The sequence below is a fragment of the Pleurodeles waltl genome, chromosome 7, assembly GCF_031143425.1.
Source record: "Pleurodeles waltl isolate 20211129_DDA chromosome 7, aPleWal1.hap1.20221129, whole genome shotgun sequence".
NCBI lineage: Eukaryota > Metazoa > Chordata > Amphibia > Caudata > Salamandridae > Pleurodeles > Pleurodeles waltl.
The window spans coordinates 899,321,805-899,610,162 of record NC_090446.1 but is presented as its reverse complement, the minus strand read 5'-3'; the positions used below and the strand labels follow the sequence as shown (position 1 = coordinate 899,610,162).

The 288,358-nt window shown below is 47.3% G+C and overlaps 1 protein-coding gene across 1 annotated transcript; it reads right to left on the bottom strand.

Annotated features, from left to right (window-relative positions):
* Positions 1-160,388: 160,388 nt before the first annotated feature.
* Positions 160,389-287,937, bottom strand: LTC4S (leukotriene C4 synthase). Its single transcript, XM_069202016.1, has 6 exons — positions 287,448-287,937; positions 286,453-286,667; positions 210,982-211,081; positions 165,243-165,313; positions 162,494-162,575; positions 160,389-161,767 (listed from the first exon to the last, which is right to left on the bottom strand). The coding sequence occupies exons 2-6, from the start codon at positions 286,508-286,510 to the stop codon at positions 161,647-161,649; spliced, it is 432 nt and encodes a 143-aa protein (XP_069058117.1). The 5' UTR covers positions 286,511-286,667; positions 287,448-287,937; the 3' UTR covers positions 160,389-161,646.
* Positions 287,938-288,358: the final 421 nt, after the last annotated feature.

The following is a 288,358-nucleotide window of genomic DNA, read 5'->3' as shown; positions in this document are numbered from 1 at the left end:
ATAGTCCTTGGCGGAGCCCCCGGTCTGGGCGAAGGTATCTGTGCCCTATGTGCCCATTCAATGGAAAAAAAATTGCCACTCGCTGTGGGCGGAGGTGGTTGACTATCAAGTCTTCTAAGAAGAGATCCACGGCGGGCCCTTCCGCCCCCTCTGGGACCCCCACCACCTGGATATTGTTTCTTCTCGCCCAACCTTCTTGGTCTTCCAGCCGGGCCGCCATCTGTGCCTGTTGTTTTGTTAGGCTCTGAACCTGGTCTTTCAGCTTTTTCGCTGGGGATTGCAAAAGGTGAATGTGTGATTCTGCGGATTTGACTTTTTTGGACATCTTGTGGAAATCGGCTCGCAGGAGATTGACGTCCACAGTAACAATGTCCAACTTGGGCTCAACAAGCTCTTGAGGTCTCGAATCGCTTCCATTATGGCACCCAGCGAGGGCTCAGCATCCCCTGACTTCTCCCCTCCTTCATTTTTCTCAGTCATTTGTCTAGACACTGCGTACTTGTCCATTTTGTTTGACTGTGTGTGAATGTGGCTCTTTGGTTTCACCATTGTCTTTTCTTTTTTCCTTTGGAGGGGGGAGGTGCCCGGTCCAATGGGGGTGAAACAGTAAAGGCCCCCCTCTGCTTGTACTCCCAGGCCACGATGGGCTGGCAACCACACAATGTGCTTCCCCCCGTTCTGTCTGTAGGCCAGGTAGGTCACTATAGCTCTGCTCTCATTGCTCCTTTCTACTCCTGGTTCAAATTCTCCGCTTCGGGCCCTCTCACGCTGTTACCTCCAATAGCCTAATCATGCTGTTACTTGCGATGTGTTCTCTCTGGTCCAGTCGCTGCTCCCTGCCGTGCTGGTTTTTACCTTCTCCTTCACCTGCAGCTGTGTAGGTACTGCTCATGGTGCAGGACCGAGCCAGCCCCATTGCTGGGCCCTCACTCTCCCCTTTCTGTCCTGTGGGGGCCCATTCCGCTGTCCTCACTATTATTTGTCAGGCTCCCCGGCTGGCGTCTCACTCCTGGGCCCAACCCGAGCAGCCTTGTCACAGCCTTCACCTCCTTTCCCTCCGATGTGCTCCACCAGGAGAGTAGAGGGGGGGTTCCCGCGCCCCCCCTCCCGGGTGGCTCCGGTTCGAGCCCAGCGCTCTCCACCAGCGACCCGTACTCCCTCTTCCATCTGCCTCGGACCGCCACACTCACCTTACCAGCCTCCACCTCTTCGCCTCCTCCCCGGTCGCTCCACGGACTGGGTAAGACACTCCCAGGCCCCACTCCCTTGGCCACTGCCGGCCCAGCACGACTCGGCTCCCACTCGTCCTCTCTGCTGTGGCCCGGGCAGCCCCCTGGTTCCCTGGTCCACTCAGCCGCCACCAATCTCCAGCTCCTCGTGCGTCTCGCTCCTTCCCCTCAGTAACTGCATGAGAGCACTGTTCGGCCAGAACACCGGCTGCCCCCATCACAATTCCGCGCTCATCCTGTGTGCCATTTCTTTTATTTCATCTGTTGGGGTGATATCTGCGTCAATGTATTCAGATTCTGTATGGATTACAGGGTTGATTACATGAGCTCAACGGAGCTCCCTTACAGTGCGGCCATCTTGGCTGGTGCCAAGCCACGTCCCTCCGCATAGTACTTATTGAGATGGGCTGGGGTTAGATATGCTCTGTGCAGGAGGTAAAACTTTCGTATTCTTGAAATGGGTGTTGTGGGAGACCTTCCTGGGATAGGATAGTGCTGTTTCTCATTCCCTATTGGTTAGTTCCCTACCCAGGTCTCCCTCCTATTGACACTGGAGCAAATCTAGGGATACACAGTAAACGTCAAGTATGGCTTAAAATCGCCAGGTTATGAGGTGACGACCAGGACCCATGGTGTATATTGTTTGTATGACTGAGTGGTACTGTGGTTCAGCCTCTGCTTGTCTCCAGTGTGTCTGTATAGTAGCGCATAGTTGTTGATGGGTGAGAAATTGCCCTGCTGATATATTGTTCTCCATAAACTGGTCAAATGTGAGTAAGCGGCCATCAAAATATAGGTGGCCATTACTGCCATTGGTTGTCCACTCCGCTAAGTGACGTGCTGTGTAGTGTCCTTGGGACCTGGGCAGTCCCACCAGTGGAATATTAGGTGCATAGCACATTCGGTCTCGGGAGAGTCTATATATTCGTAGAATGCAGGTTACGGGTGTAGGAAGTTGGCTCTATATATACTATCGCAAAGTGAGAGATAGTGTGCACAGAGTCCAAGGTTTCCCCTTAGAGGTTGATAGTGGCAAAATTAGATAACACTAATGCTCTATTTTGTGGTAGTGTGGTCGAGCAGGAGCTTATCAGAGGGTAGTGTTAAGCATTTGTTGTACACACCCAGACAATAAATGAGGCCAATAGGTTTTCATATAGAAAAATATATTTTCTTAATTTATTTTTAGAACTACAAGATTCAATTAGCAGGTAAGTACATAAATTGCAAGGTACTTCACACAGGTAAGTATAGAACTTTGAATTAAAACAGTAGTACACACAGTTGTGGTTAAAATGGCAAATAGCTATTTTAAAAGTGGACACAGTCCAAAAATCAACAGTTCCTAGGGGAGGTAAGAAATCTTTAGTTTCTCAGGTAAGTGAAGCACTTACACAGTCAGTCTCCTGGGCATAGGCAGCCCACTGTTGGGGTTCAAGGTAACCCCAAAGCCACAGCACCAGCAACACAGGGCCGGTCAGGTGCAGAGGTCAAAGGAGGACCCAAAAGAGCCTATGGAGAACAGGAGTGCTCGGGTTCCAGTCTGCCAGCAGGAAAGTACCTTTGTCCTCGGGGAGCAGACCACGGGGGTTTTGTAGAGCACTGGGGGACATAGACAAGCACACAAAACACCCTCAGCAGCACAGGGGCGACTGGGTGCAGTGTGCAAAGTAAGCGTCGGGTTTTTTATTGAAAACAATGAAGCGACCCAGGGGTCACTCTGGCAATGCAGGCAGGGCACCGGGGGGCTTCTCGGGCCAGCCATGGACTGGGCTAGGGTGAGGGCTGCCTGTTGGTCACTCCTGCTCTGGTAGGTGGTTCCTCTCGGTCCTGGGGGCTGTGGGTGCAGTGCTTAGTCCAGGCGTCGGGTTCCTTTGTTACCAGGCAGTCGCGGTCAGACGGAGCTTCTGGCGTGTTTTGCTTTACTTTTGACTGAGCCAAGATAAACACACTGAAAGGAGTTGAAAAGATTCTCTGGAATGCACTTCTTAATCTGAAGAAGACATTTATTGCAGCTTTTTGCAAGGTTCATGAAGGAAGGTTTGAATAGTAAAAAGTGTACTTTGGAAATGTGCAACAACGTAGGACTATGTATAAAGAATCTTCAATCTATAAACAACAAATATATACATGCAAGGATACAAACACTTGTATTGATATATAGATACATAAATATATTTCTGATGGATACAACTACCTGTGGATTCCTCACCTTATGAATTCTCCCATGCGCCAGCACCCGACGGAAAATCTTCTTCCCAGGTCTCCATGTCGACGTGGACATCACAATTGCACGGCTCCACGCGACTCCATCTGACGTCACCGTGCCAATAAGAGGTCCTCGCTGGCGTGCTGACGTCAGTTCCCTTTTTTCCGTGCCTTCGACGCTAACGGTTTTCTCCTAGCTCTTGCTATTGTTGGAGGTGTTCCATCTTGTTACTAGTTTCAATCCGGTTTCTAGTTAGTGTCTCCTCCTATGAAGTCCGGGTGTAAGCCATGTCGAGTGTACGGGGGGTCGCATTTCGGTTACTGACCCTCATGACGATTGCCTTTGAGCATGACGTCGAGGAGTGTGTTTCCTGCCAAAGCATGAATCCTAAGGCTCTGAAAGAGAGAGAGGCCAAATTATTTTTGGCCAAGGCGAAGAAGGGGTGTAGGAAGGTGGCTCTGTATGAACTATTTCAAAGTAAGAAATAGCATGCACAGAGTCCAAGGGTTCCCCTTAGAGGTAAGATAGTGGCACAAAGAGATAATTCTAATGCTGTATTTTGTGGTAGTGTGGTCGAGCAGTAGGCTTATCAGAGGGTAGTGTTAAGCATTTGTTGTACACACACAGGCAATAAATGAGGAACACACACTCAAAGACAATTCCAGGCCAATAGGTTTTTATATAGAAAAATATATTTTCTTAGTTTATCTTAAGAACCACAGGTTCAAGATTTACAATCAATACTTTAAATGAAAGGTACTTCACTCAGGTATCATAGGAACTTTGAATCAGCAAAATAGCATGTACAGTTTTGGCACAAATCGCAATAAGCTATTTTAAAACTAGACAGTGCACATTTCAACAGTTCCTGGGGGAGGTAAGTATTTGTTAGCTTTGCAGGTAAGTAAACCACCTACAGGGTTCAAAGTGGGGTCCAAGGTAGCCCACCTTCGGGGGTTCAGGGCAACCCCAAAGTTACCACACCAGCAGCTCAGGGCCGGTCAGGTGCAGAGGTCAAAGTGGTGCACAAAACGCCTAGGCTTCAATGGAGAAGGGGGTGCCCCGGTTCCAGTCTGCCAGCAGGTAAGTGCCTGCGACTTCGGAGGGCAGACCAGGGGGGTTTTGTAGGGCACCGGGGGGGGGGGGGGGGGGGGGGACACAAGTCAGCACAAAAAGTGCACCCTCAGCGGCCGGGTGCAGAGTGCAATAGGCGTCGGGTTTGCAATAGAGTTCAATGGTCTCTTCAGCGAAGCAGGCAGGCAAGGGGGGCTCCTCGGGGTAGCCACCACCTGGGCAAGGGAGAGGGCCACCTGGGGGTCGCTCCCTCACTGGATGTTGGATCCTTCAGGTCCTGGGGGCTGCGGGTGCAGTCTTAAAAGCAGGCAGTCGCGGTCAGGGGGAGCCTCTGGATTCCCTCTGCAGGCGTCGTTGGGGGGGCTTAGGGGGGTCAACTCTGGCTGCTCACAGGGTCGTAGTCGCCGGGGAGTCCTCCCTGTAGTGTTGGTTCTCCTCAGGTCGAGCCGGGGGCGTTGGGTGCAGAGTGGAAAGTCTCACGCTTCCGGCGGGAAACGTGCAGTCCTTTAAAAGTTGTTTCTTTCTTGCAAAGTTGTAGCTCCTGTGGAACAGAGCCGCTGTCCTCGGATGTTCTTGGTCCTTTTAGATGCAAGGTAGTCCTCAGAGGCTTCAGAGATCGCTGGACCCTGGGGGACGCATCGCTGTTGCAGTTTTTCTTTAAGTGGGGAGACAGACCGGTAGGGCTGGGGCCAAAGCAGTTGGTGTCTCCGTCTTCTCTGCAGGGCTTTCAGGTCAGCAGTCCTTCTTCGTCTTCAGGTTGCAGGAATCTATCTTGCTTGGTTCTGGGGGCCCCTAAATACTCAATTTAGGGTGTGTTTAGGTCTGGGGGGTTAGTAGCCAATGGCTACTAGCCCTGAGGGCGGCTACACCCACTTTGTGCCTTCTCCCTGAGGGGAGGGGGGCACATCCCTAATCCTATTGGGGGCATCCTCCATCTGCAAGATGGAGGATTTCTAAAAGTCAGAGTCACCTCAGCTCAGGACACCTTAGGGGTTGTCCTGACTGGCCAATGACTCTTCCTTGTTTTTCTCATTCTCTCCTCCGGCCTTGCTGCCAAAAGAGGGGCCGCGGCCGGAGGGGGCGGGCATCTCCACTAGCTGGAATGCCTTGTGGCGCTGTAACAAAGGGGGGGGAGCCTTTGAGGCTCACCGCCAGGTGTTACACTTCCTGCAGGGGGAGGTGAGAAGCACCTCCACCCAGTACAGCCTTTGTTCCTGGCCACAAAGTGACAAAGGCACTCTCCCCATGTGGCCAGCAACATGTCTGGTGTGTGGCAGGCTGGCAAAACTAGTCACCCACACTGGAAGTCGGGTATGTTTTCAGGGGGCATCTCTAAGATGCCCTCTGGGGTGTATTTCACAATAAAATGTACACTGGCATCAGGGTGCATCTATTGTGCTGAAAAGTTTGATACCAAACTTCCCAGTTTTCAGTGTAGCCATTATGGTGCTGTGGAGTTCGTGTATGACAGACTCCCAGACCATATACTCTTATGGCTACCCTGCACTTACATTGTCTAAGGTTTTGCTTAGACACTGTAGGGGCATAGTGCTCATGCACCTATGCCCTCACCTATGGTATAGTGCACCCTGCCTTAGGGCTGTAAGACCTGCTAGAGGGGTGACTTATCTATGCCATAGGCAGTGTAAGGTTGGCATGGCACCCTGAGGGGAGTGCCATGTCGACTTAGTCATTTTCTCCCCACCAGCACACACAACTGGCAAGCAGTGTGTCTGTGCTGAGTGAGGGGTTCCCAGGGTGGCATAAGACATGCTGCAGCCCCTAGAGACCTTTCCTGGCACCAGGGCCCTTGGTACCAGGGGTACCAGTTACAAGGGACTTACCTAGATGCCAGGGTGTGCCAATTGTGGAGACAAAGGTACAGTTTTAGGGAAAGAACACTGGTGCTGGGGCCTGGTTAGCAGGCCTCAGCACACTTTCAAATCATAACTTGGCATCAGCAAAGGCAAAAAGTCAGGGGGTAACCATGCCAAGGAGGCATTTCCTGACATGGGGCATAAGAGTCATCGTAGATCTCCTTCCCATACTTCGTCGAAGAGACACAAGAGATGAAGTCGTCATGACTCTCGATGTCATTCAGCTCTGAGCCAGTCAAGATCAAGGTCTCCATCTCGACGGCGCCATGCGACATGGGAGGTGAATCTGACAGTGACTCCGCAACCTCAGAGCCCTCAGACTTCTCCGGCGCCGTCAGTCTTCGAGGTAGTGACACCTCACAAGAAATTCCTCGATTTTCACCTGCTGCATCGGAGGTCCAGCAAGCACAGGTGCAACGTAGAACCTTCCCGGCTCCGGGAGCGGATCAGTGGCATTTTTAAATGCCATGTTCTCGATGTTTAAGGCTATGGCCCCTGCTGGTGCATCGGCTGGTCCCACGGGTCCATTAGCTTTTTCGTTGGGCTCCCCGGCTCCTTACAAGGCGGCGCTGTTTATGCCCTTTTATCCGGCTGAATGTGCCGGTTCGGCGCCGATGACGTCGCCTCGAGGTCCTGTGGTTCCGATGACGTCGCCTTCCAGACCTATGGCACCGATATCATTGCCCCATCAGTCGACACCAATGGTGGACCCTCAAGTTTCCTCAGCGCCGTTAGGATCCACTCAGGCGCCAGATCCGGGTGATGGATTCAACCGAAGCCAACCTTCCTCTCCTGTTCTGCGTCTTCAAATTTTGAAGCCAGTGTCATCGACGTCGGCCAATTCTATGTCGACGCCGAGGTTGGAGGCCAGACTGAGGTCGCGTAGAAAGGCATTGAGGCTTTTAGAAGAGGAAGAGTACCAACGGCAGTTGTTGGAAGAGGGGGGGGATTGTGGAGCCCTTGGGTGAATATCAAGGGTTGGATTTGGCCAGTGGGCTTGACACTTCCCCGGAATGGGACCTTTCTTCACCGGGGGGAGTTCACAGAGGAAGCGGCCCCTTCCACACAGTGATTAGGAAGGCAGCAAACTTTTTAGATCTTCCGTTGCCTGCTGCAGAGGTTAAGACCAATATTTTGATGGAGGTCCTACACCCTTCTACAACTTCTGCGGATCCTTTGCTTTTGTTCAACAGTGCTCTTACGGAGCCCATATTAGAACTTTGGAGGAAGCATGTATCGTCACCTGCTGTTAATAGGTCTGTGGCAATGTAAGGAAATGCCTCCTTGGCATGGTTACCCCCTGACTTTCTGACTTTTTGCCTTTGCTGATGCCAAGTTATGATTTGAAAGTATGCTGAGGCCTGCTAACCAGGCCCCAGCACTAGTGTTCTTTCCCTAAATCTGTACCTTTGTCTCCACAATTGGCACACCCTGGCATCCAGGTAAGTCCCTTGAAACTGGTACCCCTGGTACCAAGGGCCTTGATGCCAGGGAAGGTCTCTAAGGGCTGCAGCATGTCTTCTGCCACCCTGGGGACCCCTCACTCAGCACAGACACACTGCTTGCCAGTTGTGTGTGCTGGTGGGTAGAAAATGACTAAGTCGACATGGCACTCCCCTCAGGGTGCCATGCCAACCTCACACTGCCCCTGGCATAGATAAGTTACCCCTCTAGCAGACCTTACAGCCCTAAGGCAGGGTGCACTATACCATAGGTGAGGGCATAGGTGCATGAGCACTATGCCCCTACAGTGTCTAAGCAAAACCTTAGACATTGTAAGTGCAATATAGCCATAAGAGTATATGGTCTGGGAGTCTGTCAAACACGAACTCCAAAGCACCATAATGGCTACACTGAAAACTGGGATGTTTGGCATCAAACTTCTCAGCACAATAAATGCAGACTGATGCCAGTGTACGTTTTATTGTAAAATACACCCAGGGGGCATCTTTGAGATGCCCCCTGAAAACATACCCGACTTCCAGTGTGGCCTGACTAGTTTTACCAGCCTGCCACACACCAGACATGTTGCTGCCACATGGGGAGAGTGCCTTTGTCACTCTGTGGCCAGGAACAAAGCCTGTACTGGGTGGAGGTGCTTCTCACCTCCACCTGCAGGAACTGTAACACCTGGCGGTGAGCCTCAAAGGCTCACCCCCTTTGTTACAGCACCACAGGGCATCCCAGCTAGTGGAGATGCCCGCCCCCTCCGGCCACGGCCCCACTTTTGGCAGCAAGGCCGGAGGAGATAATGAGAAAAACAAGGAGGAATCACTGGCCAGTCAGGACAACCCCTAAGGTGTCCTGAGGTGACTCTGACTTTTAGAAATCCTCCATCTTGCAGATGGAGGATTCCCCCATTGGATTAGGGATGTGCCCCCCTCCCCTCAGGGAGGAGACACAAAGAGGGTGTAGCCACTCTCAGGGCTAGTAGCCATTGGCTACTAACCCCCCAGACCTAAACACACCCCTAAATTGAGTATTTAGGGCCCCCCAGAACCTAGGAAGATAGATTCCTGCAACCTGAAGATGAAGAAGGACTGCTGACATGAAGCCCTGCAGAGAAGACGGAGATGCCAACTGCTTTGGCCCCAGCCCTACTGGCCTGTCTCCCCACTTCAAGAAAAACTGCAACAGCGATGCGTCCCCCAGGGTCCAGCGACCTCTGAAGCCTCAGAGGACTACCCTGCATCTAAAAGGACCAAGAACTCCCGAGGACAGCAGCCCTGTTCCACAAAGACTGAAACTTGCAACAAAGAAACCACTTTTAAAGGACTGCACGTTTCCCGCCGGAAGCGTGAGACTTTCCACTCTGCACCCGCAGAAATAGCATGTACAGAGTCCAAGAGTTCCCCTTAGAGGTAAGAGAGTGGCAAAAAGAGATAATTCTAATGCTCTATTTTGTGGTAGTGTGGTCGAGCAGTATGCTTATCAGAGGGTAGTGTTAAGCATTTGTTGTACACACACAGGCAATAAATGAGGAACACACACTCATTTCCAGGCCAATAGGTTTTTATATAGAAAAATATATTTTCTTAGTTTATTTTAAGAACCACAGGTTCAAGATTTACAAACAATACTTTAAGTGAAAGGTATTTCACTCAGGTATCTTATGAACTTTGAATCATCACAATAGCATGTACAGTTTTGGCAAAAATGGCAATAAGCTATTTTAAAATTGGACACAGTGCAAAAATCAACAGTTCCTGGGAGAGGTAATGTTTTGTTAGTTTTTCAGGCAAGTAAAGCACTTACAGGGTTCAAAGTTGGGTCCAAGGTAGCCCACCATTGGGGGTTCAGGGCAACCCCAAAGTTACCACACCAGCAGCTCAGGGCCGGTCAGGTGCAGAGGTCAAAGTGGTGCCCAAAACGCATAGGCTCCAATGGAGATAGGGGTGCCCCGGTTCTAGTCTGCCAGCAGGTAGGTACCTGCGACTTCGGAGGGCAGACCAGGGGGGTTTTGTAGGGCACCGGGGGGGACACAAGTCAGCACAGAAAGTACGCCCTCAGCGGCACGGGGCGGCCGGGTGCAGAGTGCAAACAGGCATTGGGTTTCAATAGGAGACCCAGGGGCCTCTTCAGCGATGCGGGGGGGGGGGGTTCCTCGGGGTAGCCACCACCTGGACTAGGGAGAGGGTCACCTGGGGGTCACTTCTACACTTGAGGTCGGATCCTTCAGGTCCTGGGGGCTGCGGTGCAGTGTGTTTCCCAGGCATCGGGTTCTTTGAAGCAGGCAATCGCGGTCAGGGGGAGCCTCTGGATTCCCTCTGAAGGCGTCGCTGTGGGGGCTCAGGAGGGTCAACTCTGGCTACTCACGGGCGCACAGTCGCCGGGGAGTCCTCCCAGTAGTGTTGGTTTTCCGCAGGTCGAGCCGGGGGTGTTGGGTGCAGAGTGGAAAGTCTCACGCTTCCGGCGGGAAACGTGTGGTCTTCAAAAGTTGCTTCTTTGTTGCAAAGTTGCAGTCTTTGTGGAACAGGGCCACTGTCCTCGGGAGTTCTTGGTCCTTTTAGATGCAGGGTAGTCCTCTGAGGCTTCAGAGGTCGCTGGACCCTGGGGGGCGCATCACTGTTGCAGTTTTTCTTGAAGTGGGGAGACAGGCCGGTAGGGCTGGGGCCAAAGCAGTTGGTGTCTCCGTCTTCTCTGCAGGGCTTCAGGTCAGCAGTCCTTCTTCGTCTTCAGGTTGCAGGAATCTAGGTTCTGAGGAGCCCCTAAATACTGAATTTAGGGGTGTGTTTAGGTCTGGGAGGGCAGTAGCCAATGGCTACTGTCCTTGAGTGTGGCTACACCCTCTTTGTGCCTCCTCCCTGAGGGGAGGGGGGCACATCCCTATTCCTATTTAGAAATCCTCCATCTTGATTTTGGAGGATTCCCCAAAGGCAGAGGTCACCTCAGCTCAGGACACCTTAGGGGCTGTCCTGACTGGTGGGTGACTCCTTCTTGTTTTTCTCATTATCTCCCCTGGACTTGCCGCCAAAAGTGGGGGCTGTGTCCAGGGGGCGGGTAACTCCACTAGCTGGAGTGCCCTGAGGCATTGTAACTCGAAGCCTGAGCCTTTGAGGCTCACTGCTAGGTGTTACAGTTCCTCCAGGGGGGAGGTGTGAAGCACCCCCACCCAGAGCAGGCTTTTGTTTCTGTCCTCAGAGAGCACAAAGGCCCTCACCCCATGGGGTCAGAAACTCGTCTCTCAGCAGCAGGCTGGCACAGACCAGTCAGTCCTGCACTGAACAATAGGGTAAAATACAGGGGGCATCTTCCTCTGTGTGCATTTTTTAATAAATCCAACACTGGCATCAGTGTGAGTTTATTATTCTGAGAAGTTTGATACCAAACTTCCCAGTATTCAGTATAGCCATTATGGAGCTGTGGAGTTCGTTTTTGACAAACTACCAGACCATATACTTAATATGGCCACAACTGTACTTACAATGTCTAAGAATAGACTTAGACATTGTAGGGGCATATTGCTCATGCAGTTATGCCCTCACCTGTGGTATAGTGCACCCTGCCTTAGGGCTGTAAGGCCTGCTGGAGGGGTGACTTACCTATGCCACAGACAGTATTTTGTTTGCATGGCATCCTGAGGGGGATGCCATGTCGACTTTGCCTTTTTCTCCCCACCAACACACACAATCTGCAATGGCATTGTGCATGTGTTAGGTGAGGGGTCCCATAGGGTGGCACAACATATGCTGCAGCCCTTAGGGACCTTCCCTGGTCACAGGGCCCTTGGTACCACTTGTTTCTTTTTTTCAAGTGGCTTATCTGTGTGCCAGGGGTGTGGCAATTGTGGAAACAATGGTACATTTTAGGTGAAAGAACACTAATGCTGGGGCCTGTTAGCAGGGTCCCAGCACACTTCTTAGTCAAGTCAGCATCAGTATCTGGCAAAAAGTGGGGGGTAACTGCAACAGGGAGCCATTTCCTTACAGGTAAGATAGTGGCAAAAAGAGATAATTCTAATGCTCTATTTTGTGGTAGTGTGGTCGAGCAGTAGGCTTATCAGAGGTTAGTGTTAAGCATTTGTTGTACACACACAGGCAATAAATGAGGAACACACACTCAAGTGCAAAAATCAACAGTTCCTGGGGGAGGTAAGTAAAGTTTAGGTTCACAGGTAAGTGAAACACTTACAAGTCTCAAAGTTGGGTCCAAGGTAGCCCACCATTGGGGGTTCAAGGCAACCCCAAAGTTACCACACCAGCAGCTCAGAGCCAGTCAGGTGCAGAGGTCAAGGAGGTGCCCAAAACACATAGACTTCAAAGGAGAATAGGGGTGCCCCGGTTCCAGTCTGCCAGCAGGTAAGTACCCGCGTCCTCGGGGGCACACCAGGGGGGTTTTGTAGGGCACCAGGGGGGGACACCAGAAGGCACAGAAAGTACACCCTCAGCGGCACAGGGGAGGCCGGGTGCAGAGTGCAAACAGGCGTCGGGTTTTGTATAGGAAGTAATGGGGAGAACCGGGGGTCTCTTCAACGATGCAGGTAGGCACGGGGGAGCTACTCGGGCTAGCCTCCACCTGGGCTAGGCAGAGGGTCGCCTGGGGGTCGCTCCTGCACTGGAGTTAGGTTCCTTAAGGTCCTGGGGGACTGCAGGTGCAGTGTTGTTTCCAGGTGTCAGGTCCCTTGTTACAGGCAGTCGCGGTCAGGGGGAGCCTCTGGATTTCCTCTGCAGGCGTCATTGTGGGGGATCAGGGGGGGTCGTCTCTGGCTACTCACGGGCTCACAGTCGCCGGGGAGTCCTCCCTGTAGTGTTGGTTTTCCGCAGGTCGAGCCGGGGGCGTTGGGTGCAGAGTGGAAAGTTTCACATTTCCGTCGGGAAACGTGAAGTCTTCAAAGTAATTTGTTGCAAGAAAGTTGCAGATTGTTGAACTGGGCCGCTGTTCACGGGAGTTTCTTGGTGCTTGGTTGCAGGGCAGTCCTCTGAGGCTTCAGAGGTCGCTGGTCCCTGTTGGATGCGTCGCTGTTGCAGTTTTCTTCGAAGTTGGGAGACAGGCCACTAGGGCTGGGGCCAAAGCAGTTGTCATCTCCGTCTTCAGTGCAGGGCTTCAGGTCAGCAGTCCTTCTTCTTGTTAAGGTTGCAGGAATCTAGTTTCCTAGGTTCTGGGGAGCCCCTAAATACTGAATTTAGGGGTGTGTTTATGTCTGGGAGGGTCGTAGCCAATGGCTACTGTCCTTAAGGGTGGCTACACCCTTTTTGTGCCTCCTCCCTGTGGGGAGGGGGACACATCCCTAATCCTATTGGGGGAATCCTCCATCCACAAGATGGAGGCTTTCTAAAAGTAAGGGTCACCTCAGCTCAGGACACCTTAGGGGCTGTCCTGACTGGTGGGTGACTCCTCCTTGTTTTTCTAATTATCTCCTCCAGCCTTGCCGCCAAAAGTGGGGACAGTGGCTGGAGGGGCGGACATCTCCACTAGCTGGGATGCCCTGTGGCGCTGTTACAAAAGGGGTGAGCCTTTGAGGCTCACCGCCAGGTGTTACAGTTCCTGCAGGGGGAGGTGAGAAGCACCTCCACCCAGTACAGGCTTTGTTCGTGGCCACAGTGTGGCAAAGGCACTCTCCCCATGTGGCCAGCAACATGTCTGGTGTGTGGCAGGCTGGCAAAAACTAGTCAGCCTACACTGGAAGTCGGGTATGTTTTCAGGGGCATCTCTAAGATGCCCTCTGGGTGTATTTTACAATAAATTGCACACTGGCATCAGTGTCCATTTATTGTGCTGAGAAGTTTGATACCAAACTTCCCAGTTTTCAGTGAAGCCATTATGGTGCTGTGGAGTTCGTGTTTGACAAACTCCCAGACCATATACTCTTATGGCTACCCTGCACTTACAATGTCTAAGGTTTTGCCTAGGGCTGTAAGGCCTGCTAGAGGGGTGACTTATCTATGCCATAGGCAGTATGAGGTTGGCATGGCACCCTGAGAGGAGTGCCATTTCGACTTAGTCATTTTCTCCCCACCAGCACGCACAAGCTGGCAAGCATTGTGTCTGTGCTGAGTGAGGGGTCCCCAGGGTGGCATAAGACATGCTGCAGCCCTTAGAGACCTTCCCTGGCATCAGGGCCATTGGTACCAGGGGTACCAGTTACAAGGGACTTACCTGGATGCCAGGGTGTGCCAATTGTGGAAACAAAGGTACAGTTTTAGGGAAAGAACACTGGTGCTGGGGCCTGGTTAGCAGGTCTCCGCACACTTTCAAATCATAACTTGGCATCAGCAAAGGCAAAAAGTCAGGGGGTAGCCATGCCAAGTAGGCATTTCCTTACAGAACCCCCACCCCCCCCAAACGAAAGAGGATGAGACTAACCTTTCCCAAGAGAGTCATTTTCTAAGTGGAAGAACCTGGAAAGGCCATCTGCATTGGCATGGGCAGTCCCAGGTCTGTGTTCCACTATAAAGTCCATTCCCTGCAGGGAGATGGACCACCTCAACAGTTTGGGATTTTCACCTTTCATTTGCATTAGCCATCTGAGAGGTGTGTGGTCAGTTTGAACTACAAAGTGAGTACCAATGAGGTATGGTCTCAGCTTCTTCAGGGACCAAACCACAGCAAAGGCCTCCCTCTCAATGGCACTCCAACGCTGCTCCCTGGGGAGTAACCTCCTGCTAATGAAAGCAACAGGCTGGTCAAGGCCATCATCATTTGTTTGGGACAAAACTGCCCCTATCCCATGTTCAGAGGCATCAGTCTGCACAAAGAACTGCTTGGAGTAATCTGGAGCTTTTAGAACTGGTGCTGTGCACATAGCTTGTTTCAGGGTGTCAAAGGCCTGTTGGCATTGTACAGTCCAGTTTACCTTCTTGGGCATTTTCTTGGAAGTAAGTTCTGTGAGGGGTGTTACTATTGATCCATATCCCTTCACAATCCTCCTGTAGTACCCAGTCAAGCCAAGGAATGCCCTGACTTGCGTCTGGGTTTTTGGAGCTGCCCAGTCCAGAATAGTCTGGATCTTGGGCTGGAGTGGCTGAACTTGGCATCCACCTACAAGGTGTCCCAAGTAAACCACAGTTCCCTGCCCTATCTGACATTTGGGTGCCTTGATAGAGAGGCCTGCTGCTTGCAGGGCCTTCAAAACCTTCTTCAGGTGGACCAGGTGATCCTGCCAGCTGGAACTAAAGACCGCAATATCGTCAAGATAAGCTGCGCTAAAGGACTCCAAGCCAGCAAGGACTTGATTCACCAACCTTTGGAAGGTGGCAGGGGCATTTTTTAAACCAAAGGGCATAACAGTAAACTGATAGTGCCCATCAGGTGTGGAGAATGCTGTCTTTTCTTTTGCTCCTGGTGCCATTTTGATTTGCCAGTACCCTGCTGTCTAGTCAAAGGTACTTAAGTATCTAGCAGCACCTAGTTTGTCAATGAATTCATCTGCCCTTGGAATGGGATGGGCATCTGTCTTGGTGACAGAATTAAGACCTCTGTAGTCCACGCAAAACCTCATCTCTCTCTTTTCATCTTTGGTGTGAGGTTTGGGGACTAAGACCACTGGGCTAGCCCAGGAGCTGTCAGAGTGCTCAATGACTCCCAATTCCAGCATCTTGTGGACTTCCACTTTGATGCTTTCCTTAACTTGGTCAGACTGTCTGAAAATTTTGTTTTTGACAGGCATGCGGTCTCCTGTGTCCACATCATGGGTACACAGGTGTGTCTGACCAGGGGTTAGGGAAAAGAGCTCAGCAAACTGTTGTAAGACCTTCTTACAGTCAGATTGCTGTTGGCCAGAGAGGGTGTCTGAGTAGATCACTCCATCTACTGAGCCATCTTTAGGGTCTGTGGAGAGGAGATAAGGGAGAGGTTCACTCTCAGCTTCCTGGTCCTCATCTGTTACCATCAACAGATTCACATCTGCCCTGTCATGAAAGAGTTTGAGGCGGTTCACATGGATCACCTTTTTGGGGGTCCTGCCAGTGCCTAGGTCTACCAGGTAGGTGACTTGACTCTTTCTCTCTAGCACTGGGTAAGGGCCACTCCATCTGTCCTGAAGTGCCCTGGGAGCCACAGGCTCCAGAACCCAGACTTTCTGCCCTGGCTGAAACTCAACCATAGCAGCCTTTTGGTCATACCACATCTTCTGGAGTTGTTGGCTGGCCTCAAGGTATTTGCTTGCCTTTTCCATGTACTATGCCATCCTGGAACGTAGGCCTAGTACACAGTCCACTACATCTTGTTTAGGCTCATGAAGAGGTCTCTCCCAGCCTTCTTTTACAAGAGCTAGTGGTCCCCTTACAGGATGGCCAAACATAAGTTCAAAGGGGGAAAACCCTACTCCCTTCTGAGGCACCTCGCTGTAGGCGAAAAGCAGACATGGCAAGAGGACATCCCATCTCCTTTTGGGCTTTTCAGGGAGCCCCATGATCATGCCTTTCAATGTCTTGTTAAATCTTTCTACAAGGCCATTGGTTTGTGGATGGTATGGTGTGGTGAATTTGTAAGTCACCCCACACTCATTCCACGTATGTTTCAGGTATGCTGACATGAAGTTGGTACCCCTGTCAGACACCACCTCCTTAGGAAATCCCACTCTGGTAAAGATACCAATGAGTGCTTTAGCTACTGCAGGGGCAGTAGTGGACCTAAGGGGAATTGCTTCAGGGTACCTAGTGGCATGATCCACCACCACTAGGATATACTCGTTCCCTGAGGCTGTGGGAGGTTCAAGTGGACCCACTATGTCCACACCCACTCTTTCAAAGGGGACCCCCACCACTGGAAGTGGAATGAGGGGGGCTTTTGGGTGTCCACCTGTCTTACCACTGGCTTGACAGGTGGCACAGGAGACACAAAACCCCTTTACCTTCTGGGACATGTTGGGACAATAGAAATGGTTAACTAACCTTTCCCAAATCTTGGTTTGTCCCAAATGCTCAGCAACTGGAATGTCATGAGCTAAGGTTAGAATGAACTCCCTAAACTCCTGAGGCACTATCACTCTCCTAGTGGCACCAGGTTTGGGATCTCTTTCCTCAGTGTAGAGGAGTCCGTCTTCACAATAGACCCTATGTGTTCCAATGATCTTTCCTTTGGTCTCTTCAGCAGCTTGCTGCCTAAGGCCTTTAAGAGAGGGACAAGTTTCTTGCCCCTTACACAACTGTTCCCTTGTGGGTCCCCCTGGGCCTAAGAGTTCAACCTGATAAGGTTCCAACTCCAAGGGCCCAGTTCCCTCTGAGGGCAGAACTTCTTCCTGAGAAGAGAGGTTCTCTTTCTCTTGTTGTGTTGAAGCTGGTTCCCCAGTCTTCTTTCCTTTTCTCTTGGAGGGTTGGGTCCTTTTCCGAGGCTCCAACACCACTTTTTCACCCAGAGCCTTGCACTGTGCCCTTGTCTTGACACACACCAGTTCAGGGATACCCAGCATGGCTGCATGGGTTTTGAGTTCTACCTCAGCCCATGCTGAGGACTCCAGGTCATTTCCATGCTAACAGTCTACAGGGATATTTGAGGAGACCACCACCTGTTTCAGGCCATTGACCCCTCCCCACTCTAAAGTTACCATAGCCATGGGATGTACTTTAGTCTGATTGTCCGCGTTGGTGACTGGATACGTTTGTCCAGCCAGGTATTGACCAGGGGAAACCAGTTTCTCTGTCACCATGGTGACACTGGCACCTGTATCCCTCAGGCCTTCTACACTAGTCCCATTAATTGGGAGTTGCTGCCTGTATTTTTGCATATTAGGGGGCCAGGCAGCCAGTGTGGCTAAGTCCACCCCACCATCAGAGACTAATGTAGCTTCAGTGTGAACCCTGGTTTGCTCTGGGCACACTGTTGATCCCACCTGGACACTGGCTATTCCAGTGTTAGCTGGAGTAGAGTTAGAAGTGGAACTTTTCTTGGGATAGGCCTTGTCTCCAGTTTGGTGTCACTGCTGATTACAGCTACGACACCAGGCCTTTTTGGGATAAAAGTTTTTACCCTTGTACCCAAAATTGTATTGCGAAGAGGCTTTGGACCCTCTCTCCTGAGCAGGTTTTTCGGGCCCTGTAGAAGACTCTTTACTTTTTCCCTTGGATGTCTCAACACTCTTGCCCTGGGGAGTCTTTGTGACCCCTTTCTTTTGGTCACCCCCTGTGGAAGTCTTGGTCACTCTAGTCTTGACCCAATGGTCCACCTTCTTTCCCAATTCTTGGGGAGAAATTGGTCCTAGGTCTACCAGATGCTGATGCAGTTTATAATTGAAACAATTACTTAACAGGTGTTCTTTCACAAATAAATTGTACAGCCCATCATAATCATTTACACCACTGTCATGAATCCAACCATCCAGTGTTTTGACTGAGAAGTCAACAAAATCAACCCAGGTCTGGCTCGAGGATTTTTGAGCCCTCAGTTACTGGACTCTCCTGTGAGAGAAGCAGCATCTCTGGCTATTACTTGTGGAGTCAGGGTTTGAGAAACCCTGGGCTCCCTAACTAGGAGAGGGGGTGGGAAATTTCCCTCCTCATCACTAGCTTCCCCCTCTGTGAAGATATCATCAGAGGGGTTGTTATTAGCAAACTCTGCCAAAAGCTCCTGGAGCAGTACTTTGGTAGGGTTTGAACCAGTCTTTATCTTTTTGATTTTGCAGAGAGACCTTAACTCTGACATCCTAAGATGCAGGTAAGGGGTGAGGTTGAGTTCTATCACTATCTCTTCTGCAGCAGACATTATGTTTCTAAAAGTTGGAATACTTTTTAAGAATCTAAAACTATCTCTAGAACTAAATTCAAACTTTTACAAAACTTTTAATCTCTAAAAGAAATGCTAACAGGGACTAACACAAGGCCCTAGCAGGACTTTTAAAAATTTAGAAAAATAGCTCAAATTTCAAAAATCAGTTTCTAATGACAGTTTTGGGAATTTAGTTGTGTGATCAGGTATTGGCTGAGTAGTCCACCAAATGCAAAGTCTTGTACCCCACCGCTGATCCACCAATGTAGGAAGTTGACTCTGTATGCACTATTTCAAAGTAAGAATTAGCATGCACAGAGTCCAAGGGTTCCCCTTAGAGGTAAGATAGTGGCAAAAAAAGATAATTCTAATGCTCTATTTTGTGGTAGTGTGGTCGAGCAGTAGGCTTATCAGAGGGTAGTGTTAAGCATTTGTTGTACACACACAGGCAATAAATGAAGAACACACACAAAGACAATTCCAGGCCAATAGGTTTTTATATAGAAAAATATATTTTCTTAGTTTATTTTAAGAACCACAGGTTCAAGATTTACAATCAATACTTCAAATGAAAGGTACTTCTCTTAGGTATCATAGGAACTTTGAATCAGTAAAAAAGCATGTACAGTTTTGGCAAAAATGGCAATAAGCTATTTTAAAACTAGACAGTGCAAAGTTCAACAGTTCCTGGGGGAGGTAAGTATTTGTTAGTTTTGCAGGTAAGTAAACCACCTACAGTGTTCAAAGTTGGGTCCAAGGTAACCCACCGTTGGGGGTTCAGGGCAACCCCAAAGTTACCACACCAGCAGCTCAGGGCCAGTCAGGTGCAGAGGTCAAAGTGGTGCCCAAAAACACATAGGCTTCAATGGAGCCGAGGGTGCCCCGGTTCCAGTCTGCCAGCAGGTAGGTACCCGCGACTTCGGAGGGCAGACCAGGGGGGGTTTGTAGGGCACCTGGGAGGACACAAGTCAGCACAAAAAGTACAACCTCAGCGGCACAGGGGCGGCCGGGTGCAGAGTTCAAACAGGCGTCAGATTTGTAATGGAGTTCAATGGGAGACCCAGGGGTCTCTTCAGCGAAGCAGGCAGGCAAGGGGGGGGGGATCCTCGTTTTAACCACCACCTGGACAAGGGAGAGAGCCACCTGGGGGTCGCTTCTGCACTGGAGGTCGGATCCTTCAGGTCCTGGGGGCGGCGGGTGCAGTGTCTTTACCAGGCATCAGGTTCTCAGAAGCAGGCAGTTGCGGTCAGGGGGATTCTCTGGATTTCCTCTGCAGGCGTCGCTGTGGGTGGCTCAGGGGGTCAACTCTGGCTACTCACAGGGTCGCAGTCGCCAGGGAGTCCTCCCTGTAGTGTTGTTTCTCCGCAGGTCGAGCCGGGGGCGTCGGGTGCATAGTGGAAAGTCTCACGCTTCCGGCGGGAAACGTGCAGTCCTTTAAAGGTTGTTTCTTTGTTGCAAAGTTGTTTTTTCTTTGGAGCAGAGCCGCTGTCCTCAGGAGTTCTTGGTCCTTTAAGATGCACGTGATGGAAAACGTGTGCTATTTGCGTGCCTTACAAGTGCCTGTCATTTTTGCATTTTTCGTATATGTTTTGTCTCTTTGATTTTGCAATTAATATTACGAAGTATTACCTAACATTTTAAATAAGAAATTAGGCAGAGCGTTAAAATAAATTGCCGTTGCACATGACTTTCTTGGAAGCCATTAGCGTGAACAATGGACGACTATTAAGCAGTTCAGTGATTCCACAACAGCGGCAAAAAGTTGTTTTTCACTGCAATGTTCTCAGCCAGGAGTAATGACTGCTTTGCAGATATCCTGTACCTCGCCAATGTCTTCAGAGAGCTGGCTAAGGCGGTGTAGTGGTTGATGTCGATCCACTGCCTCCCTGTCTTGTGCTGGCATCCCCTTGACTCACCACTGACCCAGGAGAAGTGATGCAGTGGGAGTGACATTGGGGCATCATCTCCACCCCTCCCTTGCTCTCACCGCTGCTATATACAGCACAAACAATACCCGGCCTGTCAGTGCCTGGTGGGACTCCAAGTCCCAGGCACCCCTGCTCTCTCCCTACATCTGGGGACACTCGCGGGCGCTATAAAGCGCACCGCCGCTCCTGCTGCCTGTCAGTGCCTGGTGGGACTCCAAGTCCCAGGCACCCCTGCTCTCTCCCTACACCTGGGGACACTCCCGAGCGCTATATAGTGCAACGCCGCGGCGCGGGCCACGCCCAGGCGAAGCCCGGGCCAAGGGCAGGCTCGTCCTTCGCCCGTAAGCGACCGACTGAGGCCGGGCCGGGCCATCCCTCTTTAATTTTCTTTTTTTGCTTTTGGGGGCCCCAGTTTTTGGCTCGGATACCTCGCAGTCAATAATGGGGAAGCGTAAGGCAGATGATGTCCCTGCGCCTCCTTCTGGTGCCAAAAAACACAAGAAACGAGCTAGTAGGAAAACCGATGACCCTCCTAAGCCCATTTGGAATCAATTTCAAGCTATTGACTCTTTGTTCGAGGAAGTAGAGGCAATACTGAGGAGCCCATCTATCACTGCTCCCCCCATTCCTGCTACTTCGACTCTTAGGAAGATTCCGGATCTATTTAATTAAAAAACTGCGGACACCTCATGTGTCTGTGGAAGCGGACCTCCATCCACCTCCCATATCTAAGGCTGCAATTCTTTCACCGCAAGTGAGGCACACTTCAAATGCCGAAGATGCAGAATGTACCCAATCTAGGGACTCTCTGCATTTAGGCCCTAAGACTGTAGTTTCTAGCGATATTCTCTGTTCAAATAGATTCCAACTCCTATACGCTTCTAGTGAGAGCCCAGGTTGCTCTCCGCCTTTAATTCCTGCGGAACCTGATACAGAGGAATTAGACTGGCAGACCCAACGTAAGATGTCACTTGAACTGGAAAATGTTTCCCACAAACTGGCCAATTTTAAATCTTTTGTAATGGTTATTTTGGGTAAAATTTCTGGACTATCTGAGCCGAAGGTACTGTGTAATTGTAAATCGCCCAGTATGAATGACCACATTCCTGAGCTGACTGGAGGAGCTAACGTGCTAGTAACATTAGACACTGGGGATTATTTAATTTCTCACCACAAATGTCCAAAGTTGGGGGTCAAGTCCACGAGCATGGCAACAAATAAAAAGGGGAGTTGTCTATCTCTACCTGTCGACAACCCCACCGATACCGGCCATATGCTTGATCCTGCCTTAAAAAATAATGACCAACGTCTTCCCTGTATAAATCCCTTGCCCAAGGAAGCTATGGACGGGAAGGGTGCACAGTGGCCCGCAAGTCCACCCAGAGTCTCACACCAAGGCCAATTCAAATTAAGTCAGGCGACAGATCCAAAGGGGAGACATGATCAGAGTAGAAATTATGCACACATCTATATGACAGGGGTCCCTAGGCTATCTGCTGGGCAGAGAGAGTCTCACGACTCTCATTAATAAAGTTGTCTATTAGTTCCGCATACAGAGGAAATGTCTGTCTGTTATCCGTTCTGATATTCGGGAGGCACGTAGACATGTTCAACCAGACTCATACCTTGATTACATTTCAATCCTTTTTTTTGACACCTCTATGGTCGATAACCTTATGGCTTTTAACCTACGGACTCATTCTCTGAAATCTGGCAGAGACACCGGAATTGGCCTCTGCATGTATTCTCCGGGGGGGGAGACACGAGGGATTGATAGACCATCTAATGTTCTTGTGGGAAGGGTCCAGGGTCCACTCAATAGTAATCGACCAGCTTTGACCAAGATCCGCTCCCCCCGGTTATCTGATTTAGACTGACTAAATGATGTTCCTCCCCCAGTGTTCCCCATTACAGTTGCTACGACTCACAGAGACAAACGACCAAGGGCTCTGAATCCCACCGTACCCCCGAGAGTTAGGCCCACATCTGTGCCCTCTGTACTTAACATTATGTCTTGGAATGTGGCTGGAATAAAGAAAAAGATCGGAGATCCTGGATGGGTCAGCCTTATCTCTAAGCAAGATTTATGCCTCTTTCAGGAAACCTGGGCAGAAGAGATAATATATGTTGAGGGGTTCATAACTTATTTAGTCGCAGCTCAGCCTGCCTCTGGAGGCTTTGGTAGGCCTATGAGTGGGCTCATGACTTTAGTGAATAAGAAACTGCAATGCGACCATTCTGCACTATCCCTTAATTCGTTAGATGTATTGGGTGTTAGACTCACATTTCAGCCTGGTTTTACAGTGACCTTGGTCAATGTGTACGCAAGGTCCATCCCCCCCAGTATGGAATCAAGGGTACTCGCTCAGCTAGCTGAGCATATGGAACTTTTGCATCCTTCTAACCATCTGGTGATAGGGGGCGATATAAACTGTTCCTTTGTATCCAAGAATCTTGTAGGTAATTTAACAACTGAAGAAGATGAATCTTGGGGTATTCCCCAAGTGAAGGACGATATTCTTAGCATTGGTTCTTGTGTTGCTACACAGATGGCCTCCCTTTGCCTACGCTGTTGACTCAGGGAATGCAATGGTCGGACTAGATCTGATCCAAATCGTGCCCCCACTTTAAAGCGGGGGTGTTCTTCCAGTACTATTGATTATTTTTTTGTCGACGTCAGGCTTTGGTCAAACACTCTGGACATGAAGGTGGAACCCCGCCATGATAGCGATCACCACCCCCTATGTCTTACTTTATCCAACAAAGCATTTGGGAGAACACAACACCTAGAGACCACTGATGTTCCGATCCCTTCTCTGAACTCCAGGCAAACTCGTGGTAGTTGGCCAAAGGTTACATCCAATCCACTCTTGGTCAAACAAATTTATTTTTCCTTTCTACAGCCGTTCTCCGGTCTTGAAAAGCAAGAGGTTGATAGTCTTCCAATCCTGAAAATCCATGCTGAATTGATAAACATTCTACAGAATCTGTTTTATAAAGAAACCACTGTTAAGCATACTTCTGATACTATCCGATCCAGAGAATGGTTCAGCAAAGATTGCGACCTTGCTAGGCTCAATCTTAAATTGGCCCTCCACAAGCACTCACAGGAGGAGATCAGGGCTGCTAGATTTAGCTACACTAAGGCCCTGGATCTAGCGAAGAAAAATTGGGAATTTGAGATCTGGCAGAAGCTGCTGGAGGCAGTCGAAAATCGAGACGAGGGCTCCTTTTGGAGGTTGTTGACCTACAGGCATAGAGAGGGTAATGCTACTCCAAATCTTCATATCCAGCCTGAAAGATGGGTGGCTCATTTTTCCGAGATTTATGTTTCATCCATGCATCAGGACCATGAGGACCATAGGGGTGTCGAACGCAGACCTTTCATCGAAGGCCCTACGAAGGACGTTGTTTTTACAATTGCTGAAACCACAGCAGCTATTAGTTCTCTGAAACCCACTAAGGCTCCTGGTCCTGATAAGATACCGGGGGACCTGTTTAAGTCAGAACCCGTTATTTGGGCGTGGTATATTAATACTTTATCAAACGCCATCGCAGCAGGTGGCCCCATTTCGGACTCGTGGCTCGGGCCGAAATTATCCCTATTTATAAAAAAGGAGATGTGGGACTGCCCGTCAATTACTGCCCAATTAGCCTCATTGATAATCTTCAAAAGATTTTCTCTAAGCAAGTCCTAGACAGGCTAATGGACTGGGTCCAAGCCAATCAGGTCCTATCTCCCCTCCAGGCTGGCTTTCGTTCAAGAATTAGCACTATGGACCAAGTTTTTAGATTCTTCCTGTTACTCTGGAAATACGTCACTTTGGCCAAACAAAACTTGTATTTTGCTTTTGTTGACCTAAAGTCCGCTTTCGATCTTGTTCCAAGACCGAAATTGTGGGAAGTCCTAAAGAAAATTGGCGTCCCGATGAATTTGGTGTACCTAATTCAAAGATTGCACAAGAACACCTATGCTCGAGTAAGATGGGGCAGTCAGGGGGAACTTACTGATCGCATTAATATCGGGAGGGGGGTACGCCAGGGCTGTGTCCTGGCACCCACTCTTTTTTCGCTGTTCATTAATGAAGTGGTGCAAGTTGTAACAGATTGTCAAAACGATGCCCCTTCATTGAACAATTCAAAAGTTCCAATTCTTTTATTTGCTGATGACTCCCTCTTGATCTCTAAAACACCTATGGGCCTTCAGGTCCTCCTGGATAGGTTCAGTGTGTTTTGTGCAGACCATGGATTGGAACTTAATTCTAGTAAAACAAAACTGATGATCTTCGGTCTTGGTTGCACAAAACGATGTAACATCTTATATAACGAGGTTCCCCTGAGCAAGGTATGCTCTATTGATTATTTAGGGGTGAGAATCAGCAACGATATGAACTGGCAGGCCCAGGTAGGAAAAAGCCTGGCTCTCTTAGCACACAGGTCAGGGGCAATTTTGCGTTTCCAAATGTCTAATACTGTGAAAGTTGTTTCCCCAGCTATTACAATTTATCTAGCTATCTAGCCAAGGCTCAGAGTGCCGCGGTCTATGGCGCTGAGGTCTGGGGTTGTTCCAAAACTAGCAAGTTATCTGTGGGGGAAAATAATTTTGTAAGATCGCTCTTGGCATGTCCTCGTAGCACGCCCTTTGTTCCAGTGTTTTTGGACCTAGGGTTCCCCCACATTTCTGATGTAATAGCTTTAAGGCCCTTAACCTTTTGGGTTCGCATCTGGACTACCCCTGAATTAGTCATATACAAGGAGTCTTTGCAAGACTTATTGGATAGACCAAACGTACTTTCTATCCTTTGGTTCAAGTATATTTCAGAATGGTTCCATACCTTGGGACTTTGACCGCCAGGGCCGCGAATGACGGAAGCACCGCCAACAGGCTGGCGGTGCTTCCCTGCCCATTCTGACCGCGGCGGTGAAGCCGCGGTCAGAAAACCGGGTCCGGTGGTTTCCCGCCGGATTTCCCCCGGCTGGGCGAATCCGCCATGGCGGCGCTGCAAGCAGCGCCGCCATGAGGATTCTGACCCCCTTACCTCCAGCCTGTTTCTGGCGGTTTACACCGCCAGGAAGAGGCTGGCGGTAACGGGTGTCTAGGGGCCCCCTAACAGGGCCCCAGCCTGCTTTTCACTGTCTGCCTAGCAGACAGTGAAAAGCGTGACGGGTGCAACTGCACCCGTCGCACACCTGCAACACCGCCGGCTCCATTCGGAGCCGGCTTCCGTGTTGCAGGCCCCCTTCCCACTGGGCCGGCGGGCGCTAACAATGTTAGCGCCCGCCGGCCCAGCGGGAAGGTTGGAATGGCTGCAGCGGTCTTTTGTCCGCGGAGCGGCCAAATGACGGTTCCCGCCAGGCGGGCGGCGACCGCCGTTCGCCGGGGTCAGAATGACCCCCTCAGTGATTTCTGGAGCCAGCCTAATAATCTAAGGAGGGTTCACAAGGACCACTTAAAATCAGTTTATTGGTCCCATGTTAGGGAAAAATATCTGTTATGTACTTCACATGGTTGGCTGACGTCTCAATTTCTCGATTACAAGTGGTTTCCCCCACTTTGAACCCTTCTTGGATTTAATTACTGATCAACTAAGTAAAAGTTTGTATGTTCGGTTCAGGTATGGATGCCTCCCTCTGAAGTCCTTCTCCAGTTCATGGTGCTCCGCCCCGCTATCTGATCAATGCCCAAGCTGTAACGGTTCTGTGGAAACTGTAGTGCACTTTGTTTATTTGTCCTGCCTATGGCACTGCCCGGCGGAAATGGCTCCGTCCAGCTTGCAGGAATATGGGGTTGAGAACGTGCAAAGAATGCCCTAAGGTTGATGTTGAGAGATTGCTCCTCTTTCCTAACTTGTGCGGTCAGCAAGTTCCTTGCGTCCGCCTGGCACATACGTACACATTTTTTAAAAGATCACAGTGATTTGTTATTAATTGAACCCTGATTCTAATTTATTTAATTCAATAGTTTTACTCATTGACATTTTTATAAAATTATTGATGAGGAAGTTAAAGGCAGCCAATAATAAGGAATTCTGACGTTTCCCCCTCATATATAGGATGGGAGACACATGTGAAGATTTATATCTACCTTTTCTCTTTTGTACACTCGCAGATATCTCATTTTATTTTTATCTCATCCTCATTATTTACTGTTTAATCTTGTTATTATATATTTATTATGTATAGATCATGGTTTTATTGTTGTAAGTTATTGCTTTGATGGTTTAATTAGACCTAATAAAGCTTGTTTGACTTGACTAGATGCAGGGTAGTCCTCTGAGGCTTCAGAGGTCGCTGGACCCTGGGGAACGCGTCGCTGTTGCAGTTTTTCTTGAAGTGGGGAGACAGGCCGGTAGGGCTGGGGCCAAAGCAGTTGGTGTCTCTGTCTTCTCTGCAGGGCTTTCAGGTCAGCAGTCTTTCTTCGTCTTCAGGTTGCAGGAATCTATCTTGCTTGGCTCTGGGGGCCCCTAAATTCTCAATTTAGGGTTGTGTTTAGGTCTGGGGAGTTAGTAGCCAATGGCTACTAGCCCTGAGGGTGGCTACACCCTCTTTGTGCCTCCTCCCTGAGGGGAGGTGGGCACATCCCTAATCCTATTGGGGGAATCCTCCATCTGCAAGATGGAGGATTTCTAAAAGTCAGAGTCACCTCAGCTCAGGACACCTTAGGGGCTGTCCTGACTGGCCAGTGACTCCCCCTTGTTTTTCTCATTATCTCCGCCGACCTTGCCGCCAAAAGTGGGGCCGTGGCCGGAGGGGGCGGGCATCTCCACTAGCTGGAGTGCCCTGGGGCTATGTAACAAAGGGGGTGAGCCTTTGAGGCTCACCTCCAGGTGTTACAGTTCCTGCAGGGGGAGGTGAGAAGCACATCCACCCAGTACAGGCTTTGTTACTAGCCACAGAGTGACAAAGGCACTCTCCCCATGTGGCCAGCAACATGTCTGGTGTGTGGCAGGCTGGAAAACTAGTCAGCCCACACTGGAAGTCGGGTATGTTTTCAGGGGGCATCTCTAAGATGCCCTCTGGGGTGTATTTCACAATAAAATATACACTGGCATCAGTGTGCATTTATTGTGCTGAGAAGTTTGATACCAAACTTCCCAGTTTTCAGTGTAGCCATTATGGTGCTGTGGAGTTCGTGTTTGACAGACTCCCAGACCATATACTCTTATGGCTACCCTGCACTTACAATGTCTAAGGTTTTGCTTAGACACTGTAGGGGCATAGTGCTCATGCACCTATGGACTCACCTATGGTATAGTGCACCCTGCCTTAGGGCTGTAAGGCCTGCTAGAGGGGTGACTTATCTATGCCATAGGCAGTGTGAGGTTGGCGTGGCACCCTGAGGGGAGTGCCATGTCGACTTAGTCATTTTCTCCCCACCAGCACACACAAGCTGGCAAGCAGTGTGTCTGTGCTGAGTGAGGGGTCCCCAGGGTGGCATAAGACATGATGCAGCCCTTAGAGACCTTCCCTGGCACCAGGGCCCTTGGTACCAGGGGTACCAGTTACAAGGGACTTACCTGGATGCCAGGGTGTGCCAATTGTGGAAACAAAGGTACAGTTTTAGGGAAAGAACACTGGTGCTGGGGCCTGGTTAGCAGGTCTCTGCACACTTTCAAATCATAACTTGGCAATCAGCAAAGGCAAAAAGTCAGGGGGTAACAATGCCAAGGAGGCATTTCCTTACAATTACTGCTTGGACTCTGAGGTTAGGAGGGACAGCCATTTTGCATGATCTGTGTTGCAGGATTTCTTGGTGTAATCAGACAGGCACCCACCTCCGAGTGCGGTACTGCTTTGGCACTCTATTCATAAGGTGAGGAATCCACAGGCAGTTGAATCCATCAGAAGAACAAGTTACTTACCTTCGGTAACACTTTTTCTGGTGGATACAATACCTACCTGTGGATTCCTCACAGTCCCACCAGCCTCCCCGTTGCCTGTCTGGTTACACTAAGATGTTTGTTTTACAAGTGTATATAGATTTTGATAACTATGTGTATAGATAAATGATGGTTTTGATTTTATTGCATCATGGTGGTTTTATGTATATATGTATTTATTGGACCTATTGTGAGGTCAGTTTTCACCTGTTCACCTCAAAGGCATGTAAAAAATGGATGAAACTGATGTCAGCACGTCGGCGAGGACCTCTTATTGGCACAATGATGTCAGACGGAGTCGCGTGGAGCCATGCAATTGTGACGCCCTCGTCGACGTGGAGAGCTGGGAAGAAGATTTTCCGTTGGATGCTGGCGCATGGTAGAATTCCTAAGGTGAGGAATCCACAGGTACCTATTGTATCCACCAGAAAAAGCGTTACCGAAGGTAAGTAACTTGTTCATTCATAAGCAATGCAAAGCAAATAATTAATAAAAAGTAATCACCGAAGGGCCTTTCAGATGCTTCATCTTTCTCATGCCAGGAAGATGACCCCGTTCAACTGCGAGAAAGAGATCCTCACCCTCATGGGTAAAATGTCAGGCATTTGACTTCCAATCCTAACTGAGGTCTCGGAATTCATCGCTACTGAGCAGGGCCACCTTTTTATATCTTAAACAACCATGGAAAGGGCCTTCTAGAAGAACCCCTCCTCTTAGAAGGAAATATTAAAAAAATGCTGGCTAGTTTAGGTAAGCTTTGAAAGGCATGCGTCGGGAGCTGGCCACCTACCCAAGGCACCCCTCCCATAGTTAAACCGTTCCCTTGCGTATGATAACACCAGCTTGGTACGGTCTTATCGTACTGACTGCTTACCTCCTACATATTATGTCCCAGTCCTAGCTCTTCGGTAAGAAGGAAAGCATGCAGAAGTGAAAAACACATTGCATAACATGTTTGCTCTGAAAAATACTTTAACATGGCGGTTAAGCTAAACTGAACACAAAATGGAGTCTATAACCAGTGACCACTAAAGTGACACTAGACAGCTAAGCCAGGTGCAAAGCGGTGTGACATGACATCAGTTGTCAACACACAAATAACACTACAAAGCATCGCTGTGGGGGTGCAGGTAGGTCGACTCAAGGTGTCTATGTCGTTGGAGTCACCTGGGAGTCCTCTCTGCAGTGTTGGTTTCTCCAGACTCGAGCAGGGGGTGTCTGTTGCATAGTGTGAAAACACGCTTCTGGTGGGAAGTTGCTTTAAAGTTGCTTATTTTGTAGTTGTTTCTGGACAGAGCCGCAGTCCTCGGGAGGTTCTTGGTCCTTAGGTGTAGGTCAGTCCTCTGAGTCCTCAGAGGTCGCTGGACCTGCTGGATGCGTTGCTGTGCAGGTTCTTTGAGTCTGGAACAGGCTGGTAGGGCTGGGGCCAAGTCAGCTGTCGTCTCCGTCGCCTCTGTGGGGCTTTCAGGTCAGCAGTCCTTCTTGTTGTAGGTTGCAGGAATCTGATATCCTGGGTTCAGGGTCGCCCCTAAATACAGAATTTAGGGGTGTGTTTAGGTCTGGGGGCTACTGGCCAGTGGCTACTGTCCTGGAGGGTGGCTACACCCTCTTGGTGCCCCCCAACCAAGATGGAGGATTTCCTAAGGCACAGGTCGCCTCAGCTCAGGACACCTTAGGGGCTGCCCTGACTGGTGGGTGGTGACTCCTTGTTTTTCTCATTATCTCCTCCGGACTTGCCGCCAAAAGTGGGGGCTGTGTCCGGAGGGGCGGCCATCTCCACTAGCTGGGATGCCCTGGGGTGCTGTAACAACAGGCATGAGCCTTTGCGGCTCACCGCCAGGTGTTACAGTTCCTGCAGGGGGAGGTGAGAAGCACCTCCACCCAGTGCAGGCTTTGTTCCTGGCCACAGAGTGACACAGGCACTCACCCCATGTGGCCAGAAACTCGTCTGGTTGTGGCAGGCTGGCAGGAACTGGTCAGCCTAACACTAGGAATTGGACTGGTATACAGGGGGCATCTCTAAGATGCCCTCTGTGTGCATTTTTCAATAAGTCCCACACTGGCATCAGTGTGGATTTATTGTGCTGAGAAGTTTGTTACCAAACTTCCCAGATTTCAGTGTAGCCTGTATGGAACTGTGGAGTTTGTATTTGACAGACTCCCAGACCATATACTCTTTATGGCTACCCTGCACTTACAATGTCTAAGGTTTGGCTTAGACACTGTAGGGGCATAGTGCTCATGCAACTATGCCCTCACCTGTGGTATAGTGCACCCTGCCTTAGGGCTTTAAGGCCTGCTAGAGGGGTGACTTACCCATGCCACAGGCAGTGGGTTGATGGCATGGCACTCTGAGCAGAGTGCCATGTCGACTTAGTCATTTTCTCCCCACCAGCACACACAAGCTGTGAGGCAGTGTGCATGAGGGGTCACCAGGGTGGCATAAGACATGCTGTAGCCCTTAGAGACCTTCCCTGGCCACAGGGCCCTTGGTACCAGGGGTACCAGTTACAGGGAACTTATCTGTATGCCAGCGCTGTGCCAATTGTTGGAACAAAAGTACAGTTTAAGGAAAGAACACTGGTGCTGGGGCCTGGTTAGCAGTATCCCAGCACACTTTCAATCATAACTGACATCAACAAAAGGCAAAAAGTTAGAGGGTAACCATGCCAAGGAAGTCATTTCATTACAATGGGCAATTGAGACCTGCGGTGGCCAGGAAGCGGGGGCAATCGGCCTCTGGAATGAGAGGCTGTTTACACTGATTATGTTGAGAGGACCCTGAGGACCGACAGCCTCGCCCATATAGTGGCCAGCTGTCTAAGCAAAACAGACACTGGAGCTGTGCTGCTACAAAGTAGGCCTCACAACCTGGGGCTCCCAACCGCCTTGGTCTCGGGGGAGTTGCAACTTCGAAATCGCCACTCTGTGGTGCTTTCGGCCCCAGATTATAGTTTTCATCAATGTATCTAGCTCTCTGAAAAAAGCACGAGGGGGGACAATTTGGGGGGTTTCCAAAGTAATATAAGAGTCTAGGGAGGATAAGCATTTTGTGAGTGCTATCCTTCCTAAGGGAAACGACTGCCAGTATGCCATCTGTGCTCTGATGCTTGCTATCGCTCTGCCCAGATTACCCTTATATAGATCTTCCGGGGATTGATATAGCCAGCTCCTGAGATATCAGACTGCCTGTGGCCCCCCCACTGAAGGTGGGTGGGGCCTAAGTGAACATCAGGACGTGGGTGGAAAGGGTTAGATCACAGACTTGGCCCAGTTGATTCGTAAGCCCAAAATGATAGCGAATTCCTCCAGTGTGTTATATAGGGAGGTGAGGGGCATGTTGATATCCCAGCAGTATACCAACGTATCATCTGCATAGAATGAGGTCACATGTTCCTGGTCAGCCAATGGAATACCCCAGCGGTACCCTTCCCGTCGCAATAGGATCGCCATATTCCTGGGTCCCAGCCGGACACAGGAGGAGGGTGCATTATAGAGGAGGTGGGTATATGCCAATAGGGGTTATCCCACCCCTACCCGTATCAATACCTGTAATAGGCACTCCCATGATAGCGTGTCAAATGCCTTTTCTGTAGGAAGCTGGCCTTGTGTGTGGTGAGCACCTATGGTGTTATCACCTTATACCAGATCCAGGTATCCCCTATTAGTGAGGTGTAGTCAGTATCTAGAAAGCCAGGCTCTCTAGTGGTAGCTGTGGATGAGCAGCCAAGTCTTATCTAGGAGACCTGCTAAGCTTATGCAATACCACTGTAGTCACACCGCATTCACACGCATGAAAGTACTGCACAGTGTTACAAAAATAAAGGTAACACTAGAGGGAAGTAAACACACTATTGTATGTACAGTAGCAGTCAGGAATTAGCATGGAATGCAATAGAAAACAGTGAAAGCAATAGACAATACTAAAGGCCTGGGGGGGACCAAACCTTATAAGAAGAGGAATGCAAAATTCGGGCCCCCACTCAAGGAAGTGGAATCAGTAGAGGGGAGCTGGAGGAACTAGGAAACCCACAAGGTAAGTACTAAGTGCCCGCCAGCGGCCAGGAGAAGAGAGGTAAAGGTTTTCCACAAACCCACCAAAAAGACTTCAGAAGAGGATAATGCAAGACTCTGACAAGACTGCAAGAATCCAAAAGTGGATCCTGGAAGATGAAGACCTGGAAAAGAAGGGGACCAAGTCCAGTTCATGTTGGAGTGTCCAGTGGTGGCAGGAGCCACTATCCCACCTGTCTGTGGATGCAGGACCAGGTCGACGGTGGACAAAGACAGTCAGCAGTGCAGCACTGGAGCACCTAAAGAGTTCCTGGAGTGATGCAGTCGACGTTCTATGCTGGAAGGATTGCAGTTAGTCAGTGGTGTGGAAAAACCCCCAGCAAGCATTAGGCAAATGTCATGGATAAAGAAATGTGGAGCTGCCGGGGATCAGCAAGGTCCAGGGGGACTCAACCCACGGAGTGGAGTCCCGGGTGACCCTCAGCAGTGAGGAGAGCCACAGGAAAAGGACCCACAGGCGCCCCACAAGCAACAAGCACAGGAGTCGAGGTGAGGCCCACACAGCACACCTTGGAAGGAGTCCCATGTTGCATGAGAAGCACGCAGAGGGCTGTGTGTCGCAGGGAACAGTTTTGGGGGCTGGGGCTACAGTGAGCCTGAAGATCCCTTGGAGGAGATGCCATCAAACCTTGGTAGCTGCAAGAGACGCGGTGCATGGGGGTAGTGTCCTGCATGGAGAGGCAACGGCTTACCATTTCCGAAGCTGGACAGCTGGTAGAGAGGACTAAGGGGACCACTCCAGACAACCACCCGTGATGCAGGATCCACACAGCTCTGAAGGACAGGAGATCCACACAGCCGGTCATCATTTGAGTTGGTGTCTGAGGATGCACGGGAGTAACTGCTTCACTCCAAGGGAGATTCCTTGTTGCTTATTGTGCAGGCTGAAGACTCGTGGCCCTTAGAGGATGCACAGTCTGGGAAATGTTGCAGTTACTGGAAGGAGCCGGAGAAACAATGTTGCAGAGGAGAGACGTCGCTATAGCTGCAGATTAAAGGTTCCTGTGAAGTCCAGTTGCAGTTCCAGTAGCCAGAAGGTGAAGTAAACGCTGCAGAGGAGTCCTGCTGGAGTCTTGCATGAGGACCCACCCCAGAGGGAGACCCTATATAGCCCTGGAAGGGGGATTGGTCACCTAGCAAGGTGACCTCCTATGCTTCAAAGCATACCAGTCGCTTGGAGAGGCTACCCTTCCCAAGCCATGTAACACTTATTTCAAAAGGATATTTTGCCTCCTACTCCCAAAGGAAATCCTTTGTTCTGCCTTTCTGAGCTTGAGCTGGTCAAGCAGCAGGAGGGCAGAAACCTGTCTTTAGGATGGCAGCAGCGCGGGCTGCCTGGAAAGCCCAGATCAAAGCTTGGAGTCTTTTAAGGAGCCCCTAGAGTGCATGGAATCATACAACCAATACTGGCAAAAGTATTGGGGTATGTTTCCAACTTGATACGGTATGCTTGATACCAAACATGCCCAGGTTCAGAATTACCATTATGTAGCTGGATATAGATAGTGAGTGACCTTTGTCCAGTACACAGGTAAAATGGCTTTCCAGCACTCAGGAAGTCCAGGAAAATGGAGCTGGAGTTTGTGGGGGCAACTCTTCTCATGCCGGGGTGCACTCACACATGGGTATTTGCGCCCTGCACTCTGTGCTAGGAGGGCCTGCCATAGGTGTGACTTACAGTGACCTGGGGCAGTGACCTGTAGTGAAAGTGTGCATGCACCTTTTCACGTAGGCTGCAATGGCCAGCCTGCAGACACCTTTTGCATGGGCTCCCATGGGTTGTATCAAACAATCAATCACTGCATTTCTAAAGTGCGCTACATACCCGTGAGGGTCTCAAGGCGCTGGGGGTGAGGGGGCGCTACTGATCGAAGTGCCAGGTCTTGAGAAGTCTTCTGAAGGCCAGCGGGTCCTGAGTCTGTCGTAAGTTGGTGGGGAGAGTGTTCCAGGTCTTGGCGGCGAGGTAGGAGAAGGATCTGCCGCCGGTGGTGGTTTTCCAGATACGGGGAATTGTGGCGAGGGCGAGGTTGGCTGAGCGGAGGCTTCGGGTGGGGGTGTGGAAGCTGAGTCAGTTGTTGAGGTATATAGGTCCAGTGTTGTGTAGTGCTTTGTGTGCGTGGGTGAGGAGTTTGAAGGTGATCCTCTCGTCGACGGGGAGCCAGTGCAGGCCTCTTAGGTGGGGTGTGATGTGGCTGCGTCGGGGAACGTCGAGGATTAGTCGTGCCGAGGCGTTCTGGATTCGTTGTAGTCGTCTCAGGAGCTTGGTTGTTGTTCCTGAGTAGAGGGCGTTCCCGTAGTCGAGTCTGCTGGTGATGAGGGCCTGGGTGACGGTTTTCCTCGTGTCAGGGGGAATCCATTTGAAGATCCTGCGGAGCATCCGCAGGGTGTTGAAGCAGGACGCGGAGACGGCGTTGACTTGCCTGGACATGGATAGGGTGGAGTCGAGGATGACCCCCCAGGTTGCGAGCATGGTCTGTGGGTTCCGGGGCTGTGCCTAGCGATGTGGGCCACCAAGAGTCATCCCAGGCTGATGGGGTGGGTCCGAGAATGAGGACCTCCGTTTTGTCTGAGTTCAGCTTCAGCCTGCTTTCCTTCATCCAGTCGGCTACGGCCTTCATTCCTCTGTGGAGGTTGGCTTTGGCGGTGTGGGGTTCTTCGGTGAGGGATATGATCAGTTGGGTGTCGTCGGCGTAGGAAATGATGTTGATGTTATTTTGTCGTGCGACGTGGGCGAGCGGTGCCATGTAGATATTGAACAGCGTCGGGCTGAGGGAGGATCCCTTTGGGACGCCGCAGATGATCTCAGTGGTTTTTGAGTGGAAGGGCGGGAGGCGGACGCTCTGGGTTCTGCCGGAGAGGAAGGATGTGGTCCAGGCCAGGGCCTTCTCTTGAATTCCGGCGTCATGGAGGCGTGCTGATAGGGTGCGGTGGCAGACTGTGTCAAAGGCTGCTGATAGGTCCAGGAGGATGAGGGCGGCTGTTTCTCCTTTGTCCATCAGGATCCTGATGTCGTCAGTGGCGGCGATGAGAGTGGTCTCGGTGCTGTGGTTGCTGCGGAAGCCGGATTGGGAAGGGTCCAGGATGTTGTTGTCTTCGAGGTAGCGGGTTAGCTGTTTGTTGACAATCTTCTCTGTCACTTTTGCCGGGACCGGGAGCAGGGAGATGGACCGGAAGTTCTTGTGGTCTTTGGGGTCCGCCTTGGGCTTCTTCAGAAGGGCGTTGATCTCGGCGTGCTTCCAGCTTTCCGGGAAGGTTGCTGTCTCGAAGAAACTGTTGATTGTTTTCTGGAGGTGGGCGCGATGGTTGTGCTGGCTTTGTTGAAGACGTGGTGAGGGCAGGGGTCGGATGGGGATCCGGAGTGGATGGAGTTCATGGTTTTGATGGTGTCTTCGTTGTTGACGTAGGACCAGGCCGTCAGACGGCTGGTGCGGGTGGTGGTCTCGGTGGTGGGTGCAGGGGGTGTCATAGTTGAAGCAGTCGTGGATGTCGGTGATCTTGCGGTGAAAGAAGGTGGCCAGGGAGTCGCACAGGTCCTGTGATGGTGGGATGTCATTGGTGTTGGAGCTGGGGTTGGAGAGTTCTTTCACGATGCTGAAGAGCTCTTTGGTGTTGTGTGCGTTGTTGTCTAAGCGGTCCTTGAAGGTGGTCCTCTTGGCGGTCCTGATGAGTTGGTGGTGTCTGCGGGTGGCGCTCTTGGCTGTGTGGCTGTCTGGTGTTCGGTCGTGGAGCCATTTCTTCTCCAGTTTCCGACAGGTGCGCTTGGAGATCCGGAGGTCTTCGGTGAACCAGGCGGCTTTCTTGTTGGTGTGGTTGGTTGTGGAGGTCTTGAGAGGGGCAAGGGTGTCGGCGCAGTCATTGATCCACTGTTTGAGGTTAGTCGCGGCGGTGTCTGGGTCGGTGGGTTCGGCGGGTGGTCTCAGGGCGAGGGTGGTAGTCAGTTGGTCTTTGGTGACCTTGCCCCAGCAACGGCGTGGTAGCTGTTGGGTGCGGTGGTGTGTGGTGGGTTTCCTGAAGGTGAAGTGGACGCATCTGTAGTCGGTCCAGTGGGGTTCGGTGGTGTGGCTGAAGGACACGTGGGGGCTTGTGGAGAAGGTGGGGTCCAGCGTGTGTCCAGTGGCGTGGGTGGGTGTTGTCACAAGCTGTTTGAGTCCGAGGTTGGCGATCAGGGCGGTGGAGTTGGCGTTGTTGTTGTTCTCGAGGTGGAAGTTCAGGTCCCCGAGGAGGATGTAGTCCGTGGAGGCGAGGGCGTGGGTGCTGATGAGGTCGGCGATGGTGTCGCTGAACTGTGGTCGTGGTCCGGGTGGTCTGTAGACGAGTGTTCCTCTGAGGGTGGTGTTGGTGTGGATCTGGAAGTGCATGTGCTAGGCGATGGTGAGGGTGTTGTTGGTGTTGGTCGAGACTCGTTGGGTGTCCTTGTGGATGATGGCGATTCCCACTTCCTTGGTGCGGTCTCTGCGGGAGATCTTGTAGCCCTGTGGGACGGCTATGGCGATGTCTGGTGCTGAGGTGGCATTCAGCCAGGTCTCTGTCAGGAAGGCGACGTCGGGGTGGTTGTGTCTAGGAGGTCCCAGAGTTCGATGGCGTGCTTACGAGCGGAGCGGGTGTTGAGGAGGATGCAGTGGAGGTGGTTGGGTTCTCTGGTTGGTGGTTTGGTGGGCTGGATGCTGGTGAATCTGCAGTTCCGGCAGGCGAAGGGCCCTTGGGTGCACTTCGTGGTGGCCCGGTAGCAGGGGTGGTCTCGTCCAGTGTTGAGTGCGTGGGGGGTGCTGGAGTCGTAGTGCAGTCTGGCATTGCGGGGTCCTGGCGCTGGGCGCAGACGGGCTTGCCTTTAGCGCGCCCACTGCGCTTCCGCGCGGCAACCTCCATAAGAGGCGAAGTGGGAGGGAGGAGCAGCTGGGAGGCGGGAGCGGGCAGCCAATAGGCGAGGGCACGGGAGACAGAAGGTAAAAGGGGGCGGGCCGCAGGGTAGCAGCGGCGGGAAGTGGGGGGTGGGAGGGGCACAGAGGGCAGTGGCGCAAAAGGGAGCGCCTAGCAGAGAGACAGAAATGAGACAAAAAGCAAAAGCAGAATGCCAAAATATAAACAACAAGTTACAAGACAATTTGGGAGAAAAAAAAAAGATTAGCAGTACAACCAACAGTCACCAGCGGCTGCGAACCCTCGGCAGCAGCGGGAGTGAGACACGGGCACCCAGGAGGAGCCGTGTGGCGACCCGAGGTCAGGTCGCACTCACTGCCACGCGTCGACCTCCATAAGAGGCGAAGTGGGAGGGAGGAGCAGCTGGGAGGCGGGAGCGGGACGGCCAATGGGCGAGGGCACGGGAGACAGAAGGTAAAAGGGGGCGGGCCGCAGGGGAGCAGCAGCGGGAAGCGGGGGGCACAGAGGGCAGTGGCGCAAAAGGGAGTGCCTAGCAGAGAGACAGAAATGAGAGACAAAAAGCAAAAGCAGAATGCCAAAATATAAACAACAAGTTACAAGACAATTTGGGAGAAAAAAAAAAGATTAGCAGTACAACCAACAGTCACCAGGGGCGGCGAACCCTCGGCAGCAGCGGGAGTGAGACACAGGCACCCAGGAGGAGCCGTGCGACGTGGGGAGCGACCCGATATATGCTGCAGCCCATGGGAAACCACTGGTGCTCCAATGCCCTGGGTATCTATGTACCATATACTAGGGACTTAAATGGGGGCACCAGTATGCCAATTGTGGGGTGCACTAAGCCAGGAATAACCAAACTTAGGGGGAGACAGCACAGTCACTGGGGTCCTGGATAGCAGGATCGCAGTGAACAAAGTCAAAACACACTGACAGCAGGCAAAAAGTGGGGGAAACCATGCCAAAAGAGAGGGTACTTTCCTACAGGTGGTGTCCGGTGGAGAATCAGGGTACCTGTCCAACTCAGCCAGGCGCACCTCCACCCCATCTAGCTCACATTCTAATGTTCTGCAGACATTTTTGACTTCTTTGATGAATATGATTTGTGTGACAACATTGAAAGTGTCCCATTCTATAGCACATCTCCCTACTAGGTTATGGTTTTCAGCAACGTAGTGTTGTATGTGGGTGTCTAATGCATGCCTAAGAGCAGTCTCTTCCAACACGTCGCTCATAAGACGCCAGTGGGGAGCAGGGGGTCACGGGGGCAACCAGTGCAGGTCCACCACATGGGTGGAGTGATCTGCTACGATTCTGCCTAGGTGATCTGTGTGTGTCACCAAGGGAATTATAGTTTGGAGCTCAGAAAACGGTCCAATCGGACATAGAGGTGGTGGGGTATGGAATAAAAGGAATAAACTTTATCAGTTAGATGCAACACACAACAAATATCCTTGAGGGACCACTGTCCAGCCCAGGTTGTGAGATGTGCTGCTTGATGAAAGGGTAATGTACAGGTCAGGGGTGGGTGGGATCTGTCTAGGGAGGTGTCCAGGAAAGTGTTGAATTCACCCCCCCAAGAGCCATGGGCAGTGTCTCTTAAGGTTGAGGTGTGTCGATAGACAGTCCCAGAGAAGGTGCTGATTTGTGTTAGGGGCATATATGCTGCCTATCTAGAGTGGTTTCCTGTGTAATCAGCCCTCCAACAATAAGAAGCAGCCCTCTGAATCAACTGTGACCCCAGTCTCCTGTAATGGAAGGCCTGGCCACACCCAGATCAGAGCCTCTCGTGCAAATGCACAATAGGTTGTAGCATGAAGCCTTGGTGCCTCCTCCTCAGTGATGTGTCTCTTGTAGTAATACTATGTTGGCATTCTGACGCCGGACGTAGGAGCAGACTGTGTAGCACTTCTGTGCATTGTGCATGCCCCTTATGTTGAGTGAGGAAGCAGACTGTCGTAGGTGTGTTAATAGAGCTAATGTGGATTTGCTGCGGAAGGGTAAATTGGGAGGCCCCCTCCCGTGTGCCCCCACGTTTATTTCTAGCGGTTTGAAAGCTGTTGTTTACTCCAGCCATGTGAATGACTCACTAGGTTACAGTCAGGATGGGGAAGGATCACATATCTTGGGAGAAAAGGGTAGTAGGAGGTTGTCAAATGGGAGGAGCCTCTTGCAACGGGTGAGGTGCCCAAACCGGGAGTGCATAATGCCAACTATAAGAGATGGGGTTGTAGCGGAAAGTGCTGCTGATGTGGTCTGCGTGTGAGCCATATATACTTCTTTGTGTGATATCTTCTGTAGGATGGGGACAGCTGGGATAGTGGGCAATTCTGTTAGCCTTGCTTTACGTTTCAGATCAAGCAGTTTAGTTGTGCACCCATTAACGGGGCACTCCGTTTGGTGCTTGGCAATAGTTATGGGGGGAGGCCTTAGTGTAATATGTGCTATGCTTGTAGCAGTCCTCAGAAATTTCAAATGTCTTCCCCACTGTTTCCTTATGCGCTGTCCTGCTCATGCGGCCCCCGGGGAGGGACCGCTGAACAGCTGCGCAAGGTCCCAGTCTCTTAAGATCAGGCTGTCCGCTGTCTGTGGTGTGACAACAGGTAGTTTGGGTGAGTCTCGGGGCGAGATGGTTGAGTCTGTGGACTCCTCGTCTGTTGTGAAAAGGTGGGGACCTGTGTCATCTTTGGTTAAGCGGGTCACCACTCCCAGGGCTGCTGCGGCAGTCAGCGCTGCTTTTCTCTCCTTAATGATCTGTTCCAAATCTGGGGAGGCGGTCTGGATTTCCTGGGAGGCCGCCCTCTTACGCGGTCATGTCGCTCATCTCTGCCTGCGGCGGGGAGACAGGAGGGATCCTCCAGTACCATGTGCTGAGGTATCATTGTCATGATGGTCCAACCGTTGTGTCACCTCTGATGGATCTGTAAAAAAGTGTATCTTGTTGTTTTCAGTGATCCTCAGGTGGGCTGGGAAGAGTAGAGAATTCTGTAGTCCCAATTACCGGAGGCGGTGTTTGACTACCAGGAATGTGGAGCGCCGCTGCTGAATCTGTTTGGTGTAGTCAGGAACAGCATCAGTGTTTCGTCTTCAAGTTGTAGAAGTGGCTCCATCCTAGCCGCTTGCAAGACAGCATCCCTGTCCCGGTAGTGCAGAAGTTTTACAAGCATACGACGTGGAGGTGACCCGGGGGGTGGCCAGCGACCGGGGACTCTATGTGCCCTCTATAGTGTGTAGAATGATGTAAGGTCAGAGTCTGATGTAAAGGAGCAGAACAAGGCCTCTGGGAAGATTAGGGGGTCCGACCCCTCCGCCCACAGAGGTATCCCAATGATTCTAATGTTATTTCTTCAGGAGCACCCCTCTGCGTCCTCCACTCACATCTCTAAGCTCTGGACCTGAGTGTGAAGGTCTTGCAGCTCTACCTGATGTCTTTTCCCCATTGGAGACTTTACCAGTTTTCGGTGGTCATCTCGAAGGAAGTGACGTTTCGAGGTCAGTGTTTCAAACTGGACCTCCATTGATTGTTTGACTTGTGCTATAGCTGCGAGCACTTAATCTAGCTTGTCCGACATCGTCGAAGCATCTGCGCTGCCCTGGGCCCAGGACGTCCTTCCAGTAAGCACAGGGGCTGAGATTCTGAGGGTTGCAGGGTCGGCAGAGGTGTACGCTGTCTGCCCGTTATAGTTACAAGTCCTGGTTATGTTCTTTTCCTGCCTTTCCTGATATCAGGAATACACTGCTCTTTGCTCGGTCTGTCAACTTGACCCCCCTGGGAAGCCGGTGTAGGAAGTTGGCTCTGTATATACTATCTCAAAGTGAGAGATAGTGTGCACATAGTCCAAGGTTTCCCCTTAGAAGTTGGTAGTCGCAAAACTAGATAATACTAATGCTCTATTTTGTGGTAGTGTGGTCGAGCAGTAGGCTTAACAGAGGGTAGTGTTAAGCATTTGTTGTACACACAGGCAATAAAGGAAGAACACACGCTCAAAGACTTAACTCCAGGCCAATAGGTTTTTTGTATAGAAAAATATCTTTTCATAATTTATTTTAGAACCACAAGATTCTAGGTAAGTACATAAAATACAAGGTACTTCACACAGGTAAGAATAGAACTTTGATTTAAAACAGTAGTACACACAGTTTTGGTTAAAATGGCAAGCTATTTTAAAAGTGCACAGTGCAAAAATAAACAGTTCCTGGGGGAGGTAAGTTTTGGTTAGTTTCTCAGGTAAGTAAAGCACTTACACAGTCAGTCTCCTGGACGTAGACAGCCAACCGTTAGGGGTTCAAGGCAACCCCAACGCCACAGCACCAGCAGCACAGGGCCGGTCAGGTGCAGAGGTCAAAGGAGGGCCCAAATCACATAGGTGCCTATGAAGAACAGGGGTGCTCTGGTTCCAGTCTGCTAGCAGGTAAGTACCTGCGTCCTCGGGGAGCAGACCTGGGGGGTGGGGGCTTGAGTTTGTAGAGCACTGTGGGGTTGAGGGGGGGGTGATACAAGCACACAAAACACACCCTCAGCGGCACAGGGGCGGCCGGGTGCAGTGTGCAAAGTAGGCCTCAGGTTTGCTAATGCATTGCCGGGGGGGTGCAGAGAGGTCGACTCAGGGTTCCACGTCGTTGGAGTCACCTGGGAGTCCTCTCTGCAGTGTTTGTAGTCCTGGACTCGAGCCGGGGACGTCAGGTGCATTGTGTGAAGACTCACGCTTCTGGCGGGAAGTGAGAGCATCTTTAACGTTGCTTCTTTGTTGCAAGTTTGTTGCTGTTTCTAAACAGTGCCGTTGTTCTCAGGAGGTTCTTGGTCCTTTGGGTGTAGGGCAGTCCTCTGAGTCCTCAGAGGTCGCTGGTCTCGATGGATGCGTCGCTGTGCAGGTTCTTTGAGTCTGGAGACAGGCCGGTAGGGCTGGGGCCAAGTCACTTGTTGTCCCCATCATCTCTGCTGGGCTTTCAGGTAAGCAGTCCTTCTTGTTGCAGGAATCTGATTTCCGTGGTTCAGCGTCGCCCCTAAATACTGAATTTAGGGGGGTGTTCAGGTCTGGGGGGCAGGAGCCTATGGCCACTGCCCCGGAGGGTGGCTACACCCTCTTTGTGCCTTCTCCCTGTGAGCATCTCTAAGATGCCCTCTGTGTGCATTTTTCAATAAGTCCCACACTGGCATCAGTGTGGATTTATTGTGCTGAGAAGTTTGATACCACACTTCCCAAATTTCAGTGTAGCCATTATGGAACTGTGGAGTTCGTATTTGACTCCAAGACCTTGTACTCTTTATGGCTACCCTGCACTTACAATGTCTAAGGTTTGGCTTAGACATTGTAGGGGCATAGTGCTCATGCAAACATGTGCTCACCTGTGGTATAGAGCACCCTGCCTTAGTGCTGTAAGGCCTGCTAGAGGGGTGACTTACCTATGCCACAGGCAGTGGGTTAAGGGCATGGCACTCTGAGGGGAGTGCCATGTCGACTTAGTCATTTTCTCCCCACTAGCACCCACATGCTGTGAGGCAGTGTGCATGTGCTGAGTGAGGGGTCTCCCAGGTGGCATAATACATGCTGCAACCCTTAGAGACCTTCCCTGGCTACAGGGACCTTGGTACCAGGAGTACCAGTTACAAGGCACTTATCTGTATGCCAGGGCTGTGCCAATTGTGGGAACAAAGGTACTGTTTAGGGAAAGAACACTGGTGCTGGGGTCTGGTTAGCAAGGTCCCAGCACACTTTCAATCATAACTGCATCAACAAAATGCAAAAAGTTAGGGGGTAACCATGCAAGGGAGGCATTTCCCTACAGCCGGTCTCATGGATTTCCCGGGCTCCAAGGGTGCAAGTTCCATGGGCATGCTACTGTCAACCTAGGATTATGGCAGTGTTGGGTCATTCAGTGGTTCTCCAGTTGAATTCAACACGGTTATTCCCATCCAATTCCAAGGGGGAGCCATTGACGGGGTCCATCTGGGTATCAACAAAGGTCTAACAAGGCTTCTGGAGTACACAGTTAGCTGCTAGCTGGGGGGAGAGGGGGGTACTCTCCATCTGTCCCCTGGGCCCGGCCTGCTGCATTATCTCTCTGGGAGTCTCTCTCAGTTTTTACCAGGCTGATGACTGTTGGTCTCAGGACAAGGCTGCTTCTCCTGTCATGCGCCTCAGATCCCAGGCACCCTCAATTTCTTCCAGGCACTACCTGGTCCAAGGCTCTGCTCTGCTCGTCCCCCACCAGGCCTAATCCTGCACCTCATCCAAGCTGTCAATCTCAGGAGCCTCCCCCGGGCCTGTGCTCCAAGTGATCACCCTCACCTGATGACTCTGCGGCGTGTGGATCACAGCTGGTGCCAACGCAGCCCCGGGGGGGGGGGCCTCCTGCTCAACGAATCGCAGCCGACAATCGGGCCCAAAATATGGCAGCGATGGGCAGCCACTGCCGCGTGTCGCTCTGAGCCCCCGCCTTAGCCACCCAGTCTTTGATGTTGGGCGGCCCTGTAGCAACGCCGGCATGATGACTTCAATGGCTGTGGATCATGGTTGATGGTCTCCTCTGTAGTGCAGCTGGGAGCTCCTGGCCTGGGGGACCGCCCCCGCAGTATACGCTGGTATGCCGCACCCACCAAGTGGCCTTGTGTGGGTGCAGCCGCTCACCCCCAACCCCACCTCCCACCCCTCCAAGGCCAGTCTCCCATGCGCCCGGGGGTCCGGCAAGCGGGTAATCAAATGTTGCTGCCACTGTGCCCATGTTATCTCCTGGTAAGTTGTCGGCCCATGGCAAAAGCTGCACTATAGTGTGTCCGCCATGTTGGGTTGCTTGGCCACGCACCCCTGCTCCAAATGATCATACTGAGAGCTAAGAAAATATTCTTCCTCCAGATCAAGATTCTCACAGTCTCGTCATACTACTTCGTCTTCGGGTGTGTACTCACCTACTAAGACAGATTCTCCTCCGCAAAGAACATTTCCTGTAGATGATGTGAATGCCTTCCAGGAGGTTTTCATTAAAAGAGCCAATAAGTTAAATGTTGACTTAGCAACTACCACCACTTCCACATCGGTAATCTTTATAACAAAAGGTTTGCTTCTATACCGCTACTACTGCTGGCATCAGAATCGTTGGAGCATGCTGTGGATTTATTTCTGACACCAGCTGCTGTTAAGGCTTGCCCGATCCTGCCTTCAGAAGAAATACAAGCTTCCAGATCAGGATCCCTCTTTCCTACGTGCGGCTACTGTTCCAGACTCAGTTATGGTCTGTGTGGCCTGTAAGTTACATGTTACAGCCACTTCATCCACTGTTGCTTCTATCTGATAAAGACCTCTAGTTGCAGATTTCTTACCTTAGAATTACCCCCAGTGTCAGTCTGGATCCAGAGATTTTTCTTAGGCAGTACCCTTACTCGTTGTAAGGTGACGTCGGTTGACTCCGCAACCGTTGTTGGTGTTGTGGTCCCTGGATATGATATCATGGGTCGTATATAGGTGACAATGACATCAGTTCTTTCTTGCCCCAGGCTATGCGCAGATCCGAATAGAGCTACCCCTACAGTCGCTTTTTGACTGGCTTTTCAACTTTTTGTCAAAGTTTTTTTCAACTTCTTGCCTCATCGAGGATGTCATCACGGAAGACTGGCTTCAAGCCCTGCAAATCCTGTCACTGTATAATGTCCGTAACGGATCCGCAGCTTGTCTGTGTGTGGTGTTTGGAGCGCGAATATGACCCAAAGTTGTGCTCCCGCTGCCAGGCCTTGAACCCAAAGGCTTTTAAGGAACGGTCCCTAAAGCTTTGTCCCTGCATCCAGCTCCACATTGCTCCCGGTCTAGAGGAATGTCCTGAGATCACTCGCGGAGCCACTACCACTCGTCGTCGTCCCATCCGAAATCGTCAGGACACCCAGGTAAGCACAAGCGCAGGCGTTCTTTGACTTCGCCCTGTTGGTCGGACAACACATCGCAGAAGAAGGAGCATACTCGCTCTAGACCTCCATCTTCGGAGCCTACTTCTGGGTCGGCTCTATGCCTCCTTGAATTTCTGGAAGCTGGAGCCGCCCCTGCCCAACTCAAGGAATTTTACAAGGCCATGCGCTTCATCTTTGGGCAGTCCGGCCCTGCTTGAGAGCCTCTGGGCCCCGCAGAGGCCACTTCAGATTCTGCACTGGCGGCTTTGGCCTCGACTCCAAGGGGCACCCAGGGATCCACTTACGGATCCGAACCTGCTGCAGTCGTACCACAGCTACCTTCCCCAACGACAGTTCCGACATCAAGGCTCCTGATGCCACCCACGACTGCGGGCGACGTCGATCCTATACTCATTGCCGACACACAGCCGGAACCGCATAGCTCGACATTAATTCCAGTTTTGGTGGGGGCCTTGCTCCGTGGGTTGCATCCTGATCCTTTTTCTTATGGGTACGAATTTAGTGAGAGTATGGAGGAGTTGCTGGAGCCTTTAGAATACCAGCTAGCAGACCCTGTGGGCTGGGCTCATGAATTGAGTGAAGCCAGCAGTCTGCATACCTCCCCTGACGCAGGATGTTTTTTTCCCCTAAGGTGGCTACAGAGGAGGGAGCTTCTTACTGCATGCTGGTGTGGAGAGTGGCAGAGATCTTGGGCTTGGAGCTGCCTTTGGTGCCTGTCAGGATTAACCTCCTGGCTAAGGCGCTTCAGCATTGGGATTCTATGTCTGAACCCCTTCTGTCCTTTAACAAAGTCCTCACTGATGTCCTGCTGGGGACCTGGTCCAAACCCAGCACAGTGGCTTCTTTTAGTAGGACTTTAGCCCCCGGCCATAGGTCTGCTCCTAACGACCAGGCTTTCCTGACCTAACACGACATCCCCCACCCGAGCGTTTGGTCAACCCAGCACCAACATCCCATGGTGCATTCCCTTCCATTCCTCCTGATAGGAATCCAAAAGGCTGGATCACCTTGGGAAGGAGTTGTTTTCTTCCTCCAGCCTGACACACCGGTCCAGGCTGTTACACCCATACTTTGAGACACGGTTGTGCAAGTGCTGCCACAGGTCCCAGAGGATTCCCAGGTCATTCTCTCCCAAGCTGTTGCTGATGGGAGAGAGACAGCTAAGTTCATGATCAGATGTGGTCTGGATGCGACCGATTCTCTAGGCAGATCAGATGCTTTGACAGTGGCCTTGAGACACCACACCTGGTTAAGGAAATCTTTTCAGGGGATGTCCAATCCACTCTGATGGACATGCCCTGTGATTACACCCGTCTCTTTGGAGACAAAGCGGACTCGGCGCTCGAGCACTTTAAGAAGTCTCAGGCTAAGGCCCGGTCCCTTGGCCTCGCTGCTGCCACTCACCCCCTTCGGCCTGCTTTTCACCCCTTTTGTGGCTACTGAAGGGGTGCCCAGCCAGGTCAGTTCCGTGCCAGCCACCATGCCGCGCATGCTGCCCAACCTCTGAATGGCGGAGACGTGGGATCTACTGCCAGAGTGGATCAGGGAGCCAGCGGCCTACCCAGTCCACTGCCCTCCCCCTTCACCTACCCCTTCCCCCTTTCCCAGCCGTAGCCTCCAAACCTTCCTAGTCTGACGCTTCCCCATCAGGAACCATGCAGCGTCAAAATTCGGCATCACCTGCCCTGCTGGGACACCATCACATTAGACAACTAGGTTTTGCAAATAGACCAAAGGGGCTGCTCCCTCCCCTTCAAGATTACTCCTCCATCCAGGCCACCATCCTATGATCGGATGATGGAAGATCAACGGGCACTTCTCCGCGAGGGAGGTTATGGCTCTCTTGGCCAAGGCAGCCATGAAGAGGGTCCCTGTGCCAGAAGTACTTCAGGGTTGTTATTCCCGCTACTTTCTGGTGCCCAAAAATGACAAGGGCCTCTGCTGTATCCTAGACCTTCAGTCCCTCAATCTCTTCCTCAGAAATGCTTACTCTGGCTCAGGTCCCATCTTCCCTGGACCCAGGACACTGGATGGTAGCGTTGGACTTGCAGGACGCATATTTCCATAGTCCCATCCTGCCTTCCCACAGACATTACTTGTGGCTTGTGTTCACAAAAGTGATGGCGTAGGTCGCAGCTCATCTGCGCAGGTTAGGGGTTTCATTCTTCCCCTACCTCAACAACTCACTGTTGCTGGCAGGCTCGCCCCAGGCTGTCGTCTCCCACCTTCAGACTACGGTGGACCTCCTGCATTCGCAGGGGTTCACTATAGAGGTGCCGAAGTCACACCTGACTTCCCCTCAGAAGCTCCCTTTCATTGTAGCAGTTCTGGACACAGTGCAGTTTCGGCCTATCCTCCCAAGCGATGAGTCCAAGATATTCAGGCTATAATACGATGTTTCAACCTCTATCCTGGATTTCGGTGAGAATGACTCTGATGCTGCAGGGCCTCATGGCCTCCTGCTGGTGACACACACCAGATGGCATATGCAGGTTCTGTAGTGGGACCTGAAGTTCCAGTAGGTGCAGCATCAGGGAAATCTCTCTGACGTGGTTCAGATCCCGGAAGGGACTGCACAAGAACTGCAGTGGAGGCTTCCAAACTCCTACCAGATTTGACAGTAGTGGAAGATCCATCACTTCTGGGATGAGGCGGCCACATTGGAGAAGCGGAAATCAGCGGCACCTGGTCTCTGAAGGAGTCCGAGCTCCATATCAATTTTTTGGTGCTCAGGGCAATCAGAATGGCATTGAAAGCATTCCTACTTTCTTTCAAGTGATGCAGGTGTTAATAGATAACACCACTGCTATGTGGTACTTCAACAAGCAGGGCAGAGTGAGGTCGTGGACTCTTTGTCATGAGGCTTTATGCCTCTGGACATGGCTGGAACATCAGGGCATATCCCTGGTGGTTCAACATCTGGCAGGTTCTCTGAACACCAGAGCGGAAAAACTCAGCCGTCAATGCCTGGTCAATCATGAATGGCGTCTCTATCCGGAGGTGGTACAAGGTCTTTTTCAGGAGAGGGGCAAGCCTTGGTTAGATCTGTTTGCCTCTGCAGAGAATGCACAATGTCAGCTGTTTTGCGCAATTAAATTTGCAAGCTGGCACTCGTTCTGTGACACTTTTTGTCCCAAATGGAAGTCAGGCCTCCTTTACGCATTTCTGCCCAGAGTTTTCAAGAAGATCAAGAAAGCCCGGGCCCGAGTCATTCTTGTAGCGCTGGACTGGACTCGAAGAGTATGTTATCCTGAGCTCTTGAGCACGGTCATTGATCCTCCGATCACACTGCCCCTTCGGGAGGATCTTCTGTCGCAGCAGCGGGGGCGGTTCTCCAACCAAACCTGTCCAGTCTCCACCTTCTTGCATGGAGATTGAGCGGCGGCAGTTGACAGCTTTTGACCTTCCACCCGAAGTCTGCAATGTTTTCTTGACAGCCTGGCATCCCTCCACTAAAAAGGTGGTATATGCCTTTGTGGCATTGTGTACAGACAAGTCTGTTGACCCGCCCCCCCTTCCCTCTCTGCTCCTCTTTCTGAGCTTCTTTTGTTTGTCCTTACCCCTCAGGGCTCTGCTCTAGGCACCCTGAAGGGCTAGTTGTCTGCCATCTCGGCTTTTCTCTGATTGCCCGACCAACCCTCATTGTTTAAATTTCCCATTGTTGGAAAATTTCTTAAGGGTTTTACCCATCTCTTTCCTCCTTCCCCGTTCATGATGCCCCAATGGGATTTGAATTTAGTTCTTACCTTTCTGGTGTGTGCTCCCTTTGAGACACTTAATAACTGCCCGCTTCAACTCCTTACTCTGAAAACAGTCTTCCTTGATGGTTTCACCTCTGCCTGCAGACTGAGTGAGTTGCAGGCTCTTTCTTCAAAGCCACCTATCCACCCAGGGCTTCCTTTCTATCTAAGGTGGTCACGCCCTTTCAGTAGGCCAGTTCATCACTTTGCCTACTTTTTACGCACCTCCACATCCTTCTAAGGAAGAGGAGAGACTCCACTTCCTGGACCCAAAAAAGGCATTGGCGTTCTATATTGATTGTACCAAGAGTTCTGGGTGAATGATCAGCTCTCTGTGGGTTATGTGGGTGTGAAAAAAGATAGGGTTGTGCAGAAAAGAACCATCTCTAGATGGGTCCTCTGCATTAAAATGTGCTACGCATTGGCTAAAAAGCAGCCCCTGGAGGGCTCACACACTCACTCTACTTTAGCAACAGTTGCAACCACTGCATTCGCAAATGGAGCTTCAGTCCTGGACATCTGCCAGGCAACAATGTGGGCGTCCTTACACATGTTTACCAAACACTACTACCTGGACCGTCAAGTCCGATGGGGCGGGTATTTTGTGCATTCGGTCCTGCAGGACTTCCTAGTATGATCTTGGTTCGCAGACCCTCCTCCGGGGATGGTATTGCTTGGGTATCTATTCTAAGGTAAAGAATCTGCAACTAGAGGTTTCTAGAAGATGAACAAGTTACTTACCTTCAGTGACAAATTATCTGGTTGAGACATATTTTAGTTGCAGATTCCTTACTGACCTACTCATCCTCCCCACTCTGCAAACCGATTTCTAGGGACAGGGACTTCCCTTTTAAGGTCCTATTTCTGTTGCACCAGGATCAGTGTTCTTCATGGCTCCGAGCTTTTGACGTGATAGGAAACTGACGTCAGCACACCGGGGTGGTGCCTATATATGACTCGCTGTAGGAAACTGGCACTTGTTGCAGTTACCATGCCCCCTCCCACCACACTTTTTGCCTGATATTGATTCTGACTTGACTGAGCTTGTGCTGTGATCCTGCTAACCAGGCACCAGCACCAGTGTTTTTTTACCTAAAAATGTATCATTGTTTCCACAGTTGGCACACCTTTGGCACACAGATAAGTCCCTTGTAAAAGGTACCAGAGGGGGTTCCTAAGGGCTGCAGCATGTGTTGTGCCACCCTAAGGGACCCCTTACCTAACACATGCACACTACCATTGCAGATTGTGTGTGTTGGTGGGGAGAAAAAGGCAAAGTCGACATGGCATCCCCTCAGGGTGCCATGCCCACAAAACACTGCATGTGGCATAGATACGTCACCCCTCTAGCAGGCCTTATAGCACTAAGGGAGGGTGCACTATAGCACAGGTGAGGGCATTACTGCATGCGCAATATGCCCCTTCGGTGCCTAAGTCCAGTCTTAGACTTTGTAAGTGCAGTGTGGCCATGTTAAGTATATGGTCTGGAAGTTTGTCAAAACGAACTCCACAGTTCCATAATGGCTACACTGAATAGTGTGAAGTTTGGTATCAAACTTCTCAGCACAATAAATAAACCCCCACTGATGCCAGTGTGGGATTTATTAAAAAAATGGACACAGAGGGCATCTTAAAGATGCCCCCGTATGTTACCCAATCCACAAGTGTAGGACTGACTGGTTGTAGGAAGCTGGCTCTGTATCTTCTATATCAAAGTGAGGTATAGTGTGCACAGACTTGAGGGTTTCCCCAGGGGCTTGACAGAGGCACAAATAGATAATACTAATGCTCTATTTGTGGTAGTGTGGTCGAGCAGTTAGGCTTATCAGAGGGTAGTGTTAAGCATTTGTTGTACACACACAAGCAATAAATGAGGAACACACTCTCAAAGACAATACCCGGCCAATAGGTTTTTATATAGAAAAATATATTTTCTTAGTTTATTTTAAGAACCACAGGTTCAAGATTTACAAGTAATACTTCAAATGAAAGGTACTTCACTCAGGTATCTTAGGAACTTTGAATCAACACAATATCATGTACAGTTTTGGCAAAAATGGCAATAAGCTATTTTAAAATTGGACACTGTGCAAAATTCAACAGTTCCTGGGGGAGGTAAGTATTTGTTAGTTTTTCAGGTAAGTAAAGCACTTACAGGGTTCAAAGTTGGGTCCAAGGTAGCCCACCGCTGGGGGTTCAGGGGAACCCCAAAGTTACCACACCAGCAGCTCAGGGCCGGTCAGGTGCAGAGGTCAAAGTTGTGCCCAAAACGCATAGGTTTCAATAGAGAAGGGGGTGCACCGGTTCCAGTCTGCCAGCAGGTAAGTACCCACGACTTCAGAGGGCAGACTAGGGGAGTTTTGTAGGGCACCGGGGGGGACACAAGTCAGCACAAAAAGTACACCCTCAGCGGCACAGGGGCGGCCGGGTGCAGAGTGCAAACAGGCGTTGGGTTTGCAATTGGTTTCAGTGGGAGACCCAGGGGTCTCTTCAGCGAAGCAGGCAGGCAAGGGGGGGGGCTTCTCGGGGTAGCCACCACTTGGGCAAGGGAGAGGGCCACCTGGGGGTCGCTCCTGCACTGGAGGTCAGATCCTTCAGGTCCTGGGGGCTGCGGGTGCAGTGTTTTTACCAGGCATCAGGTTCTTTGAAGCAGGCAGTCGCGGTCAGGGGGAGCCTCTGGATTCCCTCTGCAGGCGTCGCTGTGGGGGTCAGGGGGGTCAACTCTGGCTACTCACGGGCTCGCAGTCGCCGGGAGTCCTCCCTGTAGTGTTGATTCTCCGCAGGTCGAGCCGGGGGTGTCGGGTGCAGAGTGGAAAGTCTCACGCTTCCGGCGGGAAACGTGTAGTCCTTTAAAAGTTGTTTCTTTGTTGCAAGTTTCAGTCTTTGTGGAACAGGGCTGCTGTCCTCGGGAGGTCTTGGTCCTTTTAGATGCAGGGTAGTCCTCTGAAGCTTCAGAGGTTGCTGGACCCTGGGGAACGCGTCGCTGTTGCAGTTTTTCTTGAAGTGGGGAGACAGGCCGGTAGAGCTGGGGCCAAAGCAGTTGGTATCTCCATCTTCTCTGCAGGGCTTCAGGTCAGCAGTCCTTCTTCGTCTTAGGTTGCAGGAATCTGATTTCCTAGGTTCTGGGGAGCCCCTAAATACTGAATTTAGTGGTGTGTTTAGGTCTGGGAGGGCAGTAGCAAATGGCTACTGTCCTTGAGGGTGGCTACACCCTCCTTGTGCCTCCTCCCTGAGGGGAGGGGGGCACATCCCTATTCCTATTGGGGGAATCCTCCAAAATCAAGATGGAGGATTTCTAAAGGCAGGGGTCACCTCAGCTCAGGACACCTTAGGGGCTGTCCTGACTGGTGGGTGACGCCTCCTTGTTTTTCTCATTATCTCCACTGGACTTGCCGCCAAAAGTGGGGGCTGTGTCCAGGGGGCGGGCATCTCCACTAGCTGGAGTGCCCTGGGGCATTGTAACACGAAGCCTGAGCCTTTGAGGCTCACTCCTAGGTGTTACAGTTCCTGCAGGGGGGAGGTGTGAAGATGCCCTCTGTGTGCATTTTTTTAATAAATCCAACACTGGCATCAGTGTGGGTTTATTATTCTGAGAAGTTTGATAACAAACTTCCAAGTATTCAGTGTAGCTTTTATGGAGCTGTGGAGTTCGTTTTTGACAGACTCCCAGACCATATACTCTTATGGCTACCCTGCACTTACAATGTCTAAGGTTTTGCTTAGACTCTGTAGGGGCATAGTGCTCATGCACCTATGCCCTCACCTGTGGTATAGTGCACCCTGCCTTAGGGCTGTAAGGCCTGCTAGAGGGGTGACTTACCTATGCCACAGGCAGTGTGAGGTTGGCATGGCACCCTGAGGGGAGTGCCATGTCGACTTAGTCATTTTCTCCCCACCAGCACACACAAGCTGGCAAGCAGTGTGTCTGTGCTGAGTGAGGGGTCCCTAGGGTGGCATAAGAGATGCTGCAGCCCTTAGAGACCTTCCCTGGCATCAGGGCCCTTGGTACCAGGGGTACCAGTTACAAGGAACTTACCTGGGTGCCAGGGTTGTGCCAATTGTGGAGACAATGGTACATTTTAGGTGAAAGAACACTGGTGCTGGGGCCTGTTAGCAGGGTCCCAGCACACTTCTCAGTCAAGTCAGCATCAGTATCAGGCAAAAAGTGGGGGGTAACTGCAACAGGGAGCCATTTCCTTACACATTGCAATTTTCAGAAACAATGACATGGTTTACAGGTAAGTACAACACTTACAGTTTCAGTCTCCAGGTTTTAGGAAGTCCACCGGTTGGGGTTCAAGTTAACACCAACCACCAGCAACACGGGGCCGGCCGGGTGCAGAGTTCAAAGATGAGCAATTTTAACGTGGGCTATGGAGACAGGGGGTACTCTGAATCAGGCCTGCCTGCAGGTAAGTACCAGCGGCTCGGGGGGCAGACCAGGGGGGATTGAAAGAGCACTGGAGGGTCCATAATTAGGTATCAAGCACACACCTTCAGCAGCACAGGGGCATCCGGGTGAAGGGTGCCAACAGGACGTCGGGTTTTCAATGCTGGTCAATGGGGAGACCCTGGGGGTCACTCAGAGGCTGCAGGTGAGGTCCAGGGGGGTGTCTCAGGCACACCACCGGTCGAACATGGAGGAGAGCCGCATGCTGAACTTAGCCACACCTGGTGTCAGTTTCTCCAAGGCCTGGGGGCTGCGGGCGCATGTGTCTTTAGGTATCGGATATTTTCGTCTGGAGCTTTGCGGTCAGGGGGGGTCCTTGGGATTCCCTCTCCAGGTGCCGTCGTGAAGGGTTGGAGGGGTCAAACTAGGGTGGGCATTTGCTTGCAATCACATGGGGACCGACTATTGCTGGGTGGACCAGAGTGAGGTGGGAGTTCTTGGTTGTAGGTTTTTCTTAGACAGATCTTCTGCCCTCAAGAGTTCTTGGTCCTTTTTGTTACAGGGCAGTCCTCTGGAGTTGGGCAGAGGTCGCTGGTTCCGCTGGACGCGTTGCTGGTCTTTTGCAGGTTCTTTGAAGCAAGAGACAGGCCGGCAGGGCTGGGGCCAAAGCAGTTGTTGTCTTTCTTCTTCTCTGCTGGGGGATTCAGCTCAGCAGTCCTTGTCAAGTCACCAAAAATCTGGTGAGCTATGTTCAAGGAGGCCCTTAAATCCTTGTTTCAGGGGCGTTTTGCCCAGAGGGTGGCTACACCCTCCTTGTGCCCACTACCTTTGGGGAGGGGACACAAACCTAATCCTATTGGTGCCTGTTTTCCAAATCAACATGAGGATTCTGCAGGGATGGGGCGTCACCTCAGCTCTGGACACCTTAGGTGTCGTCCTGGCTGGGGCATTCACTCCTCCCTGTTGTCCCTAATTTTCCCACTGGACTTGCCGCCAAGTGGGCCTTTCTCGGGGGGGGCATCTCCACTAACTGGAGTGCCCTGCGGCACTATAACCCGTGGCTTGAGCCTTTGAGGATCACCGCCAGGTGTTACAGTTCCTGGAGGGAGGAGGTGTAAAGCACCTCCACCCAGGACAGGCTTTGTTTCTGACCACACAGTGCACAAAGGCACTCACCCCATGTACTCAGAAACTTGTCTGAAAGTGGCCGGCTGGGGCATACCAGTCAGCCTTACACTAGCAGGTTGGGTAACATACAAGGGGCATCTGTAAAATGCCCTCTGTGCATTTTTCAATAAATCCCACTCAGGCATCAGTGTGGGTTTACTGTGCATAGAAGTTTGATACCAAACTTCCCAGTATTCAGTGAAGCCTTTATGGAGCTGTTGAGTTCGTAATGACAAACTCCCAGACCATATATTCAGTATGGAAACACTGCACTTACAATGCCTAAGAATCGACTTAGACACTGTGGGGGCATATTGCTCATGCAGCTATGCCCTCAGCTGTGGTATACTGAACATGCCCTAGGGCTGTGAGGCCTGCCAGAGGGGTGACTTACCTATGCCACAGGCAGTGGTTTGTGGGCATAGGACCCTGAGAGAGGTGCCATGTCGACTTTGTCTTTTTCTCCCCACCAGCCCACTCAAGCTGCAAGGCAGTGTGCTTGTGCTGGGTGAGGGATCATCTAGGGTGGCATAATACATGCTGCAGCCCTTGGAGACCTTCCCTGGCTACAGTGCCCTTGGTACCATGGATACCTTTTACAAGGAACTTAACTTTGTGCCAATTACGGAAACAAAGGTCCGGTTTAGGGAAAGAACACTGGTGCTGGAGCCTGGTTAACAGGGTCCCAGCACACACTCAATCAAAGTTGGCATCAACGCTAGGCAAAAAGTGGGGGGTAACCATGCCAACAGTAGCACTTTCCTACAACCCGTGATGCCATATTTGGTGACCACGACGCGAACAGCAGACTCTGTTTTGACCGATTCCACCTAGTGGCATGCAGGGGTACTGCTCGAAGAAAAATCTCCAGATCCAGACTGACACCTGAGGGAAATTCTAAGGTAAGGAATCTGCAACTAGAATGTCTGTACCAGATAATTTGTAACCGAAGGCAAGTAACTTGTTCAACAAGCAGAGTAAAAAGTTGGAGACCTTGGGTTCCAGTCGAATAATTTGTAGAGGATCTTCCAAGAACAAAGGCATGAGGGTATCTGATAGAGACTTCTAGTTGCAGATTCCTTACCATATAATTTTCCCCCAGGCATCAGACTGGATCCAGAGATTTTTTCTTCGATCAATACCTTTGCGCGTCGGTAGGTGGCGTTGGTCAACTCTGCAGGCGTCGTAGGCGCTGTGATGACATCGAGAGTAGTATATGGACGTCGCCCTCGCGCAGTGACGTCAGTTCTTTTCTTTCTGCGCCACACGCTGATCCGAGAGAGAACTACCCTCGGCAGTTTTTTGGCCGAATTTGACCGTTTTGTCAATATTTTTTTGTGCGACCTTTGGTGTGTCGAGGATGTCCCCGAAGACCGGGTTCAAGCCGTGTGAGGACTGCCACCGCATGATGTCGGTGACAGACCCTCATTGTGTCTCCCTGTGGTGCCTCGAGCGCGACCACGACCCGAAGTCGTGCTCCGAGTGCCGGGCAATGCATCCGAAGGCTTTGAGGGAGCAGTCCCTTTGAGGGAGCGCTCCCTAAAGCTGATGGCGGCCCGGCACTCGACTCTGCATAGATCCCGATCTCGCTCGAGAGGAAGGTCTTGAGATCAGTCGCGGAGCCCCCACCACTCGTCGTCTTCAAAATCTTCAGGTCAAGGTAAGAAGAAGAAGAAGTCGAAGAAGTCCCATCGCTCTACGACTTCACCCCGTCGCTCGGCCGACGCGATGCAGGACGAGCGTCCACGAACTAGACCTCCGTCCTCGGAGCCTACGTCTGGGTCGACTCCGCGCTTCCCAGAGTTTTACGGAGCCTGAGCGACCCCCGCCCAACTCAAGGAGTTCTACGAGGCCATGCACCTCATCTTTGGGCATGCTGACTCCGATACGGTACCTTCGGGCCCAATGAGCTTTCCTGAGGGGCCTTCGGGCTCCGCGCCGGCGGCTTCGGCCCGGCCACCGAGGTCACCTCCGGATCCGTGCGCGGATCCGCACCGACCGCACAGTCTAGACCTTTCCTGGCGCTGGGTCGTTTAGCGACGCTCCCGACGTCGGTAGTGCCCACTATCGACATCGACCCAATTCTCATTCCCCACGACTCGGAGTCGGAGCGGCGTTGGCCAACGCCGCCATCGGCTTCGGTGGGCCTCATTGGCCTGAGGTCGGATTCTGACCTATTTTCCTATGGGTACGAATACGGGGAGGAATTGGAGGGGTCCCTGGACCTTTAACAATACCAGGATGACCCTACTATGGACTGGGCACAGGACTTGGGAGAAGCCAGTGGTCTTGATATTTCTCCTGACTCTGGCATGCTGTCTCCTCTTACCGTGGCTACGGCGGAGGGAGCTACCTATAGTATGGTGGTTAGTAGGGCGGTTGAGGTCCTTGGCCTTGAGCTACCTACTGTCGAAGTCAGGTCTAACCTCCTGACGGAGGTGCTTCAGCCTAGGGCTTCTACGTCTGAACCCCTTCTCCCATTTAATGAAGCCCTCACTGATGTCCTTTTGGGTACGTGGTCCAAACCCAACACAGGGGCTCCTGTGAACAGGACGATCGTTCGCCGCCATCGGCCTGCGCCGAACGACCCGAAGTTCCTGTCCCAACATCCTACGCCTGAGAGTCTTGTTATCCAGGCGTCCTCTTCTTCTTGCGCGTTCTGTTCCGCATCCCCGTATAGGGAATCCAAAAGGCTAGAACAATTTGGTAAGAAGTTATTTTCCGTGAACACCGCATGCCTTTTGGGCCGTTATTCCCACTCCCTGTGGGATACGGTTGTGCAAGTCCTGCCACAGATACCGGAGGAGGCCCGTGCTATCATCTCCCAAGCAGTCAAAGATGGGAGAGACGCAGCAAAGTTCACAGTCCGTTGTGGGCTGGATACAACCGACTCTCTGGGCAGATCGGTTGCTACGACAGTGGCCTTATGGCGCCATGCCTGGTTACGTACTTCTGGTTTCTCGGGGGATGTCCAACAGTCACTCATGGACATGCCCTTTGATGGCACCCGTCTCTTCGGAGACAAAGCGGACTCGGCCTTGGAGAGGTTCAAGGGCTACGGCTCGGTCCCTTGGCCTTTCTGCCGCCACACGCCCCCCACATTCTGCTTTTCATCCCTTTTGTGGCCACGGAAGGGGCGCCCTGTCGCGTCCTCAACCCAGCCACTGGGCCATGCATGCTGGACAGCCTATGCATGGCTTGGGGTGTGGAATCCCACGTGGTCGTGGGACAGCGAACCAGAGGTCTGTCCAGTCCACCCCTGCCCCCGCAGCAGCCTCCAAACCTTCCTAGTCCGTCCCCTCACTCCCACCCAGTAGGTGGCAGAATCCACCATCACCTGCCCCACTGGGAACATATCACCACGAAGGGGTGGGTTTTGCAAATAATTTGGAAGGGCTACTCCCTCCCTTTCGAATCCGCACCACCACACATGCCACCATCCTTCCATCCCCTTTCGGAGGATCATTTGGTGCTTCTCCGCCAGGTAGTCGCGGCTCTCTTGGCCAAGGGAGTTATAGAAAGGGTCCCTGTGCCAGAAGAAGGTTGTGGTTGTTATTCCCACTACCAAAGAAGGACAAAGGCTTGCGCCCTATCCTAGATCTTTGGGACCTGAACTACTTCCTCAAGAAGGAGAAGTTCAAAATGCTCACCCTGGCTCAGGTTCTGCCTGCCTTAGACCCGGGAGACTGGATGGTAGCGTTGGACTTGCAAGACACTTATTTCCACATCCCCATCCTGCCTGCCCACAGACGTTACCTACGATTTGTGGTAGCTCACGAGCACTTTCAGTTTACTGTGCTCCCTTTCGGCCTTACCAGTGCCCCTCGGGTGTTCTCAAAAGTGATGGCGGTGGTTGCAGCTCATCTGCGCAGGTTAGGGGTCTCAGTCTTCCCCTACCTAGACGACTGGCTGTTAAAGGCGCCTTCGCCCCAGACAGTGGTCTCACACCTCCAGACTACGGCGAAGCTCCTGCACCAGCTGGGGTTCACTATCAACGTACGGAAGTCACACCTGACTCCCTCTCAGACGCTCCCTTTCATCGGGACAGTTCTGGACACAGTGCGGTTTCGGGCTTATCCTCCCCAAAAGTGAGTCCAAGACATTCAGGCTATGATTCAGATCTTTCAGCCTTGGTCTTGGATTTCGGTGAGACAGACTCTGAAGCTGCTGGGCCTCTTGGCCTCTTGCATCCTGCTAGTAACACATGCCAGGTGGCATATGCGGGCTCTGCAGTGGGACTTGAGGTTTCAGTGGGCGCAGCATCAGGGGAATCTCTCGGACATGGTCCAGATCTCGGAGGGGACTGCGAAAGACCTGCAGTGGTGGCTTTCGAATCCTAAATGGGTCAATGGCAGATCCCTCTCCCTTCCCCCAACCAGATCTCTCAATAGTGACAAATGTGTCGCTTCTGGGTTGGGGCGGCCACATGGGAGAGGTGGAGATCAGAGGCCTCTGGTCTCCGGCGGAGTCGGGACTCCACATAAACATGCTGGAGCTCCGAGCGATCAGACTTGCATTGAAAGCATTCCTTCCCTCTCTCAAAGGGAAACTGGTGCAGGTGTTCACAGACAACACTACCGCCATGTGGTACTCCAACAAACAAGGCAGGGTAGGATCCTGGACCCTATGTCAGGAGGCACTACGCCTCTGGACATGGCTGGAACATCAGGGCATTACCCTCATGGTTCAACATCTGCCGGGCTCTCTCAACGCAAGAGCAGATGAACTCAGCCGCCGACGCACTGTCGATCACAAATGGCGTCTCCATCCGGAGGTGGCGCAAGGTCTCTTTCTCAAGTGGGGAGAGCCTTGGTTAGATCTGTTCGCCTCCGCAGAGAACGCGCAATGTCAGCTATTTTGCGCGTTGGAGTTTCCAAGGCGGCACTGGCTCGGAGACGCTTTTCGCCTCGAGTGGAACTCCAGCCTCCTTTATGCCTTCCCGCCTATCCCTCTTCTCCCCAGAGTTCTCAAGAAGATCAAGAGCGACCGGGCCCTAGTTATCTTGGTGGCTCCGGACTGGGCTCGAAGAGTGTGGTATCCAGAGTGTAAGGAAATGCCTCCTTGGCATAGTTACCCCCTGACTTTTTGCCTTTGCTGATGCTAAGTTATGATTTAAAAGTGTGCTGGGACCCTGCTAACCAGGCCCCAGCACCAGTGTTCGTTGCCTAAACTGTACCTTTGTCTCCACAATTGGCACAACCCTGGCACTCAGGAATGTCCCTTGTAACTGGTACCCCTGATACCAAGGGCCCTGATGCCAGGGAAGGTCTCTAAGGGCTGCAGCATGTCTTATGCCACCCTATGGGCCCCTCACTCAGCACATGCACACTGCCTCACAGCTTGTGTGTGCTGGTGGGGAGGAAATGACTAAGTCGACATGGCACTCCCCTCAGAGTGCCATGCCAACCTCACATTGCCTGTGACATAGCTAAGTCACCCCTCTAGCAGGCCTTACAGCCCTAAGGCAGGGTGCACTATACCACAGGTGAGGGCATATGTGCATGAGCACTATGCCCCTACAGTGTCTAAGCAAAACCTTAGACATTGTAAGTGCAGGGTAACCATAAGAGTATATGGTCTGGGAGTTTGTCAAACACGAACTCCACAGTTTCATAATGGCTACACTGAAAACTGGGAAGTTTGGTATCAAACTTCTCAGCACAATAAATGCACACTGATGCCAGTGTGCAATTTATTGTAAAATACACCCAGAGGGCATCTTAGAGATGCCCCCTGAAACCATACCCGATATCCAGTGTAGGCTGACTAGTTTCTGCCAGCCTGCCACACACCAGACATGTTGCTGGCCACATGGGGAGAGTGCCTTTGTCACTCTGTGGCCAGGAACAAAGCCTGTACTGGGTGTAGGTGCTTCTCACCTCCCCCTGCAGGAACTGTAACACCTGGCGGTGAGCCTCAAAGGCTCACCCCTTTTGTTACAGCGCCACAGGGCATCCCAGCTAGTAGAGATGCCCGCCCCTCCGGCCACTGCCCCCACTTTTGGCGGCAAGGCTGGAGGAGATAATTAGAAAAACAAGGAGGAGCCCCTAAGGTGTCCTGAGCAGAGGTGATCCTTACTTTTAGAAATCCTCCATCATGTGAGTGGAGGATTCCCCCAATAGAATTAGGGATGTGCCCCCCTCCCCACAGGGAGGAGGCACAAAGAGGGTGTAGCCACCCTCAAGGACAGTAGCCATTGGCTACTGCCCTCCCAGACCTAAACACACCCCTAAATTCAGTATTTAGGGGCTCCCCAGAACCTAGGAAACTAGATTCCTGCAACCTTAACAAGAAGGACTGCTGACCTGAAGCCCTGCAGAGAAGACGGAGACGACAACTGCTTTGGCCCCAGCCCTACCGGCCTGTCTCCCAACTCTCAAAACTGCAACAGCGACACATCCAACAGGGGACCAGCGACTTCTGAAGCCTCAGAGGACTGCCCTGCACTCAAGGACCAAGAAATTCCCGTGAACAGCGGCCCTGTTCAACAACCTGCAACTTTCTTGCAACAAAGAAACAACTTTAAAGACTTCACGTTTCCCGCCGGAAGCGTGAGACTTTCCACTCTGCACCCGACGCCCCCGGCTCGACCTGCGGAAAACCAACACTACAGGAAGGACTCTCCGGCGACTGCAAGCCCGTGAGTAGCCAGAGACGACCCCACCCTGAGCCCACACAGCGACGCCTGCAGAGGAAATCCAGAGGCTCCCCCTGACCGCGATTGCCTGTAACAAGGGACCCGACGCCTGGAACCAACACTGCACCCGCAGCCCCCAGGAGCTGAAGGAACCGAACTCCAGTGCAGGAGCGACCCGTAGACGACCCTCTGCCTAGCCCAGGTGGTGGCTTCCCCGAGGAGCCCCCCCTGTGCCTGCCTGCATCGTTGAAGTGACCCCCGGGTCCCTCCATTACTTCCTATCTAAAACCTGACACCTGTTTGCACTCTGCACCCGGCCACCCCTGTGCCGCTGAGGGTGTACTTTCTGTGCCTCCTTGTGTCCCCCCATGTGCCCTACAAAACCCCCCTGGTCTGCCCCCCGAGGACGCGGGTACTTACCTGCTGGCAGAATGGAACCGGGACAGCCCTGTTCTACATTGAAGCCTGTGCGCCTTCTTGAGTGGTACATAAACCTGTGAATACTTTCAAGGCGGCATTTCAAGCAACCCCGCCAGCTACACGTTGCTCTTCGCTGACGACGGCCAAATAGCCAGAAACACGTGTCCGAAGATACGGCACTCGCCGCACCAACTTATGGTGAAAAACTTTTAAAACTCTGTTCAAATTCGTGCTAATGACTGCATTTACCATGATGCCTTGGGGTCACAAATGCTGGAATGGAAGACAGGGTGCTCCCCATTTTGACTGTTGTAATTAAGGCTCCCGTGAGCCTCTGAGCTGACGAGCTCGGGTGAAGCACCTGTGCGCCTTCTTGAGTGGTACATAAACCTGTGAATACTTTCAAGGCGGCATTTCAAGCAACCCCGCCAGCTACACGTTGCTCTTCGCTGACGACGGCCAAATAGCCAGAAACACGTGTCCGAAGATACGGCACTCGCCGCACCAACTTATGGTGAAAAACTTTTAAAACTCTGTTCAAATTCGTGCTAATGACTGCATTTACCATGATGCCTTGGGGTCACAAATGCTGGAATGGAAGACAGGGTGCTCCCCATTTTGACTGTTGTAATTAAGGCTCCCGTGAGCCTCTGAGCTGACGAGCTCGGGTGAAGCACCTGTGCGCCTTCTTGAGTGGTACATAAACCTGTGAATACTTTCAAGGCGGCATTTCAAGCAACCCCGCCAGCTACACGTTGCTCTTCGCTGACGACGGCCAAATAGCCAGAAACACGTGTCCGAAGATACGGCACTCGCCGCACCAACTTATGGTGAAAAACTTTTAAAACTCTGTTCAAATTCGTGCTAATGACTGCATTTACCATGATGCCTTGGGGTCACAAATGCTGGAATGGAAGACAGGGTGCTCCCCATTTTGACTGTTGTAATTAAGGCTCCCGTGAGCCTCTGAGCTGACGAGCTCGGGTGAAGCACCTGTGCGCCTTCTTGAGTGGTACATAAACCTGTGAATACTTTCAAGGCGGCATTTCAAGCAACCCCGCCAGCTACACGTTGCTCTTCGCTGACGACGGCCAAATAGCCAGAAACACGTGTCCGAAGATACGGCACTCGCCGCACCAACTTATGGTGAAAAACTTTTAAAACTCTGTTCAAATTCGTGCTAATGACTGCATTTACGATGATGCCTTGGGGTCACAAATGCTGGAATGGAAGACAGGGTGCTCCCCATTTTGACTGTTATAATTAAGGCTCCCGTGAGCCTCTGAGCTGACGAGCTCGGGTGAAGCACCTGTGCGCCTTCTTGAGTGGTACATAAACCTGTGAATACTTTCAAGGCGGCATTTCAAGCAACCCCGCCAGCTACACGTTGCTCTTCGCTGACGACGGCCAAATAGCCAGAAACACGTGTCCGAAGATACGGCACTCGCCGCACCAACTTATGGTGAAAAACTTTTAAAACTCTGTTCAAATTCGTGCTAATGACTGCATTTACCATGATGCCTTGGGGTCACAAATGCTGGAATGGAAGACAGGGTGCTCCCCATTTTGACTGTTGTAATTAAGGCTCCCGTGAGCCTCTGAGCTGACGAGCTCGGGTGAAGCACCTGTGCGCCTTCTTGAGTGGTACATAAACCTGTGAATACTTTCAAGGCGGCATTTCAAGCAACCCCGCCAGCTACACGTTGCTCTTCGCTGACGACGGCCAAATAGCCAGAAACACGTGTCCGAAGATACGGCACTCGCCGCACCAACTTATGGTGAAAAACTTTTAAAACTCTGTTCAAATTCGTGCTAATGACTGCATTTACCATGATGCCTTGGGGTCACAAATGCTGGAATGGAAGACAGGGTGCTCCCCATTTTGACTGTCTACATTGAAGCCTATGTGTTTTGGGCACCTCTTTGACCTGTGCACCTGACCGGCCCTGAGCTGCTGGTGTGATAACTTTGGGTTGCCTTGAACCCCCAACAGTGGGCTACCTTGGACCCAACTTTGAGAATTGTAAGTGTTTTACTTATCTGCAAACTTAACCTTTACTTACCTCCCCCAGGAACTGTTGATTTTTGCAGTGTCTACTTTTAAAATAGCTTATTGCCATGTTTACAAAGACTGTACATGATATTGTGATTATTCAAAGTTCCTAGAGTACCTAAGTGAAATACCTTTCATTTGAAGTATTACTTGTAAATCTTGAACCTGTGGTTCTTAAAATAAACTAAGAAAATATATTTTTCAATATAAAAAACTATTGGCCCAGAGTAAGCCTTTGAGTGTGTGTTCCTCATTTATTGCCTGTGTGTGTACAACAAATGCCTAACACTATCCTCTGATAAGCCTACTGCTCGACCACACTACCACAAAATAGAGCATTAGAATTATCTCTTTTTGCCACTATCTTACCTCTAAGGGGAACCCTTGGACTCTGTGCACACTATTTCTTACTTTGAAATAGTATATACAGAGCCAACTTCCTAAACAGAGCTATTGAGCATGTCCATCGATCCTCCACTCGGACTGCTTCTTCGGGTGGATCTTCTGTCGCAGCAGCAGGGGACGGTCCTCTACCCGAACCTGTCCAACCTCCGCCTTCATGCGTGGAGATTGAGCGGCAACAGTTGACGGCGTTTGCCCTTCTACCCGAAGTCTGCAATGTTATCTTGGCAGCCAGGCGTCCCTCGATTAAAACTGTATACGCCTGTCGTTAGAATACATTTGTGGCATGGTGCACCACAATCTGTTGACCACCTATCTGCCCCTCTTTCAGAGGTTCTTCTATTTATTCTTTCCTTAGCCCAGCAGGGCTCTGTATTGGGCACCCTTAATGGGTATTTGTCTGCCATTTCCGCCTTTCTTAGGCTTCCTGATCAGCCCACACTCTTTAAATCTCCTCTTGTGAGTAGGTTCTTAAAGGGGCTCACCCACTTATTTCCTCCCACTCCCTTCATCATGCCTCAGTGGGATCTTAATCTTGTGCTTACTTTCTTGACGTGTACTCCCTTTGAGCCTATGCATAATTGTCCCTTATGGCTCCTCACATTCAAAACTGTCTTTCTCATCGCCATCACCTCTGCTCGCAGGGTGAGTGAGCTTCAGGCCCTTTCTTCAAAGCCGATTCCCCTGGTGCCAAGGGTGATCATCAAGCTCTCACATTGGAAGGCCAGAATGATTCTCGTTGCTCCGGATGGCTCCAACAGTGGTGGCTCAAGGATCTCTATCTCTAAGTGTCCTCACAGGAAGCCGTCTTGCATTATAGATCTTCTTCACAAGTATGGATTTAACTTCCCAACCTTCACTCGTGGAATTTGACTTCATGGCTCCGGAACTCATACATTATGGTCACCTGACTCTTCCTCAGGAATACGTAGATGTTCTGCATGAAGCCAAAAAACAATCCACTTGAACTTCCTATCCCTTCAAATGGAAGAGATTATCCATCTGGTGTTCTCAGAACAAATTCAGTCCTCTTACCTGTCAGGAAGAGTCTGTTCTTTCATACCTCCTCCATCTGGGTAAAGCAAAGTTGCAATTCTCTTCAATTAGAATGCATCTCGCAGCACTCAAAGCTTATCGAAAACGTTCTTCACAAATGTCCTTTTTCAGAATGCCTGTGGTCAAAGATTTTGTGATAGCTACCCAGAATGCAAGATCCCCTTATTTCCAGAAGGCCATTGGTAATTGCAAAGGCTCTTTGGGGTCCACCAGCCCACTGAACTGGATCTTGGGAATACGCGCATGGAGATGCAAGAGGTGGCCCTGATAGGCTTCTAGCTACAGATTCCTTCCCTTACAATTTCCCCAGACGTCAGATTGGTTCTTGAAGATTTTGCTTGAGCAGTACCCCTGCGCGCTGGTAGGTGGCGTTGTTCCGCTCTGCATGCATCGGTTGTCCGCATTGGTAGTGATGTCAGCTGCACCTATATAGGCGCCACCCAAGCATGCTGACGCCAATTATTTTCTTTCTGCACCACCCAGTGCTGATGTGGAGAAGAATTACCCAGTCAGTCACTTTTTGGCTGAACTTTTTTCGATGTTTTGTCAACTTATTTTTGAGATTTTCCTCTTGGTGTGGCAGGGATGTCTCTCAAGAAGGCCAGCTTCAAGCACTGCGGTGGCTTTCATCGACCAATATTGATGGCCGACCTGCATCTTGTGTGCCTGTGGTGCCTCGAGTGCAACCACGACCCAAAGTCTTGTTGTTACTGCTGCACCATGCAACCCAATTCCCTGAAGGAGCAATCCCTAAAGCTCCCGGTAGCTTCACATGTGACTCCACCACGTTTGAGTTCCCATTCGAGAGGAAGATCTTGGGAGTGGTCCCTGACTCAGAGATGCTTGTCGCTGTCCAAGTCGTCAGACCAGTCAAGTAAGTCCTGCCATAAGAAGTTGTCGTCGAAGAGGTCTTCACCTTCTCCTCGTCCACCGGCCAACAAGATGCGGGAGCGTCAGCATTTGAGGCCTGGCTTCCATAGTAGAGCCTGCTCCTTAGCCAACTCCACCCCTCTTCGAATTTCTGGGAGCTGGTGCGACCCGCAACCAGCTGAAAGAATTCAATAAGGCCATGTGCCTCATATTTGTGTGGGCGACTCCTCCAGGGCTCCTTTGGGAGCCTGACGAGTCAGCAGGGGCCCCTTCTTGTTCCATGCCAGCAGCTTCAACTCCAGTTGAGCCTCGAGGATCTTTTCTTGGAGCCAGGCCCAGTGCCGGTCGTACCATCTCGACGCTCAGATGCTAACTCTTCTGGCACTGCTGCCCCTATTCTGATCCCCAACTCCACTAGGGAGCTGGAGGTGCATCCCTCAAAGCCATTCCCGGTACCATTTGAAGCCATGCTTTCAAGTTCAGAGCCTGAACCCTATTCCTACGAGCTAGGATTTGGGGAGTAATGAGAAGTGACACTGGGCCCTGAAGAATACAGACTCTGAAGTTGTTGGCACTCATGGCCTCCTGCATCCTGCTGGTAACAAATGCACTGCTCTGCAGTGGGATCTGACGTTCCAGTGGGCGTAGCATCAGGAAAATCACTAAGACATGGTCCAGATTGGAACTGCAAAAGACCTGCATTAGTGGCTAGTGAACCGCAATTGGGTCAGCAGCAGGCCACTCTCCCTTCCCCGACCACATCTCACAGTTGTGACAGATACGTTACTCCTGGGATTGGGCAGATATCTGGGAGAGGTGGGAATCAGAGGGCTCTGGTCTGTGGCAGAGTCCAGACTCCACATCAGTCTTCTGGATCTCCGAGCGATCCCACTGGCTTTGAAAGCCTTTCTACCCTCCATGAAAGGGACGGTAGTGCAGATGTTCACAGACACCACCTCCATGTGGTACTGCAGCAAACAGGACAAGGAGGGGTCGTCGACCCTTTGTCAAGAGGTTCTGCATCTCTGGACATGGCTAGAACATCAGAGCACATCCCTGGTGATTCAACACCTGGTGGGTTCTCTGAATGCCAGGGTAGACAAACTCAGCCAAAGATGCCTAGCATATCACAAATGGCATCTCCATCAAGAGGTGGTACAAGGTCTCTTTCAGCAGATGGGGAGAACCTTGGTTAGATCTGTTTGCTGCCACCGATAACACGCAATATCGGCGCTGGAGTTTCCAATGTGGTCCTTGCTTGAAGACGCTTTTTCTCTCAAGTAGAGCTCAGGCCTCCTGTACACCTTTCCACCAATACCACTCCTGCCCAGATTTCTCAAGAAGATGACTTTGACTGGGCCCAAGTCATCCTTGTGGCTCCTGACTGTGCAGGGATAGTCTGGTATCACGACTGCTGAGCATCAGTCCTCCGATCAGGCCTCCCCTTTGGGAGCATCTTCTGTCACAGCAACCATGGAGGGCCCTCCATCCGAACCTGCCGAGCCTCTGACTTCTTGCGAGGAGATTGATCAGTGGCAGTTGACAGCTTTTGACCTTCCTCCCGAAGTCTGTGAAGTCATCTTGGTGGCCAGGCGACTCTCCACTAAGACAGTATACACCTGCAGTTATAAAACATTTGTGGCGTGGTGTACAGAAAAACTAATTTGATCCCCTTTATGCCTCTGTTCAAGTTCTCCTTTTCATACTTTGTCTTGCCCAGCAGGGCTCTTCTTTGGCAATCTCAAGGGCTACCTTTCTGCTATTTCTTCTTTTCTGTGGCTGCCTGACCAGCCATCCTTCTTCAAATCCCATATTGTAAATAGGTTTCTCAAAGTTCTTGTAATCTTTCTCCCCTTTCACCATTTATCATGCCTCAGTGGGACCATAATCTTGTGCTGACATACTTGATGTGCCCTCCTTTCAAGCCTCTCCATATTTATCCCCTAAGGCTCTTTACAATCAAAACAGCCTTCATTGTGGTGTTCACATCTGCCCGAAGAGTGAATGAGCTTCAGACCTTGTCATCCAAGCCTCCTTATTTCACCATCTGTGCTGGTAAACTGGTTCTTTGCACAACATCTTCCTTTCTTCCAAATGTGGTCACTCCATTTCACGTAGGCCAACCCATCACCCTGCCTACTTTTAGGCTCCTTCACATCCCTATAAAGAAGAGGAGCGACTCCAAAGTCTGGACCCAAAAAGAGCATTGTTGTTCTACCTTGATCTAAGAAGAGAGTTTGGGTGGCTGACCAACTCTTCATAGGGAATGTTGGAACGAAGAAAGGTCGGGCTATGTAGAAGCTGACCATCGCCAGATGTGTCGTACTCTGCATTAAGATCTGCTATGCACTGACCAAAAAGCAACCTCCTGAGTGCTTGCAAGCTCATTCCACCAGAGCTAAATCTGCAAATATTGCACTAGCATGCGGAATCCTGGTCCTTCTGTGTGGGCTTCTCTGCACATGTTCACAAAGTACTACTGCCTGCTGGTCCCGCAAGACTTCCTTATTTGAAATTGGTCCGCAGACCCACCTCTGGGGATGGTATTGTTTGGGTATCTGTTCTAAGGTAAGGAATCTGCAGCTAGAAATCTTTATCAGATGAACAAGTAACTTGCCTTCGTTCGCACCTTATCTGGTAGAGACTACCTAGCTGCAGAATCCTTACTGACCCACCCATCCTTCCCACTCTGCAAACGGATTTCTAGGGACAGAACTGTTCCCTTTAAGGGCCCTAGTTTTCCACACCAGTGGGCAGTATTCTTTATGGCTCCGCACTTCTGGCATGGAAAGTGATGAAAAGAAACGGAATCAGCACTACTGGGTGGTGCCTATATAGATGCTGGGAGTATCACTTCCGGAGCAGACAACACTGATGCAAGCGGAGCTGAACACCACCTACTGGTGTGTAGGGGTACTGCTCATATAAAATATTCTGAATCCAGTCTGACGCATGGGGAAATTCTAGGGTAAGAAATCTGCAGCTTGATATAGGGCCAGATTGACGAAAATATTTTGCATTTCCTAAATAGCGATTCCTTAGAAATCACTGTTTAGGAAATGAAAAATGATATGTATGAAAATACCCAATTTCCTACAGAGTAGGAATCGCTATTAGGGAATCGCAAATAGGAAATCCAATGCCAGTCGTTCCAGTGTGCCGGGTTAGCATTTCCAAAATAGCGATTTCCTATTTTTGAAATGCTAAACCAAGGATGGCTATGCGTATATGGTCCCCCATGATGTACCCCCAAAATAATGGTGCATATATAGAGCAAACATATGCCCTAGGGGCATGTGTGCGCTCTATCGCGCTTAAAAAAAGAAAGCATCTTTGGGCACGTTTTTAAATTGCACATGGTTACCATCAACTTCGAGTCGATGGTAATCACAATATTACATTTCCTAAAAGTTCAGTTTGCATTTAGGAAATGCTTTATACATGTGCATAGGAATCACAAATAGGTAATATCTATTTGTGATTACCTATTTAGAGGGTCGCAAATTGTGATTTCTACTGGCTAGAAATCACAATTTGCAACCGCTCAAAGGGCTTTGTTCATGTGAAAAGCCCATGGCCCGAAATAGCATTTAGCATTTCTTAACGGCCTGCAATAGCAATTCGGTCCATTAAGAAATGCTAATTGGCTTTGTACATCTGGCCCATAGGGGGTGATTCTAACTTCGGCGGGCGGCGGAGGCCGCCCGCCAAAGTTCCCCCACCAAAATACCGCTCCGCGGTCGAAAGACCGCTGAGGGTATTTTGGGATTTGCCCTGGGCTGGCGGGCGGCCGCCAAAAGGCCGCCCGCCAGCCCAGGGCAAATCAACCTTCCCACGAGGACGCCGGCTCAGAATTGAGCCGGCGTAGTGGGAAGGTGCGACGGGTGCAGTGGCACCCGTCGCGTATTTCAGTGTCTGCATAGCAGACACTGAAATACTTTGTGGGGCCCTCTTACGGGGGCCCCTGCAGTGCCCATGCCATTGGCATGGGCACTGCAGGGGCCCCCAGGGGCCCCGCGGCACCCCCTACCGCCATCCTGTTCCTGGCGGGAGACCCGCCAGGAACAGGATGGCGGTAGGGGGTGTCAGAATCCCCATGGCGGCGGAGCGCGCTCCGCCGCCATGGAGGATTCTGCAGGGCAGCGGGAAACCGGCCGGAGACCGCCGGTTTCCCGCATCTGACCACGGCCGAACCGCCGCGGTCAGAATGCCCTCCATAGTCTCTACCCGATAAGACGTTACCAAAAAGAAAGTAACTTGTTCTTCACGCCCATGTACAAGGAGGCAGGCATATGCCATAGAATACAGCAGCATCAAGCATTACCTTGTCCACCACTGCATGAGAGAGAAATGAGCAACTTATGACTTTTGAAAGAGGGTCTTAAGTTGCTGAAAGTAGAATGTGAAATGTGCATGAGGAACAGTGGCCACACCCAGGGGGGATAAAGGGCACAATCAGTCTAAAATTCTCTAAGGATGTCTTGCTGGACTTCAAAGTCTCGGCGACCATCTTGGCTGTAACCCTATTTAACCTATGCCTGCACACAGCACCCATTTGCTAGGCAATCAGTGTATTGAGGTGTAGAACTAAGATGGTTTAACTCACCTGCTCAACTCCAGTGTCCTGCATCCTCCTTTTTCCTCAGCTGGGTGGCAAGCTCTGACGGTGCCTGCTCTCGGCGGGGCGGCAAGCTTCAGTGGTTCTAGGTGGGGTTGCAACTAGGATATCCAGTTTCTGCACCTCCTACAAAAAAGGCAAAGAAGAAAGCAAAATAAATCAGTGAGTACAGAACTTGTAGCGCGTTCGGGCACACAGCCTGTTAGTGCTAACCAACTAATCCAACGCATGCTGTGAAAGCAACAAACATAATTAAACAATAGCTCTTGCTTGAACAGTAAATCCAAGTGATTATTTACGTGAGTTCAGTCTCTTGCTTCTTGGTTGGTCCACTAAGACTGGGACTAAAAAGTTTCTTAGAGCTACTAGCCCTCCTAAGACTAGAAACTTCAGAAAATTTGCTGTAGAATTGAGGCAATAGAACATTTGTCAATTCAGCACAATTACACTAAGATGCACAGTCAGTTTTCAGATTCTCATGAGGCAACCAGGTAACAATGCTTGAATGAGCTCAGCTCTGTATGAACGTGCAGTGTATAAACAATTGCAAGGTTTTTGGTTATAGTGATTACACTCAAGTAATACCTGTGCATATTTGTTCCAGCGGATGGCAGGAACACCAGTGATACAACTCCTCAGAAAGTCCCAGAGAGGAAGAGAGACAGGTGTGACAGCACATGGTCAGTGGTTGGCCTTTTCCTTATTTTGTTCCTTCCCCTACAAGATTGAGTTCACCATGCAGAGCATTGCGGGCATGATAGGACTTACACCATGCATTGCTGTCTTGGCCAGATATCACAGATTAGTGCTCTGTTATAAAAGTTTATCTTCAAGCTCTGAGAGACCTAACAGATTTTTCTGGAAGGCATTAAGTAGATATATCCTCCTCTCAGGAGACCACCTCCTTCATGGGAGTTAAACATTGTCCTTTTAGTCATATGGGTCCTCCCTTTGATCCCATTCATTAGGCTTCTCTCCAACTCCTATCTTGGAATGCTTCCTTCTTAGTAGCCATTACTTCAGCTCGCGAGATACAGGCCCTGTGTTCACATGAACCTTACACAGTATTCCATAGAACTAGAAAGTGATGAGGACCTTTCTTAAATCCCTCCTTATAGCACTCTGAGATTTCCAGGTCAATAAAGCTATTATTCTACATACATTTTTTTCAGAATCCTTCTCCTGTGGAGAGGCCTCTCCATACTCATGATGTTAAGGTGCTGATTTTTTTTCTAGATAGGACAAAATCCTTTAAAAAAAACAAATCAAAGCAACTCCTCATCAACTATGGTCCTATGCAGACAGGTGTAGGAACCTGGCCTGGTGTGTGATGAGCACCTATGATGTTATCACCTTATACGAGGTCCAGGTATCCCCTATTAGTGAAGTGTAGGCAGTCTCTAGGAAGCCCGGGCTGTCGATGTGCAGCAAAGACAAGACAAGCAAAGCTTATGCAGTACCACTATAGTCATAGAGCACTATCACACATGAAAGAACAACACAGTGTTACAAAACTAAAGGTACTTTATTATAGTAACACACCACTAGACTAATTATAGACAGTCCCCTCAACTGGAGGTAAGTACACACTAATTATATAACAATTCGCAAATTGGAAAATAGCATAGAAACAACAAGCATTGGTAAAAGTATTAGGAAATAATGAGGGCCCTAAGGGAGGGCCAAACCATATACTAGAAAAGTGGAATATGAGATATAGTCCCCCACCCAAGAATGTGGAGTCAGTAGAGGGGAGCTGGAGAAACTAGGAACCCCAAGAGGTGAGTACCAGAGTGACCCCCCGCGACAAGGAGAGCAAAGGTAAGTACCTAGTTTTCCCCAAAACTAACAGGAGGACTCAGCAAAAGGACTGCGCAAGACCAAGACCAGACGGGAAGAACCCAAAGGTGTATTCTGGCAGAAGAGGACCTGCAAAGGAAGGGGACCGAGTCCGGTTTGTGATGAGGTGTCCGATCATGGCAGGAGCCACAACCCACTCTTGTGTGGATGCAGGACCAGGCCGACAGGAGAAGAAAAAGACCAGCTATGCAGCTATGCAGCGATGGAGATGAAGAGGAGTCCCTGGAGTGATGCAGATGGGGTCCCACTCCGGCTGTCGGGTTACAGTGGGTCAGTGGTGCCAGAGAATCACCAACAAGCCTTGGAAAATGCAAAAGAAGAGTTGCAAAGCTGAAGAGGACCAGCAAGGTCCAGGAGACTCCACCGAAGGAGGAGAGTCTGGGGTGGCCCTCAGCAGTTGGGAGAGCCAACAGAAGCAGTGGCAGCCACCACAGGGAACTCACTGGCAGCAGGCACAGTAAGTCACAATGAGACACAGTCAGCACACCTGAAGAGGAGTCCCACATCACTGCAGCAGCAGAGAGGAGTCTGCGCTTGACAGGAAGGAGTTCTGGGGGCTGGGGCTGCATGGAGTCTGGAGATCCCTTGAAGCAGGAACAAACAAGCCTTTGTAGCTGCAAGAGTCGAGGTGTACAGGGGTACTGTCCTGCAAGGAGAGGCAAGGACTTAACGTCTCCCAAGTTGGGCAGCTGAAATAGAGGACCAAGGGAACCACTCTAGACCACCACCTGTGATGCAGGAGGAGAGCAGATCAATGCAGCCAGTGGTCAATGCAGTTGATGCCTGCAGATGCAGGGGAGTGACTATTTCACTCCAAGGGAGATTCCTTCTTACTTCTTGGTGCGGGCTGGAGTCTCGTCAACCTCAGAGGATGCACAGCAGAGGAAATGCTGCAGTTGCTGGAAGGAGCCTGAAAAACAATGTTGCAGAAGATGAAGAAAACTATGCAGAGGAGTCCTGACATGTCGAATCTGAGGACCCACCCAAGAGGGAGACCCTATATAGCCCTAGAAGGGGATTGGTCACCTAGCAAGGTGACCACCTATCAGGAGGGGGCTGTGATGTTACCTGTCTGACATGGTGTAGGAAGCTGGCTCTGTATATACTATATCAAAATGAGATATAGTGTGCACAGAGTCCAGGGGTTCTCCAGAAGCTTAACAGAGGCTAAAGTAGGGTAGTGCAAAGCATTTGTTGTACACACACAGACAATAGAAGAAGCACACACTCAATGACAACTACAGACCATTGTTTTTTATATAAATCAAAAATATCTATTAGTTTATTTCTAGAACCACAAGATTCAAGTTGCAGGTGAGTACTTCAATAGTTTCATATTTCACACATGTATCAACAGTACTTTGTTTGAAATCGGTAAGTTATACAGTTTTTGAATTATTGGCAATAATCTGTTTTAAAAATGAACACTGCAATTTTCAGACACAGTTCCGGGGGGAAGAAATGTTAGATCGTTTTGTAGGTAAGTACAAACACTTACAGTTTCAGTCTCTGGGTTTTAGGAATTCCACGGGTTGGGGTTCAAGTTAACCCAAAAACCCACCACCAGCAACACAGGGCTGGCCAGGTGCAGAGGTCAAAGATGAGCAAATTTAACGTGGGCTCCCATGGAGACAGGGGTACTCGGAATCAGGTCAGCCTACAGGTAAGTACCCGCTACTCGGAGGGCAGACTAGGGGGGATTAGAGGAGCACTGGAGGGGCTCACAAGTAGGCACCAAACACACCCTCAGCGGCACAGAGGCAGCCTGGTACAGGGTGCAAACAGGACCTTGGGTTTCCAATGCTGGTGTATGGGGGACCCCGGGGGTCACTCAGAGGCTGGAGGCGAGGTCCAGGGAGGTGTCTCGGGCCTACCACCAGTTTGACAGGGAGGAGGGGCGCCTGCTGAACGTAGCTGCACCGGTTGTCGGTGTCTCCAAGTCGTCCTCTGGAGTTGGGCAGAGGTTGCTGGTCCCGCTGGACGCGTCATTGTGTTCTTGCAGGATCTTCGAAGCAGGAGACAGGCCGGTAGGGCTGTGGCCAAAGCAGTTGTCACCTTCCTTCTTCTCTGCTGGGGGTTTTAGCTTAGCACTACTCCTTCTTCTTGTTAGGTCACCAGGAATCTGGGGAGCTGTGTTCAGGGAGGCCCTTAAATCCTATATTTAGGGGCATTTTAGGTGGTCAGAGGGCAGTAGCCAATGGCTACTGTTCATGAAGGTGGCTACACCCTCCTTGTACCCACTCCCTTTGGGGAGGAGGACACAAACCTAATCCTATTGGTCCCTGTCCTCCAAACCAAGATGGAGGATTCTGCAGGGAGGGGGTCACCTCAGATCTAGGTGGTCCTGACTGGGGTGGTCACTCCTCCCTGTTTTCCCTAATTTTCCCACCGGATTGCAGCCTAAAGTGGGGCTTTGTCCAGGGGGCGGGCAGCTCAACTAGCTGGAGTGCCTTGGGGCCCAGTAATCCGAGGCTTGAGCCTTTAAGTCTCACCGCCGTCCTGAAGCACCTCCACTCAGTCTGAAAGTGGCTGGCTGGCACAGAACAGTCAGTCCTACACTAGCAGTTTGACTAACATACATGGGGTATCTATAAGATGCCCCCCTGTGTGCATTTTTCAATAAATCCCACACTGGCATCAGTGTGGGTTTATTGTGCTGAGAAGTTTGATGCCAGACTTCCCAGTATTCAGTGTAGCCATTATGGAACTGCAGAGTTCGTTTTGACAACCTCCCAGACCATATACTCAATATGGCTACACTGTACTTTCAATGTTCAAGAATGGACTTAGACATTCTAGGGGCATATTGCTCATGCAGCTCTGCCTGCCCTCACCTGTGGTATAGTGCACCCTGCCTTAGGGCTGTAAGGCCTGCTAGAGAGGTGACTTACCTGTGCCACAGGCACTGGTATGTGTGCATGGCACCCTGAGAAGAGTGCCATGTTGACTTTCTTTTTCTCCCCACCATCACACACAGGCTGCATAGGCAGTGTACATGTGCTTGGTGAGGGATTCCCCAGGGAGTCATAATGCATGCTGCAGCCCTTGAGAACCTTCGCCACAGGGCCGTTGGTACCATGGATACCTTTTACAAGGGACTTAACTGTGTGCCAGGGTTGTGCCAATTGTGGAAACAAAGGTACAGATTTTGGGAAAGAACACTGGTGCTGGAGCTTGTTTAGCAGGGTCCCAGCACACTTTCAATCAAAGTTACCATCAATGTTAGGCAAAACGTGGGGGGTAACCCTGCCAACAGTTGCACTTTCCTACACATGGCCACTCAGATGCTCCCAGGGGCCTCTGCTCATTTTGGATTGAAGATGGCAGAATCAGGTGGCCGCCTGGAGGAGCTCTGAGCACCACACCTGGGGTGGTGTTGGACAGGGGAGTGGTCACTCCCTTTTCCTTTGTCCAGTTTTGTGCCAGATCAGGGACCAGTGGTCCTTGGACTGGTGCAAACCGGTTTATGCAAGGAGGGGACAAAACGTGCCCTTCAAAGCAAACTGGTGGCTTGGAGAGGTTACCTCCCTCTCCCACAGGAATGTTTTTGTTATGCCTTCCCCTGCCTGAGCTGGTCAAGCAGCAGGAGGGCAGAAACCTGTCTGAGGGGTGGCAGCAGCACAAGCTACCCGGAAACCCCCAAAAGACTGATAGGAGCAATACTGGGGTTCCTCTAAGGAGCCCCCAGAGTGCATGGAATCAAACAACCAATACTGACAACAGTATTAGGGTATGATTCTGACATGTTTGATACCAAACATGCCCAAATTTGGAGTTACCCAATGTAGCTGGACACAGGTGTCCAGTACATGGGTAAAACGGCTTCCACGCACTTAGGAAGTCCAGTGTAATGGAATTGGAGTTTGTAGGGGCACCTCTGCTCATTCAGGGGTGCCCTCCCACACAGGGACCTGAACCCTGCCCTCTGGGGTAGAAAGGCTTACCATAGGGGTGACTTACAGTGACCTGGTGCTGTGACCTGAGGTGAAAGGGTCATGCACCTTTTCACGCAGGCTGCAATGGCAGGCCTGCAGACACATTTTGCATGGGCTCCCATGGGTGGCACACTGCATGCTGCAGTCCGTGGGGAACCCCTGGTGCCCCAATACCCTGGGTACCTAAGTACCATATACTAGGGACTTATAATGGGGCACCAGTATGCCAATTGTGAGGTGTGTAAAGTCCTAGGCAACCAAATTTAGAGGGAGAGAACACAATCACTGGGATCCTGGTTAGCAGTCTAAGCATACTAATAGGAAAAAGGTGGGGGTAACCATGCCAAAAAGAGGGTACTTTCCTGCAACAGGATGTGCCACTTCTAAACAATACTTGTCTAGATGAATTGTCTCCTGAATAATCATTTATCAGAAAGCAAACAAAACTATTCCTGGTAGACTTAGAGCCCACTCCACCACAGGTAGAACAGCTACTGTTGCTTTACTTAGGAGCATCCCATTTGCTGAGATTTGCAAAGCTGTAAACTTGGAGATCGGTTCACACTTATAAAAGACACTATTGTTTTGATCTGGATGCCTCTGCTGATGCACCAAATGGTGCAAGCATCTCTGAAGAATTAGCTTGCCAAATTATACTAATCTCTCTCTTTTAAAAAAAAAATGTTCCTGACATTTCTGGTGGATGAGCTAAGTTATTCACTGCTTATGAATATTAATGGAGATCCTCTGAGAGAGAAGGAAGGGTTTCTTATCTGTCATCCTAGTTCTCTCTCAGGAACATCTCCATTGAGATCATAAGCAACCTCCCTCCTCCCCAATGGGAGATATACAATATATATAACTCTATACAGCTAATTCACTCATCGAAATTAACTGAGTAAACTGCCACCTTCTAGGCATGATGGGACATTAGAGGTCAAGAGGCCCTTAAAGGTGCAGTGTTCTATTTGCATTGTTTCATTGCTGCAGTCCGTGCTGGCTACATTGCTATATATTGCCCATTATCTTTCTTTAAAAAGAAGTAAAACGCTTTTGTGAAGAACATTTTTAAAAGGTCACTTTTCACTTTACTTAAGAGACTTTTAATGGTATGACCCTTTTTCCTTCTATTAAAATTATAGAGAGGCAATATAGCCTGTTTTAAGGCTGCAACATTTTACACGACCATCACATGTTTCTTGGCCTTTTCGAACTAAGGCAAAGTAGTGACTTTGAAAGAACCACTCCTGGGTCCCTGAACATGAGCGGGACTATTTCGTGTTTATTATTTCAATGTAGATTTTCCTGAGAGAGGACTAGAATTTAAGGGCAGGAACCATTCCTTACTCCACATTCATAATGCAGTGACATCCTATCAAACTCCCTCTGCGGCAAGCAGAATCATTGCCTAAGGGTCACATTGTTCTGAAGAAATCTCAAATAACATTTGCCTTATTAATATGGTCTACAGGGCCCAGTACAAATCCGTGTTGCCAGAGTGAGGTCACCTGCTTATCCAAGTGGACATGATTTTAGAGTAGATTGTAACATCACTGTTAGTTAATAAAATTATTCTATATGACCCAGAGTCTACTGAAGTTTTTTTTTTGTTAATAAAAATAAATATTAACATATCTGTGTCCATGATCCTGGTATTTTTGGTGATCTCTAAAAGTAGGAATAATATGAATAGAATGATAGTAATAAGAAATATTGCAAGAATTTGAGTGGTAGTCCATCCTCGCTTGAATTAGATCACCCCTGCATTTTGTTTTAATTGTCTACATTGTTTCATAGAGCATTTTTTCTTACTTTAGTGCAAGGATCTTACCCACTGCTGTGCTTTACTCATAGGTTCTTAGCCTATTACACCAACGTTTTAGCATACATGTCATGCTAACTTTTCCAAATCTCATCTCAAGCAGCAATGAACGGCTCTTGCAGAGTGCTTTCTCTTCGGTCATTATTAAAGTTACTTGCGCATGATTATTTGCTAATTTCTTTAACTTTTCATATGCTTTCTCAGTTTGATTTTATGATAATTGCTTAATGTAGTCCCATTTAATTTCAGCTTAAATAGCATCCCTTACAATATTGGGTAGTACCTTTGTTATGGTACATGAAAACTACTAGCCATTCCAGCATCAGTTTGGTATAATGAGAATCTAGGACTAAAGAATGATGAAGCTCCTGTTAGAATATGACCACTGCTAATTCTCCAGCTTACGTTCTAATTTAAGCAAGTTAAGAGCTAATAGCATATTTTTATATCTGTGTATGGCAATAACAATACTAAACATCTATTCAATTCTACTTCTTGGAAGGGTGAGAAAAGACTGTCTAGCCTGGCTAATCTGTCCTCTGGGTGTACCAGCAATCAAACCATCTATTTACCTCACTATTGATGACTATTGTGACTCATTATCTATGCCCATACCACCAGCTGCTCCTCTCATTCAGAGAACAGCATAAGTCAACACTAACCATTAGTGGATCTCCCCATTCAGCCAATTCTAATGCACGAAGAATAAACTTGTGTGATACTTCTGATTTTGGCCCATAAATTGAGTATAATGTCCATTGACTCACCCCTCAACATATTTTTAGCATTACACATCCACCCTTGGAATTAGCAGCTTTACGTATCTCCTCAAACACATGAATAAAAAACTTGCTGGATTGTACATTCAAAACCATATAGCCTAGCTGTTCCAATAGTTTTCTGTCTTTGAAGGATACGTGCGTTTGTTGAATACAGGTTAAAGATGCCTTGGGAATTTTAAATTCTTCAGCCATTAACTTTCTTTTACTGTTCTGTTTAGGCTTTTAATATTCCATATTAATATTTGTGATCTTGCCATAGTCTTCTTATCTGAATTCTGGTGATTGAGAAAGTTTTGCGGCATTATTTCCTTCGCTTTAGTTGTTTTTCATCTGATCTGCAACACTCCATCCACCATCACATCCCTCCCACCCATCTAAACTATCACTTATGCTTGACAGAGTAAACCCTTCCAGAAAGGAAATGACCTCTATTGCAGCGATCATTTAACAACCATCGCCACACAAAGCTGACCGGCTCCTTCCCTACCTACGGAACACATCTATTAACATCTGTCACAATTTCTACTATTGCAAACATTTGAGATATTCAGGAGACATTATTGCGTATTAAGCATGTTTCATCGTTTCTAAAGATTATTTGGCTTGAATTTCAGAAGCGAAAAAATACAGTTGTTAGTCTTTGCTAACCTTGGGTCTGGCAGGATCCAGAAAAGGTGCCTGCAGCTTCAAGTCCTGGAATGGTTTGATCAGCTGGCAAAGACCCTGCCTTCTTTTAACAGTGGTGTGGTGAAAATCAAATCTGACAAAGAAAGGGTAGAAGTAATAATTTACCAAGGACAACCATTATTGCTGTAGGGGACAACTTTAATTGAGGATCAAAAGATGTGCTATGTCTTTCAATGAAGTGGAAGTGGTGAACCAGTTCCATCCATCAATCCCAAAGCATTTTCAAATAAGACTTTAATTTTCCTCCAGACTGTATTTTCAGGGTCACTGCCATCTTAGCCAGCAACTGAAGCATATTTGACCTATCATTATTCTATGAAAGACCGTGGAATGATCATAGATAGAAAAATGTAGTGTGGGTTGTCTAGCTGCATTATATTAAGTTGTTTGCCCCTTATCATTCCCTGAACAGTACCCTGTCTCCTGTGAGATTGCTAGAAAGGGTACTGGTCATGCTAGTTGTTAGTAACACCATCTATTCCCTCAGTTGTAGCTGCTATGTCCTCCACTCTCAACCCAGCAGTAGTCATGAAGCTTGATGACATCTCCTTTTCTTTGTGTTCTTTTCCTTGCACATTCTCTCATCAATTTAGGAGGAACAATGTTTTCATACGTGCTACAATTGTTCGTATTCTCAAAAGCTTGTATGCGACAAGGATGATAATTATTAGTCTTTCTTGTGACTTTCTTGTTGTAAACACAAAGCAGTTCTACAGTTCACAGAACTCACCTGGTCTTGGTATTTTTACGTGGTTCCCTTGAAATGTTTGACTTTAGGTTTGTTCCTTTGATTTAGCTGTCAGGTCATTCTTCCAGGTCATCTGCCCTCTTAACCTTTCTCAGACTAAGGTGTGGCAATGATGTTACCATCAGGAGCTGCGGGATTACTGAGGGTCTCAGTCCCTGTCGGCTCCATCTCCTTCAAGACAGGCTCACTGTTGGCGAAATTCTGCCGTGTTCACATGTTACAGCCCCATCAGGAGTTTTCTTTACATGTCAACAGCCAGCAAGCAGATCAGTGATTGCTCACTATGAGTGAGTTACTTCTCCTTCACTTCACTACTGTGGCACCCTTCTGCTGTGCAACAGTGTGATGAGTATGGTGCAGTGCTGTGGAAGTCTTCAAGAAAACTGGACAGAACATCCATGTACCAGCACCCAACAGTAAGCCTGTCCGACCACTGCCCCAATCAAGCAGAGACACCACTTGCTTCCAAGTAAAGCTGCAAAAAAACAGTTTATGTATGAGATGTATCTTGATGAGTGAAGAGCGCCCCACACCCTCACTAGCCAACTACCATCTTTCCCTCAACAAAAGGATTTTTTTTTTTTTTTTACTCCGGCATTGAAAGGTACAATGGAAATGCACCTCCAAAGACTGTGTTGGTAATGTCTTGCATTTAGTCGGCGTGAGCAAGACTTGCTATTTCAGGTAGCATGTGCTTTCATTTGAGACGTCCTTCAATTAGAAGACATGGGGCCTGAGCAGGTGCTAGGGGATTAGTGAGCCCTAGCAGACCTGGACAGTAATGACTGACTCTTGGCACAGAGAGGTGCCCGTGCCAAAGACTTTGCGATTGGGACAATTAACTGCTCCAGGAACATAAGCTCAACAGTCTGCACATCCTCTCCCCTGAGGTTGCCGCCCCTGCCTGGACAAGGGTTCCCATTTTATCAAGATGATTTGTGTCACCTCAAACCGAGTGGCAGCTACGGCCCATTTAAATAGGAGTGGGTGTGGGTATGGGCTTGACCTGCAAAAGGTTGACGGCTTGGACTGATTTGCACCTGCTGTTTCCCACGCTGATGAATGTGTTCATGATTCCCACGTCAGGGTGGTCTAGCCCTTTCTTGTGCGTTCACCTGGGATGATGTTGGCCCGAATGAGGCCTTTGTGCCAATGCTTGATGTTGTCGGTGATGTGGCTATGGGTGAGGCAGCAGCATGTGTTAATACATGTACAAAGTTGCTATCTTGGAATGCGGCGGGCCTGGCATCCAAACTGTTGAGCCCTGAGTGGGGTGCATTTATCGACACATTTGATGTATGTTTATTCCAGGAGACTTGGCTAACTGCCCCAGTGCACATCTCAGGGTTTGCGACTTATAGTAAGGAGGCAGTTTCACTGGGTAAGGGTAGGCCAGCAGGAGGCTTGACAATCTTGGTCAAAACTACTTTTGTGTGCAGCATTAAGACAATTGCTCTGGACTACCTTGATCTGTTGTATAGCTCCTTAATTTCTCTGGGTACGTGAAGGAAGTTGGCTCTGTATGTACTATTTCAAAGAAAGAAATAGCATGCACAGAGTCCAAGGGTGGCAAAAAGAGATAATTCTAATGCTCTATTTTGTGGTAGTGTGGTCAAGCAGTAGGCTTATCAGAGGGTAGTGTTAAGCATTTGTTGTACACACACAGGCAATAAATGGGGAACACACACTCAAAGACAATTCCAGGCCAATAGGTTTTTATATAGAAAAATATATTTTCTTAGTTTATTTTAAGAACCACAGGTTCAAGATTCACAAACAATACTTTAAATGAAAGGTATTTCACTTAGGATCTTTAGGAACTTTGAATTAGCAAAATAGCATATACATTTTTCACACAAATGGCAATAAGCTATTTTAAAACTGGACACTGCAATTTTCAACAGTTCCTGGGGGAGGTAAGTGTTTGTTAGTTTTGCAGGTAAGTAAACCACCTACAGCGTTCAAAGTTGGGTCCAAGGTAGCCCACAGTTGGGGGTTCAGAGCAACCCCAAAGTTACCACACCAGCAGCTCAGGGCCGGTCAGGTGCAGAGGTCAAAGTGGTTCCCAAAACACATTGGCTTCAATGGAGAAGGGGGTGCCCCGGTTCCAGTCTGCCAGCAGGTAAGTACCCGCGTCTTCGGAGGGCAGACCAGGGGGTTTTGTAGGGCACCGGGGGGGACACAAGTCAGCACAAAAAGTACACCCTCAGCGGCACGGGGGCGGCCGGGTGCAGTGTGCAAACAGGCGTCGGGTTTGCAATGGAGTTCAATGGGAGACCCAGGAGTCTCTTCAGCGAAGCAGGCAGGCAAGTGGGGGGGCCCTCGGGGAAGCCAGAGAGGGCTACCTGGGGGTCGCTTCTGCACTGGAGGTCGGATCCATCAGGTCCTGGGGGCTGCGGGTGCAGAGTCTTTACCAGGCGTCGGGTTCTTTGAAGCAGGCAGTCGCGGTCAGGGGGAGCCTCTGGATTCCCTCTGCAGGCATCGCTGTGGGTGCTCAGCAGGGTCAACTCTGGCTACTCACGGTCTTGCAGTCGCCGGGGAGTTCTCCCTGTAGTGTTGGTTCTCCACAAGTCGAGCCGGGGGCGTTGGGTGCAGAGTGCAAAGTCTCACGCTTCCGGCGGAAAACGTGTGTTCTTTCAAAGTTGCTTCTTTGTTGCAAAGATGTTTCTTCTTTGGAGCAGAGCCGCTGTCCTCAGGAGTTCTTGGTCCTTTTAGATGCAGGGTAGTCCTCTGAGGCTTCAGAGGTCGCTGGACCCTGTGGAACGCGTCGCTGTTGCAGTTTTTCTTGAAGTGGGGAGACAGGCCGGTGGAGCTGGGGCCAAAGCAGTTGGTGTCTCCGTCTTCTCTGCAGGGCTTTCAGGTTAGCAGTCCTTCTTCGTCTTAGGTTGCAGGAATCTAGTTACCTAGGTTCTGGGGGCCCCTAAATACTCGATTTAGGGGTGTGTTTGGGTCTGGGGGGTTAGTAGCCAATGGCTACTAGCCCTGAGGGTGGCTACACCCTCTTTGTGCCTCCTCCCTGAGGGGAGGGGGGCACATCCCTAATCCTATTGGAGGAATCCTCCATCTGCAAGATGGAGGATTTCTAAAAGTCAGAGTCACCTCAGCTCAGGACACCTTAGGGGCTGTCCTGACTGGCCAGTGACTCCTCCTTGTTTTTCTCATTATCTCCTGCGGCCTTGCCGCCAAAAGTGGGGCCGTGGCCGGAGGGGGCGGGCAACTCCACTAGCTGGAGTGCCCTGGGGTGCTGTGACAAAGGGGGTGAGCCTTTGAGGCTCACCGCCAGGTGTTACAGCTCCTGCAGGGGGAGGTGAGAAGCACCTCCACCCAGTACAGGCTTTGTTACTAGCCACAGAGTGACAAAGGCACTCTCCCCATGTGACCAGCAACATGTCTGGTGTGTGGCAGGCTGCTAAAACTAGTCAGCCCACACTGGAAGTCGGGTATGGTTTCAGGGGGAATTTCTAAGATGCCCTCTGGGGTGTATTTCACAATAAAATGTACACTGGCATCAGTGTGCATTTATTGTGCTGAGAAGTTTGATACCAAACTTCCCAGATTTCAGTGTAGCCATTATGGTGCTGTGGAGTTCGTGTATGACAGACTCCCAGACCATATACTCTTATGGCTACCCTGCACTTACATTGTCTAAGGTTTTGCTTAGACACTGTAGGGCCATAGTGCTCATGCACCTATGCCCTCACCTATGGTATAGTGCACCCTGCCTTAGGGCTGTAAGGCCTGCTAGAGGGGTGACTTATCTATACCTATAGGCAGTGTGAGGTTGGCATGGCACTCTGAGGGGAGTGCCATGTCGACTTAGTCATTTTATCCCCACCAGCACACACAAGCTGGCAAGCAGTGTGTCTGTGCTGAGTGAGGGGTCTCCAGGCTGGCATAAGACATGCTGCAGCCCTTAGAGACCTTCCCTGGCATCAGGGCCCTTGGTACCAGGGGTACCAGTTACAAGGGACTTACCTGGATGCCAGGGTGTGCCAATTGTGGAACCAAAGGTACAGGTTAGGGAAAGAACACTGGTGCTGGGGCCTGGTTAGCAGGCCTCAGCACACTTTCAAATCATAACTTGGCATCAGCAAAGGCAAAAGGTCAGGGGGTAACCATGCCAAGGAGGCATTTCCTTACAGTACGGCTCCATTTTTCATGTATAATGTTTATTGCAGACCAGCTGCTAGCAAATCCGAGTCTGGAGTAATCCAACTTCTAGCAGTTCATTTTACGGTTCTCTCGGGGAGAGGCTGTCAAGATTGTAGGGGGGAGACCTTAATTGGCAATTTGAGCCTCTAGATCCTCACATAGAATACTACATAAGTGAAGATCATCAGCTTTGGCAAGTACCTAAGATAGCCCTCTCCCCAATAAAAAAAAAGGTCTGCCCTGGCCCTCCAAGTGAACTTCTTATTACTGAATAGAGGATTAAGGGCGTGCAACTGTAGGTCAAGATCGAATAAAAAAGGCAGCCACATTTTTAATAGACCCCACTCTACCAGTTTCATTGATTATTTTCTACTTGATCTCTGACTTTGGCCGAAGCTAACAGATATGAAGGTCTTCCCTCATCAGGGAATTCCCTTGCCCTACAACTAAGGCGCTTTATTGCAATTGCACAGTCAGAAGCCAATGTGCCTTTTGATAGAAGGCTAATTGTGGCCCCAAATAAGCATAAGGTAAGATGGAGTACCTTATCATGTTCCAGGGACTATAGCTGAAATTTATAAAGCATTCTATGAGCCAATTGGGGAACAAATGTTATCATTAAATACACTTATAGAACAGTGTGTGACTTTGACCAACTTTAGTTTCATCCATGCTCAACTGTTCTCAAAATTAAAACTTAATTTGTAGAAGCCAGTCATACAGCTAGAAGTCCTAGTCTTCCAGCTTGGCATAATGCAGGTTGCAGTCAGGCCCGGAAGGTGTTAACAGGTGCAGGTGATAGACCAGCAATTCTAGTAGCCAGAATGGCATACAAAGTTGCCATACAGGCCACCAAGAGAGAGAGGGAAATCGGGAAATGAGGGCCTCCTCACAGCTGCCAAGAGAAAAGATTCATGAGCGTTTTGGAATATTATTGCAACTGGCTTCTGTTATCGCGTAGGCTCTCATTATTCTAATGAGACTACTGGATTTGAGCGGCAGAATCGCCTGTGGTGTGGGAGACTGAGTCTTAACCCACTACAGGTGACACCTGTCGCCCCAATTTGGGTTTTTCTCCGGCTAACTAGCAGTGCCTCAACTCTGCCCAAGAGCAGGGATGATTGGGCAGCCGAGCGCATGACACAATTGACTCCTCAAGGAAATCGTGGTCACGCAGATCTCATCCGTTTCTCTTAGTTACATTAGTCTCATAGATACAAGGACAAGCAGAGGCAGTATATGTTTCAATAAGGTTTTAATGAACCAACTGCATCTTAGACAATAAAGCATGGTACTACAATAACCAGGACGATAAAGCTTGACAAGATTAAAATTGTGACAAGGAGAGTGAAGCATATAAATAACGCTACCATATTGTCACTAGAGTCAATAAACTAATTACTACCTAGGCTATATTAGAGCACAGCATGTTAAGCTCTAGTTCTGCCCTTCATGCTCCCCTGGGAAGACATCATCCCCCATACCTGAGCAAAGACCTGAAGTCTGCATAAGCAGCTGTAGCGAAGTGTTCAGCAATCAGCATACAGTCGTGGTCATCTGGCTGGAATCTCCGTCTAACGTGTATGGGACAGGAAAGTGTTTTTTATAATAAATCAACTGATGTTCTGAGAAAATGTCCCCACGTAAGGATGTGTGTTTTTCTATGAATACCAGAGACAAAACGTTTACCGGCAACCTATCTTACTGTAGCCTTGAGAGAAGCGAAATAAATGTTTTGATTAAGAACACAGTGCTGGCCTAGGCAAAGAACAGCTGATAGAGAGAAATAAAACAAGACCGCAAATGTAGCTATTGTTAAAATAACAAACAAAGCTGAATAAAATATATCTAGGTTAAAGTGCACATCAGCAGGCCTAGTGTGCTAAAATAACATGCATGGAGCTATAACTAAAATGACTACACAACACTGTGATGGGCTTATCCCTGTGGAAAATCATATTCCAATGTCAGATTGGGTCACTCACTTCACTAACAATTATTCTCCTGAGGAGCATTCCAACTCTCTTGCTCTAGGTAATAGTAGCAATGCTGAAGCTGGTCACAATGACCCCCAACAAATTACTAAATCACCAGTTGTGGCTAGTGGTCCGCAGGAGAGCATAAGTTTTGCTCTTGAAGAAGTAAGTGAGGCCATTAATAAAATTGTGCGACACAAAGCCCCTGGCCTCGATAAAATCCCTGGGGATCTCTACTTGAATGGGGTTGAAGTATGGATTTCCTACTTCACTAGCCTCTTTAATGCCATCCTTAAAGGGGCCCCAATTCCAGCAACCTGGGCCGGAGCTCAAATAGTTCCTACCTATAAGACGGGGCCCAGAGAGCTCCCCACTTATTACAGACTGATTAGTCTAATAGACAGTGCCCAGAAAGCTTTCTCCGGGGTCTTCCTGAGTAAACTTCAAGACTGGATGACCGCTGATGATATACTGACACCCCCTCCAAGCAGGCTTCAGAGAGCACACTAGTACGTTAGATCAGGTGTTTTGTCTTTACCTTTTGTTCTGGAAGACTGTGCAGCTGGGTGTGGCCGCTTATATGTGGTATTCGTGAACCTTAAGTCTGCTTATGACCTTGTTCCCCACTTGAAGTTGTGGCAAACCCTTGTGAATAGGGAGTTTCCACTGTATCTGCTGAATATGACAATAAGGTTCCATGAGAACAACTATGCTCAAGTTAGATATGGGCTGAAGGGGGGAACTGACTAATCACCTCCTGGTCAACAGAGGTGTGTTTTGGCTCCCATGTAATTCTCTTTGTTTGTAAATGATCTAGTGAGGTATGTAGATCTTTTTGAGTCTGATGCTCCCTGCTGGGCCAACATCATGGTTACTGCCCTGATGTTCGCTGATGATACTTTACTCCTCTCCAAATCCCCAATGGGTGTACAAAAAATCCTCAAAAGGTTTGATAAATTTTGCAGAGTGAAAGGCTTAGACACGAATCTTGCAAAGACCAAGTATATGGTCTTTATCCCTTGTTGTTGTACTTATAGGAATCCAGAACTGAGGGGGTGTCCCCTGGAGCGTGTTCAAACCTTTCAGTATCTGGATGTAATACTGACGATCCTCTCAAATGGCAGCCCCACATTCCAAGGTGTGGCCTTAAACTTGATAAGCTTCAAGTGGGGCTGTTGAAGATGCGAAGGGCCTCCCCATTCTATCCTGTTTCTCTGGTATTGCAGGTCTATAGCCATCAGGCGCTTGGATCTGCCTTATTTGGAGCTGAGCTCTGGGAGCATAGTGGAACATCAATTTTGATCATCATAGAGAATCGCTTCATGCGACAATTGGTTGGCCTTCTATGAAGTACACCGTTGCTACCATAACGGATGGACCTGGGGCTGGATAGCATCTCCGACATAACAAGGCTACAGCCCATGCTGTTTTGGAAAAGGATCTGGTCAACACCGGAGCTGAGCTCCTACCAACAGGGATTCTCTGAAATACTGTGCCTGCCAGAGGTGGACAAACTTTCATTGGTCAAGTATGTGATGTCCAAACTAACGACCATTGATCTCGAGCATCTGTGGTCTTCCCTATGTTCGATTCCTAAATAGCAAATTAAGAGGGCATACTGGCTGCATAGAAGAGATTCACTGCGTAATGGGTTCAACTTTGCATTATGATGCAGGCCTTCCTTCATGCAGAAAGCTGATCTTCTGTTGGAGCAGTTTATGGATGACATGGAACCTATCAATGCAAGAAAGCTCTATTTTCAGTTTAGATACAGCACCCTTCCTTTTGCATCATTCACCGCAGGTGGGGACAGCCAAGCCAGATAACCATCCAAATGGTAATTGCCCATTTTGTAACATCTGGCAAGAAACCATTGAGCATGTTTTATTGTGTCCTATGTATCATAGTATTAGGATGAAATGGTTGACCCAACCCTGATGTAGCTTTGGTGTAGGGGAATTCAAAGTAGCCCTAAGAATCATTCAGTCTGACACCAGGAAATCAATGGTTTTTGCAGTGTCGAGATTTTTGATGGTGTTGTGGAGGATTAGGCAAAGTGCACTTTAACGGGAACAATGAAATGTATCTTTAAGGAATTTATTCTGTCGTTTTAACTCGCCTGTAACTTTTTATTCCTCATTTTAACTTCTGTATTTTGTATGTATTTATCATATGACATGCTAAGGATTTTAGTATTTTATACAGTATCAAAGTTTTGCATGTATGTATCTGTTTTCTTTATATGGCAATTAATGGCAAGATTTGCTGAATAAAGATTGGATTTGATTGGAAATTTCTTATGTGGGAAAGATGTGAGATTATTTGTTTTTCTTAGGATGCCTACAGAATAATTGAAGTGAGCGACCTTTTCAAGGCACCTACCAAATGGCCCTATTGTAGGGCCACCACCATGTTAAGGGATGGCATGATAGCTCTAGAGTATGGTCAATGTAACAGACGTGGTAAGTGCCTGATTAAGAATGTGTGATTCTTTTTCGACCCCTGTGTAAATCCCTGTTTGCGCAAGGGTAGGATATTGGTTGTATTTAGAGCATCTGATAATTATTGGATGTGTTTAAATACCTCACCTTTGTTACATATTTCAACAGGTCAAACCTGCCAGAATTTAACAGGGGAAAGCATGCAATATTTGTTTTATCATGCAGATTTTGGTGTGTAAAAATTGGGGAGAGCTTTGGTTAGATCTGTTCACCTCCTAAAAGAAGTGCAATGTCAGCAGTATTACGTGTTGGATTTTCAAAGACGGCTATCGCTCGGCGATGCTTTATGTCGCGAGTTGAGCTCAGGCCTACTGTACGCCTTTCTACCTATACCACTCCTGACCAGAGTTCTCAAGATCAAGAACAACCGGACCCAAGCAATCCTTGTGTCTCCGGACTGGGCAAGAAGAGTATGGTATCCTGAGCTTCTGAAGATGAACATCGATCCTCCGGTCACTCTCCCCCTTCGGTAGGATCTTCTGTTGCAGCAGCCAGGGGATGGTTCTTCACCCGAACCTGTCAACTCTGTGCCTTCATGTGTAGAGATTGAGCGGCAACAGTTGACAGCTTCAACCTTTCCCTCAAAGTCCATGATATTATTTTAGCAGCCAGGCGTTCCTCCACAAAAACGGTATATGACTATCGTTGGCAGAGATTTTTAATATATTGTACAGAGAAGTCTTTAGATCCTCTATCTGCTTCTCTCTCTGATGTTCTTTTCATTATGACTCTTGCCCAGGAGGGCTCTGCTCTGGGCACTCTTAAGGGTTATCAGTCTGCCTTATCTAATTTTCTGCAGCTGCCTGACCAACCCTCATTGTTTAACCCCATGGGTGCCTGGGACAAACTGGTTTACCCTTGGCCACGATTCCCATGTGCCAGGGACGAGACCAGCTCGTCCTGCACCCGGCCCAGTGAGGGAGTGCTAGCACTCCCCTCATGGGCCTCCCACCCACACCCTCCGTCAGGGATGGAAGGGGAATTGCTTGCCGTTCCACCCCTGAACCCACCCCTGGCAATCTGATGACGTCAGTGCGCTCACAGCGCGCCAACCTCATCAAATGGTGCAGGGGACGCGCTGGAAGCCATTTGCTTCCAGCACGTTTGGAAAGAGGACGTCACCAAGGTAAGACCTTCTCCTGGCAGGTGGTTGAGGGGAGGAAACAGACACGGGGAAAGGAAAGTGTTTTACCTTTCCCCCTGTGCCTGTTTTTGATGGATTCCTGTTCCACAATAGCGGGTGAGGCTTGCAATCGTGGAGCAGGAATCCACCACTAGGTACCAGGGATGTTCTTTTTGTTTATTTTGGGGAGCAAACCCTTAGGCAAGGGGCGTTCCCCTAGGGGCAACATAGTATCTGTGTTACAGCCCCCCCACCAGTGCTAGAGCAGCCAGTTTTTCAGCCGATCTGCCCCCTGGGGGGTCGAAACGCACTATGCCCCAGGGATTGTGTTGTGTGTTTTTTTGTATCTTGGGGGCACCCCTTGGGCAAGGATCACCCCCCCCCCCCCCCCCCCCCCCAAAAGGAGCACATTAGTGATGGCCTTGGGGGCAAATTGGCCTATTCTTTTTAGGCCCATATGCCCCAAGGGGGGTATAAGCCACCAAGACGCCAGAGATTTTTTTTCCCTTTGTTTTTTGTGTGTTGGGAGTGCCCCCTTTGGCAAGGGTTGACTCCCAAAGAGGGCACAGAAATGTTGGCCATTTCTGCCCCTCTTGGGGGCAGATCAGCCTATTTTTTTTTTAGGCCCATATGCCCCCAAGGGGGGCGGAATCCACTTAGGCACCAGGGATCTTGTGTGTGTGTGTTTTGTGTGAGGAGGATGCCCCTTTGGTAAGGGTCGCCCCCCCCCCCCCAAAGGGGCACATTACTGATGGCTATTTATGCCACCTTTGGGGCCAGATTGGCCTATTCTTTTGCCCATCTGACCCCAAGGTGAGGGGGCAGAATCCACTTAGGCACCAGGGATCTTGTGTGTGTTTGGTGTGGGTGGGGCAGCCCCTTTGGCAAGGGTCATCCCCCAAAGGGAGCACAGAACTGTTGGCCATTTCTGTCCCCCTTGGGGGCAGATTGACCTATTTTTTGTAGGCCCATCTGCCCCCAAGAGGGCAAAATCCACTTAGGCACCATGGAAAATTTCAAAATGCTTGGTGGCAGGGTGTTTGTCAACTGGCGAAGTATTTGCATTTGTGATTATAACAGTTTATTTCTCCTTTCTGTTCTAGTTCACAGCTTTTGCTTCCTTTGCTGTGGCTCCTTGCGGTTTTGGCAGTGGTTGACCTGCGGTTTGCGTAGTTGCATGTTTTAGGTAAGTAACAACAATTTACTCCAAAGGAGTATTGTTGTCATGCATGAATGACATGTTTGGACGTGAGAGTACTAAATGCAGGATTGTGTGTGAAATTGTCCTTAGATTTGTGCGCAATGATATTTGTGTTGTCTTATGTCTAATTTGCTTTTCTTTTTTATCTTTAGTGGGATATCATTGATGATTGCTGTGTCTGTGCAGAGTAGTTACTTCTGAGTCTAGCTTTTTCAGGCAAGTGAGTGGTACAGTTTTTGAATACATAACCTTTTGTGATAAAGCCACACTTATTTTAGACAGTGCTGGTTGTTGTTGGCGCATTTGTCAAGTTACACTACTTAGAAAGGATAATGGCTAGCCGCAGAGTGACTGCTTAGCAGGTTGTTGGCTTGCTTTTTAAGTCATCTTCTGACCATGATTTTGAGACTGACTCTGCGACTGAGGCAGAGAAGGAAGTGAGAGATTCTGGCAGTGAGTTTTCTGTCTGGGAGGAATCTTCTGATGAGGAAGCCACTCTCAGTGAGGATGAGAAGGGCCTGTTTTTGAGGAGGTCACTGATGTGCCAATAGTGCAGCAGCCTGGCGCTGAAAGGTTTCCTATTGGAAGACCAGAAATCTCGGTTGTCCCAAACATGGAGCAGCCACAGTTGGCCTGCCTTTACTGGTCTCCCAGGGTGTAGAGTGAATATGGAAAACTGCCTGTCAATTTCTTTCACTTGTTTATGGATAATGTATTTTTGGAAGAGATTGTTGAGCAGACTAATTTGTGTGCAGAGCAGTATTTGAGGGACAACGCTACCCGACTTAGGCCTCATTCTAGAGCTACCCAGTGGATTCCCACAAATCTGGAAGAGATGAAAAAGTTCTTGGGTTTGACTTTTTTGATGGGGTTGATAAGGAAGCCATCACTGACTTCTTATTGGTCTACTAGTTATTTGAAGGCTACAGCTATATTTCCTGCAACCATGACTCGTAATCGGTATTTGCTTCTTCTTCGGATGCTGCATTTTGTTGACAATGCTTTAGCCTTGCCACTAGATCACCCTGATTGTGACCGTCTTTTTAAGATTAGGCCTGTCCTTGATCTTTTTGTGGATCGGTTTTCAGAGACCTGTGTTCTAGGAAAAGAAATAGCTGTAGTTCAGTCTTTGGTTCTGTTCAGGGGCGTTTGGTTTTTAAGCAGTACATTCTTAGCAAGAGGGCACGGTATGGAATTAAGATGTATATATTGTCTGAAAGTATTACAGGGTATGTGTATAATTTCAGGGTCTTCACTGGTAGGGATTCCAGTATTGACCCCCCTGGTTGTCCGTCCACTTTTGGAGTTAATGAGAAAATTGTGTGGGAACTTGGTAGACGACTGTGTAACAAAGGTCACCCTTTGTATGTAGGTAACTTCTACACTAGAGTGCAGTTGTTCAAGGAATTGTTCAGAGTGGACACTGTTGCTTGTGGCACAATCTGTTCTAACTGGAAAAGCTATCCAAGGGAGCTTGTCTGTAAAAAACTTGAAAGGGGGCAGTGCAGTTCCTTGCATGATAATGAGCTGCTAGCTCTGAAATTTGCAGACAGGAGGGATGTGTACATGCTAACTACCATCCGTGATGAGAGTACTTCCACTGTGACTGTTTGAGGACAGGTTGCAGAAGTGTGCAAACCTATGTGCATTTTGGTCTACAAAAAGCACAAGGGTGGTGTTGATAGAGTAAATCAGAGGTTGGAAACTTACACTGCTCTTCGTAACTCTTACGTGTGGTGTACAAAGTTGGCCATCCATGTGTTTCATTTGGTAACTTTTAATGCTTTTATTGTGTTCAAGGATTGTTCCCCTGAGTCAAGGATGAAATTTGTTGCATTTCAGTAGTCCGTGAAAAAGAGCCTTATTGTGGTGGAACAGGCCAAAGTTCCTAGAGTAGCAGTGGTGGAGGATGTGGATAGATTGAAAGATTGCCACTTTCCTGATCACATTCATCCCACTCCCAAAAAAGACTTGCCCACTAAGAAATATAGAGTCTATGCCCGAAGAGGTATCCGGAGGGAGGGCCGGATGTACTGCCCGGACTGTCCTTCAAAGCCTGGACTGTGTGTGGCTGGCTGTTTCAGGAGTTACCACACACAGAAGAATTACTGGGAACTAACGTGAGTGTAAACTGCCGTTTTATATTTTCATATGTTCAGTTTCATGGTTGGCATTACTGTCATGTATTCAGTTATAGGTTTTGTACTTATAATTAGTGGTTTCTTTGTTGTTAAAAAAGTGATGGCGGTGTGTGTAGAGAGGCGCTTGCCTTGTGGTGTGCGTGGAGTGGCGCTTGGCTGGCGGTGTGCGTGGAGTGGTGCTTGGCTGGCAGTGCCAGCCAAACGCCAGTCCACACACTCCCATCAGCTGGTGTGATTGCTGTATCAGGCATGTGGGCGTATGAAAGTGATGGGCCCTTGAATGGCGCTGTCTGTTGATGCGAATGTTGTAATGTGCTGGGCTGGCGGCGTGAATGGTCTTGTGCATGTCATGTATGAAAGGTGTGTGAATGGACTGTAAAGCGCTTGGTGCCTTGAGGCGGCTTTACACCTCACAAGCTGTGAGCCATTGGTTCATTTTTTTGGCCTTTCAGTGATTAACAGTGCAATTCATTTTTGTGAAATCTCTTGTTAATAAAATTTGATCTACTGAACCATCACTCACCCTCGTGCCAAATCCAACCTGTATGTGTGGTAAAAATGGCAAACCCTGCTCCGCTGTTATCAGGTGTCCCAGCACACATGACATGCTAGGTGTCTCGGGTGGGACCCCTATGATGAAGCATGCCACTAACTTGGTTGGTGGGTGAGGGGTCTTTTTAACATAACCTAAGTGCGTCTCTTTTCACAATTTTAGTTTTTGGAACATGTGTTTCCGGGGCGGGGGCACCTTTGTTTTTGGTCCCGGGTGCGGCCTTCATCTAGGGAAACTTACCAAACCCAGACATTTTTTTAAACTAGACATCTGGGGGAGTCCAGGGAGGTGTGGCTTGCGTGGATCTCCCAACAGTTTCTTACCCAGACTCCTCTGCAAACCTCAAAATCCGCTTATAAAACCATATTTCCTCACCTTTCTTTGTAGGATTACTACGCCGGCACAAATTTCCTACCACCCAGCGATCCTCTCAGTCTCCCAAGTAAAATGATACCTCACTTGTGTGGGTCTCTGTAGGAAGTTGGCTCTGTATATACTATTTCAAAGTAAGAAATAGTGTGCACAGAGTCCAAGGGTTCCCCTTAGAGGTAAGATAGTTGCAAAAGTAGATAATTCTAATGCTCTATTTTGTGGTAGTGTGGTCGAGCAGAAAGCTTATCAGAGGGTAGTGTTAAGCATTTGTTGTACACACACAGGCAATAAATGAGGAACACACACTCAAAGACTTACTCCAGGCCAATAGGTTTTTATATTGAAAAATAACTTTTCTTAGTTTATTTTAAGAACCACAGGTTCAAGATTTACATTAGACACTTTAAATGTAAGGTACTTCACTTAGATACTTTAGGAACTTTGAATGAAAACAATATCATGTACAGTCTTTGTAAAAATGGCAATAAGCTATTTTCAAAGTGGACACAGTCCAAAAATCAACATTTCCTGGGGGAGGTAAGTAAAGGTTAGTTTTGAAGGTAAGTAAAACACTTAGAATTCTCAAGTTTGGGGCATAGGCAGCCCACCATTGGGGGTTCAAGGCAACCCCAAAGTCACCACACCAGCAGCTCAGGGCCGGTCAGGTGCAGAGGTCAAAGAGGTGCCCAAAACAGAGAGGCGCCTATGGGGAACAGGGGTGCTCCAGTTCCAGTCTGCCAGCAGGTAAGTACTTGCGTCCTCGGGGCAGACCAGCGGGGTTTTGTAGAGCACCGGGGGGGACACGAGAAGGCACACAAAGTACACCCTCAACGGCACAGGGGCAGCCGGGTGCAGTGAGCAAAGCAGGTGTCGGGTTTTAGATTGAAAACAATGGAGGGACCCGGGGGTCACTCTAGCGTTGCAGGCAGGCACAGGGAGGGCTTCTCGGGACAGCCACCACCTGGACTAGGCAGAGGGTCACCTGGGGGTTGCTCTTGCACTGAAGTTCGGTTCCTCAGGACCTGGATGCTGCCGGTGCAGTGTTGGTTCCAGGCCCCGGGTCCCTTGTTACAAGCAGTCGCGGTCAGGGGGAGCCTTTGGATTCTCTCTGCAGGCGTTGCTGTGGGGGCTCAGGGGATCATCTCTGGTCACTCACAGCCTCGCTGAGGTGTTAGTTTTCTGCAGGTCGAGCTGGGGGCATCAGATGCAGAGTGTCGAGTCTCACGCTTCCGGCGGGACACGTGAAGTCGTTGGAAGTTGCTTCTTTGTTGCAAAGAAGTTGCAGGTTTTGAACAGGGCCGCTGTTCACGGGAGTTTCTTGGTCCTGTAGTCCAGGGCAGTCGTCTGAGGCTTCAGAGGTCGCTGGTCCCTGTCGGATGCGTCGCTGGAGCAGGTTTTCGAAGTTGGAGACAGGCCGGTAGGGCTGGGGCCAAATCAATTGTCGTCTTCCTCCTTCTCTGCAGGCTTGTAGGTCAGCAGTCCTTCTTTCTTCAGGTTGCAGGAATATGATTTCCTGGGATCTGGGGAGCCCCTAAATACTGAATTTAGGGGTGTGTTTAGGTCTGGGAGGGCAGTAGCCAGTGGCTACTGTCCTTGAGGGTGGCTATACCCTCTTTGTGCCTCCTCCCTGTGGGGAGGGTGGCACATCCCTATTCCTATTGGGGGAATCCTGCAAAACTCAAGATGGAGAATTTCTCAAGGCAGGGTTCACCTCAGCTCGGGACACCTTAGGGGCTGTCCTGACTGGTGGGTGACTCCTCCTTGTTTTTCTCATTATCTCCTCCAGCCTTGCCGCCAAAAGTGGGGGCAGTGGCCGGAGGGGCGGGCATCTCCACTAGATGGGATGCCCTGGGGCGCTGTAACAAAAGGGGTGAGCCTTTGAGGCTCACCGCCAGGTGTTACAGTTCCTGCAGGGGGAGGTGAGAAGCACCTCTAAGCAGTACAGTCTCTGTTTCTGGCCACAGAGTGACAAAGGCACTCTCCCCATGTGGCCAGCAACATGTCTGGTGTGTGGCAGGCTGGCAGGGACTGGTCAGCCTACACTAGAAGTCGAGTATACCACAGGTGAGGGCATATGTGCATGAGCACTATGCCCCTACAGTGTCTAAGCAAAACCTTAGACATTGTAAGTGCAGGGTAGCCATAAGATTATATGGTCTGGGAGTCTGTCATACACGAACTCCACAGCACCATAATGGCTACACTGAAAACTGGGAAGTTTGGTATCAAACTTCTCAGCACAATAAATGCACACTGATGCTAGTGTACATTTTATTGTGAAATACACCCCAGAGGGCATCTTAGAGATGCCCCCTGAAAACATACCCGACTTCCAATGTGGGTTGACTAGTTTTGCCAGCCTGCCACACACCAGAGATGTTGCTGGCCACATGAGGAGAGTGCCTTTGTCACTCTGTGGCTAGTAACAAAGCCTGTACTGGGTGGAGTTGCTTCTCACCTCCCCCTGCAGGAACTGTAACACCTGGCGGTGAGCCTCAAAGGCTCACCCCCTTTGTTACAGCACCCCAGGGCACTCCAGCTAGTGGAGTTGCCCGCCCCCTCCAGCTACGGCCCCACTTTTGGCGGCAAGCCCAGAGGAGATAATGAGAAAAACAAGGAGGAGTCATTGGCCAGTCAGGGCAGCCCCTAAAGTGTCCTGAGCTGAGGTGACGCTGACTTTTAGAAATCCTTCATCTTGCAGATGGAGGATTCCCCCAATAGGATTAGGGATGTGCCCCCCTCGCCTCAGGGAGGAGGCACAAAGAGGGTGTAGCCACCCTCAGGGCTAGTAGCCATTGGCTAATATCCCCCCAGACCTAAACACACCCCTAAATCGAGTATTTAGGGGCTCCCAGAACCTAGGTAACTAGATTCCTGCAACCTAAGACGAAGAAGGACTGCTGACCTGAAAGCCCTGCAGAGAAGACGGAGACACCAACTGCTTTGGCCCCAGCTCTACCGGCCTGTCTCCCCACTTCAAGAAAAACTGCAACAGCGACGCGTTCCACAGGGTCCAGCGACCTCTGAAGCCTCAGAGGACTACCCTGCATCTAAAAGGACCAAGAACTCCTGAGGACAGCGGTTCTCCTCCAAAGAAGAAACATCTTTGCAACAAAGAAGCAACTTTTAAAGAACACACGTTTCCCGCCGGAAGCGTGAGACTTTGCACTCTGCACCCGACGCCCCCGGCTCGACTTGTGGAGAACCAACACTACAGGGAGGACTCCCTGGCGACTGCGAGCCCGTGAGTAGCCAGAGTTGACCCCCCTGAGACCCCAGAGCGACGCCTTCAGAGGGAATCCAGAGGCTCCCCCTGACTGCGACTGCCTGCTTCAAAGAACCCGACGCCTGGTAAAGACATTGCACCCGCAGCCCCCAGGACCTGAAGGATCCAACCTCCAGTGCAGAAGCGACCCCCAGGTGGCCCTCTCCCTTGCCCAGGTGGTGGCTTCCCCGAGGAGCCCCCCCCTTGCCTGCCTGCTTCACTGAAGAGACCCCTGGGTCTCCCGTTGAACTCCATTGCAAACCCGACGCCTGTTTGCACACTGCACCCGGCCGCCCCAGTGCCGCTGAGGGAGTACTTTTTGTGCTGACTTGTGTCCCCCCCGGTGCCCTACAAAATCCCCCTGGTCTGCCCTCCGAAGACGCGGGTACTTACCTGCTGGCAGACTGGAACCGGGGCACCCCCTTCTCCATTGAAGCCTATGCGTTTTGGGCACCACTTTGACCTCTGCACCTGACCGGCACTGAGCTGCTGGTGTGGTAACTTTGGGGTTGCTCTGAACCCCCAATGGTGGGCTACCTTGGACCCAACTTTGAACCCTGTAGGTGGTTTATTTACCTGCAAAACTAACAAACACTTACCTCCCCCAGGAACTGTTGAAAATTGCACTGTGTCCAGTTTTAAAATAGCTTATTGCCATTTGTGTGAAAACTGTATATGCTATTTTGCTAATTCAAAGTTCCTAAAGTTCCTAAGTGAAATACCTTTCATTTAAAGTATTGTTTGTAAACCTGGAACCTGTGGTTCTTAAAAAAACTAAGAAAATATATTTTTCTATATAAAAACCTATTGGCCTGGAATTGTCTTTGAGTGTGTGTTCCCCATTTATTGCCTGTGTGTGTACAACAAATGCTTAACACTACCCTCTGATAAGCCTACTGCTCGACCACACTACCACAAAATAGAGCATTAGAATTATCTCTTTTTGCCACTATCTTACGCCTAAGGGGAACCCTTGGACTCTGTGCATGCTATTTCTGACTTTGAAATAGCACATACAGAGCCAACTTCCTACATTGGTGGATGAGCGGTGGGGTACAAGACTTTGCATTTGCTGGAATACTCAGCCAATACCTGATCACACGACTAAATTCCAAAAATTGTCATTAGAAACTGATTTTTGAAATTTGAGCTATTTTTCTAAATTTGTAAAAGTCCTGCTAGGGCCTTGTGTTAGTCCCTGTTAGCATTTCTTTTAGAGTTTAAAAGTTTAGTAAAAGTTTGAATTAAGTTCTAGAGATAGTTTTAGATTCTTAAAAAGTATTCCAACTTTTAGAAACTTAATGTCTGCTGCAGAAGAGATTGTGATGGTACTCAACCTCACCCCTTACCTGCATCTTAGGATGTCAGAGTTAAGGCCTCTCTGCAAAATCAAAAAGATTAAAACTGGTTCAAACCCTACCAAAGTACAGCTCCAGGAGCTTTTGGCAGAGTTTGCTAAGAACAACCCCTCTGATGATACCTTCCCAGAGGGGGAAGCTAGTGATGTGTAGGATTTCCCACCCCCACTCCTAGTTAGGGAGAACAGGGTCCCTCAAACCCTGTCTCCACAAGTGATAGTCAGAGATGCTGCTTCTCTCACAGGAGAGTCCTCAGCTCTGGAAGCATTGAGGGCAACCTCAATGAAGATGACCTCCAGTTAGCCAGGATGGTCAAAAGATTGGCTTTGGAAAGACAGATCCTAGCCATAGAAAGGGAAAGACAAGAGATGGGCCTAGGTCCCATCAATGGTGGCAGCAACATGAATAGGGTCAGAGATTCTCCTGACATGTTGAAAATCCCAAAAGGGATAGTAACTAAATATGAAGATGGTGATGACATCACCAAATGGTTCACAGCTTTTAAGAGGGCTTGTGCAACCAGAAAAGTAAACAGATCTCACTGGGGTGCTCTCCTTTGGGAAATGTTCACTAGAAAGTGTAGGGATAGACTCCTCACACTCTCTGGAAAAGATGCAGAATCCTATGACCTCATGAAGGCTACCATGATTGAGGGCTTTGGATTCTCCACTGAGGAGTATAGAATTAGGTTCAGGGGGGCTCAAAAATCCTCGAGCCAGACCTTGGTTGATTTTGTAGACTACGCAGTAAAAACACTGGATGGTTGGATTCATGGCAGTGGTGTAAATGATTATGATGGGCTCTACAATTTATTTGTGAAAGAACACCTGTTAAGTAATTGTTTCAATGATAAACTGCATCAGCATCTCGTAGACCTAGGACCAATTTCTCCCCAAGAATTGGGAAAGAAGGCGGACCATTGGGTCAAGACTAGGGTGACCAAGCCTTCCACAGGGGGTGACCAAAAGAAAGGGGTCACAAAGACTCCCCAGGGGAAGAGTGTTGAGACATCCAAGGGAAAAAGTAAAGAGTCTTCTATAGGGCCCTAAAAACCTGCTCAGGAGGGAGGGTACAGAGCCTCTTCACAATCCAATTTTGGGTACAAGGGTAAAAACTTTGATCCCAAAAAGCTGTAATCAGCAAGGACACCAAACTGGAGACAAGGCCTGTCTCAAGAAAGGTTCCACTTCTAACTCTACTCCAGCTAACACTGGAATGGCCAGTCTCCAAGTGGGATCAACAGTGTGCCCAGAGCAAATCAGGGTTTACACTGAAGCTACATTAGTCTCTGAGGGTGGGGTGGATTTAGCCACACTGGCTGCCTGGCCCCCTAACATGCAAAAATACAGGCAGCAACTCTTAATTAATGGGACAAGTGTAGAAGGCCTGAAGGATACAGGTGCCAGTGTCACCATGGTGACAGAGAAACCGGTTTCCCCTGGTCAATACCTGGCTGGACAAACTTATCCAGTCACCAACGCTGACAATCAGACTAAAGTACATCCCAGGGCTATGGTAACTTTAGAGTGGGGAGGGGTCAATGGCCTGAAACAGGTGGTGGTCTCCTCAAATATCCCTGTAGACTGTTTGCTTGGAAATGACCTGGAGTCCTCAGCATGGGCTGAGGTAGAACTCAAAACCCATGCAGCCATGCTGGGTATCCCTGAACTGGTGTGTGTCAAGACAAGGGCACAGTGCAAGGCTCTGGGTGAAAAAGTGGTGTTGGAGCCTGGAAAAAGGGCCCAACCCTCCAAGAGAAAAGGAAAGAAGACTGGGGAACCAGCTTTAACACAACAAGAGAAAAAGAACCTCTCTTCCCAGGAAGACGTTCTGCCCTCTGAGGGAACTGAGCCCATGGAGTTAGAACCTTATCAGGTTGAGCTCCTAGGCCCAGGGGGACCCTCAAGGGAACAGTTGTGTAAGGGGCAAGAAACCTGTCCCTCTCTTGAAGGCCTTAGGCAGCAAGCTGCTGAAGAGTCCAAAGGAAAAATAACAGGAACACATAGGGTCTATTGGGAAGATGGACTCCTTTACACTGAGGCAAGAGATCCCAAACCTGGTGCCACTAGGAGAGTGGTAGTGCCTCAGGAGTTTAGGGAGTTCATTCTGACCTTAGCTCATGATATTCCTCTTGCTGGGCATTTGGGACAGACCAAGACGTGGGAGAGATTTGTCAACCACTTCTTTTGGCCCAACATGTCCCAGAAGGTCAAGGAGTTTTGTGTCTCCTGTGCCACCTGTCAAGCCAGTGGTAAGACAGGTGGACACCCAAGGGCCCCCCTCAAACCACTTCCAGTGGTGGGGGGTCCCCTTTGAAAGAGTGGGTGTGGACATAGTGGGTCCACTTGAACCTCCCACAGCCTCAGGGAACCAATCCATACTAGTAGTAGTGGATCATGCTACTAGATACCCTGAAGCAATTCCCCTTAGGTCGACTACTGCCCCTGCAGTAGCCAAAGCAGTCATTGGTATTTTTACCAGAGTGGGATTTCCTAAGGAGGTGGTGTCTGACAGAGGTACCAACTTCTTGTCAGCATACCTGAAGCATATGTGGAATGAGTGTGGGGTGACTTATAAATTCACCACACCATACGATCCACAAACCAATGGTCTTGTAGAAAGATTTAAAAAGACATTGAAAGGCATGATCATGGGGCTCCCTGAAAAACTCAAAAGGAGATGGGATGTCCTCTTGCCATGTCTGCTTTTCGCCTACAGAGAGGTGCCTCAGAAGGGAGTAGGGTTTTCCCCCTTTGAACTTCTGTTTGGCCATCCTGTAAAGGGGCCACTAGCTCTTGTAAAAGAAAGCTGGGAGAGACCTCTTCATGAGCCTAAACAAGATATAGTGGACTATGTACTAGGCCTACGTTCAAGGATGGCAGAGTATATGGAAAAAGCAAGTAAAAACCTTGAGGCCAGCCAACAACTCCTGAAGATGTGGTATGACCAAAAGGCTGCTATAGTTGAGTTTCAGCCAGGGCAGAAAGTCTGGGTTCTGGAACCTGTGGCTCCCAGGGCACTTCAGGGCTCCCAGGGCACTTCAGGACAGATGGAGTGGCCCTTACCCAGTGCTAGAGAGGAAGAGTCAGGTCACCTACCTGGTAGACCTAGGCACTAGCAGGACCCCCAAAAGGGTGATCCATGTGAACCGCCTCAAACTCTTCCATGACAGGGCAGATGTGAATCTGTTGATGGTAACAGATGAGGACCAGGAAGCTGAGAGTGAACCTCTCCCTGATCTCCTCTCCACAACCCTAAAGATGGTTCAGTTGATGGAGTGATCTATTCAGACACCCTCTCTGGCCAACAGCAATCTGACTGTAGGAAGGTCCTGCAACAGTTTGCTGAGCTCTTTTCCCTAACCCCTGGTCAGGCACACCTGTGTACCCATGATGTGGACACAGGAGACAGCATGCCTGTCAAAAACAAAATTTTCAGACAGTCTGACCAAGTTAAGGAAAGCATCAAGGTGGAAGTCCACAAGATGCTGGAATTGGGAGTCATCGAGCACTGTGACAGCCCCTGGGCTAGCCCAGTGGTCTTAGTCCCCAAACCTCACACCAAAGATGGAAAGAGAGAGATGAGGTTCTGTGTGGACTACAGAGGACTTAATTCTGTCACCAAGACAGATGCCCATCCCATTCCAAGGGCAGACGAATTGATTGATAAGCTAGGTGCTGCCAAATACCTAAGTACCTTTGACTTGACAGCAGGGTACTGGCAAATCAAAATGGCACCAGGAGCTAAAGAAAAGACAGCATTCTCCACACCTGATGGGCACTATCAGTTCACTGTTATGCCCTTTGGTTTAAAGAATGCCCCTGCCACCTTCCAAAGGTTGGTGAATCAAGTCCTTGCTGGCTTGGAGTCCTTTAGTGCAGCTTATCTTGACGATATTGCTGTCTTTAGCTCCAGCTGGCAGGATCACCTGGTCCACCTGAAGAAGGTTTTGAAGGCCCTGCAAGCAGCAGGCCTCTCTATCAAGGCATCCAAATGCCAGATAGGGCAGGGAACTGTGGTTTACTTGGGACACCTTGTAGGTGGAGGCCAAGTTCAGCCACTCCAGCCCAAGATCCAAACTATTCTGGACTGGGCAGCTCCAAAAACCCAGACTCAAGTCAGGGCATTCCTTGGCTTGACTGGGTACTACAGGAGGTTTGTGAAGGGATATGGATCTATAGTGACACCTCTCACAGAACTTACCTCCAAGAAAATGCCCAAGAAGGTAAACTGGACTGTAGAATGCCAACAGGCCTTTGAGACCCTGAAACAAGCAATGTGCACAGCACCAGTTCTAAAAGCTCCAGATTACTCCAAGCAGTTCATTGTGCAGACTGATGCCTCTGAACATGGGATAGGGACAGTTTTGTCCCAAACAAATGATGATGGCCTTGACCAGCCTGTTGCTTTCATTAGCAGGAGGTTACTCCCCAGGGAGCAGCGTTGGAGTGACATTGAGAGGGAGCCCTTTGCTGTGGTTTGGTCCCTGAAGAAGCTGAGACCATACCTCTTTGGTACTCACTTTGTAGTTCAAACTGACCACAGACCTCTCAGATGGCTAATGCAAATGAAAGGTGAAAATCCAAAACTGTTGAGGTGGTCCATCTCCCTACAGGGAATGGACTTTATATTGGAACACAGACCTGGGACTGCCCATGCCAATGCAGATGGCCTTTCCAGGTTCTTCCACTTAGAAAATGAAGACTCTTGGAAAGGTTAGTCCTGATGCCAGGGAAGGTCTCTAAGGGCTGCAGCATGTCTTATGCCACCCTGGAGACCCCTCACTCAGCCCAGACACACTGCTTGCCAGCTTGTGGGTGCTGGTGGGGATAAAATGACTAAGTCGACATGGCACTCCCCTCAGGGTGACATGCCAACCTCACACTGCCTATAGGTATAGATAAGTCACCCCTCTAGCAGGCCTTACAGCTTCTGCACTGGAGGTCAGATCCTTCAGGTCCTGGGGGCTGCGGGTGCAGTGTCTTTGCCAGGCGTCGGGTTCTTTGAAGCAGGCAGTCGCGGTCAGGGAGAGCCTCTGGATTCCCTCTGCAGGCGTCGCGGTGGGGGTTCAGGGGGGTCAACTCTGGCTACTCACGGGCTCGCAGTCGCCGGGAAGTCCTCCCTGTAGTGTTGTTTCTCCACAAGTCGAGCCGGGGGCGTCGGGTGCAGAGTGCAAAATCTCACGCTTCCGGCGGGAAACGTGTGTTCTTTAAAAGTTGCTTCTTTGTTGCAAAGATGTTTCTTCTTTGGAGCAGAGCCGCTGTCCTCAGGAGTTCTTGGTCCTTTTAGATGCAGGGTAGTCCTCTGAGGCTTCAGAGGTCGCTGGACCCTGTGGAACGCGTCGCTGTTGCAGTTTTTCTTGCAGTGGGGAGTCAGGCCAGTAGAGCTGGGGCCGAAGCAGTTGGGGTCTCTGTTTTTTCTGCAGGGCTTTCAGGTCAGCAGTCCTTCTTCGTCTTAGGTTGCAGGAATCTAGTTACCTAGGTTCTGGGAGCCCCTAAATACTCAATTTAGGGGTGAGTTTAGGTCTGGGGGTTAGTAGCCAATGGCTACTAGCCCTGAGGGTGGCTACACCCTCTTTGTGCCTCCTCCCTGAGGGGAGGGGGGCACATCCCTAATCCTATTGGGGGAATCCTCCATCTGCAAGATGGAGGATTTCTAAAAGTCAGAGTCACCTCAGCTCAGGACACCTTACGGGCTGTCCTGACTGGCCAATGACTCCTCCTTGTTTTTCTCATTATCTCCTCTGGCCTTGCCGCCAAAAGTGGGGCTATGGCCGGAGGGGGGCGGGCAACTCCCCTAGCTGGAGTGCCCTGGGGTGCTGTAAAAAAGGGGGTGAGCCTTTGAGGCTCACCGCCAGGTGTTACAGTTCCTGCATGGGGAGGTGAGAAGCACCTCCACCCAGTACAGGCTTTGTTCCTAGCCACGATGGAAACGGTGGCCCCGCACTCACAAAGTCCACGGAATTTGCCCTGAACAATGTGGGGGTACCTTGGCTAGTGCCAGGGTGTCCTCACACTAAGTAACTTTGCACCTAACCTTCACTAAGTGAGGGTTAGACATATAGGTGACTTATAAGTTACTTAAGTGCAGTGTAAAATGGCTGTGAAATAACGTGGACGTTATTTCACTCAGGCTGCAGTGGCAGTCCTGTGTAAGAATTGTCTGAGCTCCCTATGGGTGGCAAAAGAAATGCTGCAGCCCATAGGGATCTCCTGGAACCCCAGTACCCCAGTACCCTGGGTACCTAGGTACCATGTACTAGGGAATTATAAGGGTTTTCCAGTGTGCCAATCAGAAATGGTAAAAATAGTCACTAGCCTGCAGTGACAATTTTAAAAGCAAAGAGAGCATAAACACTGAGGTTCTGGTTAGCAGAGCCTCAGTGATACAGTTAGGCATCACACAGGGGACGCATATAGGCCACAAACATGAGCACTGGGGTCCTGGTTAGCAGGGTCCCAGTGACACATATCAAACACACTGACAAAAGGGTTTCCACTATGAGCACTGGGGCCCTGGCTAGCAGGATCCCAGTGAGACAGTAAAAACACCCTGACAAACACTCACAAACTGGCTAAAAGTGGGGGTAACAAGGCTAGAAAGAGGCTACCTTCCTACACAAACGTCCCAGATTTCAGTGTAGCCATTATGGAACTGTGGAGTTTGTGTTTGACAAACTCCCAGACCATATACTCTTTATGGCTACCCTGCACTTACAATGTCTAAGGTTTTGCTCATGCACATATGCACTCACCTGTGGTATAGTGCACCCTGCCTTAGGGGTGTAAGGCCTGCTAGAGGGATGACTTACCTATGCCACAGGCAGTGTGAAGTGGGCATGCCACTCTGAAGGGAGTGCCATGTCGGCTTAGTCATTTTCTCCCCACCAGCACACACAAGCTGTAAGGCAGTGTTCATGTGCTGAGTGAGGGGTCCCCAGGGTGGCATAAGACATGCTGCAGCACTTAGAGACCTTTCCTGGCATCAGGGTCCTTGGTACCAGGGGTACCAGTTAGAAGGGACTTATCTAAGTGCCAGGGCTGTGCCAATTGTGGGAACAAAGGTACAGTTTAGGGAAAGAACACTGGTGCTGGGGCCTTTTTAGCAGGGTCCCAGCACACTTCCAATCATAACTGGCATCAACAAAAGGCAAAAAGTCAGGGGGTAACCATGCCAAGGAGGCATTTCCTCACAGTGTGGTTTTCTGATTCAAGTCTGCCTGTTCCTGAAAGCTGGGAAGATGGTGATTTTAGGTGACCTGACTCTTTTTCTCAAGAACTGGGTAAGGGCTACTCCATCTGTCCTGAAGTGCCCAGAGAGCCACAGGGTTCATACCACATCTTCTGGAGTTGTTGGCTGGCCTCAAGGGTTTTGCTTGCCTTTTCCATGTACTCTTCCATCCTTGAATGTAGGTCTAGTACATAGTCCACCACATCTTGTGCCTTTGAGGCTCACCGCCAGGTGTTACAGTTCCTGCAGGGGGAGGTGAGAAGCACCTCCACCCAGTACAGGCTTTGTTCCTGGCCACAGAGTGACAAAGGCACTCTCCCCATGAGGCCAGACACTCATCTGGTTGTGGCAGGCTGGCAGAAACTGGTCAGCCTAGCACTAGGAGTCGGACTGGTATTCAGGGGGCATCTCTAAGATGCCCTCTGGGTGCATTTTACAATAAATCCCACACTGGCATCAGTGTGCATTTATTGTGCTGAGAAGTTTGACAACAAACTGTAGGAGGCTGGCCTTGCTTATAGTGGGTGCCAAGTGGTACTTACAACTTGTGCCAGGTCCAGTTATCCCTTATTAGTAGATTAGTAGTGTTCTAGCAGCTTAGGCTGATGGAGGTAGCTATAGCAGAGCAGCTTAGGCTGAACTAGGAGACATGCAAAGCTCCTACCATACAACTTATATCACTTAGCACTATATCATAAGAAACACAATACTCAGAGTTACTAAAAATAAAGGTACTTTATTTTAGTGACAATATGCCAAAATTATCTCAGAGGATATACTCCCTTAGGCGGTAAGTAAAATACACAAAATATACACACAGACCAAAATCAGGTAAGTAAATAGTTAGCTAAGTAGTGCAAACACTGTAGAACAAAATAGAATGCAATAGGAGACAATTGGCCTAGGGGCAACACAAACCATATACTCCAAAAGTGGAATGCGAACCACGAATGGACCCCAGGCCTGGTGTAGTGTGTAGAGGGTGTGCTAAAACTAGTCAGCCCACACTGGTAGTTGGGTATGGTTTCAGGGGGCATCTCTAAGATGCCCTCTGGGGTGTATTTTACAATAAAATGTACACTGGCATCAGTGTGCATTTATTGTGCTGAGAAGTTTGATACCAAACTTCCCAGTTTTCAGTGTAGCCATTATGGTGCTGTGGAGTTCGTGCATGACAGACTCCCAGACCATATACTCTTATGGCTACCCTGCACTTACAATGTCTAAGGTTTTGCTTAGACACTGTAGGGGCATAGTGCTCATGCACTTATACCCTCACCTATGGTATAGTGCACCCTGCCTTAGGGCTGTAAGGCCTGCTAGAGGGGTGACTTATCCATGCCTATAGGCCGTATGAGGTTGGCATGGCACCCTGAGGGGAGTGCCATGCCTAATTAGTCATTTTCTCCCAACCAGCACACATAAGCCGGCAAGCAGTGTGTCTGTGCTGAGTGAGGGGTCTCCAGGGTGGCATAAGACATGCTGCAGCCCTTAGAGACCTTCCCTGGCATCAGGGCCCTTGGTACCAGGGGTACCAGCTACAATGGACTTACCTGGTTGCCAGGGTGTCCCAATTGTGGAAACAAAGGTACAGGTTAGGGAAAGAACACTGGTGCTGGGGCCTTGGTTAGCAGGCCTCAGCACACTTTCAAATCATAACTTGGCATCAGCAAAGGCAAAAAGGCAGGGGGTAACCATGCCAAGGAGGCATTTCCTTACAGGTATGCTTTGTTCTTCTCGGTTGGGTGGGTTTCAAAGAGGCACGATGGGAAAGGAATGAGTTTTTCCTTTTCCCTTGTGTTTCTTTGAAATGTATACCACTTGGCCACCAGGGAATTTTATTGGGCAAGGGTCACTCCCCTGTGGGAGCATATATTATGGCCCTTTCTGCTCCTCTTGGGGCAGATTGCCCATTTATTTAGGCCGATCTGACCCCAAGGGGGGGGGCAGAACCCACTAGACACCAGGGAACTTTAAATTTGGGCAATTGTGGGGAGCAGCCCCGTGGGAAAGGGTCCTCCCGTTAGAGGGAAACTATTGTGGCCTTTTCTGCCCCCCTTGGGGGCAGAGTGCCTTTTTTTGTTTTTTTTTAGCCCTCCCTTGCTCTCAAGAGGGGCAGAAAAACTAGACACCAGGGATTTTAAATGTTGGGTATTTTGGGGAGCGGCCCCTTGGACAAGGGTCGCTCTCTTTAGCAGCCGCATATTTTGGCTGTTTCTGCCCCATTGAGGACAGATCGGCTTCTTTTTTTTTTTTTTTTTTTTTTTTAGGCACATCTGCTCCCAAGGGAGGGCAGAGACCACAAAACACCAGGGATGTTTTATTTACTATGTTGGTGCTGTTGTTTTGGGGATCGGCCCCTTGAGCAAGGGTCACTCCCCTTTAGTGGGTGAATGTTTTTGCCATACTTCTAGGCCCATCTGCCCCCCATCTTTTTATGTGTGGACTGGCACGTTATTTACATTTGTGATTGTAATTTAATTTCTACTTTTTATGCTATTTCAAAGCTTTTGATTCCTTTGCTGTGACTACTGCTTGTGGTTTCGGCAGTAGTAGATCTGCAGTTTGGATAAAGGCTGGTGTTTGGTAAGATAAATGGTTTTGTACTGTTTACTTCAATGAGTACCATTGCTATTCATGAGATTCTTGTAAGTGGTGCAATAATAGCAGCACATTTATCTTATGTTGTATTGTGTGTGAAATTCTCGTTGGATTTGTGTACTATATGTATTGTGTTGTCTTATACATGATTTTATTTTGTTTTTCCTTTTTAGTGGGATATTGTTGGTGCACGCTGTGTCTGTGCAGAGTAGGTGCTACTGAGTCTAGCTGTCTCTGGTAAGTGATTGGTATAATTTTTGAGTATATAGGTCTTTGTGATAAAGCCACATTTTGTTTATTCCTTATTTTACACAGTGTTGGTTGTTGTTGACTTATTTGTCAAGTTACATTTATTAGTAAGGATCATGGCTAGCCGTATGATTACTGCTCAGCAGGTTGTCGGTGTCCTTTTTTAATCTTCCTCTGACCATGATTATGAGACTGACTCTGCTTCTGAGGGCGAGGAGGGAAGTGCAAGATTCTGGCAGTTAATTTTCTGCCCGAGAGGAATCATCTGATGACGAAGCCACTCTCAGTGTGGCTAAAGGGCCTGTTTTTGAGGAGGACACTGATGTGCCGATAGTACAGCAAGAGGCATCTGGGTTGCATCCTGGGGCTGCAAGACTTCCTTTTGGAAAAGCTGAACTCTTTGTTGCCCCAAACATGGTGCAGCCTGCTTTGCCTGCCTTTACTGGTGTCGCAGGGTGTAGAGTGAATACTGAAAACCCTTGGCTATACATTTATTTCAGATGCTTATGGATGATGTATTTTTGGGTGAGATTGTTGAGCAGACTAATTTGTATGCTGAACTGTATTTGAGGTACAACAGTGCCAGACTTAGGTTCTGCTCTAGAGCTGCCCAGTGGACTCCTACAAATCTAGAAGAGTTGAAGAAGTTCTTGGGTTTAACTTTTTTATTGTGCTTGGTAAGGAAGCCATTGTTGTCTTCATATTGGTCTACAGTCCCTTGACGGTAACGGCCATATTTCCTGCAATCATGAGTTATGATCAATTTTTGCTTCTGCTTCGGATCCTGCATTTTTATTATAATGCTTTTGCTATCCCACAAGATCACCCTGGTTGTGACCGTCTTTTTAAGATTCGGCCTGTCCTTGATCACTTTGTAGATCAATTTTTAGAGATCTATCTTCCAGGAAAAGAAATCGCTGTGGATGCGTCTTTGGTCCTGTTCAAGGGCTGTTTGGTTTTTAGGCAGTACATTTCTAGCAAGAGGGCACATTATGGAATTAAGATGTATATGCAGCCTGAGACTAGGACTGGTAATGTCTATAATTTCCATGTGTACACTGGTAGAGATTGCACTATTGATCCCCTAGTTACCTGGCCACTCTCTGAGTTAGTGAGAAAATTGTGTTGGAACTTGGTAGAGGACTTTTTTAACAAAAGTAACTGTCACCATTTGTGCCTAGATCACTTCTACACTGGCATGCAGTTGTTCAGGGAATTGTTCAACGTAGACAATGTTGCTTGTGGCACAGTCTGCTCTAACCATTAAGATTATCCAAAGGAGCTTGTGTGTAAAACAACTTGAAAGGGGACAGTGCAGTGCCTTGTGTAGCGATGAACTGCTAACTATGAAATTTGTAGACAAGAGGGATGTTTACATGCTGACTACCATCTACCTGTACACCTGTGACTGTTTGGGGTCAAGTTGTTGAAGTGCACAATACTGTGTGCATTTGAGTTCTAAATAAGCACCCACCCAGAACCCGCCCAGACTATCCACTACTGGTCCACGCTCACCACAGAGCAAACAGTCAAAATCATGAACAGCACCCTCTCCAGAGCTCCCTCGAACGCCTGCCCGCACCACATATACATCAGACCCAGCGCATCCATCGTCCCTGAGCTTCGTAACACAATTGACTGCTCCATCAGCATGGGCACCTTCCCTGAGGACTGGAAACATGCCGAAATACGCACTCTCCTGAAGAAACCTTCTGGCGACCCATCAGAACAAAATAATTTCTGGCTCATCTCACTGCTACCCTACCCTGCCAAAGTATTAGAGAAAGCAATCAACGCACAACTACGGAATTTCATCGAGGCCACCAACTCCCTGGAGAGGTCCCAGTCTGGCTTCCACAGCAATCACAGCACAGAGACAGCACTCTTGGCAGCCACCAACATCATCCGATTACTCCTAGACCGCGGCCACACACCAGCACTCATACTCCTCGACTTCTCAGTAGCTTTCGACATGGTCTCCCACAGCACTCTGCGCACCAGACACCAGGACATAGGAATCCACGGAAGAGGCCTGGAATGGATCTACTCCTTCCTCTTTGGCAGTCATACTCCCGCCCTACACTTTCAGACCCTCAGAAGTCAAATGCGAAGTCCCCCAAGGATCATCTCGAGTCCCACACTGTTGAATGTATACATGGCCCCTCTTGCTGCCATTATCAGAAGCCATGGTATGAACATTGTATCATATGCCGATGACACACAACTCATAATTTCCCTCACTGAAGACCCGGACACGGCCAAAAGGAACTTTCACGCAGGAATGCAAGCAGTCACCATCTGGATGAGAGAAAGCTGCCCTCAAGCTCAACTTTAACAAGATGGAGCTCATTATCTTCAGAAACACGATCTCAGCTTGGGACGACTCCTGATGGCCCACATCCCTCAGTGCCACCCCTGCACCAACCGAGCACACCTGCAACTTAGGAATCATCCTTAACTCCTCCCTCTCCATGACCCTCCAAGTGAACTCTGTCACCTCCTCCTGCTGGCACACACTCCGCAAACTTTGGAAGATCTTCAGATGGATCCCAGCAGACTATCGCAGGACAGTCACCCACACCTTAGTCGCAAGCAAACTCAACAACAGCAACTCCCTCTACACTGGCACCTCATCTAGGAACATCAAAAAACTTCAACTCATCCAGAACGCCACTGCCAGACTCATTATGGACCTCCCTCGCCGAGAACACATCTCCCAACACCTGAGCACCCTCCACTGGCTACCTGTCGAGAAGCAAATCTCCTTCAAGCTTCTCACCCACACGTAGAAGGCCAATACACAATGCAGGACCAGCCTACCTGAACTACACCATCTCCTTCAACACCTTCCCCAGATCCCTCCAGCCTACCCAGATGGCCCTGGCCACTGTCCATCGCATCCACAAAACCACTGCCGGAGGACAATCTTTCATCTACACTGCAGCAAGTAGCCGGAACAACCTCTCCCTGCACCTCAGACAAAGCCCATTGCTCACCATCTTCAGGAAGAACCTCAAGACGTGGCTCTTTGGATGATGCCCATCCTCCTCCCCCCCAGCACCTTGAGACCCTCACAGGTGAGAGCCTTGCTTTACAAATATTGATTGATTGATTGCTGGTGTAGGTAGAGTAAATCAGAGGTTGGAACCTTACACTGCTGTTCGTAAGGCTTACATTTGGTATAAGAAGTTGGCTATCCATCGCTTCCATTTAGCAATCTTTAATGCTCTTGCTGTATTCAAGGATAGTTCTCCAGAGTCAAAGTCAGCTTTTGTTTAGTTTCAGTAGTCTGTGATAGGCAGCCTTGTTGTAGTAGAATAGGCAAGTGCTCCTACAGTTGGAGTGGTGGAGGATGTGGCTAGATTATTCCTCCCATGCCCCAAAAAAACCAAACCCTATAAGAGATGTAGAGTCCGTAAGTGAAGAGGCATGCAAATGTATTACACACAAAATAGTTTTGGGAGCACCCATAAGCATTGCCTGGTCTGTATCATTTTATATTTTTTGTTCAGTTTCACATTTGGCATTAATGTGATCTATTTAGTGAAAGCTGTTGTGTTTGTAGTTTGTATTTATGTAAATTGGCCTGTGTTTTCTATTTTGTTAAAAAGAATATGATCGTGGTGTGTGGATCATGAAGCATGCCACCAACTAGGTTGGTGAGCCAGGCACCTTTTTAACAAAATATAAGGGTGTTTTTTTTTTACAATTTAAGTGTTTAGGACATCACAGAACTAAGAGACTTAATAGCATGCCTGCTTCTTGTCTAGGAAAAATCTACCAACTCTAGATATGTTTAAAAACTAGACACACAGATGAGTACAGGTGGTGTGCCTCTCATAGATCCCAACAAGTTTTCTTACCCACAATGCCCTTCCTCAAAATGTGACTAAAATCACACATCTTCCTTGCATTTCTGTGGCATATTCTTTCATAAACAGAAAAAAACTACACATTTTCTACCACTTAGCATACCCTCGGTCTACCGATGAAAAATTATACCTCACTTGTGTAGGTGCCCATAGAAGAGTCAGCCTAGTAACGTATTAAAAACTGCTCTTATGAACACACTTTGGTTCACCCTCAATCACGTTTTTGGCCCTTCCCTGTCGCAGGCGCTTGCCCCACCGACACAAGTGATTTATCTTTTTTATCAGGAGACTGAGGGGAACACAAAGTGGTAGGAAATTTGTGTCTCACCTCTGATTCCAGAACATAGCATCACAGAAATGTGAGGAAAATGTGTTTTTAGACACATTTTGAGGTTTTCAAGGGATTCTGGGTAGCAAAAATGTGGTGAGAAACCCACAAGTCACCCCATCCTGGATTCCCCTTGGTGACTAGTTTTCAAAACTGTACAGGTTTGCTAGGTTTCCCTAGGTGCCGGCTGAGCTACAGCCCAAAATCCACAGATAGACACTGTAGGAAAATGCCACTGTTGGCATGGTTACCCCCCACTTTTTGCCTAGCGTTGATGCCAACTTTGATTGAAAGTGTGCTGGGACCCTGCTAACTAGGCCCCAGTGCCAGTGTTCTTTCCCTAAAACTGTTCCTTTGTTCCCACAAGTGGCACAGCCCTGGCCCACAGTTGAGTCCTTGTAAAAGGTAACCATGGTACCAAGGGCCCTGTGGCCAGGGAAGGCTACAGCATGTATTATGCCACCCTAGGGGACCCCTCACTCAGCACATGCACACTGCCTCCTTGCATCTTGTGTGTGCTGGTGGGGAGGAAAAGGCTAAGTCTACATGGCACTCCTCTCAGGGTACCATGCCTACAAACCGCTACCTGTGGCATAGGTAAGTCACCCCTCTAGCAGGCCTTATAGCCCTAAGGCAGGGTGCACTATATAACAGGTGAGGGCATAGCTGCATGAGCAATATGCCCCTACAGTGTCTAAGTCCATTCTTAGACATTGTAAGTGCAGTGTAGCCATATTAAGTATATGGTTGAGGAGTTTGTCATTATGAACTCCACAGGACCATAATGGCTTCACTGAATACTGGGAAATTTGGTATCAAACGTCTCAGAACAATAAACTCACACTGATGCCAGTGTGGGATTTATTGAAAGATGCACACAGAGGGCATCTTAGAGATGCCCCTGTATGTTAGCTCAACTGCTAGTGTAAGACTGACCGGTCTGTGCCAGCCTGCCACTTTCAGCTGAGTTTCTACCACATGGGGTGAGTGCCTTTGTGCACTCTGTCGTCAGAAACAAAGCCTGTCCTGGGTGGAGGTGCTTCACACCTCCCCCTGCAGGAACTGTAACACCTGGCGGTGAGCCTAAAAGGCTCAGGCCTCGTGTTACAGTGACACAGGGCACTCCAGCTAGTGGAGATGCCCGCTGTCTGGACAAGCCCCCACTTTTGGCAACAAGTCTAGAGAGATAACTAGGAAAAACAAGGGGGAGTCACCCCCTGGGCCAGGACCACCCCTAAGGTGTCCAGAGCTGAAATGACCCCCTCCTTGAGAAATCCTCCACCTTGCTTTGGAGGATTAGGGCCAATAGGGATAGGAATGTGCCCCCCTCTGAAAAGGGAGTGGGCACAAGGAGGGTGTAGCCACCCTCAGGGACAGTAGCCATTGGCTACTGCCCCCTAACACCCCCCTAAAATTTGAATTTAAGAGCCCCCTGAACCAAGCTAGTCAGATTCCTGATGACCTCAAGAAAAGAAGAAGGACTGCTGATCTGAAAACCCTGCTTGGCCACAGCCCTACCGGCCCATCTCCTGCTTCAAAGACCCTGCAAAAGAAAAGCGACGTGTTCTACAGGACCAGTGACCCCTGAAAAGCCTCCAAGGGATTGCCTGCATCACCGAGGACCAAGACACTCCAGCAGACCTGTCCAACAAGAAGAAAAGGAAGATCCTTCCAAGGGACTCCCACCTCAATCCAGAAGCATGAGTCCAAAACCACTCTGCACCCGACGCCCAAGGCCAGAACACAGGTGGCCCAACTATCCAGAGAGGACACCCAGGCGATTCCGACCAAGTGTCTACCCTGGGCTGACCTCTCCGCCCCTCTGCGACGACTCTTCCAGAGGGAATACCACGGACCGCCCTGACTGCCCGGGACAAAGATTTCAATAGCACTGCACCCACAGCCCCAGACTCGAGAGAGACCGACCACCAGTGCAGCAGTAGCCAGCAGGTGGCCCTTCTTCCTGTCCAGTCAGTGGCTTGCCCGAGAAGCCCCGCTGTGCCTTGCTTGCAGCGCCTAAGTGACCCCCGGGGTCCATCCATTGAGTTCCATTGGGAACCCGATGCCCTGTTTGCACCTTGCACCCAGGTGCCACTGAGAATACGTGTTCGGTGCCTACTTGGGGCCCCCCCAGTGCTCCTCTGTATCCCCCCCCCAGTGCTCCTCTGTATCCCCATGGTCTGCCATCCTACAACGCGGGTACTTACCTGCAAGCAGACCGGAAAATGAGTACCCACTGTCTCCTTAGGGCCCCACATTATTTTGACTCCTGTTTGACCTCTGCACCTAACTGGCCCTGTGTTTCTAGTGCTGGGTGTCTTGAACCCCCAACGGTTGGCTACCTATGCCCTGGAGACTGAACCTGTAAGTCAATTACCTAACTCTAAAACTGTACTGTACTTTCTTCCCCTAGGAACTCTTGACACTTTTAACATAGCTTTTTGCTATTTTAAGAAAAACTGTGAACATTGTTGACTCCATTCAAGGTCCTGATTATACCTTTGCAAAGTACCTTTTATTTAATGTACTTACTTGCTAATTGAATCTTGTGGTTCTAGAAATAAATTAAGAAATAATATTTTTCTATATAAAAATCCTATTGCTCTGGAGTTAAGTCACTGAGTGTGTGTTTCTCTTATTGTCTGTGTGTACAACAAATTCTTAACACTACCCTCTGATAAGCCTAACTGCTCGACCACACTACCACAAATAGAGCATTAGTATTATCTATTATTGCCTCTGTCAAGCCTCTTGCGGAACCCCTGGGCTCTGTGCACACTGTGACCCTCATTACAACCCTGGCGGTAAATCCCGCTTACTGCCGTGAAGAAGACCACCAACATACTGCTGCTGCTGCGGAAGTCCGCTACAGGTATTACGACCCACAGCTCGGAATCTGCCACAATACAGACACCCACACAAGTCCGCCACACCAAAGGTTAGTGATAAACTGGCGATACCAAAACCCACACCATCACGCCAACAAGAATACGCCCACACTATCACGACGCACGAATCAACGCGTCGGTCTTTCAACCGTGGTAATCCATTGGCGGTACACACCGCTGCGCTCAAAATACACACACATATACAAAACACAACCACATTGGACAAATCGAAATACACACACCTGATTCACATACACACACCACACCCACACACACACAATCCAATATAAAGCACACACCCACATCACCCACAAACCCTTACTACCAGAAATTTGAAAGCAGGCCAGAGAGAGACACTACCTAAAACAACACCAGCATCCACAGACACACAACACCATCACTTACACAACATCCACGCACCTCAAACAACACACAACACATCCCCTCACACATCACAACACACACCATCTCACACATCACCCACACCACATCATGGCATCTCAACAACACCCCAGGTTCTCTGAGGAGGAGCCCAGGGTCATGGTGGAGGAAATCGTCCGGTTAGAGCCACAGCTATTCGGATCACAGGTGCAGCAGACATCCATTGCAAGGAAGATGGAGCTATGGCGCAGAATTGTCGACAGGGTCAACGCAGAGGGACAGCATCCAAGAGCATGGGATGACATCAGGAAGAGGTGGAACAACCTATGGGGGAAGGTGCGTTCCGTGGTCTCCAGACACCAGATTGCTGTACAGAAGACTGGCGGTGGATCCCCACCTCCTCCCCCACAACTAACAACATGGGAGGAGCAAGTCTTGGCAATACTGCATCCTGAGGGCCTCACAGGAGTAGCAGGAGGACTGGACTCTGTTAAGGCAAATCATTGCTACTTTATCCCCCACCCTACCTGCATGCCATCACATACCCTAGCCTTACCCTCACACCCATCACCCCAACAACCCACAGATACCCCACCAACACAACCCACACATACAAAAAACAAGCCCTGCATGTAACACCAATGCATGGACACCCATCACCAAAGCATGTCCACTATAGATACCCACACAGACCCCAAACCAACTATCACACAAGGACCAAGCCAAGAATGCAAGCACTGGAGTACAGGGTCACTCACCCATTGCACACGATGGCACACACAGATGCAATAATCATGCCTTTACACCCCTACAGGACCCCTACCCAAAGTCACTGGACAGGAGGTGCCAGACATATCCAGTCCCCCCACAGAAGAGACCCACAGTGATGACAGCAGCTCTGCACAACTGTATCAGGATGACCTGCCCGGCCCATCAGGGACCTCGGGACAGTCGATTCCCCTGACACAGTCACAAGCCACCACAGAGTCTCCCCCTCAGGAAACACCACCACAGCACCCACCCAGCGGGCCCATCTCTCTGTCCCCAGGACACGTCAATCAGCAGTGTGTCCACCACTACAGGGAACCCAGGCAACCCCACTAACACAGGACGATCAGGGACCTGGGGGCAGTGGCAGTGGGCACACGGTTCAGGGGACAGAGGCACAGGACAACAGGGAAGCTGGGAGGACTGCTGTGAGACAGGCTCAGGGAACCCACTCTCCACGAGGCACTCTCCAACATCATGGGAGCTTACCATCATTCCCAGGAGACGATGGCAACGGTACTGGCCAAGTTTCAGGAGACCCAGCGGCTGCAGGAGGAACACTACCTTGGGATCAGGGAGGACTTGAAGTCCATTAACAACAGCCTGGTCACCATTGCAGGGGTGCTGCAAGACCTTATCAACACCAGGAGGGACACAGTGGCACAACAAGGGGGCCCTGACACTAGCCTGGACGATGAACAGCCCTCCATGTGTGCCGGCGCTAGTGGACAGGAGGCACCGCCACAGGAACAGGACACCAGGTCCCTGAGATCCAGGAACAAGACACAGAACATTGCCAAGACCCCCGCCAGGAAATGAGACCCCCCTGAATGTCACCCTTCTGTCCCACTTTGTCACCCTGTCCATACTTCAACTGCCATTGCTCCACTTCCTATGCCCCTTTGGACAATGCACCTGTGAAACAAATAGACTGGACTCTGCCATGGAGATTCCTCCATCATCCCCCAGCCCATTTTACAACCCCCTCCTCTTATTAGCACAGAAATAAACACACTTCAATCACAAAACAATCTGGAGTCAGTCTGTGCTTTCACAAATGTGTAATTGCAATAACCATGGAATATAGCAATGTCAATTTACTTGTGCACATACCGATGTAACACAGCTGTAGGCCTGGAGGAAATATAGCAGAGGGCGCAAAGTGGGAACAACATCTGTGAAATGGAAAGTCAAAGTGACAAGTCAGGGTCCATACACTGAGTGAAAATGACAGACTTATGCTAGCTCCAAAAATTGTATGAGATGTGGGAGGCAGTGACATCTTCTTACCTGTGTCTCTCTAGAAGTATTGCATGATTATGTTGTTTCGGTTGTCGATATCCTCTTCTTCTGCCTCCTCTTCTTCAGTGTCCACAGGCTCCTCAGCTGCCACAAGACCACCAGCTGGCCCATCCTCCTGCAGAAAAGGCACCTGGCATCGCAAAGCCAGGTTGTGCAGCATACAACAGGCCACGATTATCTGGCACACCTTCTTTGGTGAGTAGTAGAGGGAGCCACCTGTCATATGGAGGCACCGGAATCTGGCCTTCAGGAGGCCAAAGGTGCGTTCGATCACCCGCCTAGTTCGCCCATGTGCCTCATTGTAGCGTTCCTCTGCCCTTGTCCTGGGATTCCTCACTGGGATCAGTAGGCATGACAGGTTGGGGTAACTAGAGTCACCTACAAATATCGTGGGATAACTGTTAGACACACACTAACCCTTAGGGACAACCCCATACCCAGACACCTATTGGGGCTATACACTTTATTGGGTCCTTGGCCTCACCTATTAGCCGCACACTGTGCCTCTGGAGTTGCCCCATCACATAAGGGATGCTGCTATTCCTCAAAATGTAAGCGTCATGCACTGAGCCCGGAAACTTGGCATTCACATGGAAGATGTACTCGTCTGCCAAACACACCATCTGCACATTCATCGAATGGTAGCTTTTTCTATTTCTGTACACCTGTTCACTTCTGCGGGGGTACTAATGCCACATGTGTCCCATCAGTGGCACCAATGATGTTGGGGATATGTCCCAGGGCATAGAAGTCACCTTTCACTGTGGGCAAAATCTCCACCTGAGGGAACACGATGTAGCTGCGCATGTGTTTCAGCAGGGCAGACAACACTCTGGACAACGCGTTAGAGAACATTGGCTGGGACATCCCTGATGTAATGGCCACTGTTGTTTGAAAGGAACCACTTGCCAGGAAATGGAGTACTGACAGGACCAGCACTAGAGGGGGTATCCCTGTGGGATGGCGGATAGCTGACATGAGGTCTGGCTCCAACTGGGCACACAGTTCCTGGATTGTTGCACGATCAAGTCTGTATGTGACTATTATGTGTCTCTCTTCCATTGTCGACAGGCCCACCAGCGGTCTGTACACCGGAGGATGCCGCCATCTCATCACCTGCCCCAGCAGACGTGCCCTATGGAGGAAAACAGCGAGCAGAGAGTCAGCCAACTCTGAGGTATCCCAAAATGTAATTTGCACAAATTTATTAATTCGCAACGTGCCTGTAACTGTGTGTTTTCCAGGTCTACATAGGTGTGACGCAGTTATTATTAATGCCATGTGGCCCCCTGAAATGGCGGCTGCCTGACCTGTAAGGTGGGTCAAGGGGATATGAGGTAACTTGTCTGGTGTTCTACACTGTCGCGGTGGGCGGTCAAAGACCGAGGCGCAATTCTGCATTGGTTAACATTGGGCCCTATGGGTCCGAGGAGCCAATGACGATGTACGCCGGCGGTGACGGTACGCACCGCCGCGGACGTGACCGCCATTTTCTGTCTGTTCCCTCACTTGATACCTACCTTCAACAGGAGAGGACCTACACTGCAAGTGCTGCTGTAATCTGTGTCTGGAAGCGACAATGACTCATGTGTCTGGGGAAAGGGCCCCTGCCTTCACTTCGGAGGAGTTGGAGAAACTAGTGGATGGGGTCCTCCCCCAGTACACGCAACTGTACGGTCCTCCAGACAAACAGGTGAGTACACTGTAAGCATGCTAAATGGGCAATGCCTGCTTTGAGTGGTGTGGCTGGAAGATACATGGGGGGGCTGAGGCCCACTTGTGTGGATGGGGAGTTTTTGTGCATCCTGGCATTGGTGGGAACTGGTGGGCTATGAGTATGACGGTCCGGACGGGTGAGTAATGTCCTTACTCCCGTACCATTCCTCTAGGTCAGCGCCCACTAGAAGAAGGCTATTTGCCATGCCATCGCCAAGGACGTCCGGACCCTGGGGGTCTACCACAGATGGAGCACCCACTGCCGTAAAAGATGGGAGGACTTGCGCCGCTGGAGCAAGAAGACGCGGAGGCCCAGCTGGGGATGTCCTCCCAACGGGGAGGGGTGCCCGTCGCACCATGACCCCCCTGATGTTCCAGATCCTGGCGGTGGCCTATCCGGAGTTGGATGGGCGCTTGAGGGCATCACACCAGCCACCATGGAGTTAGTACACTCTCATTCAGCTGACTTTGCGTGCATTACGAGGTGTCTGGGAGGGGGAGGTGGGCAGTGGGTTCCCCTAGGCCAGGGCGATCTTGGTAGGCAAGGCCCCTTGTGAGGCAGGCTATGTGGCACCCCAACCCCACCAGTGGTTAGAGCCATCTACACCTAGTCAGGCTCCTGTGACTTCCAAGTGTGCAGCAATTGGGCTTAGGCCTCGTACCCCATGGGCATGTGATAAATCTAGGAACTATAAGTGCATGGCGTATTGCAGAGGGCTGCTCACTGTCTGTTGTGTCCGCCAACTGTAGTGGTGTTGCGTACACTGAACATGTCTTTCTTCTTTCCTGCCCCCCCCCCCCTTTTTGTGGCCTCCCTGTTCTTGTGTGCAATAGCATCATCAAGCGGAGGAGCATTGGCACTGGAGTAGGAGGGAGCTGCATCCCACTTGGCCCTGGAGGGTGAAGCTACGGAGTCTGAAGGCACCAGTGGGATGGAGGTTGAGGGGATCTCCACGGCAGGAGCAGAGACCAGCGACTCCTCCTCTGATGGGAGCTCTCTTGCGGTGGCGGGCCCCTCTGTGCCCACCACATCAACAGGTACAGCCACCACCCCCCCCTACCAGCACCGCCCTCCCAGCAGCCAGCCCCTCAGCGTCTGTCTTGTGGGTGGGCATCTCCTTCGCCCCAGGCACCTCAGGCCCTGCCCCAGTCAGCCCTGCTGACCTCAGTAAGGAGGCTATTGACCTCCTGAGATCCCTCACTGTTGGGAAGTCTACCATTCTAAATGCCATCCAGGGTGTAGAGAGGCAGTTGCAACAGACAAATGAGGGCATTCATTCTGTCCAGGCAGCCCAACAGAGAGCATTTCAGGCTCTGCCCTCAGCACTGATGGCAGCCATTGTTCCTGTGTCCAGCCTCCCCCTCCAACCTCCTCCACCCAGACCCAATCCCCTGTACCTCAGCCTATCCCAAGCACACCATCAGACCAGCATGCACACACATCAACACACAAGAGTGGCTCAGGCAAACATAAACACCACACATCCCACAAGGCACTCACACAAGCACCATACCCATGCACACATAAAATCATCCACTTCCTCCACTGTGTCCCCCTCCTCCACGTCTCCCTCCTCCCTCCCAGTCTCGTCTCTACTCACACCTGCATGCACTACATCCTCAGCCACTACCTCCATCACGCCTATCACCACACACCGCTCACATGCACTCACCACTACCATTCACACATCCCTAGTGTCCTCTACCAGTGTGTCTGTGAGCTCTCCTCCCAAATTACACAAACGCAGGCACACACCCACCCAACAGCCATCCACCTCACAGCAGCCTCCAGCCCATGCACCTTCACCCAAATTCAGCAGACGTACACGTCCTACAACCACTACCTCTTCCTCCACTCCCAAACCCCCTCCATCTATCCGTCCCAGTGTGTCTAAGAAAACTTTTCCTGGCAAACCTTGACCTCTTCCCTTCACCTCCCCCCCACCCCCCTCCGTCTGTCCCATAGGGCCAGGCTTTCCAGGTCCCAGCCCAGCACCTCAGCCACCACATCCCCAGGCACAGTGGTGCCAGCAACTGCGGGGTCATGAAGTGTGCCAACCATCAGGGCTGCCAGTGTGTCACGTAGCGAGGCAAGGGCATTCTGCCACCGCCAAGGCGAAAAAGGTGCCCACATCTCAGAGGGAGAAGCCGAAAACACCAGCCACCAAGTGGTCAGGGAAAACGAAAGGGGATAGTGGCAAGACAACTGCGCCACCATCAAAGGTGGGGAAGGGCCAAAAACAGAAGGGCATGTCAGGAGAGGGCATGGTGGCACAGACTGAGGGACCAGTGTCACACCTTCTGTCCACGTCAACCTGTACGGCGGTGAACACTGCCACCTGCACCGCCTCCGGCACGTTTACAGCCGTTGCGACAGTCCCCAGCCTCTTCCCCTGTGGGCAGCCTTCCGAAGCTGCAGGAGACATCCTGCTTTCTCCCTCAGCAGGTGCTGACACATGCCCCGCCGCCACAGACCCCACCGCCCCCACAGACCCCGCCGCCAGCACCGCCCCCACAGACCCACAGCCAGCACCGCTGCCATGGACCCCGCAGCCAACACTGCCGCCACAGACCCCGCAGCCAGCACCTCCGCTATAGGCCCCGCCGCTATAGGCCCCGCCGCCAGGACCGCTGCCACAGACCATGCCGCCAGCACCGCCGCCACAGACCCCGCAGCCAGCACCGCCGCCACAGATCCCGCAGCCTGCAACGCCGCCGCAGACCACACCGCCACGACAGACACCACCGCCAGCACCGCCACGACAGACACCGCAGCAGGCAGCGGGCCCGCAACGTCCTCGGACAGTGGCACCACCGCTGACATGCCTACCATCCCCAGTGGTCAGTCGTCCGAGGCTGGTGGTGAGTTCGAGGACCCTGGGCAGCCTCCATGAAGCATTACTGTCATCACTGTTGTCACCTGCAGGTGGAATGCGAAGCCGCAGCAGTGTGGGGTATGTCGCTGCCTCTATGGCGTATCATGCTACCTGTACCTCGGCAATCTCGTGGCATGCACATCCAGGTGAGGGAATTGTACCGGCCACACTGCACGTGGAGCACTCTGGGCCCCAGGCCCCCTCCAGAACCAGTGGAGATTGACATCCACTACCTCAGTCCTTGGCAGGATGAAGCACTCTGGGCACCAGGCCCCCTCCAGAACCAGTGAAGATTGACATCCACTACCTCAGTCCTTGGCAGGATGAAGCACACTGGGCACCAGGCCACCTCCAGAACCAGTGGAGATGGACATCCACTACCTCAGTCCTTGTCAGGATGAAGCACACTGGGCACCAGGCCCCCTCCAGAACCAGTAGAGATTTACATCCACTACCTCAGTCCTTGGCAGAATGAAGCACTCTGGGCACAAAGCCCCCTCCAGAACCAGTGGAGAGATACATTCACTACCTCAGTCCTTGGCAGGATGAATCACTCTGGGCACCAGGCCCCCTCCAGAACCAGTGGAGATTGACATCCACTACCTCAGTCCTTGGCATGATGAAGCACTCTGGGCACAAAGCCCCCTCCAGAACCAGTGGAGATTGACATCCACTACCTCAGTCCTTGGCAGGATGAAGCACTCTGGGCACTAGGCCCCCTCCAGAACCAGTGGAGAGATACATCCACTTGAGAGACTGTGGCTTTGCACTCCCCTGGATAAAGCAGTGGGCAAACCACCCACTGGAGAGACTTGAGAGACTGTGGCTTTGCACTCCCCAGGATAGAGCAGTGGGCAAACCACCCACTGGAGAGACTTGAGAGACTGTGGCTTTGCACTCCCCAGGATAAAGCAGTGGGCAAACCACCCACTGGAGAGACTTGAGAGACTGTGGCTTTGCACTCCCCAGGATAAAGCAGTGGGCAAACCACCCACTGGAGAGACTTGAGAGACTGTGGCTTTGCACTCCCCAGGATACATCAATGGGCATGGAGCCCCCTTGTGCAGCAGTGGCGTTGTGCGTTCATCTGGCTGAGGTGCCCCGCCTCCCCCTCCCCCTGAGGTGCCTGTTTCATTTCGATCTGATGCCCCTCCAGTGTTCTCTCCGTTTCCAGTCAGGTATCATGTGTGGGCTTCACCCATGCATTTTGGGCCCAGTGGTCCACGGACAATGATTGGTGCACTATCCGGACTTGTGTAGTTGGTGTACATAATTGTGTTTACTGGATTTTGAACTTTGATAATTAGATTTCACATGACTACATTTGTTCAAATCAATTCCTTTTGTCCTTGCGTTCTTCCAGGGGGTGGGTGGGGTGTATGTGTACTGTTGCTGCATGTATTTGTGTGTATGGTGTTGTGGGTGTGGGTGGGGGTATTGTGTGTGTATGTCACTCTCTTTTCCCTCCCCCTCCCCTGTGTTGTAGGTGCAGTACTCTCCATGGTCATCCCCACCGTCGTTGGTGCTCCTGATAGAAGAGAAGGAAGATCAGTATCTGCAGTATCTGCAATTCGGGCTCCATGGCGTCCTGGTTCCTCGTGGGGTGGGGAGACGTGGGTGTTTTCCCTTCTGTGTACTGTTTCCGCCATATTTTGGTTTGTGTTGGTTCCGCCCCGGAAAAGGTGGCGGATAGGCATCTTGTGATAGGGTGGGCAGTACATTGTCTTCTGCCTGTCTGTTGGCGGGTACCGCTGCGCTGTTTGTTTGTACTGCCATGGCGGTCGGAGTTTTAAAGTGGCTGTCTATGTTGGTGGTTTCCGCCATGGTCATGATTCCTTTTTTTTTCCCGACTGCCTGTTTGCGATATTACCGCCGCTTTAACACCTACCACCAGGGTTGTAATGAGGGCCTATATCTCATTTTGATATAGTAGACACAGAGACAGCTTCCTACAGGCACATTGTGTTTTGGGGCGTTTCCTGTTACAGGTTACTAGGCCTACCCACTCAAGTGAGGTTCAATTTTTATTGGAAGACTGGGAGAAATGCTGGATGGAAGGAAGATTTTTCCATCACAGAAATGTGAGGAAAATGTGTTTTTTAGACAACTTTGAGGTTTGCAAGGGATTCTGGGTAGAGCTATGTGATGAGTGCCACACAAGTCTCCCTATCCTGGATTCCTCTGCAAAATGTACAGGTTTGCTAGGTTTCCATAGGTTCTGGCTGAGCAAGAGCCCAACATCCAAAGCTAGGCACATTGCAAAAAAATGAGTCTGTTTTCATTGGAAAAATGTGATGTGTCCATGTTGCATTGTGGTCCTTTTCCTGTCATGGGCACTAGGCCTACCCACACAACTGAGGTACAAGTATTTCCAGGAGACTTGGGGGGACACAGAATAGCAGAACAAGTGTTATTACCAATTGTCTTTCTCTGAATTTGCTCCTTCCAAAAGTAAGAAAGAAGTCATTTTGAGAAAGGCTCTGTAATTCACATGCTACTTATGGGTACCTCCAGATTCAGAGATGTGCAAATAACCACTGTTCTAAATTCCATATCTTGTACCTATTTCCAAAATACATAGGTTTCCTTGATACCTATTTTTCACACTTGATATTTTACCAAATTAATTTGCTGTATGCCCAGTACACATTGAAAACACATTGCAAAGTGCAGCTCAGTTATTGGCTCTGGGTGGCTTCTTTCTTGGAGAATGCACAAGCCTTATATATCCCTGGAACCAGAAGGGCCCAGCAGACGTAAAGGTATATTGCTTTCTAACATTTGCCATACTTAGAAAAAGTTACAGATTAAAACTTAGACAAAAATGGCTGTGTTTTATTACTCAATTTCAATATTTTTTTTATTTCAAATGTTACTTTCTAAAGGAAAACCTTGAAGGATCTACACAATGACCCCTTGCTGAATTCAAAGTTTTGCCTACTTTTCAGAAATGTATGCTTTCTGGGATCCACCATTGGTTTCACACCAATTTCTGTTGCTAACTGGAAGGAGGTTGAAAGCACAAACAATAGGAAAAATAGGGTATGTCCCAGTAAAATGGCAAAACTGTGTTGAAAATTTTGGTTTTCTGATTCTAGTCTGCCTGTTTCTGGAAGCTGGGAAGATGGTGATTTTAGCACCACCAACCCTTCGTTGATTCCATTTGCAGGAAGAAAAAGATACTTTCTTCTGCAGCACTTTTTCCCATTTTTCCCCAAAGCCCTCAAATTTAGCTGTATTTTGGCTAATTTCTTGACCCCTCCACTGGAATCCACAAACTCTGAGTACCTTTAGAAACCTCATGTTGGAAAAAAAGACACAAATTTGACATGGATAGCTAAAGCGGACAAAATGTTATGGGGGGCTAAGCGCGAACTACCCCAATTAGCCAAACAAAAGGCTCAGCACAGGAGGGGGAAAGGACTTAGCAGTGAAGGGGTTAAATATCCCATCATAACAAGTTACTTGAATAACGAAGACTCGTCAGGCAACCTTAGAAAGTCTGAAAGGGACAAAATATGACCAGTAATATTTCCCACTGCAACATTTTCCTGTTCCAGAGATGAAATAAAACATCAGCCAATTTTGCCTAGAGAGAGACCACTTGATGGTCTCCAAACCAAGCCATCACTCAACGACTGGATCAAGTAGATCTGGTACATGAGCATCTAGCAGCAGAATACCAACAACTATTTCTGGAGGCATATAAAACTAGCTTTGTGTCCTTGCATAGAGATGTTGTTTTTGAGGATTTTGGTGGAGACCCTGCCCTGTTGCTGAGACAGTAGAATCAGAGGGCAGATGTCTGGGAGATTGGAGCACCACACTATTACGGCTCAATTTGGGACAATCAGAATGATCTGCCCTGTCTAGCCTGATGTTTTTTAGAACTCAGACCAGGAAGGTGTGCAGGTCACCAGATTCCAAATTCAAGTGAAATGCCCCTCCCAGGGAGTCTATTGACAGAAAATTCATTGCACAGTAGTCATCACGGTGTGAAAAGTTCTAATTAGGGTGTGCCTCTAGGGCTAAGACTCTTTGAACCACCTACAGTGAAAACTCTGTTTGTGGTCCACCAATTGGTATCTTCTGAGCTTGTGTGCCCTGGCATTCAACAAGCCCATAAAATGATTGACCCTCAGAGGGATTTTCTAGGATTTCATTTCAAAACTGCAGCGCCTCGTGGATCAGGATCTACAGCCCCATAGCATCCTACTTGGTGTTTGCGTTATCTGTCAGTACTTGAACTGCTTCCACTTGATGGGCAGAAGAAAGATAATTCAAAGCCAATAGAATAACAAAAAGCTCCAGCAGGTTTATGTTGTACCTCTACTGTTCCGGGGACCAAATCACCCTGATGTCCATTTCTCCCAGATGACCACCTTAACTGAGAGCTGATGCATCGATCACTACTATGAACTCTGGGTGGGGCAGAGAGAATTGTCTGTTGCAGTTCAGGTTGGTGTCAGCCATCACTGGAGGTCCGAAACTGCCTCCTCACAAATATGATTTTTTTCAACAGGCAGCCCACATGCATAGGTTCCACTGCACAGCTTGTGTACATCATTGGGCCTGACCAACCAGCAGGATGCATGGTTCAATGAGACCAAAAAAGCTTCAGACCCGTCCGCGTCAAAACCTCAGAGTGAGCCTGAGTCATTGGGATCCTAACCTGAATGTCCTAGGCTCATTGTGGGGTTAGAAAAGCTTTGCATGTCCCTTATAATGGGGATCTTCTGCATAGACTGCAGGTTGGATTTGAGAACCTGATAGAAAACAAAAGGGTGACAGTTGTCTGCAGGTTGTCCACAACTGACTATGGCAAGCCTTCCTTCAGTAGCCAGTTGTCTAGTAGCAGGAATAGACATATCACTGACCAAAAATGAGCTTCAGCCATTGCCATCAACTTTGTACACACTTTTAAAGACTTGAGATGAGGGTGATGGGCAGGAGAGTGAACTCAAAGTGTTCTAACCCCTCCAGGAACTAAGGGAAGTGTCTGTGAGAATGCAAGGCGGGTCCATGAAAGTATCTTCCTGCAAGTTTAAGTATAGCATCCAGTTCCCTCTATCCAGGGGGAAAGGAACCTGGGCCGATGTCTTAAACTTGTCTTCCTGAAGGAAGATGTTCAGAAGTCAAAGATCTAAAATGGGTCTGAGCCCCTCATACTTTTTAGACACAAAAAAAATAGCGAGAGTAAGACCCCCACATCCCCTACCAGAAGAGAATAAACTTCCTGTGTTAGAATAGAGGCATGATCAGCAGAACTCTGAGCAGAAACTGGTGGAATTTGAGAAGGGGGTTGGATATGAGTGGGAGTGCACAATCACACTGAACACTCTGCAGCACCAACTACGTTAGGCTTATATCATGCCAGATAAGTAGAAAAAAATAATTCTACCCTCATTGGTTGTGCATGACCCCAAGTTGGGGAATCGAAGTGGCTTGACCACAGCTGTGGTGGGGGAGGAGGAAGAGGAAAGCTGTCAGTGGTGATGCCTATGCCCTCTTCTGTGAACATTTGTTTTTTAATCATGAAAGAAGTGTGGTGTATGGGTTATCTGATAGAGACTTCTAGCTGCAGATTCCTTACCTTTGAATTCCCTGGCATCAGCTTTGAATCCATAATCTTTTTGCTGAGCAATACCCTGCGTGTGCCGTTGGGTGGCATCATTTGGTTCCGCGTGCGTCGTCTGGCTCTGCGTGGCTTCCTCAGCGTTGTTGGGCCCGTCTATGACGTCATGGTCATCAATATAGACACCACATAGGTGCGCGTACGTCAATTCATTTCCTTATGTGCCGGTTAAGCACAGATCCGGGATCGATCTACCCTGTGCCTTTTTTGTCAAGCCTTTTTTCGACATATTGTCGAGGATTTTTGTCGTCTGTGTGAGGGATATGTCCTCTAGGAAGACGGGGTTCAAGCCGTGCGGCGCCTGCCATCGTGCAAGGTTGGTGACGAACCTGAGGGACACGACTCAAAGTTGTGTTCCAACTGCTGGGCCATGGCCCTGAAAGCTTTGAGGGAGCGGTCCCTAAAACTCATGGCGGCCCAGCAGTCGACTTCGGTTGCGCGACTCCTAGGAGGTCACGGTCCTGCTCAAGGAGGAGGTCGCGGAACCGCTCCAGGAGCCCCAATTCCTCTTCGTCCCACTCGGGGAACAGGAAGAAGAAGAAGTTCAAGCTGACTTCGACTTCGCCATGCCTGTCGGCTGACAAGTTTACCATCAGGTGTGGATTGGGCATGACTGACTCGCTGGGCAGGGTGATTTCTTCAACAGTGGCCCTCCAACGCCACGCCTGGCTGCGTACCACTGAATTTTTGGGGGATGTCCAGTCGAACTTGATGGACATGCCTTTCGATGGCACACGCCTTTTTGGTGAGAAGGCAGACTCTGCCCTTGAGAGATTCAATTGTAGTGTGGTCAGTTTTATGTATCCTTTGCGCGTTAGCTTCAGGCGTTAGGCCTTTGTGCACTTTGCCCTGGATGTATTTTATTCCTTTGCTCGCAGCATAGAGCCTCTGTGCACTTTGCTCTAAATGCTTTTTATTCAGCCTCATACTGTTATTTCTCAAATTGCCAGTTCTATTGTCTTGTTTTATTTTTTATATCACACTGTTTAGCCTACTTCAGCACTGGAGTTTTCAATAACACATTCTTGTTCACTCTGTGCTTCAGTCAAGGATACAGTCTGGTACATTGCCGATAGACGTGGTAGGAGTTTAGTCTTTGGCATTCTTGCGTAGGGACATTTTGTGATCACACTGACATGTTAGTTATAAAAACACTTCCTTGTCCTAATACACGCGAGAGGGAGATTCCGACCAGGGAACCACAACTAGACGCTGACTGCCTCGTTGCAGATGCTGAACCAGATTACAGGCCTTTGCTCAGGTATGAGGGTTGATGGCTTCTCAGGGAATCTAAAAGGCAAGTTAGAAGCTTAACATGCTGTGCTCGAAATAGAACTAACTGAGAGAGAGTAGAATTTATTAACACCATGATAGCGTTATTCTTATGTTTCACTCTCCTCGTGACTATTTCAATCCTACTGTGTTGTATGGTTCTGGTTATTGCGGCTCACGCCTTAATATCTAAAATGCAGTCGTTTTATTAAAACAATCTATAAAACTCAAACTGCCTTTGTCATTTGTATATGAGATCATACTGTAAATGAGAGAGCTGGTTTGGATCTGAGTGACCACGACTTCCCTGAGAAGTTCCAAAGATGTCATGTGCTCGGCTGCCCAATCATCTCTTCCCCTTGGGAGAAATGAGGCACTGCTAGTTAGCCGGAGCAAAACCGGATTTGGGATGACAGTGGTCCTTCCAAGTGGGTAAGACTTAGTCCCCCACACCAGGAACAACCCTGCTACCTAGAAATCCAGTAGTCTCATTTAGGATAATGAGAGCCCACGCGACATGGCGCCGCCAACGATTGGTCTGGCTCTAATTTTCGGGTCCGGCTGACTCTCTCGGTCTCATATATATATTGACTCCTCGGTTCCGTTAACGGAGACGTCCGTGGCGCTGAGGATTTCCGCCACCACAATATAGGTACATCCTATTGTTTTGTGGTCGGTTGTTCAAGCTTGAACTCTGAAAGGAAAACCCCAATATTGGTGTGCCTTCTCTGACCTAGTGCTGTTTTTATAATGGCGAATCCTCAAGTAGTGAATATAGCGCTTAATATGCGACAGCTGCTCACAGGACATCTGATAGCACATGGTCTGACGAACCAGGGGGGTCCGGTCACGTTTGTGGTGGACGCCCATGCAGCCTATAGAACAGAGCTTTTTTATTCTTGGGTCGTATTTCCAGCAGTTGATGGGGGTACACACACCTTTCATGATTACACTATTGCGAATGTCCCTGGACAATACAGAGCATATGCATACTTAGAGATACCTTTATCTTATCAAGAACACCATAATTGGCTTGATGGCGCCCTCCCACATACAGTAGCACAGGTTAGGTTAGGACCACTGAGTAATGATGGTCCTACCTGGCCTTTATTGGCTACATATACACCATATCCTGCGGTTGCTAACTTAGCGGTGGCTGAAGTTCGTCGTTTATATATAGACTTAGCGACTACATATAGAAGATTAGTTCAGTTTGTAATGCAGACACTAAATACAAACGCAGCACGTGCTGCTCCGGCGCAACCACATGCGGTGGTTCCGGGTATCAATCCGGCCACTGTACACTCAGTTATGGGTAAAGTACCGGCAAAACGAGAGGAAACTCCATTTTGGCTGGCGCAAAAAATTAATACGCTGGAAGCAGTATTTCCCCATACGGGACCTCAGGATAAACATAGAATATTGACGATGTGTTTGCCGTATGGAATGGTTCCTACTGTGGACCATTGTAATACCTGGGGCACGGTGTTTGCCGCGCTCTACACTACAGCACACAGTACACCAACATTGGCTAATCTACCGGAAGTGCTAAAACAAATTCAAGATGAATATGGGGCTGCCCCAGCCTTAGATTTAGGGATGCAGCTGATGGGCAATTTTGCTGCAGTTTCTTCTATTATATTGAGTAATCTCAAGGGAGAGGCAGTGGCACTGGCAGTGCGTATGCGTCTTCGTGACGTCCCACAGCTTAATCAAGAGCGGGAGCTGCCGAGAATAATAGCGGAAACATATTCAAGTATCGGTCGTGATAGCCTAGGGGCTAGACCGCAGAAACCACAGTTACAGGGTAAGAGTAGTAAGGATACTACTAAACAACAGCAACCTGAGGGTACTAAAAAGTGCTGGGAGAAAAAACAACAAACACCTAAAAAAGACAGGGGACAATCTCCGCAACCGGAGACTCCACAGAACAGGTATAATCTCAGGAATAGGGATAATTTGAAGACGCCTGATGGATATCAATATACTGATACACGCCAATCTCGTTCCTTTCAGGACTCATCGGAAAAGAGAAATGAGAGAGGTGGGCGGTCAGAGCGGAGAACATAGTACGTGAAACCGAGACAGGAATCACAGCGCTCAACGGAGGTTTCTGTCAAGAAAGAAGAGAAACCGATCCAACAAGAACAGCAATTTAAAAAGATGAAGGTGGCGGCAGTCTCAGTTAGACATGCCGCACAAGAAGAGAGTTCTCTTGAAGAACAAGACGTGGGCGTTAGCACTGTTAGACAGCGCGGCAGAGGTCACAATAGTTCGCCGGAATCTTCTAGAGCATCTGGAGGTGAAAGCAACTGATGACTTCATACAAGTCGAAACAGCAGATATGCGTGTCTCTGATCCCGATAGAGTTTATACAGTAACTTTACAATTAGAAGGGGACATTGAGCGCACTATAAACGCCATCTTTTGGGACCGTGTGGTCAAATTGTATGACATTCTGCTGGCCGAACAGGATTGGCCCCCAGACTTTGTTCGCAACTGTCCAGTTGGGGAGGAGGTTATTACACCTTCATTCTCACCACTTGTTCCGGGAGAACTAGCAGAGTCCTATAGTAATACATGGGCTCTGGTACAAGCACCCGCCTTATATAGAAATCATGTGGGGTGGGATAGGGATTCACCTTATCTTGTAATTCCGATAAAGGGCGAACCTCAACCGCAATATCCTATAAAATTTGAAGCAAGGGCATCGGTAAGGAAAATACTTACACAATTGGAGTACCAGGGAGTTATTGAACCCTGTGTCTCGCCGATGAATAATCCCTTATTTCCTGTAGCTAAACCGGACCATTCTTATAGGATAGTGGTGGATTACAGACATTTAAATGGACATACACGCACATATGCAATACAAAATTCACACAGCACAGCGCTCATGAATAATATTGTGCGTAAGAAATACAAAACAACTTTAGATATCTCGAATGGATTCTTCTGCCAGAATATAGCGCCCGAAAGTAGGGACTATACGAGCTTTAGTGCGTTTGGCTCTCAGAAAAAGTTTTGTCGTTTGCCTCAGGGGTATAAGAATAGCCCAGGACTATTTTCGGCTCGTGTAACTGAAATTCTGCACGAGTTGGACCCTGAAGCTTTGTCATATGTTGATGATATATATCTGACAGACGATGAGTTACTGCAACATTTAAGGCGGGTAGCGCGCATTGTTGTGGGATTTGCTGAAATTGGCTACAAATTTAATTTTAAAAAATCAAAAATTGCCTTCCTCAGCGTCATTTTCCTGGGATATGAGTTGTCGAATGAGGGCAAGAGCTTAGCGCCACACTTTTTGGAAAAATTTGCACAGTTGCAACCTCCTAATACAATTCGGAAAATCCAGTCGTTATTGGGGTTTCTAAATTTTGGCAGAACTTACATTCCTGATTACGCTACACGTATAAAACCATTATACAAGTTGATTCACCCGAATTTCTCGAGTAGATTTTGGACGAATGAACATACACATATTCTTCGCGATTTGCAAACTGATCTCTTAGCAGTAAAGCATTTACACACTCTGGACAATAAAACGCATCTGGTCATCAGGGTTATACCTGGGGCCGTTGGGTTTACATTTGTCACCTTTAATGAGGGTGTGACAGTCCCGATAACATACAAGTCCCACTTGTACTCTGCTGCAGAAAAACGTTTTGCAGAGACTGAGAAAATTCTCACTGCTGTACAGATGGCTGTGATTAAAGAACGACCTCTTGCCCAGGGCCAACGCATCGTTGTTGTTTCCCCGATTCCAGCCTTAGAGGCTGTTACAAAAGCGAGTGTTCCTAATTCGAAAGCTTTACACCCGCGATGGATACAATGGGCAACGTCTTTGACAGCCACTGATGTAGATTACATATTTGACCCTAAACTGCAGACTCAAGAATTTCTTCCCGCTGGCACATTGCCTATTGATCAATATCAGGTGGTCATGTACACCAATGGCTCTGCGCAACCAGCGGTTGGGACTAAACAACAGTATTCTGCTGCATGTGCGGTGGTGAGCGGCTATATGGAGGGGGGAAAGTTCTGCCCCCAACATACTTATACACAGACCTTGGGAGACTGTACGGCACAGTTGGCTGAGCTGAAAGCTCTGTTGTTAGCCTTGGAACATGCGGATCCGGCAATAGTTACACTGCTGGTTTGTGATTCCTATTACTGTGTTCAGTCTTTCAATGAATATTTACATTACTGGAGGTTAAATGGGTTCAGAGATTCCAAGGGTAACACCATTAAACACAAATTGCTGTGGGGGAAGGTTGTGAATCTGAAGGAAACGCTTCCTAAAGTCCATGTTGTGCATACACTTGGACACCAGCGCGTTGGAATACACGTTGCTGGGAATACTTTGGTTGATGAAGCCACGAAATCGGCAGTGGCAGTTGCCACTGTGGCCGCAGTAACTCACTCGAGTTCCAAACCAGACACAGAGATTTTGGCTGCCATAAAGGCTACGGCTGATGGCACGCCATTTCCTAAAGGATTCCCTTCTAAATATAGTTACTGCATGGGTGGTATGCTGAACTCTGTGGTTAAAATCCCAGGTGTTGGTGTACGTGAAATGCCCAATAAAATTGAGCGACCTCGATTAATTACTGCAGCACATGAGGGGGCGGCATCTGCACATGCAGGCGTGGCTGCCACCATTTCACTCTTACAGGCTCGTTATTGGTGGCCTGGTCTCTATAAGGAGACAAAGCAGTATGTCCTTTGTTGTGATATCTGCCAACAAATTAAAGTTTCCACGGCTAGACGCCCGCAGCAGACGCCCCTTCTGATATCAAATAAACCTTTACAGTGTGTGTACTTGGATCATTGTGGTCCGCTGTCACCAGATAGTGCATACAAATATATATTGGTTGCTGTAGATTCGTGCTCCAGATTTGTGTGGGTCTGGCCACAGCGCTCGGCTGACGCTCGAACTGTTATTAAAGATTTGCGCATCTTTGTCGATACATATGCAGTTGCGGCTTTTCATTGGGACCAGGGCCCTGCTTTTGCCTCTAAGGCATTCAGGGACACCATGGCTTCGTTGGGGGTCCTGCTCCAGTTCTCGTCTCCATTTCATCCTGAGGGAAATTCTGTCGTGGAGCGTTTAAATCGCGATTTAAAGCAATCCTTAACAGCCAGAGTTATAGGTACGGGTCGTAGTTGGCTAGCCCACCTGTATGGAGTACAGAGAGCACTTAATAACTTGCCTAGAAGGTCCCTGGGGGGTCGTACTTCATATGAGTGCCTGTTTGGAACACAAATGTATGTTCCTGATCTAGATGGTCCTGGTGTGGAGACGGCAGATACGCCCTGTGACATAAATGATCGTGTCACTGTTTTACAGGATTTACAACAATTCCGTGAAGATAACTCCTCTGCCAGTGCTGCCTCCACAGGAATTAAGGATGAACCAGTAACGCCTACTGGTTGGATTCCCAGAATTGGGGATCTTGTGCGTGAAAAGGTTGCAGTGAAAAAAGAATTTGGCCCTTCATATCGCGTGCCAGTCCCTGTGCTAGGGATCCACGGCAAAAGAACTGTGATTTTGCCACCGCTGCAAGGGACCAAGGGTAATCGCTTTGTTTCCATTGATAATGTCCAAGTTACAACATGTGGCCGATTCTGCACAGCAGACCAAGAGGGACGCCCAGTAGTTCCAGAATCCCTCTCACTACTGGAGACGAAGTTCCGCTGCTGGTGATTTGCACCGATGCTATTTCCTCTCCGAGCTTGGGGAGGGTGGAAGCTGATCTTGCGATTGTTCCACTAACGGCGAATAATTTGAAATCTTTTAATCAAGTTGCTGTGAGTATTCCTGATGTTACTGAAAGTGTAGTCTACAGCGTACCAAGGCGGGAGCCACAATCTGCTCCTTTGTTTACGGTTGCACCTTTTGCGAGAACTGCCTCCGGCTGCTTCAACACCACTGATGATACCATGTCAAATTCCTCGTCCTCTTCAACATCAGCCCTGGGTCCACGTAAGATACTGTGTTGGCTCAAATATACATATTTTGTTGTTCCGTGGAACTATCTGTGGCTTTTCATGGCTGTGATGACTTTTTTTCTGTGGCTGGGGTTTGTTGTTACTTTTTTTCTGGTGATAAATTGTCATTTTCTTCCTGAACGATCTGAGATTGAGCACGTGGAGAAGGTGTTGAAACCACATTTTTCATCACATATGGTTCGAAGAGACTTGTCCTTTGTGAACATTTCTGCTGTACCGATTCCAGATGGGATTGTGTGGGATAGAGTATTGTTTGATATATATAGTCCCACTGAAATAATTCAAATACCGTATGTTCTCAAATTGTCAATGAATGATATCGTTATACCAGGCATTGTATCTGATGATTGGGATGTAAAGATGGTAGATTCTATGCTGACTGAATTGCAATATTATACTGTCTATGAAAATGAAGATGCTTACCAATTTAGAGATAATTATGGTGACATGTTTTGCTACAATTATTATGGACACCACTTTATTCATAAAGCTAGTAGCCCTAAATCAATATTTGAGTATATGCAATGGGAACATTGCCTGACTCCTCCACAGGGGAGTTCTAAAACTTATTCTGATAAATTTGCATATTTTTCTGGGCATAATCAACAGAGTGCTAAGTCTTACTATTTTAGGGTTACTCCGCATACTAATAAGCAAATGTTATTGACTGATACTAAATTACTGTATTCAAATTTGTTTGTATCCAAACTTTCAGTTGAGGGGTATGAATACTGATCCAAAACTGTTGATTTGAAAAGTGTCTGGGGAACGAAAAATTGGCAAATGCGGGGTAGGGACACATTGTTTAGGGCATGTATTATTCCTGTCCAAATGATTTTCTTAAATTACACTGTACAACAGACTAGCTGTTTGGGCTTAGCAACAATTAGAGACTTGAATTTGCCTAGCATACCTGTCCCTTCCAAACTGAAAAATTGGCAGCAATATGTTAATGCCACGTTTAGTGAGCTTACAGACTGGGTCCAGAATGGTACGCTTAACACTTCATTGACACGTCCGGGCGGATGGTTATTGTGGCCAATAGACACTAATGGGTGTCATCAACGTTTTGTCACCTCTTTGGGGGGGTTCAGGACTAGTAGGGCAGACCCTCGCTACATATCACCAGAACATGCTGAAATCATTACTACATATAGTGTGAGGAAACTTTGTCAACAATGGTTGAAGTCATCAACGCTAGATGCAGTTAAATCACATCTCACTTTACTGTCTAATAATACTGACTTGCAAGATTTTTTGTCAGGTCCAAGAGTACCCCGGAAGAAACGCTTTTTATATGAAGTGTACAATGAGATTTGGAAACTTTCACAACAAGAGGCGGCGGCCCGGTTAAGGCAGATAGATCAGGAGAATTTGAAGCAAGCATTGTCTGTTGTGGATAATGGAATGCATACCCTATCCGACCGTATATATACGATTGATAACATTGTTTCCTCTGCTATAGACATTATTAAATCAGATTTGTCTTCGTTATATCATGGGCAGAGTCAAACACGGTCCATCATGCAGTTGGGTTGGACTCTACAGACATTAAAGGCAGGTCGTGTTCCGTGGCAGCACATCCGAGCCAGGGAGATATATTTTTCCTTTAATTTGACATGTCAACAACAGCTAATGGCTAAAAGGAGGCGACGTATGTTATGTTAAATATTGAAAAGTTGGAGAAATTGCCTTTTACTGTGGCTGAGATTCCGTCAGCTGAGTGGTTGATTCACGGGGTTATAAATTTGCCTATTTCCACTCTGCAATTCACTTCTTGTTTGAAGCATATTCCGGTGGGCAGATATGAGAAGTTGGGAGACAGTTACATACATGAGGTGTGGGAGCTTCCCTTTTTGTACAAATGTCTTAATGGTATGAGGGAGGTTTTTCTTAGCGGTAGCGAATGCGAAATTTCTGTCAGCCATTCGATGGTTTGTAAGCAGCTGTCTTTGCATGGTGCGTGTAATGCCTCGGTTGCGAATTTGGCTCGCTATCTTAAGGGAGTTCCAGTCCCAGTAATTAAAAACACTTTCCAGGTGCTTTCAAACGGCAGCTACGTCCTTCTTAACAGTGAAGCCTGTTGTGGCATGCGTGCTGGAATAGTTTACGTAGTCGTTGTCACCAAGGCCGTTACGTGCTGCGGGAATGTGTTGTTTCCCCCCACTCAATTTAGGGAGGTAGCGGACATCTGGCCTCACATTGCTACTTCCAAGGTGAATTTCGACAAGTTGAGTCGACTAAAGGCTCTATTGTTTCAAAAGCATGTGGCCCTTACATCTGCATGCGAGACCTACGCACTTCAGGTGGCGAGGTCATCAGCAGAAATACAGTCCCTATTAAATACTAACTTTCCGAGCCACTTTGGTGAACTCGTGGGACGTATATTTAATGCGTCCAGCACTGCTGGAATTGCACATTTTTTCAAAGCCGTTGGTGTTGGTTTTGCTCATACCTTCTCTTCCATATTCAGTTTGATACTTTCGGCTATCCGTTCTATTTTCGGAAGCATTTTTGGGGGATTTCCGATTACTTTGGCTTTGTTGGCAGGTGTTTTGCTGTTGCTGTTATTCTTCCGTAATGGCTGTCCCACCGCAACGAGATCCAATATTGGCGCTCCCGTCAGCGCAGCTGTGTCGTGAACGCATGATGCAGCATTTTGGAGCAACACTCTTGGGACAATTGGAGTGTGACTGGTCCCTGTCATTCCGACCAGTTTTGGATTGTGTGCAACCCGTGTTTCGGTGCCTTTGGTGCTCGTTTGAACATGCACTGGCTCTCTGTCTCTCACTGCAGCACTCCCCAGTGGTTGAAACTAATCTGTTGATGTTCCCGATTAGGGCTCATTCCCAGACTTGTGTACTGCGGTTGCGTTTGCTTCGTGAGGCAGTTTATGAGATTCCCTTCCTGGAGGAAGATGGTATTGTCTCATTCATAGGCCCTGCACGGGGTGCCGCCCTGGATGGTTCTGGGGCTTTGGAACACACCTGCTCCATGATAGTTTTTGGCGTGGATTTTCCAGTGTTGACATCTGTCGAAGTGGAGGATCTCCTGCTTTCCGTGGCTTCCGTTTAAGAATTGGATTTTTTGTAATTGACATTGTACTGATTTGGCTTTACCGTCACATGCTTACAAATTTAAATTGTTTAATGCTTTGACGTCCTCTGGACTTGTCGAAATATGTTTTGTATAGTTTTGTATCTGGAGCATATTTTTGTTTTTTGTTTTTGATTAGAACCACTTGCTACCGACAAGGGGAGGGTGTAGTGTGGTCAGTTTTATGTATCCTTTGCGCGTTAGCTTCAGGCGTTAGGCCTTTGTGCACTTTGCCCTGGATGTATTTTATTCCTTTGCTCGCAGCATAGAGCCTCTGTGCACTTTGCTCTAAATGCTTTTTATTCAGCCTCATACTGTTATTTTTCAAATAGCCAGTTCTACGGTCTTGTTTTATTTTTTATATCACACTGTTTAGCCTACTTCAGCACTGGAGTTTTCAATAACACATTCTTGTTCACTCTGTGCTTCAGTCAAGGATACAGTCTGGTACATTGCCGATAGACGTAGTAGGAGTTTAGTCTTTGGCATTCTTGCGTAGGGACATTTTGTGATCACACTGACATGTTAGTTATAAAAACACTTCCTTGTCCTAATACACGCGAGAGGGAGATTCCGACCAGGGAACCACAACTAGACGCTGACTGCCTCGTTGCAGATGCTGAACCAGATCACAGGCCTTTGCTCAGGCATTAGGGTTGATGGCTTCCCAGGGAATCTAAAAGGCAAGTTAGAAGCTTAAAATGCTGTGCTCGAAATAGAACTAACTGAGAGAGAGTAGAATTTATTAACACCATGATAGCGTTATTCTTATGCTTCACTCTCCTCGTGACTATTTCAATCCTACTGTGTTGTATGGTTCTGTTTATTGCGGCTCACGCCTTAATATCTAAAATGCAGTCGTTTTATTAAAACAATCTAGAAAACTCAAACTGCCTTTGTCATTTGTATATGAGATCATACTGTAAATGAGAGAGCTGGTTTGGATCCGAGTGACCACGGCTTACCTGAGAAGTTCCAAAGATGTTATTGACACGGTTCAGATCTCAGAGGGAACTGCAAGAGACCTGCAGCGGTGGTTAGTGAACTGCGAGTGGGTCAAAGGCAGACTCCTCTCCCTTCCCCAACCAAATCTCACAGTAGCGACAGATGCGTCAATTCTGGGATTCGGCGGCCATCTGGGAGAGACCGAGATCAGGGGCCTCTGTTCTCCGGCAGAATGCGTGACCCAATTCAACTTATTGGAGCTCAGGGCGATCCGGCTAGCATTGAAAGCATTTCTTCCTGTTGTGAAAGGGAAGTTAGTGCAGGTGTTCACGGAAAACACCACTGCAATGTGGTACTGCAACAAGCAGAGCTGTGTTGGGTTGTGGACCCTTTGTCAAGATGCTCTGCGTCTCTGGACATGGCTGGAACAGCAGGGTATAACTGTGGTGGTTCAACACCCGGCAGGTTCTCTGAACCCCAGGGCGGACAAACTCAGCTGTCAATGCCTAGCGGATCACAAATGGTATCTCTATCTGGAAGTGGTGCAAGGACTCTTTCAGCAGTGGGGAGAGCCTTGGTTAGATCTGTTTGCCTCTGCAGAGTACGCGCAATGTCAGCAGTATTGCGCATTGGAGTTGCCAAGGCGGCAATTGCTCAGCGACACTTTTAGTCACAAGTGGAATTCAGGCCTCCTATACGCATTTCCACCCATACCACTTCTGCCCAGAGTTCTCAAGAAGATCAAGAACGACTGGGCCTAAGTCATTTTAGTGGTTCCGGATTGGGCACGGAGAGTCTGGTATCCCGAGCTATGCAAAATGAGCATCAATCTTTAGATCAGGCTGCCCCTTCGAGAGGATCTCCTCCCGAACCTGTCAACTCTGCGCCTTCGCACGTGGAGATTGAGTGGCGGCAGTTGATGGCTTTTGACCTTCCTCACGAAGTCTGTAAGGTTATTTTGGCAGCCAGGAGTCCCTCCACTAAGACAGCATACGCCTGCTGTGGGAAACGCTTTGTATATTATTGTACAGAAAGGTCTATCGACCCTCTTTCTTCTTCTCTTTCTGACATTCTTCTTTTCATTCTGTCTCTAGCCCAGCAGGGTTCTACATTAGGGAATCTAAAGGGCTATCTTTCTGCCTTATCTGCATTTCTTCAGCTGCATGACCTGCCTTCCTTGTTCAAATCTCCCATTGTAAATAGATTCCTCAAAGGGCTTGTACATATGTTTCCCCCTACGCCCTTTGTTATGCCTCAATGGGACTTAAATCTTGTCCTCTCAATTCTCATATGTGCTCCCTTCGAGCCCTTACAAAACTGACTGCTCACCATCAAGACAGCCTTCTTGGTGGCAATAACATCTGCCAGGAGGGTGAATGAGATGCAAGCCCTGTCATCAAGGCCACTGTATCTTACTATCAATCCAGATAAAATGTTTTTCACAACTTGTGCCTCTTTCCTCCCGAAGGTGATGACCTCATTCATCTGGGTCAGAATATCACCCTGCCCACCTTCTTTGCTCCACTGCATCTCTCTAAGGAGAGGAGCGACTCCATCAACGGGACCCAAAAGAGCATTGTCGTTCTACCTTGACCGCACAAAAGAGTTCCGGGTGGATGACCAACTCTTTGTGGGGTACGTTGGAGCAAGGAAAGGTCCGGCAGTGCTGAAGTAAACCATTTCAAGCTGGGTTTATTTCTGCATTAAGATATGCTATGCATTGGCCAGGAAGCAGCATCCTGAGGCCTTGTGGCCTAATTTACCAGGGGCAAAGCTTCTACCACTGCGCTAGCTCGAGGCGTACCAGTCCTGGAGATCTGTCAGGTGGCAACGTGGGTGTCCTTGCGAAACATTACTGCCTGGACAGTCAGGTACGGAGGGACGGGTACATTGCCCGTTCAGTCCCGCAGGACTTTCTAGTGTAAGGAGTGGTATCCACAGCCCACCACCAGGAGGTTATGGCTTGGGTATCATCTTTCAGATGAGCAAGTTTCTTACCTTCGGTAACGCGTTATCTGGTAGAGACCGTATCTAGCTGCAGATTCCTCACTCCCACCTGTACCTCCCCGCTCTGCGGATATGACTAGTAGGGTTAAGGTTTAGCCCTTCTCAGGGCCCTAGTTTTGCACAGACAAATGTTGGTTCTATCCATGACTCTGCGCTTCTGGCGTGGAAGTTTTGTAGATAAAAAAGCTGACTTACACGCGCCGAGGTGGTGTCTATATAGACAAACGTGATGTCATAGATGGTTCCAACAACACTGATGAAGGCACACGGAGCCGTACGGTACACGAGAAAACCAAACAACGCCACCCGATGGTGCGCTCAGGGTATTGCTCAGCAAAAAGATTCCAGATTCGAAGGTGATGCCAGGGAATTCAAAGGTAAGGATTCTGCAGCTAGATAGAGCCTCTACCAGATAATGCGTTACCGAAGGTAAGTAGCTTGTTCGTTACAGCTGCCTCTGGTAATAGGCAAGATCCCAAAGAGAATTCTCCAAATTTTTGGGGTCGCTGATAGAATTGACAGGCCGCAGAGAGTAATCCTAAAGAGCAGGCCATAGCACAGCTGTATTAGCCCAGACTGACAAGTCTGGAACCATCAACTGACGTATCCGTAAGAGTTGCTTTCACATCACAATAAAATTCTGGGGTGCACATCCATGCATTTCACCTGATGAGAACAGTGGATCACATGGTGTGACCCATACAATCATTCATGTTTAAGCAGGCCTTCAAAACATTCTTTGCTGTGTACTGTCCATCTTGGATTGTTTGACAGAAGGCCGTACTGAATTAGTCAGGAATGGCCTTTAAAATCTCAGTATTCATATCCCACAAGATATGCATGTGGTGTCCCTGAAAGCAGATAATATATCATTCAGGGACCCAGGTTCCAAGCTGCCAGAGAAAAAACTCTTTCGCTAAATGCATCTAAAAGCCTCAATTCTATTTCAGAGGTGCAATAGAGAACGCTTTAGGATTTACCCCGTTGGTGGAATTCTGAACCACCATGCTCTTGGGATTGTGAACGCTGAACTTACTACTAATTAATTTTATGTATTTTGGAATATGAACGTGCATAGAATTTGACTAACTTAGAAAATAATGTGCGATTTAGAAAATGTGCCCACTTGAGTGTCCGTCATTAAAGTACGAAGTGTCATTATTAAATACTTATTACTAATAATTGAAGTGCCTACGTTTAGGTTATTGTAGTAGTGTGTTATATTAATGATTTTGCATTATGTGTTTGCTTAATTAATTATAGGCCTTAAGTTAGAGAGGTTTGGGCCTTGTTTTACACAGCCTCTTGTACTGCTGCACTGTTTAATAAAATCATGGAAATGTATGTCTAGAGAAATCAATTCATGTATTGTTTTCACTGCGTTGACCAAACATTAGCAAATGTCTTTAACTTTCTCATGAGAACTGCCTTCTTGAGAATCTTTTACAAGTAATTGTTACACTGTGTAGTTTGGTGCGTGAGACGGAGATGTTCCCAGGAGCTAACAATGGATGCACTGACTGGAGTATGGATGGATACAAATATGTTACCTGACAGTGGGAATAGGAGAAGAAGAGCCAATCATCGACATGTGAAAGACAGTTTAGTCATATCTTAGATTTTAGGTTTTAGCCTTATTGTACTAATGCTAAACGTACGATTCTTTGACCAATGGCAATGTGGGAAGTTCTTTAGGTGATTCTAACCTAGCCCGACTGCACAGAGAAAAGTGTGCCTATTCCTACTTTGATTTCCCCTGTAAAGGTTCCATTCTGCATGGGGAGCTGAACAGTTCCTGATGATTTATTTCTATCTTTAACTTTATTGCCAAACTTTAAATGCTGAATGAGGATCCCTTAGATATCACTTCTTAAAATAGTTTGGATAGTTTAGCGTCCCCGTTTTCTGAACCATTCCCTTTTGTGGCCCGTTGCTGATGCTCACCGAACAGATGCCCAACTGACTAAGATAATCGCAGCTTGCTGATCCATACTGAGGAGAGGTATAACAAAATGCCATTATTCTTATTGTAGGATATGTTCTTTGTTTCTAGGTACCAATAGCTATTTTGATAGAGCCATAGCTAGATGTTTTTCCAAATTAACTTTGACTAAAATTGTTTTGCATGAAGCCCAAACATGCCATTCTAATTGGAAGGTTAGTTAGGGAGACCCAGAGATGTTAACAAATTGCTGTTAACAAAGAATTGAAGTTGTTCACTTGCTGAACCTAGATGTATGCTATTTCTATTATGCAATTGTTCTTGCTTTTAATTTCTACTGTGACTCTTGAATGTGTAGTAATGAATATATTGTTCTTGTATGTTTGCCAGTTGGTTTTGAGAATAATTTAAGTGATAGGAGCATTGTTAATATAGGGAAATAAACTTTCTAATTTGACATAAAGGTGTGGTTATTCATGACCAAATGGCTCATGGTGTGTGAAGATTTCTGACTCTAAAGGTATTTGATGTTGTTTATTAATGTTGCTGATGTAATTGCATCATATTTGGGATTTATGGTGGGAATCACTCTAAGCGTAGTCAAAAGGTCCATCGAACGTCTAACGCATCCCCTTATAAATTAACAATAAAAGACCATATAAGGACAGACTCACTCACGGGAGTCAGGTAAGGGAAGCCTTGTCCCCTGGTTCAGGTCTGATGCCTAGCCACCTGACGACTTACAGGTGGAGCTGAACACGGGCTAGGCCAATTCGCTACCAATGTTTCAGTCAAAGCCTTGTTAAAAGGCATGCAGGGCTTGCAGGCCAAGGCTGAAAGATTTCTTTTATCATATTTGTTTTAGTCTCTGTGGTTTGCAGCTGGAGATCCCAGTGGAGAATCCAATTCCATCTCAAGGAGATATCTCAGCCCGTGGCATTTTGTAGGTCTGTGCAGAGGCAAGCATCTTTGTAATCAAGGGGTGAGGAGACTGATAGATACACTTTGGGATACATTGAAAATGGTTCTATGGAATACTTTTAGTTTTAACATAGCATACTTCAAAAAAATGCATGTTGACAAATGTGCAGAGATTAAGCATGATTTAATAAAGCTCTAAATGTTATATGAACAAAAAGCAGGCCTCCATGATTTGACGCAAAGTCATTTTCCCTGCACTCTCTCCTACATTCTAAAGACATGGAAGAAGCTGAGTACGCCATTTTACGAAACATGAAAAATATTATGCCTCAGGAAACAATGTGGGTATGCTGCTAGTGGCACAGCTGATGATGAACAAGGTGACAGTGAGAATAGGCAGCGTGAGAGAAGAAGTTGGCAAATGTGTCACTGAAGAAGTTGGCATGGTTGAAGGCCTTCAACAACTTTTACCAAAAGCTAAAGGTGGATGAACTGGTTGAGAAACTGCAAATTGAGTCCCATGTATAGGCATACCAGGGACAGAGGGTAGTACACACAATAGTATTTTTTTTAAGCGACCAATCCACGGATCCATTAAAAAAAAAGGCAGCTCATGCCCTTGTTAGTTTTACTCCTCCCCCAGGTGGGCCTAGGCTGGGGTAGGATATTCTCATTAATTAAAAGGAGGGGGCATGCAGCACCCCCACACCAGAGCCATTATCAGGTCCTACGCACCCCATCCCATGGGGCCATACTACATTTTTACGGGGGAGGGGTGTGTGGCTTTCCTCCCCAAGCTGTTACCAGGCCCTAGGAGCCCCATCACCTGGAGCAACATTACATTAAAAAACGGGAGGGGGTGCAGTACCCCTTTTTAGACCATTACGAGCCCTGGGAACCCATCCCCCAGGGCTGTATCACTTATGATAAACAGTGGGTGCCCTATCCCACCCACAGTAATTACACCGCATGGGGATGTGAGGAGAGCTCAAAGGCCCCTGCCTGCACCCAACATGGTATGGCAGGAGCCAGCTACAGTGGTTAGCTTCCTTCCAGAGGGAGCAGCTTTTCTCTACTCAAGCCAGGCGGGAGCAAACCTGTGTTCCCCTCCCCTCAAGAGGATGGGCAGGGAGTTAAAGTTCCCTCGGCAACGCACACTCATGCAGGCAAGTAACTGCAGTGTCCTTGGGAACAGGGATCACTGGGACACTGCTGTCATCAAGTCTCAGGGAATTCAGGGAATGTTGTCCCCGGAGCCACTGGATGGCTAGGGAGGTGAGCCCACGCCCCCTCCCCACAAAAACAAATTCAGCCCATGGGATTAAACTCCCAGGACCCTTTCGAGGCTTGGGGAGTTGGACCCAAACTCCCTTCCTCAAAAATGTTTGGCCTGGGAGGTGGGGTCTCAGGAACCCCCAAGTGGGTCATGGAGGGTGGCTGTATGCACCCTCTCCCCCAAAAAATAAACATCAGCCTCATGGGACACGGTCGCTGGGGCCATAAAATGGCTGGGTGAGGGGGCTACACGCTCCCACCCCAAAGAAAAATACAATTTAAAAAGTGAATATGAAATGAATGGAGTAGCTGTTTATTTCACATTCACTGCTTCACTGCTACTGCTGGGGAGCAATCATAATGCCCTGCAAGAACTTTTTTTTATTTTTTATGGAACAATTATGTTTAATAATACTGCCATCATTAGTGAATACACAGCGTGTCATCTACAACCGAAGGGGCAGGCAGCATTTGAGCAAGAAAAGCTAGTTAAGTCTTACACATAGCTTTTGCCTACAACCCTGCGGCCGGCAGCAGACCAAGGCAATAAAGAAAACACAACAAACGAATAAAAGAATAAACCCCCACCACCTTCCTCCCTGTTCTCCCTTCCTATAGTGGCTTAGTGGTAATGGACTTTGCCACTAAACGAGATCAAGATGTGGATGCAAAGGGTGTGGCATCATCAATAGTGTATGAAGCTGCCTCTAAGGTCAAACCAGGAATCAGTCAGAGCAGTTGCAGATAAATAAGGCATGCTAATTCTCGACATTCAGAAGATTCAGACCCGAGATTGAGTATTCAGTGTTGTCTGGGTCAGCCAACAGGGACAACTTCTCCTTCCCCAGAATGAGCCATAATTTATGCAGCTAGGAAGTGTGCTCTGGTGTTTTCTTTGTGCCCCATAGGGAAGGAATGACCAGGTGTGCTGCCGCAGAACCAAAATTATTTGCCTCCTCCTATTGGAGTGTAATGGGTAGGTCAGAGGGTTTGGGAGTCCCAGAATGGTTTAAGCAGGGAACCTCGGAATTGAAGTATTGAAAGCTGATAAATGTCATGTAAAATCTGCTCTCAATACTGAGTGAGCTTCAGGCAATGCCACAAAGGGTGGCTAAGGGTCCCTGTCTCACTGCATCCTCAACCGCACTCCTTTAAGAGCTCTGGGTTCTACTGCTGTATTCTCACTGGGATCAGGCACCAGTAGGAAACAATTGTATATGCTGATTTGGTACTGGCCATATGGTACGCTGTGTGGTGCATCCTGTAAAAAACATCGCCCCACTCCTTGGTAGAAAGGGTTCTGCCTAATCCAGCCCCTACTGAAGTTGCCTCCTAGATATGATTGGGTTCTCCTTCCTTTCTAGGAAGGCAGAAAGCTTATAGATAAGACATTTGTCACCCGATTTAGGGAGGATCCACTTCTCAAAAGGAGTCATTGGTCTTCCCACTCCCAACCGGGATCTGAAGCTAGACACCCAGTGGCGAAGTTGGATATAATGCGCCCTGTCTGAATCAGTCAGAGAGTAGTCAGCTTTTAGTTGGTCAAAGGGGATAATACCCTGAATGTTGAAAAGACATCCCACCTATTTGAAGCCTCCCTCTCTCCATTGCCGGAACAGCTTCAGCTGCATCCCAGGGGGGAAGTCAGGATTAGCCAACATCGGGGCCATTGGGGAAGAGAAAGTTGTGAGGCCTGCTCTGAGTGCTACAGAATCCCAAACTTTAGGCGTAGCATTAGTAACTGGGGAAGAGTACAGGATCTCTTTGTTTGTGAGGAAGCCATACTTCCTTCCATATTTGGGAACCCGCTATGGATTGATCCATAAAGGGCCAAAGCTTCACTGACAACGGGAGATTCCATTGTATTATATATCTACGCTGTGCAGCTTGGCAGTAGCGGAGCAGCTGGGGTACTGGTCAACCGCCATCAGACTTCGGACGCCACATTAAATGTCTGTGGATCTGGAGTTTCTTGCTATCTCACACAAACTTATCAATGTCCAGCTGGAGGGAACAAATCGCTTTCTGGTGTGGGGTTAGTGGCAAGGTCTGGAATAAGAATAAAATGTGGGTGGGATGGTCATTTTACCTGCGGCAATTCTGCCCATCCAGGAGAAGTGGATACACATCAAAAATTTCTTTCGGACTTGGAAGGCAAGAGTCTCATAATTAGCAGCTGTTGTTTTAGTAAGAGTCCGGGCCAGTGTGATGCCCAGGTATTGTATGGGGTCCGTTGCTGATTCCAATGGGAACAGAGATCTTAAGGTAGTTTCATGAGTGGGGCTGACAGAGAGATTTAAAATCTGGAACTTTTGCATTTTTATTTTAAATCCTGAGACGTTTCCAAAAGCTTGGAGCTCAGCAACTAGCGCAGGGTGCGTGGCCAGGGGTTCGTAACAGATAGGATATCATAAACAGCGTAGAGGTTAAGCAAATGCTGATCAGCTCCAAAAGGGATCCCAACTATCTCTGGAATATCTCTCAGGCACTGCACTAAGGGCTCCATGTACAGGGCAAAAAGAAGAGGGGCAGGGAACATTCCTGACGCATGCCCCGTCGGATAGGATATGAGGTGGAAGAAATGCCATTGACCTTGACTGAGGCTCTGGAGACGCAGTATAATGTTTTGTACCCACTTACAGATCTGTTCTTTTCTCCCAAATCTTCACAGCATTTCAAGGAGATAAGGCCAGTGAACACAGTCAAACGCTTTCTCTGTGTCGATGGATAAAAGCAGTACTTCTTTGTGTGCCCGGTGCATCTTGTCTATAAGGTTTAAAAGATGTTTGGCATTATCGCTGCATTGATGCATAGGGATAAATTCCGGCTGGTCCGTTTCAATCAGGACTGGCATTAGTGGATTAATATGCTGGTAAAATTGTTTTGCATCAAGGATAGGAGTGAGATGGGTCTATATGACCCGCAGAGGGCCGAGTCCTTGCCTGGCATCTGGATCATCGAGACAACAGCATTCACCATAGAGTCTGTAAGCAAACTTGTTTCCGTGAATGAGTTATATAGACGTGGGAGCAGGGGAGCCAAGTCCTGACAGAAAGTTTTATAAAATTATGGGGTGAGGCTGTCAGGCCCTGATGATTTTATTAGTTTCAGGTGTGCAATCGCCGAAATCACCTGTTCTATGTGAATAGGCTGTTCCAGAGTTGAAGCCTTTGCCTCCGGCAGAGGTAAGGGCAATACGCTAAAGATATCCCAAGGAGTCACTACCCAGTTCATCAGCAGCAGCATAAAAGGCTGATGCTATTCCCTTATCTGAGCAGGTCTCCAACGAGGGGCTAGTACGGGTTTTCTTTGCTGAACCTGCGTGGATTTTGGTAAGTAAGCAAAGTGCCAGCATGTGCCCACAGCGATTGCTCCCCAAGTAAAGTTTATGCTTGAGGTGCATCATAGCATGTTCTACTCTATCTAAGTCAAGGCATTTGACAAAGACCCAGGCTTTCTTGACCTCCCTCAAATTTCTATGGGCCCCTGTACATTTGTGAATTGCTTCCAGTGCTTATTCTCCACTGCTGAAACAGATATAAACTCCCCTCGCATCACCAGTTTCAAGGCTTCTCAGACAGATCCCAGGGAGATCTATCCACTATCATTGGTTTGGAGGTATAACGCAATTGTCTTCCGAATAGAAAACGACTGTTGTTTGAGACTGCAGCAGGGACTCTCGTAAGCGCCAGTGGGAACACTTGGGCTGGTGGGCATGCAGGCAAAGAGTTAGGGATAGCTGGGCATGGCCAGAGAGTGAGCGCGGATCAATAGATGCATCTGATACTTGATCAAACAAGGTGGGTGTAGCGAAGAAGTAGTTGATACATGTGTATGCCTTGTGAGCAGCTGAATAGTACATGTAGTCCCTCGAAGATGGGTACAATTGTGTCATACACTTAGCAAGCTACAACCCTCAAGCCAGCAGACGCCCACCTCTGAGTAGGCCCCAGTTTGATCAGAGCATTGTCCAGAATGGTCCATATTAGTGTCTATGACCAGATTAATGTCTCCTCCCACCAGAATAGCAGCATCGGTGTCTGGAGCACCGAAGTCAATGAGCTTGTGATGAAGGACTCTTAAGGTTCGTTAGAGGTATAAATGTTCACCAGGGTAAAGTGGAAGGATCTTACCCTAAGTCTCAGGGCGAGAAGGTGCCCCTTAATTTCTGCTAATGTAGAAAGGATTTCCCCCTTGAAGCCCAATGAGAAGAGAATGGCTACCCCTCCTTTCTTCTCAGAGCAAGAGGACCAGAACTGCTGTGGAAACCAGTGGGAGTGCATTCTGTGGACACCTTTAGAAAGTAAGTGAGTCTCTTGTAGAAGGCCAAAGTCACAACTGTATTGCTCAAGGAGGGAAAGGACAGCTAACACTTTTGTGGGGTTGTTGCGGCACTGTACATTGAAGTTGAGGATCTTAAGCTTCATGACATCTAGATTTTGGTGTAAAGTGCCAGGAGAAGTGCCACTGGGAACCTGAAGAAAATATGATAGGAAATCTTTGTTCCCCACAGCAAAGCATCCTAATGCCAGGTAAATAGCCAAGGGGAAGACCATGTTAGACTAAGGAGCCAGACTGACCACATAACCCCCAAACAAACAAAATCCAAAAACTAACATCAAAAACTCGCGTCAGTCCATTAATTATGGAAACAGGAAGTAAGGCATAGTCCGGGCAGGCGAAACCATGACCAGAAATGAGGCTAGGACAGGAGAGTTGCCCCATCCAGGGAAAGATGACAGGGCTAGATAAAGTCCGTAGGACCCCTGCAGTTCATCCCTGCTTCTCTCTTGCCCATTCCGCTGGAGGGACATCAGATCAGAGCTAAGGACCCCTGCTTCAGTGTGCATCAGTTTAGTCAGTGTCTCCAGTCAACGAGCCCAAAACAGACTTTCTTTCCAGGGACATCGTCTCTGGGTGTATGTTTCCAGGGGCATGTCTTGACCATTGCAGGCGCATTCGTTGCTGTGATGTCTGGCTTTTGGGGGTGTCTGAACACCCACCTGCCTCAATGCCCAACACTTGGCAGGCCTCCTGAGGTGTCTAAGCTGATGAAGTTTAGCTTCAAGGCGAAAGATGATCCAGAAAGGATGACCCAAGGAATATGAGATACTGGCGTTCTGTAGGTTGGCAATAATAGGTTGAAAGTCACACCGCTTCTGAAGTGTTATGGCCGCCAGGTCTTGGAAGAGCAAGAGGGCATGATCCCTAAACTGGAATGGATGGATGTCATGAGCCTTGCACAGGATGGCTTCTTTCACTTGAAAATCATGCTCACACACTAGGAAATCTGCAGGAGGTCCCATTTGCAGGTAGCGGCGTCCCCACCCGGTGGAACCAATTAAGTTTTACCTCTGTTGGTCGAATCTTCCAGGACATGCCGAAAAGGGCATTAATATAGTCCCCTAAGTCAGTTCCCTCGGCATTGGTTGGGATCCCCAGGATGCGGATGTTATTCTGCCTTGAGACGTTATCCAAGTCCTTAATATTTGCCTGTAGGTCGAATTGCTGTTCTTAGAGCCAGAGAACCTCCTGTGGCAGCCATTTGATCTCTTTGCTGCAGACCATGTCCTTATCCTCCAGAGTGGAGATCCTCTCCCCAACTCCATCTTGATCACAGCATATTTTCCGCATGTCAGAGGAGAGGTTTTTCCTCACCGCCTGCAGAAAAGTGTGTCACTGGGCTTTCAGCATCATCACTCTCAGAGGGGTGTTCTATTCCAATCACTCATGCTCTGCCTCCCACTGGTCCCCCGTTGGCTTTGTTCACATGTCCCGAAGAGAGTGTTTTTTTTTTTTTTGCTTAAGCTACAGACATGGCAGTACCTTCTCTGTAAGGCCAGAGGGTGTCCATGTCCAGAAGGAAGAGATGGGGCACCCTCACATTATAAGGTCCCATCCAAGACCACCTCTGTAGGGTAGTGCACACATTTTCCTCAGTGCTATCCCCTTAGTGGGCAGTAGTGGAGGAATGGGGGGTGGAGGTTGACCACACTGGTGGGGGCCCTCCTCAGTTGTTTTCGTTACTATGCAGCTACCAGACCCTGGATATGGCCTGCTCCGTGGTCGTCACGGGAGGGGAGCTGCAAAGAAGCACTGCCCCCCTCCTTGCAATCAGCAGGCAGTAAACACAGTCAAGTACGCCAGGGATCAGACCATATGCCAACCAACAGCTGCTCCGATAGCCCTAAGTTAGTCGTTACACCTAAAAAGTGTGCTCACCAGCATTGTTGGTAAGAAAGGTCAGGGTCCAAACCAGGCAAGGGCCAGCACTTAATGCAGGGACTGGGCTCAGTCCCGGGGACTGCAAATGTCCAGCGGGGACCCCTGCCCCAGAATCTGTTCCCTTCGGCTAATCATGGATTATAAGGTCCATGGGGTGTAGGCCTGTTCATCAGCCCAGGAGGAACCACGGGTGCCGTGCCCCGGTGAGGCCAGTTCAGGACCCCTGTGTTCCTTAGGGATGCTCATGGGAACTGCAGGACCCAGAAGTTGCCACCAGGCTACTCTACCACCCCGAGTGTGAGGCCCAAAATGCTGCATAGCTCCGTCTACAACTTAGGGGGATGACCTGTTGGCGGCCCTACTCACCGCTACCTCCCAGAGTCGGCTGTGAAGGCCCCTCAACTGTTTGGTTTGGCAGAGTGCATCTGGAATCCCTGCCCACCTGAATGGGCGCAGCCGAACTGTCTGGTTGATGGGTCCGCATCTCTTGTGTGCCACGAACAGCACCCGCCATCTTGTGTCTCGCTGGTGCTGCTCTCCTCTGAGGCCCTGCAGGTAATGGGCTCATCTTGAGCCAGGAAAAGTGTCAAGCCGTGGTGGCAGCCACAGTGTCACTTTCACTGTCTGGTGTAGCCTTTTGGGGTTGAAGATTCTGGCAGGGAGGGCGCTATGTGAAGCATTCAGTTGCGGGGGATGGAGAGATGAGGAAACATGCCGTCTTCCATCTTGAGCACACCCCAACTTGTTTTTTAACATAGAATTCGCAGGGGCACCTCCAAGCTTTTTAGAAATATTGTAGGGGGCTGTAGGGAGTGCAGCAGCCCTCCAGCAACATTAGAAAAGACACAGTAAGTCTCCTGAGTCATTGAACTCATTAACCCAGGAGAGCTTACCATATGTTTTTAAGGACTCACAGCTGGAGCTGTATGCTCTTCAGCTAAAGTACGGGGATCTCTTTTGGGTGGTTCTATGGCTGTATTTTGTGGCTTCAAAATGTTTTTTTTTAAAAGGCTCAAAGGCGTGTTATTTTTTTTTATTGAAAAAAGGCTTTTTTGAAAATATTTTGCATAACAATCACTTTTATTAGATATTGCAATGTGTGAATTTATAATATGTACAATTGGTTATGGCTATTGATGACTTTTTGACAAAGACAATAGGTCTGCTTTATATATGTTGATGTGCTGACCCCGTGATAAAGCCAATATGCCAGCTTTTTAAATTTTGGTGTTCAGACCCTTCGACGATGTCAGTAGGTCTGCTTTACTTAAAATGAGGGTCTGGCTGTAGCTACGCATGGCGTGGGGGGGTAGTTAAAGTTACTTCAGGGCTCGAGTTTTCGTTACTTCAGTTAACTGTAACTGGTGAATTTCACTGTTTTTTTTTGTTTAAAATGTTATGTTCCAACTGTCATTGTCACCTAACTATAACATCACTCTAAACTTTATTTTTTCAGTGCATTTATATGAATCCAATTCATAGTTCTTAGTTAGGAGCAGATCATGTACATATAATTTTTAAATGTCCATTGTTATTTCAGTTTGGGGTCCAGCTTTGGAACATGGCTAATGATATTATGAATAATAGATTTCCATTCTTGACCCAGGCTTCTGGGAAGCTTGAATTCAGATTGGAGGCCACATTCCAAGTAAGGGAGATTGGTAGATATGGAAAGTGCAATAGCATTTCAGAAAATCCCAACGAAATGGAGAGGTCCCACAAAACTTTATTTCAGAGTTTGATGGAATAAGTTGAGTTTCAATCATAATATTGATTTAGTTGGTAACAATTATCTGTGTCACAAGATAAATATATTATGGGATTTTTTTTACTACCTATCTACTCTGACCAAAAATTGGACGAGGGTGCTATACCTCCTTGAAAATATGGCTTGTATTTTATATAATGATTTAATAACTATTTTGTTTTCTTCAGAAATTCCCTGTATATTGTTTAAACATGTTTCAGTACAAATATTAGATTCTTTGCCTTGCCTTTGACTTATTGAACATACATGCCTATTCTTATTGTATTAATGTGAGACGGATAGTGACATTGTCCCCTTTATCACCCTTCTTTGTATGTTGTTTCTTTCTAATATAAACACTATTAAGATATTGTTGATTCTAAAAATATTCCTTGCTGTCTTTAATGATTTCAGTCTGTATTATGTTTTTGTTTCACTTGTATCTTATGCTTATAACTTGAAAATGTTATTAAGCAATGTGGACTGTTTGCCATTAATCGTTTTAATACAACTGTTTAAACAAAAATAATGCCACACCACTCAGAGGTGTTGGATGATAGTATATTGGACATGTAATTTACATTTTAAAAAGTTAATTTCAATTAAGATCCTCAAAACGTGCTTCTGATTATTTTTTTTACGGGAATAATTTTGTTGTACCAACAAATCAAGTGTATGCAGTTGCTGAAGAAAAGTGTTATTATCTATAAAATGACATATATATCAAAGTGTTTTCCTAATGACAATTTTCTTTCAAATGCTTTGAATTGTGACTAGTTTAGTAGTACCACTGACAATGCACTAAACTGCCTCACAGTACATTCAAAATGCTTATATAGTTTCAATTTTTGTAACCTGAAAAGAATATAAAACAATTAATTTTAAATTAGAAATATTATATCTCTACCTGACCACAGAATTGGAAAGGATCATTTAAATGGTGTAAAAATGTATTGAAACTAGCTGCATTACTTGAGGTGCATTGATTGCATCCAGCTTGAATGAGGCCACCCTTGTCTTGCATGCCATTTACATTTGCATGTTTTACACAGGATACATTCTTTCTTTCAGTGAGAGAAAGAGCAGGGTAGTTTTGCTGCGGCCAGTTTGGTTTGGGATAGTGGGCAGGATAACCCTAATCAATCTTCTGCACTCTCTCATTTCAAAGTGGTGCATTCTAATTTCACCAAAAATGTTTCACAGTTTTTTGTGTATTCATCCTTCAAAAGGAAACCCACACCCTTGATCTGTAAATGAGTGGAATACCTGAGCCCTCTCGCTGTCCAACTTGTTGTATCGTGGCCTGTACAACTGGATTTAGATGGAAGGCTTAAGGTGTGGCTGTTTACCCAAAGTTTGTCATTTTGCCATAATTTTTATAATACTCATGCCATACTAATCTGCTTGAGTTATGTCATCTCCGATGGGGGTGGCCTCACTCAATTAGGCTAGCTGAGTTTCGGAGACCTCGCTGTGTATTGCCATTCCTCTGTGACCTGCTAAACCTATAACATGTGGAAAGAGAACAAGCGTACTCTCACTGCCCACCAGCCTCCTTGGGGGCCTTTGTCAATTTGCAGGTGGACTTTATTATGAAGTATTGTTCCTATTCTTATTTCACCATAGTTGTATGCATGCTTTCTGGTTGAGTTGAAGATCTCCAGTGTGCACATGCTGATGCCATAACTGTAGTAAAAAAAGCTCTGCTTTTCCAGAGATCGTGACACCCAATTTGTCCCCTTTGTACTTCAAGAGGTGTCTAAAGCCCGATGAGTTAAACGGTCTTTACACTGTGTATATCTACCAGAATCTAAAGGTAAGGTAGAAAGGTGCAAACTTCACTCTAAAGAATAAGATAGTCAGTAGGTCTGCTTTACTTAAAATGAGGGTCTGGCTGTAGCTACGCATGGCGTGGGGGGGTAGTTAAAGTTACTTCAGGGCTCGAGTTTTCGTTACTTCAGTTAACTGTAACTGGTGAATTTCACTGTTTTTTTTTGTTTAAAATGTTATGTTCCAACTGTCATTGTCACCTAACTATAACATGATATGTTCAGAGGTCTAGCTGAAATAGCTTGACTCTCTGCTCTGGGCACTTTGGTCATTCCAAGCTATTCCCTCACAGAAAACTCAACTGAGCCCCTTCGAGGTGATCATGGGCTGATCCTCAATAGTCACTTCAAACCCTTCAGTTACACACGCTGCTCTAGATCTACACCTGAATGATGATATCGTTTTGGAGGATTTCAAGCAATTGATTTGTTATCTCTGAAGCTTCCATTCTTAGCACCAATCTCTCTTTTCTGTTTGCCTTACTTAAGCCTGCCACCACCTGCAGTTCGGATAGCGAGTCCTGGCAAAGGTGAAACAACAGATGCCTGCTGTGCAGCCACTGTGGAAAGATACTTTTCACATGCTGCTCACCACCAACACCACTGTGAAGTTCTAGGGACTCCCCGCCTGGATCCATTTACCCCACTGCAAAAGAGAACCTGCATCTCCTGTAGCCACTGCTGCCTCTTTTGACATGCCACCTACCCTGATGAACCACTATGCACCAAAAGCACAAAGTGAGGTTCAAGCTTCTGCATTTTACCACAGCCTTGACCATCACTGGGTGCAACTCCTCCACACCACTACCATGTTTGATGTTCCTCTGGGCTCTGTGCAACCACCAGCTGCGGACCTTCTCTGTTCAACCAGTCCACACCAAAACCAAACTGCAGTTACCATAGTCTTAACCGTCACAGGGTGCAACCTTTCATTCACACCATTACCAACTGCGTTCATGGTGACTGACTGGTTTCTACAATCAGAAAGTTATTGCAGCAAGCCTTGTCTCGTGGATATCTGTTGGTGCCTCATTGAAGTAAAGGGTGGCAAGTGCTAGTTTCCTGCTTGTACGGCTGCTGCTCTATCTAGCAGGACAACATTTATTTGCAGCTGCTAGAAGAGTATGTACAGGGCTTGAACCTTTCTTCTTATTGAATATGCAGTCACTTTCCCAGTGATGCCCATAACGCAAAGAGGCAGTTTGTCTTTATTTGTACTTTCTTGGGCATCACATAAAGAAGGTTAGAACCTACCCAGCAGGGATATCTGTAGAACATGAAGGTCTCTGATTTTGTGATGAATGTATCATGCCTGCTGCCTTTCACCTTGCCTATGCTTCCCATTCCTGGATCTTCGAGACCCGTAATGGCAGCTCCTTTGTGCAACATTGTTAGATCAGACAGCCTTAGGATGGTCCTCCCCCTGAGTTTTGCCTTTTACCTCCTGTTTTTGCCCTATCATTTTGTTGGACTTAGGATTCTGAGCACTTTACCACTGCTGACCAGTGCTAAAATGCATGGGCCTCTCCCCTAAACAGGGTAACATTGGTGTATCCACAGCTGGCTTATTTAATGTACTTGTAAGTCCCTTGTAAATTGGTATACCATATACCCAGAGCCTGTAAATTAAATGCTATTAGTGGGCCTGCAGCACTGTTTGTGGCACACACACAAGAAGCCTTTCAAACTTGTCTCAGGCCTGCCATTGCAGAGCCAGTGTGTGCAGTTTCACTACCACTTTGACTTGCCAATTAAAACCTCTTGCAAGGCTTTAAACTCCACTTTTATTACATATAAGTCACCCCAGCTGTAAGCCCTAGGTGACCCTTAGGGCAGGGTACTATGCAAGTAAAAGGCTGGACACGTACTTTTAAGTTTACTTGTCCTGTTAGTGAAAAACTCCCAAAATCGTTTTTCACAATTGTGAGGTCTTCTTCTCTAATAGGACAGCATTGGGAATTTCTTAATACACTTTTAAGCTGTAATTGCTGATCAGAAAGGAGTAGTTACATCTTGTTTCAAATCATTTGAATGGTAATGATAAATACTTGTTACTGGTAAGGTTGTATTTAGCATTACTATTTTAGAAATGCCCCTTTTAGAAAAAGGGCTTTTCTCTGCTTTTACTTCTCTATGTGCCTTGCAGTGGGTCTCTGATACACAACTGGGCTCGGTGACAGCTACACTTTGTGCAATCCCTCTAGACAACCAAAGAGGAAGGGAGGTTGGACAAAGGACTCATCTACATTCATCTACATTCTCATGAGTTTTCCTGGGCTGGAAGGGTGGAGGGGAGCTACCACTTGCACTTCAATACAGAAGTGTCTGCCCCCACACAGAGTGCTGCTTACCCCCTACTGGTAGTCTGGAGCCAGGGCTAGGAAGAACAGATCTCTGTGCACTTGAAGGAGCTGCTTCGAAGTCACCCTCACTTCAATGGCAAATTATAACACTTCTGGACTTAGAAAGAACTATGCTGGTGTAAAGACTGCTTTACTATAAGGATTGCCATTTTGCCTGGACTGAATTTTCCAAGGACCTGCTTCTCTGCTTTGTTGAGCTGCCCTCCTGCCTGCTGATCTCTGCCCTGCTCACAACAAGGACTGGACCCATCCTGTTGAACACAGAGTGACTGCAAGAGCTTGCTTGCCCACTTTTCATCTGTAGTGGGTTCTGTAGCCAGCATACCCTTCATCACGGTCAGCCTGAGCTTTGGATTTGCGCCGGTCCCTCTTGACCTCAAGTAACCTTTTAATTGGTAATGACTTTTAAGCAATATTTTTAATTAATCTTTAAAAATTCACATCCAAACTTCTACTGATTGCACTTTTGTCATTTTTGGTCTTGTTTTACTCAGATTCATATTCTCTATTTTTCTAAACTGGTGTAGAGTCTTTATGTGGTGTCTTTCACTGTGTTACTGTAATTAAGTGTTCCACAAATACTTTACACATTGCCTCTTAAGTTAAGCCTAACAGCTCTGTACCAAGCTATCAGAGGGTAAGCACAGGTTAATTTAGTCTGTGTATCTGACTTACCCTGTCTAAGACTGTGGTCCTTACTTGGACAGGGTGCATACCGCTGCCAACTAGAGACCCAATTTCTAACAGCCATAATGACTTTGACACTGTCCTTAGCGTAATTTGTGACAGTGTCCCCCCATTTAACTTTAGAGATGCTCCTCTTTTTTCCACAGCCTGCCCAACGAAAAGCATGAAATATGCTTTATCAGTGGTAAACAGGGCACCTACAAGCCACTTTTTCACCATCATTTTTTGCATATATTTAGTAGGCCAAGTTATCTTTGAAGTCTGAAATACTGATCAAGTACTGTAAGAGGTGGCGCCTGCCACTGCAGTGTCTTTAAAACTTGTTTCTGAAAGGTTAAATGCTGAAAGAACTGTCACTGTACAAATTAAAATCGCTTTGGATGTTATCTTGACTGCCAAGGGTAGTATATATGATAAAATAATCTCTGAATGTTGTACATTTATCTCCAATATCTTGATTTGTATCCATGAACATACAGACCATATTAGAGATCATGTTAGGGAACTAAATAAGGTCCACAATAGGTTTGGCCTTGATGGAGGTAACGTTTGTTACTTATTTAAAGGTATTTGGAGGGGATGATGAGAAATTAAGATTTTCTAAATAATTTATACATTTGGAAATCATTTATATTTTCGTATAGTTTTACTTTCGTGCTATTTGTTGTCTCACTGTCAGTAATGGTACTACTGCCTGTTCATTCCCATACAGTATTGCTGAATATGGTGAAAGCAGTCCCAAGGAATATGTAAGTGAAAAGGTCAATGAAAGTGACATTGAAAAATAAATGAGTAGATTAATGCTAATAGATCTTCTACAGGTTTGCACGGTGCAAAAGGGAGGAGAATGTGAGTATGTTTTGTAATTTTATAATGATTTAATAAGGTATTTGCTGTCAGCCATATTGAGAAACTGCAGCTATTTTGCATGTCTTTGTTATGCTAATGTGCTTTAGATCTCTCATCTTTGACGTCCTGCAGCCTTGCTTTCATGTCTGGCTCTGCAAAGCAAGGATTCTCAATTGAGCTAGCTTAGTGTCCGAGACCTCCACAGCTATATCCTTCCTAAAGGTTCTTTTTCGTTTTTTTTTCATGAGCAAGGCCGGACAGGGAACCAAAACAGCCCTGGCAAAAATGTTCAAACCAGCCCCCCTCACAATTTCCTGTCCTCTCTCTTTACCCCCTCTCTTTGCATATGCCTCCCACTGTGCATGCTGCGATATAGTGATTAACGGAGAAATGCCCGATGAGGTCAAAGGCCGTCCCGGCCCTGCTCATGAAAACCAAGGCACTTGTTGGTACTGTCATCTAAAGATGGTTTCCTGTCATGTTTTTTTCTGGGAATTTTTCCAATGCTGATTGGCATATATTGTTTATACTTGTATTCCTTTTGCTTTAAGAAAATTCACTAAATGTAGTTTGTTCATATCGTAAATGATTTAGACATATCTGCGTGCTGAATTAAATGTTCAAAATGATGAGCACAATTAAAATGCATGTAGCAGCGTTAAACTAGCTATATAGAAAGTTTACATTTGATGGAGTTAATGTTTGTTCGAAAAAAACAGTTAGCTAATGGTTCTTCAGGCCAAAGCGATTTTTGATGTTTTATTGAGGATAATGTTTATATCGTATCTTTTCGAAGACTTGTTTTGGATTTTTCGATTTCCCTCTAATCGGCCAGTTGCCTCACAGTTCTTTTCCCCTGATAATGTTTTCATAAGTTTAAATCTTTTCCTTCATTTGTTCCGCCAGCACCTTATGTTAGCTTGAGGTATCCAGTGTCTGTCTGGTTAAATGGTTGTTGGTCACCTAAAGTGAATCCTGGAGAATAATGCACTTAGGTTATCTTGTCGCACTCATGCAGCCAGAGCAGAAGCTGCCTCAACATGTAGAGGTAAGTCCCTCTTATGTCGTATGCAAAACAGCATCACCAGACTACTATCTCTTGCGCTCCCTCTAATCTTTACAGATTGAATCTTAGCTTCAGGTCTGACGTCCTCTGTGGTCAGGCCATGGTCATATGCATTCTCAGCTAAACATGAGGATGTACTTCCTGCGTGGAAATCCCCCTGCATGTACCACCCTGCAGTCTCTCAGGCCTGGCCATTTTACAGTCCCCCTTGTATGTGGAAGAAAGAGGAGTACGTAGAGAGGAGCTGGGTGACAATCAGACAGGAATGGTGGGATTATGCATCACCACCCACAATTTGTGCTTTGAAGCTTATCTTAAATGCTTTCGATGTGCTATGTGTCTAATGACAGACAAACTCAATCTACTATAGCATGTATTTGGGTGCTGCTCTTTACCGTGACTAGTTTTTTTTATATGTAAACACGTTTTCACAACTTTACTGTCTCTCTCAGCATTAGCTTGGGCGTTCCTGCTTTCCATAAAAACGCATCCTGTATCCGTACATCATCCTGTTCCTCATGACTGGGAACTCCATCCCCGTGTTTCCATCACCAGTCAGAACGAAGCTTCAGGGCACCCACCGCACCAGCCCAGTAGGCCAAGATACCCACCACCGACAACCCAATCAGAATCCACAGGACTGCAGCACTGAAGTACATGGGAGTCAACCTGCAGGGAAGGAAAGAGATAGTAGTTTAAGATCAATGCAGAAAAGCTGTTCGATTTAGAGACAAGATATAAGGGGATCCCCTCAAAAAAGAGTGGTGGACGGCTGCCACATTCCTGGTGATGACAAACGGTGATCAGTGCAAACAATCAATGGGGATCTCAATTGTTTCATTTTAATTTAAATAGTTCCTCATTTTTGTCGCGCCTCTCATTCTTTATGCCTTAAGCGACTTCCTAGGTCGCCTATATTGTATGTCACCCCTCTGAAATTCTCTTCCTACGTTTCAAATGCAGTGTTCTTACATGCTAGCGAACTACATTCAATAACTCTGTTTGATCGCGTTGCTTTAGTGTCTATTATTAAAACATTGCTTAGCCAGTTAAAGTGAAAATTCAGATTATAAAGTAAGAGGGAGGGACACACATAGATGCAGGATGTTCTGTTTCCATTTTGAAATGGAGGTTGAACCTTTCAGCCAACTGAATGCTCTTTGTTGTCCTCAATCAAAATCCAGATTTACCATGGGCTGTATTTTGTCTAGAGTGAATGTTTTTATTCACCCTTTCAAATCATCAGAAGTATTGACACAAGCCAGCTTTACCACAGAAATGATTGTGTAATGTTCACATTCAGTACGAGTAGCTAGTATCTCGCAGAGGCCTTCTCCGCGTATGTACATTTAGTTCCAGCAAACAGAATGACAATGCTTGGCGTGGTTCACTTACCGTCCTTGAGCTGAGACTGAATAAGCTTGGAAATACAGGTAGCGGCCGTAGAGGTACAACAAGCCGCAGGAGGCAGCCACACCTGCGGGTCAAAATACAGCAAGGCTTAAAAGGAGCCCCATGCACGCAGGGCACAAGATGGAGGTTATTTTTTTATTTATCTGTAACCATATGATGTGTAACATATGTAAAGTTACAATTGATATTGCTGTTGTAGCTTCAAACATTTGCGTTTTGTATTCGGGCACTGGTCTCTCTCCTTCCCTCTTCCACGTTATTTTCATTGGTTGGACGTGATTTTAGAGTATGTAGGTGTACCCCTCCCAGCCCAGTTAACAAGGCAGTGATGAAAAAAGACACCCAGGATCCCTGTTGCTTTACAGGTTCGCGCCACACCCTGTGCCTAGGTAAGTATGTGTGGTTAGCCTTACTGGCCTCAGTAACCAGGAAGATGTCTCATCCAGCCTTCTGGAAAACAAGTGGTTGACTTGGTAGGAGGCGCTGCTGTTACCCGTTCACTACTTTACTTTATGATTTTTAAATTACTGTTTTTTCAAAGGCTTGGACATTATCCCAGACGATGTTGCAGCATTTTACAGAGTTTTACAGAATCAAACACATTCTATCGTTGTTTTCTTACATTTAAATATACTATACTTTATTACATGCAAAACTTTCTTGTACTACAGGAATAACTATATAAAAGCATAGACTGTTTAAAATTATTAATATAGTTTGTTTCATTTCTGGCGATGAAGTGTTCAGAAGCGGGAGATTAATGATAATGTTTCACGTAAAATTGAAGTCTTTGAGGAAACAGACTTTCTAAGGCGGCTCTTGATAGAGATGAAAGATTGGTCCTGTCTCATCTCTAACGACAGATCTTTCTAAAGTTTTGAAGCAAACACAGTGTGTGATATTGTGGAGGTCTTTTTAAAGTGTGGGATTTCCCGCGTGCAGAATGTTTGTACTGAGGTGTCTTTTCATCCTGGTTGATGTGAGCAACTTTTTACGTGGTGGATGGAGTGTGTTGAATTTTACAGCTATGAAGTTGACACAGACACATCTCAAAATGGATCAGGTTTGTTAGGGAAGCCATTTGAACTCGCTTGTTAGAGTTATAATATGTTCAAATTTGTATGTCAGTGATCATTCTCACCGCTGCATTAAGGATCGGCTTTTAAAGAAGCTGTCTCAATAAGTGTGGAATATCCTGTATTCAACCCAGGATATGTCCAAGGTTACAACATTTTTTTAAGATCCTCAGTTTATAATACTCTTTATTGCTTTTTTGCTTTTAGACGTTTTCGCCGTAGGAGGGCAGCTTTTACTATTGCGTTGATGTGGAAGTCTACGTTTCGTTTGACATACAACAGGAAGCCTTGCGTTTTGCCGTGGTCAACAGTTTTAGTGCAGAGCCTTTATTGTTGTAACTGTGCCTCCCATTTCTATGTGGTGGTGCTCTTCGGGCCGTGATTAATAATAAAGAATTATGTTTTGTTTTGCTTCAACATTAGTTAGTGCTTTTTCATCCATTGCTACATATAGGATAGTATTCCACCTGTAAAAGGAATGATCTAGAGTAGTGTGTTCCTAGACTTTTAACTTCTGTGGTGCCCCACTTTATCCTTACTGGAACCCATGTCCCCCCGGAATCATTATTGGAACTTGGGGACCCCCACTGAGTCATTACTGGGAGTCGAGGACCCAGGCCTAAACATTGTTGAGGATTTGAACTGCAAAACAACACAAAAAATACAGAAACTAGCATTCCATCAAACACATACACAAATGAAAACACATTTTATTTATTTTGCAAACAAATAAAATTAAAATTAAAATTTTGATAAGAAGTTTGGAGCTTTTCTAAATTCAATTGAAGTCACGCATCGTCCATAATATATCCTGTTTGATGCACCTGCACTGCTCCCATGAATCCATCTGAGGATACTAAATTAATTTTTAGCCTCCAATTTCAAATTCCTTAACATTTGTGGTACGTTTTAAAATTTTCAATTGGACATTTGGCCACTTTATATACACTGCATTAATCTGCTAATATTAGTTAATTCTCTAAGCAGTCGCGGACCCCCTGGTGTGGCTGTTTTGAAACATCCGAGTCAGATACACTTACCCGTTGCAAAAAGCACCAGGAAACCCCTAATGAGTAGCTGTATGCACTATATAAGAATTTAACTAACTAACTAACCCCTGAGGAGGTTTTGCAGACCCCCAGGGGTCTCTGGACCACAGGTTGGGAAACATTGATATAGAGAAGGTCTGTCATCATTGGCTTCCTTAATAATCGATGACCAATTTTTTTTAAGATTCTGGCTAATACATTTTTATTCAATAAATTGGATTAACATTGAAATTGTGACACAAACCAGAGATAACGGAGTCACCACTTGTTATGACTTTTTTTTACTGAAAATTATAATATAAACCTCAAATATTGCAAATAGGATGTATGGTGCATTACTGGAAAATTATTGGCTAGCTGTAGTTTTTTTCTGGCAAAGGATCACCATCTAGTTGGAATGAGTGATCACTAATCTTTCAAGCATCAAAAGCACTATGGGGTTGTTGGAAAGAGTGGGCAGAAAACTATGTAAAAAAAAGTGTAACATGCAATGTATATGTAGAAGAGAGAAATGTACCTACTATGTGTGCTTCCTATCAAGGGCACACAATGTCCCAACTACACTCTGATGCTCTGAAACTAACAGGAAGATAGCATGAGTCTTACCTTGATGACAAAAAATTCCAGACACCCAGAGGACTGCGAGGAAGATAGGAAAATATTCAGAGCAGTTCGCCCTAAAAAAGAGAAAGAGCTCCGTAAAGGACAATAAAATCACCACCTGCCAGCGATAACAATGTGACTTGCACAGACAGACATTGTATGAAAGAGCATAGACCTTTATTAAGTCCATCATTGATATCTGTAAAGCTAAATGCATTCTAACAGTTAATTTCAGCTGTGAGATCTGGGGCTATAAGGCCTGCAACTCTATCCAGACTACAGAAAATAAATTTGTGGACAGCTTTTAAAGACCCCTCATAGTATCCGATCTGAGGTTGTCCGCGGGGAACTAAGTGTAGCCAGTCTCCCAGAGGTAATGTGGCATTGCTTGGCGTCTGAGGTCTCTGCTGGAGGAGCTGATGGTGTATCTGAAGTGCCTAGAAGCCTGTCTGCCTTTTGAGAGAGCGAAGGAGTATGCTTTGCCTTGATGGAGGGGAGACTGTCCAGAAGTCCAAAATGTTCTTGACATGAGAAAAACACAGCAAGTGAAGTCAGGTGTGACTAGTACTGTGAAGGACTCCCGTCCTGCTCTTTGAGCAGTTGCAGTATACATTAGGACATTTAAATATCAAGTACAGCTGTATCTTTACTCAATCCACAATGGGCTTGAGAGACTGGTGTGGCTGCTACTGGCATCAGGAAAGGAAGTCTTGATCTGCCTAGTTGCCACAAATGATGAAGGATGACTTGGCCCGGAGGCCGCAACTGACAAAACCGAGAACATATCTGCAAAGCTACCGCTGCTGAGGGCAAGTGCAGCTGTGCAAGCCTTCCTGGCCAACTGCATCCTATACTGCAATAAGGGCATACATGCAAGTGGTGAAAGACACTGATCTAAGTTATGCAATTGATCAGTAGGAGTATTTGACACCTTCTGCAACTGTGCCTAATGAATGCCTCTGTTCATGGTGTGTTGATGACTGGAATCATAGGAGCAACCAAAGCGTGGAGAGGGTATTGGAAGGGGGTGTAGTGCCTCTTTGGTAAGCACAACTTAGGGTACTGTCAGACTCAAGTCACTGCTAACATATAGATCCGAATGTTGCTGCAGGAACTATGTAGAACTCACCAGTCTCTGTCCTTACCAACGCTGTTGAACTAGTCTAAAACTAACCTCAGCACTGATGATGAAGAGGGGTAAAAGGGATAAGGATGCAAGGTAAGGCACACAAGAGGGTTCGTTTGTAGTCACAACCAATCTCGTCAGCTAGAGGTTCTTTCTGATTGTCTGCATCTCTCACTCGTGACATGTTTTTATACTAAGCAGAATGCAAGACTAAGGTTATTCTCTGCTCTTACTTCAGTTTAAAATACACCGTTTTTAAGTTACATAGCTTTCAGATGTATGGCAACATTCTACAAGAAATGAAGCCTACACTGGATTTACTCTAGTGACTGATACACTATGGTAAAATATTCAGCTTATAAATGGCACAATACCATAAAATAATCATTACTAGGCTAGTTTTATGGCAGCGTCTTATAGCAGTTGTTGATGCTCCTCAAATTGAGACGTTGATTAAAAACAAAGTTTCACAGAGGATCTGCATATAACACTACTGAGAACCAAAAGACAGTTTGAGGGTGTGACAGATCCTCCGTATGTAGGTGCAGACGGGCAGTAAAAGGGCTCAACAGAAACCCCACAATCAAAACTAGTACTGTCTATAGCTCCCAAACCTAAGACCTCTGAAAAGAGAGATGGGAGAGGTTGAATATTTCCAAGAATGCAAGGTCAGTCTTTGAGATGATTCTGCAGAAGACATTTTGGGGTGACTCCATGGGGACAGTGTTGACTTGATGGGTGGGTGACGATTAGACAGCACACATGTAGCAGCCACAATTCTGGCAGCTTTACTCCTGTCAGACAGCCTGGACCAAATACTGAGAGGCAGTCCCTGAGCAGGGGGTAGCCCATAATGCCCAGGACTAGAGATGTATAGGAATGGAGGGAAGCAGCTGTAACAAGTGATGATAGCTGCAACTGTGTATTGCATTCCTGTTGACCTGAACTTGGGTCGACTATACGTCTTTTGGTTGAATGTTGAGTTCTGAGCTCAAACGGGGCAGCTCTTCATCTGATCAGTCCTTCTCCTCTCACACATACCCGTCCCATTGACATCTTGGGAATAATGCTTAAACTCAACCAAACCTTCTGACCTCCCCCCACACACCCAACTCAGATCCACTTAGCCTCTAATCCCAGGACATCCATCCTGGGTGTCAAGGTGAAAGGGATTAAGAGTGACTTCCCTTTTAGGGTGAGGCAAGGCATAGAGTTGGGACCCCTGCTCCTTGACCTACTCACATTGACGCTCTGCAGGTCCCTCTGTCCATCTCGTCTACCCTACTGATCATACTCCTTCAACGGCACTATCCTACTGACAACCCTCCCAGTACTAGGAGCAACAAACCCCTCTATACTATTGCCACAAGGTCACTCATAGATTCCTCCCATTGATCTCCTGCCTTGGCTGCCTATATCCAGGGGGGACAGGGTTATTTCATAAATGATGAAAGGCAATGGCAAAGCTACACTCCACATTGTGTCAGTGTGTGAACATAATCTCTATTTATAATGCACGTGTTCTCCAATTTGGGCTTCTTGCTAAAGAATAACAGATATTTATTTTTTGCCAACTCAATGGCACTGATGCTAGTAACCTCCGAAGGATGAAAGGCTGAGTGGACCCACCGGAATCCAAACTTATGACCTTCAGGTCAAGCAGATTCTTGAAGTCGATGTCTTAGTGCGCTCAGCCCCCAGACCTGGGTTTCACTATTGCGCTTTAGTTTAATCGACGAGGTCAGCTTAAGCGGCAGCAGTAGCACTAATAAAATTAAGCAAAACTAAAAAGACAAAAGCAAGAGGCGTATTTCAGCTTATTAACGTGTTCCGCTTTGCGATCTAATCGAATACTTACCTGGGATGAATAGAAGTAAAAGCAGATAAAAAGCACCTGCTTTTAAAATACTTTGTCTTAAATGAAGTGAGAAGAAATTAGAACAGTATGCCTTAAATGACATTTCATATGATTAAATATAATTTGAAACGGCACTTAGATGATGTGGGTAAACCGAGCTGCCCACTTCGGAACTGGAGAACCAGATTCGAGTTCCGGCCTCTGCTCAACATCCTGTGATCTTGGGTAAATCACTTAGGGCCATATGTACGAACGTTTTTTCCCATAGACACAGAATGGGTAAAATCCTTTGGTACATCTTTAATCTCACTATGCTAAAAAAACAAAACAAAAAAAACGTTGTGCTCTGTATTGTAATATGATGGTCGTGTAAATAAATCTGGCGCCCATCTTCATCATGCTGCTTGTATTATTGCATGATTCAGTGTGTGCATTCGTTTTCCATGACATGTTCTTGTAGAACCTGATTTGTTGAGCCATGTGCCTTGTTGCACTGTTACCTGCCCGGACGGCGCACACTTTATTTTGTTATTTGTTTTTATGACCGAATCGTTTTCCTTAGTAAGTAATCTGATGCATGTGATGTACTGTATCCCTTTTATGATTTTTTTCTAAAAATCGAATAAAGATGAAATGATGATAATAATCTGTCACTCATGTAATGCCCTCTAATGCCCTTAAGTCCAAATGTGCGCTCCATTAAAAACTGCTAAAATGGGAACTCCTTTTATTTTATTTTACTATCCGGGCTTTGATACTTTTTTCAGGAAACCAATGTTTTAGTCTGTGTACTAGGGTTATGTTCCCAACAGTGTGCTGGATTGTTTTTGTCAGTATGCTTCTTGTTCTAGCTTCAGTTTCCTAATTCACATCATTAGGAGGTCTTAAAGGCGGTCGAGTACCTGGAGGGTTCAGCTAATTCTGAAATAGTGCTCTCCACTCTGAGCAGATGCCCGGTCAGTTTGCCTAGCCAGTCTGCCTAGCCAGTCTCACACGAATCTCTTCCACCACTGCCCCACATATCTTAAACGTCGTTGTACTATTAACAAGGATTTGCATTCTAAAGAAGTGCTTAGTTTTTTAGCACTTCCGGTGTGGCTTTTGAAATCACACGTACATTCCTGCCCTCTTCTCCATTAATGTCGATGTCACTTTGAACTGAATGTAAATATCTAGTGGGACGCTGTCCTGGAAGGAAGGCAAGCATAAGTCTTTGGGCCTGAGTTCGATATTGACGGACAGGTTACTCCGTTGCAACAGTGATGGATATCCCGTCCGCTGAAATCGAAATCCAATTATAGTCTATGGGATTTAGATTTCGGAGGATGGAATGTACGTCACCGTTGTGAGGAGTAACACATAAGCCAATATCTAAATCAGGCCCAAAGTCTTATGACAAGCGTTTTTCATTACAAATAAATATGAGGCGTTACCACAGTGACAATGTCTCTGCTACTGAGCCACAGGTAATGGAAGAACATGCAATTTCTTTAAAACAAAAATAACACACAATTTTACTTATCCATTGCTTTTTACTTACGTTTTTCAGTAAAAGTGTGCAAGAAAAGGCCTGTTTTGTCTTGGTTAGCACCCACTTTTTGCCTAGGATTTGATGTGGTCTCAAAGTTGTTAGTGCCCAGAGCCTCTGCTAACCAGGTTCCCTGGGCCAGATGTCTTTCCGAAAACTGTTGTGGTGCATTGGCATAATTGGTAACACCTTTAGCTGCCACTACAAGTCCTTAGTAAATGGTACGTAGATACCCAGGGCATGAGGTACTAAGGGTAGGTCCCTGAGGGCTGCAGCACAGATTGTGCCACCCTCCTGGGCCATGACTCCAGATGCACGCAGCACTGCTATTGCAGGCTAAGTGTCCTGGTGCAATTCTAAAATACCAACTTAACATGGCACACAGCCTGTGTGCCCTGTCCACTACACAGTGCATGCAGAACTAGAGTCCTGCTACACCAAGAAGGCACCAAACACTGCCTGCTGCACCCAGGACTCGATAATCGCTGCTGTCGGCGTTGCTTGGACATCGGACAGACTCTACAAACCCCCAGAGGACTACCACTCTTCTAGAAATCGCTGAAGATCTCCCTTCAGTGAATGCATCACTCTCCTGCAACACAGACCAAAAGACCAGTGAAGTCCAGTTCACTGACTGGTTGCTGACCAAGGAACCGGACACCATAGCTGGACCAAATTTGACCCAATGGACCGTGAGGACAGAACCTGCAAGTGTGCCAAGTTTGGTGGCACTGCAACCTCCAGTGGCCAAACCGTGCAATAGCCCAAGGTACTGGTCACTCAACGTCAGACACCCAGAAGGACAGTCCACTTCAGACTGAAAAAGGACCAGGAGGAAGCCCCAGTCGAGATACTTTAGAAAATACTAGGACCTCCCACCAGATTGCTCCTTCTGACCTGCAAGTGACCCTCAAATCGACCTACCTCCTGCTTCCAAGGGCACCTTTGTCCACAACTCCTGGCTCACTGATTCAATCTGCACCTGACCACCCTGTGCCTTCCACCGAAGATCAGCTGGCCATTAAGAGTCTCCCATCCCATGCAACCTTGACACTCCAAGGGCACCAGCTGGACTCACCTTGAAATCCACCTATGCAGTGCTTTTCCAAGTTGTCTCCCGCAGTGGCCTTGCACCAGCTCCAAAGACTTTTCTGCAGCTGATCCCGCCAAAACCGTGAGGCGCCCTAACCTCTCCACCTGGTCCACAGGGCCCACAGATGACCCCAACATACAACCGAGAAGAGACATTGGTAAATGCATTTCCTGAGTTTTTATGCATTTTTAAAATATTTCTGTATTGATTCCTATGATGCCTAATTACGTACAGAACTGAGACATTTTCTAAACTTTGAAAATCCATGACTTAAAAAGTACTTATCCGATTTGGATGATCTTGGTCTTAAAAAGTTCATAAAAATCTGAAGTATTTTTGTAAATTGGTTTTGAGTTATTTTTTTGAGCGTTTGTCTTACTTTATTGATATTGTGAATACAAGAAATGCTTTGCACTACTCCAAGATTATCCTAACTGCTCGACCAAGCTACCATAAAAATTATAGCATTAGATGATCTCGTTTTTACCTCTGTAAATCAATGTGTGGCTGCCCGGACCATCTGCAGAGTGTACAACATTTTGCACACTACATAGAGGGCCAACCTCCTAAAACGCGTAGTTAACGTTGATTGTGCAACATCAAAAAACTTTCATTGAATGTTTATTTGCATGATCCCTTGAACAGCAGTACCTTTGTTTTATGCAGAAATCTGATTAATTTGTGCCCTTTCTAGGACTTTATTAGGAGAGGATTCATATGTAAATCAAGATAAATGCAGGTTTGTAAATTATATGTCTTCAGAAAAAATAATGATAGTACTTGCATGAAAAAGCAAAATGCAAAACCGCAGCTTTAGAAGAATGATTATTACACTCCTTGATGGCATCTATGCAGAGGCTGCAATCAAAGCTTCACATGTTTTATAAGTAGACAATGGCCACGCTGCGCTCCATATTGTCCCACCGTCTCCAGTACATTGCACTTTCCATCTGGTATAGTTAGTTTCATCTTTTTAATATGCTTTCTCAAGCGGTAACATGAAATGCGAGACACTGGGCTACACGATCAGGTACTACTGGATTGTATGTTTGGGCAGCTGTGTGCATGTGAACATAGAAAAACTAGCTCACACAGAAGTTAGACACAATGGTGGTGGTGGCTGTTCCCCGGACCTTGCTCACGGGGTAAACGTCACAGTCCTATTACCCTGTTTATATTTGTTTTCCCATTCTTCTGTCTTTTTCATACCACTTCCTTTTTTTTGCGAATTGCTTTAACCGTGCTCATTCATGTGATCTGTGATATGACAATGCAAGATGCAAAAATTAATCATAATCATAAAGTACAAATTTGTGACTGTGCCATTAAAATAATGCAAATGCAGTTACAAACATATATGCATACTGTATTCTTTGATCCAAGTATGCTTATTCTGAGTCAATCACGTCATTGACCTTAACTTTATTTGGTTTCAATCCAAAATATGTCGTACATGTGTCCATTTACAGTAAGTTCTGTTTTTTTAGAATCTCCAACTCTGTAATGGAATATGGTTTTTCAAAACTCTTGTAGCAGTACTTTTACGGATTGGCCCGGTCTATGCATGCTGTTCATGGTCATTCTGATGTTGCACAAAATGCCTTCACTGACGATCAGCTAGCGTTTTCTTTCTTTAGGAGGTCTCCCCTATATCCATTTTCATCACTACTCATCAAGTTCTGCAGAACATTCATCGAGTTTCCTTGGCCCATGTTTGGCACATTCTGATTTCCGCAATGCCCGCGCCACGCATGCTGGTCATGGTAATTCTGATGTTACATGTAGTGACTTCTCTGCCAATCAGTTAGTGTTTTCTTAGTTTTGGAGGTAGCCACTGTCTCCACTTTCATCACTACTCATCAAGTTCTCTGCACAATGTTCATTGGGTTTCCTTTATATTCATTAGGCACATTTTATTTCCAGATTTCGCTGTTTTTTGTCTGATAAGCCCACACATCTCAGTGTTGTGATGCAGAAGCTATGCTTTGTTCCGAAGGCTCAATCTCTATTTCTCATGCCATTTTTTTTTTTTTTTAATAAGCTTCCATGCTTTGAGCACTTTTTGTGGGCCTTTACCATTCTCTTATTAGGTGTTCTTTTTGTTGGTATTGTTTTACATCCTTTAAACCCTTGGATATTCAAAACATTTTAACTTTATTGCTCTCAGGTGGGTTGTCCATGAGTGGTCCTAGGATCACTTTTGTGGTCCTTCTTAATTCTCTGGTGGGTTGTTCTTATAATGAATCATATTGTTCTGTATTCCTATACCTCTTGAGTACCCCTGTGTCATAACTTGATCTCCCTCTGGTGGGTTGTCCATTGATTATGTTACTGCTACCTCAGTTTTTCTTATACTGTTATGGTTCTCTGCATCCCCATATCTTTGTTTTGGATCAAATCCCTACTGGCAGGTTAGTGCTGTTATTGTATTTCCCAAGCGCTTGTTAATTTGGACATTCTGCTATTCAATTATTTCTTCATCGATTTTCAGTGCCTTCTGATAATTGTTATATTGTCCAGTGTTTTAGATCTCTCTATTCCCGCCATTACATTTCTTTGTTGATGCTTAATCTTTTTACAAGGAGGACCCTTGCTGGTGGTCTTGGTTTTCTTGTTGTGTAGCTAAATGTGAATATACAGTTCCGCATCTTGATTCAGCCCTTTGGGGTTAATGCGCACAGTAACATGATGTACCATAATTCTTTTTACCTCAAAGTGTGTTCCCTATCTCCACCTCATTCAGATTTTTCTACTTGATTAGTTGCGTAGAATTTCAATTGAGTCCAGTTTTTTTTATATATATATATATATATATATATATCATCATCATATGTCACTGCCAAACTTCTTAAAGATGGGTGCTTCCTCTCCTGCAAGTGGCATGCATGACACATATTTTCCACAAACTAGCCCTCCCACGAGCCACAGAAGCACTCACGGGTTAACTTAGTTTAATATCCTCAAGCATGACGCGTTTCGGCTGCCGACTTTTTCAAATGCTAGGTATATATATATATATATATATATATATATATATATATATATATATATATATAAATAGATAAATATATACACACTCATATATTTTAAGAATATTCTTTTTGAAAAACAAAAGGACTTGTCTTTAGTCAGACAGATACAAATATAATTGTCTCCTGTCTTCCCTTACACATGACATTGTTAAAGAATGACATTTTGGCATATACATATATTGAGCAAGACTGATATTTGTATTTCTTGAACACAGTGTCCTAATTTAGGATACAAAATATTGAACACAAATAAGTATTATTTGGCAGACAAGAGACAGAAGAGATATTCTTTCAGTGGCTGAATAGCACAATCCCACATTCCCTTTCATGTTCAAATTGAGTGATTCTGCGCAAATCCTTTTACTTCAACATGCCGCATTTTAGGGCCACATCAGATCTGAGGCCACCTTGAATAAATTAATTCAGGATGTGCACTGAATGGAAACTTCACATATGGTTTAATGGACAATAATGTTTCTGAACGTACAACAGCAAGATTGGCCATATGTGCAGTGCATGTGATAAACCCATATCTCTTAGTGCACACATAGCACTGTTATCAAGACATTGGAGTTTGGGAAGATCTCATGTTTAAAAACTATTACTTTTAATGGATGTCAAAAAGTGATATCCAATCTACTGGCATGAATGAATCAGTCATTCAAGAAACAACCTGTATTTAATCTATCTTGATCACATTGTATATGGTGTTTGTTGTAGCTCTTACACTGTGCATCTTTTGGTCGCTCTGCTCAAGCTTGGCCTCCTAAAGCCAAGCCAGGCCCCTGGCAAGGCACTGCCTGTTAATTTCTTAACTTGAACACCTTTACTTACTATACGTGTTCTGTGTGTCAGGGAAGCTTCTGTCCATAATGTTCTTGTTATATGTGTCAGTCAAGCTGGAGAAAACATTGCTGTATGAATGCAAAAACCTCCAGCTTTGACAGTATTCCAGAAAGTGCAGCTCTGGCCTGATCTTTCAAGACTGGCATTACGTTTTTGTACCAAAAATAGTGTAGAACTTTAATCACGTTTCCTGTGGTCTCCACTAAACCATACTTCTACTACCATAGAAAACAAGTCTCGGGTTCAAACGTCACTCCTGACAAGGAGGGCAAGCAGTACTAAAAATGTGTTCATCCAGAGTTAAGGTTTGATGAATCTTTACCCAGTATGTAACTACAGATCTAGATTAGTTACCAGCCTTAGGAATGCTAGACCTTGGTGTTTCCTATTTGAGGGGGTCTCCTGTTAACCAGTTAATCCACAGGAATGGCAAATGTAAAGAGCTGACGGCCCTACTGTGCAGCCTAAGTGTCTATCTTTGGGTCAACCACATGGTCCAGGCCCCGCTCTCCCCTTGCTGCTGCATCGCTCTTGCTCCTGTTTTCTCCTTGCTTTTTCAGTGCCTTGAGACCGTAATGGGCGATTTGCACTCTTTATATATCCTTGATTGATTGAATCACATGAACACGTGCCTTCTTGGATAAGATTGCAATGCCTGAAAAGGTAGGGTTCAAATGAAGCCATTATTTTCCTAAAAGTGCTCTCATGTCCCCCCTTTTTAAAGACAGGAATGCCAGCAAACACTGGTCCTGATGGGATTCCATTATTTTACCATTTGTCATGTGCTTAATGAGGGTAAAGGGATATTGTAAACTCTGCATTTATGTCAAAGCCACATATAGATTCTGAAGCGCAGTTGCGCCTGTTGAATCAATTTCCAGTGAGATGAAGATACTTCCATTAAATTATGGCCTGTAAAGAACTGCACTTTAACATATTTCCTCTAGTGTTGAAAGGACATTACCAACATGAAATGGGTGCTGCCATGGGCGTAAGAAGTGTGTGGGACGCGGGGGATATGTCCACCCCGATTATGGAGTGAGGGGACACAGGGGACAAGAATGGGGGGAGGAGAGGACAAAATAATTTCCCCTTCCCTTCTGTGAGTCGTGGGGCCATTAGCGCGTGAAAGTGCTACCTATACTGGCCCTTCACTTGACCTGGGTCCTGCCTCCAGGACACTTGCCCTCTGTCCTTTTGTTGTGCTGCAGCACACAAGGAATTCATTCTCATCTTGCTGCCACAGCTGCCTGCAGTCTGCACTTCTAAGAACAAAGGGAAACAAGAGAGGCCCTTTGTTGATTGCTGTTCGCATCCCGTCCCTCCTGAGCGCTACCCTTCCTGTCCCTTGAAGATCGAATCCTGAAGACAGCAGCAAGATTTGAGAAGGTAAGGAGGTTTGGGTAATTAAATAAGGTATTGCCAATAACTCCCTTTCATTTTAAATACAGTGCTGTGTTGCCAAGTATCTCACTTCCTACACACAGTATTGTTGAGTTACTGTGAGATATGAGCAGGGCAGGTTTTAGCTTGCTAGTGGCACCCTGTGTGACAATGTTTGTTAGGGCCCACGTTTCGGACGCCTCTCTCTCACTCGCTCCTCTTGTCTGTCTCGAGCTTGCCTGCCCCAGTGCTAATCATTGTCCCCTAAGTTGACGTTCTGCCTCCCCAGCATTCCGGTCTCCTGTATCTCCCTCAGCCATCCTGGCATTTGTGACAGCCCGCTCTGAAGGCCAAGGGCTGTCTGTAAATCTCATTTCCTCCCAATGGCATGTGGATGTGAAGCCAGCACTGTGGCAACTCACAGGCCACGGTGGAGCAGCTCCTGACAGTGCCGGATAGACAGCAGAGAGACCAGCACACAGCACCATTCCCAGGAAGAACCAGATGGCCTGAGAGATGGACAGGGCCAGGTAAGGCAGCAGGGACGGCTCTAGGGCAGTGCGACCGGTGCCACTGCACCGGGTCTGGACTTAGGATGGGGGTGCTGTGTTTGCAAGTATATTGTGGCTTTAAAAGTGCCTGAGGGGTGTTACTTTCCACCAACAGTTTTCAGGCAACAATAAAAATCTCAAGATAATTCCGGTGATTAATGGTCTTCCTGGAGAGAGATTGAAGTTTTGTCTAGTGGAAGTTTTGACTCATCATAACGTGCAGGGTTATATGCCTGCTGCAAAGTACGTCTACATGCAGATCGCAAAGTGCATTTAATGTGAATAGGTCAGTGGGTTACTGCTTTTGTCAGATATAGGAAAGTACCCTCTTTTTGGCATCGTTACCCCCACTTTTTGCCTGTTGTCAGTATGTTTTGACTGTGTCCACTGGGATCCTGCTAACCAGGACACCAGTGACTGTACTTTCTTCCTTTAAATTTGGTTGCTTGGACCACACACCCCACGTTGGCATACTGGTGCATCCTAATACATCCCTAGTGTATGGTACCCAGGTACCCAGGGCATTGGGGGACCAGAGGTCCACATGGGCTGCAGCATGTATTATGCCACCCATAGGAGCCCATGTAAAATGTTTTCTGCAGGCCTGCCATTGCACCCTGCATGAAAAGGTGCATGCACCCTTTAACTTCAGGTCACTGCCTCAGGTCACTGTAAGTCACCCCAATGGTAGGCCCTCCTAGCCCAGAGGGCAGGGTGCAAGTACCTGTGTGTGAGGGCTCCTCTGCAGGAACAGAGGTGCCCCCACGAACTCCAGCTCCATTTTCCTGGACTTCGTGAGTGTGGGACGCCATTTTACGCGTGTACTGGACACAGGTCACTACCTATATCCATCTACTTAATGGTAACTCCGAACCTTGGTATGTTTGGTATCAAACATGGTGGAATCGTACCCCAATACTATTGTCAGTATTGATTGTATGATTCCATGCACTCTGGGGGCTCCTTAGAGGATCCCCAGCATTCCTCCTACCAGCTTTCTGGGGTTTTCGGGCAGCCCACGCTGCTGTCACCCCTCAGACAGATTTCTGCCCTCAAGCTGCTTGAGCAGCTGAAACCCAGGAAGGTAGAACATAGGATTTCCTTTGGAAGAGGAAGGCAACACCCTCTCCCTTTGGAAATAGGTGTTACAAGGCTTGGGAGGGGTAGCCTCCCCAAGCCACTGGTATGCTCTGAAGGGCACATTTGGTGCACTCCTTTCATAAACCAGTCTACCAGTTCAGGGTCCCCAGTCCCTGCTCTGGCACAAAACTGAACAATGGAAAGGGGTGTAACCCCTCCCCTGTCCATCACCTCCCGACACGGGTGGTGCCCATAGCTCCTCCAAGTGGCCACTTGATTCTGCCATCTTGAATCCAAGGTGGGCAGAGGCCTCTTGGGGCATCTCAGTGGCCAGGTCAGGCAGGTGATGACACAGCCCCACCTGATAGGTGATCACCCTGCTAGGTGACCAGTCCCCCTTTCTGAGCTATTTAGGGTCTCCCTCTTGGGTGGGTTTTCAGATTTGACGAGCAAGATTCCAGCAGGACTCCTCTGCAACGTTTACTTTAACTTCTGGCCACTGGAACCGCAACTGGACTTCACAGGAACCTACATTTTGCAGCTCCAGCGACAACTTCACCCTGCAACATTGTTTCTCTGGCTCCCTCCAGCAACTGCAACATTTCCCCGGCTGTGCTTCCTCTGAGGGAAGCAAGTCTTCAGTCTGCACAAGAAGAAAGAAGGAATCTCCTTTGGAGGGAAGGAGTCACTTATCTGAATCCTCAGACACCAACTGCAACGACAACCAGCTGGGTTGATCTCTCCTCCTGAGCTGCGAGGATCCTGTAACAGATGTTGTAGTCTGGAGTGGTCTCCTTGGTCCTCTCTACCAGCTGTCTAACTTTGGAGACGGTAGGCCCTTGCCTTCCCACGCAGGACCGTACCTACATGCATCGCATCTCTTGCAGCTACCAAGGCTTGTTGGCATCTCCTCCATGGGATCTTCAGGCTCTGTGTAGTCCCCTGTGGGTCTTCTGTGTGGGCTGCCTCTCCTTCTCTGCACTGCTGAGGATCACCTGGGACTCCCCTCCATGGGTTGAGTCCCCCTGCACCTTGCTGGTCCCCGGCAGCTCCACTATTCTCATCCCGTGACATTTGCCTTTGCCAAGGCTTGTTGGTGTTTTTTCGTACCACAGACTGACTGCAATTCTTCATCCGGTGTGGGACATTCACTGCATCACCCAGGAAGTCTTCATCTGCTCCAGTGCTGCATTATTGACCGCCTTTGTCTCCCCGTCGACCAACTCCTGCATCCACAGACGGGTGGGTAGTGGCTCCTGCCTCGACCGGACACTCCAATGTGAACTGGACTTGGCCCCCTTCTTTTCCCGGTCTTCCTCTTCCAGGATCCACCTCTGGTTTCTTGCAGTCTTGTCTGGGTCTTGCAATATCCCTCTCTGAAGTCCTTTTGGTGGGTTGAGGAAAAAATTGTAAATTACCTCTTTTCTCCTAGTCGCTGGGGGGCACTTTGGTACTTACCTCTGGGGTTTCCTAGTTCCTCCAGCTCCTTTCTACCGATTCCACTTCCTTGGTTGGGGACCCGACTTTCGCATTCCACTTTTTTAGTATATGGTTTGGTCCCCCTTCGGCCTTCGTTATTGCCTATTGCTTTTCAGTGTTTTCTGTTGCTTTTTATGCCAATTTCTGATTGCTACTCTACATATAATTGCGTGTTACTTACCTCCTATTGTAGTATTGCCTATCTAGTGTTTTAGTGTTTGTGTTACTGTAATAAAGAAAATTTATTTTCATAACACTGAGTGTTTCTTTAATGTGTGTAAGTGCTGTGTGACCACAGTGGTGTTGCATGAGCTTTGCATGTCTCCTAGGTTAAGTCTTGGCTGTTCATCCACAGATATCTCTAGAGAGCCTGGCTTCTAGACACTGCATACACTTCATTAATAAGGGGATACTTTAACCTGGTATAAGGGGATAATACCATAGGTACTCACAACACACCATGCCAGCTTCCTACATAAGAGAGCTCCTTTTTTGTCCTCTGCACTTTATAAATAAAAATCTAATATAGAACAGTGAGTAATTAACTCATCAAAGAGCCTCATGCTAACTTCAAGGTATAGATTAGAGTGTTATGATTTTCCCCCACTTTTTCATTAACGTAATGTTGCAAAACAGGTTCATTTGAGTGCACATCAATTCTTCTTATTAAAGAGAGCCCCCAACCATGGTGTTATGTTTTAAATTCTGAGTTTGGGCTTCTCCAGACAAAGCACTCTTAAATTGTACCTACTACCAGTATGGAATACCAGTGACTCCTACACCGTGTAGTCCTCTGTCTGATGTTTCATTTCCTATGCACTGATTTACACACATATGATTGTCTCTGTGTAATGTCTGTGTGATGTAAAGTGCTCTAACACCCGAGACTGGTATTAGGCATGTATGATGGAACAACACATGCGTATATCATGCATGCCTTAACTGCACAGTCTCAACAACGACCGCATCTTTACCAGGCATGCCTTTACAACGAATTTCGTTGTAAAAGCATGTTTGGTAAAGGAACATGCATGGTAAATTCTCCCCGCCCTGCCCCCTTACTCCTGATACCATACTCCACCCTGACCAAGCACTTAAAACTGGCCCTGCCCTGATCCCTAAACCACACTGACCTAAGGAAAAGTACAGGGTCCCTGTGCGAATAAGAAGAGAGATTCAGGGAAGTATACAATAAGTAAACAGTACATCACTCTCCTATTAATTCCTTAACGAAAATGATTTTCAAAAAAGCCTTAACTAATATTCAGAAATGTATTAATCCAAACACAGGTACATGAGTGTATATATACATCATTATTTTCAAACTATACAATTTCTAAAGTAGACCATCAACACGTGTCCACTCAGAAGACCCTCAAACATAAGACCTTCACAAATAAACATGCCCTAAAAACTACCTTGACGCCCCTGCCCCTACCCTGAATCCTAAAACCCACCCGCTCTGTCCTACAAACTATAAGACCCACACCCTGCAACCTAAAATCTACCCCACACTGTCCTAAATGCTACTCGACCCCACCCCATACCGTAAAACCTACCCCACACTGTCCTAAAAACTACCCTGACCCCCTCGTCCTGAACCCTAAAACCTACCCCACCCTGTCCTTAAAAACTAACCCAGCCCTAACCCTGTCCTAAAAAATACCCCAACCTCCCAACCTAAACCCAGCCCCAACCCTACTTACCTCTCTCCTCTGCTCCTTCCTGTTCCACCTGGACAGCTAGACCGCTCTCTATGCTGTAACCATGCATATGCGTGGTAAAGACGTGTGGTGAAGGCATGTATGATAGACCCATATGTGTGGTAATGACAGCTTGGTCAATGCATTGCATTGCATTGATTACGTTGTAAGTGATGTTTCCCGGTATGAGTGGTGCTATAAAACTAATGAAATGCATCTCAGAGAGAGTGGTGATGGATGGTAGTGAGGGAATCCGTGGCCGAGGTGGCCATTGGGGGGTGCCAACAAATAATGTCACACAGGGCACCACCAGCGCTAAGGCCAGCCCTGCCAGACAGCATAGCAGTTCACAGGAAGGTGGCAGCACAGAGACTGCCACTTGACAGACAAGGACCTAGCAGCAATCATAGGCCTTACTGGACTTCACAGGCAGGCGGGGGCACAGAGACTGACACCGCCTGACTAGAAAGAAAGCTCCCAACAGGCAGCACAGTGCATGGCAAGCAGCACAGGTATCGACAGGAAGCACTGCACCCAACAGGCAGCACAGGCCTCTTAGGACTTCACATGTGGATGGCAGCACAGAGCCTGTTGCTGCCGAACATGCAGCAAAGGGCCCAGCAGACAGGGAATTGCAGGCCGCACAGGACTCGACTGGAAGCGCTGGGTCCCGGCAGGCAGCGCAGCACACAGCCTGCCACTGCCTGACAGGCAGGAAGGGCCCAACCAGTGGAACCGCACCTGCCAGGCAATGCCTGCCAAGCAGCAGTTAACAGGGAAGATGCACATTACTTGGCAGGCGGCACAGGACATAGAGGGTTTCACAGGCAGGTGGTGCAAGGCAGCCTGGCACTCCCAGGTATTCAGCAAAGGATATTACAGGCAGCGGCACTGTGCCTGGCACACTGCCTTAGACCATACAGAAGTCCCAATCCTCGCAGGCAGAACGGGGCCCGATAAACAACATAGGGTCGCACAGACTCTGGCACAACAAAGGGCTTCTCTCTCCCCCCCCCCACCCCTACCGAGGTCTCCCACCTATGCCAGAGTTTTCTTACCGACATGTCACATTACACTTTTTAGTCCTCTGTGGTTAGAGGTCGTAAACCCCTGGCCGTTTTTTATTTGTGAAACAGCAAATAAGATCAATCATCACTTAAAACATTTATACGCAGTAACCCCATTATATTTACAGCTTAATTTACATGTGTAGATGTCTAGCCTTAATAGAGGTGCTAATAAATCTGATTTCCTAATATTATCTAAATTCAGTTGCTGCGCATCCACTCCAGTGACTGCGGATGAGATCATGACTGGCCTGATGAGTCCCAGGCCCGGATCCACCCCTCTGGCTAGGTGGCACTGGGGTAGGTCCCTCCCTATGGGAGGGCATTCCACCCCCTCCTGTTTCCCGTTTCCCTCCCCCATTCTCCCCCCAACATCCCCACGCTCCGCGGCAACCCTTCTGGGTGCACACTTTGTGCAGGGGGACCACCTCAAGGTTGTTCCTGTCCCCATCCCCCCCCCCAGAAATGTAGTGCCTCCTATGCCCCTTGGTGCTGAGGTCCAGGGAACTGGAGCATTTCACCTCATCTTCAATAATGGCTTTCTGCGAGGAGAAAGCTGGTAGCGTTGGATATCCTGAAGGTGGAAGTGTGCAGAGGAGCACATACTGCATACGTCATGCATGAATTTAAGTAATACAGAAGGGCTTGTTTCTTAAAACCCTGCCAACAATTTTATAAACTTTGTGGGTCATTCAGGTTCCAGATAAAGGGAAAGTCGCTGGTATTCGACTTTCGATCAGCGAGATACTTGTTTTCACTTTTCCATGACACAGGAAATGATGGGGCAGTTAGATTAGCATTTTTTTCCCCGATTAAGACTCAATTCTGTAAGTAAAAAACAGACAGTCACAGCACTCATGCCTGTAAAGGAGCCAATATTTTTCTCTGGGTGAGTACAGTGTTACTCCGACTCCTTTCACAGCAATGGCCAAATACTGGATATTATGAGGATAATGTCAGCACGTTTTTATCTCACTTTACTTTACTGCCCCAGAACTGTAGCAAAGAAAAGAATCTCAACTGAGCAGGTTTATAAACGTTGATGTTACTGTAGTGAATTCTACACTTCTGGTTTCTTTAAAATAGACTTCATACATGTGCGCCCCTCACTGCTAAAAAGAGCGAGACCTAACACGCCAGGCCTACTGAAGGGCAGTTTAAAACTTTGTTTTTTTTTTATTATGAGAAGTACCTCAATTTAAAGTAGTCGGTGCATGTGAGCTGATGGGGTCAGTACAAGTGTGAGTTTCTTTTAAAACAGGCAAGAGAAACGGTCATCTCACATCAGCTTCTAGGTTTCCTCCGTGTCAACTCCAGGACGCACAGGATGCCAACAAACAGGGTATCAGATACTCTTATTACTTATCAAAGCATAAATATATTTCTTCTTAGATTAAAGGCAGCAAAAGTTATAACTGTGAGGAAACAAAAAAGGAGCACCACAGAGGAGAGCAGATGATGTAATGTGCACTGGTAGGACGGCCTTGGACTCACCCGCACATGCGATCTCTGTCTGACTTGTCAAACAAGCTCTGTGGTGGTGTGAAAAAAAGCCCTCACTCTCCTACTCGCCTGCTTGGCAAGGCACAGAGGGGGTTTGTGTGCTCCTAGCGATGCTCAACGACAGGGGGTGTGTTGTCCCCTTCCACCAAGTCCAAGGATGGGGGAAAATCATTCAGTATGAGTTTTTGCACCCCAGTCACGCCAAAGTGCAGGAAGGGAAACTTCTGGAGAGGGTCTGTTCAGCCACAATCATCCCGTCTTGTCCAAGGGCAACGGCATCTATGTCCATGGCTCTCCTTGCCCCGCAAAATGTGCAAGGTGTAAGGGCTCTCACCAGTCTTGGTCTTCCCTGGCCAAAAGTATTTTGTGGGGCAAGGACGACCGTGGCAGCTGATTGCTGACCTTGTGCCGAGAGCCATCATCCCACCCTCTTGGCCTGGTCTTGGCCAGGAAAGGTCCTATGTGCTCACCACCTGAGTGGGAGGGAATCATACCTCTCCTGTGACTTAAAAAACTCCTGAGACTTTTATTGCTTCCAAACCTTGTCCAGGGGTGTAAGAAGAATTGTTGACCCTCATGCCTTGCTTGAGGGGATGCAGGGGATGTAGTTGCAGAACCCAGGTGAGGGAATTTTTGTGCCCACCACCTTGAAAAAGGGTGTCAAAACCGTGCCGCTGTGCCTCCTTCCTTGCCAATATGCAGGGAGTGGTTCGTTCCCCCGCCGTACTAAAGTGGGGAGTGGCTATCTAACCTCCATGCACTGACCAAAGGGCAGAGGGACCTTTCTTAGTACCGCTTCTCCCTTACCCCAGGGCAAGAGGTATTAAAAAATAGGAAATGCCAGGAAAGTTAGCTCTTTGGCAACGAGATAGTTGTTAGCTGTCACAGTCCTCCATGTATTTGATATACAAGCTGTGCAAGCTTATAGTTTCTCTGGCTTCATGCTTGTTTAATATTCTTTTGAGGTCTCTGTTTTAACACTGGTATTGGCTTTTAAAATCAATGCATTATCCAACCAAAACGTCAATGACTGGTGCATATTGTGTTTGAAATTTTTTGGTTTCACCTAGACAGTGCATGCGCTGTCTCTATGAGACTTTTGTTTCCATAAAGTGGACCTATAGCTCGCTCATAGCTTACCGTTTGTTAGCTTCAGTGTCACTCATTTCTTTCATCCCCATTTGTCACAGCATGCGGGTGTCATGTCTTCTTCTGTTTGGCCCTCTCGTGGAACATGGTCCAAGTACTTGCGTCCATCAATTGCTTCTGTTTTTGGAGCTACTTTTTTTCTTTGTGTTCAAGCACTCCCTATGAGTGCTTGTGTTTTCAATCCGTCTTCCATATCCCCTTCCACGTTGCTTCTTTTCCTTCCCAACCCCCACCCTACTGCATTCAATGGCACTGCATTCTACACCACGGCACTCTATGCCACTGCATTCTACTCTGCACCACTCTACTCTATGCCACTGCACTCTGCGTTACTCTGGTCTTCTCTGCACCACTACTGCACTCTGCACCACTCTGTGCCACTGCACTTTATGCCACTCTGCTGTACAGTGTACAACTCTACCCATCACCACTGCAGTCTTAGCATTTTATGTCACTGCACTCTACTACACTCTACTCTGCACCACCCTATACCAGTACTTTTCTATAGCACTGCACTCTCCACCACTGCACACTATGGGCCAGATGTACCAAAGGATTTGACCCATTCTGTGTCTATGGGAAAATGCTTTAGTACATATGGCCCCATGTTGCTCTACCCTGCGCCACTACACTCTGTGCCTCTGCATTTTATACCACTGCACTTCATACCACTCTACTCCAGGCCACTGCAATCTATGCCCCTCCACATCTCTCTACACCACTGCTTTCTACAACACTCTCCTCTGCACCACTCTACTCTACGCCACTACACTCAATGTCACTGCAATCTAATCTGTATCACTGTACACTGCCCCTTTACTCTAATCTCCACCACTTCACTCTATGCTACTGCACTTTACACCACTCTACTCTGCACCACTATTCGTTTTGACACTGCAGTCTAGGCCACTGTGTTCTGCGAAACTGCTCTATGCTGTGCACCACTCTCCACCACTGCACTTTGTCACTGTCCCACTCTGTCCTGCCCCACTCTCCTCTAGGCCACTGTATTCTACACCATCCTGTTCTGCAAAATTCCCCACAACTGTACTTTATGCCACTGCACTCTGCACCATTCTGCTGTACACCACTGCACTCTACACCACACCAATCTGGGCCACTCTACTCTACACCACTGTACTCAATGCCACTGAACTCTATGCCATTCGACTCTACACCAGTGCACTCTACGACAATCCGTTCTATGCCACTCTAGTCTGCACCACTGAAGTCTGTGCCACTCTAATCAGCACCACTGCACTCCATGCCACTGCTCCCTACACCAATGTAATCCACTCTGCACCACTCTAATCTTCTAAAGTGGACCTACAGCTCACTCATAGCTTACCATTTGTTAGCTTCAATGTCGCTCTCTTTTCCTTCATACCCGTTTGTCAAAGCACGCAGGTGTCATGCCTTCTTGTGTTTGGCCCTCTCGTGGAACATGGACCATGCACTTGTGTCCATCAACTGCTCCTGTTTTGGAGCTACTTTTTTTTTTACTGTTCAAGCACTTCATATGAGTGTTTGTGTTTTCAGTCAATCTTCCATATTCCCTTCCATGTTGCTTCTTTTCCTTTCCAAACTCCACCCTACTGCATTCAATAGAATTGCATTCTACACCACTTCACTCTACTCTGCACCACTAAACACCACTGCACTCTACACCACTGTACTCTACTCTGCACCACTCTACTCTATGCCACTTCACTCTGCACTACTGTGATCTTCTCTGCACCACTCTGTGCCACTGCACTTTACGCCACTCTGATGTACTGTGCACAAATCTACTCATCACCACTGCCCATGCATTTTATGTCCCTGCACTCTACTACACACTACTCTGCACCACCCTATGTCAGTACACACTATGGCACTGCACTCTCATCTGGGCACTCTATTCTGGGCCACTGCACTCTATGTGGCACTACTCTGCACCACTCCACTCTGTGCCACTGCATTTTATACCACTGCACTTTACACCACTCTACTCTAGGCCACTGCAATCTATGCCTCTCCACATCACACTACTCCACTGCTCTTTATGCCACTCTCCTCTGCACCACTCTACTCAGAGCCACTACACTCGATGTCACTGAAATCTAATCTGCAGCACTGCACTCTATGCCGCTTTACTCTGCACCCCTTCACTCTGCACCACTATCCATTTTGCTACTGCAGTCTAGGCCACTATGTTCTGGGCAACTGCACTATACTGTGCACCACTCTCCACCACTGCACTTTGTCACTGCCCCACTCTATTCTAGGCCACTGTACTCTACACCATTCTGCTCTGCACAATCCCCTGCAACTGTATTTTACGCCACTGTACTTTATGCCACTGCACTCTTCACCATTCTGCTGTACATCACTGCACTTTAAGACACTGCACTGTACGCCACACCACTCTGGGACACTTTAATCTACACCACTGTACTCCGTGCCACTGCACTCTATTCTGCACAACTCTGTTCTATGCCACTGCTCACTACACCAATGCACTCTACGACAATCCATTCTATGCCCCTCTAGTCTGCACCACTGACTGCAGTCTACGCCACTCTACTCAGCACCACTGCACTCCATGCCACTGCACCCTACACCAATGTAATCTACTCTGCACTGCTCTAATCTACTCTGCACTCAACACCACTTTATTCTATGCCACTGTACTTTACTTTGCATCACTCTGTGCCACTGTACTCTACTCTGCACTTCTCTAATATGCACCACTCTGCTCTAGGCCACAGTACTCTATGCTACTCTACTCTGCATCATTGCACTCTGTGCCACCCTACTCTTCACCACTGTACTCTACGCCAGTGCACTCTACACCACTGTACTCAACTCTGCACCACTGCACTCTACTCCATTACACACTATTCTGCACCACTCTACTCTACATTACTACACTCTGTCACTCTACTACAATCTGCACCACGCTACTCTATTCCACTGCGTTCTGTCATTGCATTCTACTCTGCACCACTCTACCCCACTTCACTCTATGCCGCTGTACTCTATTCTGCACCACTTTAATCTATGCCACTGCACTCTGCTCGGCACAGCTGCAGTCTACGCCACTGCACTCTACTCTGCAGCACTCTACTCTATGCTACTGCACTCTACACCACTCTACTTTGCACCACTCTGTGTCACTGCAGTCTATGCCAGTGCACGGTACTGCACTCTACTCTATGCCATTCTACTCTATACCATTGTATTTCACTGCACTCTACGCTGCAGCACTCTATGCCAGTGCACTCACCAGTCCACTTCACTTCACTCTAATCTACCCTACTCTATGCCACTCTACATGACTCCACTCAATGCCACTCCACTCTATCATGCCACTCCATGTCACGCCTCTCCACACAGTGCCACTCTACCCCACTCTACTCAATGGCACTCTCTTCCACGCCACTCTACTCTACTCCAAACACTCTATTCCATGCCATATGCCATGCCACTCCACTAATTTCTTCTGTATGCCAAAGGACTCAACGCCACTGTACTTTACACCACTCTATGCCATGCCACTCTACTCCACTGTATGCCACCCTACACCATGCCACTCCACTCTTCATAACACAGTGCCACTACATGCCACGCCACTCTATGCCACTTCACACTGTGTCATTCCACACCAATCCATGCCATGCCATTCTAGTCTACCCCACTCAACTCTAATGTACGCCAATGCACTGTACCAACTGCACTTTACACAACTCTTCTCTAGTCCACTCCACGCCTCTCTACACCACTCTGTTCTACGCCACCCCACTCTACACCACTCTATTCTATGCCACCCCACTCTGTGTAACTCAGCACTACTACATTCTATGCAAATCCACTCTATTCCACTTCACACCACTGTACACCATGCCACTCACCTCCACACTGCTGTACAACATGGCTAAAAGACATTGGTTTTGGACAATGCTTGTTTTAAGATGTCTCCCAGCCTTCATCAACACTAGAAATAATTGTTAAAATTGCATGTTGCAAGAAAGTTGTATCTTAATACCACTGTCTTATCGAGTGTTTTATACAACACTCTACATTACTCAGGGGTAGGAAGGCATATTTGTCCCACCCCAACATCCACATTGCCCAAGGGTAGTGGTGTTACATAGTTCTCACCTTTCCCAAGAGTAAAGGCAGAAAGAGAAATTGCAAAGTAATACATTGTATGTTGTTGTTTGCTTAATGATTATCATGAATTTCAGGTGATCGTGAACATTTACAATCATGAACAGCACTGGTACATTTCCACTAAGCACTTGTTTTGTGCTCTTTGAAGGCAAATTAGCTGAAACAGAGTCTACAATACTAAGAAAAGGCAATGAATGATGGAGAGGCCCTGTACATCAAATATTTGATGGACTGTTCAGTTGTTCAGCTGTTTCTGAGTTCCTTGCCACGAAAGTCACATTTGGCAAATCTCATGTTATTTGTGAAAGTGATCTGCTTTAGGATGTCTTAAAACCTTTTGATCCTTTGACCAATCTGCCCCAAATGTGGGTTGTGTTTGGTGCAAATTAGTCAAGAATAACCAAAGTTATTAAGGGGCTGAAATTGGATTTCCTATAGAGTGAGGTGTCACCCTTAACTGTAGAAACCTCACTGTTCCTCTGTAAAATATAACATGTATATTTATTTATTACACAGTAGCAGCCGCCACTGTGCTGTTATACTTAGGATTTAGTTACCATAAAAGGAGCACTTTTAGGTTTGCAAATAACTTTGGTGTAATTCGACAAATATTCACTAAACTTTCCACCCAAAAAGTTTATCCACCTTTCTCGTTGGAAAGTTACGGGTGATCTGTCAATCCACAACTGAGAAAAGTAGGAGGAGTCCCAAAACAAAATTTCCTCAAGCAATTTTGCATAGGAAAATTGAACAGCCAGACAGCGAAAACGGCTGAACAGAATTTCACCAAATTTTGCCAAAAGCTATGTTATGGTGCCAAAAAAATGTTTTTGTGATGTAAATATGTTAAGTAGTTTTTGAGAAATTAAGGTGGAAAAACTTTGTATATTAAGAAGTTTGGGTTCCTGGGAGACTCACAAGACTCCTGTACACACACAACTTCAAATATTAGAGCGACCTTATTGGGCAAGGAGGCATTTTTTTTTTCCTGTGGCAGCTTGTGCTCTGATTGGCTCACCGCAACGTGGTTGTCATTTCAGGACAAGGGGACTCGGTCCCTATGTCCAGACATTTTTAAAAACAAAATAGGGTATAAATAGGGCAGGACAGGAGTACCCTGACCTCCTGGACCTTGTGGTGAGGCCCTAGAGGGACCCATTGTGACCAAATTTTCTTTATAAATTTATAAAGTTTTTGCAATCCTAAGAGTGTCCAGTGGGAGCCAGTGCGGCTTCCTGGACTACCTTAGTAGTCCCATAGGTGCACAGGTACTAAAACTTTTACCAGAAAAAAGGGTCAGGGCCTGAGTGTCTGCGATGGGTTGTCACAAACAGGCAAAGGCCATGCAGGGCAGCGGGGGGGCATATGCTGGGTGGTTGCCTGCCCTTAATGGGTTGAATGCAGGGGCTGGTCGCAGGCAAGCCCTACGGCCAAAGGACATGCATGGCGAGGGGTTGGCCTTAGGTACAGTAATAAACTATTATATTACGTTTCACAAACCCTAGAAATTCACTGAAAACAAACAAAGATTAAAGTGACATTGTAATTAGGTAGGGTAATAATATCTTAATTTTCACACAAAAAAACTCCGAAATTCACTGAAAAAACAAAGATTAAAGTGACGTTATAGTTATGTGAAAAGTCACTTTAAACGTAAGGTTTTAAATTAAAAAAAACACTGAAATTCAACAGTTATAGTTATTTCACATAACTATAACCTGCGCCCTTGTCATGCATTTTATATGACTTCATGTTACAACAATCATGAATGTTTTGTAACATGATTAATAACATTACTGATGACAACTGAACTGAGATCATTGACAATAACACTGTGTTGCGGGTGCAAGTTATAGTTACTTGAAATAACTAGAACTGTTGAGTTTTAGTGTTTCTTTTTTCTTTTAGTTTAAAGCATTAAATCTAAATTGCCATTTTCACTTAACTATAAAATCATTTTAACCTTTGTTTTTTTCAGTAATATATATATCTGTATATTTATAAATGTGTGTGTGTATGTATATAATTAAAAGTCTGAAGAAAGACTTGCATACGGCATGAAAAAATCATTTATATTTAAATGTAACACTATCACACATGGCTAAAGGAATTAAAAGAATATCTCAAACTGTTATTTGATGAAAGCAATCTGAATACTTTAATTATTTGGTTCTTTGTATTAAAAAGACAATTGTCTGCTGGAGTGAGATGTCTCGCTGTTGTTCTTTGCAATATATAGCTAATAATGGATTGCTCAAAACGTGTAGGTTTTACCTTTTTTGGGCACACAGCTAATTGAATTGATTTGGGTTGAATAATAAACTGCATGGTTTGCTTTAATTGTTCTAAAACATTTACATCCCGGTACTAGCAGAGCGCAAACTTAATAAAATGTCAGCACTACGTTGTACTTGCAGTGTTGCTACTACTCATGAATGTTTCACTAATTGTAATCATATAAATAATAGCATATAGTCAGAGGTAGAATCCTGGACTTCCCTCTAATTGTTGAGGAGACAAGACACAGAGAGGACATTGCAATTCATGTGAGTCACAGTGGATCTGCAGGTCCTCCTCTGAATGTGAAGCAAAATTCCTTAATTTGTCATGGAATCTACAAAAAATATAACCAGCAATCAGTGAACGTGGTCCTCAAGTGCCATCACTGAATTCTGGTGACATTTTTAAACCTCTTGCCCTTTAATCTCATGGTTTACCACATTACCGGAAACCCTTATTGTCATAGTAGGGCCATAATACTTGGTCCTTTCACATTTAGTTCAAGTACTGCTATAGTTCCTGGTCAAGAGAGTTTTTAAATAAAATCTAATCAAATACCATATTTAGAGTCGAATAAAGAGAAGGTGTGGAGTGCTATAAAAATGTCTGTGGCGAAACGATACTTCCAATGCAAAGAAGTGAATTGTGAGGCTTCCACGCATCACAAATGTAAAGTTGGCTTTTTAGGGGGCAGACGATGTAAAATCACCAGGATAGAATGAAAGAACTCAAAGGATTTGGAGAGAAGATGATAACATGAGATTGTAATTCGAAAATAAGAAATAGCGGTGAACAAATCTGACAGCCAGGAGACAAACAAACAGAGATAGGAAACTTAGAGAAAAGGATTCTGTTTTGTGGCTACCACAAAAGAGAACCTGCGAGCGGCTGAGCCACATGGACGTGACATATGTGACCCTTCATTAGAGCTGTGGGTCACCTCCACTACTGGCATCGTCCTACCTTCTGCTATGGGCGTAGGGCCACCAAGAAACTATGATCTGTGTAGCTCAGCAAAGGGACAGCCAGGAGAGAACTCCATTGTAGCTCATAGGAAAAGCTTTATTTCTTGCAATTTTGTGCTCACATCTCCCTTTCACCATCTGAGAAATGTGGAGCAAAGATGACTACAGGAAAGAGTGTCATCTTGGATGAATGTCCTGGACTCATTAGGATGCTGATTGAGTGCGTTAGTAGGGAGAGTTTGTTGACTTTCACTATTGTGAACTACAATTTGCCAGAGACCATGAGTTTGGTGCTTGACTAAAGAGCAATAGCACAAGCAGCCTGGGGGAGGGTGGACTGGTGGCAATGGCTTAGAAGCAAACCTGCAGCAACAACATTGGAGCACCATAGGACATACAGAATAAAAGTCTGAGGACCGGCAATAATATTCTGGGTAGTGAAAATAAGAGAAACCACAAGTGTCTTCGCTCAATCAAGCTCTCCAACAGAAATATTGCAACAGAAGCACTTGACTGTAAAGGAAAACAACTGAAACCATTTAATGTCACTTGTCCTAGAATCTCTCGGTCTTACCAAAGAAAATAAGAACCATTGTGAGGTTTTGACCTTTCCAAGCTTTGCATACCAGAGATATGCATGATTTTAAGAATGTCGGGGGTAGAATACAGAAGATGGCGGGGAACATGGCGGACCACGCGGTAGCAGCTCGCTAGAGCACGTACCTGGGCCCTCCCCCGGCCAGGGAGTGTGTTGGTTGTCCCTCGCTTTGTTTCTTCTCGTGGTGCTGGACGCCGCACATTGATTTGCAGAGCGTTGGCCACGGTGAACGCGGGGAGTCTTTGGAGAGGCTCCGAGCTTTCCAGCGGGGCATCACCGTGGCTACATGCCGCACTGGAGTTCCAGAAGAGCTGCAGGGCAGCCTCATGCGTTCCCTTCTTGGGGATCGGAGGCAGAGCCAGCACAAGCGCGAGTAGAGTAGCAGTTAATCCTGTCAAAGAGGGGCTACTAGAGGGGGAGGCCCCTGAGCCCACACGTGTTCGAGAGGAGGTGGGAAACATCGTCAAGAGTGCTGTAAGGCAGCAGCTAAGGGGGTTGCCTCCAGGGCCTCTGGAAAAGGAGAAGGTGCCAAGGGGGAACCAGAAGAAAGTAAATGTTTCTGTACCATCTAGGGAGGCCCTTGTATCCCATCTGTATATGGGCCATATACCCAAACAACAATGTAGCTATACAGAAGGGACAGATATAGTATATATCCTTTGGATCAACAGTAATATTATCAATCACTGGCAAGAATTTTTATTTCATATTCTTCTTTTTTATTATTTTTGTTTATCTCTCTTTCCCTCACACTCTTTCTTCACAACATAAAACATTTTTTTTTTAAATCAACACATATAACTGTGCTCATTTTTGTCCACTATACATATGCCACTTGGCATTTTAAAGTTCAAAGACCTCTTTTACAGTGACACTTTCCAATCATTAGTTCTTAAAAGAGTCCGCTGCTAAACCTTTTCCAGGTACGCAGTCTTTTTTTAGATGAGGTAGTGCTCTTTAGTACTGCCTTTTTTAAGGATCTTAGTCCCTGATGGCAATGTGCGGTACTATCCTATTTCATTCTTCTTCTTTATTCACCAATTAACACAACACTCTTCTGATAAATAGTTGACGAGTTTCGGCCTTTCAACTTCTGGTCTCTTCAGGACATCGGAAACAGTGCCTTAAAACTTGTATCCAACTGGTCGTTATTACTTTCAAGCGATTTCAAGCAACACGAGTGCCATTGTACAATGGGCCCGTTGTTCACACTGTTATCATCGGGTCACTGATCGTCTAACGAACGCCATTAAACCGAATTTTAGCACTTCCAGGTCTCGTAGAAAGTAAGTGGACAAAATAACCGGATATCTAATATTAAAGTGTGGGAAGGGACAAAACAGAAGAATCTGGACAGGCTATCAGGGCCTTTGGGCAGTGGGGGAAGCGTGGAGCACTAAAATAATAAACAAGTTAAAGCATAAGCCTAATATGGCTCACCGTAAGGTTACCCTCTCTCCCAGGATATATTTTAAGGCTTTACGACTAGTTTTGAGCAATTGCTCTACAAGCTCAATGGAGCTAGACCAAGGGGAAGCTCGTCTGTTGCACAAAGTATGGAAGACGGGAGTGGAAGATGGGAAGAGAGAAGCCAGTGCCTGCGAGGGTGGTCAAGTTAACCAAATTTTGGCAGATATTTCTATGGCATTAGCCCCCCCGATGCCTCAGATTTACCTGAAACTTCGACGCTCTTGTTGGCCCAGCCGGTTAATCAGTCCTCCTCCACCGCCAGTCACGGACATTTCTCTGGAATCTATGTTTTTGCCACTTTCTGAAAATATCAAGAAGGATTTCGCAGTTTCTGAGGCGAATCAAAGCAAAATAAGAGGAGCCTGTGACTCTCTAGAAAAAAAATTCGACCTCCTGTCAATTAGAACTCAAGCATTGGAGGAGTCGGTGGGAGCTATGAGGGAGGAGTTGAGGAAAAATAAGGAAATTAAGGAAGAAATCTATTAGTTAAGAGTGAGAGAGAGTTACAGGAGAGATTGGAGCAATTGGAAAATCATTCCAGAAGGAATAATTTGAGAATTTTGAATGTGTCAGAAGAAATGGAGGGAGATGATCTTAGGATGTTGATAGCCTCCCTGATTAAGAAGGCACTCTCACTGGAAAAAAGCAAGAAGGAATTGGTGAGGGACATTCAGAGGATTCACAGAGACCCCTTTAGGAGGAATACCAACAACAAGAAACCACAAAAACGTCTGCTGAATTTTCAAACCAATCTTTTGAAAGAAAAGATTCTGACAAACGCATTAAAATTGAAATCCCTGAGAGGGGAAGACTTTTCTTTTGAAATTAGATCGGATTTGTCTAGGACAACATTGAATAACTGCAAAGTAATACATTGCACTGGGAGCTGGGAAAACGTTTAGAGGAATTTAAAGCTCAAGGTGCAGTGGCTCAGCTCAAATTCCCAGCATTTCTCTGGGTGATGCATAATAACAGAATGCACACTGTTAAAGATCCTACGGCAGCAGATGAGTTGTTGGCAGCCATCAAGAAGGAGAATGTTGTAGATTGAAGGTTTTTTGTTTACTTTGGCATTTATAGGTTAGCCACAAGGTGGGTGGGTCCACAGGCGCTCTAAAAATGTGGCCGGTGGGCCCACTACAAGAAGGGGGGTTCCCCAGGGAGGGGGAATTATGGTAGATTGCACGGTGGAGGACAGTAGGAGGGCACTGGGTAGGGAGCATGAGAGTAAAAGAGAAAAAAATACCTCATACACCTTGGGCATCATTTTCTAGCTGGATAAGGTTTGAGGACGGCAGGGAGTCAGAAAGCAAGACAATAGCAGACCAGTTTTAATTTTGTCTTGGAATGTTAATGGCCTGCGGACTAAAGGGAGGACTAGTAAGATTCTGCAGTTCTTAAAAGATTCACCAGCTCATATAATTATTTTGCAAGAGACGTATCTAACTAAGGAAGAGAGTATAACCATGTTTAAATCACAGATACACTGCTTTGTGAGTTCAGATCATAATTTTAACACTAAAGGGGTCACAATCTTAGTTAAACACCAGCTCAATGCTACCCTGCTGGAGGTGGTTTCCAATAAAGAGGGTAGATGGGTTATAGTCAAATTGGAAATAGGAGATTTACATTAGTAGAGTTTTATGGGCCTAACTGTGACGATATAGAACCATTTAGGCAGGTCTTTGCTCATCTATCAGACTTTCTTGACCCGGTTATAATGGCCGGAGACTTTAATGTGGTTTTAGACAACAAATTGGATAGATCTGCTAACTATAGATCGATAGGTACCCCTAAATCCCAGCAATATCTCAAATGGATGTTGAATGAGTTTGGGCTGTGCGACTTGTGGAGGCAGAGAACTGGGGGAAAACAGGGTTTGTAGTTTTATAATAAAAAGTATGGCCATGCCTCTTGGATTGACTACTTCTTAATAGATCAAGCAGTATGTGGATTATTGGGTGATATTAAGTACTCAGCAGTGCATTTATCAGATCATGCAGGCGTTATGCTAAAGATTAGTATGCCTCGGGCTGTAGGTGGGGGGAAGGTGGACCTTTGATCGTATGCTTTTACTAGACGAGGAGGTTATAAGTCAACTCCGTAAGGAAACAGGGGACTTCTTTAGGATTAATGAGGGGTCCGCTTCCGCCAATATAGTTTGGGGCACTTTTAAAGCAGAAATCAGAGGGAGGATTGTGAGCCTCACTAGTCACAGGAACAAGCAATATAGGGGTGAGTTAAATCATATATAGCAGGAGATATAACTATGTAGCAGTTCGTGAGGGGAGAAGCAGGCATTAGATAAGAGAATACATCAGTTAAAGCAGCAGCTGGAGAATGTACTGCAAGTAAGAATTGCAGAAAAATGGCAAGCAAGTAGGCTCACTCACTTCAAGTATGGGGAAGGTGCAGCAAAATTGTTAGCCAGGAAATCCAAGGGTGAACGAGTACGAAACCATATTAAAGAGATCGAGGTTGATCAATCTGCTGAGCAGTCGAGGGTTAGACTGACCTCCTTAGAAGATATTGAAGCTATTTTTCAGAAGTTCTTCTCTCAGCTCTATACAGAAGCTTTGGTGGTGTGTAAGGAGGCATTTGAGGAATGGCTGGGGGCTGTTCCCTTACCGTGCCTGGGACAGGAGAGGCGGACTGTTTTAAATAAATCTATTTCCCAGGCAGAGAAAAGGGTGGCGTTGAAGGAGAGTAAGGGGGGGGGGGAGCAGCTGGGCCAGATGGTATTCCTGTGGATTTGTATAAAGCATTGGGGGAATCTATTGTTCCAGCCATGTTAAACCTTTTTCAGAAATCTTTGATGATGGTATACCTCTACTGGCTTTATGGAATGAAGCAACTATTTCACTCATTTCGAAACCAGGGAAAAGCCCACGTCAGTGTGAGTCCTATAGACCTATCTCCTTGTTAAATAGTGATTATAAGTCATTTACAAAAATTCTAGCGGATAGACTGAGTAGAGTAACAGGTGATTTGATACAATTAGATCAGAGGGCCGTTATCAGAAATAGATATTTGCATGAATTAAGGTTTAACATGATAGGAGTTATAGATATGGCTACAACGTTTCAGGAACCCCTAGCTGTTATTGCTCTTGATGCTATGAAGGCTTTTGACAGGGTTAACTGGAATTACCTTAATACAATTCTTAGGGGATATAAGCTGGGTGTGAAATTCCACTGGGCAATTTGTTCTATATACCATTCTCCTTCTGCAGATGTATTGATGAATGGAAGATTAACAGCCCCCTTTAAGATCACTAGAGGCACAAGATAGGGCTGCCCTCTGTCCCTCCTGTTATTTGATTTATATGTGGAACATCTCGCCGAAAAGATTAGACTAAGCTCAACAATCTCTCCCTTTTGTTGTAAGGGGTGGGAGAAGAAAGTTGCTTTGTATGCTGATGATTTGCTGGTGTACACATCAGATTTATCTACGGGCTTCCCTACTCTGTTGAGTATTGTGGAGGGTTTCGGGAAGGTTTTGGGGATCCATGTTAACACTGATAAAACTAAGATAATGGTATGGAATCAGAAGGGTGATCAGAGGCAGACAAGAAAGTCAATGAGGTATTTAGGTATAATGATTGTGCAGGAGATTGAACAAATAGCTATGATTAATCTAAAAAAAAAATACTGGCAGAGTGCAGTAAGTTAATGCGCGGCTGGCTGCATCTCCTCCTCACAATTATTGGTAGAGTCAATTTGGTTAAGATGATAATTTTACCTGAATTTAATTTTATATGCAACTCTATCCCTTTACAAATGGACAAAAAATTATTTGATTAATTCCAACAGAATATAGATTCTTTAATTTGGGCTCATAAGGTCCCAAGGATCGCTTGGAAGAAGTTGCACAGAAGGAGGGAAAAGGGGGGTCTCTCCCTCCCAGACTGACAATATTATGCTTGGGCATTTCATCTTAAGAATACTAGGATGTTTTTCTCCTCCACGGATGCTTCCGCTATTGGAGTTATGTTTAAGGCTATGATAGGTTCAGTCAAAGGCGTGGCAAAGCATTTTTTGTATAAATTCGGCGACCCCAAATTCTTTAAAAAAGTGAAACTGAAAGTATTACTGGATGTGGTTAAGACCTGGTATAAAGTTCGGCAATCAGTAAAGATGGAGTATTATAGTCAATGGGCCCCGATCTGGAACTCTCCAGGAACCCCTGAATGTTTGGGCGATGTATTAGCGTTGCTTCTGAGGAGGGTGGGGATTGAATTCTGGGGGGACTTGGTCAGAGACGGTTCCCTACTTTCCTGGGATGAGCTTACAGTAATGACCAGGGAAAATCTTTCTAGGTTGAAATATATCCAGCTGAGCAGTTGGTTACAAAGGTGTGGTATTAGTAAGTTGGGCCAAGAGAATTTGCTGAAGGATAAGTGAATCAGAAACATGGTATGTGCCAACAAGATCTCCAGTTGGTATTGGGCAATCTTAGAGATATTTGATAATGACTTTAATCTACCTGGAAAGCTTTGGGAAGGAGATTGTTGCCGGTGGAGCAATTACAATACAGATGGCAGTCATCTATGCATATGTTGTTCAGTACAGTGAAGCCTGCTGTGCTGAGCAGGAACCATCTCTTCAGATTGCATAGAGCCTACTATTTCCCCTTCAAACTCTCAAAGATGAGGAAGGAAGGTATGGTGAGCTGTCCTAAGTGTGGATTGCTGAGTGCATCTGATGTCCCTGTGTACTTAGACTGCCCAGCTGTTCTTCATTTCTGGGAAAAAGTTTGCAAAACGACGTCAACCATATTAAAACAGAAAGTCTCGGCATCCCTCCCATTTATAATTTTTGGTTTACCAGAAGATGGGGAAATAAAGAGCAGGATAGTGAATATTGTATTTTTTTATGCAATACTGCTGGCCAGGAAGGAAATCTGTCGACAGTGGGTTTCTGTTGTCCCGTCTCCACATGAAGACTGGCTTAATGAGCTTGCTCGAGTAGCAAAATTGAACATGCGTGTGGGCACTTCAAGAGAAAAGAAGAGAAAAATATGGTCTCCGCTGCTGGAATGGATGGGTTTCTAGGGGTAATCTGTGAATGGTGATTCACCATGATATTAGGTTCTCCTTCCTGTCCTATGATTAATCACCACTCTACTCTCCCTCACTGGAGGCAGGTCCCACCTCTATGGTATTAGTGAGAGAGAGTCTGGCCCCCTGTCATTATCTACCTCCACATTTGCAAGGTGTACCGTATTATAGCTTGGAGTGGGTGTAAGGAAATGCCTCCTTGGCATGGTTACCCCCTGACTTTTTGCCTTTGCTGATGCCAAGTTATGATTTGAAAGTGTGCTGAGGCCTGCTAATCAGGCCTCAGCACCAGTGTTCTTTCCCTAACCTGTACCTTTGTTTCCACAATTGGCACACCCTGGCATCCAGGTAAGTCCCTTGTAACTGGTACCTCTGGTACCAAGGGCCCTGATGCCAGGGAAGGTTTCTAAGGGCTGCAGCATGTCTTATGCCACCATGGAGACCCCTCACTCAGCACAGACACACTGCTTGCCAGCTTGTGTGTGCTGATGGGGAGAAAACGACTAAGTCGACATGGCACTCCCCTCAGGGTGCCAGGCCAACCTCACACTGCCTATAGGCATAGATAAGTCACCCCTCTAGCAGGCTTTACAGCCCTAAGGCAGGGTGCACTATACCATAGGTGAGGGCATAGGTGCATGAGCACTATGCCCCTACAGTGTCTAAGCAAAACCTTAGACATTGTAAGTGCAGGGTAGCCATCAGAGTATATGGTCTGGGAGTCTGTCAAACACAAACTCCACAGCACCATAATGGCTACACTGAAAACTGGGAAGTTTGGTATCAAACTTCTCAGCACAATAAATGCAAACTGATGCCAGTGTACATTATATTGTGAAATACACCCCAGAGGGCATCTTAGAGATGCTCCCTGAAACCATACCGACTACGAGTGTGGGCTGACTAGTTTTAGCAGCCTGCCACACACCAGACATGTTGCTGGCCACATGGGGAGAGTGCCTTTGTCACTCTGTGGCTAGTAACAAAGCCTGTACTGGGTGTAGGTGTAGGTGCTTCTTCCCCTGCAGGAACTGTAAAACCTGGCGGTGAGCCCAAAAGGCTCACCCCCTTTGTTACAGCGCCCCAAGGCACTCCAGCTAGTGGTGTTGCCCGCCCCCTCCGGCCACGGCCCCACTTTTGGCGGCAAGGCCAGAGGAGATAATGAGAAAAACAAGGAGGAGTCACTGGCCAGTCAGGACAGCCCCTAAGGTGTCCTGAGCTGAGGTGACTCTGACTTCTAGAAATCCTCCATCTTGCAGATGGAGGATTCCCCCAATAGGATTAGGGATGTGCCCCCCTCCCCTCAGGGAGGAGGCACAAAGAGGGTGTAGCCACCCTCAGGGCTAGTAGCCATTGGCTACTAACCCCCCAGACCTAAACACACCCCTAAATCGAGTATTTAGGGGCTCCCAGAACACAGCAAGATAGATTCCTGCAACCTAAGACGAAGAAGGACTGCTGAGCTGAAAAACCTGCAGAGAAGACGGAGACACCAACTGCTTTGGCCCCAGCTCTACCGGCCTGTCTCCCCACTTCAAAAGACCTGCTCCAGCGACGCGTTCCACAGGGTCCAGCAACCTCTGAAGCCTCAGAGGACTACCCTGCATCTAAAAGGACCAAGAACTCCTGAGGACAGCGGCTCTGCTCCAAGAAAGAAGCATCTTTGCAACAAAGAAGCAACTTTGAAAGAACACACGTTTCCCGCCGGAAGCGTGAGACTTTGCACTCTGCACCCGACGCCCCCGGCTCGACTTGTGGAGAACCAACACTACAGGGAGGACTCCCCGGTGACTGCGAGCCCGTGAGTAGCCGTAGTTGACCCCTCTGAGCCCCCACAGCGACGCCTGCAGAGGGAATCTAGAGGCTCCCCCTGCCCGCGACTGCCTGCTTCTAAGAACCCGACGCCTGGTAAGGACACTGCACCCGCAGCCCCCAGGATCTGAAGGATCCGACCTCCAGTGCAAGAGCGACCCCCAGGTGGCCCTCTCCCTTGCCCAGGTGGTGGCTACCCCGAGGAGCCCCCCCCTTGCCTGCCTGCATCGCTGAAGAGACCCCTGGGTCTCCCATTGGACTTCATTGCAAACCCGAGGCCTGTTTACACACAGCACCCGGCCGCCCCCGTGCCGCTGAGTGTGTACTTTTTGTGCTGACTTGTGTCCCCCCCGGTGCCCTACAAAACCCTCCTGGTCTGCCCTCCGAAGACGCGGGTACTTACCTGCTGGCAGACTGGAACCGGGGCACCCCCTTCTCCATTGAAGCCTATGCGTTTTGGGCACCACTTTGACCTCTGCACCTGACCGGCCCTGAGCTGCTGGTGTGGTAACTTTGGGGTTGCTCTGAACCCCCAACGGTGGGCTACCTTGGACCCAACTTTGAACCCTATAGGTGGTTTACTTACCTGCAAATCTAACAAACACTTACCTCCCCCAGGAACTGTTGAAAATTGCACTGTCTAGTTTTAAAATAGCTTATTGCCATTTGTGTGAAAACCGTATATGCTATTTTGCTAATTCAAAGTTCCTAAAGTTCCTAAGTGAAATACCTTTCATTTAAAGTATTGTTTATAAATCTTGAACCTGTGGTTCTTAAAATAAACTAAGAAAAGGTATTTTTCTATATAAAAACCTATCGGCCTGGAATTGTCTTTGAGTGTGTGTTCCCCATTTATTGCCTGTGTGTGTACAACAAATGCTTAACACTACCCTCTGATAAGCCTACTCCTTGACCACACTACCACAAAATAGAGCATTAGAATTATCTCTTTTTACCACTATGTTACCTCTAAGGGGAACCCTTGGACTCTGTGCATGCTATTTCTTACTTTGAAATAGTACATACAGAGCCAACTTCCTACATTGGTGGATCAGCGGTGGGGTACAAGACTTTGCATTTGCTGGACTACTCAGCCAATACCTGATCACACGACTAAATTCCAAAAATTGTCATTAGAAAATGATTTTTGAAATTTGAGCTATTTTTCTACATTTTTAAAAGTCCTGCTAGGGCCTTGTGTTTGTCCCTGTTAGCATTTCTTTTAAAGGTTAAAAGTTTTGTAAAAGTTTGAATTAAGTTCTAGAGATAGTTTTAGATTCTTAAAAAGTATTCCAACTTTTAGAAACATAGGGGGTCATTCTGACCCTGGCGGCCGGTGGCCGCCAGGGCCACCGACCACGGGAGCACCGCCAACAGGCTGGCGGTGCTCCCACGAGCATTCTGACCGCGGCGGTTCAGCCGCGGTCAGAAGCGGCAAGTCGGCGGGCTCCCGCCGACTTACCGCTGCTCGGGGGAATCCTTCATGGCGGGGGAGCGCGCTCCGCCGCCATGAGGATTCTGACAGCCCCTACCGCCATCCTGTTCATGGCGGGAAACCCGCCATGAACAGGATGGCGGTAGGGGGTGCCGCGGGGCCCCTGGGGGCCCCTGCCGTGCCCATGCCAATGGCATGGGCACGGCAGGGGCCCCCGTAAGAGGGCCCCTACAAGTATTTCACTGTCTGCTTGGCAGACAGTGAAATACGCGACGGGTGCAAATGCACCCGTCGCACCTTCCCACTCCGCCGGCTCGATTACGAGCCGGCATCCTCGTGGGAAGGTCGTTTTCCCCTGGGCTGGCGGGCGGTTTTTCAGCAACCGCCCGCCAGCCCAGGGGAAAACTTGAAATACCCGCCGCGGTCTTTTGACCGCGGCGCGGTATTTTGGGGGCGGAATTCTGGCGGGCGGCCTCCGCCGCCCGCCAGAATCAGAATCACCCCCATAATGTCTACTGCAGAAGAGATAGTGATGGAACTCAACCTCATCCCTTACCTGCATCTTAGGATGTCAGAGTTAAGGTCTCTCTGCAAAATCAAAATGATTAAAACTGGTTCAAACCCTACCAAAGTACAGCTCCAGGAGCTTTTGGCAGAGTTTGCTAAAAACAACCCCTCTGATGATGGCCTCACAGAGGGGGAACCTAGTGAACTGGAGGATTTCCCACCCCCAGTCCTAGATAGGGAGCCCAGGGTCTCTCAAACCCTGACTCCAAATGTGATAGTCAGAGATGCTGCTTCTCTCACAGGAGAGTCCAGCAACTCTGGAAGCATTGAGGGCAGCCTCAATGAAGATGACCTCCTGTTAGCCAGGATGGTCAAAAGATTGGCTTTAGAGAGACAGCTCCTAGCCATAGAAAGGGAAAGACAAGAGATGGGCCTAGGCCCCATCAATGGTGGCAGCAACATAAATAGGGTCAGAGATTCTCCTGACATGTTGAAAATCCCAAAAGGGATTGTAACTAAATATGAAGATGGTGATGACATCACCAAATGGTTCACAGCTTTTGAGAGGGCTTGTGCAACCAGAAAAGTAAACAGATCTCACTGGGGTGCTCTCTTTTGGGAAATGTTCCCTGGAAAGTGTAGGGATAGACTCCTCACACTCTCTGGAAAAGATGCAGAATCCTATGACCTCATGAAGGCTACCCTGATTGAGGGCTTTGGATTCTCCACTGAGGAGTATAGAATTAGGTTCAGGGGGGCTCAAAAATCCTCGAGCCAGACCTGGGCTGATTTTGTAGACTACTCAGTGAAAACACTAGATGGTTGGATTCATGGCAGTGGTGTAAATGATTATGATGGGCTGTACAATTTATGTGTGAAAGAACACCTGTTAAGTAATTGTTTCAATGATAAACTGCATCAGCATCTGGTAGACCTAGGACCAATTTTTCCCCAAGAATTGGGAAAGAAGGCGGACCATTGGGTCAAGACTAGGGTGACCAAGACTTCCACAGGGGGTGACCAAAAGAAAGGGGTCACAAAGACTCCCCAGGGGAAGAGTGTTGAGACATCCAAGGGAAAAAGTAAAGAGTCTTCTATAGGGCCCAAAAAACCTGCTCAGGAGGGAGGGTCCAGAGCCTCTTCACAATCCAATTTTGGGTACAAGGGTAAAAACTTTGATCCCAAAAAGGCCTGGTGTCGTAGCTGTAATCAGCAAGGACACCAAACTGGAGACAAGGCCCGTCCCAAGAAAGGTTCCACTTCTAACTCTACTCCAGCTAACACTGGAATGGCCAGTCTCCAAGTGGGATCAACAGTGTGCCCAGAGCAAATCAGGGTCCACACTGAAGCTACATTAGTCTCTGAGGGTGGGGTGGATTTAGCCACACTGGCTGCCTGGCCCCCTAATATGCAAAAATACAGGCGGCAGCTCTTAATTAATGGGACAAGTGTAGAAGGCCTGAGGGATACAGGTGCCAGTGTCACCATGGTGACAGAGAAACTGGTTTCCCCTGGTCAATACCTGGCTGGACAAACTTATCCAGTCACCAACGCTGACAATCAGACTAAAGTACATCCCATGGCTATGGTAACTTTAGAGTGGGGAGGGGTCAATGGCCTGAAACAGGTGGTGGTCTCCTCAAATATCCCTGTAGACTGTTTGCTTGGAAATGACCTGGAGTCCTCAGCATGGGCTGAGGTAGAACTCAAAACCCATGCAGCCATGCTGGGTATCCCTGAACTGGTGTGTGTCAAGACAAGGGCGCAGTGCAAGGCTCAGGGTGAAAAAGAGGTGTTGGAGCCTGGAAAAAGGGCCCAGCCCTCCAAGAGAAAAGGAAAGAAGACTGGGGAACCAGCTTCAACACAACAAGAGAAAGAGAACCTCTCTTCCCAGGAAGAAGTTCTGCCCTCTGAGGGAACTGAGCCCATGGAGTTAGAACCTTATCAGGTTGAGCTCCTAGTCCCAGGGCGACCCATAAGGGAACAGTTGTATAAGGGGCAAGAAACATGTCCCTCTCTTGAAGGCCTTAGGCAGCAAGCTGATGAAGAGTCCAAAGGAAAAATAACAGGAATACATAGAGTCTATTGGGAAGATGGACTCCTCTACACTGAGGCAAGAGATCCCAAACCTGGTGCCACTATGAGAGTGGTAGTGCCTCAGGAGTTTAGGGAGTTCATTCTGACCTTAGCTCATGATATTCCTCTTGCTGGGCATTTGGGACAGACCAAGACGTGGGAGAGATTAGTCAACCACTTTTATTGGCCCAACATGTCCCAGAAGGTCAATGAGTTTTGTGTCTCCTTTGCCACCTGTCAAGCCAGTGGTAAGACAGGTGGACACCCAAAGGCCCCCCTCATTCCACTTCCAGTGGTGGGGTCCCCTTTGAAAGAGTGGGTGTGGACATAGTGGGTCCACTTGAACCTCCCACAGCCTCAGGGAACCAATACATACTAGTAGTAGTGGATCATGCTACTAGATACCCTGAAGCAATTCCCCTTAGGTCGACTACTGCCCCTGCAGTAGCCAAAGCACTCATTGGTATTTTTACCAGAGTGGGATTTCCTAAGGAGGTGGTGTCTGACAGAGGTACCAACTTCATGTCAGCATACCTGAAACATATGTGGAATGAGTGTGGGGTGACTTACAAATTCACCACACCATACCATCCACAAACCAATGGTCTTGTAGAAAGATTTAACAAGACATTGAAAGGCATGATCATGGGGCTCCCTGAAAAGCTCAAAAGGAGATGGGATGTCCTCTTGCCATGTCTGCTTTTCGCCTACAGAGAGGTGCCTCAGAAGGGAGTAGGGTTTTCCCCCTTTGAACTTCTGTTTGGCCATCCTGTAAGGGGACCACTAGCTCTTGTAAAAGAAGGCTGGGAGAGACCTCTTCATGAGCCTAAACAAGATATAGTGGACTATGTACTAGGCCTACGTTCAAGGATGGAAGAGTATATGGAAAAAGCAAGCAAAAACCATGAGGCCAGCCAACAACTCCAGAAGATGTGGTATGACCAAAAGGCTGCTATGGTTGAGTTTCAGCCAGGGCAGAAAGTCTGGGTTCTGGAGCCTGTGGCTCCCAGGGCACTTCAGGACAGATGGAGTGGCCCTTACCCAGTGCTAGAAAGGAAGAGTCAGGTCACCTACCTGGTAGACCTAGGCACTAGCAGGACCCCCAAAAGGGTGATCCATGTGAACCACCTAAAACTCTTCCATGACAGGGCAGATGTGAATCTGTTGATGGTAACAGATGAGGATCAGGAAGCTGAGAGTGAACCTCTCCCTGATCTCCTCTCCACAGACCCTAATGATGGCTCAGTTGATGGAGTGATCTACTCAGACACCCTCTCTGGCCACCAGCCCCCAGGAGTAGGAAGGTCCTGCAACAGTTTGCTGAGCTATTTTCCCTAACCCCTGGTCAGACACACCTGTGTACCCATGATGTGGACACAGGAGACAGCATGCCTGTCGAAAACAACATTTTCAGACAGTCTGACCAAGTTAAGGAAAGCATCAAGGTGGAAGTCCACAAGATGCTGGAATTAGGAGTCATTGAGCACTCTGACAGCCCCTGGGCCAGCCCAGTGGTCTTAGTCCCCAAACCTCACACCAAGGATGGAAAGAGAGAGATGAGGTTTTGTGTGCACTACAGAGGACTTAATTCTGTCACCAAGACAGATGCCCATCCCATTCCAAGGGCAGACGAACTGATAGACAAATTAGGTGCTGCCAAATTCTTAAGTACCTTTGACTTGACAGCAGGGTACTGGCAAATCAAAATGGCCCCTGGAGCAAAAGAAAAGACAGCATTCTCCACACCTGATGGGCATTATCAGTTCACTGTTATGCCCTTTGGTTTAAAGAATGCCCCTGCCACCTTCCAAAGGTTGGTGAATCAAGTCCTTGCTGGGCTGGAATCCTTTAGTGCAAATTATCTTGATGATATTGCTGTCTTCTGCTCCACCTGGCAGGATCACCTGGTCCACCTGAAGAAGGTTTTGAAGGCCCTGCAATCTGCAGGCCTCTCTATCAAGGCATCCAAATGCCAGATAGGGCAGGGAACTGTGGTTTACTTGGGACACCTTGTAGGTGGAGGCCAAGTTCAGCCACTCCAGCCTAAGATCCAGACTATTCTGGACTGGGCAGCTCCAAAAACCCAGACTCAAGTCAGGGCATTCCTTGGCTTGACTGGGTACTACAGGAGGTTTGTGAAGGGATATGGATCCATAGTGACACCCCTCACAGAACTTACCTCCAAGAAAATGCCCAAGAAGGTAAACTGGACTGTAGAATGCCAACAGGCCTTTGACACCCTGAAACAAGCTATGTGCACAGCACCAGTTCTCAAAGCTCCAGATTACTCCAAGCAGTTCATTGTGCAGACTGATGCCTCTGAACATGGGATAGGGGCAGTTTTGTCCCAAACAAATGATGATGGCCTTGACCAGCCTGTTGCTTTCATTAGCAGGAGGTTACTCCCCAGGGAGCAGCGTTGGAGTGCCATTGAGAGGGAGGCCTTTGCTGTGGTTTGGTCCCTGAAGAAGCTGAGACCATACCTCTTTCAAACTGACCACAGACCTCTCAGATGGCTAATGCAAATGAAAGGTGAAAATCCAAAACTGTTGAGGTGGTCCATCTCCCTACAGGGAATGGACTTTATAGTGGAACACAGACCTGGGACTGCCCATGCCAATGCAGATGGCCTTTCCAGGTTCTTCCACTTAGAAAATGAAGACTCTCTTGGGAAAGGTTAGTCTCATCCTCTTTCGTTTGGGGGGGGGGTGTAAGGAAATGCCTCCTTGGCATGGTTACCCCCTGACTTTTTGCCTTTGCTGATGCCAAGTTATGATTTGAAAGTGTGCTGATGCCTGCTAATCAGGCCCCAGCACCAGTGTTCTTTCCCTAACCTGTACCTTTGTTTCCACAATTGGCACACCCTGGCATCCAGGTCAGTTCCTTGTAACTGGTACCTCTGGTACCAAGGGCCCTGATGCCAGGGAAGGTTTCTAAGGGCTGCAGCATGTCTTATGCCATCCTGGAGACCCCTCACTCAGCACAGACACACTGCTTGCCAGCTTGTGTGTGCTGATGGGGAGAAAACGACTAAGTCGACATGGCACTCCCCTCAGGGTGCCATGCCAACCTCACACTGCCTATAGGCATAGATAAGTCACCCCTCTAGCAGGCCTTACAGCCCTAAGGCAGGGTGCACTATACCATAGGTGAGGGCATAGGTGCATGAGCACTATGCCCCTACAGTGTCTAAGCAAAACCTTAGACATTGTAAGTGCAGGGTAGCCATAAGAGTATATGGTCTGGGAGTCTGTCAAACAGAAACTCCACAGCACCATAATGGCTACACTGAAAACTGGGAAGTTTAGTATCAAACTTCTCAGCACAATAAATGCACACTGATGCCAGTGTACATTATATTGTGAAATACACCCCAGAGGGCATCTTAGAGATGCCCCCCGAAACCATAACGACTACCAGCGTGGGCTGACTAGTTTTAGCAGCCTGCCACACACCAGACATGTTGCTGGCCACATGGGGAGAGTGCCTTTGTCACTCTGTGGCTAGTAACAAAGCCTGTACTGGGTGGAGGTGCTTCTCACCTCCCCCTGCAGGAACTGTAACACCTGGCGGTGAGCCTCAAAGGCTCACCCCCTTTGTTACAGCACCCCAGGGCACTCCAGCTAGTGGAGTTGCCCGCCCCCTGCGGCCACGGCCCCACTTTTGGCGGCAAGGCCGGAGGAGATAATGAGAAAAACAAGGAGGAGTCACTGGCCATTCAGGACAGCCCCTAAGGTGTCCTGAGCTGAGGTGACTCTGACTTCTAGAAATCCTCCATCTTGCAGATGGAGGATTCCCCCAATAGGATTAGGGATGTGCCTCCCTCCCCTCAGGGAGGAGGCACAAAGAGGGTGCAGCCACCCTCAGGGCTAGTAGCCATTGGCTACTAACCCCCCAGACCTAAACACACCCCTAAATCGAGTATTTAGGGGCTCCCAGAACACAGCAAGATAGATTCCTGCAACCTAAGACGAAGAAGGACTGCTGAGCTGAAAAACCTGCAGAGAAGACGGAGACACCAACTGCTTTAGCCCCAGCTCTACCGGCCTGTCTCCCCACTTTAAAAGACCTGCTCCAGCGACGCGTTCCACAGGGTCCAGCAACCTCTGAAGCCTCAGAGGACTACCCTGCATCTAAAAGGATCAAGAACTCCCGAGGACAGCGGCTCTGCTCCAAGAAAGAAGCATATTTGCAACAAAGAAGCAACTTTGAAAGAACACACGTTTCCCGCCGGAAGCGTGAGACTTTGCACTCTGCACCCGACGCCCCCGGCTCGACTTGTGGAGAACCAACACTACAGGGAGGACTCCCCGGCGACTGCGAGCCCGTGAGTAGCCAGAGTTGACCCCCCCTGAGCCCCCACAGCGACGCCTGCAGAGGGAATCTAGAGGCTCCCCCTGCCCGCTTCTAAGAACCCGACGCCTGGTAAGGACACTGCACCCGCAGCCCCCAGGACCTGAAGGATCCAACCTGCAGTGCAAGAGCGACCCCCAGGTGGCCCTCTCCCTTGCCCAGGTGGTGGCTACCCCAAAGAGCCCTCCCCTTGCCTGCCTCCATCGCTGAAGAGACCCCTGGGTCTCCCATTGGACTACATTGCAAACCTGAGGCCTGTTTACACACTGCACCCGGCCGCCTCGTGCCGCTGAGTGTGTACTTTTTGTGCTGACTTGTGTCCCCCCCGGTGCCCTACAAAACCCTCCTGGTCTGCCCTCCGAAGACGCGGGTACTTACCTGCTGGCAGACTGGAACCGGGGCACCCCTTCTCCATTGAAGCCTATGCGTTTTGGGCACCACTTTGACCTCTGCACCTGACCGGCCCTGAGCTGCTGGTGTGGTAACTTTGGGGTTGCTCTGAACCCCCAACGGTGGGCTACCTTGGACACAACTTTGAACCCTGTAGGTGGTTTACTTACCTGCAAAACTAACAAACACTTACCTCCCCCAGGAACTGTTGAAAATTGCAGTGTCTAGTTTTAAAATAGCTTATTGCCATTTGTGTGAAAACTGTATATGCTATTTTGCTAACTCAAAGTTCCTAAAGTTCCTAAGTGAAATACTTTTCATTTAAAGTATTGTTTGTAAATCTTGAACCTGTGGTTCTTAAAATAAACTAAGAAAATATATTTTTCTATATAAAAACCTATTGGCCTGGAATTGTCTTTGAGTGTGTGTTCCCCATTTATTGCCTGTGTGTGTACAACAAATGCTTAACACTACCCTCTGATAAGCCTACTGCTCGACCACACTACCACAAAATAGAGCATTAGAATTATCTCTTTTTGCCACTATCTTACCTCTAAGGGGAACCCTGGGACTCTGTGCATGCTATTTCTTACTTTGAAATAGTACATACAGAGCCAACTTCATACAGTGGGTTAAGAATCTGAGGTGTAGGAGGACAAAAAAATAAAGAACCATTGTACAACACTTTGTGGGACTGCATGGAAAAGCGAAATAGGTTCTGAAGACACTACCAGAAGAGAATTGGTCACTGCCAATGGAAACTAGATGAACTTCGTGATAGAATGAGCTCCGGAATTCCAAGCAGGCAGTGTAGTTGAGATGAAGAAGTTCAAAATACTGAATAGCCACATTGCAATATATAGTTTCTCTTGTTACAAACCGTGCAACCTTCATTCCATATAACACCCACACGTGGCCTCTCATGCATGGCAACTAATTTTCTCAAAATCCACCACTGCACCAAAGGACAACCCAAGGCACACATGTTGCTCTCAACAGAACACACAACTTACCATCTTCCCCACTATCAGCTCTGCATGTAGGAACTATAAAGTATATAAAGATATACAAATGTAAAATTTAAATGCAACGAGGGGTAAATATGATGATTTCGACTAAATATGGACCCTTACCCTGAGTCTGATTATAAATAACCTAGAAGGTACTGCATACTTATTTGTTTGATTTGCAATAAAAACAGAAATTATGAAAAATAAATGCATACTGTCATTGGAATTACTCACTGAGCTCTGAAGATCCGTTCAAAGTCTTCGCACCCTGATGTATTGGGAGGCTTCACCTTGTACTTGCGCCTAGCGTAGATCACCTGCATGCTGAAGTAAGCTGTAATGGAAGGCAAATGGAAGAAAGAGACAGACGTAAGTGGCTGCCTAGATCCCATGTCCACAGCAGCACGGCGCAGCTCTACCGCTTCTGCAGCCACTGTCGATGTAGCATTAGGTAATATGCAACATCTGCATGGCAAAGGAGCCCCCTTATTTTCTACACAGTTTTTAACTTTTTAGACAGATGTGACACAGTTACACGTCATGCTGAAGCGTGTAAAAGGATTACCTTCGAGTTTGGTCCTAATGACGTGTATTATTCCATCATCGAACCAACAGTATCTGAGCTGTACAAATACCCTTTATCAGATAATGACAAATGTCTTCTGAAATGAAGGAGATGCAGTGGGGATTTTTAAGTTTTCCTTTATGCTTTACCTCTACAGCCCTCTCAAAAATCCTTGCTAAAATATGTGCAACACACCCTCACTTTGCAGTCCAGGAAAGGTGCAAGGTATGTTGCCACCCTTTAAAAGGGTGAGCCTTTCCTCATAACTCTACTTGCCTGGCTTATGGCAGCAGCTAGGCAGTCATAACTAGGCCTCTGTCAGCCCGCATCCCAGCTCCTTACTCTCTCCCTAAGTTTCTGGAGTCTTGAGACTTTAAAAGAAAAAACAATATCACTAACAAGGCGGGAATATTGGCCTTACTGTGTCTACTGCCCCCCACTGCAAGCCAGATGCCTGGAAAAGGTCAGTGAGGGAGCATTTTTAAACAATCTACAGAAGTGGTGCTCGTCTGAGTAAACCAACTCTAATCCCTATTTTTTTTTTTTTTTTTTTTTTCTTTCTGGATGTGTTTCCATTAGCACATCTGTCATCGAATGCGGTCTGGCATGTGACAAATTGATAAGATTTCCCCACGGCGCTTGGAACCCCTGAAAGGCAGGTAGGGATTAGGGAATATCCATTCGGAGGTCAGCCCTGACGAACTACAAGAGGATCATTTTTTTTTTGTTTTTTCGTGTAGCATTTTATCACTAAGAACGTTCTTCAGGGAAAGGATGGTAAAGGCATTGAGCCATGTTGCCAGTGAGGTAGTGGGGAAGAAAAAAGGAGCATAATTCAAAAAGGTTTGATTTGGGGATAGGGACAATCAAAGGGAAAGGGCAGAGGTGGGTCGACGGTTTTACATTAAGCTTGGAAGCTAGAGGTACATTGTCCGGCAGTGGATTTGCCATCATTATTGTTTTGCTCTGTTTAGTGAATGGAATTATAAAGAAGCCGTGCAATCATCCTAACTCTTCCCAAACCCCTGCCTTTCCTGGTTTCTTTATCCTAATGTGGAAAGATAATTTCCAGGAATTTAATACCAAACATCCCTGATGTTTGTGATATTGATACATGTATGACCCTTGGATGGAACAGTTTTTGAGGACAGATTTCATTCTTTCAATACTTAGTGACACACGGTTGTGCAAAATGAAAACAAGAGCCTTGGTTAATCTCATTTGTTTGCGAGCTTTTTAATGGATTCTGGCAACTTTTTGGCAATAGAGTTTGAGCATGTTGGCTGAGCCACCTAAACTTGACTCTTTGTCAGCTTTCATAAGAAGAAAACACTGGTCAGGATACTGCTTTTATTTATTTCCTGATAGGCATGAATCCAAATACAATTGTTCTTTACCTGCGTTGATAAATGCTATGTCATTTCCGGGTTGGCTTAGGTGCCATTTCAGTAATGCTGTGCTTTGCCCGAATACACAGGTGAGCTGGCAAAAGCTAACAAAAGCTTTCCTCTTTCTGTTTTGCAAGAGTGCGTTTATTTTTCGAGTGTCAACCTCTATTTGTACATGTCGGAATAAATAAATTAAATTATGTGCAACATTCCTCGCAATATATTCTCGGAACTTGATTTCCCACCCTCGGGCTGTCAGATGAATCATGTATAGATGCGTTTCCAATATCATTCCCTTCCTGCTTGTAAAGCTCCTACTCTACGCCCACCAGCTGCTAACCAGCGCGGGTAATTCAGAGCCAGAACTCCGAAGTGAAACAAGCATTTGCAATGCAATAGGTCTCGCATTTGCTTGAGTTAGAGCTATTGGTCTTGTAAATTCATAACTGGACTTTTCTTGCCACATAAATTGGTCAAGCTTGCCTCATAATGTTGTCTTTTCCTGCTATATAATCCCAGTGGCCCTGCATATAACTAAAGCTCTTCCATTCAACTTCTTCCTCTACCTGCAGCAAAAAATGAAAATGTTGCCATTTAGCATCTTAATTGGCCTGAATTATGGTCATAATTGTAATAAAGATAGATTATTAAAATATATACAATTATTATTTAAACCTTTATCAGAAATAAACTTTTGGTATTAGACTGTAATGCTCAAATAGCCCCCAGAAGGCACCATAACAAAAATATATTTTGTAAGAAACATGGTCATATAACCATATTGTGAGCCCCTAGAGGGCATAACTCCATGAAAAAACAGGAGAAAGTGATGCAGTGTAACCATATACTTAGTCCCTAGAGAGTGTTTTCGGGAATAGCAGGCATACTGCAATTATATTACAAACAAGGCCTTTAATCTAAAACATTTCCTGGCTGTAAAACAAAATATCTAGCCATGAAAAAGTTTAGTAAGACATTGAATGGTGGGAGGGGTTATTATTTTGGAGTCTCCACTAACATTGTGTGGAGACCCAGAGATGATGTAGGCAAAAAGAGCACATTGTGGCAATGTTTTGAATGTGGTCCTATTGTTCTAGGACCACCACAGGCTGAGTTATGAGCAAAAATGTTTTGTAAAAGTAATGCCCTTCAAAGCATTATGGGGCAAGTTTCCGTGCCACTAATATTTTACTATGTTGATATGACTGTAATGCTTAGAAATGCCCCGAGAGGAGACCACAATGAAAATAGCATTTGTAAGAAACAGGATCATGTAAATATATAGTAATTAGCCCCTAGAGGACATAACCACACAAAAAGAAAATGACACTAAATAATGCAGAGTAACAAGTTATGTAGCCCCTAGAGGGCATAGGTCATTAAATATTATCAGGGTTAACAAGCATATAACAATGATATTACAAACAAAGCCCTTAATCCCTTCACTGCGGGCGTCGGCCATTGGCCGATGCCCGCACTACCTCCCTGGTGCGGGTCACGACCAGTGGCCGACACCAGGTAGGGGGTTAATAAATCCTCGGGTGCGTTGCACCTGAGGATTTTTTTTTTTTTTTTTTTTTTATGTCTCAGGGAGACACGGAAGCTTCTGTGTCTCCCCCCCGCCTCCCACCCTCCCCTTTGTGAGGTCAGCGCACCGCGAGGCGCACTGATGTAACAAAGTTGATTTCCCCATCGGAGCAGGAAGCAGCCTTGCGGCCGCTTCCTGCTCCAATGGGGAAAACGTCCTTCCCCACGGGGGGGGGTCGGCCCCCTCGGAAAACGGGCCGCCACATATTTAAAAAAAAAAAAAAGTAGGTGCCCCCTGGGGGGGGGTGCGATCGCCCCCCCCCCCCAAGGGCAACATTTTTTTTTATATATATTTTTTAAAATTAAAATTAAAATAAATGGACAGGGGGTCGCCCATTTTGGCCCCCAAGGAAACCATACAACAACAAAAAAAAATCGATATATATATATATATATAGATCTATATATATAGATCTATATATATAGATATATCTATGTAGATATATCTATCTACATGGATATATCTATAGATAGATCTATAGATATATATAGATATATGTGTATATATATATATATAGATCTATCTATAGATATATTTATGTAGATAGATATATATATAGAGATAGATCTATATATATATATATATCACTTTTGTCAATGTGTGTGGTTTCCCTGGGGGCTGCGATCGGCCCCCAGAAAAACCAGACCCACATATAAAAGTGATATATATATATATATATATATATATATATATATATATATATTTGCCGCCAGTTGTCTTGCAGCTTGCGTCTTCAAAGCAATGCACATACTTCAACTGACGCTTTTCAACTGTAGCTTGTAGGCAGCAATAAAAAAAGTCAAGTAAGTATTGTGACTATGTTTCTGCTACAAAAGGGTCAGACTTGTCTAGTGGCAGTTTTAGTGCCATAAAGAAGCGCAGAAGGTTTATATGCCTACTGCAAAAAGCAAATTTGTAATTTATGTAAATAGCTGAGTACATTAGTAAAGTCAGCCATTACCTGCGCTATAATACAAATGAAATGTATGTGCCGGGTGGAGGGCGGCTATGGAGAGATGAAGGGCACTTTTGCTGGGTGGTAATGAGGGAATCCGAGGAGGAGGGAGTGGGAGCACCAATAATGATTGTTGGACTGGGCGCAGGAGGTGCTAAAGACTGTGACGAATGGTATGTGACAAGGTATTTTTTGAGTGTCTTGAAAGAACGTGCTGATTGAGGGAAGAAGCGCAGGTAAGTTGGCCTGTACTGTTGCACGTATCTCACACACACCATCGATTTTGTGACTGTCTACTTAGGCTAGTGTTTTAGAGCAACAGTTTAGCCAATAGCAGAGATGGCATCTTGATGGATGACTGCTGCCGGCACTCGGGTTAAAGAGGACTGCTCTGACATAGGATCAGAGACTGAGACAGCATCTGAGGGATAGGACAATGGCGCAGACTCTTGGAGTGATTTTTCAGTCGGAGGAGTCCCATTCGATAACTCCTCTTCCAGTACATTATGAGGGAGGTGATGAGGACAGTCCTGCTGTCCCTTCGCAAGCAGTTTGTGCAAGTGGGTAATAGTGGGTTAGCCCAACCCAGAGAGCAGGTGAATGCGGCGGCAAGCAGAGAGAGAGAGAGAGTGCTCTCTTGGGAGCTCCCCAATTTAGTTCAGCCCCAAATTCTACCGCCCAAATCGTATTGTGGAGACATCAAAATTATCTATGGCAAAACAAACTGGTTTTGTAAGGCAGGCACCTGTGTTTTTGGTCCTGGGTTCGGCGGCCATATAGAGAAACACACTAAACCCAAATATTTCTGGAAACTAGACATTCGGGGGAGTCCACAGAGGTGTGACTTGTGTGGATTTCCCAAAGTTTTCTTACCCAGAAACCCTGCAAAGCTGAAATGTTGAATAAAACCTCTATTTTTCTCGCATTTCTGTCACACAAACTACAGGAATATGCTGGGATCCACAAAATTCCTACCACCCAGTGACTCCTCACCTGTCCTGATAAAAACACTACCCCACTTGAGTGCCTACACCTAGTGCCTGCGTCAGGAATGGATCACCCCAGGGTCAACAGCTGCCTCATGTAAGGACCAACATTGACCGATGTGTGATCTATTCCTGTCGCGGGCACCAGGCCTACCCACACAAGTGAGGTACCGTTTTTATCTGGAGACTTTGGGGAATGCTGGGGGGAAGGACATTTGTGGTTCCTCTCAGATTCCAGAACTTTCTGTCACCGAAATGACAGGAAAAAGTGTTTTTTGGCCAAATTTTGATGTTTGCAAAGGATTCTGGGCAACAGAACCTGGTCAGAGCCCCACAAGTCACCCCATCTTGGATTCCCCTGGGTTTCTAGTTTTCAAAAATGCGCGGGTTTGCTAGGTTTCCCCAGGAGCCGGCTGAGCTAGAGGCCAAAATCCACAGGTAGGCACTGTTTTCTATGAAAAAATGTGGTGTGTCCACGTTGTGTTTTGGGGCATTTCCTGTCGCGGGCGCTAGGCCTACCCACACAAGTGAGGTATCATTTTTATTGGGAGACTTGGGGGAACGCTGGGTGGAAGGAAATTTATGGCTCCTCTCAGATTCCAGAACTTTCTGTCACCGAAATGTGAGGAAAACGTGTTATTTTAGCCACATTTTGAGGTTTGCAAAGGATTCTGGGTAACAGAACCTGGTCAGAGCCCCACATGTCACCCCATCTTGGATTCCCCTAGGTCTCTAGTTTTCAAAAATGCACAGGTTTGGTAGGTTTCCCTATGTGCCGGCTGAGCTAGAGGCCAAAATCTACAGGTAGGCACTTTGCAAAAAACAGCTCTGTTTTCTGTCAAAAAATGGGATGTGTCCACGTTGTGTTTTGGGGCATTTCCTGTCGCGGGCGCTAGGCCTACCCACACAAGTGAGGTATCATTTTTATCGGGAGACTTAGGGGAACGCTGGTTGGAAGGAAATTTGTGGCTCCTCTCAGATTCCAGAACTTTCTGTCACTGAAATGTGAGGAAAACGTGTTTTTTTTTAGCCACGTTTTGAGGTTTGCAAAGCATTCTGGGTAACAGAACCTGGTCAGAGCCCCACAAGTCACCCCGTCTTGGATTCCCCTAGGTCTCTAGATTTCAAAAATGCACAGGTTTGGTAGGTTTCCCTATGTGCCGGCTGAGCTAGAGGCCAAAATCTACAGGTAGGCACTTTGCAAAAAACAGCTCTGTTTTCTGTCAAAAAATGGGATGTGTCCACGTTGTGTTTTGGGCATTTCCTGTCGCCGGCGCTAGGCCTACCCACACAAGTGAGGTATAATTTTTATCGGGAGACTTGGGGGAACGCTGGGTGGAAGGAAATTTGTGGCTCCTCTCAGATTCCAGAACTTTCTGTCACCGAAATGTGAGGAAACTTGTTATTTTAGCCACATTTTGAGGTTTGCAAAGGATTCTGGGTAACAGAACCTGGTCAGAGCCCCACATGTCACCCCATCTTGGATTCCCCTAGGTCTCTAGTTTTCAAAAATGCACAGGTTTGGTAGGTTTCCCTATGTGCCGGCTGAGCTAGAGGCCAAAATCTACAGGTAGGCACTTTGCAAAAAACAGCTCTGTTTTCTGTCAAAAAATGGGATGTGTCCACGTTGTGTTTTGGGGCATTTCCTGTCGCGGGCGCTAGGCCTACCCACACAAGTGAGGTATCATTTTTATCGGGAGACTTAGGGGAACGCTGGTTGGAAGGAAATTTGTGGCTCCTCTCAGATTCCAGAACTTTCTGTCACTGAAATGTGAGGAAAACTTGTTTTTTTTAGCCACGTTTTGAGGTTTGCAAAGCATTCTGGGTAACAGAACCTGGTCAGAGCCCCACAAGTCACCCCGTCTTGGATTCCCCTAGGTCTCTAGTTTTCAAAAATGCACAGGTTTGGTAGGTTTCCCTATGTGCCGGCTGAGCTAGAGGCCAAAATCTACAGGTAGGCACTTTGCAAAAAACAGCTCTGTTTTCTGTCAAAAAATGGGATGTGTCCACGTTGTGTTTTGGGGCATTTCCTGTCGCGGGCGCTAGGCCTACCCACACAAGTGAGGTATCATTTTTATCGGGAGACTTAGGGGAACGCTGGGTGGAAGGAAATTTGTGGCTCCTCTCAGATTTCAGAACTTTCTGTCACCGAAATGTGAGGAAAACGTGTTTTTTTAGCCACGTTTTGAGGTTTGCAAAGGATTCTGGGTAACAGAACCTGGTCAGAGCCCCACAAGTCACCCCATCTTGGATTCCCCTAGGTCTCTAGTTTTCAAAAATGCACAGGTTTGGTAGGTTTCCCTACGTGCCGGCTGAGCTAGAGGCCAAAACCTACAGGTAGGCACTTTGCCAAAAACAGCTCTATTTTCTGTCAAAAAATGGGATGTGTCCACGTTGTGTTTTGGGGCATTTCCTGTCGCGGGCGGTAGGCCTACCCACACAAGTGAGGTATCATTTTTATCGGGAGACTTGGGGGAACGCTGGGTGGAAGGAAATTTGTGGCTCCTCTCAGATTCCAGAACTTTCTGTCACCGAAATGAGAGGAAAACGTGTTTTTTTTAGCCACATTTTGATGTTTGCAAAGGATTCTGGGTAACAGAACCTGGTCAGAGCCCCACATATTCCAAATATAAGAGAGTGTGTAAAAAAGACGTCTATTTGAGAAATTCCCTGCAATTCACATGCTAGTATGGGCACCCAGGAATTCAGAGATGTGCAAATAACCACTGCTCCTCAAAACCTTATCTTGAGCCCATTTTGGAAATGCAAAGGTTTTCTTGATACCTATTTCTCACTCTTCATATTTCAGCAAATGAATTGCTGTATACCCAGTATACAGTAGAATGAAAACCAACTGCAGGGTGCAGCTCATTTATTGGCTCTGGGTACCTAGGGTTGTTGATGAACCTACAAGCCCTTTATATCCCCGCAACCAGAAGGGTCCAGCAGACATAACGGTATATTGCTTTCAAAAATCTGACATCGCAGGAAAAAGTTACAGAGTAAAACATAAAGAAAAATGGCTGTTGTTTTCAGCTCAATTTCAATATTTTTTTTATTTCAGCTGTTATTTTCTGTAGGAAAACCTTGTAGGATCTACACAAATGACCCCTTGCTGAATTCAGAATTTTGTCTAGTTTTCATAAATGTTTAGCTTTCCAGGATCCAGCATTGGTTTCACACCCATTCCTGTCACTAACTGGAAGGAGGCTGAAAGCACCAAAAATAGTAAAAATAGGGTATGTCCCAGTAAAATGCCAAATTTGTGTTGAAAAATGTGGTTTTCTGATTCAAGTCTTCGGCAGCCCTTTTTTCCAATTTTTTCACTGTATCTTGGCTAATTTATTGGTCTCCTCCAGGGGAAACCACAAACTCTGGGTACCATTAGAATCCCTAGGATGTTGGAAAAAAAGGACGCAAATTTGGCGTGGATAGCTTATGTGGACAAAAAGTCATGAAGGCCTAAGTGCGAACTACCCCAAATAGCCAAAAAAGGCCTCAGCACCTGGGGGGGGGGAAGGCCCAGCAGCTAAGAGGTTAAAACACAAGCTATACCCAGCTGCAAAACAAAAGTTCCAGCCGTGAGAATGCTTAAAAATACATAGAATGGTGAGAGGGGTTATTATTTTGGGATCCCCACTAAGTTAGTGTGGGGACCCACAGATGACCTAGACAGAAAGTGTGCATCATGCTGAACAATTTGGTGGTGGTCCCATTGTCCTAGGACCTCCACAGGCTGAGGTATAGGCAAAAATGTTCTGAAAAAGAATGCTTGCAAAGCATTATGGATTGAGTTTACTCAAGTGCACTGAATATTGTAGTATTGTCTCTCTCGCTGTGCCGGAAGAGACACTTTCGCTTTGAGGATTTCTGTTTTATGTAAAGCATTTACCAATTTCAAGTGTTTTAAGGGTAGAGCCACAAGAAATTACTCTGATTAGGTAACGGTGAACAATAAGACCAGCGTTTCAATACTGCCAATCGAGTTCACGTTGTTGTGCCTGTTTGCGCTGTGGGCGCCAGGGCCGCCGTGCAGCACGAAGGGGAAAGACAAAAAAAATAGGGGCATATTTATACTCTGTTTGTGGTATGAATTTGCGTAATTTTTATTTTTTACGCAAATTTGGCGCTAACTTAACTCCAAATTTATATTTTGATGCTAGACCAATCTAGCGCCAAAATATAGGAGTTAACGTCATTTTTTGGATGCGTGAAACCACCTTGCATCAATGAGATGCAAGGTAGGCGTTCCCGTTCAAAAAAAGACTCTAAGCCTGTAGCGCTTTATTTATCCTCCCGTACAAAAATGGTGCATGGGTGGGAGGCGGGCCTAAATAATGGTGCTAAGCCTGCTTAGCGCCATTATTTAACGCCTGGGTCAGGCCAGGTGTTAGTGTACCTGTGGACCCATTTGCATGGTCAAACATCATTGAATGGGCCCCCAGGAGCCCACCCCAAGCCTCAGGAACACCCCCACCCACATGAGAAGGGCACCAGAGGATAGGGGACCCCATCCTGGATAAGTATAGGTAAGTATTTTTAAAAAAATGTTTAAGTGTCATTGGGGGCCCTCACATGGCCCCCCTTGCATGGCAGTGGGTGCAATGGCCATGCCCAGGGGAACCTGGTCCCCTGTGCTGGCCATTGGGGTGGTGGGCATGACTCCTATCTTTTTAAAGACAGGAGTCATGTGGTATGGATTGTTTGCGTCAGGAAATGACGCTAGGCTGGTTACGGCATTTTTTTTTGCCTCCAACCAGCCTAGCGTCATTTTTTGAGGCAACACCCCCTTCACCCGTATCGAAACCCCCACCCGGCTAATGCCATTTTTGCTGGCTGTAGCCCAACCTGAGCGCCGGCTTGCAGCATTCCATTAATTTGGCGCCCGGCTGGCTCTTTGGAATGATGCAAGCCGGTACTATACATTTTTTCCTGCTAAACTGCGTTTGCACAGTTTTGCGTCAAAAAGTATAAATATGGCCCTAGTTTGTCCATGCTGAAGTACATTGACAATCGTGCAATAATCCATGTAAAGGGGCAGTCCACAAGGCGTGACAAAAACAGCCTCAAGGCGGGACAAACGTAAAACAATTACCAATGACATCAAGTGATTTTGAAAGGCAAGCCCACAAACAAGTGAAAGTCATGGGCATGGTTAAAAGCCCACAATACTTGCAGCAGGTCAAAGCGCTTGCGCGCGCGACCTGCAAACTAGATCAGGTCATGTATTCATGTGCTAAATAGATTTTCTTTAAGGGAGAGAGTTATGTAGAATGTCATATAAAGTGATCAAAAGGGTCAGCCAACCATCAGAGGGGCAATTTGAAGATCATCTTTTCATCTTTTTGCTGGGATCGGGACAGTTGCTTGTCCCGAAACTCCTCACACACACACATTCAAGGCAGTACACAACTTGTGCCCCACCTACCTGAACCATTGTATCTTCTTCCACCAACCACACAGACACCTACGCTTCGCAAGATTCCTATTCGCTCACATGCCACGCATACACAGAACCAGGTCAGGAGGATGGGCGTTCACTTACATCACTAATGAAGCATGGAAAGACCTCCCACTCCACATCAGAGCCCCCTCCTCTCTTCTTGAATTCCTCAAGAAGCTAAAGACCTGGCTTTTCAAATAACCAACCTATCATAGGCGAGGCTAGTCACATACACACACATGCTCAGTGCTAGGATGTCCCTGTGGGTGATAGTGCGCTTTGCAAGTTCACATAATATAACACTCCGATTTGAGAAGATTGGTGTTTTGAGAATATCGGGCTTCAAATATGACCCCAGTGGGTATAAGAACCATTGTGCTTTTGTTTTGGAGCTTGTGCTGGCTTTACCAGCATGCATTTGAAAATATGAGCACTTGACCTGATCATTGTTTTCTAGGCTGAGATCAAATCAATAATCATGTACAATCGTCACATAAGATTGTGTTAAACAGCATCGAGGCCTCCTGCGAGTCCTTTCTTGTACCGGATTCTCCCTCCTCCTGCTTGAATACTGCCAGTTACTGCAACAGGGCTTCCTTTTTGCAAGTGTTTTGCCGATTAAATAACATCTACTTTCATTTCCCAAAAAACTGTCAAGTCTTTATTTCCCTGCTACTGGTTTGTATTGTTTTTAGCATTCACCTCCGATACACGTGGACAACCTTCCATAATTGCAAGTAACCCAGCTCTCTGTCCCTGCTGCTGTAAGGCTGCTCAAAGGATGGCCAATTATAACTAAGACGCAAGGTCCTTTCTATTAAGCAGCCTTTCGGTCTTGGCTAACAGGTCACAAGGGAGGCAGCATAAACGCTACAGATTGACATGTGCTTGAGCACCTTATGCTACAAGTGCATTACTTTAGCTTCATCTAAACAGAGCTGGGTTACTTTTAAAGAACAGCACAGGCACTGCAGTCAGTCCCTTCTTATTTAGAACATGCTTCACTTCTTGGTACAGATCTGCAATACCTTTTCTTCATCGCATGCTTACAAATGTTTCACTGCTATATATACCTACTGTCTCACCTCTATACATACTTAATGTACATAGCTAATGTATCATTTCCCTGCATGTGAAATTTTATAATTCTAGACAGGGGTCGCTAATCTTTTTTCTAATGAGAGCTACTTCTGATCAATGAAAATAGGCCTGAGCTACAAATGACTTTTATAATTGTTACAGTAGTATCCACATCAGAGAAAATCGTACTTGTGCCCACTCAGATGTATGTCACAATATTATTTAATACCTAAATATCATAATGGTTCAGGTATAAAAGTATAGATTTAGTATTCCAAACTACACATCTACATACCTTGAGGATACATATACTGTCAACAAAAATAACTGTGGTGTTAAGAATGTAAATGAAACTACACTTAACCATATATACTTACCTTCGTGATATTATGAAAGTCTATATTATGTATACAATATTCTGGCTGGGCAACATTAAAAACTTCAAATTGTGTACAACACCAACCACCCCAGTGCATTATACGGAGTTACTAACAGCAAGTTGAGGAAAAGTTTCATCATAAAAAATGTCTCCAGATGGCTAATACCACAGCAGCAAGTGTCCAAAGCACAAAGGAATACTAAAGCTAAAAACCTGCACAACTCTGTATGAATTATCGTTCAAAGAGCAGCTTTAAATATGTTTTGGCATTTCAATCATTTTATTTTCAAACATCAGCATATACTTTTTCTCAAAATAGATGGTTCTCTCTAAAAAAGCACTTTTATTTTTTGGGTTAATAAATCCGTTTTCTTTAAAAAACAAAAATGTTGCCTCAAAAGGCATGGTTTCTAAACGGCACCTTGTGATTTCTCTGGTACAAATGCATCTCATAGACTGACTCTGCCACCTGCCCAGGTTTTACCATCACATGCCAGGGATGCCCACCATAATGCCAAAGATGCCTACATTATGCCGAGGATGCTGACCGTTATATCAAGGTCACAATTGTGCCATTGCTACCCACCATAATGCCAAGAATCCCACATCATGTCAGCCATGGCCAATATTGTTCCATGCGTGGTCATGATTATGTGCTAAATGGCTGCAATTGGGCCAATTATACTCACTCTATGGCAGGATAAGTGTCATTGTAGCATGATTATCCCAAGGATGGTCCGCATATGTCAAGAATTACCATTATTATACCAGTACTAACAATACATCAAAAATAGACGTGACTGTGCCAGAAATTAAACCATTATATAGGGGTCGCTAGGTACATTTGGTGTTTCCTGACACCAGAAATGGCTTCCAAGAAGAGAAAATGTCTTTAAAGGAAATACACAATGCCCGACACATACACAGCATGCTTATAAATGCACACATATCTTACACTTTGCATTTAAACAAATTACCTACATGCGCTCACCACTTCCACTGTCTGAAGCAAACAAGGCCATTACCTCGCCTCGCTCGCAATCCAGCCTTCGCTCTCCTTGACTGCAGGGTTGCTAGGTGTGGTTTTTACACAGTCCCACTCTCTAGCAACCCCAGTTGGGGTATTGGTACTGCTGGCACTCATTTTTTTCTGGCTCAGTTTTCACAGGTATTGTATGAATGACACAGTGGGGATTGGAAAGTGACCGCTGTCCATTCGACTTTCCTAACTTAAGAGTGGAGACAGGTAATCATTTTGCAGGTAGTGCAGGCTGTCATAGAGTTTGTTTGTGTGCAAACATGTCACTCTATCGTTGGTTTGGCTGGAGGTCACTCAAAGGATACAGAGATGTGTAGTACTGACTTCTTCAATATGGCTAGACGCTCTGGATTATGTACTATGCTGGGGTGCACTTCAGTGAGCTACTTTAGGGTGCTGGCGAGCTACCAGTAGTTCTCGAGCTACCCACGTTCTAGAGCTTATGTAACTATACTTGGTAACTTTAGGTGATTTGTGAACTCTCTGTAACTATACACGGAAAGTAACAACGTATTTCCATTGCCATGTTCACGCTGTATAAAATTGTAAATAAATCAGAAATAAAATAAAAACAGCAGGGCTGACATACACTTATAGTGTGACAAGCACTGAGTAGGATTGCTGAGCACGCCTTCTCAGCAAGACTGAAACGCTAGCATGCATTTAATGCCTTACAGCTGTCATTCTTTTAAATTTATGTATTTATTTCGATCACCAGGTGTCCTCAAACATACACCATTTCGACCTCTTTAACAAGCATTGGCAAGACCAATAGGTCTCGCCTTTGAAATGTATTGGCTCTGCCAATGCCTTTTGTTCATGCTGCACAGCATCGGCAAAAATGCTGATGCTGTCCAGCGTGAACAAAAGGAGAAAGAAAAGCTCAATGACATGGCTGCATCATTTTGTAGACATGCAGGCGATGCAGTGCCATGTTGTTATTGAGCTCAGACTAATTGGCAAATAAAAAAAAACTCTGAAAACGAAGTGGCGCGAAATTGCTTTTATTTATAAAGCTAAATTGACAACAAAACAACATATTTTTTTTTGTGGGGGGGGTGAAAGGCCAAAGAAGGAGCTGGGTGGGTAGCTTGAGATGCATTAGAGGGAGACAACAACATGGGCAGAAGCTTAATATTCAACAAATAAACCTTCTTACATCAAAAATTCCCAAACTCTTCCACTTCTCCTCCGCCCCGGGCACACAGAACCTTAGCACTGTAAATTAATAGATTTTCACGTTGCCCACAAGGGGACAGCATGCATCTTTTCTGGGAAATCACGTCGGAGATAATAGAGGGCTGTCTCCGTGCAGCAGCACGTGCACAGCCCTTTCAGTCGGGGTTCCTTCGATTTGCTTCAGGATGTACTCGGCATAAGCGCGTGCGTCTGTCAGCACTGCCTGCAGGGAGTAAATGCCCATCTTTTCATTCCTGTTTGCAACAGTCAGGAGCAAAACTGATGAACGCAAAATAAGGGACCTGGTAAGCGTATTGGTGAGCTATTGCACCCAGTTTCGCGATGTTTCTGTACTTTCAAAGTACCAAGGGGCGTATTTTCAAGCCCCCTGAGCCGGTGGTGCGTCACTTCTTCTCATATAAAAAAATCTCGCACCGCTGCGCAAGGGGCTTGTAAATACGCCCCCAAATCTATGTGTAACCCCTAAATATTAATATATATTCCCAGTACCTAGACTCGGCCTTGGTGTTTTAAGCTGATAAAGTGAGTACCTTAAAATACATAAAAGCGACACTCGTTATTACACCCCATGTGCTGCGGGAGGAAAGGCAGCATTAACAACATCACAATTAAAAGTTCTCTATAAAATGTATACCCTGAAAAGATAAGCAACTTTGCTTGATGTTTAACACTGTAAATACCGTAGGATAGTGGGATGGGTAGAGGAACATGCTACAGATATAGAATTGTCAGATTTCTGGTTAGAGCAATCAGCCTTGTTTATCTGTAGGTGGGTGATAACATGAAGTGGCAACAGAAACACCCGTTTTTTCTACTGCGAGGTGATGCAAGGTCTTGCAAAATATGCTACAGGAAACACACTTTTCTGGTCCACCTAGGCAGCATTCCTGCTCCAGGAAAGAGAAAGTCTGGCAGCACAACCTAGCAGATATCTCTGTGTTGTCTGGAAGTCTCCATTCACATCTCGCTTATTTGAGTTAGGTTTTCATCTTTCCGATATCGATAATTGGCTTAAGTGACTGTAACCCACAAACGTAATCTCCTGTAAACTTCTGCAAGCAGTCGATTGAAGTCACCACATGTGGCACAGAACAAGGGAAAGGAATTAGAATTAGCATTATTCACTACCTAAAGCACATAGTATCAATTCATTTCTAAGTGCTATATGGACAGCATACACAGAGGGATGCGTGTCTTGCAATCTGAGCTACTTGTGGCAAAACTCAAACTGTAGGGTAGAATCTTAAGCATACACTATGGAATGGTGCACCCTAATGTTCAGCAGTCCAATAATCTCAATATATCGTAGGATATTCAATTCCTTTATTTCGTCAATACAACACCAAAGCAGCCAACTCGTTTTGTTCACTTTGAACTTCATCAGGGCTTTTTTTTGCATATACACGTAGTGTTTTCTTTTTTTCTTTCTTTCATAATCAAGTAACTATTTCATCCTGTCATATCACAATATGGACGAGTGGGATTATCCCCCCAATGCGAACACCAGAGTCCGTGTCCACAGCCTTAGATCCAGACCTTCACCCTCACAGCAGGGTTTGAAGAAAGTTGAATTAAGCCCGTTTCTAGTGAACATTGGTATAATCATCTTCCTTGAGGACCCTGTCAATTTTTTACATTCACTTAAACGACAACAGTATGGGTCTGGGTACCATCGTGTGTGGAAGCAGATGAAAGCAGTCAACACCAGGGTACAACAACGAGGCAGGTAGGTGAAGGGGTGGCAGATCAACAAAAGATTGTGGAAAGCATATGGTTTAAACAAGGATAAGGCCTGGCCGGGAGGGGAGGGGTGAGAGAAGCAATGGTGCAGTAAGTCATTTTTTAAACAAACAGAACATCAGGGAAATAGGCGCTTCCTACTCCCCCGTGCCTTATGAGCCACTTACAGCACGTTTGTGGAAACAATGTGCACATACTTTCATAAAGAATTTCATTTTTATGAAAGCATGCCAGCTGCAGCAAAGGAGCATGTTAAAAAACAAAAACAGCAAAAGACAAATGCTGCGGCTCCCTGCAGATACAGTGAGCTAACTTTAAAGGTAGACATAAGGCCAGGGGCGTAATGCGGACCCCTGCGGTGCAGGGGACCCAACCACCCAGGGGCCCCACAGCACCTTAGGATGGCCCTTATTCATCCCAAGGCCAATGAATATCTGTGATATTTGGAGACCCAGGGGTCCCTCAACACAGTCTGTAGGGAGGACCCATCATTTTGAGATACACCATCTGGGACTCTATTCATGTGTCTAGTGAAGGATGGCGAAACTGAACTATTCGTATCACGCTGGTGCACAGAAGTGCACCAGGTCCAACCACAAGGCATAGGCCAATATTACCAACAATCATGAGTCCAATTTAATCCATGTCTTCCTTTTTAATAAATTTATATTTTCTTCAATGCTCGTACAGTGACATCATGATTCCAGTATTCAAATGTATGAGATGTGCCAATCCAGGCGTATTTCTACACCACGTCAAACTTTACAATCCGTTATACCTAACATGATGGTAAAACCCAATGCATTTCGGGCTGAGCTCTATGTCAGGGGTAACTACAAATGGGAAAAGTCACATCAGCAACCATCAATAACCAGTTATCCGCATATTCTAATGATTAAACCCTCAATTTTATAAATACCATGTGTATGACATGTTCACCAGTCAATGCCAGCACATAAAAACCACTACCAACGACATTCTGTAAAAACATGACCAAAGAATACTCATGCCCATAGTGACATACAAGTGGAAAAGAAATGAAAATGACAATAAAAATAGAGCTACACTATTACCATCTGCTTCCCAAAATGGGCAGCGACCCAGATGGGGCACTCACTTGTGGCCAGGCACTAAAAAAAATAAGGTAAAAAGAGTTAGAGTGTGGAACCCACACACTATGCCAGGATGATGATCATGAATTAACAAGCTTCCTTCACCTGTGAGGCAGAACAGGCACTCATTTTTAACCGTCCATGACAAAAAAAATTAAAGTGAAAAGTAAAGTATGGTAAAAGGCGCTGAATTCATTGCAAAATAAATAACAGCACACATCAAGCTCCTCTTCAGATTAATTTAACGCCATCTAGAGTGCGGATTGAAACAACAGGAAGAGTGAAGCTGAAGCACCCTAGTGAGATAGCTGGAAAAAACATGCACTCCCAAGGTGTGCATAAGACCAAAGAGAAAAGTAGTTCCCTAGAGGCACTCTTTACCAGTACATATCAGAACTAACCCCTCAGTTGTGAGCTTCAAGATACAATTAAAATGATTCTCCTTAACTCAGCACCTTAACCCTCCGGAATATAACTCCTACTGCACACTAGAATACTACCACGTTATATGCAGATAACACCCAAGGTTCTTACAATGGCTCAGCACTCGTCACCACAATTGCACTGTTTTGTTATTGACTGATAATGCTTGGACTCTCTACACTACAGTTAGGCTATTTGTGAATTACTCTTAATGCCCCATGATGTTGTAAAGCACTCTGATACCCTCGGGTCCTTCCAGCTCTGTATAAAACTCTTTAAATAAAAAATAAAATGAATAAATAAAAGTGAGCAATGGAAGGACACAAGTAAAGAGGGTATTCCCCGGGTGAGGAGCAGATACAAAATGGACAAAGAAAGCCACTGAATAAGCAAGCAAATGAAAGTGACAATAAAGCCAACCAATTGTAAGAAACAGTCGGGCTGTAAGCCTCTCTACACTCTTGCTAAGCCTACAATATGTATTTTTCGACCAAAGAGTTGTCTGGCAGGCTTAACCTAAAAGTGGTATTGCACCACCCCAAAATATGAGATATCTAATTTTTCAGTGCTCTTTAATTAGGAGACAGATTTTATAATACTTTCTTTTCACCAGGATGTGTGTGTATATATATATAAGTGTGTGTATGTGTATATATATATATATATATATATATATATATATATATATAATGAGTGTGTATGCATGTATAGATATATGCATATATACATTTCGTATAGGGTTTAGGGATATAGGTTGATAAAGGCGTTTTAGGGTTTAGTGGTGGGTAAACGTATTGGGTGGCAACGGTATTTTTAGGGTTTAGGGGTGGGTAAGGGTATAGGGTGGTAAGGGTGTTTTTTAGGGTTTAGTGGTGGGTAGGGGCATAGCATGGTAAGTGTGTTTGTAGAGTTTAAGGTTGGTAGGGGTATAGGGTGGTTGGGGTGATTTTAGGGTTTAGGTGTGGGTGAGGGTATAGGGTGGCAAGGATATTTTTAGGGTGAAGGAGTGGATAAGGGTATTGGGTGCCAAGGGACAGTTTAGGGGTAAGAATATAGGGTGTGGTAAGGGTGTTTTTAGGTTTAGCTGTGGTTAGGGTTAACGGGTGATATGGGTAGGTTTATGAGGGTATAAGGGAATATGGTGGTAAGAGTATTTACGGGTTTCCTGGTGGGTAATAGAATAACGTGGTAAGGTTACAAAAAATATATATTTTTATAATAATTAAAAATAATAAAATATATTTTTAAGTATTATATGCATATCTGTATGCAAATACATATCTATATATACACATATATATTTCTTAAAAATATTATTACACCTAAATATGTATTTAAAAAAGTAGGATGTTCACTTTCCTTATATATTAATACCTTACATTATAAAGGCATGCTTGATATTGGTATATGTGTGGTAAAGACTTGTGGTAAAGATATGTGGCAAGTATATGAGGGATAAAGGCATTGGGTGGCAAAGGATATGTAATAAAGGAATGTGTTGTGATGTCATACAACCCTCTAGTTGCCTCACGTCAGGCATAAGTAGTTCATCCAGTCTTTGTTTTTTTTCCTTTGCGTCTAGGGACTTTTAGTTCTGCTTTTATAATGGGAAACGCAAACTACCAGGATCATTGCAAATAATTAAATTTAAATTATACTGGAGGGGTGTGGCAAAGCACTAAATGGAATAGGCAGGAGGGCACCGGATCTCTGGGACCCCAGCGGCCGTACTGTAACCCCCCACTGACCATCCTGCAAGGGGGAACCACTTGGGGGCCCTCTCCTAGGCCTCCGAGACACCCAGGAGCCCAACCAACAGTTGCGCCGTTATCGAGAACTCCCTGAACCTGACCTCTGCGGTTGTGGAGTGCGGCCTACCCAAGATGGTGGCCGTCCTTCCAGGTGGAGGCTACTGAAAGCGACGCGGGCACCAGGGACAGTGCCAGCGGCTTGCGACAACTAGATTGATGGGCTGCTGCCTGGGCCCTACCACCGAGGAGAGGAGAAGGCGGGGCCCTGAGGATTCGGAGCCCAGGCCTGCCTGGTGGACCATCGGCCGCTGCGACCCCGCGTTGCCAGGGGGTCCTGCACGGCTAAGGGACCCTTGGAGGGAGAGCCCCGAGGTAGGTGCCCTGCGCGCCTCCAGTACAAGACAAGAGGTGAGAGAGGCGCGCGGGGCCCAGGCGGGAGTGAAGAACCCTGAAATGCCCTAACAGTCAAACAAAGGGCAGGAAGGATCTGAGTGAGAGCCGCAGGCGAGCACAGCCCAATGGCAGCACCCAGCGGCATGAACAGTGCCAGAGCAGAGAGGAAAGCAGAGAAGTGAAGCAGAACACACACCACACACTTACATCAGTGTGGGCCGGCACAGAAGACGACTGCGCCTTACAAGAGTGGGCGGGAAGACCTGGCGCAGAGGAGGATTAGACAGCACACAGTCACAAGGCCGCTAGGAGAAGCAACACAACAGCATAGAGGTAGGAGTGGAGATTACCCATGGAGTACACTGGCAAAAAAATAGAGAGCTAGAGCTGCAAGCCTTGATGTAGCAGAGCCCTGTGAGGCCTACTGAAGAGACTGGCCAATCTGAAGGGGCAGGCCCCCTTGAGTCGACACAGGGTACCACAGTGACACTCCTGAACAAGCGCTGGGGACAAGAAACCCTATCAGACAGGGACAGCGCAACTGAAGGAAGGCGCAGTGACATTAGGAACCTGGAGGGAAGTAGTGCTCTGCAGTGAGGAGAGGGACGAAGCGGCGAGGTGAGGAGAGACGGAGTGCCCATCAGCTTTGGGCAAGCTGAGCCACCCCCAGGAGTCCTAAAGTGCCATGGAGAGGAGGGAAATAAGTGAACTCTGCAATTTCGCAGACCCTTAATGGCGAACCCCACAATATGGGGTTAGACCACGTCAGCGCAGCTGTATCCCTAGCACCCCCTACCCAGGAGACACCAACCCTCCAAATCAGACAGACTACAGCAGTAAGACACCGCACAGAGGCCTCCTGGGGGGCACAGGTCTGCAACACAGGAGAGAAACCACACCTAGTCGCAGGGAACACCCAGGGATAGGAACCTACCCTCCCATATATCGCCGAATTGGGACAGCCCTCAAGAAGAGAGACAGCAATGCGGGGGGTCCCTAGTGGCCCAGGTCAGCCAAGGAAGCAACAGAACCACTTACGCCCCCCACAGAAGCGGTGACGCCCACCACACCAACACTACAGGATGTACTCCAGGCCATTGCAGCCTCACAAACAGCACTGGAGGTCAAAATAGACACTCTGAGTATAGATCTAGGCCTCCTTGGGGATGACCACAGACGTCTAGCAGAGAGAGTTACCACAACGGATTGGGAAATAGCAGAAGCGGTTCCTGCTCTGGCCCTCACAGATGGCTGTTTGAATGCCATGGAAAGCCACCTAAAAACTCTGAAAAATTGAGCGGAAGATGCTGAGAACAGAGTAAGACGCAATAACATTAGGGTAATAGGACTTCCTGAAAAAACTGAAGGATCCGATATGGTGGGATGTCTGGAAGAATGGCTTAAAACAGTGGTGGCCCCGGAAGGCCTCTCACCCTTTTTCACACTGGAAAGAGCTCATAGAGTACCTATTAAAGCACCTCCTCTGGGAGCTCCTCCAAAACCGATGATAGCATGACTATAGAGAACTAGAGATCCCTTACTCTATGCAGTTTCCGGCTAAGCTCCGAATGGTCACCCAGGCGGGGTGGAATTCTTCAACACGCCACCAGAAGCATGGGCCTGGCTAGAGTTTGGACCGACTCGGGCCGAGTGCCTCTTCGCAACACCAAAAGAGAAAACAGCATCCCAAATCTCAGAGGAGACAGCCATCATCCCGGGTTCACCTGCCCACACCTGAAGAAGCGCAAGACGAATGACAGAGGCTGGTGGCGGTGGTTGCGTCGCTGGGTGGGACACAATGTCCCTGAGCCAACGGGGAAGTGCAGACCAGACAGTGAGGCCACAACCTCAACATGTTCAAGTGTGGTTCTGCCTGTGGTCACCCCAGGCACAGCAGACAAGCTCATATAGAAGGGAAGCAGAACACTGCAGTAGCGCTCAATTAGGAACTCCAACTGCCACCTCACCAGTTGGCCCTGGATGGGCAGTGTGAAGACTGATACATCCTTCCCTAATACTATCAGCAATGTTGGCCTTACCACACAATTTTGGAAATCTCTCACATAGCAGACAACAAGATGAGGTGCCAGAGGGGAGCCAGGGGGTCCCGGAGCACACTGCCACAGGACAACAAAACCACTACCCCTGCACATAACGTAGGCTGGAAGTTAGAGGCTATGAGCATTATTGAATTTTTTTTTTTTTTTACTGTTTGTGTGAAACACTATGTTTTTTGCCTTGAGGAACGGGAGTTGAGGAGAATGTTGTTTGGTTACAGAACAATCCACTTTGTGTTGCCTAGATATGTCATATACGCGCATAGATGTGAGTAGGGCACCTTTAGGACAGGAACGGGACCTCAAAGTCAGTCACTGGGTTCTCCGTTACACCTCAAATGGATACTACACTAAATATCAAGTTCCGCACATGAAATGTTAGAGGGATACGATTCATGGCTAAACGCCATAAGGTATTTTCATTCCTTAATAGGCGGGGTGCCCAAATAGAGATGCTGCAAGAGACACATCTAGATGCCGTTGAATGCCGTGCTCTTCAAAGCAGATGGAGAGGCCAGGTATATTATACCACTTACTCGGCTTTCGCCAGAGTGACCGTGATATGGGTCAACAATGGGGTACCATACCAACACATGGCGACTGTCATAGACCCACTGGGAAGATATACCATAATTATTGGAAAGCTAGATGGGAGGGAGATAGTGCTGGGCAGCATCTACGGCCCCAGTACTGACCAGGTGGGATTTTTGGCAGCCATTTCTGAACAGCTGGCTGCACACTTAACGAGGCCTGTGTTGCTGGGGGGAGACTTCAATTGTATAGCAGACACGACATTAGATAAATCATGCACCCCACCTCCTTGTCGCCGACCACTAGGAGAGCCCATGGGTACCACACTTGACAACAGAACTGGGGCCTGGTCGACTCCTGGCGCATCAAACACCCAGACCATAGGGACTATTCTTTCTACTCACCATTGCATGATCTACATGTAAGATTAGATGCATTCCTATGTACACCAGAGGTGAATACCTAACCCGAACGATCGCGGACCATAATCCATTGCTAATTAAGCTTGGATAGTCTCAGACACGTGCACCGATCCCCAAATGGCGGCTCCAGCCAACTTTACTAGAGGACGAGGCCTTTAAGCATACCTTTGGCACAGCAGTAGATGATTACTTTGAGACCAATGAAGGCATGACAACTTAAAAACAGATGGAATGGGACGTGTTAAAGGTAGTCATTAGAGGGAGCTGTATCTCAGCAGCTGCCAGCGAGCGTCGGGTGCTGCTCCGGGATAAAGCGAAAGCTGAACAGGAACAGCGTACACTCGAGCAAAGACGTCCCAACGTCCCAGAAATACAGAGAGCACTCCTAACTGCGCGAGAAGCAACATCGATGGCAGTCGATAGGCTGTGCTGTTATGACTATCGAGCCTATATAGCACGTGCACATGCGGAGGGGGATTGCGCAAGTTCCTTACTCGCATGGTTAGCAAATCCAGCACATAGAGGTTCTACTATAGTTGAGCTAACACACCATATGGGACACAGTATATACTCCCAGACTGCAATCAATTGAGAATTTCATAAATATAATGCTGATATCTACACAAGCAAGGTCCAACCAACTGAGGTAGACATCCACAATTTGTTATCACATCTCAAACTCCCAACAATATCTGAACAGGAGGTGACGGAACTGGGGGCAGCGATAACCATTGCAGAAGTGAAAGTTGCCATAGCCAGCATGGCGCTTAATAAAACACAGGGTCCAAATGGACTCTCTATAGAATTTTACTTGAAATATATCTCAAAACTTGGCCCGAAATTGGTGACCCTCTACGAAGAGGCTAGGGAATGTAGAACTCTTCCTGCATCAGCTCGAGAAGCTCTGATCATTCCTTTACTGAAACCAAGGAAACTCCCCACGGTCATAGCCTCCTACCGCCCCCTGTTCATGCTATCCATAGATTATAAGATATTGAGTAAAATTCTAGCAATGCGCCTCATGCAAACACATGCTGCACCTGGTACATATGGACCAAGCTGGGTTTAGGGCGCCAAACAGCGATGAACATACAGTGCCTTTTTTCTCTTCTTCATAGTGATGATTATGATAAGCAAAAGGCTATCATGTTTGCAATTGATTTCGAAAAAGCTTTTGATAGCTTGGAATGGCAATACCTTCATGAGGTGCTTCGCAAATTCGGGCTAGGAGACCAATTCATTGCATGAAAAGATTGCTCTATACTGACACGACGGCCAGGGTTCGTACAGGCAGCACAATCTCACAGAGCTACTTGCTGGCGAGGAGGACCAGATAAGGCTGCTTTCTCTACCCCCTGATTTTTGCATTCAGTTTATTTCCTACAATGGAAGGCAGTACTGCTCCTCCAGACCTTAGGGCCCTACAATGGGAGTCAAGATGTCTGCCATACTTAGGGGTTCAGATCTACCATGGCAGCCGGGATGTGGCACGGACTCTGCGAGGACTTCTTAGTAATATGACTTTCTGGGCCACCCTACCACTATCTGTGGCAGGCCGTGTGGCACTTTTGAAAAATGATAGTGCTACCCTGTCTCTTGTACTTTTTCACTACTCTCCCGATATGGATCCAGAGAAACATCTTCAAAGAACTGAACTCCATGGTCATAGGTTTTCTGTGGGGAATGGGCAGGCAGCGATTGCCGCTTACGGTACTACAGCGACCACTCGAGGAGGGAGGGATGGCCGCACCTGACTTCGAAGCGTACTAGTTGGCAGGCCAATTACAGTGGCTGACCAGATGGATAGCAAGTCGTACGATGCCTGTTCGAGAGATTACCCATCTACACCGGACCTACACTCGCTGACTAGGGTTGTCCTTCACCTCGGCCCCCCACCTGCCTCTAGCTCCAATTAGTTAAAAGTAATACCCAAATGCTGGCTGAGGCACCTCAGCAGAGCACAAAATGCCACACCCTGTGCCCCTGAAATACCACTGAAATGTCTACTGACATTACCACATGGAGGCGACTGGAGGAGAATCTCGAGATGGGAGGCAGCAGGAGCAACCACTGTGGGCACCTTGTACAAAGCAGATTCCCTTCTATCCTTCGAAGACTTATGCACTACGTATTGGATCCCTGCAGGGCACTTCCTGCTACACACGGCAATCACTGAGGTGATCGTCAGACACTGGCAGGTGGGAAGGGCAGAACCACCTGTATCGGCGGTGGCTCAATACCTGGTGAGTGCCACAGGGACACATAAGGCAGTGACCTGCCTTTATAGAAAAATTAGATCCACACTATGCCAGCCACTAACAATTCTCAAGCAGAAATGGGAAACAGATATAGGTTCCCCTATTACAGACGCCAACTGGGAGGGAATATTAGCTTGGACTCCGTAAGCCTCCAGGAACGCTCAATTCAAACTTATCAATATATGTGTTTTACACAGAGCATACCTGACCCCAGGCAGAATCAGGAGACACTTCGGGGTGGAAGAGGCTAGATGGCCGAGATGCTGGGAATAAGAGGCTGAATTTATCCACATGTTGTGGCCCTGCCCAAAAAATATGAGAGTTTTGGAGTTCGATTACACAACACTTAACAGACATGATTGAGTGGGAGGCACCTAATGATCCCAGACACTGCTTGCTAGGAAGCTATCACCGACAGGCCAGGCACAAAATCACCAACCAGTTCCAAGATCTGGCCCTGGTTTTAGCTAAATGAGAAATTACAATGACATGGAAGGCGACACTGGGCCCCTGAGAAAGTAAATGGAGGCGAGAAGTCCTGAAATGGGCTAGAGCAGAGGAAGCAGTTAAGCACCGGGAAGCACAGAGAGGCCAGGGGTCATTGGAGAGGGCATGGGCGTGGAGCACCCTGATTTGCGACTGGGATCTCCTGGGGGGAGAGACCAATAGCAGTCATGAAACCCCCCTGAACACCCTGAGCCAACACCCACAACGGGGAACTAATGATGACTCCCAACATAGACTAAAGACGCACAGCAACCCCTGGGGTGATAGGAGCAGACAGAAGGTAGACAGAGGTTCCCACCACCCAGAACAGCACTAGAGGCCCAAAAACAATGACACATCGAATCATCTAGGCACACGAGGGGGAGGAGAAAGGGGGGAGTTCGATCCCTTAACGAGGAACTCTGCCATGACGAGATATCAACTGATTTTCTGATATAAAAAATAAGACTTTGAAAGTAGGTTTCTTCATTTGATACTTATGCATGAGATGGCAACAATTATGCTGAATGTCGAATGTATCAATACAGTAGATATTGATTATCATATAAGGAATATCAGAGGCATTTAACATGATGTTTCGCTACCGAAAAGAAGAGCCCCTAACAAAGGGTTGTAATGTTTATATTGGAAAACTAATAAAATAAGTTTAAAAAAAAATAATAATAATACTGGAGAATCTACTCATGCCTTATGTGACAACTTAAGAGCTCTGATAATATTCCATCCAAGAGACTTTGGAATACAAAACCAAAAAGGCAACTTCTCTTCTCAGTCTTACTCCAGGTATTGACCAAAATAAGTATTTTAAAAAAAACTAATCCCACCAATGCTGTTAAGTGACCCAGGGCAATGTACTGGGTAGTCCATTTAATGCCCGCAAGACCAGCTGCAGGAAGGCTCCTAGAGTTTATGTTGCCCTAGATGAAGATACCTGCTGTGTTGCTTATTCGATACTCCATGCATGGGCCGCACGGCTAAGGAGGACCCGCAAGACACTCTGGATATGGTACTTGTCTTACAATGAAAGACCCTTCCCCGAGGTCAGCCAGGCCTTTTTAGGTCAAAGCCTAAGTTTGCTAATGGCCTCTTGGCACCATTCAGAAAGCTTCCCTGGGAATTGATTTGGCCTTTGGCTTACAATTGGCTTTGTAGTTTGTAACTCACATTTTCTGGCATTCTATTTGCTGGCTCTGTTTATTTTGGGCTGTCCAGGGTGAGTATGTCCCTCCCAAGAAGCAAAGCAAAGCCTTTTCACACCAGCTCACCTTGTATTCTTCCACAAGTGCTCTGGAAACAGGCCTCTTGTTCTTATCTTGTCACATTTGCTGTGCATTCAAGGGAGCTTGGTGTTTACTTTTCTTTCTCAGATTTCAAAGTGAGGGGATTTTTGTGACAATCTTGCTGCATTCTGGGGGCAGGAAATATTGTTTTTCTCGCACACAACATTTAAAAGAACTGTGCAAAGGATTTCAGACTATATCAGAACTATGAACACACAAATAAAGCACTTTTTTGTAAAATCTGAAGTATGTTGGAAACTAATCACTACATCAATCAATCAAGTAATTTATAGAGCACGCTACTCACCCGACAGGGTCTCAAGGCGCTGGAGGGTGGGGGAAGCTACTGATCGAATAGCCATGTTTTGAGGTGTTTCCTGAATGTCAGGAGGTCCAGGGTCTGGTGTCGGTGGAGCGGTAGGGAGTTCCAGGTCTTGGCGGCGATGTGAGAGAAAGATCTTCCTCCGGCAGTGATGCGGGGGATGGAGGCGAGGGCGAGGCTGGCGGAGCGGAGATGGTGGGTGGGAGTGTGGAAGGTGAGTCTGTCGTTGAGGTAGGCCGGGACAGTGTTGTGGAGGGCTTTGTTTGCGTGGCTGAGGAGCTTGAAGGTGATCCTCTTTGTTACGGGTAGCCAGTGTAGGTCTCTGAGGCGGGAGGGGATGTGGTCGTGGCATGGGACGTCGAAGATGAGGGGGGAGGATGCGTTTTGAATTCGTTGCATTTTCGTTTGGAGTTTGGCCTTGGTTCCTACGTAGAGTGCATTTCCATAGCCTAATCGACTGCTGATAAGAGCGTGGGCGACTGTTTTCCTGGTTTCGACGGGAGTCAATTTGAAGATCTTGCGGAGCATGCGGAGGGTGTTGTAGCAGGAGGGTGTTGTACATTACGTGATGTGATTTCCACACATTATTGTTTGTGTGCTGTATAGTTTTATAAGTAAAACGATATGTCTGTGCAAACATAATGGTAATTTCAATTGAAAATGTGTTGTCTGTAATGGTAGTGTGCTATGGCACCATGCATAGCCCACTCTACACCACTCCACAGCGCTCAATGCCACTGCATTCTACTCTGCACCTCTGCACTTTCCAACACTCCGCACCATTGCACTCTGAGCTACTCTGTACTACTCCACTCTATGCCAGTGCACTCCATGCCACTCTACACCACTCCAATGCACTTTGCAAAATCCCACTCTATGCTCCTCTGCAACACTGCACTCTACACCAATGCTCTCTGCCAATACTCTTTACTCCAGTTCACTTCTCTTTGTAATACTCAACTCTATGCCCCTGCACTCTACATCAAATCACTGTACACCACTCTAATCTACTGTGCAACAATGCACTCTATGCCACTGCACTCTACACATCTTCACTCTATTCTGAAACAATCTACTCTACGCCATGACACTCCACTCTCTGCCACTCCACTCTATGCCACTGCACTCTACATCACCGCTCCGTATGCTACTGAACTCTACTCCCCAACTGTACTGTATGCCAATGCACTGTACACCACTGCACTCTATGACACTCTAGTCTGCCACACTGCACTCTCCTCCACTGAACTCTATGCCACTGTACTCTGCACTACTACAATCTATGCCAATACACTCTAGGCCACTGTACTCTGCATCACTGCGCTCTGTCACTGCACCCTGCATCACTCCTTTCTATGCCATTCCATTCTGCATCACTCTACGCCACTGCACTCTCTGCCACTCCACTCTGCACAACTGCACTGACTCTGCACCACTCTAATCTACGCCATTGTATTCCACAATGCTGCAATGTACACTGCTGAATTCTATACCACTGCACTCTACATCACTGTATTTTGCGTCACTATACTTCGCAACGTTCTATGCTAATGCACTCACCAGCCTACTCTACGACACTTCATTCTACTATATGCCACTGCACGCTATGCCACTTAACTCTGCACCACTGTACTCAATGCCACTGCACTCTGCGCCACCCTGCACCACTGCATTCTGCACACTACACTCTACACCACTGCGCTCTAGTATACAACACTTCAATGTACAAGACTGCATTGTATGCAGTTGAATTCTACAATGCTGCACTGTACACCACTGCATTCTACTCCACTATATTCTACAACACTCTACATCAATGCACTCTATATCACTCCACTCTACTGAAACCACTCTATGTGACTCCACTCTATGCCACTCCAATAAATGACACTCAGTGTCACTCCACACTACAACACTCTACTCAACTCTTTCGCCATTCCAATGTATGCCACTCTGCTCTACACCACTAACTTTTGGCCATGATGAACAGCAGCCATGCTGGTGCACAACATGGCTAAAATATATTAACAAGGGGCGTGGCTTCGGGCGTCAAGATGGCGGTCGCACTCTGAGAGTGCTCTGGACCCCTCCGTCATCCGCCCGTAGTTAGAGTGGCCTGACCGAGCCGGAGACGTCGTTTTGACAGTCCTTGTGACCCCTGGGCCCCTGAGAGGCTCCGGCGAGGAACTCCTGGCGAAACAGCCCGTTGTCGAGCCGCGACCGTCCCGTCCCCGAAAACAAAATGGCGGCCGGGACTGACTTCCGCGGCTGAGCTGGGGCCGGACCGGCGATCCCCCCGGACACGGCCGCGCTGGAACAGAGGTGCGACAGGGTAAGAGGGGGACCCTGGATAGGGTTGAGGCTACGACCCTAACGCGGCTCCCGCGGTGTGTGGGGGCGGCGCCGCTGCGTCTGGAGGAAGAGAGCGCCGTGTGGATGAGGCTGTGGCCGTGCGCAAACTTGGGGACAGCGGCCGAGGGAGCTAAGCGGCTGCGCTGTGCCCGGGACCCCGCTGGCCGGAGCTGGAGCGGAGGAAGGGCAGTTGCAGAGAGGGACTCCCTGGTGCCCTGAGTGACGGCGGAGGCATGCCGGGGGTCCACGGAGCACGGCGGAGACATCGAGGCAGGATGAGGCTGTGCTAAAGTTACCGATACGGCCGAAAAATCAGCACCGCGATCCGAACTAACGGAAGGGCAATGGCCCTGAGTGACCTCATGGCGTCACTGGAGCAGCGTAATTAACACCGGGGCCGGTCGAGGCTTTACTGAAGGTACCGGCTCGAAGTGAAAACGGGGTGCGGGAGGGGAAAGGAGTCAGGGAAGAAAGACGCCCTACCCCCCCCCCTTAGCACTTAATCCCTAATGGCAATTGGCAACTGGGCCAAGATGAAACTGGACTCATCAGATCTCAAAGGTGAAGAAGATCACAGCTTGGGCCTGAATGCCTCTCCCCACGCACTCATAATCGCAGTAACAGCAAACGTGCAAGAGATCTAGACTTGATTGGAAAACTACCCGACTCCTGTCTCCGATGCCGTGATGGGGAGAGACAAGGCGAACAAGCAACCTCCATCTTCCCAGCAAAAGATTGACCAGTTCACGACACCGGCTGGCCAGCGAGGAGAGGGAGACACAGCTAGCGGAGGCCCCGCACCGGACGGAGTGAGTGCCATCCTTCAAGCCATTCAAGCATCACAGTCTGCTGTGGAGACTAAGATTGGGGAAGTACGAGAAGACGTGGGTCTGGTTCGGCAAGACCTCAGAAACGCAGTGAGCCGGATCACCGAGGTTGAAACTAGAGTCTCCCAGACTGAAAACGACCTAGCTGACCTTAGAAGTAAAGTGGCCCAGCTGCAGACTCGAACTGGCGAGCTGCACCGTCGTGCGGAAGATGCAGAGAACCGATCAAGACGCAACAACCTGCGTTTCATCGGATTTCCGGAGGGCGTGGAGGATGGTGGGGCATCTGAGTTCCTAGAAAGGTGGATTAATGCATAGATGCCGGACCAGTCCCTTTCGCCCTGGTTTGTGATTGAAAGAGCCCACAGGGCATTGGCCCGCGCCCCCCACCGGGCGGCCCAAAACGACCTATGATTGCGCGCTTCTTTAACTTTAAGGATAGAGACAATATCCTTAAAGAGGCTAGGAGGTCGGAAGATCTTCAATGGGAGAACCATAAAATCTTAATTTTCCCAGACTATACCCGTGAGGTCCAGATCCGCCGCCGGTCGTATGAACACGTTAAGCAGAAACTTAGAGCGATGCAACTTTCATACATGCTCCTCTTCCCCGCGCGGCTCAAGGTCCTCTTGGCCGGGCGAGCACATTTTTTTGAAACACCTGAAGAGGCTTGGGACTGGCTGACGGAGGAGGGCATCGGTGCCCGGAGGGGGCCCCTGGAGCACACGGAGGGGGCCCCTCGGGTCGGTCCCCTCACCCCGGGAGGCCCCCGGAGGAGCCGGAGGCGCACCAGATCCCGGAGAGGGAGACCGAAAGACACAAACAATTTGGACAACAATGAGGAAATCCGAGATTCTGGCTCACAAACAGAGAAGAAACCCACGGACCCTTCTGGGCCTCAGATCCCAGGCCAAACGGCAGATGATAACGGCCTGAGTCAGTCCCCGGTCCTTGGTTAATATGACACACTTGACACCTGCTGATGGGAGTCCAAAATGACTTGAGAGGTCCGTTTCACCTATGCAGACTTTACAAGGGTCACCACAGAAGGCGTCATGCCTTTCTACTATAAGATACCTGAGACTTGGCAGGTCACCACTAATTGTAATTGATCCGACTATATGGAGGGGTCCACCACTCCACCCCAAGGACAGTCCTGCTGGCTGGCTGGTTTTGGTTGGGTATTTGGGCGACAGATGCTTCCGGGGTGGGAGTATGGGGAGGAGGGTGGTTGGGGGGAGGGGTTTTTGAAGTTAGCCTAGATAGGAAGAAGTTGCTTAGCTTCCTTATTATCTTACTGTTTTGTTTGAAATGGTCGTCCCTGGGTCCACAGCCTGACACTCAGCCCTATGCACCACCTATACAATTCACGCCTGGCACTCATTAACTCAGGTTCTTTCTTGGAACGTAAATGGTCTGTTGGATAAGATTAAGAGGTCAGCAGTATTTAACACTCTCCGCAGATACTCCCCCTTAGTGGTCCTTCTGCAGGAAACCCACCTCCTTGGGACTAGGTGCCCCATGCTCATACGGGGAGGGTATGACAGAGTATACCACGCAGGCTTCTCCAGGGGCTCTAGAGGGGTAGCCATTTTACTTCACCGCTCTCTGCCTGTGGTGATCACAGCATCACAGGCCGACCCACAGGGCAGATTTGTAGTGGCTACGGGGACTCTTCATGGAACTCCGATAAATTTTATATCGGCGTATGCCCCCCCGACGAGACTTGATGCCTTCTTGCACTCGCTTCGCCGAGTGGTTGTGGGATTGCCCCAGGGGACCACCCTGCTGGGGGGGGGACTTCAACGCGGTTCTCGATCCGGATTTGGATGTATCCGGCGAGATTACAGCCAGTAGATTAGCCAGGGCTTCGGCTCTTACTGGTTGGACCGAGAGCCTTGGCCTCTGCGAGGTATGGAGAACTTGGCACCCTAGGGATCGCCGGTACACCCACACGTCGGCCGCCCACCGGACGCAATCCAGAATTGATCTGGTATTCATGTCTGCTCTGGACCTCTCGAGTGTCACAGGGGCAGAGATACTCCCCCGGGGAGTCTCGGACCACGCACCAGTGCGGGTCCGACTGGGTGGAGCGGATCCCTCCAAACGCCCAGTATGGCGCCTAAACGCATGGTATTTACAAGACAAAGACTACACCCAAGAGATCAGAAATCAACTAACTCAATACTTCGATCTGAATCTGGGGTCGGTCCGCTCCCCAGGATCATTATGGGCCGCCTGTAAGGCTACCCTCAGAGGGCATGCCAAGTACCTTCTCCGTACCCGCGAGCGGGACAGGAACTCCCAGATCTCTGACCTGGAGGCCAGGGCTCTGAGACTGGAAAGCCAACAAATGACTTCTTCGTCTGCCGCTGCCCTGAGGCAGCTGACTATGGTTAGAGAAGAAATTAAACACATAATGCTAGATTCAGCCAGGTGCATTTGGAGAGCTTCGGTGACCCGTATATATGGCTGGGGGGACAAAAATGGGAAGCTCCTACATTGGCTGGCCGCGCGTCCTCTGGCCAGCAGGGTTATACCTGAGATTTTGGAGCCCTCGGGCGCCCTCTCTAGGACACCAGCTGAAATCGCACAAAGTTTTGCGTCCTACTATGCCCACCTCTATGCAATGCACCCCCGCCCCGCTATTGAGAAAGAGACTCCCCTCCTGAATGAGATCACTGTCCCCAGGATCTCCCTGGAGGCAAGAGACAGGCTAGATGAAACTATTAGCCTTGCAGAGATCACCAGTGCAATCTCCAGCCTGGCATCGGGCAAGACCCCCGGCCCTGACGGATTCCCGGCAGAGCTATATAGCAAATGCAGTGATATACTGGGTCCCCACTTACTCAACATGTATGGGGAACCCAAGAAAATAGGCCGATTTCCCACCGAGATTGACCAGGCGACAATAGTAGTGATTCCCAAAACTCAGCCCCCATCGAGACATTGTTCGGCATACCGACCCATCTCACTTCTAAACATTGAGATCAAAGTGCTTTCTTCGACCCTGGCCTCTAGACTGAAAGAGATAATGCCTACACTAGTGCACCCTGACCAGTGTGGCTTTATGCCCACTCGTAGCACCAGGCACTGCATTAGGCGGTTGCATCTGGCTCTGGCACATCGCAATACTCTGTCACACGCACACTTGGCATTACTCTTGCTGGACTTTGAAAAAGCCTTTGACACAGTGGATTGGTCTTACCTTGAACTGGTCTTGCAGAAAAATGGACTCGGTCCCAGATTCCGAGGCCTGGTGAGACTCCTGTACTCCAAACCGACAGCTCGAGTCCGGGTGAATGGAGTGGTCTCTGACCCATTCCCTATTGGCCGCGGAACCCGGCAGGGTTGCCCGCTATCCCCGTTGCTCTTCGCATTAATGATAGAGCCTCTCGCGATACTGCTGCGAGGAGATCCCCTGATCGAGGGCTGGTCCTGGCCTGCCTGTGCAGAAGACCGTGTGGCGCTATACGCAGACGATGTCCTCCTATACCTATCCAACCCGGCTAAAAGTGGCCCCTGCGTGCTAGAGATCCTGGGCCTCTTCGCGGAAGCCTCGGGGCTGATCCTGAACCCCGCCAAGTCCCTACTGGTCCCCCTACACCGCTCCGGGGATTGTGTGGACTGGCAGCGAAACATTCCAGTGAGAAGAAATAGCTTCAAATATCTGGGAATGTATATTTCACTTCTCCCGGAGTTGACATGGGAACTTAACATTACACCGTTAACCAGAAAAATCAGAAGTGATCTCCTACACTGGAGGACACTCCCCCTTAACCTGCTCGGTAGAATCGCGCTCTATAAGATGATGATCCTTCCTAGGCTCCTCTACCTCCTGCTAAATTTTCCCCATCCCATCCCTAGGAAATGGTTTGGGGAAATGGACTCATTGGTGCGCCAATTTATATGGAGCGGAGCCCGCCCACGATTAGCGCTCAAAACCTGCCAGAGGGATGTATATGATGGAGGTTTGGGCATGTCCAATATCCACTCCTACCACCTTGCTACACAAGTACTTGTGATTAATGACTGGATGGGGGGTGGGTGGACAGACCCGGCGTACCGACTGGAGCTCCAAACGATGGGTTACCCACGGATTTTGGACACCCTCTATGGAGGTCCGATCTCTCGAGACGTCCCAGATGTGACCAGGGTGGTTCTACAGGGATGGCGGACGGCTCAAAAGTCGACGGGGTGGTGGGGACGACTTACCCAGCAGACCCCACTGTGGCATGGGAGGCAATTGATGGAGGTGGCGGGCTTGGAGGGGTTTCGGAACTGGGACAACATAGGCATCTCCACACTAGGCGATGTCTGGAACGGGTCACACATACGGTCCTTTGAAGATCTCCAGAAAAACTTTTAATTAAACAAGACACAGTTCCACAGATACCTCCAGCTCCGACATGCCTTATCAGTACACATCCGAGAGGGGGAAAACATACCTGAATGCAGCCTCATGGAGGCCAAGGCATTGATGGGGAGCCTAGGTAGGGGAGGTGTTTCCCAGATATATCGCACCCTGGTCTCCGGCACCTCGGGCTCCCTGGGGGTACTTCGCCAGAGATGGGAGGGGTGGGTGGGCCCCATGGAAGAGATGGAATGGGGTGAGGCGCTAATGGCCCCGCGGGCCCTGGCGATCACCACCCGTTTCAGATTGATACAAACTTACTTTTTGCACACAGCATACCTCACACCCGACAAACTACACAGAGCGGGCCTCCGCCCCAACGCGGAGTGCTCTCGCTGCAGAAACCTTACAGCTGACTTCTTCCACATGGTGTGGACCTGCCCGGCCATGGTAGCCTATTGGGGAGCGGTCTTGGGGGAGATTTCTGAGGTGTTGCAGGAGAATATAGAGAGAGAGCCTCTACCCCTCCTCCTCGGGATCATGGGTGACATCGAGCTAAGGAGACCAGATCGAATTTTCCTTGGGGTGGCATGCTTAGTGGCTAAGAGGGACATAGTGGCAAACTGGAAGGCCAAGAATGCCCCATCATTGGCTAAATGGAGACGGGGAGTGGATTGGTGTGCGCAGAGTGAAAAACTTGTATATGAGGCTAGAGGATGTCCGAATAAATATAATAGGATATGGGGGAAATGGGAGGCCGCACTAGGCTCCTGAATACTATGTTATCTGTTATCTTTAATATTAGTGCTATCTGGGATCACAGGTTCGACCAATGTTGGATGCCCTTTGGCATCGTGTTATGACGTTTGTATCATGGTTATTTTTTCTTTTGCAAAAATCAATAAAAATTATTTATAAAAAAAAAATATATATTAACAAACGCTATTGGCTTTACCAAACCTTGTTTATTCATTCTCAAACATCACTGGATGCACCCATAGTAATAGCAGTGAACAGCCAGAGCAGGCGAGGTAATGGGCTGCCCGTGTTGTTACACAGGCACAGTGCCACAGATACTCAAATATAAAACATACACACACACAACCAACAGGTTATTTATTTAATATGGTCGATTTTTCACACTTAGCTACCACTGGTAGCAATAATACAAGTATGAAGTGGCAAAAGTCACATCCTGGTGGTTGCAAGGTACAAGCTCTTTAGGAGTAAACAAGCAGACTTGACAAATGCCAGCCCTATACTTGTCAGTAAACCACCCAACCAATCCCACAGTAAGACTGTGAACATATCACAACGTTCCCACCTACCACCAGCCTGCCGCATAGCTCTCAACCTTTACATTTTATTGAAGATCATTATTCTCTGATATTAAAAGCGGACCCTCCTTGAACCTTCCATTCATGTTCACTGGCTGAAGGGATAAGTTGTAAGGTCGGAGTAAGAAATGATGAGAGCATGGATACACCTTTTATTAAGTAATGTATTTATCCTAGTAAATATGTATACGAGGTATGTGTGTACTCATGTACGTTGACGTACAGAGCTTGAAGGTAGTGCTGTGTTCATATATAAGCTTGATGTTCATGTCTATGTGCTTTCTTCTTGGTCACTGAGAAGCTTTGAATGCTTGGGCTGAACCTATATTTGAAGAACAAACAATGCGTGTAATTAACAGATATGTATATCAGTAGCGCTGCTGGCGGTGGGGGAGGGACGCTGCTCCACCCTTATGGAGGAGTCACCCCTGATGTATATAGCCTAAAATAATGACCATGTGCACACGTGCCGTGCAGCTATGAAACTCAGGAAGGTAGGCATTCTTGTGTTTCAAACTCATTAACTTGTTGTCACGTATGCATAAAAACTTGGGCAACTTGATATGTTCGTTGACTAGAAGCAACCGGTACAATACTATTTAACACAGAAAGACATGCAGCAAGAACAATTAGAGATCATTTTCACTTATACCACATTAAATGAGTCTCACATGTAACAGGATTAATGAGGTTAAAAATTACTCAATGTGAAAATAATTTAAAGCAAATGGAAAGCTACCTTAGCACATTTGAAATATTCAATTTTACCGTCTGCCAAAAACATGCCACTTTTAGTTATTTTAAAGGAGGTAATCCATTCATGTTAATGCCCAGGTAAGAACTGGGATGACAGGAATGCAGCCACAAGTGCTCCTCCATAGCAGTCCTCGCTAATTACTCCAAGTGACGCATTACCGGTTATTTCAGAACAAGCACCCCAACATTATTGCCTCCAGTATGGCATGAAAGGGTTTCCTGGGACGAAAGAGTTTTGCCAAGCCTCAGCCCCTGCTGCTCCAGGAAAATACTTAAGTGCCAACACACTCATATTCACTTAAAGGTCCCCTGTCCATTGATAGCTCGCATCTCACCACCACTCTAACCTGCGTTCAAAACTGGACGAATTCCCATAATTTAAAACTGAACCTTCCAAAATCACTGCTTTCATTATTCCGGAAGGACACACTCAACGTCTTTGACAGCAAACCTACCATTGTTGATAGTGCCAAATCCCATGGAGTCATCCTAAATAAAAGGCTCAGCCTACCATCGCAAATCAGCTCCATGGCCGAGAATGCATGATATCAACTGCGTCTTCTTTGGAGAATCTGCCTCTGTGTTCCAGAGCAAGTTCTGAAATCTCTTGTTCAATCACCAATGCTCTCCAGAATTCACTATTGTAACTCTTTCTTCACTGGTCTCCCCAAGACCCATCTCTTCCCTCTGCAGTCCAGCCTAAATCTGCAGCACGTTTCGTACATGGGAAACAACCATATCTCCCCTATGTTAATCACTCTCCACTGTCTGACCATCAAAGCCAGGGCCAAATACAAGATGGCACATCCCCCCCTCCTTACCTAGCATGCAAACTTAAGCTATCCGGAGGCTCTAGGCCATCACAAAATACAACTCTGATGCTGGAACCTCTAACCTTTAAAAAGGAACGACTTTTGGTTTACCTCTGAAACTTCACGTCACCACCTCGCTGACATCTGCGAAACAGAGTTGAAAGCCCTACTTTAAGGACATTTTAGCTCTTGACATCTGAGTCAGCCTCGCCAATGGGTATGCGCACTCCCACATCCTAAGCTGAGCCTGTTTACTGCCTTTAATTATATTACTATCTACCTTGGAAAACTGTTACTCTGTGACTTATGCAGCTACCAGATATTTTGCAACTTTGAACCCTCTGTTACTACGTTCTCATGTTACGATCTATGTTCTTATTGCAAAGCACTCCAGCACCTTCGGGTAACCTCTGTGCTATATATAAATGCATAAATAAGTAAGTATGCCATGCTGAAGGGTCACCTTTAGCCAGCGTACTCTGGGCAGGGCCCTACACAGTTGTTATGTAGGTGATAATCTAGTGGGAAAAAGAGAGAAGTGTTTTTTTTGTGTGATACTACTGTAATAAACTGTAAACAGGAGCATAGAAAGGAGTTGCCTCGTCTTGTTGGCATCGCATTTAAAATAGGCAAATGTGTTTCGTGACAGCTATGTTTGTGCTACAGAAATACCAGTCACATGACTAAAATACCCGAACTGCCCCTAACAATAGATTGCAAGGCACCAAGGAGTTCCACAACCAACCAAGGTACACGGCTGGAGACCGAGGGCATAGAGGCCATTTATCTATGGCAAAAGGCCACAGACCTCCTATGTTACAAAACCCTCATTAAGTACAGCTTTAAGGGTATTTTAATTCATAAATAAATGATCACTCAAATACCATATACACAGCAAGAAGAAAATATTGAAAATAAAATATTCCAATTCTTCGTGCACGTTTTGGGTGCAGTACCTTGTGCATTTAAAAATAAATCCAGAACTTTCTCTGAAAATGATACAGCGGATGTGGTGTCACTGGGTTTATTAATTACTGCAGAGCTAATTTGAGATTTAAAAGCAGGAAGCCGTTTTCTTGGTAGTGAAGTGCAGTTATTCTTGTTCATGCCTTCATACTTGACAAAAGAGGGACATTTTCAGGCTGCCACAGCTTTGCAACAGAAGTGACATATGAAAGTAAATTACTTTAGGGAACTAACGGATGACAGCTGGCTCAAGCTTCCGTGTAAATTTGTACCAGAGGTTCCCCCTGCAGCTAGTTTTGGCGCCAGCATTTTATTGTTGTATTTATTTATATATATATTTTTTTGCAAATGTAATTCAGCGGAAGAAATGGTGAGATTCTAAGGAAAATGAAGTAGAGGAGTGGTCGCTAGCTGGGTACTGCCATCTTGTGTTAGAAGGGCTGTGTGCCACCGGTACGATGAGCATTGAGGGCCATTTTGACGTCATTAGACAAAGTACTGGCTACTAGAGTCGTTGTTTTAGGGTCGAGCCTGTGAGCGCATGCGTTAGCGCCTGGGCCTCACTTGTGAGACACCTTTGTGTTCCCGCCTGTCGCTCATCATTTGTTGGTTTGCATGGCACTCTTCTTTATCACAGCCTCGCAATTCATCAAAGCACGTCTGGCATCGTTTCCGTTCCTCTGTGTGCAGCAGGAATCAAGCACTAATTGATTCAACTTAATTAGTGCCCGTCCGCTGCTCACAACCTGAATGACGTACTATTTTCTTCTTTTTAACTTCCAGTGCCCCGCAAACAGAAGGCTTGTGACTTGCAAAATCGTGCCCAGCAGGGCAAACAAAATTGCAAAGATTTATTTTTTAAAGCTAACTTTGTTATTTTGCCAAGTCGTCTTTTCTCAGTGTCTTCTCATGTTTTTGCTCGTGGGCGCTGTTGTCAAAAGATAACAACTTGTTCGAAATATGCGAGACCTATTGCATTGCAAATGCTTGTCTTACTACAAGCAAGTTCTGGCGCCAGCACTGGTAATAAGAAAATATATGACAGGTTTTGTGTGAATATTACACCAATCCCCACACCACTATGCATAAAAAATGCTATCAGGCACGTTATCTTTGACTTTAATGGAGGCAGCATCTCTGTGTTGTTTACCCTGATAAACAAAAAGAACTAGTACTAGTTATTATCTTGAAATTACTCCAAATTTGGAAATGTGTTTATAGTGTTAAAATCCTTGGCAGTAGCCTGAGGATAAATGAATTATGAAGAAAATTAAAGTGGAAAAAAGAAAGAAACAGTGAAAGGAAGGGGAAGACGAAAGAATGACAAGGAAGAAGAAGAAAAAGAACGACGTACACGACAGAGAAAGAGAAAAGCAACAGAAAGAAAGAAAATAGATGCAAAAGAAAGGGAAAGAAAGAGTAGAAGAAAAAAGAAACTAAGAAAGGAGAGGCATGGAGAAATGGGTAGTAGTGGAGAAAGAAAGAAGACAAAGAAAGAAAAAGTACTATAAGTTAATGCAACAAGAAAAAGAAACTAACAGATGAGAAAAGAAGACAGAAAGAAGATATCACTGAGAAGAACAAGGATAGAAGGAAAGAAGAAGAGAAAAGTAGGTAAAGAAAACATAAAGAAAGAGGACGAATGAAAGGAAGCTGAAAAGGAGAGCTAGTAAGAAAGAGGGAGTAAGATAAAATAAAGGGAGAAAAAAGAAAGAAAGGGGAGAAAAACAGAACGGAAAAACAAAGAAAACAATTGTTGAGAGAAAGGTGAGGTAGAAAGAATGAGAGAAAATTAAAGATGCAGAGGAAAAAACAAGAAATAAAGAGAATGAAAGTGGAAAGGAAACAAAAAAGAGAAATAAAGACAAAATGGAGGAAATGGAGAAACTTCAAGGTAGAAACAAGAAAAAAGTAGGGAAGACAGCAAGAGTAAATTAAAGAACGAATGGAAAAAGAAAGAAGCTGAAAAGGAATGGACAATGAAGAAGGGGTGAGAATAAAGTAGGAAAACTAAGCAGTAATGTAAAAAGATAGGAAGAAAGAGAAAGCTGGAGAAAGTAAGAGGGAAAGCAAAAAAAGAGGTAATAAAAGAAATTAAAAGGAGAGAAATAAATGAAAGCTTACAAAAAGAAAGAGAAGGACATGCTGGATTAAGAAGGAAACGAAGGAAGGCAATATTTCTTCAGAAAGGGGTAGGCTGCATCATTCTGCACTCTCAAGTTTTGAGCCCTCACAGAAACGGGCACAGCAGTTAAAAAGCTGCCTTTTCAGGCAAGCAGCTGTTTATTCTAAATAACCAGCTGACAGTCGGAGCTACTCAGTAGCAGCCTGCGAGCCACTGTTGCTCGCGATCAACCTTTTGGGAACCCCTGCTCTAACGCAAGCTGAACAAGCACATTTACCCAGAACTCTGCACACATTCGACCAGCACTAGCTATGTGTTGGTGACAATTCTACAGGCACTCAAAGGTATGAACCCTCGAACGGCACCTGGACTGGATGGGTTCTCGGTGGGCTTCTACACACTATAATTCACACAAAGGGACAGGGAAATGGATAAATGGTTCAATACATTTGAGAAGGGCAACGGAGTGACAAGTTTGACGCATGAATCAATTCTAGCCTAAGTCCACAAACAGGGCTTTGACCCAGAGGATTGTGTGTCAAATAGCCCCATCTAGCTGTTGAATTCTGATGCTAAAATTTCAAGGAAAATATTTGTCAGTAGAATGGTGACCCTAATGCCCCTTTTGGTCCAATGGGAGCAGACACTGTAGCGATAACGTTAGGTGGGTGGCACACCTTGAGGAGAAGATAAGGAAAATAAATATCCTGATGTTATTGATGCTGAGAAAACATTTGAGCTCGTGGGTTCGACCCCTGGGACTGAACACCCTGGAGTGGATGCTGGCCAGTTGCAAAGCATTAAATGCGAGGTGAGAGTGACTGGAGTGTGGTTGTCCAGCTTAGCCTTCTTATGAGGACGCAGCAGGGTTGTCCACTCTCGCCTCCTGTTTTTTTTTTTTTTTTTACTTTTGCTGTGGAAACTCTGGTGATAGTAGTCAGGAGTTCTTATGGTATTAGAGGGGTCGACTTTAGAGGCAACACATACAAAGCAAGTCTTTTTTGGCGGATGCCATCCTGTTGACGCTAACAAAGGCAGAACAACCGATTCCTTCAGTCCTGTAACTGCTGGACCTGTTTGAGATGGTATTTCCGAAATATTGAACATCTCTACCCCACTGGATATACTTCACTGGCTTCAGCGGGGGCATCAGCTCACATGGGCCTTTACAAAAATAAGTTATTTTAGACCTAATGTCACAGATAATCTAGAGGGGTGATGTGCAGCAAACTGGCTGGAAATACACACTCGGACATTAGGTGCTTGTGACCAGTACATCAGTCATAGCTAGGCCGAGGACATGTCCTGAAAATGAGCATCCAGTCACGTCTGCTATATATCTTCGTGACACTCCCTGCAGCGATGCCTCTGTCTGCTGGTAGACCTGCAGACTAAAGTGACTGAGTTTATATGGGTAGGCAAGGTTTAGCAAGACAATTGTGAAGACCTAGAATGCCTAGACATAGTTAAAGATTATCCAGCTACACACCTTCAGGTGGTGAAATTGGTAGCAAAAGAATCAGACAAAAAATGGACTGTGAGGTAGGAAGGGAGCTAATCTGACGTTACAGGCCATGCAGACCATGTGCAGTTTATTTAGTCACAAATGTGAAAACAGTCTTGGAGGTGTGGGGTGGAGTAGCCACCAAAGGAGGTTGATCTTGTTTCCCTCACTGAAAACACCAATAAACCAAAATCTGCATTTTTGACAGCAGCATCAGTTACCTTTAAATATAGGGGAAAGGGAAAATACAGGACGTTCTCAGACCTCTTCTGCCAGGGAATCTTTAAAATATCGAACAAATAAGGATTTGGGGTCATAGTATTGGGCAATATGCTCAAGTATGTTGCTGGGGGCTTAAACAGGTTACTAATGATTCAGTCTTCCAACAATTAAGCACATTTGAAATGTACATTAGGAAATATGATGGCGCACTTGGGCTAGTATCATACATTAACAAAATTGTACTTGAGGCTCAACCACCTTCCATGTGGGTATACCAGGAAAGATGGGGCTATCCTTATTAGGTTTTGTCTGCACAGCACTGTGCTTGTGAAATTTATTGTATTTAATATAATCTTAAAAGGGGCTTACATCCGCCCTCACTTTTCATTTGTAATTGTGCTTGCCACTTACTTTTCCTCCGTTTCTATAGGTTGTAGCATAATATTTCCTGTTGTTCCTTGTGTGTTTCTCTTATCAGTGTCCCATGGCCCAAGTACTCCTTTCCATTCGCTTTGGTGGGTGGGACTTCTTTTAGTACATTTTACCTGCACAAAAGAGTTTCAAGCGTGCTCATCAGATACATTTTAAAAAAAATGTTTGTCTGACACCTTCTATTTAATCTCCTTTTGTCAGCACGCATTTCAAGCGTACTTGTTTGTTAGAGCCAGGAGATTGAGTGATACTGCCCAGGATCACAGGATGTTGACGCACCAAGGTCAGCTTCTCTGACTGTAGCGTCACATCCTTCTTCCGAGGCCCTACTCCTCCACTCAAATTGAGCATAGAAACCAGCTGCTTTCTCTGTGACTTTTTTTATTCAAGTCGCTGCTATGTTGAATAAATACGCTGTCAACGTCCAACAAAATAAGTCACAATTCACACTGGAAATTGTAGTGACAATTTTTGAGAGTGTAAAGCAAATTGCTTTAAACAAGGTATTGCTGTTTTAGAGGATATATGAAAATATCTATTTTCGTGCCCAAAATGAGCAATCCCCAAAGAGGCAAAGAAGAAGCAGTGGCAAATTCAATAGTTTGACTTTCTATGTCTATCTACTCAGAACAGGGGCATATGGGCAGCAGTTCAAGCTTCCCTTAGAGAGAAAACCGCTACAGCAGAACCAGCGCTTGACCAAGCCTCCTTTAAAAGAGAGCTGGCACAGCATTTCATGGTCAATGTTTTCTCGTTGTCACATGCTGCGCATGCACAGCAAAGGTAATACTTTCTCCTACAGGATACATGTACACAAAAGGCATCTGCATTTCAAGGCTTCGTCACATGATTGCAATTAACACAAGAAACTGACAGAAGTTGTGGCTACAGACATTTTTGCAGCCGAAGCTCCACCTTTTGTATTGATTTCTACAAGCAGAAGGGTCTGTTAAGTTCCTGCTCTTGTCCATTCAGCGTTTTGCGATCTGACCACATGATATCACTTTTTATTATCACTTTAAGCTATGTAGCACAGAAAATGTTGACAAAGCCAAAAGATCTGGCATAGGCGAAACTTATTGGCTTTGTCTATGCTTGTTTATTCTTTTTGCTGTTTATTTGAAAAACAAAATCAGAGTAAAGTTAATAAATAAATTAATTTGCAATGCTTGTGCTTCAGCTTATAATACCCACTCAAAGTTTCAGTCCCCCCTTCAGTACCTTAGTGTGAAGTAGGCCACTGCCAACATAGTATCTTCACCCTTACAAGGTGACTGGTGTATAGACTCTGTCATGAGATCACATCAGAGGTTACCTGTTTCTCACAATCCAGACCATAGTAAGTCGTCCAGCTACCCCCAAGTTCTCAACCTTGCTTAAACAGCCTCTTACCTCATAGAGCACTTTCTCTGCTTTGTTACAAACATTCGTTACTGCTGTTCACAGTACTCTAGTTGGAACTGCCTGGTTCCCTCAGTCTTGCAATATCTTGTTTTCCCAGCACAAACCCTAATGCACTGAGCATCAAATTTGCTCTGGGTAGATCAACATCACTTGGGATATCTAGTATAACAAATTAGGTGCTATTAGGTATGTGCACCTCCAGTACTTCTGTAAGTTTGACAAGTATCCCTTTGCAATACCTCTGTATTTGAAGGCATTCCCATATTGTGAGGAGGAAGGTTCCATCCACAGCATTGCATTTTCTGCATGTGGGAGATTGCGCGCTGCCCATTTTGAATAGCCTGATTCTGTTATGATAAACTCAGTGTGGTTTGTTTAGCTGAATCGACCCCATTCTTACTTTTATAGGCCCTTCTCATAGGTACATCAGGGTGGCCTCCCAATGAATATCCTCCTACTGACCCAGATCAGGCTCAAACTTAGCCCTAGGATTTAGTAGGTTATCCAGTTAATTGTTATGATGTATACAAGTAACTGCTTTGCTCGTTAATTCTTCACGAGGACTCTTTTCTCCAGTGGATTCCTGTCTGGTAGGTCAGCCCAGTTCACTAATTCTGCCAGTAAAGCATGTCTGAGTTGTAGTATTGATACTTTTGGATGGGAGCTAAATTATAGTCCACCTTCTGTTCTTCAAAATACTTTGGTTCTCCTCCCTCAACTTCCTCTCTCGATTTGGAGACGCCGATAAGATCCCACTTATTAAAATCTGTCACCTCTTGTAGCATTTTCCCTTTCCTTTAAGGGGCTCCTATAGTGAAGGTACCATGCCATCCCACATAGTTTGTGGCCCTATCCCTTGGCATCAGCGTGGTGTGGGTGGGTTCCAGTAGTCCACTTTTAAATGGTTTCCCATACAAATAATATATATATATATGTGTTTCTATTGGGATCCTTTCCAATCTCATCTCAGGTTCATCCTGTGAAGTGTTTCTCTATTTATTAATAACCTAGTGCTCAGAGGTCCAGTAATATCCCCTTATGTCCAGGAGAGATATATCACAGTTTTGCACCCACCTCTGTGGTGTATGCAGTGCTATCCTGAAAAAACCTCTTTCCTAAAGCAAAATACACAGTATTCTGTCTGTTTTTTCAAAGAAGGGTTCAGGGACTATCCAAAGGATATTTTGCAGGACATATAAGATTCTTTGAATCTCCCGGAGCACCACCTCTAGGTTGCTGTCTAAGTAGACTGTCGTGTACGGAGTGATTTCAATGCCAGATATCAGAAGCCCTCTACAGACGCCTCAGTATCATGGGCCACATCTCTCACCCTGGCCCAGATCCCCATTTCATTTAAAACCTATTTATCCTTATTAATCATGTATCCTGCATATCTCCCAAAGATCAAACATAATGACAGAACTGACAGTATGGATGACTTGGGTTATGAGAGATACAGCAAGACCACATCTGCATATAAGAATATTTTTTCCTGGTTTCCCCGTGATCTCGGGAATCCCACCATGTGAGCGGGCACCGACAACTGGGTGGGGAGGGCGGTGGTAGTAAGTGGGGTGGTGGGCTAAGATGGTGCTGGGGTGGTCCCAGAAGGGCCCACCACTGCCAGGGAGTGTCCACTGGAGGAGGATTCAGAGAATGATGATGATAATCCTGTCTACCCCGGTGCACTCCCCTCACCCTCTGGGCCACTGGGTCCCTCGCTGTCGGTGTTATCAGCACCCCGGGTCCCGTGGCCAGCAGCATCCCCACTCACCTGTGTCCCATCTCCTTTGCCTGCCGATGCTGATGCACATAAATAGAGAGGGAGACACAGAGAGGGCGAGAGAGGGTCCTCACATTCTTCACATACACACATTATTACATGGGCAACTTTAGGTATACATCTCCTGGCTAGGCAATCCCAGATATAAAACCACATATCCTACATCATGTCATAACATGTTACTTCTATTCACCTTTTTATGACATCGCTCTCACCGACATCATAATCCAAGTAAGGTAGCACAACTGGTGCATTCCAACAAATTACCTGTGAAGCTATGTCAGCATGCTCATCATGCTCTGGTTTAAGCTCAAATTCTGTCCTAATCCTAATCATAACTCTCCATACTCCTATCACTTTTAGGAAAAGCAGTTGACTGATCACACCATATCATGCATGTTCTGATTCAACACCTGACCAGTCCATGTCCATAACTAATGTGCCATGCTAGTTAGGACAACTCTATTCACAGACCTCACAGCACCTGCCATTCCAATAACAAGCATGGCTGAACCCTCTTTACATATATGCCATAATGGTTACAATCTCTGATGAAGCCACAACAAGTGGAACTCCCATACAGGTGTCATCTGATGTTTAGAATCCAGGTCTGGAGAACAGCCATGTCAACACATGTACCAAATCCCAGAAGAATATCTGCAAACACTATAGAAAGATACACCACATCACATCATACATGCATTTACAGCTACAGTGGCTTACATAGCACACATGAGACATCCACTGACAATCACAAAGAGCAGTGTAAGAACAACTGAACAAAACGCCAGCCAACAAATACATTATAAGGCACATAACATTCCACCTGACATGCAGATACAGTTCTACGACATGACAACATGAGTAAACCAACATCACTCACACCATTCCTGACATGTGATTACTTGTACCTATGTCCAGTCAACATAGATAACTGACTGAATAGACATGTACACATAATGTACACATGGACCTACACAACTGCCATTGCACTCACAACATATCCTACAACTACAACACCAGTATTAGAAATAGTAGTACAGCTAAGCCATTACATCTGGAACTATGAGGTGAGTCGATACCAATTTCTGTCCAAACTGCCCACATCAGCTAGGCTTAGGGTAGCAATGATGGTCCCACTCAATAAGATGTACCCCCAAGTAACCATTGAGACATGATGTAGGCAGGCAAAATCATATGTTGCACTCTTATTGATAGGGCATTGGCACATATTGCATGGACATTGCATATTGTCAAAGGGTAGGTCAGCCTAGCCACTAACCTCCTTTACAACAAAGCCATTTGGACAAAAGTGATTTGCCGACATCTCAATGGCATGGAAATGCATGGTAAGGGCAAATAGACAAAATCAGACACCCAAATTTGAATCCTCTTCCGTTACAACTTTCACATACTCCATAGTATGAATATGAAGGGACAATGAGAATACAACTACAAACCCATATGTACAGTCCAATACTGGCCGTGTCTATTGACTGATTGAGATGCCAGCCTCACATGGAGTCAATACCTGTACCAGGACAAAAGTTAACTAGCCCCTGTACCAAATTTGTCAGACACCCCGTAGCAAATACAGGTCCTCAAAACAGATGGCAGTGGTCAGACACCTTAGAGCTGCATCATCAGACATGCTGAGGTATGGACCTGGAAATACTCTATGGGTAGGATGATACAGTAGCTTACATCCATATATATTGCTGGGTGGAGTCACACATGGCATTGCCATTTGTGCATCTCCACATACAGTCCAAAATTATACCTTGACACAGGTGATCTCAACGTACACATGCCCAACCCTAATGCCAGACCTCCATCTAATAGTCAGGCAATGTCAGTGCCATGTATTCTCCTGAGTCTACATACATGTAGCACCTACTACATTGTCACAGATGCTAAAGTGTGACAGCAAACACCATACTTCCAGAGCCAAGTACAAGGATACAGTCAGTACTTACCTCCTTGTGGCTGCTGTGCTGCTCTCAAACGCTCATCCACCTCTGGGTAGAACACAGCCAAAATGCAGGCCTTTGGGGGGTCAAGGCCGAATGGGTACCCCTCCCTCCTTGGGAGAACATCCCCAGCTGGGCCTTAGTGGTCTTCTGGGCCCAGTATCTCAGGTCCTACTACCGCTTTTGACAATGGGTGCTCTGCCAGCTGTGGACCCCTAGGGACCACACTTACTTGACGATGGCATGCCAAATCACCTTCTTCTGATGGGCGTTGACCTGCATGGATGACACAGACAAGAGGAGAAAGCCATGTACACACGCACCATACCAAAAGGAGTGGTCATTACACATCAGTCACAGCAGGTAGGCACACATATCCATCCTCTCTGCTCTAACAACTTCTCATTATGCCAGCTGCATGCATCTACACCCTCACAAGTTCACATGCCTGATGAAACGTCACACACAACACCTATCACACATGGTTAGGGCATTGGACTCACCTGCTCCTCTGGTGCCCCATATAGTGGTTCATACAGGGGTAGGAACTCCTCCACTAGCTTCTCCAGCTCTTCCAGGGTGACGCCAGGGGCCCTATCACCTGCAGGGCGTGACATGATGGCTCCCAGAGGTAGTACACAGCAGCTCACGTTGTAGAGCTCTTGCTGGCAACAGTGTCAAGAGTCAAGTGAGCAATACTGGAGAAAATGGTGGTCACAGCCACCACGTATAGAACCATCACCACCGGCAGTCATGCTCATTGGCCCCAGTCCACCAAAGGCAGCAATGTTAACCAATGGCAAGTTTCACAGCGGTTGCAACTGACTACCACCCTGAAGACTTCCGCCGGCGGACTTAGGTCACTTCCAACTGTCCACTACAGTAGGTCAGGCGCCTGCCATTTTGGGCACATGAAATCAATGGTTGTGCTTAATTATCTGCACCTGTCACTCCCCCAACAATCTGTGTAATCATGTGTAGTACCATCATGGTTGTGCAACATATTGTGCACATTTATAAACACTGATGTGTTGATGGAGTATATATGATGAGAACTATGTAAAGCTACTCTGAGGTACATAGGTCACGGGTAGATATTGATAGAATCCGAAACATATTGTAGGATTAATGTAGGACAGCTAAGTCACACACACACATGTACAATGACACTTGTTTCATATGTACTATCCAATTTACATGTTAGACAATGTGCAGCAATGAGGGTGAAATAGGTGCATATCTATGGTCTGTACTATATATGTCAGAAGTTCGACGCATCCTCTACAGATGTTAGGTGTCAGGTAATATACAATGTGTTAATGATGTATGCATACTGCATAACTCATTGTATATTCTCTCCTCTCAACATAGTTATCCTGCCATGAGGAGAGTGAGACAACCACCAGTGACCTGTCCAATAGTAGACCTAGATACCATGGAGGAAGGGCATGTCATCCAGACATATCATCTGAATCGTCATACCATCATGGATCTTTGCACTCAGTTGGAGCCAAGTCTGGGTGGACATCCACGTTTGCGGGAGAGTTCTTCTGCTACAAAGAGAGGGGTGTCTGAGGCATGTGGTTCCCCTGGCAGAGCCTCCATTCCACTATTTGCTGCATAAGTAGATGGGGCAGATGTTACATTGCAGGTGGAAGGGGCTTGATGATGTTTTGAGGAACCAATGAGGGTGGTATTGATGTCACTCAGCACCCCTGCAATGTTAGCCATAGTGGCATTATGGGGGTCATTCCAAGTTTGGCGGGCGGCGGTTGCCGCCCGCCAAACTTACCCCGTCAAATGACCGCTCTGCAGTCAGAAGACCGCGGGGGCCATTCAGACTTTCCCGCTGAGCCGGCGGGCGCCCGCCAAGGGATCGCCCGCCGGCCCAGCGGGAAAGGCCCTGCAACACAGAAGCCAGCTCCGAATGGAGCCGGCGGTGTTGCAGGGGTGCGACTGGTGCAGTTGCACCCGTCGCGATTTTCACTGTCTGCTATGCAGACAGTGAAAATCATGCTGGGGCCCCCAGGGGCCCCACGTCACCTGTTCCCGCCATCCTGTTCCTGGCGGTAAAAACTGCCAGAAGCAGGCTGGCGGGAAGGGGGTCGGAATCCCCATGGCGGCGCTGTTTGCAGCGCCGCCATGGAGGATTCTCCCAGCCGGGGGAAATCCGGCAGGAAACCGCCGGACCCGGCTGGGCGACCGCGGCTTTACAGCCGCGGTCGGAATCCCAAATGAAGCACCGCCAGCCTGTTGGCGGTGCTTCCGTGGTCATCCACCCTGGCGGTCAATGACCGCCAGGGTTGGAATTACCCCCTATGTGTCTGCCACTGCTGCATAACTTCCTGGAGCATTTCTTCTGCAGCCTTTGATTCTCCCTCAACATGGTAATTATTTGACCCATCCTGTCCCTGGATCTTTGGTATGCTCCCAAGACTTGTGAGATGGTTTCCTGGTCAGTGGAGTCCCTTTGAGGGCCCATCCTATGTCCTACAGCATCCCTCACTCGCACCCTACCCCTGGGTACCTGTGCTTCTGGCACAGTGTGCCCACTCCCAGTGTTAGCAGGGCCTTCATTGCCGGGGATGTCAAGGTTCAACTCAGGTCCCTGTACTGTGGGACACAAAAATGATTGAACAGTCATTGGGGCACAGGTTGGGGGGAAAATGGTTACTTGTGATGTGGCTGCACCAGGGATGGGGGGGTTGTTGTGGGCAGGGAGTTGTTGACTGACCAGGTGTTCCAGATGGGCCAGGTTGTTCATCATTGTCCAGACATCCAGGAGTGTTGTCCTCCCTAGGGCCTTCTTTCAAGGGGGACTGGCAGTCTCAGGTATCCTCTCCATGGTGGCAGTGGTAGGGTTGCATGTGGAGGGAGTGAGAGACAGAGTTCCGGTTGTTTAGTTACCTCTTTGTGAGACGCAGACAGTGGCTTTACATGATCTCCTGCACTGACATTGACAGTTGCTGCACAGCATATCTTAGTTGTACATACTACTCTGTGACTTGATTTTCATACTCCATGTTGAGAGCTGACATACAAGTTTGGTACAGATTGCACTCCCGTTGGGTTCTATTTTTGTTTGATAATTGACATGACTTTTCACCTCTGTTACCTAGTGAATAGTCAGGCTTGCTAGATGCCACACATTAAAGCTGCACAATGCACAATGGTGTCCAAGTAGGAACACAGTATGTGAGTATGCAAAGGTAATAGTCCTGTATCTTGATATTGTGCATGTGCACCGACTCAGCCATCTTACCTTCCAACCCAGGTCAGTCTATTTCTGGCCTGGGATATTTGATCTCTGGCCATTCGGAATGGTCACTCGGCTGCAGCTGTATATTGTTTTGTTTGCTATTGTGAGTGTGCCATTGCATTGTTGTCATTGCCATGTATTGGTCCTCACTAGGACATTCTAGATGGTGTAGCTAGTACTTTAGTTGTACATGCATGAAATGTGATGTGTTGTGCACATTCCAGGTTTCACAACTAATGGGTTATAGTATTCTGGGCGTCGTAATGATATGATTAGCCAGCAGTTACCATGCCATTGCCACGGGCTGTGAGGGCAGTTGGGCTGAGTGGAGTGGTGGCATGCGGGAGAGGGGCATTAGGTGATTAGGTTACTGGTGTAGTGGGATATTTATTAATTAGGGAGTATTTCGCTGGTGAGGAAGCATGCAGGACAATACAGATGTGTGATATGACCGTTGTGGGTACTTACCAGACACCAGTCCTTCAGGTATTCCAGTCAGGCCCTCGGGATGCAGGTGTTGATGACATTCTCCTCCCATGATGTGAACTGTGGGGGAAGGAGGTGGTAGCCCACCGCCAGTCTTCTGCACAGCTATCTGGTGTTGTGATGCCATAGATGCACCTTACCCCTGAGGTCGTCCCTTGTGCATGGATGGCTGCCTACTGAGTTGACCCTGTCGACTAGCCTTTGCCACAACTCTATTTTCCTGGCAAGTGAAACGTGAGTGTTTTTGTGGGGACATGGGGTTGTTGTGTAGAGGGTGTGTAGGGGTGTTGTGAGTGTAAGGGTGCATAGTTAGGTAATTGGTAAGGTATTGATGCTGCATTGTGAGGGTGAGACGGCTGCTGCGAATTGTATGTGCTAGTGATGTGTGTATTGTGTTGTGCTGAAATGGGGTGTGTGTTGAGTGTCTTGTGTATGTGTGCATATTGTGTAAAGATGCTATATTTATTATTTTCTCCTACTCTCTAGTTATCGAAATGTTGTTTTTGTTGCAAAGGATTGTGGTTGTGTAGGAGTGCGTTATATAGTGCAGTGAGTTGGAGTGTCAGGTGTGTGGATGTGTCTCAGGTGTGGGGTATTCACACTATCCAATGCACTGACAGATGTGAGTTTTGACTGTGGTGGTTCGCACCGCCAATGGTTTTCTGCCATGGAAGAACTGCTGTGGTGATTTGTGGCTCGTAATCTGGTGGGTGGATTTGTGTCGGGCTGAGGTGCTAGTGGTGGGACCGCCTCTTTCCCATCCTCCAGTGTCCTGGTGGTTTTGAATTTTTGGCTGTCTTTTGGCGGTCTTCACAGTGTCACTCTTAATAAGGCAGTTGGATTACTGCCAACATGGCGGTCTTTTGGAGACTGCCACAGCAGGGTTCTTCCCAAAAGATCACCAAACTCATAATGAGGCCCTCTGTGATGAGCGTCACTGATGGGGCACCCGGCCCTGGCCATTTTGGGGCTGAAAACTGAAGTGCCCAGGTCTGAGTCTGTCAGTGACGCTCACCTTGTCATGAGGGGTCAGGCTCAGAGAAGACTTTGCCAGGCTGAGGTCACACCCACCGGGCACATTTAACGCATGTACAATGCCTGGCTGCCTGCCCAGACATTGAAGACTGTCAGGTTGACCTTTGCTCATCCTCACAGGCACTCTTCCTGTGTCAGCTAAGAGGTGGAAGGGCAGGATCCCTCCTCCTTTTATCATTGGCTGAGGCTGCATTGTAGACTATTAGATTGCACAAATGGAAGTTCATTCTATAATGAATCTCATTGTAGGTGAATAAGTGCCTTGTTCCCCTCATGATAAGCTATAATCTAAGATAATGAAATGTCACACAAAGGCACACTGTATGAGCCAAATGAAAACTTGATAGCTATGTAAATGTTGGTAGATATTTGGTTACTTGAGGTTCCCAATTCACGTGAAGTGGAGTCTGACCCATACAGTTACCTGTTCCAAAACCCTAGTGTGCCGTGCCACTCTCCCCAGTAAGTCACATAGATGAAATTTGCTGAGTCTTAGTCATAGCCATATTCAGGACTTGATGGGTCATAATAAATCAAGAGAGTAGGGGCAGGTTTTGAAGCCCTTACCCTATGCTGCCGCTCCTTTTAGAGATCTATGTAAAGGCCAATGTCACACATATGGTGTGATTGGTAGCACAGGGTGCCAACAGGCCCTGCTCTTCAATCACACTTATTTTCTGTGAGTTGAGAGAGTAGCCTCCACATATGTGTCCAGGAGTTGCCTGTGGGGAGCAGAGTCTGCTGAGAGGTCAATCCGGCATGCTGTGGGAGACAGTGTGGTGAATGTGCCTGAGGGGACCTGTGCAGGCTGACAGCCTGTGGAAAGTAAGTATAAACAAATCTTCCGAAGGAGGAGAGTGTATACATGTTTGTGTGGATGTACACTAGCTGTGGTGTGTGGACTAGCATTCATGCAATGCCTATGTGGTTGTGTGTGCTAGTCTCTGGCATATTGGTGGTAATGATTGACTTTTTGAGTCCATCCATGTCATGAGGTTGTGGGTGTGTGGTCCTCAGTAGTAATACAGTGAGACCCATCTATGTCCAACTATATCTCTTCTGCAGAGTAAACCCCTTCAGCTACCATAACATAATGATATTTAAGAAGAATTTCCACTTCTTGCCTCTGTTTGTATTCCCAAATGCTTTTTATTGTTTTTGTGCCTTTTGGCATCTGTTGATTGTTGGAAAGAGTTGCATTCTTGTCCCTGTTGGTGACGCTGTATCAGACACGGGAACACTGAGGGGCCCTCGTCACATTCTGCTGGTGTAGGGTTGTGGGGGAAGGGGTATCATTTTTTGTTACGTCACTGCTGCAAGTCTTCTGGTTCTTCTTAGTTCTACAGTTGTTGGCTGCAGACTCAAAAATTGCTGTGACCTATTGTGGTTGATATGTTTATATGTTTGTGTTCTTCTCCATAACAACATATTTGCAGAGAATGGACATACAAACTGTAAACAAAGTCACAAAGAGGGCTGCGTTTTCTAATTGTTTGTTCTCTACTCTACATCCTTTCTCACATGTCACTTCACTAACCCCTGAGCAGGGGCAAATATAGACCCTCATTACAACCTTGGCGGTCAGTGTTAAAGCGGCATTAATACCGCCAACAGGCCGGCGGTAAAAAAATGGGATTTTGTCCCTGGCGGTAACTGCCATCAAAGACCGCCACTTTATCAAACTGACTATCAGGGTGGTAACGGCCGCTGGGCTGGAGACTTCGGTCTCCAGCCTGGCGGGCGTCACAATTCCACCCTCGGGATTACGACCCGGCCTACCGCCATGGTTTTCGTGCCAAACTTACCGCCACGAAAACCATGGGGGTAGGCACTATCAGTGCCAGGGAATACCTTCCCTGGCACTGATAGGGGTCTCCCCCGCCCCTCTCCCCCTCCCCAGTGTACTCCCCACCCTCCCTCTCCTGCACATATACACACCTGCACGCGCCCCATATACTCACATGCACACACGCATACCCACCACCACCCATGCATGCACACATACATCAACACACACCAACACACACCAACATACCTTGTCACGCACATGCATTCACGACACACAACACTCACATTCACTCATTCATGCAGGCATTCAACGCAACTCACACCCGCATGCACGCATTCCAAAACATACACACAACACCCCTCACATACACACAACACCCCCCTCTCCTGTCGGAGAACCTGACTTACCTGCTTGCAGGGGGTCATCCGGCTGGAGACGGTCCGCGGCGCTGCTGTCATCAGCAGCGTCCGCCAGCAAAACACCGCCAGGCCGTATCAATGGTCATGATACGGTCAACGGTGTTTTGCTGGCGTGGCGGTGCTCCTGTCAACCGTGCCGCCTTACCGCCATCCACCGCCATGACCGTTGGCGGTATTCTGCCAGTATTCTAGCGGTATACCGTCAGCGGTCATGATATGCGTAGATGGCTGGTAGCCACCGCGGCAGTATGTTGGTGGCCGTCGCCGTGGCGGTAGGCAGTAGTTACCGCCAATGTTGTAATGAGGGCCATAGTGTTTTGCTTTGAAGTGTTTTTTTGTCTGAAAATGAGCACAAAATATTCCACATAAAAAACACTTGTTCTGAAAATTCCATCATGCACTTAAGCCTAAAATGGACATAAAATGATTTGTGAATCAGAAGACTCACTAAAACAGAGCTCTACAGATTGGCATTTAACTGAGGACAGAGAGGGACTTGTAGTGACTAAGGAATGTTGAATATGGCTCTATCGGTGGTGGGGGGTATACATCATATTTGGTTTTACTCTAACAGCAAGCAGGTGCCCTTCATGCACCAACTATAAAGTCCTTGAAGAGACTGCAGTGTGACATGTGGTAATATGCACAACTGCCACAGAAAAACATTGATGAGCCAATGACCTTTAATGAGACCCTTAGGGGAGTGGACTAGCTCTTGTTCTGAAGAGGATCAGCTTTGTCACATTGTTTGCTTTAGAGGATCAGCCATGTCACACTCATGCGTCGGAGGATCAGCTATGTCATACTGTTTGATCAGCCATATCACACTCTGCATTAGAAGATCACCCATGTCACACTCTTTGCTTCAGAGGATGAGCCATGTCACACTCTGCTTTGGAGGATCACCCATGTCACACTCTTTGCTTCAGAGGATCAGCCATGCCACGCTCTTTGCTTAGAATGATCAGCTATGTCACACTATTTGCTTCAGAGGATCAGCCATGTCACACTCTTTGCTTCGGAGGATCAGCTATCAGCAGTGGGTTGCTGGGGACATGCGGGGCGAGGCGGGTGCGGCTCACGGGGCTGGGTTGGGAGGGGGTACATTTTTTTTAAAATATTTTTTTTTTAAATAAACACCCTTACCGCTGTGCGCCCCTCCACTCCTCTGTTTCCTCTCTGCAGGCAGGCACAGGCTCCCAGCCTGCCCTGCGGTCAATCCTTACGCTGGTCAAAGCAGCTTCAGGATTGGCTGGGAGTGCCCAACCGTGTTGCTGGGCTGGAGAGAGCCTACTACACATGTGTGTTCGGCCAGCCCGAGATGGCTGGCCAAACATACATGCGGAGTGAGGGGGAGTGCTATGCAACTTCTCGTCATCTCCCTGGCCAGGCCCCTTTAACAAATGAAACGATAATATTATTGTTTTGTTTGTTAACGGTTTTGCAGCTTCTGCTGCTGGCTGGGGAGGGGGGGTGCAACGCTCCTCAACCCTAACGGAGGAGCTTCCCCTGTCAGCTGTGTCATACTATTTGCTTCGGAGGATTAGGTATATCACACTTTGCTTTAGGTGATCAGCCATGTTACACTCTTTGCTTTAGAGGGTCAGCCATGTCACACTCTGTGCTTAAAAAGATCAGCCATGTCACACTCTGTGCTTTAGAGGATCAGCTGTCACCCTCTTTGCTTTAGAGGATCAGCCATGCTATGATCTTTGCTTTGGAGGATCAGCCATGTCACACTCTTTGCTTAAGAGGATCAGCAATGTCACCCTCTTTGCTTTAGATGAACAGCTATGTCACACTCTTTGCTTTACAGGATCAGCCATGCTATGATCTTTGCTTTAGAGGATCAGCCATGCTATGCTCTTTGCTTTAGAGGATGAGCCATGTCACACTCTTTGCTTTAGAGGATCAGCTATGTCACACTCTCCTTTGGAGGATCAGCTGTCACCCTCTTTGCTTTAGAGGATCAGCCATGCTATGATCTTTGCTTTGGAGGATCAGCCATGTCACACTCTTTGCTTAAGAGGATCAGTAATGTCACCCTCTTTGCTTTAGATGAACAGCTATGTCACACTCTTTGCTTTACAGGATCAGCCATGCTATGATCTTTGCTTTAGAGGATCAGCCATGCTATGCTCTTTGCTTTAGAGGATGAGCCATGTCACATTCTTTGCTTTAGAGGATCAGCCATGCTATGCTGTTCGCTTTAGAGGATCAGCCGTGTCACACTCTTTGCTTAAGAGGATCAGCAATGTCACACTATTTGCTTTAGAGGATCAGCTATGTCATACTCTTTGCTTTAGAGCATCCGCCATGCCACACTCTGCTTTGGAGGATGAGCTGTCAGACTCTTTGCTTTAGAGGATCACCCATGTCAGACTCTTTGCTTTAGAGGATCAGCCATGTCACACTCTGCTTTAGAGGATCAGCCATGTTACAGTCTTTGCTTTAGAGGATCACCCATGTCAGACTCTTTGCTTTAGAGGATCCGCCATGCCACACTCTGCTTTGGAGGATGAGCTGTCAGACTCTTTGCTTTAGAGGATCACCCATGTCAGACTCTTTGCTTTAGAGGATCAGCCATGTCACACTCTGCTTTAGAGGATCGGCCATGTCACAGTCTTTGCTTTAGAAGATCACCAATGTCAGACTCTTTGCTTTAGAGGATCACCCATGTCAGACTCTTTGCTTTAGAGGATCAGCTATGTCACACTCTGTTTTAGAGGACCAGCCATGTCACACTCTGCTTTGGAGGACCAGCTGTCATGCTCTTTGCTGTACAGGATAAGGCATGCTATGCTCTTTGCTTTAGAAGATCAGCCATGCCAAACTCCTTGCTTTACAGGAATAGCCATTCTAGGCTCTTTGCTTTAGAGGATTAGCCATGCCGTGCTCTTTGTTTTAGAGGATCAGCCATGCCACGCTCTTTGCTTTGGAGGATCAGCCATGTCACACTCATTGCTTTGGAGGATCAGCTATTTCACACTCTTTGCTTTAGACGATCAGCCATGTCACACTCTGCTTTGGAGGATCATCTGTCACGCTCTTTGCTTTAGAGGATCAGCCATGTTACACTCTGCTTTAGAGAATCACCCATGTCACACTCTTTGCTTTTGAGGATCATCTATGTCACACTTTGCTTTAGAGGATCACCCATGTCCCACTCTTTGCGTTAGAGGATCAACTATGTCACACTCTTTGCTTCGGAGGATCAGCTATGTTACACTATTTGCTTTGGACGATCAACCATGTCACACACTTTGCTTCAGAGCATAAGCCATGACACACTCTGCTTCAGAGCATCAGCCATGTCACATTCTTTGCTGAATAGGATCAGCCATGTCACAGTCTTTGCTTTAGAGGATCAGCTATGTCACACTCTTTGCTTTAGAGGATCAGCCATGCCACGCTCTTTGCTTTAGAGGATCAGCCATGCCACGCTCTTTGCTTTAGACGATCAGCCATACCACGCTCTTTGCTTTAGACGATCAGCCATCCACGCTATTTGCTTTAGAGGATCAGCCATGCCACGCTCTTTGCTTTAGAGGATCAGCCATGTCACACTTGCTTTAGAGGATCACCCATGTCACACTTTCTTTAGAGGATCAACCATGTCACACTCTTTGCTTTGGAGGATCACCCATGTCACACTCTGCTTTAGATGATCACCCATGTCACACTCGTTGCTTTAGAGGATCAGCCATACCACGCTCTTAGCTTTAGAGGATCAGCCATGCTACTCTCTTTGCTTCAGAGGATCAGCCATGTCACACTCTTTGCTTTAGAGGATCAGCCATGCTACTCTCTTTGCTTCAGAGGATCAGCCATGTCACACTCGTTGCTTTAGAGGATCAGCCGTGTCACACTCTTTGCTTTGGAGGATTAGCTGTCACACTCTTTGCTTAAGAGGTTCAGCCATGTCACACTCTTTGCTTTGAAGGATCAGCTATATCACACTCTGCTTTAGAGGATCAGTCATGTTACACTCTTTGCTTTGGAGGATCAGCTGTCACCCTCTTTGCTTCAGAGGATCACCCATGTCACACTTGCTTTAGAGGATCACCCATGTCACACTTTCTTTAGAGGATCAACCATGTCACACTCTTTGCTTTGGAGGATCACCCATGTCACACTCTGCTTTAGATGATCACCCATGTCACACTCGTTGCTTTAGAGGATCAGCCATACCACGCTCTTAGCTTTAGAGGATCAGCCATGCTACTCTCTTTGCTTCAGAGGATCAGCCATGTCACACTCTTTGCTTTAGAGGATCAGCCATGCTACTCTCTTTGCTTCAGAGGATCAGCCATGTCACACTCGTTGCTTTAGAGGATCAGCCGTGTCACACTCTTTGCTTTGGAGGATTAGCTGTCACACTCTTTGCTTAAGAGGTTCAGCCATGTCACACTCTTTGCTTTGAAGGATCAGCTATATCACACTCTGCTTTAGAGGATCAGTCATGTTACACTCTTTGCTTTGGAGGATCAGGTACGTTGCACTCTGCTTTAGAGGATCAGCCATGCCACGCTCTTTACTTTGGAGGATCAGCCATGTCACACTCATTGCTTTGGAGGATCAGCTATTTCACACTCTTTGCTTTAGACGATCAGCCATGTCACACTCTGCTTTGGAGGATCATCTGTCACGCTCTTTGCTTTAGAGGATCAGCCATGTTACACTCTGCTTTAGAGAATCACCCATGTCACACTCTTTGCTTTTGAGGATCATCTATGTCACACTTTGCTTTAGAGGATCACCCATGTCCCACTCTTTGCGTTAGAGGATCAACTATGTCACACTCTTTGCTTCGGAGGATCAGCTATGTTACACTATTTGCTTTGGACGATCAACCATGTCAGACACTTTGCTTCAGAGCATAAGCCATGTCACACTCTGCTTCAGAGCATCAGCCATGTCACATTCTTTGCTGAATAGGATCAGCCATGTCACAGTCTTTGCTTTAGAGGATCAGCTATGGCACACTCTTTGCTTTAGAGGATCAGCTATGTCACACTCTTTGCTTTAGAGGATCAGCTATGTCACACTCTCCTTTGGAGGATCAGCTGTCACATTCTTTGCTTTAGAGGATCAGCCATGCTATGCTGTTCGCTTTAGAGGATCAGCCGTGTCACACTCTTTGCTTAAGAGGATCAGCAATGTCACACTATTTGCTTTAGAGGATCAGCTATGTCATACTCTTTGCTTTAGAGCATCCGCCATGCCACACTCTGCTTTGGAGGATGAGCTGTCAGACTCTTTGCTTTAGAGGATCACCCATGTCAGACTCTTTGCTTTAGAGGATCAGCCATGTCACACTCTGCTTTAGAGGATCAGCCATGTCACAGTCTTTGCTTTAGAGGATCACCCATGTCAGACTCTTTGCTTTAGAGGATCCGCCATGCCACACTCTGCTTTGGAGGATGAGCTGTCAGACTCTTTGCTTTAGAGGATCACCCATGTCAGACTCTTTGCTTTAGAGGATCAGCCATGTCACACTCTGCTTTAGAGGATCGGCCATGTCACAGTCTTTGCTTTAGAAGATCACCAATGTCAGACTCTTTGCTTTAGAGGATCACCCATGTCAGACTCTTTGCTTTAGAGGATCAGCTATGTCACACTCTGTTTTAGAGGACCAGCCATGTCACACTCTGCTTTGGAGGACCAGCTGTCATGCTCTTTGCTGTACAGGATAAGGCATGCTATGCTCTTTGCTTTAGAAGATCAGCCATGCCAAACTCCTTGCTTTACAGGAATAGCCATTCTAGGCTCTTTGCTTTAGAGGATTAGCCATGCCGTGCTCTTTGTTTTAGAGGATCAGCCATGCCACGCTCTTTGCTTTGGAGGATCAGCCATGTCACACTCATTGCTTTGGAGGATCAGCTATTTCACACTCTTTGCTTTAGACGATCAGCCATGTCACACTCTGCTTTGGAGGATCATCTGTCACGCTCTTTGCTTTAGAGGATCAGCCATGTTACACTCTGCTTTAGAGAATCACCCATGTCACACTCTTTGCTTTTGAGGATCATCTATGTCACACTTTGCTTTAGAGGATCACCCATGTCCCACTCTTTGCGTTAGAGGATCAACTATGTCACACTCTTTGCTTCGGAGGATCAGCTATGTTACACTATTTGCTTTGGACGATCAACCATGTCACACACTTTGCTTCAGAGCATAAGCCATGTCACACTCTGCTTCAGAGCATCAGCCATGTCACATTCTTTGCTGAATAGGATCAGCCATGTCACAGTCTTTGCTTTAGAGGATCAGCTATGTCACACTCTTTGCTTTAGAGGATCAGCCATGCCACGCTCTTTGCTTTAGAGGATCAGCCATGCCACGCTCTTTGCTTTAGAGGATCAGCCATGCCACGCTCTTTGCTTTAGACGATCAGCCATGCCACGCTCTTTGCTTTAGACGATCAGCCATCCACGCTATTTGCTTTAAAGGATCAGCCATGCCACGCTCTTTGCTTTAAAGGATCAGCCATGTCACACTCTTTGCTTTAGAGGATCAGCCATGTCACACTCTGCTTTAGGGGATCAGCCGTGTCACAATCTTTGCTTTAGAGGATCAGCCATGTCACACTCTTTGCTTTAGAGGATCAGCCATGTCACACTCTGCTTTAGGGGATCAGCCGTGTCACAATCTTTGCTTTAGAGGATCAGCTATGTCACACTCTGCTTTAGAGGATCAGCCATGTCACACTCTGCTTTGGAGGATCAGCTGTCACCCTCTTTGCTTCAGAGGATCACCCATGTCACACTTGCTTTAGAGGATCACCCATGTCACACTTTCTTTAGAGGATCAACCATGTCACACTCTTTGCTTTGGAGGATCACCCATGTCACACTCTGCTTTAGATGATCACCCATGTCACACTCGTTGCTTTAGAGGATCAGCCATACCACGCTCTTAGCTTTAGAGGATCAGCCATGCTACTCTCTTTGCTTCAGAGGATCAGCCATGTCACACTCTTTGCTTTAGAGGATCAGCCATGCTACTCTCTTTGCTTCAGAGGATCAGCCATGTCACACTCGTTGCTTTAGAGGATCAGCCGTGTCACACTCTTTGCTTTGGAGGATTAGCTGTCACACTCTTTGCTTAAGAGGTTCAGCCATGTCACACTCTTTGCTTTGAAGGATCAGCTATATCACACTCTGCTTTAGAGGATCAGTCATGTTACACTCTTTGCTTTGGAGGATCAGGTACGTTGCACTCTGCTTTAGAGGATCAGCCATGCCACGCTCTTTGCTTTGGAGGATCAGCCATGTCACACTCATTGCTTTGGAGGATCAGCTATTTCACACTCTTTGCTTTAGACGATCAGCCATGTCACACTCTGCTTTGGAGGATCATCTGTCACGCTCTTTGCTTTAGAGGATCAGCCATGTTACACTCTGCTTTAGAGAATCACCCATGTCACACTCTTTGCTTTTGAGGATCATCTATGTCACACTTTGCTTTAGAGGATCACCCATGTCCCACTCTTTGCGTTAGAGGATCAACTATGTCACACTCTTTGCTTCGGAGGATCAGCTATGTTACACTATTTGCTTTGGACGATCAACCATGTCACACACTTTGCTTCAGAGCATAAGCCATTTCACACTCTGCTTCAGAGCATCAGCCATGTCACATTCTTTGCTGAATAGGATCAGCCATGTCACAGTCTTTGCTTTAGAGGATCAGCTATGGCACACTCTTTGCTTTAGAGGATCAGCTATGTCACACTCTTTGCTTTAGAGGATCAGCCATGCCACGCTCTTTGCTTTAGAGGATCAGCCATGCCACGCTCTTTGCTTTAGACGATCAGCCATGCCACGCTCTTTGCTTTAGACGATCAGCCATCCACGCTATTTGCTTTAGAGGATCAGCCATGCCACGCTCTTTGCTTTAGAGGATCAGCCATGTCACACTCTTTGCTTTAGAGGATCAGCCATGTCACACTCTGCTTTAGGGGATCAGCCGTGTCACAATCTTTGCTTTAGAGGATCAGCTATGTCACACTCTGCTTTAGAGGATCAGCCATGTCACACTCTGCTTTGGAGGATCAGCTGTCACCCTCTTTGCTTCAGAGGATCACCCATGTCACACTTGCTTTAGAGGATCACCCATGTCACACTTGCTTTAGAGGATCAACCATGTCACACTCTTTGCTTTGGAGGATCACCCATGTCACACTCTGCTTTAGATGATCACCCATGTCACACTCGTTGCTTTAGAGGATCAGCCATACCACGCTCTTAGCTTTAGAGGATCAGCCATGCTACTCTCTTTGCTTCAGAGGATCAGCCATGTCACACTCTTTGCTTTAGAGGATCAGCCATGCTACTCTCTTTGCTTCAGAGGATCAGCCATGTCACACTTGTTGCTTTAGAGGATCAGCCATGTCACACTCTTTGCTTTGGAGGATTAGCTGTCACACTCTTTGCTTAAGAGGTTCAGCCATGTCACACTCTTTGCTTTGAAGGATCAACTATATCACACTCTGCTTTACAGGATCAGTCATGTTACACTCTTTGCTTTGGAGGATCAGGTATGTTGCACTCTGCTTTAGAGGATCAGTTATGTTACACTCTTCACTTTGGAGGATCAGCTATGTCATACTCTTTGCTTTGGAGGATCACCCATGTCATACTCTTTGCTTTGGAGGATCACCCATGTCACACTCTGCTTTAGATGATCACCCATGTCACACTCGTTGCTTTAGAGGATCAGCCATACCACGCTCTTAGCTTTAGAGGATCAGCCATGCTACTCTCTTTGCTTCAGAGGATCAGCCATGTCACACTCTTTGCTTTAGAGGATCAGCCATGCTACTCTCTTTGCTTCAGAGGATCAGCCATGTCACACTCTTTGCTTTAGAGGATCAGCCATGTCACACTCTTTGCTTTGGAGGATTAGCTATCACACTCTTTGCTTAAGAGGTTCAGCCATGTCACACTCTTTGCTTTGAAGGATCAGCTATATCACACTCTGCTTTAGAGGATCAGTCATGTTACACTCTTTGCTTTGGAGGATCAGGTATGTTACACTCTGCTCTAGAGGATCAGTCATGTTACACTCTTCACTTTGGAGGATCAGCTATGTCATACTCTTTGCTTTGGAGGATCACCCATGTCATACTCTTTGCTTCGGAGGATCACCCATGTCACACTCTGCTTTAGATGATCACCCATGTCACACTCTTTGCTTTAGAGGATCAGCCATACCACGCTCTTAGCTTTAGAGGATCAGCCATGCTACTCTCTTTGCTTCAGAGGATCAGCCATGTCACACTCTTGGCTTTAGGGGATCAGCCATGTCACACTCTTTGCTTTGGAGGATTAGCTGTCACACTCTTTGCTTTGGAGGATTAGCTGTCACACTCTTTGCTTCAGAGGTTCAGCCATGTCACACTCTTTGCTTTGAAGGATCAGCTATATCACACTCTGCTTTAGAGGATCAGTCATGTTACACTCTTTACTTTGGAGGATCAGGTATGTTACACTCTGCTTTAGAGGATCAGCTATGTCACACTCTTTGCTTTAGAGGTTCAGCCATGGAACACTCTGCATATGAGGATGAGCTGTCCCACTCTGCATTAGAGGATCAGGCATGTCCTTGCTTTGGAGGATCAGGTATGTCACACTCTGCATTAGAGGATCAGTCATGTTACACTCTTTGCTATGGAGCATCAGCTATGTCACGCATTTTGCTTTGGCTCTGCTTACATGCCCTCTCCAGATTTGGGCTTGCTTTTTCTAGTACTATTCCTCCCTTTGTTTTAGGACCATTAAGTGTCCACTTCAATTTCCCTCATTATTGTCAAACCCTCCAAGGTCTCTAACTCTGTTTCTCACTCACGTAAAGGTCCCCTGGACAATACCTGTGATGGTATTTCCCTGTATTTTTAAAATTAAAGAGGAGGGAGATAAAAGCGAGAAAGAAGACAGACCAGATTGAAACGGGAAGGAGATAAAGAGGAGGCCGGGTGAGAAAGACGGTCTATGAGGGAGGGGTCGGAAGCAGTGCTTTAAATGGAAAAATAGAAGTGCAGGTACTCTCTATCAGAGTACCTGCTTGTTTCTGAGAAGTGCCGGTACTCTCCAATTAAAAGTATTACGTTTTTCTTGAGATATGCCGGTACTCCCCTCCAAATAAAAAAGTGCCGGTACTCAGTACCGGACAGTACCGGCCCATTTAAAGCACTGGTCGGAAGGATGCAGAGAGAAAAGGGAAGGGGCAAAAGGCAGGAAGAGGAGGGGCGATTGAGAGTATTACACAAGGTAAGAAAATAAAGAAAGAAGGTGAGCAGAGCATGAAAAAAGATAGATCGGCAAGAGAGAGGCAGAGAAAGAATTGATAAATAAGAATAAGGACAGTAGAAGGAGAGACCAATAGTAAGTAGAAGGGAGCAAAGGAAAGGAGACGTGAGGGGGAAGTCAAGACATTATGGTCGGTGAAAAGGGAGAACATCAAGAGAAAGAATGAAAGCGTAAAAAAAGTAGGAATGAGAAGTGAAGGAGATGGTGGGAGGCAACATTTGATGACAATATGTTGTAAAATGCACCATTCGCACTATTTTTTTTTTTTTTTTTAAATATCATCAGGATTATTTTGTTTCCCAGTCAGACCTGATTCTGTGAGGAGCCGGGGCTTATCTTTGTGAAGTGGAGGGTTCAGGTACAATTGAATGACACAGCAAAACCCACAATATAATATGGAAAACTATGCAATATGAAAGCATTTTGTTTTGCTCATTTGGCAATTGGAAGAAACAGTACCTTGTATCTCTAACAAACATTCTCAGGAATGCAAGAAAGAAAAGGTGTCCCTGGGCATGTGGGTGGTATTCTAACCAACTACAGATACCTATATGGGTGGAATTTTGACTTCCAAGCTAAAGGTCTTATTTAGAGTTTGGCGGACGGGATACTGTGTCACAACAGTGTATTACAAGTGCATTACAGCCAATGGCACATGTAATATGGCAGGCGGGATAGTCCTCACAATTTTGACGAGTATCCCATCCACCAAACTCTAAAAAGTCCTGATTGTTTAAAATACTGGGAACCTCATTTGAGATTGCCGTTAAGGGGGCATCTGCCAAACGACTGGCGAAGCTTTTTGTCTACCCTCTAAGTTCAACTGCCTTGTGTAGAGGTGGGTGAAGAGCTGTGTTTCTTATGCAAAGTTGCAGCCAGCTTGCTTGTTGTAAATTCCCTGTGAACTGTATCTACACCAACTGATATAACATTAGAAGTGCTTTCACAAGTGTCAGCCTTCTGACACTATTAGTCATGTTTTTCCCCTGAAAAAATATGTAACTCATCAAGCTTGTCCCTTCTGTTTCTTGAAACTCTCACTGACTGGGAAACTAGTTTCCCTTATACTGGATTGCTATGCAGGGATATCTGTATGTTTGTGTTCTTTTGGTGTTTTTTTTTTTTATATAAGGTTTCTTTGTAATTTTATATGGTACACCGCTTCGTATGTAATCTTTCTTGAGCTGTGTTGATTGCATTACTTCACATCCATATGATAAACCAATTCTGATGCGGTTTTTGTTGGTCTGTGTGCAGGAACTCTCCATGATGCTTTTTTGTAGGGTGTGGACAGTGGTCAGCCACATTCGACCAGTGGTGATTCATAAATCCCTCTAGTTTCACCAGCGATCATGCACTGGCAAATAAGCAGAATGCATCCCGTGCACGTTAACTGCACCCCATCCATCTTTTTTACCCTTGTCTGTTTGAGGCAGGGGATTTTAGAAAGAAAAGGGTGTAGAAGGAAGCTGGGAAATGTGCGATTGGGGCGGGTAAGAGCAGGAGGTTAGAGAAACAGATGGATACTAGCGCAGGGCGTGAGAAGGTGACATAAGTTGTGCAAAAGGAAGTTGCAAGACTAGAGAGATGAATGTTTAGGATAAGAGGGTGCAGAAGATAGTAGGGCGATAGCGCGCTAAGCTAGAAAACAATTGTGCAGCGTTTGCAGATGTGGGATATGTTTTAAAGGACTGTGGGAAAGAGTAATAGGGCGTGAAACAGAGATAGGTCCAAGTTCCCAATATGCAATAAGTAAATCTGGGCTAACCCCAGCCTTTGAATCACAGAGTAAATAAGAGCCTTCTTCCGAAGGGCAAGGCAGGATTTCCCTCACAACAATCTTTATTTTAAAGCAGGATCGAATGGTGACTTTTTAGTCACTTTTGGCAACTATTTTGGTGCATAAAAACGTAACTTTGAGCATTTATGCCCACCAGCAAGGACTCTTACACCAGAGGATTAATTAGGTGAACAAGTTGGAGACACTCATATTTCAAAAAGAAATAGGATTTTTTTTAAAGAAACCTTTACAAAAATAATTATTGTGGTAGGAGGAAAGGCACTGATCCTCGAGAATACTGTGCCCAAAGGACAATATTCACAGATCTCGACCTATCATACACACAGCAGACAATTCATTAATTATTTTGAATTTAGAAGGTAAAGTAGTGTGAGGAGAGTAAGAGGTAAAAATTTGGTGTAGTTGCTAAATTGTAAATGGCAACATGGTTTGAATCCCAACCTCTCCATCCGAACCAAGAGTATGATCTTGCATAAATGTGTCAGTTTTTCCGTTATTGAGTCCAGTCATTGTGCATTTGCACGGCTTGTAAATTAACCATCATGTATCCATATTGCAGGGATGTACACAGGTGCATATACAAGGTGGTGTGTATCGTGAGACATTAGTAAATGGTTTGCAGTTGTCTTTCTGAAATGACTGACTTGTTTCAGAGCTCTTTTGTGTTTAGTTGACTGTTTTATTTTGCAGTTCACCTGCCTTATTCAGGGATGGACGAAGAGCTCTGTTTCTGATGGCAGAGCTATAGCCAGCTCAGTTTTAAAAATTCCCTGTGAAAATAATAAATATACTTAGAATATTGTTGCATTTCCTTTTCGAGTTGCTTGTCCTTAGCAGTGGTGATGGTGAGTTCTAGTCATGATGGGTGGTCGAGGGTGAGTGCAAGGTGTGGTGTCACTTGTGACGGCTAAGGAGCTGAGGGAATCCACTGGGTAGGATCAGAGGGGCTCAGCTTTTTTGCCTACATTGGATGCAAGGCGTTCTTGCTGTTCCAGAACTCTAAACTGGCTGTGCAAGCCATGGTGAGCTCATGAAGAGAATATGGTTATGCCCTTGTTCCCCATACAAATCACAGATTTGTACTTCATGTAGATATATTAGTAGGTTACTGCTTTTGTGTTCCAGAACATTTTTAGGTCTCACTGGAAACAGTACATACACTGTCACTTGTGAGATATTTAGCTTATTTACAGGGGCATAGGGTCCACCCATTGGTTGTCTTAATCAACACTCGAATTTATTTGCCTCTCCTTGGCCATCACTCTCTTCTTCCCCTCCTCCTTGGTCACAGCATGCCGGCCCTATGTGTGTTTGACCCTCCCCTGGAGCATAGTCCAAGTACTGCTTCCTTGCCCAGTGTGTGTTCTTCCACTGCTCAACAGACTTTGGAGGTACTTTTTTTTTCTTTTAGTGCAGCTGTACATGTGTTTGCAGGCAGTCTTTATTGTCGCTGCCCCATTGTTGTTGTCTTGTTGCTTGCCCCATTGTTGTGTTGATACTTGCCCTGTAGGTGCTTTGCCCCATCCCACCCTCTCCCTCCTGTGTTGCCGCTTACCCTGTTGTTGCGCACACCATTGTTGCTTTGCCATAACGCTTCTGCATGGTTGCTTTGCCCCTTCCTCCACCCCTATTGGTACTTTGCACCATCCTCCCCACCCCATTGTTACTTTGGCCTGCCCCCTTTGGCTTTGTTGCTGTGGCCCATTCAACACATCGTCCCCCTCCCACATTATTGATTTGGCTCTGCCCCTGAACCCCTCCTGTGGTCTTGACTTGCCTTGTCCCCCACACTTGCCCTGTAGGTGCTTTGCCCCATCCCACCCTCTCCCTCCTGTGTTGCTGCTTGCCCTGTTGTTGCGCACACCATCGTTGCTTTGCCAAAACGCTTCCGCATGGTTGCTTTGCCCCTTCCTCCACCCCTATTGGTACTTTGCACCATCCTCCCCACCCCATTGTTACTTTGGCCTGCCCCCTTTGGCGTTGTTGCTGTGGCCCATTCAACACACCGTCCCCCACCCACGTTATTGATTTGGCTCTGCCCCTGAACCCCTCCTGTGTTGTTGACTTGCCTTGTCCCCCACACTTCCCTCCTGCGTTGTCCCACTAGAAAAAATGTGCTATGATGCAGCCAGAATTAGCTGCGTCATAGTGCCACATAATCCTTTCCAGGTAAATTACTGGCATCCTATTTGTGTAGCTACAATGCATTTTTAAAGCATTTATCACACCCCTATAATTACAAAAATTAAAGTAATGGGGTGAGTAGATGGAACTCCGATGAAAAAGCACAATTATGCTGCAGCAGGAGCTTAAAAGACAAGAAATGCAAATAAACAAGCGGTGTGCTTGAAGTAGAATAGACGTCACAAGTGCAATAAAACCAGGCTGTGGAGTTGGTAAATAAACCACATGATGCGAAAAGTAAAATTAAATTAAATTCCAATAACTCAGCAACGAGCAGGCCATTTGACTGCATGAAACAGGGTGTGCTGTGACATAATGTAAAATGTTAATAAATGATACAATATGATAAAATAGTCGGAATTAAACATAAGTTCTACGTTAAATTCTGAGAAACTATAGCAATTTGAAAAATGGATCGCTCCGGAGTCTCAAGCATTGGCAAAGCCAATATATCTTGCCTGTTTGTCAACGTTTTTAACCATGAAGGCGGCTCTGGCACTGCGTTTATTTACTTTGTGATTCAAAAGCGGGGGAGCCCAGATTTATTTACTACATATTGGGAACTTGGTCCTATATCTATTTAATGCACTATTATTGTCTCCCACCGTCCTTTCAAAAATATCCCCCTATCTCTCTCCAGTCTGACACTCATCTTTTGTTGTTTCTGCAAACTCTGCACTACTGTGCAGCGTGGTTATAACACAGGTAACACTGACTACATCATTTATTTTTATTTGCTGGCAGGAGGCATCTACATCATGTGTATTGGACGGCCTCCCTACGTCTGAGATGCCTCCCATCAGCAATTTTTTTTAAAAAAGAGATATGATGCAGCCATCTTTGGTACCCTTTAACTGTGCCTCGGACAAAGCCATGCTGGGCTAGGGACAAAACAAACATCAGATTACTTGGCCTGAAAAGGTCAATCTGCAGAACATCATACCAAGCCCCAAATTTGTCCCAACAACAGGCATGTACAGTTTTGGTCAAAGGACCCTTGGTTCCCAAAATGCCATCAACCACCTCCAGAAGAAGGCCCAAGGTGTTCAGCTATTGCCACTCAATCCAATCTCCATGCATGAAGGTGGAGATTGCAAAAGCCTGGGTGCAGAACCCTGCTTTGCTGCTGCAACAGCAGGTCTCCCAAAGGCAGAGCCTGATCACAGAACAGATGCTCAAGCCCAGGAATTCTGGATACCATACTCTCTGTGCCCAATCCGGGGCCATTAGGATCATTTGGATCTAGTTGGTCCTGATCTTCTTGACAACTCAGGATAGAAGTGATATCGGCAGAAACGCGTACATAAATCTCAAGTTCCACTTGAGGCATAACGCATCTCAGAGAGACAAATATCTTGGAATCTCCAACGCACAGGAATGCTGACATTGCACATTCTCGGTGGTGTCATACAGGTCGAGTCAAGGTTCTCCCCCTGTGTGGAAGGGACATGTGCTAACTCTAGGTGTAACAGCCACTTGTGATCTGCTTGTCCACCCTGCTGTTCAATGATCGTGCTGGGTGGTTCACCATCAGAAAAATGTCTTGTTGGTCGAGCCAGTTCCAGAGGTGCAAGGCCTCCTGGCATAGGGTTAATGAGCCCACCCCTCCCTTTTTGTTGCAGTACCACATGGCAGTGGTGTTATCCATATGCACCTGCACCAGTCTCCCCTTGATGGATGGAAGGCTGCTTTCAGTGCCAAGCAGTTGGCTCTCATGAGCCGGGATTCCGTTGGATATTAGAACCCTCAGATCTTCACCTCTCCAGATGGCCACCCAGAAACAATGCATTGGCCACAACTGTCAGGTTTGGGTGGGGAAGAGATTGAGGTCTGCCACTGACCCAATCGTGGTCCAGTAACCACCACTGCACATCTTTTGCAGTGTCCAGCTGAACGTGGTCGAAGAGGTCCCCTTCATGTTGGACCCACTGAGACTTCAGGACCCATTGTTGAGCGTGCATACTCCACCTGGCATACATGACCAGCAGGATGCAGGAGTCCATCAGTCCTAGCAGCCTCAGAGTCTAGCTCACTGAAATACAGAACTGAGACTGAAAGATCAGGATCATAGCCTGAATATCCTGTACTAAATTTCCAAGGGGAAAGGCATTAAGCTGAACCATGTCGAGAATGGCTCCAGTGAGGTAGGGGAAGATTGGCAACCCTTACCTCCAAAGATGTACTCTCACCACTGCATGACTTTCATGAACAACAGAGGGGCACTGGTGAGACCAAAAGGGAGCAAAGTAAATTGAAAATGCTCATGTTCCACCATGAACCACAGGTGAGCCAGCAGGAGTGGTATATGAAGATAGGCATCCTGCAGCACCAACTCTGCTATCCAGTCCGCAGAGTCTAGGGCAGAAAAGACTTGAGCCAGTGTAAGCATTTTTGAATTTTTCTTTCCAGAGGTAGGCTCCCATCCTTTTTTGGGCACCAGGAAGTAGCCGGAATAACAGCCATGTTCTATGTCTGGCACAAATACCCTCATAATAGCTCTTTGGCCAAAAGGGCTTGGACTTCCTGACGCAAAATTGAAAGATTAATTCTTATTTAATTGGGGTCTGGATCTACAGATCCATCTTGGATTTCCACGGGTGCAACGCTGAGTGTCGCAGAGAATCCGCGGATCCTTGCGTGCCCCAAAAAAAAGGTTTTGTACAATTTTTTACCCTCCCATGGGGTCAGTGTACCTCTACACTGACCCTTTCTATCACTTTCAACCCTCTCCATCCCCCCTAGGACCGAGTGCCGATACACAAAATAATGGCTGCGACTTTCAGGTTGTGACCAGCTATTCACGGTATTGCTGTTGGTGCGCGGATCCATGTCTCTAGATATACATAAATCTTTTTCTTTAAGAACTCCAAAACTACTGAACAGATTTATACCAAATTTCAAAAAGCACTCTTGCTGGACCAAGATCTAGCTTTCTGTTAAATTTGGTGTAATTCCATTCAGCAGTTCGGTCAGTAGTTGTGTCTAAAATCCCTATAAGAAATTCCATGGGGAAATGCGTTTTGGGCCTCCCTTTTTCTCGATCCCCGCTTGACGAATCACTCCAAAACATTCCAAGCAGCAGCCGAAGTGAGTGGCCAACTGGTTTAAAAAATTTCGTGAAGAGTCGTCAAACGGCACCAAAGTTATAAAACAAAGAACATTTTTTCTATGGAAACTAAGTCCTAACTGTATCTATCTATCTATCTATCTGGTTTGCATACACACTTCTCCAAAGAAGTAGGCCAAGTTTCAAGTGTTAGAAGTGCACAAAGGCGCAGCAGGAGGCGTAGCACACTGTGACAATCGTGGCTGCGTATATTGCAGAATTAAATATGAGACACATTGGAAAGGCATGGATAAAAACTGACACTGCAGTGTTTATGAAGATGTCCACTCGATATTGATTGTTAATTACACTGCAGTGTAACAACACAATGTCTCATTTGGTTTCAGTGCTCCCTTGAAAATCATTTGCCTACAAAAGCACGTGGTCACTTTCTAATAGAGAAACTGCTCACCTGTTAACAAGGCTCATTATGAAAGCCGAAAAGCGTTGGGATTACGAACACACTACTGCGGATTTTAATTGTTGAATGAAGCGCCTTGAAACTGGGCGCATGGCGTACTTCTTTAGAGAAGACGTTTATGTGCAGTATTAGTGAGGTACTCCATTCCCACTACGCCAAGGCCACCCTGCCAGGGTCTGGGGCTCCCTCTGCTGAGAAAGTGTGTCTTCTTAGATATATATATGTATATAGCAGTGTAGATAAAGGTGGCCCGCTTTAGAACTATTGTGCTAATAAATACACATTTAGTATTACAATCGATAGATCAAAATCAAGTTTATTACCACAGTACTGCAAAAGGGGCATGATAAGAACACTTTTTACTGCCTCACTGGCTACTTGTAATAAATTATTTACACATGGAAGCAACTATTCCAATGATTTAACTTTGCTGCACAAATGTAACCCCACACACTTTTCATTTTTGTTAAATACATTTGTTAAAACGAATACACATGAAACAGTGTGATAGCATAAACCATACATGCAAATGTGCAGAGGATAATATGCTATGGATCACAATTTTTTAGAGGAAAGGGACATCTCTGCACTTAACAGTGGTAATGAATAGCATATTACACCCTGCACATCTGCATATGTAACACATCTTCACTTGCTTGTTCTCAGGGTGTCAGAATCCGTTGTGGGGCTGGTACACGTGGGTGTTCACGAGATGCAGCATGATAAATTTACAACACCAAAGACAAAAAGACTAAGGCCTGCACTCCGTGAGTCTGTGGAGATCAGTTTATCATCCAACACATACATGCATGGGCAAACATTTCACATTCACCAATTTCAGGTGGTCCACCGGGTTTAGCTGTGACTCCTTGTGAGCCTCCCCTGAAATGCTTTTCAGGAGACGCCACTGGTGAGCTGAAAACGATTCCAAGAGTTTCTGTCTCAGGATGCTCTGTACTACAGAGCAGTGAAGGTAACATCTGCAAATGGCATTCTTACTTGGATGTCACCAAACATCCTGGTCCAACTACTCTCCTTGAGGGACAGCTCACATTAGAGGCTTGCGGCCCTACCACAATTTAATCTCTCCACACACATTATTCTTTTTTATGGGTGGACATGTATTATTAGTACGTGTCGCAGACTGAGTCCCGGAGGTGAAGCACCACTTTACAGCAGGTCACAAAGGGCATGAGGGTTGCTCATGTAGTGCTTAATTTGAGCCGGTGGTTTCTTGTGCTCGGTGCCGGCACTTAACTGGCAACACCGGCACTTGTGACAGTCTGCCACAAGGTGCCATTGATTGTCCTCTTTCGAGGTGAGGGCAACAATTTTTGTTAATTCATTCAATAAACATTAACGATTACTACTACCTACATCCCAAGCCCTTCTTCTAGCTTTGGGGTCCTGGAAGACTTGTAGGAGTCGATGGTTAGTTGTTGTGTTGGTAGTGTAAATGGCGCTAGCATTGTCACTGGCGCTGGCACAGGAAAGGGGTGTGCAAGCTCCGTGGTCTCCTGGCGAGGTTCTGGGCACTTCATTTTCTACAAATTAAGCGCTGCTTCACATCCTTTTTGTTGTAGTTGGGTCACAATAAGACTGGCTGGTGTAGGGTAGATTGAGGCGGCACTAGCGGGGAATCGCAGGTATTGGAAATGACATTTCGCTCAGCTGCTTGCGGGAGCAGGTGATAGTTCTGGGGTGTGAGGTGCGGCGTGCGGAAACTTAAATTGTGTGTTGTAGCGAAGATTCAGTACAATACGTTGATAATAGTTTTGACTGAATGTGCATCTACAGTCCTACCGATGTAAATCAATGTACACCCCAGCACTGGAATCTCACAAATCGACCTCCGAAACATAACAGAATGGGCAAGAATCAAACCGCGGGCTGCAGGCCAGACAGCCTGCTTCCGCGAACCCCCTGCCCTACTGAGCTGCTTTGGCTCAAAAATGTCTTTTTAATAACCGTCTACCTTCTGGCCGGGATTTTGGCGAAAAATGTATTTTTAATAACCGCCTACATTCTGGCCGGGATTTTTAGAAATTATTTTACGTTTTGCTAGTCTGCGACTTTTGTTGAAATTAAAATATAAGGTTTGTGTCGTCAAAATACTCCGGGCCAGTAAAGCCTCCGCCTTCCTAACAGATTAGAAGCAAACATTCATCTTCCTCGGGGTTGCTGCTGCTGCTGCAGCTTCCAGAGACGTGTCCTAAAACTAACACCTATGTTTCAAACTGTGCACGTTTACCACGCTTTCTGTGCCACGCCAAGCATAGGCCGCGGATACGGGCATTTACAAGGATGCTCGGCGAGTCTTGACACACCTTGCAACACTGTGGTCTGTGGCAACTTTTATCTTCTCCCCGACGGCAACTTTTATTTTCTCTCCAATTCACAAATGTATCACCAAGGGCAGTGGTTCTTGTGCCCAACAACCCTGAGAAACTGTGTAATCTGTGGCAATTTACAACTTCTCACCAGTGACTCACTGATAGTGGGAACTCTACAAGATTTTTCCCAGAAAAACACTAAAGAAATATGGGCATGTGTTTTTATTCTGATCAATTAAACACTCAACTGCTCCCACCCACAATAGAAAACACAATAATCATGTGCCCCATACCTTGCTCCAAGACACCCATCACAGTGACGGTAGCCAGGTGGATAATCTGTGGCTGCATGGTGGATTCGGCGTGGATGATTGACGTTGCCCCTTGGTCCGCTGCCGTGTTGTCGCTAAGAGCTCTGCGTACTTTGATGCAGATCTCGTCACCCTCAGGTGGGTGTTGTGGTCTTGCAGTTCAGACTGGCAGTACTGGGGTGGACGCCAGTCATTCACTAGGAAGTAAGGGGTTAGTTAAGCAGTGGGAAAGTCTACGTAGTTTCTTGCAGTTGTGAAATTCTAGTAATTTAAAGAAGTGTTTAAGTCTTAGACTTCTATAGACACTTTCTTTGCATTCACTATAAAAAGTGGTGGGATCTTCTATAAAAAGTGTATTTTCTGCAAATGCTGCGACGTTTAATTTTCTGTAGAAGTGGTGAGGTCTTACATTTCTTAAGTACAGTGAAGTTTTTGTAACTGCAGTTATAAGCTTTTACATTTCTATAGAAGTGGTGAAGTCTTACTTTTCTATAGTAGCACTGAAGTATTAGGTTTTTTTCCCACAGATTGTAAGGTTTACATTTTCTATAGAATTGCCGAGTTTTTGCCTTTCTGAGGCAGCAGTGAAGTGTTTGTTTTCTACAGGAGTAAAAGTTAATGTTCTTTAGAATTAGTGGGATCTTAGTTTTCTACACAATTGGTGAGTTGATGGATTTCTGTAAAAGTTGGCAGGTCTTAGTTTCTAAAGAAGCTGTACATTTCCAGTTAGTGAAGGCTTGGTTAATGGATGCACGTAATTTAACCGGTGTGAGTTCTCTACCACTCTCCGGACCATGAGGAAGAGAGCAGGGGGGGGGCTGGTCACTGGATTGCGTAGGGTTTGGGATCAGTGAACAAGGTGGAGGGGGGCGAGATTGAGTAGCAAGCTACTCTTCCTGGCACGAACTCTGTCTCTGGCATAGATCTTTCTCTGGGTCTTGTAGAGGTATCTGCTCTGTGGCTGGGTAGTAACTTACCTTTGAGGTGACAGGTGACCTCCTTGGTTTCCTGGCAGGGGCGTGAGCAGGTGCAACGAGGTAAACTGGCTGGCCGCAGCAGTAGAGGGTGAAAACCCCGTAGCAGTGCTCTAGTGTTAGCCTGATGGCTGGAGGTGTCTCTGAGGATGTGTAAACGGTGGCCTGTTGCTAGCTGAATACAAAGGCAGGTGGGCTGTTCGGTAGGCGCGTGTAGATAGTCTCAGGAGATGCTGCTGCTTCCCTCTCCGCGGATGGTTCGGCTGTTGGAATCCACGTCTTCTCTATTTATCCTCCCTCCTTCAGCCTGGTTGTAGTCGCAGTAGGGCTTTGCGTCGATGCACAGGTAAGGAACCTCTTGCAGCTCCGGGAAGCCAGCACCGCCCGCACATGCGCACACTGTTTTCCTTGTGCTCCCTGCCAAATGACTTCTCTCTCATCAGCAGCCTACGAACTTCCCCATGAGCTGGCTCAGCCATTAACCAATACTTGAATCTCCAGCTAACAAACCCCCGGCGATGTATAATCTGATGGCGACGTGGAGTACGCCTCGGATGAGGACATGGCAGGAACTGGTGGGACAGGATGTTTACTGGATAGGAATGTATGTGTGTTTGGGGGGGGGGGGGGGGGTGTTGCTGCCCTAAGCGAAAATGCCGTTTCCGGCGCGCGCGCACACAAATTCAATGCCATTTTCACTTTTGTAAATCACGTGTATCCCATTTCACTCTAAACCTTTAAACTTAACTCTCGCAGAAGTGAAAAGTTTTCAATAAAACAAGCGTGTGTTTTAGATGTGGTACACCAGTGTGACTGCTTTCAGCTCGACTGAGTTAGTGTCCTGGAGTGAAGTGAAGGGTCGTAGAGTGGAGTGCCATTAAGAGTCCTAGAGTGGAATGTCATAGAGTTGAGTG

What these genes read in the sequence shown, in the direction of transcription:
- LTC4S (XM_069202016.1), bottom strand. Translation starts at nt 286,510, where the DNA reads ATGCAGCCACAGATTATCCACCTGGCTACCGTCACTGTGATGGGTGTC. An exon ending in GATGGGTGTCTTGGAGCAAG is followed by an intron (nt 211,082 to 286,452) that starts GTATGGGGCACA and finishes CTTCCATTACAG; the next exon opens with CTTACTTCAGCATGCAGGTG. An exon ending in GAACGGATCTTCAGAGCTCA is followed by an intron (nt 165,314 to 210,981) that starts GTGAGTAATTCC and finishes TCTCTTTTTTAG; the next exon opens with GGCGAACTGCTCTGAATATT.